The sequence below is a fragment of the Calonectris borealis genome, chromosome 3, assembly GCF_964195595.1.
Source record: "Calonectris borealis chromosome 3, bCalBor7.hap1.2, whole genome shotgun sequence".
Classification (NCBI taxonomy): Eukaryota; Metazoa; Chordata; class Aves; order Procellariiformes; family Procellariidae; genus Calonectris; species Calonectris borealis.
In genome coordinates, this window is record NC_134314.1 from 72,151,971 (window position 1) to 72,366,284 (window position 214,314).

General features: G+C 38.4%; 1 protein-coding gene across 1 annotated transcript; it reads right to left on the reverse strand.

The window, feature by feature from the left end:
• Positions 1–5,376: 5,376 nt before the first annotated feature.
• ESR1 (estrogen receptor 1) lies at positions 5,377–172,206 on the reverse strand. Its single transcript, XM_075146139.1, has 9 exons — positions 172,180–172,206; positions 119,237–119,741; positions 89,078–89,268; positions 75,050–75,166; positions 57,211–57,546; positions 33,494–33,632; positions 14,825–14,958; positions 7,040–7,223; positions 5,377–5,669 (listed from the first exon to the last, which is right to left on the reverse strand). The coding sequence occupies exons 1-9, from the start codon at positions 172,202–172,204 to the stop codon at positions 5,435–5,437; spliced, it is 1,866 nt and encodes a 621-aa protein (XP_075002240.1). The 5' UTR covers positions 172,205–172,206; the 3' UTR covers positions 5,377–5,434.
• Between the last annotated feature and the right edge of the window lie 42,108 nt (positions 172,207–214,314).

Consider the following 214,314-nt stretch of genomic DNA (forward strand, 5'->3'; position numbering starts at 1 on the left):
AGTCAAGACAATTTTTTCCCTGAGGACTAGCTTTCACTTGGGAAAGAAGTGCTATTTTACTTGATATTAGCTAACTCATGGTAAGTGGCAGTCAACTACAGAAGGCTAAATTCACACAATTTGTCTCTTCCATCATAATCTGTTTCACAAGCTAAAACAAGGAATGTAAAGCATATGAATACTAAGCACATTAAAGCATATAATGTACTAAGTACTTAAGTGACTTCCCTGGTGTCGTTAGGAATACTAGAGACTAGACCTAACACATTGTCGACTATAGCTATGGCCACTCTCTGATGCTTTTTGGGAAAAGTGAAGAAACTAATTAAGAAACAGTTTTCACTTAGATGCACAGAAACAGACACATTCTGTTTTTGTAAAAAATAGCATACCATTTCGCTGGCTACTGGAAAAAAATAAGCAGAGAAGCATATTTTTAAAACTATGCAAAAGATAACTAATGAAACAAAGTGTTCTGGTTAATTCTTTATTTTCAACATCAAATACATTGATAAAAATCTTGCACCAATCAGGTAGCCAACAGATTTTTCATTTAGACTTTTTTAGAACTTTTTTAGGTGCAAAACAAAGAAAAAACAACCTCACCAAAACAAAGACATCAATAATTTTATATGCATCAGTGAAAGAACAGAATACATCAACAAATACATTATGGCAGCTGAGCCTATACCAAAGAAAGGACTTTCCATTGACAGAATACATAGTGCACACAAAAGCGTTAGTTTTATAGTATATACAATAAAGTGATACATAAAGTGGCTTGTTAATGCGAGTCTTGTGACCAGCAGTCTATCCCTTCATTTTCCGATGGGCACTTTCTGAAGAAAGAGACTTCTAATTATAGGCACACAGGAGTACAGAGCATACTAATTTGCAAGATGGCAGCATATACTTTTTTTAAATTTTTGTTTGTTTGTTTCTTTAGGCACATTTGAATGCAAAAGATTTTTTTTTTTTTTTTTTTTTAACACAGTGCAAAACTGAATACCCTTATGGGCAACAATCACTTTAAAAACAGCTTTCAGGATATAAGGCTATCTACATCTGAAAGATGAAAGGGAATTGTGAGTAGAAAGGGTAGGACATTAATATTAGGGAAATACTAATTTAAAATTCTCAAATCAATTTGAGATTACGCTATAATTGCAGGTGACAGCAAAGACTGGTTTGTATTATGATACCGTCGTTAATATGACCTTTCTTTTACATGTGTTGAATTTCTATCTGTAAAGCTATATTACGGTTGTAGATAGCATTGAAAATAGCCATCTATTTATACAAAGTAAGAAATGCACTTCACATAAGTTCAGCTCAGAATACCTTATATACAAAATCCCATTAGCTTTAGGTTGGGTTGCATTCTAATTTTAAAGCAGGTTATTATATACACAAGAGAGGCTTGCTGTGTTCCTACCAAAGCCTGTGATAAGACTAAGGCCCTAGTAAGGCAGAATTTTTACATTGCTGGTAGTTTGTTTCATTTTAAACATTTGGCACAACTCCTAAGGAATCAGTCGGCATCAATTAGAATGGATGGAGGCTCCCATACAAACCCTGGCTTGGATGAAGGGGGTGGTTTGGGTTTTCTTTTGTTTCTTTTTTTTCAATTTAAAGTCCAGTGACCTGCTGACAGTCCTTGCAATGTCCTTGGGACCTCAGTTCAGGTTATTTCTTTAATTATATCTTTAAATTATTAAACCCCTCAGTGTACAGAAGGAGAAAAATCATCAAGAGATGTCACTGAAACATAATAGTAAATTTACCACAAACACACACCAAGAAACTCTCTTTAAATTATTTTACCGCAGTACAAATCCTACCACCCCAACTGGGAGTTTTACCTGAGACAAAGTCTGCAACATCGAGACATGGCTCAAACCACTACAAACCAGAGTAGCTTTCACATATTGTTGGAAACTCAGACACCACTAAGTGCAACACATCAACCTATCTCCTCTTCTGTCTCCCAAGCTTTTTGTAATAATTCAGTAACAACCATATTCTCAAGCAAACCAAGTTCATCTGGTCTATTTCTGTTTGGCTTGTGCTGGTATTACATTACCTATGTTTCTAGGGGGTTTTTTGATTTTTTTTTTTTTTTAAAAATCCACGTATAAACATTATAAAATAATTCCTTCATTAGCTGTCCGGAGACATCGCTATGAATGTTTTGGTAAAAGCATGATTAGCTGCCTTGAATAGTTTTCTTTCAATTTTTTTTTTTACATGCTATATATTCTTATTAATATCCAGCACCAGGTATTCAGGTAGTACTGGTTTGTCAGCTGCAAATATAAAGTATATATGTATATATATACACACACACATAAAATAGCATCCTGTGAAATAACAATTACCAAATGTCAGGCACAATTGTTTGCATACACGAGAGCATAATGCAAAATTACATACGAAAAAAGTTGCCATTTTTGTATCATAGACTTTCTTTAATTAATTGAATAGCTACATTCAGCTGTCTGATATGTGGACAATCATCTTTATAGATAACTATGGGAAGGTTACTATATTCATTAAGGTGCTGCTTCAGTTAAAATCTCATGAACAAGTTAATGACACAGATCCTGAAACTGCCCCAAGGTAAATGAATGTATTACCGGGAATCACTGTTTTTCTTTCTTGGGTGACCTTCGCTGTTGCCACCACAAACATGGGTTGAATCTAAATTACTTCCTTGCAAGGGCTCAGCCTAGGAAAGTGTTCATAATTAAGATTGTGAGCTGACTGATTATTCCTTATGTTCCAAGACACATTTTGATACCCTTCTGTCTGCTGCATACCACTTCAAATGACGCTTATCCAGCTTCACCGGGAAAACCTGTAGAGTGTTGTGGTACTTGCCCGAAGTACCATCAGAATCTGACCCTCTGTTGTGAATTGCTCTCCATGAACTACTTTTTTGCCTCTAGGCCAAATTTACACTTGAATCAATGTAATGAACTCTTCTGGGATGTAGAAAGGGAGGCATTCATTTAAACCAATTTGCCTTGCAGCTTAAGAGGTTGATCTGTGTGTTCTGTCATAGAGAACACCAAGTTGCACGTACAGTATTTAAAGAGCAGCTCTAACGCACACTGGGCTACAAGTGAATGATGATGGTGTAAGCACGTAAGTGTAACTACAGGGATTCCTGTGCTCCATTCAGATCTTAGCCTGCACTCAGTTCAGGGCATTCATGATTTTTCTAACATATTTGAAAACCAGCTCGTAAACAAAACAAAATGTGCATTTTCTTTCAAGACATTTAGGAGCTCTCCAAAAGCCCTTAGGTACCAAATTTGCGCACACACACACACACTCTCTCACTCTCTCTCTCTCTCTTACTGAAGACACAAAAAGACAAAGCCTTCAGCACATTCAGAAAAAAATGATGCTATAATATGCATCAATAAAAGACCTATTAACTTACAGTGTCTGCTTCACATGTTTAGGCTTCAGTTTTCAAGGAATCTTCTCAAACGTAGGTAGCATCTAGCTTTAGACTTTTAAACTGCACGTATCCTCGGATATGTACATGAAACTGTTACAGACATCATTATGTACATTCACTAAAGAATTGAATCCCTGACTTGGAGCACAAACTCATCCTATGCCTTGCTGCCTTCACAATTGCTGTGTAACTTGATCTCACTGCACACAGACTCTGCTTGTGTAACAGGGAGCGTAATTAGACACAGGCACTCCTCTATGGCATTAGTTGCACTATTTCCTATATTTAGTTACTACAGGATATTCCAATCAACATAATCTAAGATAAAGGTTTCAACTGTAGCAGTAAAAGAAGCATCCCTGAACCCTTCTCTAGCACTGTGGCCAGCTGCTGTGGAGCAGCCTGCGCATGTGCTATGAAACATCCTTACGGGCAGGGTGGTCGCTTCCAACCAGCTATTGGAATAGTCCCTGGTCCATGCTAACTCCCAAACTGCACCTGTAAACCAGAAGTGCAGATAGAACAGGCAAAGTTTATCATTAGACTAATAAAATATCCCTGGCATATGTAATAATCGCATTCCAGTACCCAGCAACGTTCCCTGACACGTTTAATTTTCTAGCATGGAGGCAGTCAAACAGCAGCATCGACTTCTACTTCAAAAGTAGCACATAGCATGGATTTCTTCAGTCTCTCTCCTTCACGACTCACTGAAACTCTTGATGTCAGTGGACCTTTTGCGTATTTACAGTTGGTCTGAAGAATCTGACTAATCCTTATGAAAAACAGTTATACACATGCATGGAGAAAGCCAGATTTATCTTCTTGGACGTGCAGTCCCAGAGTCTTCACCATGTCAGGATGAAGGGGGAGGCTCATTGCCCAGTTCTGGTGTCACAGGTGAGCTGGCTCTTAACAGTGATTTCTGAGCATGCCCCAATGAGAGCCAAAGAAAGCCAAGGCAATGCAAAGCCTACTGCTCTGGCTGTGATGCCAGCCCTCCCACACACAGCTGGGCCACACTCTACTGAGTGGGATGGGACCATCCCACTCTGCTGTGCCAGTCTTGCACTGGCATCCTCGCCTCTTGGTTTGTAGCACAACAAAGCAAAGGATGGGGAGAGGTTTTTTTTTTCATAAAATAGTGCTGGATCACATATGTGTGTGAAGATTTGGGGTTTTTTTAAGACTTGATGATTTTTGTAATCATCTGGTCTGATTTAAGAGTAATTATCTATGTTATCACTGTTTGCCCTGTTGCCCTTGATTTACACAAGCAACAGAACAATTTAGCTTTGTAGGACCAGACAGGATAGGATGCACACAATGCAATTCGGCTAGAGGATGTGGTAAGAGGCCCTAAAAGTTTGGTCTTGAGAGGGAGTTGTCTGCTGATGTAAGCCAGCAAGGTAAAACAGTATTATTCTCAGACAGGGTCAATGATGTGGCACACTAAGATGCCCATCAACTTTCCATTTACATGCCTCCCCGCCGCCCCACCCCCCCGCACCCCAAAAAAAGTCATCCAAGTCTACCAAACTGCTTCAAAGTTTCAAGCAAGTAAAGGAGTAAAGGATTAAGCGAGCTCAGAATTTGGGGTGAATATCAACAAAGGCTACCACTTATGAAAATACCAATATGCGTGGTATGGCCTATTAATTTATAATAAAATAGATGTTCAGTTTAGATTAGGACTTACCCAACTTACATGCAAAATTAAATAAAAACACTGCAAATTTTAAATCAAGTTAGCCTGACAATCCTTGCTGGCTGTCCATAGCAATGAAACGTCTTCCATTTAGGATAAGCAATTAATTTACACAAGCACTTGACAAACACTCAAATGGAAAATGCGGGTGACTGTTGTCATTGGAGTGTTTACATAGGTGGCACTATAGATGAAATGAAGCATGAGCTAGGTAGTACGCTACTGGGTTTCTCATACCATTATATATATGCTTTTGTTTATATCGTATTCTGCATATTCTCCTCTTCTTTGCTGTTTATATAAAAAGACTGCAAGGAATGAGATGAAGTTGATGCAGTTGTCAGCTGGCTCCGGTTCTCCTCTTCCATCGGTGCAGCACTCCTGGCTGCTGGGGCATGCAGTCGGTGAGCATCCAGCATCTCCAGCAAGAGATCATAGAGTGGAACTACATTTTTACACTTCATATTGTACAGGTGCTCCATTCCTTTGTTGCTGCGGGTTGTAATGAAACAACGGTTACTTTCCACATATGCTATGGGGAAAAAAAAGCTATCAGCTAATAGTATTTGTTAGGTTCATATAAATTCCACCTCGTACAAAACAACTCACTTAACAGTGCAGTTGCTGTATGCTCCTGCTACAGTTAGCAGAAGAAGGCACCTTCAAAGAACATTTCAGACTGCCCATGAGCAAGTTGCCTTCTAAAGGTGGCTCTTTTGCTCTCCCTTGCCTAAAAGGCAGCCTAGGTCACATGGACTCCTAATTTAGGCTCTGTGATTAAGTGGAATCTTGGCTTTCCCACAATAAAACCTAAAATATCAGATTTTTTTCCTAGAAAATAACCTCAGCCAATTTGTTAGCAAATGCTCACTTGTAACAGTATCTATTCACAATATTATGGAAGCAATAATTAACTTTACTGTGCATCTGGAGCTTCCTTAATTGTACAAATACTTCTTAAGGAATAAAAAAAAAAGGTGATTAACGTGAAGACAAAGAAACTCCACAAAAAGACACAAGTAAAAAAACCACATGCACACACCCCTTGGCTTTTTCCTGAAGACCTGTATATCAGCCCAGGAGGTAAAATCTGCATGTTTCAACTTTAGTAGCTATGCTGTGGTTCTTACTCTAATTTTAATTTTATTAACTGAAATAATGAAAATTAAAATCTGTGTAACAACATCTCTTGTCCCTTCATAAAAATAAAGTCTATACTGTATCTTTGTCATGTTGTTAACACTTCAGCCACTAAGCAGCTACCTTAAGAGGTAATTACGTTTGGGAGAATCATTACTGCAACTACTAACAGTGCTTCAGATACCTCACCTCTAATTAGCAAAGGGCACAGTCCTCTAGATTGGGGTTCAGGAGATCTGCATTTATTCTCACCCATAAAATACACATAATGATCCTAATCTCTTTTCTAAAGTGACGTGCAATCAAGCCACTTGTGAAAAGTGGCTACATGAAAGTGATAGTTTTATGAAATCTTACCTTATAGGAGTTTGCAGAACTAGGCTACTGCTACATTAGTATTCTACTTGGTACTTTTCAAACACATAACATTAAAAGTAGATACTGCTTACAGCACTATCAAAACAAGAAGCAAAGGAAAGAAAACTAGAAGAAACAAATGGGGAAAACATTTACTCCTTTCACACCATAACCCAACGTACTTTGCACGTGTTTTGCACACATGTTCCATACATCTTTATGGAAAGTAAACTTTTTTTTTTTTTGGTAACAGCTCTACACACAGTTTTCGACTCCCACCTGTGAAGGAAAAGTGTGCGTGTGCACTTGGGAAACCTCCCTTGCACGGGACCTTGCGGGAGGGCTGACTGCGTGCTTGCTCTCACCTCATGTGTCTGATGTGAGAGAGGATGAGGAGGAGCTGAGCCAGTCGCCTGTGTTGCTGCTGCAGAGAAAGACCCGACTTAGCCATCAAGTGTATCAGAGTGTCTGTGATTTTGTCCAGAACACGGTGAATATAGTCTCGCTCTTCCAGGGATTTCAAGGTGCTGGAAAGAAAAGTGTACACACCTGGAGTAGGAAGGAGAAAGAAAACAAACAAACCACAGACAAAAATTACTTTGGTGGAGTCAGACTTGCCCAAGGTACGCCTCGTGGCTGGCCTCTTCGGCTGTGTTAAACCATGGGAGCCAACTGTGTGCAAACCCTCCTGCTTGCCAGCCAGGTCACTGGTTTGAATGACCCTGCAGCTTGGATTTGGTCACTGTGGGCAAAGCAGGAGGAGGAAGACGATGCCTCTTCCTTGCCCGGGTCCATCCAAGGTCTGGGCCAGGTGGCAGGTGAACCTGCAGCCTGCAGCTAGACCTACCCATGGGCTGCACTCTTCTCTCAGTCACTCGGCTCTGAAACCTTGAGGAGATGCTGTTGCCCCTTGAGAGCTCTGCAGTGCTTACTGACCAGCCCAGGCCTTCAGCAGTTTTTGCCATTTTCTTTGCTGTTTAATGTTTGGTTTTTAGTGGTTTGCTAGTCAATCTAGAACTGAACAATATGTTACCACAAAACATGTAAACAAAATCAGGGTTTGTTTACACACACTTGCCTCAACAAAAGCCTCCCAACCAAGCAAGAGCCTTGAAAGGTGTGCTCCTTCACCTGCAAACCCAACTCTCCTTTAAAAACCAAGTCCCAAGCAACCTGTGTAAATTCAGCCATCTTACATTGCTTACTGCTGAAACTGAGCAGCCTGAAGATTTGGACCAGAAGGAAATTATTCCAGAGATCAAAACACCTTCAAACTCCCCCGCCAACAGCCCCTCTACGTCTCCTATAAAACACTCTAACCCAGGCATAAGAGCTTTTGTCAGTAGTAATTCTTGGGTGCATGAAGAACATCAGCTTTCTAAATGGGAAATTCTAAACTATTTTGCATGTTTTTATCTTGAGTTTGTTCTGGACGACAACACACAGCCAATGTGAATCAGGTCACAACAGCACTGTGCTGCCAAAAGGCAGCTGTTGCATTCAGCTCCAGTTTTTCAGTCTTCTGGATTGAGCCAATAACTCTAAACAGGTTGTATTACTATAATCCAGTCCTGAGGCAGCAAAAGCTTGAGATGTATGTACGGTAATACAATCAAACTCGCTTGATCATGCTGCGTTCATTGCCCTGTGTCAATAATGTACTTGACCATTCCTGTGCTTTAGTCCTCCTGCATCAGCTCACAGAGCCAAGAAGAAATTTGGATTTTGTCCTTGGAAAAAATTGGTTTCTGGAATTACTTTTCATTTTGCTTTTCTTTAAAGCATCATATATAACACAATATACAATGCAGTTAGTGATATTAAAAGATCACACACACACACACACTAACACGCACACATACACAGACCTATATACTCTAGCTTGTTTGTAGCTATCAGATTGGAAGTGAAAATATTTTGCCATGCATCTGAGCAGTCAGGGAAATTGAAATTTTTTTTACCATCTTCTTGGCACACCTCACCTCCTCACAGTATCTTGGTACTTCAAGAACCTGACACCTAGAACTACTGTAACCTGCAAGTAAGTTTTATGACTTTGGGTCTTCTGTACTAAAAGGAAATATAAATTTGTGTTTGTGAATATCGGTGTGAGATTCTCTGAGGGAGAGAGAGCGAGTGAGAGAGAGACTGCTTTAAAAACCCAAAAGGATAACTCAAACACAGCACAACTTCTGAAAACTGTCAGTCAGATCTTTTAATTTTGATGATGAATATTGCTTCGAATTTGATATAGATAGATAGTACAATGGCTTCTTTTCTCCCAAAGCTTTTTATGATTATTACTGTTTTTACTGAAATGAATTCACCAAAGAGAAACAGCTCCTGGGGCTTTTCTCAGCTGAATGACTCTTAAGCACCGTTATGTATGCCTACTGACAATACCAGGCTTTATAAGTTAGCAGATACCTGTAGGGGCAAGATTCTTAAATTTACGGACAAAACACAGTCCATTAGAAGGAAACATTAGTGTCATAAACCCACGGTGCCTCCAGAGCAGCTCACTTTTAACCAGAGGATGCTATTGTGCCCTTGTAGCAATACCCCTTAGTTTCATAACTTTGAAACCAGCAAAAGAAAAAAATCTGTTAGGAGGAATTGTTTCTCACTTAGGTCTAGTCCAGAAGCTATTAAAAAGTATAAATCAAAAAAAGCACTCCCCCAAAAATGTAGAGACTTCAGGCAATTGCCAGTCAATAACTGCCAAGAAAAATGACGTTTGGTTTTCCTTTCTGACCTCCCCGGTGATTGCTCTTGCCCTAGGCCAATGACCAGATATTTCCCCAAAAGAAATGCCAGCTATCCATCACACACATACACACACAAGCAGAGTTTTGGAACAAGAGTGCAGAAAATTGTCTTAGCAAAGTGAATTTTGACAGTCTCAAAGGTCTTTCCAAGCTCTGAAGCTGAAAGCAAGCCAAAATTGAATAGCTACCAGGTTGTTTTCCAGCTCTTTCTGTAGGTCAGTATTGTAAAACATGATAGGAGCGAGAATAGAGAGAGCACCACCCTGCAAACAAGTAAAGTTTATTGGGCCGTGCCCATAACACAAAGCTATGCACAGAACAATGTCCCTCAGGGACCGCAGTGCTACCGTGCCAGCTGTATATATCACTATATATAGTGATATATTTTTGCATATTACTGTAGAGGTTAACGCCCTCTACATCTTTTCTGTCACAATAAACACCAGTTTAAAATATCTTTACATTTAGAGTTCAGGCTCACAAAACAATACCCAAGGCTCTTCCCCTTCCACCATGCCCCGTTGCTCTGGATCTATAGCAAGCCAGAGCAAATGAGCAAGCTGAGCTATGAGCAAATTCAGCTCTGTACCATGCACTAGTGTAATCATCCAGCCCCCAAAAGAGAAATAAAGAAATGAAGAAAGAAAGAAAGAAAAAGCACAATTTAACAGGAGCTGGAAAAATCAGGAGAAAAGAATAACAAACAGTCACATGGAACGATATATCAGGAGATCTATAGGATGCATAAAATCAGCTAAATCTTTCCATCTCTATGGACTAACTAGCTAACTAATTAGCTAAATCAGCTGCTAAGGCAGACGTGACCTACGTCTTCATCTCCAAAATGAAAGCCTGTTGCTTTGCCACATAGCACCACTCCTCTTTTCAGACACACTCAAAAGTAAAACATCTGGCATCATGTTGCCCTTTCATGTTTTTAATCATACTTATTTTCCAGTGTTAAGAAAGAGTTCTTTATTATTGAGCTGAATGTGTATTTCGAAAATGCCATTTTGCTTTTTAGTTGAAAGATTTACTGCTGCAGCTTTAGAGGGGCACCTTCTGGTTTGTTATTTAGCCAGAGACAATGTTGTCCTTGTTGCTACAGACATGCTGTCATCTTGATATCTCAGGATTGGAAGTAGCGTAAACGTGTATTTTGCTTTATAAACAAAATCTTCCATCTTTTCTACACGCACTGAGTGAAACTAAAAAAATTCACTTGCATTTTGCCCAAGACCACATGGAAAAGGAGTGTAAAGATACTAAACAGCCTTGAAAGATGTTGCAAAAAAAAGAGAAAATAAATGTCCAGCAAAAGCAATAAACAGCACTACCTCATGTGAAGAGACTAACAGATGTCCAAGGATTTAATAAAGAAATGTTTGTGTACACTCAGTGAATTAAATCCACACAAAGCTTTAGAATGCAAATGCAGACTGCTTTTAAATATGAAGTGTAGCATAATTAGTCCAATTTGTTTAATTAGTCCACTTTTTAAAATAATTTTGAGATCAGCTGGTTTAATCATATGCATATATAATAAGATAGCATAAGGGCCAAAAATTCATTGTGTGTTTATCTGCTGTTTCTTTAGTAGAAGATTTGTGTATATTTACATGTGCAACCATTGAAAAAAATCAGGTTAAGGGAGGCTTGGCGGTCATCTAGTTCAACCTCCTGCTCAAACAGTGGTAACTTCAGGGTTAGGTCAAGCTGCCCAGAGCTTTGTCCAGCTGAGTTTTGAGTATCTCCGAGGATGGAGATCCTACCATCTTTCTGGCCAACCTGTTCCAGTGCTTAACCTCTCACTGGGAAGATTTTTTGTTCTGTTCATCTAGTCAGGATCTCCCTTGCTGTGGTTTGTCTCCATTGCAGCCTGTCCTTTCCTCTTGCACCTCTGAAAAGTCTGGTCTTGGCTTCTCCCTAACCTGTTCATCAGCTATCTGAGGACTGCAGTTAGACCCTGCCTTAGCCTTCTCTTTTGCAGGATGAACAAAGCCAGCTCTCTCAGCCCCTCCTTATACATCATATATGCCATGTGCTTCAGAGCACATATTTCATGTGTGTCCAACACTTTGCCTAAGGAGACTGGCTATATTCTGTGAAGAAAAGCATCTCCAGAAGAAATTTGAGAGTATCTGTGCCAAACGACAATTAAACAACTATTTTACATACCCCAAATTATGCTACTCGTCTCTGTAATGCAGTCTAGCTGCATAATTTGGGCATTTAAAGGGTCTGACAGTCAGAAACTCATGTCCACATTCCCACCACCTAGTAGTTATCTCCTTGGGTTATAAAATTAGTTGGTTATAGGAATGCAAAAACTGAAATGTAAAATTAATTATCTTTATGCATAAAGGCAATTACAAGCAATACAGACATACATTCGGTGGCCATCTATACATACATATTCAGTATACTCAGATATACTGCAATAAGTGCAGTATGCAAGCCAGACGTTCTGCGTAACAATGGTATAAACAGCTTTCATCATGAACCTATAACAGCTCCACTCTAACCATGCCCTCTGATCTATCACCATCAAGACTCTTGTAAAAATGCCAGACTTCTGAGCAGCTATAAACTTTAGTTTAATGTAAAAAATAACCCCACATCCAAAACCAGATCACTCATTAGATCATCAGATCAACTCTGACCTTCTATCACATAGAGCACCACTGATTGGAACCTGCTGAATATGAACCTTGAAGGAATGAAGATCTGATTTCTCCTAGCCTCACTCAACAGTCCCATCTCTCTTACATGCAGAAGGAACTTTGCCTCTGATTATCACTGACTTCAAGTTTTTTACAATTTTTCCTTAAGGGAATCTTGAAACAAAAATCCTATTAACAAAGTGAGATGTGCTTATGAAGGATAGCTGGTGATGTCTGGCAGAGCTTTGTCTAAAAAACAAGTTTAGTTTCCTGGATCAATATTAAATACAGCAGGAGGACAAAAACTCCCAATAGCATGGCTTGAAGTCTTCACTTTCAAGACATGAACATCTACTGTGTTTTAGTCAAACTTCCGATTCTATTTTTTTTTCTAATTCTAATTCAGTATTTCTATAAATCAATTACATATTCTAGATTTATTTAAGAGGATAATTACATTTGAACATATTAGCTAAAAATCTGGAGGAGCATCACTTTTCAGGAAGAACATTTAACTCTAGGAAATATTCTGTTATAATTATCAGGACAATAAAAGGAAAATAAAACATCAAACTAATTGGAATAGAATAGAATAGAATAGAATGGAATAGAATAGAATAGAGTAGAATAGAATAGAGTAGAGTAAAGTAGAGTAGAGTAGAGCAGAGTAGAGTAGAGCAGAGTAGAGTAGAGTAGAGTAGAGTAGAATAGAATAGAATAGTTGGGATTGGAAGAGACCTCTAAAGGTCATCTAGTCCAACCCCCCTGCTGTGGGCAGGGACATCTTCAACTAGATCAGGTTGCTCAGAGCCCCTTCCAGCCTGACCTTGAATGTTTCCAGGGAGGGGGCATCTACCACCTCTCTGGGCAACCTGTTCCAGTGTTTCACCACCCTCAATGTAAAAAATTTCTTCCTTATATCTAGTCTAAATCTACCCTCTTTTAGTTTAAAACTGTTCCCCTTCTCCTGTCACAACAGGCCCTGCTAAAAGTTTGCTGCCATCTTTCTTATAAGTCCCCTTTAAGTACTGAAAGGCTGCAATAAGGTCTCCCCGAAGCCTTCTCTTCTCCAGGCTGAATATCCCCAACTCTCTCAGCCTTTCTTCATAGGAGAGGCGTTCCATCCCCCTGATCATCTTCATGGTCCTTGTCTGGACCCGCTGCAACAGGTCCATGTCTTTCTTGTGCTGAGGGCTCCAGAGCTGGACGCAGTACTGCAGGTGGGGTCTCACCAGGGCAGAGTAGAGGGGCAGAATCACCTCCCTCGACCTGCTGGCCACGCTTCTTTTGATGCAGCCCAGGACACGGTTGGCCTTCTGGGCTGTGAGCGCACATTGTCAGCTCGTGTCCAGCTTTTCATCCACCAGTACCCCCAAGTCCTTCTCAGCAGGGCTGCTCTCAATCCCTGTCACACCCTGGCATCCAAGATAAAAACAATACCCCTTCATTCCTAATATGCCAGGTGCTTGCTTCAGATGTCGCTTTCTGGTAATTGGTGACAATCACAACAAAACCTGAACCACATTAATATCTCATAGAACATAAATAGAATATTTTATATTTGATTATATACATATATAATTTTGCTTGAATTTTTTTTTTTTTTTGAGTAGACCAGGTCCAAGTTTCCATAAAGGAAGAAGTGCCTGATCAATAAAGCAAAGTCTGCTGTGTTTAGAATTACCCTTTGGTGGGATTTACCTGAATTTGTATTTCATGCAACTTGGGTAAGTGATCTGTTAGACCACCGGATAAAAAGGACAGACAGCCCTCCACATGTGTTTTGTCTAGAGGTTGATACCATCTATGAGTTCAAACCCAACAGGAAAAAGGGCAAACATGTTGGTAAATCCTCAGGGTTGGGAAACTCTGGCATCTTTAGTCATTAGGTAACAAATTAGCAGAGAATTGAGTCTAAAATTTTACTTTGGTGACTACATTATTATTTTAGACCTCTATCATTTCCGTGAGAACACCGTGGGCCTCATTTCTGCATTTAAAAATAAATTGTCTGGAGCTTTTTCTCATTTCAAACAGAAAAGGATCCTCTGGCATGCAACTGAAATTTTCTGCCACATGCCTCAACTTGAATTTACTTATTTCAGTTGCAGAATTCAAGTCAGCTAAGCTTACATATTTATATCTATACCTGCACTTGTTATCTGTTTTTGAAGTGTATTTCAGAACAAGATTTACAGCCCAAAAATACTTATTTCATCAACTATAAAGGAAGTTGAAGGTGATGACATCAGTTTTAGATACCTGTATTTTGATCCAAACTAAACCATGATAAACTCAGCCACATTTTTGCCATTATTTCCCTTTATTTTGCCATCGCCAAAAAAGGAAGGTGTAGATTTACAACTAAGCATTGCCTTTGGATGCTCTAAGTGTGGCTCCAGCTACTTCAGTGTCTTGTAATCAGAGCTTTAAGACCTGCCAGCACCTAGTTCAAAAGACTGCTCTCACCTCCCTTCACATCAGCTGTACGCAGTGTATCAGCTACTTACTGCATCAGTTTGCTGGGTCCCATCTACACCACTGAATGTGTTTGCCCGCTTCCATCCCTGCCTGGTGGCTCTGCCTGCATCTATGTTGAGAGCCCCCTTTCGATTGCTGCTGTCTCAAGATGAAAATGTCATTAGCGACAACAAGCAGCATTCAACCACATGCAGAAGCAACCACAATTACCCGAGTGACAGCAGAGCACACCACTTACCAGAATTGAGCAGGATGATGGACTTAAGGCACACAAATTCCTCCCCTTGAAGGTTCATCAGGCGAAACCGAGCAGCAGTAGCCAGCAGCATGTCAAAGATTTCCACCATGCCCTCTACACATTTCCCTTGATTCCTGTGTGAATACCATCAAGGGGAAGACATTCACAGCTTTAACCTGGTGGCAGCATGAGCTTTTCATCCCCTTGGACCATTCCCCTCCAATTTGATTTCATCAGTTCACGAGCGAGCACGTGACTTCCTTCTCTATGCTCATTTGGTGTATGTGTGATTACAAAAGCATAGTTCTCAGTATACCACATAAAATGGATAAATAATGAAATACTATATTCCACAAAAAAAATGTCAATTTCATAAACTCATCACCAAGACATTACTGTGGTGGAATATATAAGATTGATTCAACCCAACCTTTACATTGAGGAAAAGATTTGTTTAAAACTACGTTTTGATTTCTTTTTTTGTTGTTGTTACTTTGTTTTCTCTTTCTTTTTATATTTCCTTTACTGAAATACTCCAAATTCTTTGCATTTCTCCCTCCTTAATGTTTTGTACTTATTTCTACCTGGCCTTGCAATCTGTAATGTTCCAACACACCTCTTCCATTTTTCTTATATCAGCATAATACCTCCTTAAAGAATAAGCGTATTCTTGAGCTCAAGAAGGACTTATGAGGCCAAAATCTTGTCTGTATGACTGAGTCTGATTAAAACTATCACTTCACTCCACAAATCAGACAACTTTTTACATTACAGCATTAAACAAAGCTAAAGTTTGGGAAATCTCAAAGTGTTCATTAGTAATGGCAACTAACCACCTCTCTCTGCTCACAATACTAGGTATTCTCACTCACTAATTTTCGTCTTGCACACCCAACCCACAGTTCAAGAATTAATGCAGATTGTAATTATTTTTAATGAAAATTTAGTTTGCAGATTTTCTAGTCATGGAATTTTAGGCCATTTACATTGCTATCTTTTACCAAAAACTACCTACTTTTACTTTTATTGGGACTTCCTGAGTGAAATTTTAACATGTAAGACTTAATGAGTGATCAGATCTGCTGTTTAAAAATATACTATTTTTTAGATATGGCTTTTATGAACAAAATTTTGAAGATCATTGCTATAGGAAAATGTAAAAGAAATTTCAAATGATCGGATGGCTATTCCACTATAATTTGTAACGCGAACACAGATTGGACATCTCCTAATCTCATTGTGACAAAAACAACGTTGACTACCAGCATAGACACATCTGCCTCAGTCCTGATACAACCATGCTGTTGAGACCCTGTAGCTAATGTCTAAACCCACACCAGACCCTCAGACAAAGCAGTCATCCTCATTTTTGACTACAGCCTGAGAAAATTCTTTGCACTTCTCAATCATGTCTAAACCTAAAACTGAATCAAGACGGAGAGGGGGTATCTGTGAACACTTGCGCACCGATCTCCTTTCAAGTTCAAATCCCTGTTCAGCTTAATTTGGTGCTTGAACTTAAATCTACACCTCCCTTATCCCAGAGCTGTGCCTACAAGCCAGTGACTATGGCATATGACAGAAGCTATTTCATCTACTTTCAGAGGTATTTAAGCAAAGCAGGACAATATAAAGAAAATAAAGTGAGAGATACTCCCTTAAAACAGCCAGTAGGGTGTTGGTTAAAATACAGTAATATTGGAAAACATGGGCTCCCAAGCAAGTTTTCCAATCACTTTTACAACAGCACACGTTCTCTGACTTTTCTGCGAGAAAGAAATGATCCAGCCTCGGGAATGGAAATAGAAAAAAGTACATTTAATAAGGAGGATGGATTGCTCCTTCTTGCCTCAGATCCCTATGGGCTACCAGGCAGCTGCATGCTGAACACTCCTGAGAAGTGTCTAATTGTCCCCACCCATTTCACTAGCACTTAGTTCAGAACTTGATTTCCATTGCATGGCAGGCACCCGGTCACAAGCTGCAACACTTCGCAATGCAACTTTTATGGCCTTTTCTGTCTCTTAAAAGTTTCGCTGAAGAAATGGTGGTTTAAACTATAGCAGCTTTTTGAGTATGACCAGCAACATTGATAATTTCACATATTAGGTTCCCACAGACGATGGTAACAAGTGCAATGTAAAAGGTCATGGACAAAAGTCTGTGTCTTAAGATTAACAGGCAGGCAGACTCAATGCTATGTTCCATGTAAAGTGAGTGTTGCCTTTTGCACCCTCATTTACAATGCCCTGACCGATGAGCTGAACTAAAGGACTGATCTCAGCTTGGTATATCTGAACATGGCTTTACTGAAATTCACAGTTCTGTCTCTGGCCTGAAGGCTGAATCTGAAGTCAAAATGAAGATCAAAATCATCAATGATTTGATGACCAATCAGTTACACTGTTCAGTGCTGGATACAGAGAGCTCTTCAGCAATGACCATCTTGCTGCCCTGATGACCCCTGCTTAGGCAGAATAAAGCTGAAAAACTGAGCCAGTTGGATTCAAGTATATTCCTCCTCTGTTTGGACATCAATAAAATAAACAAAGGCAAACTAGTATTTAATAGCACCACTGTCAAATGAAAAACAAACAAAAATCAGGCACTCAAGGCATAAGAATACAAACAATTGCTATTACCTCAAAATTTGTTTTGTGTGCAAAAATTTAGATCCTATGGAAGTAAAAAAAACATGAATTTTTATGGTGGGACAAGTTCCACTGCTTCTGATACAACATTTTTGCCTATAATTAGAGAAAGATTAACTTTGCATATATATAGTTAAGCACAGTTTCAGAGGACTAAAAGCCTTTAATAGTTTTGCATTAACTTAAATAATGCCCCAATAAAGGTTAGTTTAAGAATTTAGAATTTCAGGATTACGCAGAAAGGAAAATTTTCAGTGAATCATATGGCAAATGACCCGTATTAAAAGAAAAAAACCAAACACATCTTCATGTGTGGCTAAGACATTTACTTGCTTCCCAAACCCCATCAAACTACTGCCAGTGAGTATTCAGAACAATTCAAACTATTACACAGGCTGAACAAATTGCAAAATTTGCATAGCCAAGACCACAATTTAAAAAGAAATAGGAAGTTATTTGTAAAATGAGACCTTTTAAAATGCCTTATGGCGATTCATAAGATGGAGAAGACATTTTGATAGCAAGTAAGAATTATTCCCAGGTACTTTTTACAAAAATAGTTCAATGGACTGTGGTTTACAAGATCAATATTCCAATCAAGATCCTCTTACTGACAAGTACAACCTCTGGACAAAAATCTCTAGTCCTGCAACACATAGTCCGTGTGCCTAAATCTCCATGTGTGTCTATTTCCCACCAACTGAACTCATACGGTAGATGATAAAAAAAAATGATGTGAATTTAACAGATTCTAAATACTTTCTAATCTCGTTTGCTTTGCTATCTGCTGCATGTGATATACCAGGCTACTCTATAAAAAAAAGAAGAGTATCTCCTTAGGTAAAGTACTTTAGATGAAGTTAGATACCTAGCTTTAGGTATTCATGTGTGCAAGCAACAATTTAGAAATTTCTGTTTTATTTTCAGAGTAGGCAGCTCATCCAGCTCCATTGAAATCAGGGAACTTAGTAGGACCTTAGTATCTTTGAAATGCAGGCTTCTAATAAAATGTTTTTATTATCTAGGCTACAACACTGATTTTCTTTGTTAACCAACAAAACCTATCTGAAATAAGAATCTCCAGTTCTCCTGAATTGTCTTCTAACTTTCTAACATAAGCTGATAGTATTATCACATCTTTACAGCTATATGTCCAGTTGATAGGAAGGCCTATCTAGGAAGGCCTAGATAACTCTCCTGGAGGACAAATTAAGCAATAGATTTGAAAATTATCCTTATCCCACCATCATGCTATTGTCTTTGTGTACTCTCAGCTTACTGAAAACAAAACAATAAAAGCTTGTTTACTGCAAAGCATCAGAGTGTATTCTTAGAAGAATCGTTAACACTTGGCTATTGGGAAATGGTTAGAAAAGTTAAAGTATGTGAATTAAAGGTCTTAAGTTACTGCATAAAACTACTATGTGCATTAACTTTAGTAAGTCTACAGAATTACAACGTCATCCAGACTGGAAGGTAACTGAGGATGTCTTTAGCCCAACCTCCCGCTCAAAGCAGAGTCAGCTCACTCAAGGCTTTATGCAAGTCTGGTCTTGAAAACCTCCAAGAATGGAGACCGCACAACCGCTCCTCTCAGCTTACTTATTTTCATCATCATGTTTTTTTTTCTCTCCTATATCCAGTCAGAACCTCCTCTGCTTCAATTTATGACTCCTGTTTCTCAGTCTCCCATCGGGCATCTTAATAAAGAGCCTGGATAACTTCCTTGTAGATTTTAGGTTAGGCATGCTTAAAAGCCATCTCTTCTCCAGGCCGAACAAATCAACTTCTCTCAGCCACAAGGCATGTGCTCCCACCTTAGTGGCTCTCCAGTAGGTTTACTGAAGTTTATTAACATCTTTCCTGTAATGAGGGGCACAAAGCTGGGTGTGGTATTCCAGACATGGTCTAATGAGTGCCAAATAAAAGCGGAATAATCACTTCCCTTGCTCTACTGCCCGCACTACCACTAATACAGCCCCGGATACTGTTGGCCTTCATTGCTGCCATGTTGCAGTACTGGCGCACGCACTGATGGCTGTTCAGCACCTCAGGTCCTTTCCAGCAGAGCGGTTCCCCAGCTAGTTAGGCCCCAGCTGGAACAGTAGCAGTGGGTTAAGTCCATCACTTTGCATTTCTCCTGGTTGAATTTCAGAGGTTCCTGTCAGCCCATTCCTCCAGCCTGTCTAGGTCCATCTGTATGGCAGCTCTGCCCTCGAGCATATCAACTGCTTTGGTGTCATCTGCAGATTTGAAGACCGTGCACTCTATCTGCTCTTCCAGGTCATTGATAAAGCCATTTAACAGGACAAATGGTAGGATAGACCCCTACGATATCAAGGTAGAGTGAGAATCATTAACAAGAGACCTAGTTATTTTATCACAGAAGGCAATTAGGTTGGTCAAGCACAATATACCCTAAATCTATGCTAATTCACATTCACCATCTTCTCCTTCCTGTTCACATAAAAAACTTCCAAGAGAACTTGCTCTATGATTTTCCTCCTGATAGAAGTGATGCTGACGGGCCAACCTGTAGTTCCCAGACTGTCTGTCTTTCTTCTTTTGGAGGTGGGTGCAACATACACCTTTCTCTAGTAATTGAGGACCTCTCCTGGTCTCCACAGCCTTTCAAAGGTGATAGAGAACAGCCTTGCAATGACATCATCCAGCACTCTTGGATGCAGCCCTTCCTACAGACTTGCATGTGACAAGACTTCTTAAGAGATTCATGACTCAGTCCTCTTTTACTAACTCGATCCTCTCCTCCTTGAACCCGGTACGTATGAATAGGAACCTAGATTTTATTTAAGTCTTGGAAAAACCCTAAATATCAGGAATGTCTTTTACAGAAACAGAGGAACAAGTGAGAGACAAGTAAACATTAACAGTGAAGGGTGTTTAGGTGAGGGGAACAGGGAGTCAGGGGATGTTCTCATCAAACTTTCCATTCAAAGGGAAAAGTCCAAGTAGGCACAGATGCACCCATTAAACCAAAGCCTGACGGTGTATTTGTTGTCTCTCTGGCTTCTTTGATCACGGTACTTCATTTGATGACAAGGGACTGCCAAGAACAGGTGGGATCCACCAGACTAGGAGAGGGAGGGTCATCTTCACAAATGGGCTCAGTAACTTGGTGAGGAAGCCTCTAAACAAGGCTTGTCACAGGATGTGTTCCTAAGCATAAAGGTAGGAAACAGAGGAGGTATGATTGAGAGAAAGCTGCAGGGACAACATTCACATCCCCAGTTAGAAGAAAGGGATTCACAGACTTAACTCAAATGTCTGTGCTCTAACACAGAAGGAGAATTGGAAGTCCAAACACAGTCAGACAGCTGTGATGAGATTGGAAACACAGAGGCTTGGTGGGATAGTGCTCAGATCAGATAGTGCATATGACTGCAAAAATGGTCATGGATGGGTAAAACTTGATTAGGAAGAACAAGTATGGAAGGAGAGGGGAAGAACTTGAGTGCTACATAAAGGAAGACCTTGGTCGCACAGACCATAAGAAATCAGAACCACGTATGTCAGGAGCCCCCGTATATAGGTCAGAGGAGAAATTAACACTGATTGGGGGCCGGAGCGGGGTGGAAGGGGGCAGGATTGTTACAAACTAACTGACCAAGAGTATAAAGTGGATAAGTCTTTCTATAAATAACTCACAGAAATCTCCGAATCACTGGTCTACAGTCTTGTGGAGGATTTCTACATGGATAGACTGCAGTCATTGGCTGAAAGGTCAACATAGCATTATGCAAGTAATCCAGGGAGTTTCTGCTCTGTGTTGATGATCACTTCCCAATACAAACAGCACAGTGGCCAAGCAAGGGCACTGCTCTATTGACCCACTCCTCACAAACAATGAGAAATTGCTGGTGAATGTGGTCACAGATAGGAAATTTGGCTGCAGCAACCATGAGATGTGACTGAGCTGAGGATCCAGAGGTAGGCTGGCAATGCAAACAACGGAACTATGACTCTGGGTTTCAGAAGAACAGACTGCAGTTTATTTAGGGAATCGCTAGGCAAAATATTCTTGGAGACATGATGGGGATAAGCGTCAAGGGAACTAGACGATATTTTAAGGCAAACTTATTGAGAGCTCAGGAACAAGCCCATCCCATTGTAGAGGAAGACCAGGTATTTCAACAGAAGATCCACTTGGCTAAGCAAGGAGCCCCTTAATGAACTAAAAGGCATAAGAAATGGAAATAAAAGCAGGCAGCAAAGGAGGAGCACCAAAGTATTGCTTGAGCATTTACGCCTAAAACTAGTGAGGAACACAGAGGGGAACAAGAAGGGATTTTACAAGTATGGCAACAACAAATGGAATTTCAGTGAGAAGGAAGAGTTGATGAATGGGGCGGAAAACCTGATGACTGACTACATGGAATAGACTGAAACACTCAACAGCTTTTCTTTCTTTTGTGTGTCAGATTTCACGGCAATGCCAACAGAAGCATATTGATGTATTGAAGCCAACATTTCAGGGTGCTGAAATAGTTGGTCAATGTATTCATTAGGCTACTATCTATCACTTAGAAAAAATCATGGAGATTGAAAGAGGCCCCTGACAAACAGAAGGCTAACTCAACTTTGACAAAATCAAGGAGGATTCAGGAAACCGGATTGTGCTTGGCCAACCTGATTGACTCTATGATGAAACAATTAGTTAAACATCAAAGGGAAGGCGGTGGGTGCAAAATAATTAAAATATTTGTCAATAATCTGGATGATGATAAAAAGTTCATTTTCAAATTTGTGGATGATATGAAATTGGAGCCGGAGGGAGGCTGATACACTATGTAGCACAACCTCAGTGGTAGGGAGACCCTGGAGGAGTGAACCAACAGAAACTTCACAAAGTTCAACAAGGAGAAGTACAAAATTCTGCACACGGGGCCAAATAAACCCATGCATCAATACAGGCTGGAAAAACACTGGGCTGAGCAGCAGCCCTCCTGGAAAATGGAAACCAAATAAAATACAAGCCAACAACATTCTCTCTTTGTGGATAAGGCAGATTGCATGCAAATTATGTTAGGAAGAACGTGGCCAGAAGAACAAGAGAAATTGTTTTCCCCCCACCTCTACTTGGTCCTGCTGAGGCTGTGCCTGTGTCCAGTTTCAGGTGCCTCAGCTCAAGAAGGATGTTGGATGTCTCCTCCTGCTGTGGAGATCAGAGGCATGCAGCACATGGCCTACAAGGAGGGCTTGAGTGACTGGATCTGTCCAGTCTGGTGATAAGGAAGCAAAATATGTAGGGGAGGGGACAGACAAAATTGCAGGCTACAACTGCTTGAAGGGGCATTACAAATAGGGTGTAACCAAGGTCTTCTCAGGAGCAGTGAATGTTAAATCAAAAGACAACTGCTGTAAGCTGCAGCTTGGGAGGTTTGGGCTGGATTGTAGGAGAGTGGTGCAACCCTGAAACAGATACCCAGAGAGGCTATGTGTTCTCCATCCTTAGAGACTTTCAAGAAAGCTAGACAAAGTCACAGCTGGCCTAAGCTGGTGTTGGCAATGGTCTTCCTTCAAGAAGCAGGTTGGACAAAATTATCTGCAACCAAAATTTTTGTTTCTAAAGTAAATTGTTGGAGAAGTTCCTGAAAGAGTTTCGTTTCAGAGGGTACCATTAGAAGCAAGGATTTATTACTGATGTGGAGCTTTTTAACCAAGAATCCAAACATACTATTGGCACCTGAGTAAAGAATAAAAGTAATCCTTAAATCATACAATTAAGGTTTGATGTACTAATGCAGTGGTATAAAAACCCCATCACCGTATTACAGCCCTTTGGCTTCAGTTTATGCATAAATCTGGCACAGAATATAAAATAGAGAAGAAAAAATAAAATTTAAAACTTAACCTAACTTTCTCATACTTCAAAATCTCTTCATCAGTTTAAGCTTGGATTGTAGTTTGGAGAAAGGTTTGGAAGGAGTACAATCCTTTTTATTCATGAGTCTATTCATTCTCGATGTGTATCTTAGCATTTTATCCTCCTTACATCTCATTCTCATACTTCTATTATATTTGGTTAGGATTTATTTCTAATTCATTAACTTATTCAGTCATGGCATAGGCAAGGAAGAACATCTATCTGACCAGAGGCAAGGACACAAATTCAGAGGGAGGAAACCTAAAGTGACAGTATGGACATTTTTCAGAAAGTTACATTCAAGCATTAATTTTGCTTTCTTTTTTTTTTCTTCTTTTTTTAAGGTGGGGGGTAGCTCACTAAAATATTTTTCAGTTGATTTACAACACTGTTGCAGTAATTATTTCTTGTTGTTTAAACAAATACAGTATTTTTGGCTACTTACTCAAAAATATGTGCCATTAGTGTCAATGCATGAATCACAGTCTGAGAATCACTCACAGCTGGGCAACTGGAGAAGTACTGGACTGGAATTAGCACAATTCAACATGGAATCAAGTTTTTTCCCTTCAAGAGTTCCTTGAAACAGACATTTGCCAAATAAGAAATAAAACTGAAATATCAGTTCCAAACATAATTTGAGGGAGGAAAAGAGGCAGGAGCAGAAGGGACTCCTAAGAGCAAGGCTCTTTTTTCCTCCACTGAGCTGGGTGGTTATGTTTATACCTTTTCACATAACCCGCCCTTTGAGTTACTCCTGTTGGCATCATCACTTCCCCAAAACAGGTCGAAAAAAATGGTTGCCCACGCACAGCAGCAGTTTCCACCCAGCACAGCTCTCTTCTATAGCAGCAAAGGAACAATTAGGATTGAGCCTGAGGCTCAAATAGGCAATTCCGACCTCTTCCAGTACTGACGATATTACCAGCCCACCACCCTCTGAGGTTTGCTAATCTTTTCTGATGTCTCTTTTTGTTGCCCTTTGAGCTAGCTCTGAACCAAAGTGGTGGCTAATTCACACACCAAATGAGAGATGTTAAAATAAAGCCAAATAAGAGACGAAATTCAAGAAGACAGGGAATAGATGAAAGGCAGAGCAGAACCATTATACCCTGTGCTATTTCTGAAGCACTAAAGAATTGTCAAAATATTTTAACTTTTTTTTTATATTCTATCCATTAGAATATTATTGCAGGCTTTATGCATAGGCGGCGCCTGTCTTCAAGACAAGAGACAATTTTTATATACAGTAAGGTGTTCTATATACATTAGTTCTATTAATAGACATCGATAAAACACTTTCTACTCCTATGTAAAGTAATGCCTTGGAAAAGCTTAAGGAAGCAGGGTGTCAGGAAAGCTCCATCTCAAAGGTTTTAAGACCAAATCAAGACCATCCATCAGGATGCCTTAAATACTGCCAGATAGGTGTTGGAGGGCTACTTAATTAACTGAGGATTCTCCCTTTTGTACAATGCCATGCTTTATCAATAATTAAAAGATGAGGAAACTGTTATCAGAAGTGAAATTTTACTTCAGATCATCCTGCATTTAACCAGTAACTCTGGAGATTGTGGAAAAGCCTAGGGAAAAAGTAAGCAGGGAAAAAATAAAATTTGAAAAAAATTAACCCCTAAAGCTCTAGAACAAAACAGGAGGCAAAGAGAAAAGCAGAGACTATCACAAGTGAACTAAGCCACCATATCAAATGCAAGGCCTGCTGATGAAGAGAAATGCCTAGCTTATTTATTGTTCTGTGTCAGTACTCATGAGACTAAACAGCATTTTTCTTTAAAAAATGGCTGTTTTGATCACAACAATTAGCCTTGTACCATCACAAATTGACCAGTAAGTGGTAGATGGGCATGAAGGTGAGAGCTTCAGAAAGAGAGAAATTAAATGTACAAAGCTTGTTCTGTAGTGGTTCTGTTGTGTTGTTTTCTGTGTGGGTTTTTTTTTAAATCGACTTGTTCATGAGCCTTTATTACCAAAGGTGGTAGCAAAGTAATTCAGAGGCAGCAACATCTGTTACTCATCCCATTTCTCCCTGAACACTGGCTTTCAAATGACACACCTTGAAGAATTTATAGACTACAGTCAATGGGTGGTATTACATCCCGCTGTTCCTGGAGTGTACTATGAAGAGCCCTTTGTTTCTTTTTCGATATAAGCTTATCAGAACAGAGGTTTGGATCAATTGCTGGCTAAAATGTATTCAAAAGTTTTAAAGTAAGTCCAAGATTTAAAAGTCATCATTGAAAAATATTTGCAATAAATAGGGAGTAGCACATTTATAAATTAATAAAGAAACAAAAATCTAGTTTAAAGTGGTTTTTACCAACAGTTAGTCACAGAATACCAGAATTGCTGAAGTTGGGAAGGCTGTCTGGAGATCATCTAGTTCAATGCTCCTGCTCAGATCAGGGCCACCTAGAGCAGGACCATATCTTGTTGGGTTTTTAGTATCTCCAAGGATTGAGACTCCACAACCTCTTGTCCTGTAACTGAGAAGAATTTTGCTCTGTCTTCTTTACTTCCCCCCCACCATCAGGTATTTATACACATTGACCAGATCCGAGTCTTCTCAGCCTCTCCTTGTATGAGAGATGTTCCAGTCCATTAATCATCTTTGTGGCCCTTCACTGGACACACTCCAGTATGTACATGTCTATCATGTACTGGGGAGCTCAGAACTGGACACAGCACTCTAGATTTGCCTCAGCAGGGCTGAGCAGTGAGGAAGGATCACCTACATCTAGCTGCTGGTAATACTCTTCCTAATGCAGCGCAGGAGGCTATTGGCCGCCTTTGCCACCAGGGAACATTGCTGGCTCAGAGAGCACCCAGTTGTGCTGATTTCCCAGAAAATGTATGGAGCTTCCCCCATCATGCTGTCCTGTAGACACTTCCTGTAGACACACTTAGTGTGGTCTCCTACTACTACGTTTTGTTGATTACAACATCTCTCTTGTCCACATCACTGAACCCTTTTCTTGCCAGCCCAATCTACCACCTTCCTCACTTGATTGTGGGTCATCATCTGCCTCCCCTGCCGTTCCCAGTTTAAAGCTCCCTCACCATGCTGGCCAACCTGTGGAAATTTGCCCCACTTGATGAGGTTGATCCCATCTCTTCCTAGGCATCCTCAACCCTCAAAGCAGGTTCCCTGATCATAAAAGTTAAATCCCTGTTGTTGACACCAGCTATGCAACCAGTTGTTGACCTGCAGGATCTGTCCACTCTTCCTCAAGCCCTTTTTTCTCAACTGCCCCAGTAGATTGACCACCTAGGCTCCCATGCCGTTGATCCTTGCCCCCAGAGCTATGTAGTCATGACTAGATCAACAGAGGATCATCCACCTAGGCAGATAAAGTAAGAGTACACTCTACATTTCAGCAGTGGTGAATTAGGTCTGAAACATATAGACAATTAACTACTAGGTACCTTTTTAAATATTTTTCTCTTGGTAAAATATGATGTGAAATGGATCCACAAATATGTCAGATAGGAAAAAATCTCTAAAATGCTGCTATAATAATTTTAAGAAAACTGGTTTTTTTTTGTTGCATTTGAGACATTTAGATTAGAAAATTATTATGAAGGCTCTCCATTTGGGAATAATAAAATTACAATAATTGGCTGAAAAAATGTTATTCTTCTTGACAGGAAGGCCTTTTTCAGTTTAATTTACATTCAGTCTGAATCACCTTAAAGCCAAAAATATTTCAAAATTCTTTTCATATCAGAAATGCAAAGAAAGTTTAATTTTGGAAAGATCAGCATCACAATTCAACATGACCTAGAACTGGGGCCTGAGCTTCCAAGGTCAGAGTGACTAGATGAACAAGCAATCTTAGAATTTGTGTGGGGGCTATCTTGAATCCAGAAATGATTTCATTCTCTCTGAAAACTTCTGTTTTGTGCCTACAAACCCACCCAGGGAACCTCTTTTTCTAACAGCTGAAAATTGGGAAGATCATAATGAGAGGTTTTGTTCTGTTTTGTTTTGTTTTTTTAGAGTTTATCACTTTGAGCATTACCCAGCACCTCCCCAAACTCTGGAGGGGTCCTTCTGATTTACATTTAGGTTGCTTGAATTACAAAATTGGGTAGTCTTTGAATTTTGCTCCAAGGCACAGTAAAGATTGATTTACAATAAATAGAAATTATTCCTTTTGCATTGTTTTAAGATATGTAATTCTGTCTCTTGTAATATTTTTTTTCATTCTGTGGGGTCTACAATATAATAATACATCTCAAAATCCAACAATAAAGTGAAAGATGAAAGGGAAATTTGATTATTTCAAGAGATTCCTTAACTCTCTACAAGTTGATGCATTCAGCTCTATCAGGTAAGTAGCCTGACGACAAGATGGTTGTTTGAGTTGGATTTCCAGTGCAGAATCTATTGCTATTAAAGATGGGATGAAAATGAAATGTACAACTGTTTTTCAAAGTTATTTTGAAGTGCAAACTTGGATATACTTGTTGCCTATGGGCTTTTTCCCTTTGAAATAAATAAGAGCAGCAAGTCGCTAATGAAACATTCTGAATCAAGGATCTGTGACAACTTTGCTTCCATTTTTCTAACAGGTCAATGGTAATCAATACATCCACAGTTACACAGTGCTAAAAAAATGCATTTACTCAAGTGACAGACAAGTGTGATGTCCTCAGGCATTTGGAACATTTTACAAGGTAAGGGACTAGCAAAACATACTCGGATTTCATCCTGATGCTCTTCTATTGTATCTAATCTTCTGTCTATCAAAACATTGGGAAGTACTATCTGCACAGAAAACTTAAAAAATTCTTTTCAGATGTGGTGAGAAACTTTCAGACCAAAGCCATGAAAGCAGTAAATTATTCAGTTGCCCAGTCATACAGTGAATGCTGTAAGTTTTTATGCTATTCGTGCTAGCTGCAGTTTAAAGAGATCCATGGCCTCCTGCCATTGTTCAATATGAAAGTCTGTAAAGGGAAAATTCTTCAACTTCTGCCGAAAGAATGAAAAAGCTCCATCAAGCAGTAGAAGAGGAAGTGAACAAGAGTTTCCAAATTAAAAAAAAATGAACAGCAGACTAGATTTCTCCATAGAAAGAAGGAAATAACCTGGTAGAAACATGGAAATACTGACTACATTTAACTGAAATTTTGTAAGTCCCTAGACTTATGATTTTTTGCTGCTAGACATTTTTTGCAATCATGATAAGAAACTAACATTAGAACATAACATGAGAACAGCCATACTGGCTCATATCAAAGGTATATTTAGCCCTGGGCTAAGCGTATAGGCATTTGGATCTGCTGATTTCAAGTGATTACTTCCAGTGCTAGGTTGGAACAGATAACAACATGTGGATTACCATACATCTTCTCAACATGCTCATGACTTCGTGCAATTCCTATCATCTCTATTTTGTTTCCCTTCTTCTATTGAGCATCACAGGCAGAGAAGTCAGTCTATTTAGTTATTCTTTGTACCAAAGCTCATCTCTGTCTTTGATTGCCGATGCAACCCCTCTGGGTACTTTTCCTGTTTTTTCAATATTCCTGTTAAGATAAGGAAAATCAGAAAGGCATCGTTTTCCAAGCACAGATGCAGCACAGATTTAAACAGTGGAATAACAATGATCTGTACTATTTCTTTTTCCTGTTGTAATGATTCTTGGGGGAAAAGCTGCAATCCATGTACTTTTTGACTGCTGGCAAGCAAAGAACTGCTGGTTCCATAGAAGTGACTACTGTTAATAGCGAGATGGAAAGATCAACTCAGAATGCAGTTTATGAAGATTAGGATTATTCTTCTACTATATGCATCAGTTCACATTTGTCTACATAAAATTTGGATCTTGTTTAATACTTTTTGGAAATCAAACAAGAACTCCCTCATCCACGTGCTTGTTAATTTCTTCAAAGAACTCCAATGTATTCATAACGCATGGCTTCCCCTTACAAAATGCATGGTGACTCTTTACCACTATGTCACGTTTATTCACACCTCAGCCAATTTTCTTCTTTAGACAGTATCCCATCAGTTTCCTTACAATGGTCACCAGGCTTACTGGGCAGAAGTTCCACTCACCTTTTTAAAACGCAGCACTGCGTTTCCCATTTTACTGATACTGAGGATGTTTCAGGTGAGAAGTCATCCATCTCAGTCAGAAATTCAGCTATTTCTACCATGAGTTTCTTTACAATTATGTTTCAAACCTTTAAGTAACCTCTGATCAGCATGATATTTGAATGCAACAAATCCTTTAAAAATATAATAAAATATGACTTTCTTATTCCTGAAGAAACATTACATTTTCTTCAAAATTATAAACAGCCTATTGTCAGTCCTGACAAATTTCAGCCCTGGTCTAATGACATTTTTAAGGCCTAGTTTCTTGGGAACCCTCCAGACAGCAAACATCTGGTTTGTGCCATTAGAAACATACGTCTTTACTTCCAGATTTGCGTTATACAAGATATTAATTTTCAAACACAAAATATAAAATATTTGCATTTATCCTGAGCTTGCTTTGATTGCATTAGGTATTGTACATTAATTGCAAGCACTGTGAGTGTGCCATTGTATTTCCTGATTGGCCCTACTTTTCTAATCTATAATTATTGTCATTTAAGCTTTTTTAATAGCATCAGTTGTACACTGTAAAAATGTACCAGTTATATGTAACTGGCAGATTGCTGGAAGTCCTGATTTTGAACCAAGACTCAAGTGTTTAGGTAGTGTGTTAACAGAGTAAGAAAGGGTGCATTACTCCACAGAATACCCTACCTAATTACAAGGCAGAGTGGGAATGGAAAGGGATAATGTGATGGTATTCAACCATACAGAAGGCAGTAGTCTACACGTACTGGCAGCTTAATTGTTCTATAATTTTTTTATAAGCAAAGCAAAATTTTAAGAAGGAAGGAACTTAAAATTAATAACAAAGGACTGCTTTACAGATATTTTCAACGAGTCTTCCAAGTGTGAATTGTTACATAGGAAAATTATAGAGGTATTTATTTGAAAATGTAACAAGTAAACTCTCACAGAATGAGAAAAGACAGTCTCTAAAAGATCTTCAGAGACAAGACAAACTCATGTTTAATATGGCCCAAGTAGTAGGAGTGAGCTGGGAGAAGAAAAATCAGATTTGTTCAAAACAAGAAAAGTTGGAATGTTATTTTTATGGCATTTCAGACAGATATGAACAAGACAAGACTGTATTTATCTAGCCAAAAGGTTAAAAAGTTGCATAATAAAACCTGACGTGACCTGAGCTTTATGTACAGATGTATACAAATGACTATCTATCTCCAAGATTCTAGACAGAAAGAATCTGCTAGAGACAGGAAAAGCCTGAATGTGAAAAATGAAAGGGATGTGCAAATCAGAGAGGGTGTCTGCCACAGAATGATCAGAGAGAGGTAGAGGCATATGCAAAATGTCGTAAAGCTCCATATTAACATTACTGAATTTGCACTAAGTCCAGAAAAACAAAAGTTAGAGACAGATCTAAGTTTTACCATCTGTAGTTGGTGACTCTGGATTATAGACAGTAGCTAAATTAATATCTGCAAATGTTGTTAACCCCATAGATCAGGTAACAGGAAAAGCTTGATGGGGATTCAGGACAGAATGCTGTGGATGAGAACATTGAAAAGGAGTATCCTGTAAAGAACATGTTGAAGGATAAGGAGAGAAGAACAGATGAAAGGAAATTGTACTACAGCATCCATCTTTTCCATTATTTTAGCCATTTGGTCAGATGATTTCATTATTTGGATCAACAACAATAATGCACCAAACAATTTTTGCACTCTTGTGGTATTTGCCCAAATACTTGATGCAGTGGAAGGACTCCATTGAGTTAAACAGGCTTTGAATCAGTCTCTATCCTGCCCTCTCAAATCTGACAAACAATATACTTTTGCCCTATAACATTCTCAAAAGGCAACTTGCCCAAATCAAATTAGCACATCAAACTATTGCTAGCGCTAATTAACTAGTAAATCAACAGTTAGTTAACTAATTAGCATATCAGTGCTCCCCAGACTCAAGTAATTTATTATTTTAGTTTTAGCAAATATCCCTACCAAGTAGAGTGATGCAAGTATATGGTGCCTTAGAAACATGTTTCTTACTATTTGAAAATGAGAAGATGTAATAGATCTACATTTTTAGAAACAGTCTTTTTGGAAAGTCAGAAAACAAAGAGCCTGTTTTGATTATGAAGTTAGTTGATTTTTGAGCCCTAAAGTAATATGTGGTTCCAGTTGCATGCAATTGTTTTCTTTAATGCAGCAGACTTGGTTTAAACTGTGTGAATCAGATGCTCAGACTCCATTTTATTCAGAGCATGGGGATTTTCATTTGAAGTAGACCAAAGTTTCAAGTGTTTCATTAGCTGTTTTTCTTAGCTAGGAGGAGGAAAAATGGTACTCTGGCTCTGCTCTTCAGTTTCCAGTTTTTTCTCACAACTTGTATTATGGAATGTGGAACAGATGGGCTGGTCTTTGGAAGCTATATTGCAATTTATAGTGGTTTTCAATAATATGTCATACTTACTTTCCTACAGTAGTAAATTTTACTTCTTATGTGCACTAAGAAATTATTTTAAAACTGTTATGTTTTCTTGAGAAGACTATACTTACATTTACGCAAGCAGATATTTTCTGCACACAAAATGAGAATGTGTTTTATATGTATCTAGTTCCATAGCTCACAGATCATGCACCTACACAAGTGGAATAGGGTTTTTCCTAAGGCAATAAATACTTCTCCATTCCTATGAAATATTATATTTTATACTGTTAGGCATTATCATTCATATTTTACTAAAATACGAAAAGTAAACCAATAGAGGGGGGAAAATATCAAAGGATTAACACTGCACAGATGCAAACATGAAAACTCAGTACCCCTCTGAGTTGACAGAGCAAGCTGCTCAAAAGAGGTTTTTCTGCTAATAAGAGGTTTGATTCATTCACCCAGCTAATGGTGGCAGTAGCTGAAGGCACTGCCCTTGACTTTTTGTTGCCAATCCTCTGCTGTAGCTCACTGCCCCTGCAGCTACGTGATGAGATCAGAAGCATGCCCAGCTCGTAGCTGCCTCACCACACACTCTAGCTCCCCAGCTCAGCTCTTCCTCCACCTTCAATTTACACCAAGAAGCCAAACTCTGCACTGAAGTGACCAGTGTGCACACATAAGCTTTCTCCTGGCAACTCTTCTATGTGGGCAGTGGTCTTCAACAAACGAGGACTACCAACAGCTAGGATAACTCTCTAACCAACTGTTTCTAGATTTGCCACAGTCATTTGCCAAACCCTCTGCTCACTGGTTATTGTCTTTTAACACTTTTTCCCAAGGCTGAAACTTTTCATGACTGGGAAAAAAGAGAACTTGAGTTTGCATTAAGATAAATAGAATACGTTTTAAAAATCTATCAGTCTTCCTGCTTTTACTTGTGAAGACTGCCAGCTAAAATCCAGGATGTCGTATGGCAGAGATGTATATTCTTCTCTCTCGCTTAAAAGCACCTACAGCATATTAGCAAGACTGACTAAAAAAGGCTTAAGACAGCAAGCAGGTGTGTGTTTTACTGTGTTTAACTGTTATTTGACTCCAGTTTTCAGGAGAAAAAAACCCAAAACTTTAATGTATTCTCTACAAATAAGAGACTCTACTAGGACTTTCTTCCAAAATTTTGTCTGGCTGCTTGGATAAACCAATTCTAACTAAGACTAACTAGGAGGATTTTAGGTAAGCAGAAATAATTATCTCAATTAAAGTGATTATGGTTCAGTATTTAATTTTAATTTAATTTAGTTTTGCAATAAACTGTACAGATTATAAGAGAAATTTTCTGCTGCCTTTGAAAGAAAGCACTTCCAGCAGCAGCCGACTTTCACATATGTTACTTGTCTAATAAATGACCAGCATCACATTCCAGAGCATTTCTAGGTCTTCGACAGTTCCTTTTCCAGTCCCACCTATTATAACCCTGTTTAACTTATGACGTACTGTCAAATTGTACGAGACTATCTGCATGAGTGAGATGACTACAGGCTAAAAATTAATCTGATTGCAGTAGAAATACATTAACTTAAATAATTCACAGCAACATGCAGACTGACCTGTCCAGTAATAGGTTAGGTGCAAATAAAAGCTTTCCTGGGTGTTCCATGGAGCGCCAGACTAAGCCAATCATCAGTATCTCTAACCAGGCACATTCCAGTAGATGGACCTGATCATGGAGTGTTAAATCCACAAATCCTGAAAGAATAAATAGGAAACAGTAAAAACACTCCAGGTTTGTAAGTGAACAACATTATTCAGAGAATCAGGTTAAAAAGTGCATTGGAGCTGGATAACCAAAAAGAAAAAGCAATAAAACAGACGTTTGTCCTCTTTACATTTCAGGCTGAGTTTTGTCTGTTACTAGGTCCACTGTGGCTCCATCCTACAGAACAGTCAGCACTTTCTAGCCCCCTGGTTGTGTCCTGGCTGCACCCCGTCCCAAGAGCAGGGCAAGAGCCAGGGGAGCATCTCCATGCCCACGCCTGTTGCTAGTGGCCTGGGAAGCCAGGTGCACGCCGCAGAAAGGGACAGCCGTCTGCTCCAGTGCCATGCTGCCTGGGTCATGATAGAGGGAAAATGGAAAAATGCCTCTTATAAAATGAAATGAGAGCTCTAATCAGCTAATCCCAGACCACTTTTCCTGGTGGCGTGCTGTTTTACGGACTCGTGAACAACCCACCGTGCTGCAAGTGCTATACCTGTGTGGAAGAGGGCCCAATACAGCATTTCAAATAAACCAGGAAGCAAATGCTGATCACTGCACAAGCAGAATTCACTAATGAACCACTTGCTTATATTTCTATTGGACTATAGCACCAGGAAGAAGGAGGTTACCTCTCTTACTCTGTATTTATACAATGCTAGAAACAATTAACGCGAAATGAAGAGATTGCTTACAGCAGTACTAAAATATGAATATGAAAGAATAATGATGAAGCTAGATATGAAAGCATAATGACAGTGGTCATTCCTGTGTTAATTTCTTGGAACAGATTGTATTATTCTCTATTCTCACTTTTTATAAATGTTTTTTTCAATCCAAAGATATAAGCAAAGGGGAGATTGCATAATACAATTTATTAGATCCTAGCATAAGTTATTCTTCAAAATTAGCATGAACTTGCTAAAATGAAATGTGTAGAAGTTCCCTTAAAACTGATCTTATTTATCTTTGACTCAGTGTTATGAGTGATACACATTATCGAACTTTGCCTTTTTTTTTCTTTTTTTTTGCAATTGTAATTTATTCATATTGGTCTTCAGAATACAAGTTACAGGGTAAACTACCTTACCAGCCCAGTAAATGGCAATGATTTTGCTTCTGTGTTGTGTCCTCACTAGAGGTATATACTGAGTCAGTTTCGAGGACTATACCTGACATACTCTCGAGTACTATTTTGAGAAGAAAGGAAAAAAAAGAAAGGCACATATTTTTAAAGTTAAATGTTGTGCTACGAAATAAATTTTTCAAATAACAAAGAGGAAGAGAAGGAACAAAATACAGTTCACAATAACTTAGAAAATATTGTTATGTTCTGCAAAACAGTTGTTGATATAATTTTTTTTAATGAAAACATCTGAGCGCGCTAATCAGTCTATTCATAAGGAATCTTTCAAAGAAAGGAAACAGCTTTGACACATCTGCAATAAACTCATCTATCAATCATTAGGAGTGAATTTAGACAGTTCCAGTACCTGCTATTTTTATGAAAGTGGTAACTATTGGGGGGAAACAAAATTGTCTTTTTCCATATTTTTCCGTTATTACCAAATGCAAAAATGACTTTCAGATTTCACAGACTGATGGAATGGCATTTGCCTGAGCCACCAACCAGCCTGAAACAATAGAGCTGAAACTTAAAAGAGCAAAATTCATAACTACAAAGCATTGATTACAACACTCAAGAATGAAATTGGCAGAAAGAAACAGCTGTCTAGATATGGAGAACAAACAATAAACACCATGTTTCCTATTAAGTACTGCCTTAGCGTGAGAACACATAATAACAAAGTGGTTTTGTCTATGCTTGAAGAGTACCACAGCAATGCAGGGACACAAGTCCCCGTGTGGTGTCTGAAGTTTGCAGTCAGGGCATTACAGGTCAGTTATGTTGCCATTATTTCATGTGACTGCACACTACGCTACAGCAGATTGCTTTAACTGTTGCAGAAAAACTGAGCTTGTTACAAATGTGGCAATTCACTTTCCTGTAAAACTTTGCTCATTCTACAATATTCTGGATGCCAGAATGCTTTGCTCTGTTCTCCACACTGTCTTACTTTTACTACACCGATTCTCAAACCCCTTTTAAGCCCTATCTTTTTATTAGCTTTATTTTTCCCCATGCCCACATATGAAAGTTCAGATTGCACCGAGGCTGAGTAATCTGCACAAAAGCTAAAGAGAGAAAGTAAAAAAGAAAGCTAATAAATTACCTCACTAATATTGTAGAGGAGGCATATTTTGTCAGCCTGCTCTGAGAATAGAAATATACTGCCCAATAATGCTAACAACTTCTGAAGTACCTGAACGTGAATACTTTGCATTTAAAAGTCCTAAAAGGATTGGCCAACAATATTATTGCTGTCTGGAATATTAACTCTGATTTCAGTAAAGCTAAGGAAGTTTCAAAAAACTAGGATGGAAAAGAAAACTGATTGTGAGTCCAGAGTTTAAAACATTAAATGCTTTGTCAGCCTGACATCTTCTTTGGGTTCTATAACAAAACAGCTAGCACAAACTTCGAATAATGCAGATTTAAAAGTCTGTAGTATAATAATACACATCAACTGTGATTTATAAAAAACCTTATCAAATTAACTTGATAGCTTTTTAGGTGACATTATAAGTTTAGTTGATAAAAATAATAGTTTTGATGAAACAGACTTCTATGAGACATTTGATTTCATAAAAGCACTCAACAAATTAACTGAATCAATATATTTTAAATGACACATCTCAGTATGTCATGGCAAAAGGGTAATGAACTGAACTGAACTGAACTGAAGTGTTTCTAGAGGAATGTCATAAGTTTACTTCTTTACCCTAAACAATTTTTTTAATGATGACATGGAAAAAACAGAAATCATGATTCAGATGTCATGATGGCATGTGGGAAATAATGCAAAAAGCAGGCTGATAATGTAAGGAATCTAAATCACTCACTAGCTTCATCATAAAAAATATAAAGACATAAGTTTAAAACCAAGAACATTAGGCACATATACAAGATGGAAACACTAGCAGCTGTGAAAAGGACTTGGAAATGATGGAGAAAAATGAGCCCAGTTTGAGCTTCCAGTGGGCAGCTACATCTAATAAAGACGACGAACTTTATAAAAAGCCAGGGAAACTCTGAGAGAGTAAGGAAGTTAAATTACCTCGGTGTTACCTGAATCTGGTAACCATTCTTCAAGCGGGATGAGAAGTTGGACAGAATGATAGCAAAACATCAAAATGAATAAAGCATTGAAAAACATGCCCTCTAGTGAGGAATAAGAGGAATTTAGTTACTCTTTGTGAAGTTAAATAGGCTAAAGAGGGTAAAGGACTGCAATGGGTAAATATCTAAAGAAAAAGAGAACGGCATTACAAAAGGTAATGGCATAACACACAGAAGCCCATGCTGGAAGCTATATGTGCTCCAAGCCAGACTACAAATGAGGGGCCATTGTTAACAACAAAAGTAGTTATTATCTAAGCAACATACTAAGGTTCCATGAATTTGCTACCATTAGAAATGTTAATCAAGATTTAATTATTATTTTTAAGACATACTCTTGTTCAAGCAAGCTAATTCAGAATAATGTTACAGAAGGTTAAATCAAATGATGAATAAATCAGTAGTCACTTCATCACTCAGAGCATGCTGCACTTTAATGCTGCTAAAATTACGTGTAGATGTGCACTGCATTTTCAAATATCAGTGTTCTTTTAATGCTGGCAAGTTTTGAAATAAAAAGTTTTTTTGAATTCAAAATTTTTGATTATTGAGCTTTAAGGAAAAAGAAAGACCTTCACTTCACTGTTGATAAATTCATTAACTGCAGCTTATGGATATAACTTATATCTGACTCCATACACCAGACTGACCAACTGCATGACCTTATGAGACCGTCAAAATCCTTGTGTGGCCAAAACCCACCAGAGGTAGACTGCCATTAAGCCATTCATATGTCATATGCTTGGCAGGAGAAAGACACTTAGAGAATAAAAGCCATGGCTGGACCATTCCTTTTTCATATACAGATAAATTAACAGTATTTTTGAGTAATTGCCAACACAGAGCACAATAATTGTTCCACGAACTCTTGAATAAATATGGAAATCTGAACTTCTGAAAAGCCAGAAAGCTCTTCTGAGCACTCAGCTAAGAGTAGGTGGCAATTAAATTTATGTTATGTGTAGAACACAAAACTCTAATGCTCAAACTAAACTGATTATCCTTTCTAATATAAAGCAGCAGTATGTGCCACATCAGTGACAATATGATACAAATCTCTTTCTTCCAGACAATAAGACAGACTGAAGCAGCAGTGGATCCACAGAGGAAAAGCTATGAAAAGCGCTACTTTGGCATGCATGACTCTCTAGAGGTGACATTAGACTTGGGAATCCAAAATTGTATGATCCTACCATCCTAATAAAAGGCAGGCAGCAACAACCTACAAAAGGTATGAGCAAATCTCTTTGTAAACTGGGAATTTGGGCAATTGCCCAAAGGGAGGGGTTGCCATGGAAGAACACAAGGACTGCACCTTGACTATAGCCTTGTCTGTACACAACAGCAGGGCAAAACAGAGTCCAAGGACAAGTGAATCGGAGAATCACAAACACTTTTCCATGAGCATCAGTATTCACACAGCTATTTCTATAATGCTACTTATTCCTCCTTCTTTTCACAGATCTTCAGACCAAAATTATAAGAAACTTCAATTAAGTTCTCCCTCCTGAGGACACTTAAAATATGACATGGGCATATTGGCTTAATTGTTTACACAAATCCAGTGTTTTAAATCAAGACATATTTTGAAGACTGAAGATCAAAAATCTCTAAAATCCAACGTTTTCAATCCAAATATTTTGCTAAAAAAATTAGTCTCGTTATTTCAATTTTTTTTAAAGGGACATTACTTTTGTTTCTGTAAGTGGGGTCAGAAAAAAATTACCTACAGTTTGTTGAGTTCCAGGGAGGGAAGTCTGAAAGTCAAACACAGAGCAAGTGGCACAATTGTAAGAGCCTCTAAATACTTTGTCTGCTCTTTCAGAATTCTCTATTTTCACTGCCTATATAGTTATAATATAGCAGAATACCAGTCCAAACATATACGCTGTCTCCTCTAAGCCTAAACAGTCTGTCAGAAATGAAAAGAGATCAGAGAGAACAGCATCTGCTCTTAATTACTGTTAATTCCTTTTAAAAAGTTTACTTCACATTTGCCATTTTCAGCTCTAATGGTTCTAAACCTCTTTCTGAAAAATAACAATTACAATTTATGGGCGTAAACATAATATGAGTTAGGGATGTTTGGGGTTTTGGGCAAAACCCAAAAAGTCAGAAGGATCATGAGGCCCTGCTTTCGTGGTCTGTATTCGTACTGAAAGTCAAGATCAAGCAAGCTTTTGCCCTTGTCCTCCACAGGAGGTTTCTGTCCTCCCTGAGCTCACTGTAGGAGACCTGCCTTACGGTTTGATGGGTGTACCACCCCAGCCAAACTCCTCACCTGACGCTGTCCCTGGAGCAGGATGCTGCAGGGATGTCACACTTGTCGCTTTTATTTCAGATCCCATTTCTAGAAGCTGCACCTAAAAGCTTCCACCTGCTTCCACCTAAAAGCTGCACCGTGGCAATTCCAAAATGCATTTCTCAGGTAAATGAGAACCGTTTCCAGAATGTAAAGCTATCACGACTTCACTCAACACTTTCTGCTTGCACAAAAAGCGCATATTTTTTCACGCCTGTCCAGTCCATATCCTTTCAGGATGAGGAGTCGAAAAAGTTCCTGAGGCCATTTCTGGTCCAAATAGCCAATGCCTCATTCAGGACAGGAATCTCCTCTTCCCTCTTCAGGTACACACCAGTCTAAAACATGACCGAATGTACCCTGCATACATCAGAACTAATAAATACTGTCCTCTTTCAAATTTTCTATGCCAAAGCAAGCTTGTAAAGAAGTTAGCCGAGTGGGAGTTGATCTACTCAAAGTCAATACTTTGTACCAAGCACAATCTGGATTTAGGGCTGTGGAAACACTTCAGGGGTAGTGACAGATAATAGCTGCTGGTCAGACATACATTCTCTTCTCCTGACAAACCCTTGCCACATTTTTATGAAATACTGCTGTCTGGCCCGAGAGAAGCATCAGAAGTCCACAGCGCAACACCAGCATGGCTGGCACTGCTCCTGGGGAGATGGACCACGTGCTGGCCCAGCGGGGCTGCGGGAACACCCAGCCTGGGAGGCAGCCCCTAGCTTTGGAGTGCTCCTGTGAGTTTTGGGGAAAGTGAGTTCTCACTGAACAGCAGCCCAAGCAAATTATTCTGCAGGATTTGATTGCCTGGGAAAATCTGTCCTATGCTGGTGGATGGTCAGGCCGTGTGTCCAAAGCTCGAGGTTTCTTCCTCACTGTGCTCTCCCTGGCATGGACGCAGCTTGGAGAGAAGACAATCTGGGTTGCGTTGTAGCTCAAGCCCACGGCTGACACGCAGCACAGACATATCCAGTGAAGCTAAGCGCTTTCATGTCCTGACTTTCCTTGCATGTGTCACGGTGTCTGCCTTGACTAAAACACAGTTTTTATTTTGCCACTCTTTCACTTTGTTAACAAAAGATTATTCCAGAAAGTGCATTAGCAGTACCAGTACCAGTTAACACAAATATGCTGAGGCCTTCCATCAGGGAACATAATAAAAGTAATCAGCACTCACATAGCACTCTACGTTTTCAAAGGGCAGTAAAGCCATTAAGTATTATTAAATGTATTTTATAGATAGAACACAGAGAGGTTAAGTGCCTCATCCGGGAGGAGGCAGGATTAGGACGGAGTGTGGTAGGCTCTCAGCACACACTCTAGTCCTTTCAAAAATCTTTGGGGTGGAGAAGCCTCCTTGAACTCGAGTGCAAGCTCTGTTTTTTGCAAATCAGTAAAAAGGTAAAAAAAAAACAGAAGCAACTGAAGTTTTCTCAAAGAGAAAAAGGAAAGCAAGCCTTACCAAGTTAGAATTGGGGGGGAAACTGTTTAGAGTGTGAGCAGAAAACCTGGATGCAGGGAACTAAACAAGCATTAATTCTTAATTGGTTTTAAAACATTCACTAATCTAGGCAAGGTAACTGTCTATATAAAAAAATCCTAGGCCTAAGCTTTCTTCCCCCTCTAAACAAGAAGTTTTGAAATTTATTAAAATAACAAATCTTACCAATAATTATAATTATAACAACAACTACTGTATAAGATTATTGCTATCAAAGGCTGCCTACGAGTTTGCTAGTGAAAGTTTATCATACTGTTTTTATAAAGCAAGAAGGGAGACATATATATATTTTCTGTACAAAAACCAAACACTTCAAATGATCAACAAAAAGCGATGTTCATTATTACACAACAAATTCCTGCAGCACTATATAGCAGTTATTTAAAGCATTTAAAGCAGTTAATTATCATTCATCCCTGGACTGTAATCCAAGACGTCCAACACTCAGGCTACACTTTGACAACAATAAGGTGCTACTTTATGGTTCTTTTACCACTGAGAGCTGTGCTATTTCTCAGGGAGTTCAGGCTTGCAAATAAAATGCACAGGACATTGTCTGTACACTGAGAACGGGACAACAGCAGCCGTTCCCAGTGATTTTAACTGTAGGAACAGACCATCAGCTGCATGTGAAGGCTTTTCTTTTGAAGGGTGTTCTCTGAATCTTTCCCTGCACAGGTGAAGAAGGTTACTACACAAAATTTTTTAGCTGCTGACTAAAATATACAATATGAAGTAATACACCTTTTCTTTATTGTCTCTGCAACAGTTATTTACCTTAAGCTAATTTTATACGAATATTCAGGCCAGTTGCAAGTAGGTTTGAGGGTTTTTTTTTAATTTGTCATTTTTGTAAGAGGTCGTCGCTATGCAAAATATTTTCCATCAAATGCTAAAATCCAGATCCAGCTAAAATCATTCATGGGGCTGATTATGCATTCTTGCCTGACTTTTACGAACTCAGAAGACATGCACGTAAATACAAGCTGTCCTCTCTACCTCATTCTTCCCCCTCCTCCCCCTCCCCACCCCACTAGGGCTGCTACTCTCCTGGTCTGTTCTGCTGGTGTAAGTGTTCAGCCAACCGATGAAATTACCCGGTAAGAAGGAGGAGCGTGAAAGGTGAGCGACAGGCAGCTAGGGAGCACCAACCACCTCGGACAGTTTATGCTTTGTGTAAACCTTCCCCGAGACTTAGGTCATGTCCAGCATAACTTGGGGTTTTTTTGTATGTTCAGCTGCATCCAAGAGAGCATGAGGTTTTTGGCATTTGTTTGACCTCCTTACTAAAGTACCAGGCTGTGCTCCAATCATAACCCAAATCAAATGTAAATAAGTGATGGTTTTGTGGCTGTCAAGAAAAATCATGTGACGCAAAAGGTCTCTTTAAGCAATCACTCTTTAAGCAATCTCTTTAAGCAATCACAATTTTTAAGCAAACGTATACTCACTGGAGGGGGAAAAAAAGGAAGACTGAAGCAGACTTTTTCACAGCTTTTTAAATGACCCCAGCATGCCCCTGTGGGGTTTCAAATGGTCGCTTCCATACACAGTTATCAGGGGAGAATTTTAAAACCAAAAATCAACCTCTAAGACTTCCCCAGTTGTTTTCCTCTTTTCCAGACTGCACCTACATGCTTTTACCACATCCTTTTACTAATTTCATAAGCACTGGGATTGGGCAGGGCTTTGACAGCATCAGCGAGAGCAGCCGGGCGGGTGGTGCTTCGCACGGGGCTCCGCAGGCCTGCTCAGGGCTGGCTGGGGCAGCATCGCACGCCGGGCGCTCACTGTGGCCCCAGGAGATGGGCCTGGCCAGGGCAAGAGGGCTCTGCAAAACCTCAGGGTGGACAAAGGCAATGCAGATACGTCGCACGGTCTTATGGCTGTATGGGTGGCGGGAGAGGGGTGGCAAGTGAACACAACTCGGTTAGAGTGAGCCTGGAGACCTATTCTACCACAGGCAGCTCGCTTCTACTTCTCCGCACCTCATTTTTTCCACAAATGTTAGGGTATAAATATATCTCCATTGTTCCATTTTTTATCCTTTTTGTTCCATTATTTATAAGAACTATATGAAAGACCTGAAGGTCATCATACACAATCAAGAACATTTTGGAGAAGAGATAAAATTACCTTTGCAAGGTAACACAAACAATGATCAGCTTCAGCCACTCTTCTAAACTAACATTATTTATTTATTGAAGGAATTAGAAGCTGAAATTAATGATTATTAGCCCTATTCTTTTTGAATGTCCCTAAAATCCTGTTTTTATACTTTTGATTATTTCCAACAATTTTGTTTAAGTCTTTAAGGATTAAAGTTTCACCGTTTCAATTTACATCTCCACCCATGCCTGGAAGTGTGAGAAATGTCACTTTTGAATTTAACACTTTTTTTGACTACGACGACTTTCATGTGATGAAATTGAGAGGGCTACCCTCTCCCCTTCTTCATTCATAAAATCCAGTGAACAAAGCACTAAGCTTTCTGCTCCACAGCCTATTCCATCCCCGGATCTACTGTACTCACCACTGAATCAATTAACATTCATTGCGACAGCAGCTGGAACTAGCAGAAAAGAGGATTATTTTGCAACCCAAGGAAAAGAGGGAAAAACTGTCAAGACTGTAGTGAACTTGAAGATTAAAACTGCTTCAAGACTACAAATAGAAATTGCTCAGAACATAACGTGCTGTACCCAAGAAATGAAGCATAACCTCAGAGTTCATGGCTTGGCCATTCTTTATAGTCATAAGGAAATAAAACTAGCTTGACTAAGGCACCTGCATCCATTTTATTTCTTCAGATTGTTCACTTTTGGAGAAGTCTGATTTCTGTCTGTTGCGCTTTTATGTGAATAACAGAAACTATGTAGGTATATGTATCGTTTTGTGTTCATTACATTGGCTGGCACCTACACCAAAACAGAAAAACAAATAAGGCTCAAATGTTTATTATCCCTCCTATTCTTTTCACCCCTACATGACTGGTTTTGAACAGAACCCAATCTCTGAGTAATTATCCAAGAAATTGTAATGACACATCAAAGAGAAGAAAGACAGCAAAATTAATTGCAGCAATTTCCTTTAACCACTACAACAAGAAGAGCATTTTAGCAGCCGTGTGGGAGTGTCATCGTATGACAGAGCAAAGGAATACATTATAGGGAAAGCAAGACACTGGAATGCAGCTGGCCATTTATATTCATTTTCTTGTCCAGCGAAACCTAGTAAGTTAGCAAGTAGCATATTTCCAGAAAACACATCATTCACTTAAGCCCCTTTTCTTGCATACTCTCCTCCAATGGCTAACAAATCCAAGGCACATTTCAGCATCTGCAAAGCCTCAGGCGACCTCAGGAAACTGTTGCATGTTGCATGGACCAGGCTCAGGTGTGCATACAAAACACGGGTATTGCACTTGAAGAACCACCACCTTGTACTCAAGCTCCTATACTGCCTGCTGAAGCTGGAGCTGCTTGGAATCACTCTGATAGAACATTTTACATTGGAAAGTGACAGGTTGATGAGTTTAATACACTCTGGAGAACATGTCAGATTTTAGAAAATGAAAATAAATTTTAAAAACCAGGCTAGTTTCTATCAGGGAGCACAGAGAGTCCCTCTCAGCTACCTCACCTGAGTTTTCAGCACTCCACCAGGTACCTAGTCCTACTCAGCACTGTGAAAGGTACCTAAACTTCCAGGAAATCTAGGACCCTTTTTTCCAAAATTGTCTTCTTTTCATTTTAAACAGGTGACTAAAATATTTGAAATCTTAATGAAGTTTTCAAATCTTTCTTTCATATTGAATAAAATGTTTCATTTCACCTGAGAAAGTTATTATCTAGCAAAAAGGTCCAAAAATGTCACTTCGGTTGAGTGAAAATGATTCTTTTTCATTGTTTGGATCTGCCATGAAACAAAGAAATTAATTATTCACACAACTCTGATGGAGACATCTGGAAAAGATTTGGAATAGTATACAAGCTCACCCAAAATACCTGGACCTATAAACCCTATTTGTCATCCACTGTCAGGACTGGAAAGTTGCATGGAATTCTGTTACATTAAAAAAAAACACAGTAATATCTTCGAATAAGTACAATAGAAGAAATTAAAGATTAGAAGAAAAATGTGTAACTTAAAATTCAGCAAGTTTCCCCTGGAATTATAATTTGATATTTTTTTCAAACTGGTAAAAAAGTGGTAGTTTTCAACTTTTTCATTTGCAGAGAAAATTTGATTTATTTTGTTTTTCTTTTTTCTTTCATCTGCATACGGAATGTGAGTTTGACAGACTCCTCATGGATGAGAATAAAACCTTTAGCTTGGATCAGGAAATAGAGCCACTTCACACAGTTCAAACAGAGACTAGGAGACCATTTTATGAAGAGCATCCCCATGCTGACCCTCAAGGCACAATTTGGTTCATATACAGAAGACTTTTTCAGGCTGAAGGCTCCTATCCTCACAGGTAGAAGAACTGTGTTTGGAGTAGGAGCCCTGAGCCAGCAAATATCATCTGATTGCTAGCCAAATGGCGTTGCCCACATTTGATGATATCCAGTATTCTTGGGTTCTTGTTATATACTTCTACAGTTCATGTATGTTTATAAGCATCTACAAACACACTTAAATATAGTCCTAACCCTATAAACATGAGGTATTGTCAATCTGCTCAGAGACTTGGAAGCCAAGAGATACAGTGTCAGGCTGGCAGCTTGTTAAGGGGGAAACCAGCTCATCAGCATTAAGCTGAACGACTTCTGACATCTCAGTATTGAATTATTTCAGAGCAGTTTCTGAAAAGCTGATACCTCTATCTCCCACCTACTTGAAATCAGCACTTAAAAGTTACTCCACAACATTACTTGTAAATAAAATATCCCCTAGGAAAGCTGGTAACAATTATTCACTGTCAGCTGAAGAGCAGATCTGAATTCATCAGACTGAAGTGATGGAGTTTTACCAAAATGTCTTGGAAGCCCTACTACTGATAAAGAAGGTACAAAAAGCCCCATCCGGAATTTAAAGAAAAGAGCACTCTGACTGAACTGTCTGCTGAAATAAGACAGTAGGGGAAATGTATTTATGTTGCCTGGCAGTGTCTCATTCAAATATCAGGATCTCTCTCGAACACTTGATTAGAAGTGGCTCCTTCAAAAAAAAAAAATGCATGGAGTGGAACAAAGGTACAAAAATAGAGAAGAAAAAGAGCTAAGAAACAGAACTGATTTCGAATCAATTACTTATTTTAATATACTACATTATGTCAGGCTTAGTTATAATTAATTTTTCCTTAGACGTACTTAGCGGTATCAAAGATCACTTCTCAGGAGAGCTTTGCGTAACACCTGGATAAAGCAGCATATAAAACTTCTGCAAGATATAAGCCACTTTTTTGGGAAGAGAGGCATAAAACAGGAGCATAATGGGCATTGTAAAAAAAACCAGCAGATTTAATTTGTATTTATACCTGTAGGCTAAGAATCTTCAAATTAGGGTTTTTTGTTTCATAACAGGGATATTTAGCATGCTTCACAGCTTTCCCATGCAGCAGATAAAGTCCTGAGACAGCAGTTTAGGAATGGATACACTGTGGCACATTACAAGAGAGTTATATGAAACTAACACAGGGAGGCGTTGGTACAGCCGGGAGCAAAATTAGTGTTTCGCAGCGGTAAAGCAACATGCTTCCCAAAAGGCCCAGTGTAAAAGAACATAAACCTACATGTATAATTGGGGAATAAAAACTGTATTTGGTATTCATATCAGAGTCAATGATTCTCCATAGCTGTGTTTATATGAATACCAAGTGGGAAAAACAATGAAGTAGCATTGATCAATATCAATGGGTTGTCATGGGCAGCTCTTTTCTGTCAGCTGAGAACCTGACTATGTATAGTGCTTTTAAAATGTGTGAGACATTAACCAATTAATACCAGTGGTCAATTCTACCATCACTGAATAAAATATACTAGAGCTTTCCTTTCCCACAGGCCTTGCAAAATCCCACCCTGCAGAAGAAGAATAAAAATCAACTACTGATTCAAAAAAGTCTGCCACATGCTTCTGTTGCTTCAGGTCACTATTTACTACCTGTACAGTGCAAACTTGGCCCAAAAACTTCCAGAAGAATTTACTGCCTTCCTGGAAGACAGAGACAGAAGAACAACTTCCAAAAAATATGCACTAGAATAGGCAACCAGCCACAAGGTAATTCAGCAGAAAGCAAGCTCCAGGATTCCTCTACCTTCCAAATAGCACAGGTAGATGAACAGCCAGTCTTTGCCTCCTGGGAAGTAAAGTGTCTTTTACCCTAGGGATGGAAGCAATCTAAAGACCCTTTATGAACTAGGATGCATCTTGAGTGAGTGGGAAATTACAATGCTTCCTCTCCCCTTTGACTCTCCAACCCCTCACAGCTCTGGCATAATATTACAGAACATATTACAGATCAAGCAGAAATATGCAAAGTAGAAGCTATACAACAACTATTTCAGCAAGCAGGATAAAGCCTGTAAATGATGCCAGTAACGAGAAGATTCTTGCCTTTTGTGCAAGAGAGATTGGAAAAGACCTCTCTGTTGAAGTAGAAATAAAGAGAAATTAAATTAGACACAGCCTTGAGTTAGAGCTGGATGTTACTATTGACAGTACAGATACATTAATATTTCTTTCTAGCACCCTCATATTAATACTTGCCTGTTCATTCCTGGTATAATGTCACCCTCACATTCCAACTGGCTCAACCATTTTGCGCAGAACTGGACTGGGGAACTCACACAAGTTATAGGCAACCCAAAACACACACACAAAGAAAGGTTTATTTTTAACCCAGATCAGTCCCGCTACTTGCACAACCGCCCCAAACCCGGGGGAAGCAGAAAGGCAGGTACGGCTCTAGCCGGTGTTGCAACTGGAAGAAATACTTGTGAAACTACAATCCCACAAAGTATGCCCTACAAATGTATTCATTCTCATTTCATAAGAAATACTACCTTTGTAGCAATCAAAGGAGATTTCTGAAATAGGTCAGACATGCAATACTACTGTATTCATTTATATTAGTATGGCAATATTACGATTTTAGCTTTATCCTGGTCAATTGTTTCTAATACAATGAACATACCCAGTTAGAGACTGCCCAATGTTTCAGTAAACACTTGGCTCACTTGCCAGCAGCCCATATAGCCATTTCTCTATTTGCAGCCATGTTTTCTGAGGGACAGCAGCTGTTGCAGAAGATGCTTCATTATTAGACTATTGATAAGATTTAATACGCTCTGGAAAATTTCTAATTAACCTAGTATGCCACATTCCCTACCTTTGTGAATCAAGTAAAATGAGATTTCTTGAATTTTAATTTACTAAATCGCCTCAAACACTCCAGAATGTAATTTAACAGGAAACACAACACATTTTGTGTGGAGTCTAAGTGAGATTTTGAACAGTGCTTTTCCCCTTGTCTATATATTAACCTTGATTCTGGGCCTCATGACTTGCTACTGGATTAACTGAAAAAACTCCAAACCAAAAATCTCAAGCTGCAGAGACAAAAATCACTGAAACTTCCGCCAACATGCATTTTCTTTTTCTGAGGTCAGCCTGCTCACAAGGAATACCAGATACGTGGGAGAGTCTCTGGGTACCCCCCAACATCCTGAGCAGTGCCCCTCTCGGGTGGGGAAAGGGAGCAGGACACTGAGTCAGAGTCAAGATCTTGATTCCTCCCTCCTGTTTCCAGGACTCCTCTTTTCAAGAGGCTTAAGAACCTTTAGGTCTATACCCAGGGTCTAACTGCAGTGGTAAATAATTCATCTCCATCTCCCTGCTGAGGGCCGTGGTGGACAGCTATGTTTCTTAGAAGGAACAGAACTTTCCATAAGGAAGAGAGAAGGCAATATTTTCTTATGGCCACTCTTAGCTGAGAACAAACTCCTGGAGGAACAAGGCAATTGCAGATTTCTCATTCCCCAGTCCACTGTGGGATATGCTTTAACTTGCTTTCACTAGCTATATTCACAGCAGTCCATAACTAACAGGCAGACAAAACAACATACTCTTTACACACATAGTTCATTTCCTGGAGAGATAATCAAAGAAAATAAATCAGCTGCGTAACAGATGTGTCATATAATGCATCCTTGCAGCGCTACAGACAGGGTAGGAGCCTATCCAGAAGTCGTCTGCAATAAATCTTTCCTAATTATTTCTATGTATCTTAAAAACTTCTATATATCTAATGTGAGATTTTAGTGAATGACTCACTTGAACAAAAAACTAATACAGATGATATTAAAATAACCTCTAAACTGGAATTACAGTTGACTGTGCTCAGAGATGTAGTACTGGAGAGAAACTAAAAGAATTAGGCTGAAGTTATTAAACATCAAGTAAAAAGGGCCTATTTATGTGAATTATGTGAACAGGGAACAATGGATATGTGCGTATGCACATACATATCGCATCAGTGCTTTCCAACAATCGCATATTCTTTTTGTAAATTATTTTAAGAAATAAATAAATCAGGAGGGATCATTACTTACTGTTTACTTAGAGTGGAAATTAACGAGCGTTTCTTGGAAAGCTCCAGGGTTCAGCATAGCTGAAGGCTCTAAGACAGATATGTTCATCCAAGAGTGTAAATTACTTATCAGCTAAAGAAAAATAGCAGGAAATGTTTTTATAAAAGTATCATTTCTTTTTGAAATAAAATATTACAGTTTAAGTATTTAATTTCCTTAAGTTTTGGCTAAAAATATAAAAATTATTACTGTGGATGCTCCTTTCTATCTCTTTGATTGCAAGACCAATAGAATTTCATCTTCAAACATTTATTATCAACTTGTATAACTTGTATGTTATTGAATGCCCAATGAATTCTTGTTAAAAGAATGTTAGCTCCTTCTTACCTGTTGGGTGTTATTTCTCATCTGCCACTATACGACAAACAGGCAAACAAGGTTACTTACAACAAGTCAATTTTGGATACTGAAGATATTTGTTCTTTGAGACAGCTTGTTGGGAAGCCCCAAAATTCAAAACTTCAGAATTCAAATATTTCTTACTCTGGAAAGTTCTGAACAGAGACGGCTTTGTAATAGCACTTCAGGTCTTGATTTTAAAACCACTGTGTACATAAGGAACTTTACACATGCGGAGTAGTTCCATAATCTTATAAATGTATTTGAATATGTGCATACTTGTAGAAACAGAGATTTACAGGCTAAGTTTGTCTTCAGATTTAAATTTAAATTTCAGCATGTACTCCTTTCAGGGATATTTAGATGCAGAGAAGTGTTCTCTAAAGAACGCTGTTTTTTAAAAAAATCACCCAGAGTAGAACATCATTATTGTGCTGAGCTAATAAACGGATGGCTTTGGATGTCTGTTTTCATTGTTTTTCAAACTATTCACTTCCACAAACAAAGAAGGGAACTAAGACATCTCTGGGAAAACAAATATTACAGCATTTAAAAAGAAATACTGGGGTTCCAACTGTTATTGATTTATTAGACAAATGTTATGAAGAATGTTGTTAGCTATATTTCCTTTTCTCTAAATATACAAACACACTTTATCTGGGGGGGGGGGGGGGGAAGTGAATTTTCCCAGCATGTTACACACATTCACCTGCATCTTAACAGAAACTCATTCACTGAAAAGAAAGGCCACAGCCATTTTTTAGTCCTGTGCACAGAGAACAACTACAGTTATGCAACACAAGTAAAAGACAGTCACTTTCATTCTATATTTGTTTATGAACTTGTATCTTATTACAGCTTTCCTAAATTCAAGGAGGCTAGAAGGTTAGGTAACATGCTTGATTCAATAGCTTTTGGCAGTCACCTCTCTACGCAAAGTAACTACCTCTGTGAACAAGAGGACAATACAGCAGTCTCTATGAATTACATTGAAACTTTGTAATATTAGAAAGAATTGCTGACATTTATCATGCTTTTGAATGAAATATCATCTCACATATGAAGTGGAGCTTTTAATTGTGGTCACAGAATGTTGCTAAAAGGGACACAAGCAGATGCACTAGCATAACGGCATCAACACCTGACTTATTCTTCAGAATCTCTTTCTTATTCTGGACAAAGAAATAAAATCTGGAAAGCTACAGAATTAGCTTTAGGAGTTTGTAAAAAAATTTAGTAGAAGTAAACAAAAAAATTATGAATTGTTGCAAGATATGTATTAAAAAACCCTCAAGGATATACTTCTGAGCTCATTCAAAGGTTCTCTAAAGAAAGATTCAAAGTGGTTCCCTAACTACTTTTCCTTTCCTAACTCTGTTTGTTTCCCTTGACTGAAAATTTATGCAAATGAAGTGACCCAGTTTGAATATACTATTGTAATCCTCACTGCCAGGAAACTCCTGGGGAAAGAGTGGGGCATGAAGCTCAAAGGCTATGGCTTGGAAGAGGAAATGGCACAGGGATAGATAGCCAACATCCCAAGGCTCTTCCCATGGCAGGGGGAACAGGCAACAACAACAACCAGACCCTTCTGCTTCGAAGAGCCCCTGAACAAATTACCATTCTCCAGCAGGAGCCCTAGGAATGAGTAAGAGGCCCAGGACTGAGCTGCTGAACTTACTGTTGGCTCATCTGACTGATTCCCAGTATCTTCTTCCTCTGGTCCTTCTGCATGTGCTCTCTACTTTTTCTCCCACTTGGAGTCTCCTTGATGCTGGTCAGCTTGCTAACCCTCGTCCTGATGCATTTACCTCCCCTTCTATATCCCTAATTCCAGGGACTCCCTAGAGTTTGACAACCATTGCATTAGGATACCTCTTAAATTTCCAATATCACAGTTGTTATTCAAACCCTGATCTTTTTTTCTACTGCTATCATTTTCTTTCAGTCTTCAACTAGTGAAAACACTGCCTGTACTTTTGTTCCCATAGATACCTGCAGCCCAAGTTTATGTTTCTTTCCAGGCTGAACTGTTCTTTCTCGGCTTTGGCTTTTCCCTGTCTGACACAAGCTCGCGGTGTATATAACTCTGCCAGACGTCTCCCTGTCCTTTAGAATCAGCCATTGCCATTGCCATCCATTTTAGGAGACCCCTCAGTCTCTCACTGGCAAACCATTGTGTCACATGGTCTCGTACTTTTCTCTCATTTAAATTTCTCTAAAGGAGGAAATACACCTCATGGTGTTTCAAAAGCACTAAAAGACAATTCTATAGATAATAAAAATTAAAGCTACTTGCAAGAGTGGGTTTTTCTCATACAGCACCCAGAAGCTGGGGGAGGAGGATGGCAAGGGGGGTTGTTTGGTTTTACACAATATAGACATGAAAGACTAAAGATGCTTCCCAGACTAAGAAAACACAGGGATGGAAAGATTTTATTTCGTATTCAACAATTTTAACTCTGCTGCCCTGCATAATCATGCTATTGCATGATAACTCTCAGTCTGATGTTCAAATTCAAATGGTAAGTGATTACCTTATTCCACTGTAAGGATTGATTCTTATCTCTTACGTTCATGGTAATGAATTGAAACTTCACAGAATTAAATTAGCAAAAAGCAGCCATAAAGTATGATCCAGATGCTTGTTATCATTTCTGTTTCGCTTACAGATCTATTTGCTTCCTCTGTTTTTCCACTATGAAGTCAGGGGAGCAGTTAGAGTATCATTTCAACAGGTTAAAAGATAAGCAGAGGGGTGGTTTTTTTAATAACTTTTTACAATTCTCCACAGCAAGCCCATTAGTCAAATGAGAAGAGACTATAAAGCAGATATTTTGGAATGTTTTTTAAAAATTATTACAGGAATTGCAAGCCATTCCTTTTTCTAAGCTAAGTGTAAATTATTGCCAGGAGGATCACTACACTTAGAAGCTCTGTAAACTGTCCTGCACCTAAAGAGTTATTAATACACACCACTCTTGTATAAGGCTTCTTTCCTTCCACTGCAAGCTGACTTTTTTTTTTTTTCCAAGGTTTGGTGTCACTGAAGTGCAGTGTAAAATTGTGGTTATTGTTGGCCTCTTTACACACTGTTCCTAATTTAACAAACAGAGCAGTTTAGAAGGTCAAATAGGAAAACAATATCTTAAGAAAATAGCAACTTCTGTGGCTTTGAAATAAAAAAATCAGTGCCAAAATGTTTATCTCCTCGGTTCATGAAGCCATAAAATAAGTACAGCACCGTGAATCATCTCAGAACTTCAAAGCTTGTATGCCCAGTGTACCATTTTAGGGCTATTAAGTTGTGCAGCTACTGTACTTGTAGTAAATAGTTATACAAGATTGTAGCAGCAGTGCCAAAGATTTCACCCTTGCAACAAAATTTCCTTAAAGCTACATTCTTTACCATGAGCTCACTGTATAAGCTTGTAATGTCTCCTACCATCTCAAGAGATTCTGCACAAAAAAATTAATGACACTTGCATTGAAAATGCCAGCTTCTTTTAGAGAACACAGTACTCCAAATATAGATATTAAATCATATACACAGTAAGTGAATAATGAAGTACAGTAAGTTAATTCCTTTGACATATCAGCATTTCTGTAGAAAAGCAAACTCATGGTTTTGCTCATTGCATCAAAGACCATGATGAAAATTCACTAAACTAAAAAATCTCATTCTATGAGACTGAAGAGGGTACTATATCCCCAAGATGTCATGTAAACCAAGAAAAAAAAAAGAAAGCCACATCTTTCGGGGATACGTGATTCAGAAATGAGCAGAACATTTATTCATCTACCTGATACCTTGCCTACATGTGATTTTTAGTGATTTGTCCCAATTAAATGGTAAAAGGCTCAATTTACATGTATATGTAAAGACTAGCCCATTACAATCTTTTTGCACCCGCCTTATGTGCAGCTGCTTGCTATACCAGCTGGCTGGGGTAATGAGAAGGCACAACTGGTGTCTCACAGAGGCCATCTGGGAGGACTTAAGCCAAAATCCCCATTAGGCCATGTAAAGAGCAAGTCCTAAAGGGCATCCTGAATTTTTTGTATATGTCATAGGACACTGTACAAGATTTGTGTTCGTGTAATCTGGCAAACCCACTTGTATCAGTGGCCAAGGTTTCAAAGGAAAATTAAAACAAGCTTTTATGCACTTGGCATATTATGAATTGCATTGTCATGGGAGAACTTTGTTATGAGCTCAGTTAACAATCATGTTACACTTAAATATTGAAGATCATTTTTTAAGGTTATGCACAAGAAGCTGCCACAAATTCTCTTTTCCCCAGCAATTTGTTAACACCACCAAGATTGCAGAGTCAATTTAAGCAAGTTTGAACTAATGCTGAACAAGTTGCAATAAAGATTTAGACCAGTTCTCACCTTCCCAATCAGGGCATGTCTGCAAAGGTACCCAACTTATTTTGGAGATTGTCTTCAGCATGTCTTTGTAATAGATCTCTGCCTACATTATACCACACAGTCCATCATAAATTAATTTTTAGTACTCCTTTTTGTAGAATCGATTCACTTCTATCCAGTACATCTTCTAATTAGCTGTTTCTTCTTCCATGCCCACCTATTTACATCATCAAAAAGACTGGCTGACCAAAACAATGTCTTTACTAGTTGCTTTGACACACTCCCTCTTCTTTAAAACCTACACAGCAAAATAAATTCCAAACATGTCCCTGAAAGTCCTTAAACTTATTTGTAAGCTGTATCTTCATTGCATTTCTGCTCTGTTAATATCAATTTCTTCCCTCCTCAACAAATATGCTTTCAACCCAGCCACTCGTGTTGACTTTGCTCCTTGCTTTTTGTCAGCTAAGTGCCTTTAGCTAAATGAACTTGTGCAATGCTTCCAAGCCTTGAGAGGTGTGCATAGGAGAGGCTGTTTCCTGCAACTGCTTTTCTCTACTGGCAAAAAGCACATTCACTTTTTAGAAAAATATGTTTTCACCCTTGATTCTAAAACTTGAAAACTTAGTAAATTAGCTGAGAAAATAACTGAGTGGAATCTCAAAATGCTGTTGCACAAAATACTTCACCTGATAGAAAAAAAGTTATTCAGTTCCTCTGTTTATGCATAAAGTATATGAAAATCCTCTCTAATTAAACAGTGTTGCGTAATTCCTAGTAATAATGGAGTGTTCAAAGGCAACATACTGTGGAGGTGAAAATACGACTTATAGTGCCAGACACATTTCTCTTAATGTACATTTATTGCCAGTACATTCCAGCAGAAGGAAACTCAGGCAAACAGTCCAAGCAAAGGTCCTATCTTTGAAAGGTGATCAGTACTTCTAAGATTTAATATCAGCCACTAAGAACACTCAACCTTTTCTAGGGACCAAACAAGAGATCCAAAAAAAAAGATTTGAGCACCTAGCTCCAAAATTCCTATTCTCAGAGGACCCTATTTTAGAGGTAGGTAAACAATTGGGCCTGAATTCTTTTAAATCAACTTTCTAAAATACTTTAATTTCTGCTTTTGGTCATGCATACCATCCTCCAAGCCACAACACCAAGGACCAGCTAGGTGTCCAGCACTTTCAGAATCCCTAAATTATTCATATTCTATCCCTCCTGCTTTAGGACTCTCCTTTGGTATGATTGTTTGTACAGTGACTAATAGATCAAACTATGACTGTGAAGGGATTTTTTTGTTTTTTAAACCAAAGTTCACTAGTTTTAGATCAAACCTCACCTGTTAGAGTACTTATTAATACAGATACATAGAGTCATTTGGCTTAGTTTCTCCTTAAGAGCTGTTTTGGTAATTAACAGGCACATTTATTTAAATGTAAAATACATTGGATATACACAAATAGTTATACATTATACCTTATACATTCTAATTTCAGAAGCTTGCTTAGGAAATAAAGGATATATTTGCTAAACTATGCAGTTTTTTGATCTTCACCAGGTGTAATCGTCTTGTGACAAGCAGTTTTAGAGAGATTTCTGAACAAAAAACAGATCTGAGTTCTCTAACAGTGTTGCTTTGTATCTAAACACATTTTCATTAATTACATTAACTATCAAAATCAAATGTCATAGAAGACAAATGTTTCCAGTTGGACAACATAACGAATTTAGAATATGGTATATTCATGTTGAATATAAATTAATGGATTTTAACAGACTTAGACTATCTGTATCTCTAAAATCAGTAGAAAAGTCATTTGAATTTAGCCATTTTGATAGTGAATAGCTTTAATACTATGGACATATGGTTCATTTTTCAAAAGCATTTTGTAAAGGCATGATCCAAAGCATACCTAAATTAACAGGAGAACCCGTCCTTGACTTGAACAGACTGTGGATCAGGCTTTAACCACTGTGACTTTGTCAAGAATAAAATTCTCAGGTGATTTCTTATAAGATACGATGAGAAATGAAACACACACAGGTTCTCATTGATCATACCTGGAGCCCGCAAAGTGACATGTGAAAAGTGGTAAAATGGGAACCCATGAGGACTGGAAAAGACTCAGATTTTATGGGTTATTGATTTACCAGGAAGAGTCTTGCCAAGTTTAAATGAAGGAAAACAGAAAAATGGCATAACCTGGGTGTAATGCTGTTGAGGTAATGCACTATGTGAGTGAGAGCTGTGGTAGTGTTCTCTAGCATCTCTTCACAAAGCAGCTACATAATTTTAATGAAATAAATGGCTACAGTAAAAATTTAAGAGATCAGAATCCCATTGAATTTTAAAACATAAATTACTGTGTATGCCGGTATTTTTACAAAGTTAAAAGTACAGCATGTGCAATAAATTTCTCATAAACATTTACATGTTAACTTATGAAAAGTAGTCTTGTAGACTGAAATTTTAAATTATGAAATTTAATTACAAAACTACTCTCTCATTCATTGATATAAATTACTTAAACCATATGAATGAATGTGTAACATACGTTCAACCAAAAATGTTACATACTTCCCACAATTCTGTAATTTCCTTCCAGAAAAGAGGGGTCATAGTTCAGCAACCATGATGCACTAAAAATGATAAAGATAAAAACATCTAGTTCCAGTAGGAAAAAAATTTCATGCAAAAATTGCTATTCTGGCTCTGTTTTTCAGACCCAAAACTCATGGAAGATCTGTAATTTATGGTCAAAAAGATAAACGGGCAATAAAATAAATAATACTAATACTTATGGGCTCAGTAGTGATACTGAATTTATGGCTTACATTACAGACATGAGAAAAACCCTTCTTTCAAAAGGGATTTAAATAATTAAAATAATTTGATTAGATCAATTTAATTAAATTTTGTTTTTATCCCAAAAAAGGATTTGCAATCAAAAAAACTGTTCAACATTCTATAGTGTGGGGAAATATCTTTTCTTGAATAAGTCTTTCTTCAAATGTCACTTACATTGCACTACAGTTCTTTTATCAACCAATATAACATAAAATTTGTGATTTTTTATGTATTTATACTTAAGTGAAAAAGTTGCATGAAATCAGAATATGTAGTGTGAAGACCGGTATGTCTTTTTAGTATTGGTTTGTCATGTAGAGGCTTTTCTAGTCCAGTGGGGCTTTTTTTCCTTACCTGGAACTCTCTTTGCCCAGTTGATCATGTGGACTAATTCTCTGTCTGCAAGGTTGGTCAACAGGGTCATCATAGAGGCTTCGTTGAATGGTCTATTTGGGTCATATTCAGAATAAACTATGGGTGGCTCAGCTTCCAGCAAGGCACTGACCATCTGTTCTGCTGTCAGGGACAGGGCTGGACTGTTCTTCTTGTTATGTTTAACCACCAGTGGACTTGTCCAAAGGGTGGGAGCTCGCAGCTCCGTAGAAGCAGCCTCCCCGTTCCTGGAATCCTGCTCCTCTCTTTGACGTTTTTGTTTCATCATTCGCCCACCTCTGCGGTCTTTCCGGATTCCTAGAGACACACAAGAACATAATGAACTCTTTCCCTGAACATATGTGTTACATACACATGGCTTCAGCCAATCAACAGCTGCTGTTGATAGACCCAGGTAGCATTAACTCTTGGTTTATTTTCTGAAGACTTCTTCCTATATATGGAATCTTACATCAGTAGTTGGAGAGAAAAACTATTTTTAAAAGTATAGTGTCAGAAATAGTGCATTCCTTCCTAAAATTCAGATCAGATGGGTTTACACAGAACTCTAGACTAGTGACACTGTATAGCTGCCTTAGCCCCACAAAAGGAAGTCAGTAATTGGGAATAAATAAATATTTCTTTACAGCACAAACTTCAAAGTATGTCCCAACTTCTAGCAGACAACTATTTTATAAATGATCAATGATAACTTAATCATCTGGGTGGGCCACATGGATCACAGAAGTAGCTCTCAAAAACTATCCAAGGAAGTTTTGCTCAAGTTCACCAATTATTTTAATTAAACATCATCCTGTTACTGAGCCTGTGATCTTCATAATTACATAAAAAACATCCAAAAAAGTTCCCATTACAAGATGAGCTTATACAGCGATAAAGAATGCCATATAAGTAGATAAACAGAAGTCAAAAAAGGAAAGATAATTGCAACCTCAGATTCTAATGTGGGAGACCTACGGTCAAAAGGCTGTAATAACTGCAACGAAACTATCTTGGTCATTACTGCACATTTCTGCAACGTGCTTAGCACTGTATGACCCTGAACCTTGCGATATTATCAAGTCAGCCATACTAATCAGAACAACATAAGACCTTACAGTGGAACAAAATCTCCCTTTGTGGAAAGGTTACAAGAAAAATATAATTATAAGGCCCACGTGGACTCCAACCATAAAGGGAAGACTAAGTCTGGCTCTGAGTGGAAGAGGCACAGGTATTTTGAGGCTGAGTTAAAAACGTAAATTGATCATCAAATGAGAGCAAGGGATAAGAAAGTAATAAGGAAAGCACACAAGGAATTGAGATATGAGAAGAAGGCAACTTATGATGGGGCTTATTCTGGAGATCTCATGCAATATGGAAAAGCAGCACTAGTCCCAGTTTGAAAATCAAAAGAAGAAGAATAATTATCTATAGAGAAGGAGGAGACAAACTATTCAAGAAACAGAGAAGAGAGAAAAATTAAAACCAAACAAACAAACAAACAAAAGCAGCTTTGAGAACTGCTGGCACTTGCAAGTGATCAATACAAGTCTTTATGATGGGTGAGTGGGAAACACAATCTTTGCTCATGTTTTTTCACATGACAAAAATATAAACCTTTAAATTCCCAGTCTTTGTTAGCAATAGCTCCATCTCACATCCAATATCCCTTCATATAAATGTTGGATCATATCAACAGATGTCCTTTCCCAGTCTCACAGGAACAGAGAGGATATTTAGATCTGTCTGCCTCTTTCTTTGAATATGGTGATATTTTCACTGAATTAGTACTTTAAAATTAAGCACTTTGCGTCTAATTCATTCAAAATCTAGTAGGCCTCCTGATTCTATTCTATTAATCTTTCCAGATAAAGCGAGTTCAATAAATCTTTCATCACTCCTACTACTTAACCTCTTTACATTTTCTTATTCGTTAACCTAGTTGTAAACCAAAAGTCTCAAGTGCATTGCTGCTTCCATTTTTCATTCAGCAATACCAATTTTTCCTACCACTAAACTGTTTCTATTTAGGAGGGGAGAGGGAGATTCTTGCTGCTAAGAAAAAATGAAAGACTTATTTTGGCAAACCATCATCCTGGAGTTATTCTCATTGGTAGCTTACTTCATTGCAATACTCAATAGCATGCATGCTCTATCTATAACATTTTTTTGTTGTATGCTTTATATCAATGTAATGTTTTTGAACTAAAATTGCCCTGTGAAACATGCAGACATAATCATGCAAACAAAACCACATGGTTCATACACACTAAAGCATTTGTTAACTTTCTCACATCCCAAATTCTACAGCTGCTCATCTAGCAGTTTCCTTTTGAAGAGTTAAAAGCATCCTTGGGGCCTGAACTGTTCAACATACTCATAAATTAATGGACTCAGAACTGACATAATTCAGAAACAAGATCTTGGGGTTAGAATAATACTATAAAAACATCAGATAAGTTAGTTCAGAAAGTAAATAGAAGGCTAGAAATTACTAGGAGAGGAAGGGAGGACAGAGCATCTTCATAAATCACAGATTTTATTAACTCATGAAGCACACTACAATGAACACTGTATGCAGTTCTGTTCTTCCCACTTTAAAAAGAGATATAAAAGAAATGAAAAAGGCATAACAGAAAGACAAGTAAGATGATCCAAAGTGTGAAAAAAGTTTGGTGCAAGAAACAGCTAAATTGACTGGGTCTGTTTGGCCTGCAAGCCAGATACAAGACTACAAAATCAGGAGTAGCAAGAAGATGAATAAGGTACGAACACTGACTCTTCTCTTCTAATGCAAGATGGTATCAGATGAAACTACCCCATGCAAGGTTCAGGACAGACAAGAAGAGGTTCTCTTTCACACCATGCAGAAACAAAGCTGAAAGTGTGAATAAATTAGAAGCTGGTGTATGTTAGAAAGCTGTAGGCCAAATTTGATGGAGAAATGAATCCATTAAGGGTTCATAAACACGAATAGGGCACCTTTGGCTTAAGTCTCCATGGCATAGATGACTGGAAAATCAGACAGGATTTTTTTGGTTTTGCTCTTTACTTATTCCAGGCTTGCCTTGTTAAGTAAAACATGGATGTGATGAGAATTTTACATAACAGAGGGAAGGTAGCAAATGTAAGCACGTTTAGCTGCTTACAAATCAACTAGATTTTAAATAAGAACAACAGTTTTATTTTTAATTCATCTGCGACCTTCCCACTGGCTTTTCTTCACCTTGAAAAAATGTGGTGCATTGAGCAAAGTTGAACATAGCCAGTTTGGAGGAGATGGCCCCCACAAATTTATTTTTACATTTTTATTTCAGGATTTAAAAAAAAAACCAACCAACCAACCAACCATAGTAAATCTACACTGGATTTTGTAGAGACCAGATCTGAAAAAAAAAAAAAGTCAGTAAGAGTATGCATTCCTTCTGCATCACATCAGCAGCTTTTATGATCACAGACAGAAAGGTCTTTGAACCTGTATAGGCATCATACTCATCAGAGATTTATAGAAATTACTCTTAACTCTTCACCTAACCCCTAGATGGACAAGCAACATAGTGATTTTATTATTCATTTTCTTGGATCAATTAGGAGTGAGTATCTCTCTGAAAAATGCAAGTGCCTCCAAATCTCCTTCACCTTAATCAAATTTTATCTCTGTTAAAAAGAGATAATAGTGATGAACAATCACTAATTCCAAAAGAGACAACTCTATCAAGCTACAATTTCATTGCCAAAAGTGCAATGATCCTGTAAGGTTTTTTAAAATATATGAATACGTTAATTTTGATTCCACAGTTCAGTCAATAAAGGAACCTGAATTGCCAAATGTTTTGAAAAACAATATTCTACCAAAAATGGCAGTACTATGCAACTTGCAAAAACTCTAAAACAATTTCCACTTGAGTTTTAAAGCTACAAGAGCCAAGATTTTCAAAAGCAGTTTTATAAACCTTCATATGTAAATTCAGTCAGCCTGTTAGATACGGAGACAGGTTTCAAAATTGCTGAGTGATTATATATTCCAGTCAATAGAACCTGATCAGCAATAAAATTGCTTATGGACCATGGAGGCAATGTTAACCAAATGAAACACTTCACTAGTGTTTTCCAACATGTGATTAAAACAAAACAAAAAATAAATTCCAGATTATTAAAAAAATCTTAAATTAGGAATGTATTGGGTGAATATTGAAGCTCAGCCATCCAATCACCAGCTTCTTCCTACCTACTGCTAAGAACAAAACTCCACCTTTATATCTTCAGTATTATATAAAATATTCAAGAATATTTAAAGGAAGAAGAGGAGGAGAACAAATAGAATAAAATTTGCTTAGCTCTGTGTGAACCATAGAATTATGCATTTTACAAATTCTGTTCTACTTAAATATATTTCCTCTGAACTGCTTTATATAATATTCTTCAATTTATATACTATTAGAAATTTTGTAAGAATATTTGTCAAGTAAAGAATGTTTATTGTTTGCAATAAATGGGAACAGATTTGATAAAACCCAATAAACTTTTCTTGGCACTAAGACTGAAAAAAAACTGGTTATTTGATAAAACTGAAACGGCCAAGATATTTTTATGTCCTTCCTATTGTTCACTATTGTGAAAATCCCAAACACAACAGCTATTACTTTTTGTCTTGTTTGCAACACCCACGTGCTATCTGGAATACTTATTGTGCTGTTTTCGTTAACATGATACAAAAAATGCAAAAGACCTTTTTCCCCCACACGCACAACATTCACTCTGCTTGTTCACACGAGGAGTGGGTATTAATATGGAAACTGCATCTGCCTGTCATTGTAAGTTTTGCTGGAGTTCCGAACAGCTTTCCAATAGCTGCAAGCAAAAAATATAATAAAGTTATTTTCTATAAATAGTACCTTTCTTTGAAGGTTAAAACTCTCAGGTGAATTGTATGTTTAACCTTATCTGATTTACCTGCAAATGCAGAAAAAAAAAACATTCCCAATATTTTTGGAATGAAACCTACCCCAAAAGTCTACAGAGGTCTAGTCCTCTAACTACGTTTTAGTATACAGATTTTCAGCAAATCATTTTTTTACTATCTGTATCAGTGGTCATCAATCATTGAGAAGGCTCCAGGCACTTTACGGAGTGGACCCCAGCCTCACAAACACAAACTCTCCTTGATATGCAATCTCCTGGATCACGTCAGAAAAAGTGAGATGTCAGCCCTGAGCAATGTCCACAACCTAAAAAACTTTGGACTTTCTTTAAGTTTCTGTTTTAAATACATCTCTGTGCTTCACCTTGCAAAATCAGTTACTAATATGATACATATTTAACAGTGGCAACAGAAACAAAGTTCTGCAATTTTCTGGAGGGCAAAGGATGCTAATAAGATCATACCATAAGGTGGTTCACTATAGGACATCAATAATTTCTCTATTTTCTAACATTTGAGAATTTCACTTTGCAACTTTAATCAACCATTAATATACTTTATTAATATAATCATGACTGTACATATCACACACAGAAATTTATTTTCCATCAATTTAATTGTAGTTGTCATTGCGTGACACACACAAGTCACCTGACAACATTGTTCTAGTCTGGGAGAGGACATAGCTATTTTATTTTATAGAAAAATGTAAGTAGGCAGAATGCAATTACACAAATTGTGAATTTAGGCAGGAACAATATCTCTTGTCTTGTGATAAGTGATAAGGAAGTTGCAGCTGTGGTATTTTTCTCAGAATATCCCATTCAGTAAAACTGTCTTACTCCGATGCTGTTTTACAGCAAAATGAGACTAAGATAATTTAAAATCTCCACATTCTTTCAAGAAATCTAGAAGTTCATTATCATTGTGTAGCTGAACCATGAAAATATATCTATTTCTGAAGCAATTTCTTTTTTTAATTCTCTGTTCATAAACATGCAAAAGCACAGCAATCTCTCCAAGACGGGTGCAGGAAGCACATGCTGCGCAACCAGAAGTGGCGGCACATTTGACTTCAGAATTCCAGGTCCATACAGTGGGATGAGACAGTATTTTATCCCAGAAACTGCTATATAATGTCTATTGGAAATAGAAGGGTCTATTTCACATTTTATAAACAAAGAATTTTACCTGTTATTACATATGCTTTCTATGTGTATAATGAAGTAAGATTTGTTTTGCCTCCTGAGGGAATATTTGGGAAAAGCAAGATGACTGGTGAGAACTCTCACTCCACCTCAGGAGCTGATATTTGCAGGAGAATGAGGGAGAAGAAGAAAAACTTTTCTTTGCTGCTCTTCCTTATTTTAACTCAGCTTTCAAGGAACTGCTCTGCCACTTCTCCTTCTAGCCCTGGAAGATAGGGCTGTAGCACCTAAGAATTCACAGGAAAAGCAGAACAGATAGAAAGACAAACTGAAACGACTAGAAAGAGAGTTGATGGAGATCTGAAGGGGGAAAGACAACTGAACTGATGTGGAGAATGGGATTAATTAACGCTTCTAGGATATATTTAATAACCAGGACATAATTACTAGATTGGAAACTAATTCTAATTGCTGCCTGCATAATTTTTCATCATTTTATACACTTGCAGAGGTGATGTAATCTATTCAGGTTAATTACTAATATCTTTTTTTTTCTGGTGTATCTTTCTTGTTTCAGAAGGAAGACATAGTATTATCTTTCCTTTTTATGCATTGACTGAAACAAATAAGTCTATCTTCATAAAATACCTGCTTTAGGATATAGCGGTCAGTATATCCATGTGTCTTTTCCCTCCAAAAATTTTAACTGCATCCTTTCCTCACACTTACTAAGTTTATACTGCACTACAGATTTTTAAAGTACTAAAAGAGTAACTTTTCTAATCCTTACCTCCTTTTGTGGGCAATGCCTTGACAGAAAGAACTAGTCACTTGTCTCTCTTTACAGAAACACAGATTAGACGTGTATTGTTTATTTGGGGCTTTTTTTTTTCATGTGATCTACAGTAAAATTCATATCATTTTTCATTGATCTACAGTAAAATTCTGCTTTTAGCAGTTTCTGTAATTGTCATAACATATATCATCATAAACGTCATATGAGTAGAAAAAAATTTAACTGGTCATAGGTTGTAGCCGTGATAAAGCTGTGAGATCTCAGGTACTCTGTTATAGAACACATTTTAATATCTTTTACCTGAAGATCTGAGGGCTTTTTTATTCATAATGGTTTTAAATTCTCAAAAACCCTAAACGTTAAAATCAATGTACAAGGACTTAAAATCACACAGTGAGCAAGCAAGAAAATTAAAAGCAACACTTCAATCATCATTGGTAGACCATACCCATCTCATGTTGGTAAGCGTGTGTGTATTACTTAACAAACATTTTAATCTAAAACTTTAGGCACACAGAGTTTTATTTTTCTAGCATGTGCTAGCCCTGATGCATGCAAACAACAGGGTTATCTGTAGATACAGTCTTGGCTTCCACATTGTGATTCAGTGACAATAGAAAGGCTTTTTAACAAAATAACAGAAGATGGTTTTAATATTAATGTTTACATATAGTCACAATTTGAGTAATGGCACAGTAGTTTTCTACTGCTGCAAGGAAAACTTATATTCACTCCAAATGCATTTTAGATTCTCTACTTCCTTAGGTTACCAGAAAATATCAGGTTTAGAGGAGAAGTCCAGGGAAATAACAAATCCACGAACTGTTAAATCCTGTGCCCCCTTTTTGACAAAGTATCAGAGAAGCAGCATGCTGTTGGACTAAATATTAATTAGTCAGAATATTTCAAATCATAGACAAAAATAATCTCTATCATACTATCTGGCTTTTTTTGTCCCCTAATGGCTTAGAAACCCCATAAATGACGTGGAAAATTTTTCACCACTGTTCACTATCTTTCCATTAATATCAGTGCCTTGCCATCCTACGGTTCCCACACTCAGTTCGCTCAGGTGGTGATAACTGCATCTGTCACTGCCCCAGCCATGGGCACAAGAATGCAATTACTGCTCAAAAGTCATTGGCCCATAACTTTGAGCTGTACCACTACAGGTACATGGGCAGCACTCTGCAAATCCTTGCAATAGTCAGTGCTCTAAAAACTAACCTCCACTTTATACTTGACAGACATTCGGATGGCATTTCAAGCATTTAAACTAGTGGAAACAGAGTAGATTTGGAAACTTGACAAGTCAAAACATAAAGGCAAGCTAAGTGCCAGAACTGGAGAACCAGAGTTCAGTTTCTAGGCAGCAAGCATATAAGCAATAGCTTCTCATTTGTATCAGCATTGTTTCATGTCTTACCGGAACTATTTTGCACAGGGAAGAAGCTCCTACTTAAAAACTGTTTGCTCAGAAATGAGGTTTTAGCTTTGAAGATTTTCTTCCCTATTTGTGGCTTCCTGGTAATGCAGACTTTTCCTTTTACTGCTTCCTTTCCATTTCAGCAAGACAACTGCTGCTGTTCCTCCTTCCTAGGAGGAACAGGTTCAGAACAGGGCTGGTGGAAACGTTATGGGAAAGGACAGCCTTACGCACAGGAAAAGACTGCAACACCTGGGTTAAACAGGATTACAAAATTAAGACATTTGACTCATAAATAAATTGGAGGAAAAAAGTCAGAGTGGGGATAGTGAGTGTGAGGATAGTGTGCGACCCGTGCTGAAACCCCCTGCAGCAACCAACAGTTTGTGGCCACACCCTGAGGGGAAAAAGAATCATGGCAAGAAGGAAAAGGAATGACTTTTGGGTTTTTTTCTAAGACGACAACAAAAAGATGGATCTATGATTGGGTTTGGAAACAGTGATCGGTAAATGGTTTACCAACTAACCTCCCAGTCTGGAGCAACCTTTGAACCTGAGGCTCCTTGTCCACAGTTCTGCTCCTCGTCAGCAGACCCCAGATGATAAGAGACATTTGGCACTTCTATATACGTGCACAGCCTTGCAGCATTAACAGCCTATAATTTTGTCAGTTTGTCAAAGGAGTATTTCAAAAATGCTTGGAAACACCTTCTCTTCTAAACAATTTTGTTACTCTTGAGGACTGATCTACCTCATCAGAATCATGTTGAAAATTGCCAGAGAGAAGGAATATCTGGTGCTTTGTAAAACAAACCATGCAAACCATGCTTGAGAGTAAAAGACTAAACATATGTGGTAAGTAAAAGAGATTATAAATAAGGCATCCTTCAGAAAGCCAGAGAGTCTACAGCCCAGTTGATGATCAGAGTATTAAAGGAGCATGCGGAGAAGAACAGGTCATGGCAGAGAAGCCACACGGATCCTTTACACCAGTGTTCACAGAGGAAGAAGCCAGATTTTTCTATGCCAGAAAGTCTTTATATGGGGAATAAGGGAACCTTTCTGAAACTGAAGTGAGAGTTGAAGAGATTAGAAATCCAAAAACCTCTCTCAAATACAGGAGAGATTTACCAAACTGCTGGAGAACAGCTCTGGGACTCAGTCCAGACTCACTTTGGTGTCGTTGTTGCCATTGGCAAAAGTAAGTGATTGCAAAAGTAAAACAGTGTGAACAAGCCAACGGTTCCCTTATGGGCACAAACCTGAGTGTCATCTAAGCACCACTGGCTTTAGAGTCTAAAAGGTGAATGCAAGCAAGGTAGCTGTCTCCTAATGACCTCTTAGAGTAATTTTGCTTTGCAGATAGACCTCATTAGGCACACCTCCACTGCATTCAATAGGTTTTTAATGCTTCATTGGAAATAAAATAAAATCCTACAGCTTCCTCTAAAACATAAGGTCACTGTAGCTGCTGTACATAAGTAAAGGTCACAAATATAACTACATTCTTCATAGATTTATAACAGATGGAGATTGCTGAAGCTATGACTGCAATGTAGGTCCTAACATTGTAATATATCTCGGCATGATGGTCTTTCCAAAACTTTGAGAGCTTTGAGATTTTGAGAGCTTTTCTACTTGGTTCTCTTTACATAAATACATTATTTTGGTCACAGGAAAGTAACACTACTTTCCAAATTCAAATTTTATAGGCTTAATAAATTACTTCTTTTGAATATGATTCAGACAATCAGTCCCTTTACTTCGTATCCATTTCTCTTTTAGAAAATCAAACAGAAATGTAAATTGTGCTGAAAACCCAGGTGGCTTGACAATTACTTTAAATGAGAAACATTGTCCGAAATCTTCTAAAAAAATTAATCAGAGTTTAATGTCTAATTTTGAACAGGCCTGCCTCAAATGACAGTGCTTAATAGCCTGGTTTCTGACAAGGATATCTAGACACTCAGTAGTATAAATAAATCACAGATTGAGTTCGGTCTGTGCACCTGGATGTTGCAATTTTTTCTACCCCTGAGTAGTTGACAAATGCTGTATGTCTGTTTATGTGGGTGTTTTTTTCAAAAAATATCCCTCATCCTTTTCCAAACTGGGGCTTTTTTCTCCTATATGATCAGGACTACCTTCTATTAAAAGAGAGAGAGAGGGAGAGAGAAGCCACAGCAGAGGGATGCAGGGCCCAGGGCTTGCATTCAGATATTCTGGTTCAACTGGGATGAAGGGATTGAGAGCAGCCCTGCTGAGAAGGACTTGGGGGTACTGGTGGATGAAAAGCTGGACATGAGCCAGCAATGTGCGCTCACAGCCCAGAAGGCCAACCGTGTCTTGGGCTGCATCAAAAGAAGGGTGGCCAGCAGGTCAAGGGAGGTGATTCTGCCCCTCTACTCTGCCCTGGTGAGACCCCCCTTGCAGTACTGCGTCCAGCTCTGGAGCCCTCAGCACAAGAAAGACATGGACCTGTTGCAGCGGGTCCAGACGAGGACCATGAAGATGATCAGGGGGATGGAACGCCTCTCCTATGAAGAAAGGCTGAGAGAGTTGGGGATATTCAGCCTGGAGAAGAGAAGGCTTCGGGGAGACCTTATTGCAGCCTTTCAGTACTTAAAGGGGACTTATAAGAAAGATGGCAGCAAACTTTTAGCAGGGCCTGTTGTGACAGGAGAAGGGGAACAGTTTTAAACTAAAAGAGGGTAGATTTAGACTAGATATAAGGAAGAAATTTTTTACATTGAGGGTGGTGAAACACTGGAACAGGTTGCCCAGAGAGGTGGTAGATGCCCCCTCCCTGGAAACATTCAAGGTCAGGCTGGAAGGGGCTCTGAGCAACCTGATCTAGTTGAAGATGTCCCTGCCCACAGCAGGGGGGTTGGACTAGATGACCTTTAGAGGTCTCTTCCAACCCAAACTATTCTATGGTTCTATGATTCTATGAACTCCCGGCTCTGCCACTGGTTTGCTCAGTGGTCACGTCACATTACATATCACAGTGCCCCAGTATTCCTATCAGCTACAATGCAGATTATAAAACTGGTCTTCCATGTAAAGTTTTTAAAGACCTGGTGACAAAAAATGCTGTTAACAGGCAGGCAAATGTAATTTGGGGTTTCTAATGACTATTCATAACTCACAGTTTGAGAACCAATGATCTACTAATTACAGATGAAGGTGCAAGACATGATTCATCTAAATCTGTATTTTGGCATTCAGTCTTTGGCATTCATAGCGCATGTTTTAAAGAACATCAGAGGACATGTAGAAAAGAAGCAAGAGAAGTTCAATTAATCCATCATTCAACAGAATCCCTTTCAGTGCTGACACTCCTGCACAAATCATACTAAGTTTTGACTACAGTAAGTATGGCAACAGCCCCATTTCTAGGCAATATTTACAGTGAAGCCATAGACATTTCAGGGGTCACAATAAAACCTTTACAGGAACCATACATCAACCATGATTTGGAAAAGCCAAGTAGTTTTAGGAGTATGAGTCCATTAGTATAATTCTCAAGGACAGGGAGAAATTGTAACTGCTACATTTTAGAAATCAGATAAATTAATTAGTGTATTGAAGTTATTTGTCCTGATATATCAGAATCGATAGTGCTAGAATTGAACTGTCAGTGCCTAACCAAGTGAAGAATCAGAAGCTCTAGTACTCTAGGAATTTCTCAAGCTCAGCAAGGAGAAGACTCCAGCTGTTCTGCCCTGCATAGGCTTGCTAAAAACCAGCGAATGCACAGTGACACCCTGAGGTACCTGTAGTATGAACAAGTGACAGACAGAGGTGGAGACACAGCAAGGATCCTAGACTTCATTTAAAATTAATGAGCAATTTAAATGGCGACTGTCTCATTACTGTACCTACTCCCAAGTAATATCACAACTAAAATAATTCCTAATTAGGAATTTTTAAGTATGTAAAGGCCAAAAAGCAAATGTAAACAAATATACAGATGTAAGTAGCTTCACAATCTCAAACAAGTGTTCAAGAGTAAAACATCAAAAATTCTGCAGTATTAAAATTTTTATTTATATAACTAGCTATAGCATATAAATAAGCATAAGACAGGTCATCCCATTTGCACCTGACTGTAAAAGGTTTTGAACAACCTTGTCTAAATTCAGTGTTGAACTTTGCTTTGAGCAGGTGGCCCGACAAGAGACCTCCTGGGGTTCCTTCAAGTCCAGATAATTCTGTGAAGTGGAGTAGGAAGATAAAGTGGTTTTGGCAAAACTGTTCACAGCAATGGTCTCTCTTTCTTATTTTGGGGGCAGAACAGTGGAATATTATATTTTGGGACAATTCAATGTCAACAATCCACTTTGCATTTGTACAAAGGGGAAAAAGAAACATTTCACTAAAAAGTCTGGTTTCCATTGATCTTCTTTTCCAGGAGGCTGTTCTAAACTCACAAAACTGTGCTTCAAATGCTGCTTGAGTACATGTTTTCAGCCCATCAATAACATCTTAAAAATGTACATTTCCTCATACATTTATGAGGCCCCACCTACACAGTTATTTGGCTGAGTACAGAACAGTATGTCTAATAAATATCATAAAGGTTCTCCTCAGACAAACCAAAATAGTTTCTCATTGTTAATCCATTTTCCTTCATTCACTAATTTCTATTTTTAATATAATATTTCATTAAAAGATAATTACATGGAAAACTAGAAAGTCTGGAGCCCTTCCAGTAGTTGCATCAGACATCGCTTTACCTCTGCTTTTGAGAATGATTTCAATAACTCTCTAGCCTTTTAGCATGAACAAATATAGCATTCAGCAAGGAAGCATAACTCTCTCCATTTAAAGACAAAAATCAGCAAGGTTCTTCTCTGAGAGGATGGCAAATTTGCCAAATTTTTTTTTCATTTCCCTGTAAAAATTTGTCTTAAATTTCAGCAACATTGTCACACTGAACCAGACTGAATTCCCATGTAGTTACAGGTGGGTAACAATTTCAAGAGAATATAAGAGAAAAACTGAAAGCCTCCAGTCTCTAGACTCCAATCTTTAGAAGTTAATGAGCATTTCTACAGGCACCTGGCATATGGTTATAACAAATGTTATGACAAACACAGACTTTTATTCCCTGGTTGTAGCACAGTAATCTCTGAAGGGTTCTCAGATACTTTGTGAGGGCAACACTGAAGGGTGTAGGCTTCAAATGCACTGTAATGCTGTAATTTCATTATCACAAGAAACAACACTCACAATCTTCTCTCTACAACATGAAATTTCAGCTGTTCAAAGGCAGTAAATACCCCTGGTTGTATACGTGATCACCACATTTCATACAACTTGGGATTGGGAAACCACCAGCATTCGACAATTGACAGAAGTATGTATGTCTCAGGGTGGCTAAAAATGGACTACCAGACAAATAAATTATTTTTCATTAAGGATCTAGCATTTAACATTATAACAAATTTTTGCCATAGCCACTGATTCCACTAGCATTCTGTTGCTCTGATCCCACAGAACACCTGATGTCAAATCTGCCTTGTCACACATGAAAGGAGGAGAAGAATGTAGCACACTAATAACTAGAAATCACCATTCATTTACCACACTAGAAAAATAATTAATTAATAAATAACAATTTAAAAAAGGTGCTTTTGATTTCAGAGAATGAGGTCCTTTGGAGCCAAGTCATCAAAAAGCCATTAAAACAATGAAGAAATAGAAAACTAGATCTGTATTGAAGCAGAGATCTCCTGGACCATACGTATGGTTGCAGCTTCAGGATTGCAACTGCTGTAAAAACTCCATTTGGAAGCTGGGACCCCCCATCACATGAAATAGTAAGTTAGAATATACTTCTCCAAACCAGAACAGAAACAATCTTCAAAAAAGCATTAGTGGATCATAAACAAAACCAAGGCTACTCTTCCCTGCTACCCAATCAGAAGAAAGAGGATATTCCATGTGATCGCTTTATCCTCATGTACAAACAGGAGTGCACAGACTAAATAATAACATATAATTTTAAGGTCTTTTGGGGTTATTCAGAAGGAGAGAGTGAAGCATTTGGACAACATATAACATCTATAAATTCTGCCTCAGATGCTGACTACATCAGCAGAAATACTGGCAGTCTAATTGTCTCTTGAAGCAGCACAGTAACAGATGCAGAAGGAAACACTTGCAAACATAGGAGGAGAGAAGGAAAATAACTTTCCCGTACTGAAAGAAGTTTTTTAAAGATGAAAGAACAGCGGGACGAAAATAACGATAAAATTTCCACAGAAACTCATAAACGAATGTTCCTACAGCACTTGTAGGAACACAAGAGCCACTTGAATCCTGCATTTTTCTCTGAATAAAACAAAAACATATTTCATTTGTGTCCACTCTATTAAAAATAATATATATGAACTTTTTTATGTTGCGTTAAGTGACCTTCTGTGAGAAAAACCTCAGCAAACATAGCTTATAACCTATGTTTAAAATTAGACATCAGTAAAATCTAGTTTCTCCCATGTTTACTGAAACTCAATAATTAATATCAGTTATTGCTCAGAAGTTAAATGATAGATAAAAGTCACAAGTTAGCAGCTTTGACAATTTATTAAGAAACCTCAGCTAATTCAGTGCAGAAGGAAAACTGAGTTTACATTTAGAGAAAAGAAAGACTACAGCTGTTTTCCACTATGTCTAAAAGATATATCATCAGCAGCAAATTGTGGAGATAGATATAGAAGTGAGATATGACACAACAGAATATTTTTCAAATGTATGATAGGATTTATGCCTTTAAACAAGGCCAATCCTTCAATATGAACAAAAGGAAATTATTTAAATTAAAAGATTCGATCAAGAGAACTATGAATTATTAGAGAAAAATGTGGACCTTGGTTTAACCACAGCACTACAAGATTCAAGTATGTTGAAGAAAAATGTTATTATAAGAGATCTATTAAAACAGAACAGCTTAAGAGATCTCCGCAGAGAAAACAAAAAACGAACCAAAAATATTTTAAAACATTTAAAAATTAACACTTTAAAAGTTGATCAGATGGCATACCAAGAATATTCACTTAACCTTTACCTTCATCTGAGAGAAACGTGACAATTATCAAGCACTACCTAAAGAAAAGGATTTCTTTCTCCCACAGCTACATGAACAATACAGGATCAGTAATGACTCCAGCAGAACCCTGAACGCTTTACTTCATCCTACATTAACTTTACCTTTCTTGAATACTTTATCTGCAGGCATGCCAGATTTATAAGCTGCAACTGAGGGATCTTGAGAAATTTTTCCCAGACTTCATAAAATAAATATTCTTAAACTCTTGCCTATGAACCAGTGATTGACTTCAGTGCATTATTAGTGGTCCTATAGGAGCAGGCAGAATTTAGGCACCTGGTGTCCTCGTCTGTAAATTGTGAGCTTAGTATAAAAAAAAAAAACCAACAACCAAAAAAACACAACATTGACACTGCCGGTATCTGTAGTGACTATAGAAATCTTACAGCATTGTAAAAGGAAAAATTGTAAAGTCACAAGACTTTACTCAAGTGAGGGCCACTGTATGAAATAAAAATTTCAGAACATCTATATTAGAAAGTAAATGTGGACAAAATTGCAGTCTTTTTTTGGACTTCTTTAATCTACAGAATGCTAGTTGAGAAAATTGTGTGCAATTTTGATGTGATTGAAACTATTATGTATGGAACAGTGAAAAACCTGTTACAACATATATCTTAGAGAATAGATATGAAAAACATCAAACTGGTACAGTGGATCGTTAATTAAATACATATGAGTATAAATGGATGGAAATGTGCCAAATGAAAGATGCAATATCATCAACATAAAACATAATGATATATCTTAACTATGATTTGCCATATGTACAAGGGTCAAAGCTAAAACTGCATGGCAAATTCATGTATGGGATTTTCTGACTTTAGTTTGCCTTATCCAAAACTTTAACTTCTCCAGACTACAGTTGTGATACTAATTATATACATTTTACTTTAAAGAGTTCTAGCTGTATACACCAGGCTGTTAAGACAGAAACCCCTGAATACATAAACTAAATCTTATGAAAAAAAATCAGTTACTGTCTTAAGTGTTAGAACTAAAAAGAGATTTGACACCTTCCTCCTGCTTGCATCCCAAAACTGAGATTAACAAAATCAGTCTCAGCTCTTGCCTAATCCTTAAATTGAGAAAAATGCAGGTTCAACCTCAAAGCGCAGCAACAACTGACTAGTTTTCCTTTACTCTTTCCCCTTTACTCTTTCTCTCTAGATTCCCAGATTTGGTCTACCTTGACCGCACAGACTGGACTTATAAACAAACCTTTGTTGTGGGAAGGATAAACATGATGAGCTACTCCTCTCTCTTGCCCCAGATTTTTGTGGAATAAGCATTAGGTGTGCCAGAGAAAGGGAGAACCAATCTGTAATTTAACAATTAGCTCCTTTCACACATAAGACATGGGTTCTAATCCTTTCTCTTCTGAGCACTTAATAGTTTGCTAAATATTTTGGTAGAAATAGGTTTCAATAAAGCTAGTGATTACTCTTTATTAATAAAAGCAATCTGAAATTTTTAGTAGGCTACAACAAGCTTTTCTTCTGCTTTAGAGCAAAGAGGAAACTTTATGATTTCCTGTTCTGAAATAGTCTTAATTCTTAGGAGCTTGGCTTTTTCAAAAGGATTAAAAATAGCTAACTTCTGTCTGCTTTTGACAAACATAAGGTCCTGTAATATAGGTGCGAAAGGCAGGTATCGTGATCAATCCAAAACTATGTTACAAAAGAACTCTTCCATCTAAGAACACACCATAGCAATCGTTCAGTATTGTCATGTATTTGTAATTTTGCCTCCAAAAGCTAAACAGTCTGTATATAAATAAAGTAATTTAGTGGTATTCCACTTCAGCCTAAGCATTCAGTGTCTGATTCTTCTTCTCTGACGTCATTATTACATAAGTATGTTCCAAGAAATTGGCATTTATCCCAGTTGTTATAGGATGAGTGAGCCTTTAGTATTTTTGGGTTAAATTAATTGACATATAAAATATGTGTACAGTGCTGGAATAGAGGAATTGACTTTCCCTTCCAGAATTCACAGAACAAGTATTACATATTCAGAAGTTTCTTCTAATGAATATGGACTGATCTGAGACTACCAGTGCTTTTCACACTGAACTGCAAAATGCTACAAAATCTTGGGTTAAGTTTAATCCATCATGATCTGGAGTCTACCACGAGAGACCAATAAAATAATGAATTAAAAATATTAACAGAAGAATCCTAACTCCATCAAAATCAATGTTCCTATTAATTTTGATGCAAATTTGGGCAAGAATTATAACATGGTATTTGGGAGGTTTTATTTTTTATTTAATTGTTCTTCGATTTAATCCACTTCAGCTCAATAAAATTAGTTGCTTCCTCCTTTAGGAACTGTAGCAGCTGTCCAATGAAGTTAGAAGACAGGAAGGCAGACACCAATGCTGAGGATTTGTTGAGTGCTGTGTACATACCACCTTTCATCATTCCCACTTCATAGCATTTTCTTAGTCGGCAAGCCTGGCAACTCTTTCTTCTGTTCTTGTCAATGGTGCACTGGTTAGTAGCAGGACACATGTAGTCATTGTGCCCTGTAAAACCAGAGGGAAAGTAAGGGCACAGTTATACACAGACATAACAAAACCGTCTATTATACTCTCTTACTTTTCATTGAGTATTTAGTACAGCATCTAACATCTCAGGGAGAAGGTAGGGTTACCATCATAATCTATCATAAAAGTATTGAAACAGATAGTGAAACTACCATCTATTCACAATACATTTATTCACAAGTTCTTTAAAAGTACTATTAAAAACACAAATGACAACATCTGTAGAATAATTAAAATAATGAACAATTAAAGCAGTCACAAAAGGGGATAGATTAGTATGAACAAGTCCCTTGACTTCCTTGCTCTTAGCCTGAGAAATACAATGCCATCTGGTGCGTGTGCCTGTGTTGATGTTTAACCGATAGACTGCACGAAACGGTTAGAGGTTTATAGAATTAAAAAGGCTTATGCACAGAACATTTTTTGATACCTACCACAATCTGGGACAGTTAAGAAACAAATGACAACAACATAAAATACAAGCAACAACCATTAATTAATCGTATCTCAGTGATAAAACAATCTCTAATTCCAATTGCATGTCTACTGATATATGCAAAAAACTTTTGTCATGACAAATTCTTAAATTACCATACCAAACCAAGTTTGGTACTGGTACCTTTTCCTTCAGAGCTCCGCTTTCTCATTTATTACCCTCTACATTTCAATTCTCGTTACAAGCATTTTCAGTGTACCATAATTTGTTACTGCCAACAAGCCTCTATTCCAATTTTCTCTTAAAAAATGTGTGCTTAAACCTGCTACAAAATTATTTTCCAACCATAGACAAAGATTAACAAGGACAAAAAAGACTATCCAAAATGATCTTATTGGTGCTCTGTATTCATCTAAACACAACTAAGGTACAGCACACAACGAAACAATTTTACTGCAGAACTGTTTGTTCTTTCTTTCAGGTCAAGGGATCAGCTTGAGGTAGAGTAGGGTGGAGGTTTGACAGAGGCCTTGGTCTCATCAAATCATCTATCCTTGACTAGAAATTAGAAAATAGAGTAAAAATTACTATCAGATTACACCAAGAACATCTGTTCTTTAATGCTACATAACTGGGATCCAATCAAAATAAGCAGCCAAACTGTAAACTTGTTAATATGGTGACAGCTGACTACACACTGACTCAAATAGACAGAACTATTATTTTTTAGCTCTACTTGACAGAACAGTATAATACTGAAAAAATCTGAATCCACAGGCTTTGCTCTAGGACTGCAGTAAAAAGGTAGAACAGAAACACTACCTCAACCTCAGCATGAAAGACCATTTTAATTTTCAGTTCCTCTGGTAGGATACAGACTGTTCTATATCTGATTCAAAACATTTCACATGTAAGGAAAAAAAAAAGTTGAGTCAGAAAGAAAACAGCCTCAACCATAACAAAAATATCTACAGGGAAAAAGAGCAAAAAGGGAAAGCCACGTTTTTAAGAAAATGCGCTTTTTTTTGATCACACTAAACAGCAGAAAAAGATTGTAACACCTGAACTCAATCGCCAGCCTTGTCTTATAAGCCAAGCTCTGAAATAGCATGAGAGGAAGACAGAAAACTATAATTACTCTTTTTAAAAACAAAGACAGACTTTGACAGAGTATCTGGTCTTCTTCCTAGTGAAGTTAAAAGGTAAGTTCACAAGGGGAACGAGAACAGGTTCTGAATTCAGCAAATAATTCAGAACACCATTTAGCTCTCTGTAAAATAAGCAGATAAACATTTCCACTTAGGTCAAAGCTGAACACATGAACAAGCTTACCACCTTTGCTGGACTGGCTGATGATTATAAGGTTCAACTCTCAAAAAAAAAAAAAAAGACACTGTGCAAAAATCAAAAATCCAAGTGGAATCAATATCAGCAGGGCAACCATGTTTTTTCACAGTGCTTATGTGGGTGATAACCTTTTCTTTTGCTCTGAACCTAGATTTCTTTATGCAAACTGCAAGTGTTTGGGAATAGGCATTTGGTTTGTAGAATAGTACATAAAATAATCCTATTTGTGATAGAGCTACAGTCCCTATTGAAATTAATATGATTCATATTATCATATTTTTACACTGAAAAGTTTTACCTTAAATATACACTTTAAAGGTTAGCATAATTAGTCTGTTTTCATGCGCATGACCTGCACCTTAGACAATCCACTCTTCTTTCAAAGTGCTTGACAGACTTCACAGAATAAAACCTGTAAAATTTTGAACGTAATAAAGGAAAGATCTGTGTGTGAGGGGCACACATCTTCAGATTACAAGTGCCATAGTAATGTCATTGTTTAGACTTCATATTTACTGTAAATCTAGGAAGAGGATAATACATTTAATATCTCTCATAAGTTTTGGTTTAGTTTAACCAACATACCTTCAGAAGACTGGAAAAGATTTAAGCAACCAGAAGAAAATGTTTGATAATTACAGTATACAGTAGAAATGATTACCAAATTAGTGAGGGAAGAAGAAAGAAACCATGGGAAGAAGGAAGGCAGGAACCTTTCCTGCTTCTCCACAATACCATCTGATTTCAAGTATTCAGTCACAGGAAGCGAGGAAGGAAGTTTCCTTTGCAAGGCACAGATACAGACTAGGGCAGTCTAGCTTGGGGTGGCATGGAAGGGAAAAAGGTAGAACAACACAATTAAAGAATAGGTAACATGCAAAGACAATTGTCTTTTAATTATTCTACCTTTTATTTTATCCTTAAAGCTCATGTCTCGGCAAAATGGATTCTGAACAATCTGACTTACTAGAAAGGATTTCTCACGGGTGGGAATCATCAACGTAAGAGTGGGACACATCAACAGGTGCCCAGCTGCCCTGCACTTCATTTTCGTGGTATCCAAAGAGTAATACATGCTAGAAGGGAGGCTAATTAGGCCATTTGGATGGTTGGCATCACAGGAATACCGAGAGGAAGAAATGTCTTCAGTGATCACTGATACTCGTAAAGGGAAGCACATACCACTTGGACCCTGTGGTCTTACTGGGTTTTTTTAAAATAAATTATCAGATAACCTGCACAAAATTAAAGGCAGTGAGTTTAACAGGGTAGACCCCTTAGTTTTAATCCCCTCATATGTATGACTTGCACTGTCATGAGCTACAAAGGAAGAGTTTAAAGGAGCTATTGAAGGAGCTAGAGGAAGGGGGGTCTGTTTCTTATGACATCTCACACATTGTACATTTTAAAACAGTAAAAATAACATTAAGTATTTTTATAGCACTTTATTATATGCTAAGGTCTTTCCAGAAGAGGGTGCAAAGATCTGGCTCTTTTGTCAAAACGCTAATTTTAGATGTGACAATCTGTGTGGTGACCAACAGTGGAGGGGGGGCAAGACGAGGAAGCAAAGTGTCAACAAGAAGATAATGGCTGAAATTAGGATGATTTTGAGTTTATTCCATCCCAGCCTGTCATTGTCAGAGCTTTTTCTTACTGCACATGCAGTCTGACTTTCTCTCGTCACCATGAGTCGTGTGGCTAGTATTTATATTCAGACACTCATCGCTATCCATCTAAGGATTCTCAATATAGCTGTGGTGTACGCAACAGCAGCACATGCTTGAATCAGAGTGGGCAGATGATTTATCTGTGAGGGCTTCAGTCAGCATAACACTCCATATTTCTTTAAAGTTAAGTGTGACTACATTCAGCAGAACATTTAAGCATCTGTGTACTTCTAGCAAGTAGTCCCAGCACAGTATATATGGTTAAAGTTAAGTAAATGCTTGAGTGTTTCACTGAATTGCAGCTTTGAAGAGCTGAATTTTGTCCTTGAATAGCAAGGATGAAAATTGGGGTCATATTAATATATCAATGGCAATTAACATAACACAGAAATATTTTTTTTCTTAAATGTGTAAACAGTTGCCATATTATATTACAATAACCATCAAGATTAGCCTGAGGGAATGATTAGTTTAAGCAGTACAAAGGTTGTACAAAAAAATGAACTAAAGAAACCAACATGTCCGCATGCCAGCTTAAGAATGCTTAATGACAGTTCTACAAACCCAATAAAGGAACATTTTTATCAGGTGAATTTTGTATGACATCTAGACTGATGTAGTTGAATTGACTCATCATACATTTCAAACAAAGCCAGTAATAATTATTATCCTTTTACTAATATATGCTTTTCCTTTAATTATTTTTTTATTTTCAATCCTCATGTCACACAAATTTCTTAAACTATTCTTTATCTATCTGCATAAGGCATCTGCCAGGCTAGCCATTCCCTGTGGAAGCACCAGGTCCTTCCATGATCTTATTCTGACAGTGAAATTAGCAGAATCTCATACATGTAGGTGAAGGGAAGGCTAGAGTATAGACTTTATCCACACCTTAAAGTGCCAAGCAAGTAACGAGTGGGAAGACTGCAGACAAAAAGCAAAACCTTGGAAAGAATAGCCTCAACAGCAAGTTGAAAGTTTTCATAAACGGTAAAAAGAAAAAAAAAATAACACCTGGACATTGCATATGCTAACCCAGCATGAACAAATAAATGCTGAATGTAAAATAAAAACTTATACCAATTTTAAATCAGAGTGCTCCAATAAAACTGCACTGATTGATTTTAAAATCTCACTCTTTCCTAACAGGTTTCACAAAAGAACAGAAGGTTATGTCTAATTCCTTTATAAGCACAGACACTCAACTTCACAGCTTAATTACCCTCAGACAAGGTCTTTGGATTTTGAACTTATGTTCTCTTAGCAACTACCCAGCACTGCTGAGAAAATTAATCATTTTTCTTTTTTTAAAGTAGCAAGACATTATTACAAGTGACAGTAAAGAAAAGGCCTAGAAGACTGTAAAACATACTTCCTTTTCTTCCAGTGAGGAAGTCCTCCTTCTATGCATACCTTGGAAAGAAAGATCACAGAACCACTGAAGAATGAGAAAGGAGGAAAGGTTAAAATTTATATACTCTGTATTATGTCCTTCAGCTGTGTCATGTAGCTCCCACACTGAGTGTTCACCTTCTAGTGGAATCTTCTTGCCTTCACGTATGTATAGCACTGTTCACATGAGCAGTTAATTCAAGCCAAATGATTATGATACCAACTTTTTCTTTAACCTTTCCATATACTGTTTCAGCTAACAGGAAAAATGAAGAAAGAAGAATGAGAATGGGCATTGCATGAGGATACCAAACCTGCTGCCATCTCCCCCGTTTAATAACGCATGAACATACACATTGAGAACGGGTGACATATAAAGAGTAAAACACTATTTAACTTTATAAATATATAAATATAAAATTATATTTTCTACTCCAGCAGATAATTTCAAAGTTTTTATTATTGGTCTTAGTCCTAAAATTTCAATTGGTGTTTCATCTACTACTTCAGGATTATGGTACCATATGCAAAGTCTACTTCTACCCCAATTCCATTCTCATTTTTTTAAATTTTAGACAAGGTAACAAAATAGGAAGTATATTTTTTCCTCATGACAAGGAAAAAAAGATGCCAATCCAGATCCCAGTCTCTACAAAATCTGGCAAAGGAGTGTGACATCTAGTTTCTGTTTCCCTATCTGATAAATCACAATTGTTTGGCACATGATTAAACCAACAGCTGTGTTAAAGGAAAAACTCCCACAATGTATTACTCACAAACATCTCGATACGATCCCTCCAGAGACAAAAAGCATTTTCAGAGTCATAGGCACGCCATGGCTATCTTATTCCCATAGACTTTGAATAAATCTCTTGTATTTTTAGCTTCCCAGTTTATTTGAGCTAAAATGGGAAGGGGTGGAATTCTACTACAGAAAACTCCCATGACTAATATAAAGAGGGCAAAAAGTTAAAAATATTGCAAATTACTCTTGTGCACTTAGAATCCAATCAATTGTTAGCAACAAGAATATTAATATAACTCTATTTTTATTCCAAGTATAACACCAGGTTTTGGATTGTGATGGGACCTATTGAATAAGTTTAGTTAGCCTTATTTTATATTTGGATCTTTGGTACCTGAGTGGTTCCTGGTATCATAAAGATTGCAAGGAGCTGTAATGCATTTGTCCTCACAGTACTTCTGTAAAGGAAGTGCTGGTATTTGTATTTTACAGAGCAGGGGGGAGATGGGACGGGATTCTCACTGCGCAGAGCGTGCAGTGGACGTGGGCATTTCTAAGCACAGTGAGTTTTCCGCATTGAAGTCTGTGAAACTGAAACTGTAAAACAGTCAACTCCTGGTTTGTTAAATTATTATACTAATCCTTAATATCAGTATTTTGACAAAAAAACCCTTTTCTGTCTATGTACTACTTTCTCATGCAAAGTAAAATTAAGTTATGCTCTTCTTTCATTTACTGATATATATCTGTGCTCTTTGGTTTGCTCACTTATACCTTATACATCATCCATGCTCTATGGAAGATTCATCTGTTTTATAATCAGAAGGGTCAACAAAGATAACTTGGTCTGTTGTCCTGCATATGTGTAGCCACATTTTAGAGTGGGGAATAAATGTGTTATTTATAACAAAGGAAGTCCAACTATTTCAATAATTTGTGACTAAATTAAATCAAATCTTTGAGATAAATATATAATCTTATTCAAAGAATTCAGACCATGAGATATTTACCACATCTGTTACTAAATTATACCAGCAGTTAATTGCCATGCTAGTTCTTTTACAGTAACTCTGAACTAGTACACATACTTCAATAAAGTTTGTTAATAGTCTCCTTTTGGAAATAAATTATGTCAAAGATCACTTCATGCACTTCCATTACATTTATCATTTTAGTCATCTCACACAGTTCTCTCTAGTCTGATTTCCACTTTTCAAAAGTGACTGCAAAGGACAACATAACCTACAGAAAATCTGAAAGTTCGTGGGAATGAAACTTATGGAGCCAGTTTAAATCAATAAACCCACCTGAGTTAAATGAGGTTACAAAAACATATTTCCCTTCACATTCTCTAAAACCAAGTGGAACAGTTAAGCACTTTCCTGCTGGACAAACAGACATGTTCTCTTGTAATTTGTAAGTGTAAAGCTCTTTTTTTCTTTTTTTTTTCTGTGTGAATATTTTGAACTGCTTACAGGCTCAGCCCTGAGCTAGGAATAATGTGAGTTTCTAAATGAAATATTCATTAAATACTTGCAACAAGAAATACTGTTTAAGTTCTTTTGTTGTTTGATATGGCACAACAACCATATTCCAAAGGAAGTAAAACACAATTAAATCTAATAATACAGGATACATTAAGTACAGCTTCTAAGGGCTAGGAATTCTGTCTAGGAGATGGGAAAAGCTTTAGACTTGGCAGAGGAAGAACCAGTGACCATTTATAAAATCAAGTAACAATCAGTAAGTGTTCTCTACTTTCTGGTAAAGTGTGTTGCCCAACTTCAGAAAGTCTTTCAACATTGCCTGGAGTGACATTTCATATGTCATCTAGGAAAATATAGTTTAGATGATTTCAGAAAACCAGTCTCAGAGAAGAACTATCAGAGTTCACTGTTACAATGGAAGCTGATACTGAATGAGGCTCCATAGTGTCTGTCCTGGATCCAGTTCTACACAGTATTTTCCTCACTGATGGCTAATGGACTGGAGTATTTATTTTATTAAATATTATTTATTTGTAGATGACATTTATATGTGTTAGAAGAACAGAGAAAAAAACAGACTACTCTGCTAGTCAGACAGAAATAAATCTGAAATAAACGGCAGGAGTCTACAGGATAAGAATTCTAAATTATCTTGGCAAACTGGAGATAGCACATGGGAAAAAACAGCACAAAAGTAAGGACCAGTACAAATCACTACATTGAAATGGGAATAATCAGATGCACAAAACAAGATGGGAAAGAAGTGGTTTCTTCTCTAGAAAAGTATGCTTGAGTTTATTCTGCATTACACACTGATTATGACTGAAGAGTGTCATGTTTCTGTAAATAAGGCAAACATTACAGTGTGATAGATGTAGACAAATACCACTGGCTGGGCTTGTAAGGTAATCCTGTTGCTCTATTCGGTACTCGTAAAGCATCACATAGAAGGAAATCATGCTTCAAGAAAAAAACAAAACAGGACAAACGGAGAATCTCCAAAGTAGGGCAACTAGAAGATTAGAGGTCTAGAAAACAAAACCTATGAGAAAAGGTTGAACAAACTGTGTTTCTTCAGGGTAGGTAAAACAAATTTTTTTTTTTTTTTTTAAAGTGTGATAACAATCTTCTGTGCTTTAAAGGTTGTTGCAGAAGGAAAGCAAACAATTTGTTTTCTGTGGCATGATAGACAGGAAAATAAATGATGAGCTTAACCCTCAGGAGGGAAGATTCAAATTTCATAGTAGCCTTCAAAGATAAGGAGAATAAAACATTGGATCAGGCTACATGTTTTTAAGAAGCAGTTCAATAAGCACATGTAAGGAATTGGCAACAGTTGATCTTATCACAGGACAGAAAGATGGACTAGAGCTCAAGGTCCACTGCAGCCCTATGGTTTGCTTAGACCATGAAAAATAAGGAAGTATCCTGGATGCAAACATCTTAAGTCACTGCCACATCCATGTTGAACGCAGCACTTAAAACTTGCTGGAAAAGTACCACATTCAAAATTGCCTTACCAGGAAAAAAGAGGTATTGACTCTTGTCTTTCAATAACACCCAAGTTTCTGAAACAAGATCACCATCAGTTAGACTGCTGATATTAAAAATACACATTAGGGGACAACGATCAGAGCATGTGTTTAACTCAAGGGGCTCTAGAGAAAAACTAGTAAATACACAAAAATAAATCAAAAGCAGTTTCAGAAGAACCTGGCTGACCACAGGCTGTTAGAGCAGTCCCAATGGTGTCTAAACCCTGATAGACTTTCCAAACACACATTTTCTAGCCTTCAAACTTCCAACAGTCACCTACCTCTCGAATTGGAACCATGCGTTTTCTGCCCTGAGACTAGATACCGGTCTGCAGCCCCCTGTTTATTGGCTGTGATTACCTCTGCTAGTCTCACTTGGGTTCATGTTTTGTAGTTTTGCTCTTTCGGCTGACAACTCATAGAATCAGTGTACAAGCTTAGTCTTATTAGGGAGTTTCTGTCTTCTTGGCTGCAGGATTTGTGCAGCGTTTGCAGCTGTTATCAAACAGATTATAAAAATACCACAAAAACAGAAGACAATAATGGAAAGTTAAAGGGAAGACCTCAGAAACCTCCCAAATTGACAATATTGCAATTGCTGCACTGCAACATTACCTAAACACCCACTTATTAAGGATGTTTTACCAGTGAAATTCTCTCCAACTCAGACCAAAGTATGTAGCATTAACTACATACTTTCAACAAAGTACAGCTCTATCGCTGTGAAGTTAAAACAATTGATAACACTCAAAGTCTACTGCCAAAACTCTCCTACTTGATGGTCAGGAAGCATAACTTAAATAAAATCCATGTTCAAGCCACACAGCTAAAATACTTCCCACCTTCAAGAATTCCTGCACTTCGGAGACTACTATATCTCTGTGATCAAGACATTAATGGCAGGCCTCTGGAATCCCTCAGCGAGGCTATTCATCCATTCTCAGGTGCCAACCTGTTCTTGCTGGACTTGTACTGCCCCCCATCATGCAGTAATTCTTAACTGGATATTTGTGAAATATCCCAGATTTTTGTCTGCAAGAAAAGGCAGAGAAGGTGCACCTGAAAAACATCAGAAGGGCATATGGAGGAGGCAGAGAAATAGAACTGGGAATTTCTAAAATACTTCAGCAATTCTGAGATCAAGATACCCTCCAGTGTAAGGAGTTACCCCTCATTTGTTCTGAATCTCTTGTGCTCCCACTGGGGGTTCTCAGCCCCACATATGTAGGCATTTGTTGAACGCTTCTTAAAGGTGGTAAGAGTAACTCCTTCCTGTCCCATACCCTTTGTTGGCTATCCGAAAAAGAAGAGAATATAAAAGGAGGGGGAAAGAATGTGTGAGTCACAAGCGGATTTTTAATTTGTAAATGGCATTTGTAAGGCTGATGTTGAAATACTTCATCCAATTCTGACATCCAAATTTTAAAGAGGCTATTATGGGTGCAGGGAGATCAGAAAAGGTGCAAAGACAAAGGACTCAGAAAATAGAAAGATATACAGCAGGAGATTGAAACATTTTAGTTCACTTAAGATATCAAGGTGATTTGATTGTAACAAGTTATAAGAACTTCCCACAGGAGAGAGATACCAGATACTAAGTCTGGTTTGTAGATGTGATGTAAAAGCCAAAGTAGTTCAAATTAGAAAGGTAATTTTTCAGCAAATGGGAGCACAAGTCATTAGAATAAGCAGTCATTGTAAGAAAGCTCTTGAGCCCACAGATCAAGGCTGGGCATCTTCTAAAAGATTTACCTCCATCAAGTTATCAGGCTTTGTACATGGATAGCACAAAAAGTTATATTAAGAGAAGACCAGACTTCATGATCTAATGGTCCTTCTTGGTCTTAAAATCCATAAATATTTTAGTAGAGAAGTACAGTGTGCTGTGATGTGACTGCTTGTTATGCTTCTGGATTCAAGTCAGTTGACCAAGTACACTCCTGAAGGCTACATATGCTGGGCGAAGAATAAAGCACTCTTCTATCACCAAGCAACACAGTGTTCTTGGTGTCATATGATTTTTCCCTCCCATGAAACATTACACATTAATATCAGTCTGCACAGAGTTTTCTCAAAACAAGGTCCCAAATCACTTTTGGGACATAAACTAACAAAATAGACTGACATGGGCAGTTTCAGGAGGCAGCTGAGATTTTCCACCAACAATCTGTTGTTTAAACAAAATTGAGCAGTTGCACATATTGAGAAACAGTTACTAATTCAGGTTGCCGTTCAAGCTTTAACTGTTTGACAGCAAAGAACAATAACTTATCATTTAAAATTCACATAATATTTCCAGAACCATTCCAGCTCCCCTGGATAAAAATGAAGCTATCCATCTCCACCTCGGGTAAGGTCCAATGCAGATGTGAGTTTTCACAAAATTTGAGTATATATATATGCAAGTAAGCATAGATATCTCAGATATCACTGAGAATAACAGATACACAGGGAGGAAATGGATCACCCCATACAGCTTGTTCATTGTTTGTGTCTGTACTCACTTTTTCCTGGGGTTCCATTAAGAACCATATAGAACATTTGACTATAGTCTATTAAGAACATCGAACTTCACTATAGCAATTCTCCTATGAAATCTCTGATGAGAAGTATAAAAATGACCAATCATCTCTGCATCTATATATGTATTGAGAAATACAGGACAGCAAAGCACAAAAGTAGCATGGTTATCTTGCATTTAAAGAAAGACACACTATAAACAGCAACAAAAATCTTTGCTGAAAACATTGTGTGTTACTTTCGTTTATACAAACAAGTCCTGTGTACCTCAATACAGTTTAATCATATGATTCCCAGGAAATTTTTGTCCCTTTTTTAGGAATGCATATCATATATATAAATGCAGATATAATAATATTTAGTCCACATATCCTTCTACATGTACACCTATACATTTGTAGTATTCATTCCTAAATATCCAATCATAACCTATTTAAAATTATTACCATCTGCATGGTAAATAGCAGGTTTTCTCATGTATTCTCAATCTAAAAATTACTGTCATTTTCATAAATTGGACACATGCCCAGTGAGAACATGTAATTGCTGAGGTAGAGATCTCTTCCAGATCCAGCAGGAAATTCAAAAAATCCCTTAGTTCATCGAGACTGGGTACCTATGACTTTAAAAGTCCTTTAGAGGACTTTTCATACCATCTGTGATCAAGTGACCACAATTCTCTCGTAAGTACTCATATTCTTGAATTACTTTCTTGATATTAGTGGATGTCATTTTTTACGATAGCTGTGAACCACAAAAAAGGTGGATCAACTGGAGAAAGTACAGAGGAGTTTAACAAACGGGATCAGAAATCTAGAAAGCATGTTCTACTGAAGGAAGTGGGTTTGTTTAGTCTAAAAAAGAGAAGACTGAGGAAAGATATGATAACAGTCTTCAACTATGTAAAAGGTTGTTGTAATAAGCCTTCTTCATGCCCACAAGGGATAGGGCAAGAATTAGAGCAAACATGACTTAAAGATCAAGAAAGGCATTGTACGGGACACTGGAAACTTAAGCTTTAAATTTTTAAAGCTTACATACTCAAAAATTATCTTAAGTATATAAATGTAGCAAGACTAAATTTACTAATTAGCATGTACTGTAGCACAAAGAGATAACACATCCATTGTGGAGGACCACAACATTTGACCACATGGAGACTAGGGCAAAACCACCCAAGTGCTGACTTAGAATCATGGAACTCAATGAAACAGTCAGATTCATTTCTTCTTCCATAATGGCCAAAAGCTGAAGATCTGTGCTGTATACTTACTTGATGACTGACTCTTACTTTTGCTTAAGAATATTTCAATTTTCACTTTGTTGCTGACTTAGTTCAGTTCGAGTACAAGGACAGAATTTCAAAATTCTAAGAATAATTCTGATTTGGTCAGGGGAACTCAAAATGAAAAATAATGAAAAACACTCAATAAGGGAGCTGTTCTCCCTACATCATAAGTAAATCATTCTGATGGTAAGAGAAAAGCATTTCACCCTTTCTCCCTCCAGTGTGGCTTATTATTGACCTCTAGCTGTAACCACTCTCTTTTCTAAAAATCATTTTGATGAGTCTGGAAAAGGAGAAATACAAGTAACTATTAACTAATCACATACATTCAAATCATTTCATCAATGTCTACCCCACAGCCAATCTTTCACTTTTTTCTTTAAGGCGGGGAAAATTCTGAGCTGAATGCTGGAAGTCTTAACTCACCTCAGTAAGTTACCATGACTACCATGCAACAAAACAGGCAATAATCACACCTTGTGATATGAGGTAAAAACTGTTCCTCACTATGTTTACTTCAAAAAAGGAGCAACAGGAATTTTTTGCCTATATACCAACTGGAGATTTAAAAAACTATAGAAACCTAATTAAAGCATAGCGCTTTACTAGTTTTTTGTTTGGAAAGGAAGAAATCTGTTTTATTTTCTTCTCCAAAATAAGACTTAGATATTGAACAGTACCCGTATTTTCAGTAGAATCATACTTACTTCTTACTCAGTTTAGGAGATGTTGAACAAAGCAAAAAAGTATCCATTCCACAGAGTGACAGGCATTTAAATCAAGAATTATCTCTGTCACAGTAACTAGCACTTTTTCTGTTAGATGCCCTTTGCCCCACTGGACACCTTGCACATATACTTTTAGCCATGACAAGACCGTGAACTAAACCGTTCTGTGTACAGTTCAAAGCCCTGTTTTGCTGACAGATAAAATTCTATTTCATCAAGGAAACATTCCTTTTCAATATTGGTTCTCAAAAGACATCTCACATCTTCAAGGAGTTGAGATTTGGATTGAACCATCTTACTAATGGAGCACTACATTAAGATTAATAAATCAATCGACATGAATTAATCTTCATCTGACAGGGAATTCTCAGAAAAAAAAGATTTGGATAAGAACTTAATCACAGAAGAGAGAGATGCATAGCCTGAAAGAGTGGTCATCTTGATCCAGTAAGGATTTTTAAATTAGATTTCTCACTGCCTCCATGGTCAGACATACCTAAACCAAGGAGAACATAGAGAAGCTTTTCTCCCTCATTAATCTTGGTCTAAATAACAACATATTATATACCTGCTAGAAGCATTCACCAAGTACAGAGCTAAAAATATGTGGGAGAGCATAGTAGCTGCTAATGAAAACCCAATAAATGTCACTGTCCTGGGCTCAGGCTGCAATCTCAAGTAGCTTCACAGTTTCCTCAAGAGTAAAGAGTAAACGTGATTCACTTGAAAAATTTATTACCTTGAATACTCCTTTTGAAAAAAGCTTTGCAACCCTCACAAGACCAGACCCCGTAATGGTAGCCTGAAGCGTAGTCGTTGCAGACAGCACAGTATCGGGTCTCCTTGGTGGACTCCATGGACAGGCTCCCTTTCTCGTTGGTACTGGACATCCTCTCCCGGATGCTGTGGCGCCTGTTATCAGAGCTTGGCCTGTTAATAGCAAAAAACAAGCATAATTATTTCAGTGAGTTTAAGTCTCGTCCACTCCTGCAGATTGTAAGAAAGAAGAGCAGATCTAGATTTGAAGCAAGAAATGGACAAAAAAATAACCTTTTATCACCTTCTGTCCTGTTCTAGTTAGAAAGGTGTGGAACCAGTAAGACACAGAGGAATTTATTACAAATCAATCTGATGTTATTAGGCCTTGTACCTTGAAAAATTAAAAAGCTATTTGATAAATTAATCAGTTTTTCTCAAGACATAACAAAGGAATACAAAAAAATCAGCATTTTTTTTTGTACCTGATCCTGTCCAAAGGGTTCAGAATGACTACAGTATCAGTAGGTATTTTGAGAATCTGAGGCAAAAAAAAAACTTAGTGTTTGCATCTGAATTTGCAAGGCACTTAAATTATTAACCAGGCTATTTTCAAGTATTATTGCCCAATTAGAGGTGCAAACTTTCCTTACGTTGTCAAAGATATAATACTGCATAAAACAGTTCCTATTCTCATTACAATACCTCTTTCATAAAAATTAAGAAGTGGTTTTAGCACAACAAGAAAAGTCAGAAGGTATTATAAATTGTTGCCGAAGAATTTTTGTTCTAGTAATGTACATGTTACTGGACATGTAACATGACATGTTACTGGACATGTTACTAGACATACTAGACATGCAGATGACCCACACGTGCATGCTGCTGAATGAAAACCGAACAAATCTATAGCGTAAATGGCAATGAATTCACATCTAGTGAATCTGGTAATAGGTTATTATGGGTAGCTGCTGCAGGCATGGTAAACAATATTCAAAAAGATGAGAGGACGTGAAATTACCAAGGGAACCAGCAATGAACTCTGGGATTGCTCCTGGAAGGCAAACAGCTCTTGCAAAACATGCTTTCCAGTAAGAGTCTGCACTACAAATTGTCCAGGAGACAAATACAATTGGGTGTAACAGCATCAGACAAGCTAAAGCATGAAGAATCCTACTGTTTAGAGTAATTATCCACTTACCACGCATGTTTTAATTGCTGATTAGTAAACAGGTGGCTCTTATCTCCCCAGAGTCCCAACATTTTCTCAAACCACCATATCCTGGTTTTGAGCCTAAGAGACTGGGGGCTCTCTCTTTCAGATTTCTTCCTACATACCTAATTTTGCCTCATTCCCTTCTTCAATGCAGCAAAACTTCCTTTGTTTTGATGAACCAAGGCATTTGGCACCAACAGCACCTTCTTGCTCCAAACCAATACTCCCCAGCAGCTTTCTGGTTACTCTACGTATGCTCAACTATCCTCCTTCATGTAGCCAAAGTTCCCTGACATCTCCTGCTGCAGTCCATCTCAATGCCCAAAAGCTTTCTACCAGCCAAAGCCACCTGGACACTCTCACACGTGCTGCCAGCCATCCCCTCAAGACTTTTTATATATAATTTCTGTCCCCGAATATGATATATTTTCATTGAACAGCTTTGAATGAATATCAGTTATTAGAGAAACATGAGGCTTCATCTTGTTAGATAGCAGAAACTGCTACTGGCATCATTCAGGAAAACTGCATTTTTTAAACCTGAAGTTCTTTACCAAGCCTTATATACCAGCTAATTTTGAAAACTTACTTAAATAATTTTTGTTTCCTTGGGACTTGTGCAAGACAGAAGAAACTGCAAATGGTGATGTGCTAACATGGCACAACTCTGGCTGTTTAGTGAGATGGGAAAACTGGAGAGCATCACAATTCTGACAACATGAGTTTAACAAAGTAGGCAGCGAAAAAAAAACCTTTCACATTTCAGATGTTAAAAAGTGAAAAGGTGAAAACAGTATCATTAATAAATCGTTATGGATACAACACATACATGGTTCATGTAACTACCTTTTCCAACCCACCAAATCTAGGTAGTTTTTTTATTCCTCTCCAGGTCCTGAATATTCCTTTGAATTTGCTTTATCTCAGTGCCTCATTTAATTGACTTCTTTTTTTTCTACTGAGCACTGATCAAAGCTGTTGTTTCTTATCTTCTCCACCCCATTCTCTCCTGCCTGCAGCTATATCACCTAATCCATCCCCTCAGTATAACTTTAAATTAACCACAATGGGGCTTTTTTGAAAAATATACTTTTAGGTGTATATAACTACAAGAATGTTTCAAATATTTAAAGTAAATCACCAAGCAAGCAAATAACTGTCAGTATAATTTTAACAGCAATAGACTAGTCTGTTAGCTGTACGTGACCACCTGATAGATATTTACAATTTTGGATCTTTTTTCTTTTTTTAAAACTGCTACAAATATGCATGTTATATGAGACAAGGTTCACAAAATTATTTTCGTATCAATAAGAAATAAAAATAAATTACAGTTTATAAAATTTTACTTTTTTAAAAAGGCACATTAAAAACAGTAAAAGGAAGAAAATGACAGGTTCCAAAACAATACGTATTTTTGCAGGTGTGTAGTAATTTTCTGACACCACACAAACACACACAAACTTACTAAAAAAATCCTAGTTTCCTAGCTGGACACAAAAAAACCCACTTCAACTAACAGGTAAAACCAAAACAGAGTAAAGAAATACCAAAAAGTATCAGTCATCATTCAGTCCAGATAATTTAAATTGTCATCTTTTCAGAATATTTCTCTTCACTCAGATCAACACTAGGCTCACAAATACATTTTTCTTAAAATTGTATTTAAGAATAATAAAAAATTACTGAAAAATAGCCTGAAACAAGAACAAAAATGCTTTTTCTATCTAGAAAAGATAAGAAATCTCATGAAAAATGTATGCTCCAAAGAAAAAAAGATGTTTAAACACTAACAGGGAAGGTGCTGTACAGACAGACATATTTTGCGATGCTGCTTGCGGGGAGTCCGTCCCACAGGTTCTGTCCATCCTCAGCCACTGAACAAGGGGGGAAGCTGCAGGCAGAAGCAATGAGACAGCTTGCTCCCTGCAAGCACACACAGGATCCATGGCACAAGGGATCACAGACAGACAGGGGAGTAATGCCACCGTTCACACCTGCCCATAATGCCCCTGCATTTCATATTTGACTTAGACCTCCATTGCCTTCCTGCACACAAACTTGTTATATAGAAAGACCTCTATAAATTTGTTAACGCAGACCTTCAAAAAACAAAATGAATCCAAAGATGGCCTTGCTGGCTTCCCACCCCCATCCCTCTCCCAAAATCAGTGCCACTCGAGCACCACTTTGAGCAAGATTTTGCAAACTGGCCTTGCAGAGTCATCACATTCAGGCTCTTGTGAACCACAGTGGGAAACACACTAAAATCCGCCTAGCCCCATCCTCCCCAGAAATAACATCCTGCCACCCCTTTCCATTTGTACAATGGAAATGAAAACTGGTAATAAATAAACTTTGGATTATCACAACTCTAGTACTTATTAGAGGAGATGAGGAAGAAATCTTTTTGGGAAAAGAGTATCCCAATAACACAGAGCTTGCTAAATCAAAATAACATCTCAAATTTCACCCAGAAATCAGCTTCTAGTTAGTGCACATCACAGACCACTGATTCTGTGTCCTGACAAAAAATAACAGTCTGCTCTTCATCCAGCTTTGTTAGGTTTCAAGGGTTAGCCTTCTGGAGAACATAGTGCAACAACCTAACCCAACTTTAATAACTTTGGCAAGATCATCATTCCCAAAATACAATAGCAGAACCTTTTCAACAATCGCCTTTGTAATCTATGCAGACAATAACAAAAAAAAGACCGAAAGTTCTTGTCAACTATGTTTACCAAAGAGAAACACAAATCAAGAAGAAAGAAAACCCCAGATAAAGCCCTCCTTCCAAGGCCCCCACCAAAGCAGAACAGATTAGAAAGCAAAAAATCCTCAGGATTTTCTGCTCTTTCCAAATGTAATAACACAGCAAACATAAACCAGAAAGTGTTTTGGAACCTACAGAGCAGGAGAAACTTGTCTTCCACACTCACTTTCATGTTTTTCCACCTATGTCATGCTGAGTCTGCTCTTCAATAAATGTGTTGTTAGCAAACAAGACACCTCTGCTTTCAACATTCACTTATCACCTGCAACTCTAAGTCAGCCAAGTGATCATTAACCCCATATTGACTGTAAGGTAAAAAGAATGCGTACCTGAGGGAATTACAGTTTTGTAATGTAAACTCAGTTTTTTACATCACGGTAATCTGACTGGCAGACAGGATGAATTTAGGATAACCCACAGTACACAATCCACCCAACAGCAAGGTAAGGCCCAATCTATTCACAACCCCAGCTTTGTCTGAAATGAAGAGATTTCATAGGCAGGAGGGCTTAAGGAAAAAGTTATTTAAGCAGTTAAAGGAGACACCTTGAGAGATTCTAGTTTTCTGGGTTTACTTTCATACAAGAAACTTTAATCTGCAGCTGCTAAATCTTTCGTACCAGAATGGATGGAAGTTCCCAGTGTAAAAAGCCTCAAAACCAATGGCCATTTCAAATGCAGTCAAGGTCTAGCACAAATGTTTTTCCACACATTGGACTTATTATAACACCATTCTACTATTCAATATGAAATTAATTAACTTGCTGTTAGAATGTGAATTTCCATATGGGGCAAAATATTTATGAATTATTATTTGAACAGAATTAACTGCTTGAAAATACTTAAAAGATATCTCAAGGAGAAGTACGCAATAAGAATTACTAAGTATACAAATAAACAGAAAATTGCCAAGTACATTAAGTGCCTCAAAACCGTACGCTCAGAAAGTAGCTCCAATGAATCTGAAAAAAAATCATATGCCAGCCAAATGAAAATCTTGGCTTAAAACTAATATCCCAAAATGTCCAGGGTTGTAATTAAGCTAAATACAACTTGACAATGGAGAGAGAAAGTCTTACACGGAGTTGTATATCAAACAGACAGAATCACAGAGTATTTTAGGCTAGGTGAGACCTCGGGAGGTGGCCCCATGGCACAAGATGGACTACAGCAATGAGGGTGGGTTCCAGCAACGGGACTGGAAGCTGGCATTGCTCCTTGGCTGATCCCCAGAAGATCAACTGGAGCTCACCGTGGGGCCCGATTGCGAGTGATTCCTGATCCATGGCTCTGAGCACTCACTCACTCACACAGCTAAACTCTGTTCCTCCCCAAAACAGGATGGTTTCATCTATGGTACCGAGGGAAAAGAACCTTGGCATAGCTCCTGCCTGAACCATGCCCTGGGAGAGGGTTACTCAGCCAGGCCAAACCGTGGCTGGGAGTGTGAAGCTATTAAGGAGTGAGAGCCATCGTGCTGGTGTTTGCACCCACGCCCTGGCCTTGTTTAGGTAACTAATATAGATGCAGGCCTTTCTTGCCCCACTATCCTCAGTTTATTCCCTGATCGTCAACAAGTTAATGTCTCTGGCTGCAGCATCAAAAATGAGAGTAATAAGCATTTCCCTTAGACAATGATGATGTCTTCTCTAGCTTAGTGCCTACCTCACTAAACGTGACATTTAAGTTCATCTACAATGTCTATACGGGATAAACATAGCTGTGAAAATCTGACACTCCTGGGTGAAAGTAAGCTGTAGGATGAGAAGGAGCTGCCTGCCATCTGTGACAACAATGCGGGAGGAGACCTTCATGCTGGAGAAATGCTCCTCTGGTCGCTTCATCTCTTTCATTTCATGGGTTTGGCTGATACCGCCTCTTCTCCTTCAGGGTGAGTGCAGGGACACCTAAACAGGACTGTGTGTGTAGAAGACCCTAAGCTAGTGTAGTGAATGGATGAGGTAAAGAAATAATTATCATAAAGGAATGAGGAGAGACAATATGAAGAACGACTTTAAAAATAACAGAAAATATATGTGAAGGCCAACTAAGAAAAAAAATGGCAAGGAAACCAACTGAAAACAGGCAGGACTCAGTACAGGAAAAAGAAAAAAAAGATAACTGACAGGAGAGCCATTTAAGAAAAAAAAAGAAAAGAAATTAAATTATGTGAAAGCTGAATAATAAATTAATCTTAAAATACTGACAGTATTTCAGAATGTTTCAGAAAATGTATTTTATAGTTAGAAGACACTAGAATGTTATCTTTAGAACTAGAATAAAATACAGCTTTATTTGGTAACTAAACTGAAATAACTTAGGAAAAATAGCTCAATATTGACCAAGAAATGGTACTGTTGAGGACAGGGTCTGTCAACATGAAAACAAAAGCGTATCTTCTAAGGTCATCAAAACTTCTTATTCAACATGAAATTAAACGTTTCCTTTGGCATGAATTTTATCGTCTTCCTTCACTCTTAACTCTGGTTAATCTTAAAATGAGTGATTGAAATACTACATTTGGATATGCCAAAATTAAACCATGCCATGTATGAAGAAAAATCTCCTCTAAAACTATTTGTTAAAATCAGTATAAATTTGCACATCCTTTCAGTCCCTTAAAAATTAATTTTTAACAATTTTTTTTTTCTCAGATCTGTCACTAATATTTGCAGACTGGATTAAACTCTAGAGAGGTGTGTCTATGCACAGTCACTGTGTGGGCTGTGGCATCTCCAGCCACACTTCCTGGAAGTTCTATTGATGAGAGGGGAAGGGAGCCCAGGCTCTTCGTTCACGTGCTTAATACCTGCATTTGGATGTTTTCAATATTTCCCTCTCCCATACTTCCACTCCTGGGATCGGTTTCCATGGTTTATAAGTGTGAGCTAATCATTTTGCAGCTGATCCCCTTGACAGCATAGAAGTTTGCCCAACTTTCTGAAAAATGTGGAAGACTTTCTTGGGGATGGCAGCGGGGTGGGTGTGGGTTTAAAAGAGGAAAAAGCTCAATCTATTTGTCAACAGGTCTGAAATTTAAATTCATACAAAAAAATCTTTGGAATAAATACTGAGAAGTTGGTTCTGTCTCATTCTATTTCTCAGTGCCGTTGGAATCTAAACTACAACTCACTTATTTTCATTAGTCTTAAGAGAAGAGTGGTGGTGTAGCTGTACCTCACGGAGTAGCCCAGAATTCAAACAGTTCTGAAGCAATGGCAATTTTCTGGTTTTTTTCTTATGCACAGAAGGTTAATAATTTCTTTCTGTATGTAAGGTGAATGCAGAAACACCCACACACATGCTTTATATGAATATACAGTAAAAGAAGATGAAGATTTTAAATACAGCACATGGCTGAACTGCACCTTGCAAATGCAGCTGAAACCTTCATTTATCCCTCCTGTGCATATGTATCTTATCTTTAATTATATGATCATACTTTTCACAGGACAACAGCTCATCAGTGCACAGAATAAAAAGAATTTATTAAATGAGCAACTATTCTGCCTTTGTTTATTTTCCTTTCCTGACTGTTCGGTGTCTGGTGCCTTATTATCAATACACTATCTGAATTCAGCTATAATATCAGAATTAATTTCCTTCCAGTATTTCCTTGCCACTATAGCATTTTAGTGGTTGACAGGTGCTAATGAATGTATTTTTCCAATACTCTTGTGAGTTCAAAGGATAAAAAATGATGCTGCAAGAGATTAAGGTCAAAAGAATATACTGAGTGATGTGCAACCTGAGTTTTTTAAGTACCCACCATTAAATAGCATTTTGAATGTTCAGGGTGCTACTTCCCTTGTCTGCAATTGCAAGGATAAATGTTCAACACTTACATAAATCAGACTGTAGGACTTCCAGTCAGCACAAAGAAAATTACAATACAACACAAGACTACTTGTGAGGAGTTTGATTTAAATGATTTCTGAACTTCACAGAAGCATTTGTGGCAGAATCAGGCAGACAATTTAGTTCTTCAGGCCAGCAATCAGCTACCTTCACATAATACTACTTGAAATTTTTGCCTCATTCTTTTTTTTAGCTACCAGTCTTTGCAAGAAATGAGTAGAGACTTTACAAACAGTGACATATTTCTCTATATGAGCATGACATGTTCCAGAGTTGATCCTTTTCATATATTGAAACAGCAGTCCACTTATGAATACCTTATAATTATGAAAATAATTATTATAATAATAAACACAAAGGCACAAAGGGACCAAATAAGGTTTGCACAGGTCACCTTAATTTGGGTTTATTAGAAACACAAGTTTGCAAATAACATTTTTTCTGTGTGTAGCTTCTCACCTTCTAAAGAGGACATCTAGAAAAACAAAAATGTTATCCTTCTGCCTTATATTTATAGTCACAGACAGCAGGGCTGGGACATGTTGGTGCACCTCTCACTTGCCTTAATGCAGCAGGCGATGGCAGGAGCTCACTCTCATTCCCGAGCAGCAGAGGAAGGATGTCAGTGATACCTGCTTACAGCTGTAAATACGGACACTACAAGTCCTTTATTTTACTCCAGTTTAGCAGAAGAAGTAAAAGCTAGTAAATACACAGAGGCTGCTGCCACTGCTGTCAGTGGGAATGTCTGCTCAGTCCTCCCACCACTGTTCTTTGTCAAGTGCTCTCGCTTGACCCACCCAGCTCCTCTTGTCCCATTCTGGCACTTACCTCCACCTTTGGGCTTTTCCTTCCCTCTGTACCCTTGTAACCCAGTGTGCCATGCTTATTTAGCTCCCGTTAATCTTAATATACAATCCTACTTTCCTTTGACCTGCCCCACCAGTTCCACAAGCATATACTGAGATTTGCAACTAAAGAAGGATTGAGGGACCTTAGTATTGCCATTTGTTGACTGCATGTAACTCGTTAATCATAAAAGGACAAAATTATATATATTTTTCTTCAAGGCTGAACTTAAAATGTCTGAAATTCTGTGGTGAGCAGCTCATTATAAGTACTATGAACTATCAACAAGAGAAACTATGATGTTTTAAGTTAGTCCAAACAGAATTAAAATATTCTAAGGTCAAAAAACAAAACAAAACAAAACCATCAACACAAATATTTCTTTATCATACCTTTAAAACTATGAAACATCATTTACATATAGGGCCTTGCCTTATATGATTTGTACTTCTGTCTTTTCTCCTCTGGACTGGCACTGCACCTCTTATAAGCAAGCCTTCATCACAGTAACCACTCCCATTAGAGCCTTGAGGTTCTGTGTGCCAGGACACTTTGCCCATGGGATAAAATGGGGGCCAGAAACACATCTTTGAAGAACCAATTGAGAGATGCCATGTAAGCCATAATAAGTGATAAATGCCATAATATTTCTTGCCAGAATTTCACTTCTGAAATAAGAAAAAACATTGTTGTCTTATTAATGTTTTGAAGACCATTGAAATCAGCACAGAAATCTAGTTTCTGCAAAGAAAAAGTTCAGAAAATGAAATCCCTCTATTTTAATTTTCAAGGAAAAAATTTGCATTTTGCAGAAATCTCAATTTTAAAAAGTTTTGGCAGAAAGATTCAAACACCAAAACATTTCTTTTCATGCACACATGTACATAGAAATAAACATGTATATAATAAGCAAAAAGAATCTACAGACACATCCAGAGGGACAATTCTGCAGGGTTAACCTGGTGCAGAAGTTGCTGCTAACTCTACCAGTAGTCAAACTGCCCTGCAGTCTCAATGTGCAAGTGACATGAACAGACCTACAGAAATTACATACTCTGCAATCACTATATACTACCATTCAGTAAAGCAGGGACAGAGTATTGCTTAAAAGACTATACATCTAGACCTGCCCCACAGGAACTCGTTTTAACTTGCCTTACATTTCCAATGACTAAGCCTCTCTCGGTGGACTGTTTGCTGCTTCACTACCTAATGTCCAGCCTAAGTCCTCTCTGCTGGAAATAAAGCTCATTTGTCCTCAGCTATTTCCAGTTAACCCAGAGAACAATTCAGTCGCTGCCCTCTTAGTACACATTTTCCCTTTGTAAGGTTCCTGCTACACTACCTCTCAGCCTCCAGTCTTTCTTCCAGAGTCTCCTCTCTAATTCTCCCATCCTCTTGCTGCTCTCATAAGGACTTTGCTTGCCCCTTAGTGGGCATAAAACTCTGAAAGAGGCCTTGCCAGTCTCTCTTAAAACAGCGGATTGACCTGTTCATCTGTTTTCCTGTTCACAGAATAAAATTTGCCTTTTCTGCAAGAGATTACTCTGTGGACTTGTTTTACCCCTTAGATTGTTTTTTGTTCTGCAGTCCTTTTCCCTACTCAGTAATTCCCCAGTTATTGTATTTGTGCATTAGATTTCTCCTTCCCAAAGGCTGGACACTGCACTGACCCTTAGTGAATTTGAGAAATATTTAATGTTTCGGATTCTGTTGTGGTAAGCAGCATTAGAAAAATGTCCTCTTACATATTTACATTACAAGTGGCCCGCTTACAGATCTCTGCTGATTTTAACAACTGGCAGATACCATTTGGTTATTTAAAAATTAATGATACTATTTTATCTTTGGAGTATAATCTCTGCAAATTATTGTTTTGATGTATCATCTTTTGAATCCATGATCACTGGATGGTCCTCCTACTCCTTAAGGAACAATACTAGTGACATAAATATTTTGATCCAGTTCCTCAGGATCCAAAATAATGACCAGCCAACTTTCTCAGGGTTTCTCTGCCCATTTCTACCTCCTGCCAGGCACAGTTTTGCCTGGGCACTATTTGTTTCTGACACCATCTATCTCATTCAGTGAGGCAATCCCACAGACTCTGGTGTATAAAGAGTCATATAATCTGCGGAAACACTTTAATCCACTGTGCAAAAGCATGCCAGATTTGATGAAAAAGCTGCTGACAGACAAAGTGCCTCCAGGCACCGCACAGATATGATTTTCTGGCAGCAATACCGAGTTGGTGTGTGGCTGTATGGCTCTGGGGACAGAAGCAACAGGGGCCTGAGTGTGGCAATCAGCTGTGCCCACAAGTGTGTCAAAGTGGAGGGCCCAGCGGGCAACCACTCTGGAAGTGTGGACACAGGACATCTCACTTTAGTGTAAACAATTTGAAGAATAAAATATGTTTGAAAATCTGGAAGCATGAAAAAAAAACAAAAGGCCAGCTTCAGCTGACAATCTCTGGTGAATATGCTCTACAGCTTTCACACTTTTAGAAATATCTAGTCACCCTTGTCTCCATTAAAGTTATGCTAAGACTCAAAGACTAAGCTGAAAAGTTGTACCACTGCATTTTTTATATGAGTCTTAGAATTAGAATACGGCTTTTGTGAAAAAGTTGAAGTTCAGCCTTTCACATAAGAACATAACACATCCAGAAGAAGTGTTTCCTCCAGGTTTCACTGTTCCTAGTGAACTTCCTTCAGAATTACTCAGTCACTAGGCTATTTTTTTCTTTCTTTTCTAACATTCAGATATTCTAGCACAATCCTACCATCTGAAAGGAAAAGGTTAAAAGCACTCAATAGATTGGAAAAGGGTGTTTCAGGAAGTGCTGTCAGATTCTTATACTTACCTCCTGACTATTTCAAAGGTAAATGCCAGCAAAAACACAGGAGTCAGTCATAAATCCTCCTTCACCATGCCTTTTATAGGACTTTTATGGGTTCATGTGTTCCTTTTATTCTTGGGCAAACCCTCTTTCCAAATATTTCAGATTTTCACACATTAAGATTGCAGTTTAACGAATTACTCAAAGCTTCATTAAATCCCTAGGAAAATCTTTCAATGACCAACATTAAACAAGACATTTTTAAAGAAAAATGCTTGAAAGATATAAATGTTGTCCTTTACACCGACCTCAAAAAATATGTTAGGAATGCAAATTGTATAAGACAACAATACAATTTAGATAACGTTGTTTCAAAAATCCCAATCTAAATCAATCTATCAGTTCAAATGGCTATTTTTCTTTAAAATGACATTTTAAACTGAAAATGTGACTTTAAGGGGTACACTGCATTTGAAAATAAACTTTTGAAATGAAACACTGGTACAGCCACATATGGTCCCAACAAAGAAATCAGAGGGCTCTAGGCCACAGGAAAATAAACCCTGGTGAAATAAAAGACTACTTAAAGTAGTGCTTTTAAGCTCATCAAAGTGCATGCAGACCTCTTGAACCTGCTGATATAAAGCACAGAGAAGAGACAAAAATCTTTTCCCAAAGAGTTTACCGCTCAGACCATCTACAAGGCACTCTATGCCAGCTGTTAGCAAGAATACCAAAAAAAGAGTAGGCAGAGGTGCCAAGCCCAAAGACATGATATGGGCAGCAGGGAAGAAACTAGGCACTTGGGAAAATCTGACACCTGCGTGTAAAAATGCTTGTGTCCTTGCCCCAGAAGATGTGGTTTATCCGCAGTTCCTTGTTCTTGCCCCAAAACAGTAAACCCTGGGAAGACAGCCTCTGCAGTTCTTGGACTAACAGTGCACAGTCTAGGGCCCAGTGAAAGAAAAAGAATTCCTAAACATACGTACCCATTTATGCTTAAGCCAGTTTCATCAAACCAAACTACTAGCACGTGGGGCCCGCACAATCCCAGTAATACAAGCAGATTAATTCCCTTGCAGGCCATGGCTAGCCTGCAGAATCAGCAGAGGTCCAAGACTGGTACAGCAGAAAGCCAGTCCAAGACAGGTACACTGCATGTTGTGGTGCAACACTTGATTGACAGCTGAAAAGACAGAGACATCAGTCCTAGCTGATGCCCATGTACAAGGAATATGCATCCCAGAAACTCAAATATGACTTGAAAGTCATATGCTTGAAAGCGTAACAAGTGTAACAGATGGGACAAAAGCACATGGCTGAGTGTTACCAATCAAAGGACAGGTGACAAAAGCGTGACAAAAGGCAAACAAATAGCCTGTCTGAAAACATGTCATGCCGACCAGTCATTGCATGCAAGGAGGGCTGCATTTCACCTGCAGAGTTGGGCTGCTAAAAGTCTTCACAGCACTCTAGTGCTGTCAGGCCAACAGAATACCTGTGCTTTGTAGCTGGTTATATACTCTTCTTCCTCTGTTAAGAAAAATTAATAACAAATTATGTCAAGTTTCAGTCTTGATAGGTCTGGACCCTAGTAGGGAAGATGCAGACCTCAAAGTAGCATGCTTTAGTTTGTCCTCTCAGTCAAAATGGAGGCAAGACGGATGCACAGAAATATGATGCCAAACACGATCTGGGTAGTTTGTGGGGCAACATTGCTCCAGCTGAGGTACTTGACTCAGACTTGTCCTATGGAAAGTCCTGAATTCAACTTTGCATGACAATTCATTCTTTGAATATTGATGAACAGTAAACCATATGATAAACCTGTTAGAGTTTGAAGCAGAGCAGTGAAGTCCGGCAATGCCATGTAGCCTAGTGGTTAGGTGTGTGCTAGCTTTATAAGGCCAGGCCCTGTTGAGACACAGTAAAATAAAATATAACTTATCTATTACGTTTGTCGTAGAGGATCTCTAGAAACATATGCTAAAAATATAGTTGAAAATGTAAGAAATAGAAAATAAAATTGATAAGAAATAAAACCTGAACAGATTGTTATATAAATGATACAACTTGAGACACCCCCACCAAACTGTTTTTCAAACTTATTTTAAATTTCTTAGATCCTACAGCTCTCCTTCCCTTCAAGGAGAGCCGTAAGCATTCAGAATCTCTCTAAGTAATCCCTAGACATCACTTCTGAAAATTTAGTGTTAAAGGCTATAAAGGCTGTCATTTTTCTTTATGTCCAAGAAGCAGTAACTACAAACTGCTGCCAGACTAGGCAGTCTTGCTCTCCCTTCATTTCTGTCCAGAGACACTTAGGCCCAGAGATGCAAATTAATGCTGTTCAACACACAGTCACAAGACTTGAGGCAAGGGAGGAGGCCAGAAAATGCAGGGTGAAGAAGGAAGGAGCCCAGCTGTGTGGTCACATTGGCTTACTAATGCAGGCACAGGAATCGTGACCAGAAATGTGACAGGGTAAAAAGTCTCTCAGGGACAGCTTTCAGTTGATCAGACTAATGGTTACATTACAACGGTATAAAGTATTAATATAGCAGATTGAAAAACTGGACTGTGTTCTTGACCTCATTCCTCTGTATCTTTTCTTTCCTGCTTGTAGACTGCAGATCTTTCTGTCTTTCTTCATGTGCAGGTGTCTCAATCATCAGTACTAACCAAATAGTAAATAGTAAGTTTTACGTATCTACTTTATCTAAAATATCCCAAAATAGCTAAATTATTCATTCAGATAATGTCGATAGATAAATTTGCATATGCTGACTGTGTAATCAATAGTAAGCAAGGAGAACATGGCTCATGAAAGGTAGGAAATACATTCATGTAGCCAACTGCACATAATAAGTGTTTTTTCAAAACTGCTTGTTGACATATTTTTGGGGTAACTTACACAGCAATGTGTGGGAAATTAGATCTGTGAGAAATCCGTACACTTGCCTTTGGTGTTGGTGATAATTTTGTTTCAAGGCATTAAGAAGTTGGATTTTGTTTTGGCAAATCCATGTCATCTGTTTGTGTCATTTCTTATTCCTCATAGCAACAGAGAATAAGCTCAAATGCTTCAGAGGTGCCACAATATAGCACCTCATTAATCTTCTCACTTTTTATTGTTGGTAGGCAGTAATTGCTCCCTGCCCTATAAATTACAAAGGAAGGAAAAAGTCTATTAGATAGACAAATTCACACAGAATTGAAAGTACAGTATTATGGACACAGCAGCCACACTTCTGTCATGACATTTAAAAACACATTATTACTTGTTCAGATAGGACACACATAATACCAGTGTACTAGACACGAGGAACCCCTGCTGAATCTTACCTGTTTCTTCTTTTCCAGATATGCATGCTTCTTATAAATGAAAGCGAAAAAAAACACCACCCAGGTTTCAACTTCTGTTTGTTGCATAATATTCTCTAATGGCTACTTACGGCAGAAAAACCATCTATTTACTCATTTCTAGCCAAAATATTATCTGTTGCGTACAGTTGAATGTTGGAAGTGGATGTTGCACTAAGCTTGTCACGGCAAACCTACTAACCCACCACGGTCCAGCGCAAGCCTCGACAGGACAGCAGCGGCTCAGTGGAGCTGAGGCTGGCGGCTGACGGCAGCACATCCCTCCTCACCGCTGCTCTGGGAAGGCCGGCAGGATCCGATCACCGCCACTCAGCCCCTCATGGCGTTAGGACTGAGCAGTAGCCAGCAGCTATGACTCTTTCAAAACAACCTAACAGATTTTCCATTTCCTCACACCAAGATGGTCCCCAAAGTTTCCAACACTCTGTATTTCAGACATTACTCTTCCAGAAAATGATCTGAATGAGCAGCAGGTTAGGACACAACACCAGGCTCTCGTCTAGGCTAACTGTGGTATAAATATGACCAAAATTAAAGCTTGATTTTCAAACAGTCCATGTATTCCAAAGTATATCAAAAGTATCCTATAAGACAAGTAGGTCAGTATTTTACTTATTGCCCAAAGGCCTCTATTCTTTGATTTACTCCTGTTTTGGTTTTAGTTTTGTTCTAACCTTAATAAAAATATTTTGAAACATCAACAACAGTTTTAAAATTGTACTGTCTTTCTTCATATGGCTCCATCTAGCATCTCAGGTACTTATTTTTAATTCAAGCACGTAACATTAGGTATCCAAGCTTGAAACCATAGTCACTCGATTTCACATAGATATTTATATAGATTTGCAGATCACCAAGCTAAATAATTCTAACCAACTACAGTCTGTTGCCAAATCCGGAATCCAAAACCAGTTTCAATCAGGTTATCTTGGAAAGTATAATACATAAAATGGAAAGATAAGCCAACAGTGCAGAGATTCTGACTGAAGATTTCTTAATTGTGTCTTCATTTTCCAGCCTCACCACTGCTCCACAAATCCCAGTGGGAACTGTCACACAAGACACATTCTTGATTTTCACTTGCTGATAAAAGGTAGAGAACCCTTTGCATTCCTACCCAAGAGCTCAGCTCCTCTCCAGTTCCACACTCTGGAGTACACATGCCAAAGGAATTGAACAACGGTGCAAGTATATGCACAGCAGCAGGCTCTGAAAAGGTAAGTACACGTAACTCTGCAACATGGTGTGTAAGAGAAGGCTTGCTGCTGCACATGTTAGTGAATCAGGAGATGAGAAAAAGACATAGGAAAAGAGAGATAAAGAGCATCCTACCCCTGATATGATGCAGCTCTGCAGACCCACAAAAATCCACCAAACACAACAGGCATCAACTCCCAGTTGAACTTATAATGTGTGAATAGGTACCTGCAAGTAGTTTTTAGTTTAGATTTGATACATATTCAAAGCACCTTCTAACAAATTATTTGGATTCTGTTTTGTTTAGGGAGACAGGAGATATTTTTCTGAACTTGTCAGATGGAATTCAGCTAAACCCCTTGATATATATGCGCAGATGCAAAAAAGCAAAAAGGCATATTCTCAGACAAGAAATTGAACTGGCTCAAGTTTTGTTCTAAGAGCTTAAGCAATTGTTATTACTATTTTGAAAAAAAAAAATTAAAAAATGGTAATTTCAAGTTTAACAGCAAAACTCCTAATGCAATATTTTATTTCTCCTTTAAAATCCATCACTTCCCCTCAAAAATGCTCTGTAGTAATTACAAGGATGCAATAAGATAGCCTTGCTAAATTAATGAATCACAATAGTTCAATCTTTTGTTATGGACGCAGTGTGCTCTCATCATTACAAACTCATTTGGTCAGAAAATACAGTTGAAATGGGCTTATAGATCAGATCTATGCAAAATCATATTCAATAGGAATTACTCTTCTCTAGTAGGGTGCTAATTCAGTTCAGTATTAGACTTCAGCTAACAACATGAGGATTAATATCTGATCTTCTGTGTAGCTGAATCTGTACTGAACTTCAAACTTATATCAGAACCTCTAACTGTAAGTATAAATTAATTTTTTTACTGCATCATCTTGTACAAGACTTGTTCCTTCTGTACAACAGCTGTTCACATGTCTATGGTACAAACATAACACCTCACGTCCTCAGAACATCCAAGGATTAAAGAGGCAAAGAAAATAGCTTGCAAGTGCTGATAGTACCAAAACAGGAATCCAAGGAATAAAAGTAGCTCTTCAATTAATTGCTCCCCATGACAATTTTAGTCAGAGCCTAACATGGACAAAAAACCTGGACAGCACACTCCATTCATTTCCCAGTTACAGAAATACCTGTTCTAAACATTTCTGTAGTGATTCCCACATAATGATTCAGAGTATACAGGAAATAAAACCTCCATTCCTTGACTATGCTGAGATGATTGAGGTATACAGTAAAGCTACTGATTTCAGATTTATTAAGCACTGAAATACTTTACTTCCTTTCCATTAGATCCATATTTCTTTTTTTTATTTCTACTCGGCATATTTTAGTTGGACTAACTTATATTTAACATTACACTTTTTAAAGCGTCTCAGTTCTCACAAAAACAGTCTTGAATATCTCTCACTCAGAGAGAGAAAGTTGCAATGAAAACTCTGATTTTGAATCTGGGATTCAGAATTGGCCATAGGACACAGACCTTGTCCTTATTTTTTAGAATTTGCCCCTTGATGTCATGAGAAAAGAACCAAGTAGTCGGCAGACACAGACCTGAGGAATTTCTCTGGTACAAGGAGACTTTCCCCAAGTAATCTGGTATCAAGTCTACCCTACAAAGACCACCTCCAAACTCCATTCATTTTAGGCTGCTACGTGACTTAAACATGGCTCTTGTCAAAAGTCATGAAGTGGAACTGTTGGAGACCTGTTCTCACTTATTTCTTACCATGTCTCCCCTGTAATAAATAAGACAACTCGTTTTGCTCTGCTTTCCTGGGTTTTAGTTCTGGAACAACCTGGAGGGACAGCGCAGAAGTGGGGCCAGTCTCTTAGGCAATGCCGCTTTCAGGTTGCTTGCCATTTCCAGACAGATCCACATTTGTTGACAATAAAGTGAATTAGGGAGAGAGGAAACAAGGCATGTATGAGTCAGAAAATGGGTCATACATGAAAACAGCTTGAAGCTATTAATACCTAATGTTGCCATTTAATAAATAATAAAGAAGCTGGTGTTAGACATACAGCGACATTTTAGATCTTGAAAAGGCAGTCTTGGCCTAGGTAATTTTCTTAAATGCTTTTAAAAAAAGGGGGGTGTAGACAGCATTTACTATTTGCTTATGTACTGATTTTTGTACTGAAATGCATCTCTCCCTCTGAAGAGTAAGATCTTCAGTGCTTTGCTGAAACGAACCAGCAAAATCCTTCATCTTAAGTAAGGAATACAGTGAACTAAGGGTTGTATCTCAGAGTTCATGTCAGAAGCAAATTAGAGAACATGAAAAACTGGTACATTAACTCCTTGCTTCTGTGCAATCATCCTTTATCTACCTATGAAATAAATAAATGCAAGGTAGCTGAACATACAATTCCATATAAGGCCTGAAGTGGAAATATATTTATGCTGTAATTTTTCCGAGAAAAATGCTGGCTATGTGTGTTTAACAAGCCTGTAAACCATTTTCGTTCCATTTCAGATACTGTGTTTAGTAATACCATTGTTACTTTTGAAAATCATACTCACTGACTGAGCACCTACTCAATATTTTGGATGTTTTCACCCTTGCTCATACGTAGCCTCATGTCTTCTTTCTTATTCAAGCCTGCTCTGAAAAGAGTCTTCTTGATTTTCCACATGTGATTTTCAATAGCACTCTTCATTATAACAGTTGGGCACCTCACAGACACCAATGAATGTTTATTCATAGAGGTCCTGTGTGGTAAAGGAGGACATGTTTCTTTTCACATGTTAGGACATTAGGCAGAGAGAGAGAGAAAGATATATGCACACAAATTTAGTTCTGGCATGTTTCATCTTTGGGAAGGCCAATGTTACAATCTTACTGATGTAACTTTATTATATTTTGTCCATGCACATAAGAAATACCAAGGCTTTAAAAAAATTAAACAATCAACACCCAAAGCAGCATCTCATTGAGTCCTGAGTGCCAGTTGGTGTTTCAGGAATGATGGAAGCTCATAAATACAACACCAACCTCTGCCACTTGGGCTATTGAACGAACAAACAGCTGGGCTAATCCATTACCTTTTGGGTAAATCTGTAATAGAGAGGAATAAAATGCAAGACTTGCACATACCTGTTGGGAGGAAGATTGTTTTACATAGGCCCAGCTCCATGTTCCCTGTTTCTCTCTGTCAGCCTTTTTATTTCCCCATGCTCTGCAACAGGCACTTGCTCTGTTTCAGTCCTGTTTATAGCCCCTGTCCCTAGTCCAAGTCTCAGTCCCTGAGTACCTTTAAATTCCACTCTTCACCTCCAGCTCAGTCTTCTTCTGGAGATCCTCCTTCAACTTTACTTTTCTGGTCCACCCCAAACTCTTCCAGGTCTTTATACAATATCTACTTTCTCCTACTAGAGCACTCCCTCTGTTCTTCATCCGTGTTCTGTCAACCAGTTCACAAGTCTGCTACAGCACCTCACCAGAGATTCAAAGTTTCTACCTTACCAGACCCGCCAGATTTCTTCACTGGCCCCGTTCTGTTCTTCAGCAAGACCACCTTTATTTAGTTCTCGTCCCATCTTCCCATCCTGCAAGCTTAGTTTTTTACTGCATTTTGCTGGTGTGACCCTTGCCAAACTCTTTAGAACTAGCACAGATGAAGCAGAAGGACACTAAAAGCAGACGAGAGACCATTTTTCGCGTTCCCAGTGTAGTGAGATGGGCTGCACAGACAAACTATAAGATGGGTGCAAAATGACTGGACTGCTGGACTCAAAAGGTTTTTATCAGTAGTTCAAATTTGGCTCGGTACTAGTAGCATTCCTGTGCAATTAATACTGAGGTGAATATTTCATTAACAACAGAGATGAAGGGAGAAATTGCACCCCTAGCAAGTTAATGACCGACCGATACCAAACTGGGGGGAAGGGGGGACGCAGAGTGGTAGATATGCTGCAAAGCAAAGCTGCCAATCAGAGGAACCTCAACAGGCTGGAGAAATGGCCTAACAGGAATCTCATGAAGTTCAACACTCAAAAATGCAGAGCCATGCACCTGGAGTGGAATCATCCCTGCAGAAATACAGAAGGGGCTGGAAAGCAGCTCTGCAGAGAATGACCTGCGGGTGCTGGTGGACAAGTTGAACAGGAGTCAGCAGTGTGCCCTGGCAGCAAGGAAAGCCAAACACATGCTGGGCTGTACTAACATAAACATAGACATGAGGCTGAGAGCAAGCTCCCTTCTCTTTGGCGCTTACAAGACTGTTTCCAGCTTGGGGCTTCCAAGCTGAAGACAGTCTTTGGCAAACTGGAGCAAGTCCAGTGGACAGCCACCAAGATGAAGAGGGGGTGGAACATGAGGAGATGTTGAGAGAACTGAATTTGTTTAGTCTTCAGAAGAGAAGGCTAAGGCAGGATTTTATTGCTGTCTTCAACTATGTAATGGGAGACTTTAAAGGAGACAGAGCCAGACTCTTCTTGGAGGCACACAGTGAAAGGGCGAAAGATATCTGACACAACTTTGGGCAAAGAATATTGTGATTATACATTAGGAAAAAATTTTTCACAGCGAGAGTAGTTCAGCACTGTTACAGATTGTCCTGTGTGGATGTGGACTCTCCATTCCTGGATATTTATAAAACTCAACTACATAAGGGCCTGAGCAATTTGATTTAACTTTGAAGTTAGCCCTGCTTTGAGCAGGATGTTGGTCAGATAATCTCCAGAGGCCCCTTCAAACTTATATTACTCTGTGATTCTCATCTCTCAGTAACTTGCCTCAGCCCACAGTAATAATTGCAGAGAAAGTCCTGTTCAAAAACCATGCAGCTGTGCGATGCAGCAACCTCACACAATTTGTTAGAGAAGGATACTTTTGCAATCAAGTCAATATATAATCACTGGGAGAGGATGGAGCATGCATGACACATGAAATTTCATATAATTTAGCTATCAAATGCAAAAAAATTCCCACTGTGAATAGTGAGATGCTTCAAGAGTTTGTATCTATCTTAAATTTGAGTAGGTTTTCTGGGGAAAATCAAACAAAAATAACCCTGATTTGACAGCATCCCCCCACTACCAAATATCAGAGCTATATCTACAATACAAAGGTATCTAGGCTGTCCAGTGAAAAAGTTTTGGGGTTTTTTTGCATGAGTATAGCAAAATTTTCTTTTCCCTCCATGGTACTTAGAAAGTTGAGCCATTTTTTGTCAAAATGTTAAAAAAAAAATTACCTGAAACTATCACCTAACACTGAAAATATGAGCCAAAGCTGGACAACATAAGTAACCAAAAAAGAGAGGAACCTAGGCAGACTTAATAATAACTAGAACTGTCTATAAATAAAGTGGAGTTTTGCTCCAGGGTGTTTAAAAATTTCTCTGCAGAATCAGATTTATTTCCATTTTGTTTGGGTTTTTTATTGTTTGGATCAAGAAGAAATAGTAATAGTAACAACTTATCAATGTGCAACCTGCATTAACAACATTTGACTCCTTAAGCTGCAATATGCCTGGCAGATACTCTTAAAACATGCCTCTTACGATTGTATTGGTTCTGATATTGTTGCCATTTAAACCTTCAGCTATGTTATTTTATATGGGTTTCTATCTCACCACCTTTCTCCCTGAACCTAATTACAATGCTCTCAGATTTTTAATATTCTGCTTAACCACCATTTCCGGGATTTGCATGCTTTATCTCTTATTTATACCCTTGTAGATGAAAATTAGGATTATATTTCTCATAGCACGGCAAGACAAAGCTATAAATACTGTTCAACCCATATGTTCTAAATAATCCAAACCATGAAAAACTACTGCAAGGTAATAAATGTGCTACGGTGGCTCATATGTTGGCAACATATACATTTTTTCCTTGCTTATGCTTATCAATTTGGCTGAAGGAGGAGTATCATTTTACTGCAGAATGGAAGAAAACAGACAAAGTTGTTCTTTGACATATTAGCTCCCCAAAGATATCTAGATTTGGCGCACACTCTCAACCATAGTATTCTTTGCCACCGCTATAGTTTCCTGGATACAAGGATTCTCTGATATGTAATTTGAAACAGGGATCTTGCTGTCAAGTTCAAGTTGTAACTAATAACCAAAGCAGGGAACACTTATTTGAATTAATTTTCTATAGACACCAGCGGATACAAGTTACTGAATAATAACTAGATACAGCTTGATCAAGATAGCTCAGCAAAACAAACGTTTTAGGAATGCTTACTAGCTTTATAAACTGAAAACACAGGTGACAAGGTATTATGTGACATTTTATTTTTGCCAAAGATCAGATTTTATAGTACTTGTCTTCAATGGTAAAGTTTAATGACGATTTTTAGAGTTAGCACCTTCCAAGCTTCCATCTGTTCTCAGATCAACTTGAAGAGGAAAAAAAAATAAGTTTCTAAAAACTGGAATATTTTTCATGGATTTATCAATTAATAGATCTTGTCTCAGAAACTTGAATTACATTTAAAGTGAAAAAAATTTAAAAGAGAAATAGAAAGAAAGCAGTAGGTATTACATATTCCCATTTAACAGGGCTATATGTAAAAACTGCAGTGGAAGCTATCTGGAAAGTATATTATGAGTTTCCTAGTCTTGTGATTTAAGATTTGGGGCCTAAATTTTATGCCGCATCTTCTCCTGCAGCTGCTACTTTCTGCAGAGCATCTTCCTAACTATTTTTATTTAGCATGAGCTGAGACTTTTCCTGTGTTGCAGTAAATTTCCCTTCTCCTTTCTTCCTAGCTTTGATGCCCCCTTTGTAACATACTAGAAAGTTTTCCACCATCGTGTCTTAGCAGCACGAATCAGTACTGAAGTAGGTGATCTAAGCAGTGTTTCTGCACGATAGCAAGTAATAAAATACGAGGGAGAGAAGACTGGAAGTAGCAATTGAATCAGACATTTGCATCACAGATTGATGAGACGCTGGAAAAAAACTTCAAAGGAGAAATACAGTTTTTACCTAGAAAATCAGTTAAAAGCAGTTTCCCTATTTGGATACGATGATCAAGATGGAAAAATACACTGCTTACTCGCATAGTTTATGAATGGGAAGTGAAATGCACGGGCATTAAATGCAGCCCAGCGCTGCCTAGATGCTCACTGGTGTGTCATCCTCAAAGGGAGAGGAAGGCTCTCCCCTGTGGCATTCAACAGTTAGTCTACACAGATGCTGCTGCCTGGGTCTGGGGGAGGTAAGTGTTGACAGTCGGCAGCGTTGTGAGATAGCAGCAGGTGGAAACAGAATGTGACATATTCCACCCATGTTGTCCGATTCGAGATGGACTGCACCCTTGAACAGTCATTGTAGACTGAAATTCCACCCACTGGATGTGAAGTGGTTACATGCATGGCTGTTCGCTGTTAGTCACCAACCGCTTGTTTAAGAAGTCGTCTTAGATACTTCTGACTTTCAACCTTGACCATTATTTTTTACTTTTACTAATGGCTTCCATGCAGTGGAGAAAAGGGAGGCATCTTTTCTTATTTGTATAGATCCTGGCTGTTGTGTCATTAGTTAAGACTGTCACTGCAATGGTTGGAAGACCACTGAAATTGTTATGTGTGTCTATCAAATAGGATTTATGTTTAGGACAGTCATATTTAAGCTCTGCGTTTTCTGAGGACCATACTTCCTTTTTCTACTAAAAGGTTAAAATAAAATGCCCAGATCACTCCTGAATCCAATATTGTTATCAATACCTTGTCAAGGAAGAAGATTATCCTGCAGATTTATGATCTTCTTGTCTTTAACAGGTATCGCTGTAAGTATGTGGTAGGTTAAATCTGACAAGCAGTATCTCACATGTTCATAGTCTTGCAACAGAAGAAATATCTTGAGTCACATGATGTAAGAACCCTCCCAGCAACTGGAATCTGAGCTTGGCAGAAAAGCAGAAATGCCTTGCCTTGTCCAGATCACATTGATCAGGGTTCCTAATGAGGTGTGGTAAATGATGACCTTTTGCTGTTCACTGGAAAGGCCACCCAAAAACTTAGGGATAGTGTACAACCTCAGATGTGACTTCTGTCTGTACAGCCAATTTTCCAAACAGCCCCCATAATGAATGCAATGAAAGCAGTATTTTAAATGAGAATGTTGAAGGACAGCGTCTCCGCTCTAATCTCAGTTCTGATGCCTGAATAGATAACAGAAAACTCCCTGCAGTCAGACGAGGGAGTCCACAATTAATTTCAGTGTTTCATTGTCAACAATATCAAATTATCAAAATTCTCAAAATCTCAATTTTTTTAGGAGAAGTGGATGCACTTCACTCGCAGGGCTCTTCTCCTCTGCATTTGTTTGGCGCTATGCCTTAGCTCTGGTCAGCCTTTCTTGTTGGTTTAATAAAAAAATGCTGGCATTTGATGTTCACTTTGCAATTGCTGAAGGAACTGGTGCCAGCAACTAATGCTTTCCCTATCAGAGCAGATATGGCCAGCAGTGTTTGTTGTTTCAATAGCCTCAGAGCAACAGTGATCAAGGCCAATGACACAGAGTCAATTCCGTGTCTTCCTCTCAAGGGACATAGTGCAGTGTCTATCTGAAGGGAGATTACAGATGTTGGCCGCTTTGACTCTTTAGAAACAGGAGACGTATGGGTGGGATTCATTTCACATAACTTTCAACACCACTGGGCATTCATCTCCATTCAGTAGATATCTGTACCAGAATGAGTCACTTGAGCCATCTTTTATAGTCTAGAAAGAGAAACTCACACTTTTAGAGCCTAGTGCACCTGGCCTATTTTAATCAGGTACCTTTGAAAGGGACAATGTGTGTGTTCACAGTTCCTGTTTCTCTCTGTGTCTCCATAGGCTAAGAAGGGAGTTCATGTGAAGGTTTGATGCGGTTGTCCATGCCGCATGCCATTTGAGGTGTCCTCACTGACACCCACCTCCTACTCCAGAAAGGTACAGCCGCACAGTAGGTCCTGTATCATATCTGCTAGACCCATCTGACGTTATGGCCTCTCACACAGCACCAGATGCCTAAGGAGTAGAGAACTGAATCAAGCCCTAGGCGTCTATATTTAATCAGATGAACCCCATCCACACAGGCTGCCTGAACAAACATGTTTTTAACCACAAGTTTTAAATCCACGTGGAAAGGACTTAGTATATGGAGCAATTCCTGAACCTGTGATTTACACAAAAAATACATCTGCTAAAGAAGTGAAGAAAGATTTCTTCAATAAGAAGAAAACTTTGGAAAGGAAGCTCAGAGAGAGCAGGTGAGATTCATCTCCCTACCTTGGTGGAAAGGAGGATAATGAGCAAGCATCGCAGCTCCCTTACCCCTTTCCACTGCTGCCTGGCCTTATTCAGGGGCACAACGAGGCACAGGACACATGTGCTCCTCAAAAATCTGGGTTGCTGACTTTATGGTGCAAGCACTTGCAGCAGGATCCACATCAGCACATTCCCTAAGAAGAGCTGCAGAAAGAGCAAAGCTGGTATGTACAAGTCCCTCATAATTGTAATGTGTGAGTATCTAAGAACATTTAACAGGTTTATCTTTACAACGCTTCCATGAGATAGGATAACTCCATGTTTTCCTGTCTCTTTCATTACAGCCATCTATTGCTGTGAAATTGTCAGGGATATCAGTATAAGCTCTGAAAGCAGGAACACTCCGAGTGTTCAAGAAACTGCCTGAACACTCAAACTGTGTTCGAGAGGGGACCTTAGAACAGATTGATGCTTTAGAGAAAAATAAACAACAACAAAAAACCCCAAAACAAAACACTACATTACATAGTACTCCTTCACGTTATGGAATACCTCATAGTGCACAAAAAAAAAAGAAAAAATACCTTTGAATTTTGCATTCATTGTAACATTCTTCTAATTTTAAAATTTGGAAAAATCCACTTTGTTTAGAACTCAGCATGAAGAGCTAGAAAGATTCATAATGAATCGGACAAGGTAAAAAAATACATATTGGGTTAAGTAACTATTTTTTGGACTGATTTATGAATTACAGCAGAAGAGGGATCGATCTACATTTGTAATCATTCTCAAATTTAGCAAGCATTAAAAATTAAAGCTGTGATCATATTGATTGGAACAACAGCTTTAAAATGATTCAGAGTCATTTTCAGCATGATAGTTGGGACTAAAGCTAAATAAATACTTTATTATATTAATCTAAAGCTAGATCCTGAGGTACTAAAAGATACTCACGAACTAGCCACTAAAAGTGAGGGAGCAATGAACGATTTTTCATCTGGTATTTCTGTTTGTACAGTGATTTGCCCTGCCTCTGTCACTCACTACAGACTAACAGACAACTCCCTCCTCAGGTAGCTGGTAGGTGCAGTCCATTTTTACATGGGTTTTGGCCAAATTTGGAAGCAGCACCAAACACAGGCTACAGACAGCCTGAAATACAGGCATGATTTTACTTCAGATCTGAGAAGTGCAGACTCGGTGGGATGACACAGGACCATCACACCCTGGCAGAACAAAAAGGATTCATCTTTGCTGTTGCTTGTAGGAATTTACTGAGGTAAATCAGCTACCGAAAGGCTTCTTAGTTTTTCCCTGAATGAACAAAAACACAAGGAAATAACCAGAAATGACTTGAACTCAAACTTAATAGTTAAGAACAAAAGAAATCTTTCAATTAATTTACTGTAATACCCATGACTACAAGATTTCCTGTAATAATAACCATTACTAGTCAGCATTTAATAAAAAAAAAAAACACTATCAAAATGATCGAGAAAAAAAATATAAGTGAGATTTGAAGAGAATTAAAAACATAACTGGCACAATGTCTTTACCCCAGACATTGTAAGACAAGGGAAAGGTATTTTAGTTTGGCTCCCCATAAAAACAGCCACAAGGTCAGACATAAAAAGGGTCAAGTTAAAGGCAGCACAATTTGAATTAATTAACCCCCTTCTTTTTTCTCTGATGTCCCATGATTTAGAGACTCCAGAAAGGAGGAGATTGGTATATTTTTTGTATTCTTTACAAAATCATTCTTTTCTTTATGTATCATTATGTTCTCCAGCTAGATATAGAAGCCTGTCATTATCTTGCAATAAGAGACAAAGCCTTTTGGAAAAGGAAACAGTATTTGAAAGAAATAAAATATAACTTCAGAATTAATACACATGTAGCTACACATGTGTCTACAGTCAGCAGATTTTGAATACTTATTAACATAATCAAATGACATTAAAAGTTTTCCTTATCACATACAGTAATTTTTGAGTTTTGTGACTGAAGATTTTTAACATTTTATCAAAGTAATAACAAAATATAATTTCAGCTCCAACCTACAATGATTATTTATTGTCCTAGCCACTTGTATCACTGAAGGCAGCATTTGCATCTCAAATCCAGAGTACAACAGGATGATGCAATGCAAATATTTCTGTCTTACAAGCCGAACAGCACAATTCTCTTACACAGAAAAGTAAATGAGAATTGCAGAGGAGTCCTTCTGGGTCTTAGGTTACATTATTTATTATAGAAGCAGGCAGCCATATCATAAACTGATCATGATCCATTTTAAATGTTTTAGGGCTTTTGGTTTGAGAATTTTTGCCTTTACCACTCCTACTGGTAGGTTGTTCAGAAACTCACCATTTTGGTAGTTAGACATCTTCCAATATCCAGCATCAATTTATTCATTGCCAGATTACACTGCCCCATGCTCTCTTTTCTCCCATAACCCAACTGAAACCAATGAGATTAGCCAAATCAATAAAGGAAATTGGAAATTCATGCATTATAATATTTTTTAAAGAACTTGTTCTTAAACCCCATGATTAAATATTTAAATATTTTCCAAATGCTGAACACCTATTCAAAATATTTTTAACAGACAATTGGTGATTGGATTTGTGCCAAAACACAAGAATAAAGACCTAACATTTAACGTTATGAGGGAGATAACTTTGTAAATACAATCTTGCAAAAATGAAAAGAAAAAAAAGCAAAGCTTTTATCAATTTAATTCCAACAGTACTATGCATGTTAACAAAAAGATAATCATAGCAAGCACTTTAATACACATTTCTTATTCCCACGTAAGATGCGCCTTACAGAATTATAGCTGGAAGGGGCCATTAAATCATTTGTATAACACTGTATGCAGATAAACCACCCGCATATCCAAGATCATAAATTAACCTAATTACCGCTGCATTAAGCCTCGTCAATTGCATATGGCTAAAATACATCTTCAAGGGAGACACCCATCCTTGATCAGAAATGTCAAGAAATGGGGAATCCAGCACTGGCCTTACATGTTTGCTCCAGTAGTTAAACTAAAAAAGTACGTTAATTTTATTTTGAAGTGTCTCACCTCGATTCACTGTTTAAAAGTAACAGGACATTATTTCCACTGTTCAACTTCTATTTCCAGGTGATTCTTGGTTTTGATTCCTCCTGAAGTAAAATACCCCGACTATAGTACATTTTCTGCCTGTGTATTTCAACTTCACAAACTCACTACTCCACTGTTTACATATCTAAGGTCACTTACACACTTTTCAGCATAGGTTTGCACTGGATGTTCATGTAAAAAAAACCCTTTAATCAAGCACAAAGTGCAGTTTCACTCTCAAGTCACTGGTAATCATTCAAGATCTTTATGCTCTGACATGTATTCACTCTTCCTAGAGGTATTGTATTTGGTTGCACTAAAATGCATTTTGATTGAACCGATTCAGTTAACAGATCACTGTATTGGACAGTCTGATATAACCGTTATCTATCATTTCACCAGCCTTTATTCCACCTGCTCCCCAAAATTGATTAATCATTTGCAAAAAATGCAATCATCATCTGGTTTTTTGGACCAGATTCTGCTATCAGATTCTTAGTCAGGCTGAGATGGACTGTCTTAAGAACATACGTTGCTGTTCACAGTAACATGTTATATTGTGCAAATAAGTCTGGCAGAATCTGGCCCTCAACAGGGAAAAAATAATTTTCTTTTATTTTTTCAGAGTCATCCCATTTCTAGCAAACTCACCTGTATCTCTCAAATAAACAGATATAGACAGATTTTAGGAAAAAAAAAAATTACATCTAACTGTTCACTTTGATTCACTGAAGCCCAGTATAATAAGCTGATGCAAAACTATGCTATCAACACTGCACAAACATTAATAGTGTGGGTATTGGTGTGTATGACTATATTTTCTTGGAAGCTACAGTTCCATAAATTTCTACCACTTACTTCAAAAATTATGTTAATGTTTTCACAGCTGACAACAAATATTTAAACCAAGGAAAATTATTCCCCTCCTTCAAAGATACTTTCATCTTTCTATTCCAGACAAAAAAAAAAAAAAAACACCTTCTATTGAGGGACAAAAATACAAAAAGCCCAAAAATCTTATCTTTTTAAATGCAGCATGCCAGATTTATGGTTAATATAGATCACCATCCAATGAAAAATGAAGGTTAGTACGTACACAGCTCTTAGTATAGCTCATGAAGGTGATTACTGACTGAAATACTGTCACTTCAGTTTCATTAGGAAGGATATTGTGCTTCTGAACTACTTCCTATATAAGCCACTTCTCACACTGTAAAAGAAGCCAGACGAGAAAAATCCTCCTACTACCAGCTAAGAGCTGAACAAACAACCACTCAAACCCAGAAATGTGTGATGATGGAATTCTGTTTAGTATACTTCAGACAGTAATTCTAATATATTGCAACAGGGAGGTCGTTTGCCATTCTTTAATTAATTATGATTTCATGTTTTCCCAGGAAACAGTTATACTCAGTATCCAATTTGTTTCTCATTTACGTACAGTTTTCAAAATTTACAGCTTACAGTCACAGTGAGCTGTGAATGACAGTTTTGTTTTATTCCACGGTATTTTTTATGGTCTAGATATCGTGGATGATTCAATGAAATCACACGGTCCTTTGCACAAAAAGAAAAGATTAGGGCGTACAGATTTCCGCATTCTAATTTTCTCAGTTCGTCTGCTTAAAGGAGAAAGAAAAATTATCTGTAGCATTTACCTGTAGAAGGCTGGAGGAGCAGCTTCCCTCATCCCAAAGCTGCCCTGTTCATTTTCAAGGTAATAAGGTACCTGTTGGCTGTGATGATGGATGAAGGGTGAGAGCTGGGGCGCCGTTTGCAAGAACACCACTGGGCTTGGTGGGACATTGTTCAGCGAGTGAAATCCTGCCAGACTGCTGGACCCAAAAGATTCGGAAGTAGGGGCATAACTGAGCGTAGTGGAGCTGTACACTGGAGCCGTAGTAGCAAAATCATAAGCGGCTCCTTCTGGGTAGTTAAAAACTCCTGTCTTGTTGCTCTCCACATACATGTCGCTGAGCGATCTTTCCAGGGGAATCTTCAGCTGAGGTCTGCTCAGTGTCTCCAGTTCAGTGCCTTGAATCTGGTGCAGCAGGGTAACTCCAGAGGTTTTGGTGTGAAGGGTCATGGTCAGTGCTAATGGCAGTGAGCAAGGAACATATCTGCTTTTACTGTCAACAGCGAGATCGGCAGCTGGCAGTCCACCTAAAAAAAATACCAGAACCTATTCTGAGGCTCAGCAGAAATCATAATAAAGCAGCACTACACAGGTATTCCTCTAATCTCGGCAAGGAGGAGGATACAAACAAATGCAGAGGGAGCACTGAAAACGCACATTCTCTCTCTCTCTCTCCCTCCCTCTCCCTCTCTCTAACTTTTAGGAACTCCTCATCTACGCTAATATGCATTACAAGGTGCTGGCCGCGAGCCAGTAGCTCTTGCCTTGTGCCGACGTTGGTTTAAACATCACTTCAGAAACAATTAGGTTTGGAGTTATACCAAATAATTGTCCCTCTAAATGTTACTTCATTCTTACTAGTCGTTTAATTTTTCACTTCAGGGTAGCCAGCGCTCCGCAGCAACTAACGGGAAAGAACACTTAAATCCAACCAGGAAGAGTAGTCCAGTGGTCAGGCAGATTACTGCCTTTTATTTCCTCAGCAGGCTCCAATCTATCTGTGCTTATCTCTCCTCCTGTTTGATTCATTTTCATGTTTGCTAGAAATATGTAATGTGTACATTGTAATGACCCTGGGTAGGACTATGCTGTAACTGAGATAGGGCAAAGCAGAATGTGTGTGTGCAAGCGCGTCCGTCTGTGCCTGCGTGTGTGTGTGTGTCTGTGTGTAACCAGCCTCAGTCAACTAAACCAGCTAACAAAATTAAAGGGTGTGTGATGTCTATGTAGAAGAAAATATTTATAATACACTTTCATCAGTAATAGCAACTTGAAGTTACTAGAGTGTAATAGTAACATTAAAAAGCGAGGAAAAGCTTTAGATTAGCCTAAAAATTTCTGTCTTTTTTAGGCTGTAAAATGATGAAACAAAGCATCATTCAGACTTCGCCACAGGAAGATCCTAAAAGTTAGGAAAAAATTATTTGATTGCATGACACGTGAATTGAATACAGGAAATTCTTTTTCCTAGTCCTGTGAACAAAAGCTCAGCAAACTTCAATTTTGAAATCAGATTAGAAAATCAAGTAATCTAAAATAATCAAATGGGATCGGCTTTATATAATAAATATATAAATAAACTGAAATGCCTCTCAAAGTTATATTTAGAGAAAAGAAAAGGGAAGAGAGAGAACATAATGAAAAGGTGTGGCATGCATGCTTCATCTTGCAATCTCATTCCATATAATTTTAACTTTGCGCAAACATTTCTCCTCAACTAGCTAAATGAAAACCTCCAGAAACTGTTTCAAGCTCTCTAGCTTTATTGCTGTGGTCTGTGGTTCAGTCAGTGAAATAGGTTAATGCCAACTCTAAACACATTAATATATGGGCTCCAGCTAGTATGCTTTGAATACTAGCAACGTCTATGTTGTACTTAAACAACTGCACAGTTATTCGGCTCAACCTTCAAAAAACCCAGGAAACCAAAAAACTGAATATGCAGGTCACTAATAGCTTCAAGAAAGGTTTACTAAAAAAGGTTTTGTTTTAGTAAAAATACACCGTTTTCAGAATTTCTACTAAAATAGCTAAAGATATTTATATTTGCAAGATTATTCTGAAGCAATATACATTTGTACCTCCGCAGGCACACAGCTAAGACAGCAGCACACACATAAATATGTACTTGATAGATTTCCTCATCCACCCAGCCACCCTCCCTGCCCTGTTCAAATTTCAGATTGTAGACTTTGATCAAAGAGATAAGCTTGTTTAAATAACACTGGACTAAATATGTTCCCAGTTAAAAAAATAATAATCAGACAATCATACCCAGCAGTTCAGAAAGTCTTCGAAGAGTTATTCTGAAAATATGCCAGACAGTGTGAGAGAAAAAAAAGAGACCGTGTGCATGTTTGCATAGAGTGGGCGAACGTGCATCTGCAGAGACTCACAAAACAGCAAGCAAGCATAGCTCTCAGCAGCCAGTCTGCTGGGCTACACAGACTGAAATGAATGGCAGTTACGAGTTTAAGGTCAGTCACTCTTATAGATTTCATTTCGTGCTTCGGTAATACATAGAAAAAGCATTATCTTGTATTAAAGTGCATAGTCTGAGAATTAATGTGAATCTGCCTGCCATAAGAAGTACCCACTTCTACAGTATGCTAAAAAATGGACTTCAAATTTTTATTTAAAGCGTTATCCAACATGTACGCTATGTTAGAATTACTGTATTGACATGCAATAAAACACTCCGGTATAATAGTTATGAAGAAGACGGAAGATATAAGTGTGCACACAGAGACTTGACTTCTGAGTGCGTCCTGCGCACCCTCAGTGCTCCTTGCATGCAGTTTTGAAAAACCTCATTAATTATTTTGGGAGGATTGTGTGTTTTCAGGGAGACAAATATTTAAAATTTCCACCATATGCAAACAGTATTAAAACACACTGTAGGGTTAAGTAAAAGGACCGTCACTTTTGCTCCATGCCATTTAAACTAGGCACCCTATGAGCAGCTTCCCACAAGCCAGTGTGGAAAGTCACAGGCCTGCCCCCTAAAAGGGCGCAGCAATAGATGGCTGCGGTATCCCTGCAGCGCACAGCCTGGTACACATCTCCGAAGGAAAAATGTGAGTGCCACCAAACGAGGTCTTAGGGGCTGCCTGGGAATCCCTGTAATGTTTGGCTTACTTTTTCTGTGGAAGAAGAGCGAGAGAGCAAGAAAGGGCAAGGGTGAGGCAGGGGGTTAGTCAAGCCAAATCCCATGAAGAAGTTGAATTTTTGATTTGTGTATACTGCAAAAAGTCAATTTTTGATTCTGCATACTCTATGTGGGATTTTTAGATATAAAAAAGGTATGAAATGCAACAGATTATCAGAGGGGGTTATTTTTCTTGTCCTGCATGGTGATGACTATCCTGCTTGCTCCAGATTAACACATGCTGCTAATTCACCCTGCTTTAGAGATGGCATTAGATGCATCTGCTTGTGGGCTCACTTCCCAGAAAAATGAGACCTAAGTTTCTAAAACCTGGTCTTTGTGCTTAAAGGCCAGGACTTACTCCACCACCCAGTTTAATCACTCTGATCTATTAGATGTCAAGTTTTACATGTTATGAGCACAATATGGAAATATGTACAGGATATAGCAATAATATTTGGTACTTTTTACCAGTGGACACAATGTCTATGCAAAAATTTGGTTTCGCTAAATTCCACTTCATTTATGCCTTTAAAAATATGCAGTTCTCGTACAGAAGGGCTTGCCTCATTCACTGTGTATTTTTAAAAAAAATCACATGTAGTAACAACAGAGAGTAAATAAAAGCATGAATTGGCTGCAGCATCTTCATTTCCAGTGCTAGACAGAAGTGTTCAAAAAAACTTAGTCAATAGGAAATCTACCTTCTCAGATCTGGTATTTTCTCCACTAATGTGTATTCAGCTGCAACTAAAACGCCCTATGTATTTCTCTCACCTTAATGAAGGCCTAATATTGGTTTGGGGTTACCAAGCACATACTACAGGAGAAAGTTCTCTATCCCAGTCTTCCTCAGACGCCCATAAAAAATAGAGGGAAATCAGTTCTACAAAATCTGAAGATTTGCTAAATTTATATCAGGTATAGATTGTTTTTTTGCTATATTTCAGAAGTTTGGGAATATACAAATAATTAAGCTGGCTTTGATCCATCCAGATTTATGCATATACGGTATGTACGCATATGTTAAAATAGGGAAGAAACAGGAAGGAAAGAGAAAGTAACAATTAATGAATACTGAAAAAACAGGAGGGGACAGTCCACTGTGACTGAGGAGTGTTGGCACTGTGACTGACAGTCCACTGTGACTACGGACGTGTTGGCAAGGAAGGTCAAAGCAGAAATTGCTTCTTCATACACAGTGATTTTTAGTGAGACTGAGTCAAGAGATGAGTTTCTGAAACAGTGAGGATTCAGACACTATCCTTCTCATGGAAATGAGAAATGAATTGATTAAATGAATGGAAGTGACTGATTAAATCCTGTGTTCTTCTTTTTAAAATGTCAACCATTCTATTTTCCTTTTCTAGATATGCCAGAGTTCTAGTGCCCAACTCAGATTTTCCAGAGTGAGGAATTTACTCTAAATTACACTAATAAAATACCAAATGTAGCAACATTAAAACTAAATCACATTTCTGTGGCTCTGTGGTTAAATTAGCATCATTTACAGCTGAAGAATATTTAGACAGGTTTCTAAAGGCAAACTCTGCTCATTTCGATTCATTGATGAACAGTTTGCTTCTAGTTTTTACATTTCTGTCTTTTTTCTTTTTCTTTTTTTTTTTTTTTGGTTGACAAACGACTAGAATAATCAGATCAAGCTAGCAGAGTTATGTATAGTGCAGTTGACTCAACTGGACAATCAGTCCAACACCCTTACCAGTTACAAACAGGAAGATACTGAGTCAAATTCAGGATTCTTACCATAACAGACAACATGAACATATTTTCACTTCAAAACTGGAACATAGCTTAAAAAAAAAAAAAAAAAAAAAAGAGAGACAGAAGTAGCCTCCTTTCACTGATTGCAAATAATGTGGCATCAGCAAAATGGACTCAGAAACAGAAAAAGGAAAATGATAGATAACAAAACTTACAGAAAATATTACTCTAACTTACCAAATAACCAAAAGAAGTTTTGGGGATTTCCAGTGCCATCAGCAATTTTCTATTAACTAAAAGTCCTGAAAGCCAGTCAGGGAATGCTAACAAAATAAGTTCAGTTATAGGGAGATTAAAAAAAAAAGAAAAGGAAGAAGAAATAGCCTGAACAGATTCTTGATTCCAGACAAGATAAAATAGCAGTTTGAGGGAAAAGGAGATGAAAGTAAAAACACTACACAAAGACTACTCAAATTAGAGGAATCTTTAAAGATAGCAAAACTCCTAAACTTATAATGGGCTTTTTTCAGCACTAGTTTTAGTAAGTAACAAAAAATGGTAAACTCAGAACTTAGAATATATACTATAAATTTTCCATAAACCTGCTGACAGTGAGAGACCATAAACTTCGTCGCTTTGGTTCCACAGCTATAAAGATAGAAGCTTTTTTTAGCTGCTGTAATTAAAGAAGAATCTATTGCACATAACAGGAGGAACATTATGTTTTTCCAAGATTCCACTGTAACATTACAGAGAAATTATGTTGTGTTTAGTCCAGTGAGGAAACTCCTCAAGATAGACAGCTGGAGAACAGCACCATCTACCCCACTGCTTCATAAATCTTCTCTGGGGGGAAAAAAAAAAATTAAAGCCCTTGATACCATTAAGCAAAGCAAGAGATATGTTTAAAAATTCCTTAGGCTCGTAGTAGAGATAAGTGCTTCACCCTGTTATTGGGACTTTTTAACATTTAAAGTTTTATAAGTTGATATGAAGATGTATACCTTTTTTTTTTCCCCCTACCCCAAATAACTTACCAAAACCAGCCATGGCACCAAAAGGCTGGGCCCAAGACTTTTAATTCTAAATTTATGGTTTAGGTTGGTTTTACTGTTGAAAGGGGAGCTTCTGCTTTCACATGTCAAATGTAAGTAGAGAATTTGAGAACATTTGCTCAAAACAGTTCTTATTCCAAACAGAGAACTATGGAATACAATTATTCCACACATATGTTTATTAGTTTACAACATTTAAATATACCTTCAGTTTTACCTATACTTTGTGTGAAAAGATCTGTTACATATTTTGAAATTATCTGTGTCATCAAGTGAAAAATTAGGCTGGGATGTCAGCATAGCTTTTTGGTAAAGTATTCTGATGTTTTAAATGTTAAGGTTTTGTTTGCAGCTATTTATGATACTGTCAGATCTTAGCCATTCAGGTGGAAATTTTACATGTCAGTGATGAGCTCAGAGAGAATAATTTGGAAATATTTGAGCCAACTGGAAAGAAATTTTTTGCTCTTCCCTCCTTAAAGATTTCTAGAAAGCTTTTTTTGAAATGAGAAACCCTTTTTGCTGTAGCAGATGAACGTTTTGGAACAGGAACTTTGAATCTGGCAGGGAGCTGAAACTGTGTGTCACAAAACTGCCTTTTGCTATTCCTCTGAAACCCCATCCACATTTGGCCAATTTTTCAACCCTTGAAAAATAGCAAGTTTTTAAGTGTTAAGATTTCTAAATGCTCTCTCCTGACTGAGCCTGCTCTCTCTTCTCTCAGATCCTAGTCCTGATTAGACTGCGCACAAAACCCCAAAAGAGTGAATGACATGCTACCATCCAGACTAATATAGATACAGAAAGTTTTCCCCTTTCATTACTCTTCTGGGGCAGAGTAAGAGTCTGGGCTTAAATGCAGATTATTGTGTCAGTTGTAATATTGAATTTCAGTCCCCAGATGTACAGACTGAATTCCCTTTCCTAAAGGAGTAGAAGACATCCTGTAATATAACTAGCTTGTGCATTTCTTCAGTTTTTTGTACCTAAGAAAGATGGGAGAGAATAAGACTAAATAATTGTGCCCAACTCATACAGAATAAATGACTTACTACATACATAAAATCAGCCAAAATACCTGAGTAATCTGGAAAAACTCAAGAGATATTAGCAAACACTGGTGTTTCAGAGAGTTAGCAGATGTTTTCACGGAGGCAGAAAAATGGAAGAAAAAAGACATTTCTCTGCTTTCCTACAGAAAATGTTAACTAAGATTTCTAGAAATCCTTTTTTGAAATGAGAAACTACTTATGAACAAAGGCGTTCACTGGTAGAACGGTAACAATACTGTGATTTAACATGAAGCAACATTCCCTGCTTAATCACAAACACAACATCTTAACAGACCATTTCTCATTATCTAGCTTCATCTAAAAACGAGAATGAGCTCTGAAACGCAAAACTGGAGCTTAGTATCCCATGCTCATATTCATTTGTTCTGATTATATCAAAGACAAATTGAATGGAGTGACTGATCACCATGAATTATCATTCTGAAAACAGCCTAGCAAGAAAACTTTAAAAGTCTTCAGAAGGAAGACAGCTTTGTATCTATTGAGATTGGCTTAAGGGTGAGGCATCTTCAAAATGATCAAATATTACCATGCCTGGGCTCCCAAAAATAGTCGGAAATAAGCCACATTCTTAATCCCATTTATGAGATATTAACAAAACTGACAAGTTTTGTTTATGAGATTCAAGGCATAAAAGCTAAGCACAAAATTTCAGCATTGCCCAGCCAGGTAACACAACTGTTGTACAACTTATTTCTAGCTGCCAGAGGATAGTTTGAGGAAATAAGTGCTGAAGCAAGCTCCTTAAATCTAGGAGTAGGATATCTTGAAGGAGAGATGTGGGAATGGTGTGGGCAGAGGAGGAGATTTTTATCTGAATGAACTCTTGGAAATCCCTGAAAAGACTGCTTATAAAAGCAAACCTGCTTCCCCAACCTGACAGAATAAGCTTTGCACAAGAACTGACCCTTTAGGCATGAGTGAAGTGTGTGTCTTAACTAGAAGACAGCATGAAGAAGCCTCTCAGATACCATTATAAACTTGTAACTGTGATACCTGTATTCCACATTTGTAAATTCTTTATTTAGTTTAACCTTGAAGTACCCTGGGGTGATTTTAGGCTAACTAGCACACACCCTAGTATGCCATCCCTATAGAAGAGTAAATCTTTAAACTGATGAATGGTATAACACAGTTCTTCAGATCACTTAAAAGATAGGTTGTACCGCTGTTGAACTACACAGACCAATTTGAATGTTAGTAATATGGGAATCTATGTGGAAAAAACATCTTCCATATATCAGGATTAATCCAAAAAATCATCTTTTTGACATGGAAGAATGGCAGAGCATGCGGAACACATACAAATATTTTTCTTCCCTCTGCTTTTGCCCCCACCCCTTCCCCCAGGGTCTTCCACTATTTCAGCTGGTTTGCTTGGTGGATGTCAGCTCCATTTGTTAATCAATCATATTTCATAGTTAACTGGCCTCACTCATAGTATTATTTCTCAAGACTCATTTTCCTGCCAAATGCTTGACTGTGTGCTGAGCAACAAGAGCCTTTCAGACTTCAGGTTTAAACATGTGCATGCAAGTGCTCTTGTGCAAGTGCACCCATGGGCATGCAAAATATGCATGATAACGTTCTCCTCAGGTAAACTCTGAGCTCTCTCCTCTCAAATACTGCACTACAAGACTACTTTTTTCATACCTCTTGCTGTAGTTTCAAGTTATACTGCAACTGATACTTAAAACAGGTCCAGCTCTTTTTTTTCAAAAGACACATTTGCTAACAGATGAAGAACTAAAAAGAAACACAAGTGCTTGGCCATTTTATAATCTCCACACTTAAAGAAGAGGCCTCAAATTAGGCCTATCAGTGTGAGACTTCCTGTTACCCTTACCCCTTTTTGGGTCTCCCAGTAAAAGAAGCAAGTCCAGAGGCCCCAAGCTGGTCAGGATATATAAGGACAGCCTCAGGTAGCAGGGCCTGCTCAAATTGTAGGAAAAAAGGCTCGGATGGACTTTATTGCTATCTACAACCATCTGATGAGAGAATACAGAAAATACAGAGCCTGACTCTTCTTGGAGGTGCGCAGCGACAGTCCAAGAGGCAACAGGACACAAGTTGGACTATGGGAAATTCCAATTAGATATTAAGTATAAATTTTTTACCATGAGAGTGGTTAAATACTGGAACAGGCTGTCCAGAAATGCTGGCAACTCCCTGTCCTTTGAGGATGAGACTCAACTTTGAGTTCAAGACTCAATTAGACAAGTCCCTGAGCAACCTGATCTAAAAATACCTTCTTTGAGCAGGGGTTTGGACTAGATGACATCTTCACATCCCTTCCAATTTATTCTATGATTCTATGCATCTAATACACAGATCTGCAACAAAATACTCAGAAGATATTAATTACTTTGATGATAGTCTATTTCCACAGATGCCTGATTTCAAGATCCCATTTCATGGTTTCAACCCGTCTGCTGCTCTTTCATCAGGACATCTGCCTTTTTCAACCCGTCTGCTATTTTCCTAAATTAGATAGGAATTAAGGAAACTCCATGGTCAAATTCACCCTTCCCCTCAATTCACCTACTCACTGGCCTGATCAATGTATTAGAGTCTTGGTTCCCTATCATAATCTGAGTTAGGAAGGAAAAAAAAATAAAAATCTATTGGCCTCACTGTAGTTTCTCAGCATTTCTGTAAACTGCTCCAGTCCTTATCCAAAATACCTTTGCTGCCCATTGCCCCAGTAATGGACCTACCTGTTCTCAGTAGTTAATGGTACACATACATTTGAACACCCACTAAGACTGAGGCGGTAAGTAGTCAGCCATCTTTTGTGGTTTCCACAAAACAAAACCAGCTGTGTTTTTTGATGGAGATGACTGTCTTCATCAAAAGACTCATTCTGAAGTGTCATTCCATGGGTCTAGTTCCCTCTGTCAATACATACATATGATGCAGGGATGTAAACAGCACAGTAAAGTGACCAGAGTGTCCAAGAGTTTAGAACAAAGAGCCTAACCCCAAACCAGAGGAGACTGTAGAATCAATCTTATGGCATAACCTAGTTTCTTCACTTTATTTCTCTCCAGTAATGGTATTCAAATATACTATGTTTGGTTTTTCATTCACACATTCACATTTCCTTCCTAGAAGCTGATCCTCCAATTGAAAGATCCTTGTGGTGAGTCTAATCCTATCACCTCAAGAAGTTATACTTATTGTGATCATGAGGCCAAGATAACTCTTCACCCAAAAGGCTTGGAAAAGTCTCGGTGCTTCAGCATCCCATTCTTGTCTACCAGCTACTGGCAGCAGAAGTCCCTCATTTTCTGGGCATCTTCAGAGAATTGGATTTGCTTTAGTTATTACACTAATCATTGTCAGTCAATCTTCTCTGCTATTGCAAACACAGCTATATGTACCTGTGAATAATCTGCAGCCAGTGCATCAAGTCCTCTTGCATACCTTAGCTTCTCTCTAACCAGTTAGAGATTGTCACAGAGCCATTGGACTGTTGCCACACAAGGAAGGTGTGTCAATTTACCTCTGGGCCTATTCTCACAAACCTCAAGTCCAAAAGGAAAAGTCCACTAGGGGTATCAGTAATCAGTGTTGCTATAAATTTTTCTGTATTCTCTCCTTGTCAAGAACTGGCTTGTTATTGCCATCACCGGTCCAGGAACAACTACAGCCACATCTGAGTGGCTCATTGCTGTCACTGGTCATCCACCTAGCACACACTCTAGAAAAGCACAGTCAGGCAGGAAATGTTCATTAAAAATGATCATGTCCATCAGGGAAGGTACTGGCTGCAGTCATCCTGTGCAGACCGCAGGCAAAACAGCAAATTCAATATTTTAGAGAGAAAAATGTGGTAGATGTTGTAGAGAAAGATGTCATAAGTTAATAATTCATCAGGCCTTTGTAACTGGGAGCTGTATCTTCTGTTCTGGTGTACTTTTTAAAATTCTCAATCACCAATTAACAAAATATTTCTTAATTCTAACAAAAATTCAGCCCTTCTAGAAGAGAAGTCTCAGTAAGAGGTTCCCTTAGAAGATATGATTCCATTTAAGTAGCAGAAATGTACTATCTATATTTAAAAATGCATTTTGGAGCTAATTAGCAGCTTCTTCCATAACAGTTACAGTGAAGACATGCAGGACCAGGAAAATCTTGAAATGAATCCTTATAAAACATTTTCTGATACTTTTACATTTTTTATTTGAAAAAAGTGATAGGGATTGTATTAAATATATAGTCTTAAATAAGGTGGTGCTATATCTTCTATGATAATATGAATCAGTCACTGTCTTCAGTGGAACTGATCATGATGAGCTAAGTTAAAAATTAGTTTAAGTGCTTTGCTGGATCAGGGCCTAAGTGTCTGATCCTCATACACACATAACTCCAACCATCAGAGAAGTCCAAAATTAACAGACACAGAGGTTATATCTCATTCTTTGGGAATAACTTGCAAGCTTTCCAAAATTCTGTTTCCGTGACATAACGTACGCTCCTTACTCCAGAGAAGAAGTCCAACTTTAAAACTGACTTAACAAGTCTATAAGCATGGCCAATGAAATCTGAACCAAAATGCAATGCAAAAAATTCAGTTCTATAGTGATTGTTATTCGTACTCAGGAGCACCTAAGATCACCATCAGAAATCAGGTTCTTCTTGTGCTAAGTACAATGTATACTTAGAACAACTAATGCTTACTACATAGGCCAGATTTAAATATCCAGACTTATACTAGTGACTGAAAATAACACCCTTAAAGAAAGAGTTTCTCCATTTCTTCACAAAATTCAAATAGACCTGATAATGTATCTCCTGCTTCCATTATGAGGTTGCAATGTTTAATAAAACTGAAGTCTGTTTTCTAAACTCTAAATATAAAATCTTTTGATCAAGCTATCAAACAGTTCAACAACTGCAAGTACAAGAAACCTATACAGAGCTAAAGTAGCACTAACAGCAATTGTTCAAAAAATCAGGGAGTTACGAAGTAGGCAATTGCAAAGGACACTCACAAACTAGCCATAATGTAACTGAAGCATCAATATATGTTACAGCTGTTGAAGACTTCAGTTCTTGCCGGAACAATCATGAGCAACAACAAAATTATACAACTTCAGTGTTGTCTAACCAGCATCAAACAGAAAATGGTGTCACAATCATCTGGAGTACACTCTGTCTCAAGGAGATGAGAAACAAAACCCACCCAAAAAAAAAGGGAAAGAAGGGTAGGAAAAAAACTAGGCTTTTGGTTGGTGAAAGCTTTCAAAGTCACTTCTATGCTTCTGTAGAAAGACAAAAATGCATTGTCATCTGTCGAGCGGAACAAATAGGACCTTAGTGATTCAGTAACAGTTGCGCTCTCTTGGCAGATATTAGCTTGTTTAAGGCAGGGAAGATCAAAGGAAGTCACTGGATGCCAACAGAGGGGAAAAAAAAAAAAAGGTCAAAGTTATTTCAGCATTCCCCTATCTTTATTTGTTCTTCCACCATTTTCATTGTTTTGTGCAACAAGATGGAGGTCTGAAACAGAGCAGTCAATAATTTAATGCAATGGTTCTTTTGCAATACAGGCTCTCCTATAAGTTCAGAAACCCATCAGAGCAATAGGTTTCCTATTCTTAAGGGTGTGTGAAATACACAGGTCCACATACTCATTCAGCACAACGGTCTACAGAAGAAGTTATTAGTAACGAATTAGAAAAACAGAAAGAATGAACAGCAATCATTGGCATTAGAGACATCTAATATAAGAATTTTATTTGAAACTATAGGAAAATCAGAGTTAATATTAACTAGTTGCCATTTTTCCAAGGAAGTGAGGTTACTGCTGCAAAACCTTTAAAAGCTGCAAAAACTGCTATCACAGACTTCTTACACCTGTGGTAAATTAATTTAAATTTTTTAAGCAATTTTTTTTGCCTGGAGAAATATCAAGAAATTTAAGTTCTTGTTGTGTAACTAAGGGATAGGGTTATTCCTAATAATTCCTAAATGAGATCTTGCCACAATCAAAACCTCAGCAATGCATCACTTGTGCAACATAACAGAGAGAAAGGGCAGACCTGTACTATGCAAAGACAACTGATACATAGACTCCCAAGCCATCTTTACATGTCTCAGCTCTGGAATGTGAAGAAAGACTGTTGCTAGCACGGTGCCATACTCTGGGTGATCAACCCCTGTCTCACAGGCGGCATAAGGCTAATATGGTTATATTGCTTTGTATACCAAGTTACTACCTCTGTACTGTGTAATATATGAACTAATTCAGGCAGTAATATTGCACGATTCTTTCTATCACACTTCTTCAGATAGGATAGGTATGCTTAGAAAGGCCTCTTGACAGGAAATAAAAATGCTCGGTAACGTAGACTCTTCACTGTATTGATTCTCCTCCCCTGAGTACAAATAGTCCTGGCATCATTAGAACTCCATGGACTGTGACACGTTACGGCTCAGAAGCAATGTGGTGACATTGCGAATGGCACCAGGAAGGCTGGAGCCCCTTCAAGAAGGTTAGCATGCAGAGGCCAGTGTCAGCCACCCTCATCAGAGGTGGCTGTGCAATGAAGAGGTGACAATGAAGATGCTGAAAGCATCTGCCTCGGGGAAGTACTGCCTTTAGTAAGACACATGTAGATGAGACTCCAGGCTGCTTCTAGTCTAGTGAAAATACAACATACCTGCAGACTCTCTGCAATTGTACTACTAACTGTTGCAATATTCCCTGGGACAAGTTTGGCATGTGCCAAACAGCACTACCCCAAACTATTCCTGAGCTTGTTTGAGACATTAAAAAATTACAGGACCATTCTTATTATTTAGTTTGCATCCATCCACCACTTCATGGAAATTATCAACACAAATGCAAGGTATTCCAGGACAATTGGTCCAGCTGCCTGGGAATAATCTTGGGTGTATTTGATTTATGTTTATAGCTAAAGCCCCTGGCTTTTAAGTTTGATCCAAAAGATTGGTTTGCAACCTGCTTGTTAGGTGCCAAAGTTCAAGAGCAATGCAGACTGTTAAAGCCTGGGCATGCCTCAGTCCCAGCAGCTTCAGCATGACTTGAGCATGCACAGTGAGTTGCTGGGCACTTCTGACCTGAAATGGTCAAGGAAGAATTTGCAAGGCACAGAGGAAACACATCCCTTTTTCAGTGTTCAGGGAATTCCACTTCCTAAAGCCAGCCTGGAAAGTCAATCTTTCATGGTTGTCAGGCTTTTAAAAAGAATAGTTTTGCAATACAGCTCAATTGATTTAGCAATGTGTTGACAAATGTGGTGGTATCCCTCCTGCCTTCGCATTCCCTCCTCTTTCCATGCTTCCAGTCTGGAGCCTGACATTAACAAAAAGCTTTGATTGTTTTCTGAAAGGTAAGTATCACGCTGAGGCATCTTTTGAGCCAGCTCAGGAGAAGCTGCAGGCAGAATGAAGAGGGAGACCACCTTGTTCAGCAGCAGCTAGCCCACAGATTAATTTAAAAGTGCACTCAAAAAGAACAAGCCAAAGCAGAAAGGATGCAAACTGCCAAAGGGACATTTGTCCACCACACATTCACATTGGTCATGATGAAACTGAATCAAATACACCATGGATTACATATACCTGTTACATGGCTTATTTATTTTCTATTATCTGTATTATACTATGTTGTCCTTAACAAATAATTTTGTTTTATCTAAAGATTCAATGTTTGCAAAAGAAAAAATGGTCCCTGCTTAAGATCAAGAAGTATTTTACTTTTCACAAGTTTTTATGAGGACGTTCAGTTCATTTTTTTTCCGCATTTCTATGCAAAAAAACAAGCAGCAAGATAAACCACTTTTAAGAGGAACTTCTAAATATTTGTAATTAGCCAATGTTGACAAAGAATAATATACAGAATTATTACTAAAATTATTTGATTCAATTCCACAGTGACACTGAGTCCTGAATTTTTTTTTACAAGAAAAGAAATATTTATCTAGAATATATACTATTCCATTTTAAAAAGTCAAATAAAGTATATTGTTAATTTCAATAAGTAAAAATTACAGCTTGAGTGACAGAAAGATCAAAAATAGTTCATCCATAATATTAAGAATATTAAGACATTTTTTTCTTCAGAGTTAAAGGTAGTTTCACATAGGATTTAAAAGGCTGTTGGAGGCAAAAATACTACAGCTGACAGATCAACACTTTGCTCTAATATAGGCAGCAATTCCTGTATGCCTATGTTTCTAGAAAGATTGAATATGAGTAGATCAAATTACAAGAATATTCATTATCGTACTATCATTGAAAGCCTGCATCTATTACTGAAGGAGAAAAATACTTGTCCTTGCTTTCCACCATCATATGGTCACTGCTCATTAACCAAAAGAGCTCCAAAGCTGTAGTAAAAACTCCAGTCTGCAAAATCTGCACCACCCAGAAAGCACATGCATAACACCCATGACTACTCACTGAGGACCACTTCTATACTTTTACCAGCAATCCCTGCAATATATTTTCGTATTGTAAAGATATCTCCAACTTCACTGTGTGGGATCCGTGCTTCAAAAATTTCCAGCATATAATTTTAGCAGTGGAAATTATTGTCTCATAACTTCAGACACAGCTTATTTTCCCAGGCAGTTCAACCCACTCTTCTCCATATAGTATTCTTAACTTGCTGTTCATTATTCATGATCAAATAACATAAATCATACTTTTATACAAAAAATAAAAGCACTATTAAAAATCTACATCATCTGCTCTGTGACAAAAAAGAAATGTATGCTGAATGCAGATGGTTACTTATTTTAACTGAGGTATCCAAACCACATAAAACCGCCCTTGATAAAACTGAATGGACTTTATGTAGACTTAAGAAGTAACTGACAAATTTGCATGATGAGCATGACCGTGTCCTCACTTAAATCAATGAATAAATAATCCCTGTAAAATTAATAGGATTATCCACAAATAAATTTTCAACAATGCTGTGTTAAAACAATATGGGCCTTCTTATTAAAGGAAAAAAAAATCCACTGCTAGGTAGTATTACTTTACCCTCTGCTTTCAAATGTGTAACACATCTAAAGCACTTTGAACATGTTAAAATGTTGTTCAATAGCCTTAAATTTCCATATCTAAATGTTTATAAACAAAATTTTTATTTTCTTCAAAATTCTGGATCAGCTTATAACACCAAAGATAAACTTCCGAATCTACAAATTTTTTGGCTTTGTTACATCAGTGTCTTGTACTGACGAGAAGTCTGAAGAAATAAGTGAGGAGAGTCAACCCGCATGGGTGGCTTCGTCAACGTTGCTTAGAGTAATAGTTAAGCCAATCTGTAATACCTTTGTTTTACTGACTTCCAAATATTCTTGCAAATCTTCAAAATTGTATCCTTCCCTGGGTATAATACCAGATCAAGTTAGTAGTCCTTGCTTTTGGGACTACAGAAGTTCCTTCAAACCCATGAAAAAATACCATACAATCCATATAGTTAACAATCTGTAACACTTAACAACAGTCCTTTTGAACTGAATTTAGCAGCCTAAATATTGCCATTTCATGTCATTTGGGTCACTCTAGGATACCCAAGACACTACATGAGGCTGGCATATATAACCAAGTAGTTAGAGGAGATCTATGCTCTCCGGAGCAGCCGTGTGTGGGGAACTGGTGGTTACATCTCATGGGCCATTCTGCTCCTATTGATATACATATATATACATATATGTATAGTATGCGTGTGTATGTATGTACATATATAGTACATCTATGTGTATATATGTGTATATCAGTAGCACAATGGCCCATATCTATACATACATATGTGTCTATATCTCTGAGAGGCCTGTTTTGGGGGACAAAAGCTCTAAACTTTCTACTCATACCCTTTTTATACTTATAAAACAAACAGCAAAAGATGAGTCAGAATAATTTGCCAGTATAACTCACCCATAAACAGAGGCAAAAGTGTTATTTATTATAGAAGTTCACCCACCTTAAGAATCTCTCTACCAGCACAATAAAAGACTTTCCTTTATCCTTTATGACGTATATCTTTCATGTTTGTAATTCCAGGTGAAGTGTGGCCTGCTGTGTTCAGAAACTGATATAGGCAGTGTAGATTGCGTTTCCGTTTGGCCTTAAGGTCTTTCTTCTAGTATATGCTTTATTACCACTGCCTATATGGAACTCCAAATAAATTTTAAATACATTATTGATATTTAACTTCTACCCCATACAAATTAAAGACAGCTTTTATAGACATGAATTGATCATAGTACGTATCCACCTTAAAAAAAAAAAAGATAGTAACACTTAAGTATTTTCAAAAATGCTTTGGTTTCTGAAATAGATGTATCTATTATTAGCTTTCCAAACAGAACTTGTTTTCTTCTTGTATTATCAACACATTTTACTTTAAAAAATAGCAAATTTTGATAATGTTCAAATTGAAATTTGGCATAGAGTTCTCTTCTATGGTCTTTTCATTTCATAAATCAAAGGCAGAATAAAAACATTAATTTTCTTTTCCCAGGCTACTGTCAATGTTTTGCGTTGAATTGTTCACATTGATTCATATTTCCTTTGGAGACTTACTGATCGTCTACAACTAACTGAAAGATATGATATTCAAAACAAACTACAAGAAAATTTAATCACTCTACCAGTTCTACAAAATGAACACAGCATAGTGTTGGAGACACCAAGGAGGCTCAGATCTACTAACCTTACATAATCCAAATTCAGTATATGAAGGCATGTGAATATCTGATATACAAAGGTAGCGCTTTGTGGAAAAGTGAAACACTGAATAGTTGGAAACCGATACCTAAATTTGAAACCTTTACTCAATAATGTTGTCTGAATGGGTCTGCAGAACTAATTACAAGAGTGCAACTAACTAGAAACCGAACAGGCTGAGGTGACTAGAAGCGGACTGGAGGAGATGTGAAATATCTAATAGCCACATTGGTTCAGACCCAGGATCCCTATAGCCCTGTAATCTTGTCTTCAGCAACAGTAGCTACAAATGGATGTTCAGTGAAGAGAAAGAACAGGACAAGTATATGTGATATTTCTCCTATATGTTCTCCTAGCTTCTATTTTCTGCTCACAGGATTTGCTGAGCCTAATCCAGTTATCTATTCAACAGTCCTCAATGGAACTATCTTCCAAGTTGTTTTCATTCTCCCTTGAACTCGTACAAACTCTTTGCATCCATAACAACCTTTGTCAGGGAATCTCACAAATCCCTACTGTGTGGGAAATTACCTCCTTTTGCTTGTTCTGAACCTGGTTTCTTGAAGCTTCACTGCGTGGTCTAGGGTTCATTCTCTTTCTGGAAAAACTACTTAACACTCAGTCCCTATCCATTCTCTTTATTAAATCCAAAACTGGAATCCAAAAAGATTCAAACCAACTCTGAAGACCCCCGGAGGAACCTGAAGTCATTAAACATCTCCCTGCTTTATCTGAAAGTCCTGGATATGATTGCTTTTCTCCTTTGGTACGGTACTGATGCTGTCCTCCTTAGCAGCTGGGTGCCCATTTTCATGACTAAGGCAGGCTGGGATATGAAAAAGAGGCAGAACAGCATTAAAATTCTCTATGGACAATTTGGAAGGCGCGCTCTGAACATGTTTAACACTTACAGCAATACACTAAAAGAAAGCCTAACAAAAGTTAGTCGCTTATTTGATTTTATTTTATTTTTAAGTGATGAAAGTATGAGTAGAAGCAAGACTGTAGCCTAGTGGTTAGAAATTTCACTGGGGAAAATGAAAACTTGCATTTTGGTCCTGCTCCCAGAACTATTTGTGCTTTATTCAAAGTCTGCTTTCATATGAAACTCACAAAATAAGTTTTAGATGAACACTGTGATGTGCAATCTCAAAAATACAGGAAGAGTAACAATTTCTCTGGGGTCTATTTAAGCTCAAACAGCTTCATGCAAAGTATACATGCTATGGAGAGTTCATAGCACCGAGAGAGAAAAGCAGGCTCAAAAACCTACTGGGAACAGGGTACGTAGCCATGGTTAAGGCAAAGTTTCTGCCTGCGAAAGAGGCAGAATCTGGAAAAATGCTCATTAGATCACTAGATCAAAATTGTTAGATACAAAACAAGATTTATGCTTCTGATAACCCTCTCTGGACCCATCCTTCCTTGAACACATATCTAAATGTGAGGTCAAAGAAACAGTTTCCAGATTCTCATTATGGTCCTAGATGACAATGATACTAACACACGCAACTCTTCCATTCAAAACATAGGAAGGCAATTACAAATTGTTCTCATATTTTCTGGGCAGAGGGGTTAAGGTATTACATTTACATGAATTATGGTTTTCCAACTGAAAAACAGAAACTGTTTTTCACCAGAATATTTTTCCTCACTAATGACTAGCTTCCTGCCAAATTTTCAACTAATGGTTATTTTTGTGCCTAAACTACCAGGATAACTTTAATATTTTTGTGAGTGATAAAACCAAAGGAATTCTCAAGTGAATCTGCCACATCACTCAGAGCTTACCTTAGTTTTATATTTGTACATGTAACTGCAGACCTTGGTTGATGTATCATAAAAGCAGTACTCCAGTGCTGTAATACCATGAAAAACAATGGCTAGCTTGCTGCTAGTTTGTTTACTTATCCTTACTAAAGTAGGCTGCAGCAACTTGTAAAATCATTCATCCATGATCCTTTTGTGCCTGACACATCCAAAATTTTTCACTTCCCTATGTCCCAATCTCATATACATCCTGTATTTGCATAATACCCCACCCAATCTCACGATTTATACCCTAGCACTAAACAGTGTTCTCAGAACCATCTAAAAACATTAAACGTCAGGAATATTTTTCCTTATACAATACAGGGAAGTTGCAGGGTTTGTCCAACACATACCAATTTAGTAATAGAGCAGGCTGAAACCTATAAAAGAGATAATGGTTTCTAGTTTCTTGATCTATGTGCATTTCCTCAGTGAATATCGTCCATCAATAAAGTATAAGACTCAAAGGCCACTACTACGTACAACGTAATTTTGCAGGATCCAAAATTCTAACAAAACTAGGAAATCTGGAGCTGAAATAAGGCAACTTTTGAAAACCAAAAACTATTCAATTGATATTCCTGCCAGCCAGCTGGCAGGAATCTTATCTTTGCTGCTCAAAGGTGATAAATATCAGTGGAAATGCTTCCTGTTAAACAGAGAAGAAAGCATAGGAGAAGATACCACTGTACTATAATGCAGTCATCTGTCCCAGCATTTCACTGGAGGATCTGCGGCTGAACCATATGAAACTGCACTGAGAAGTGGTAGGATTAGTCAAAATAGTCTGAGAGCCACTCTAAGTGGTTTAATAAATAAATAAAAAATATTTTCCCCTAAGACATATTTTCCAATTGTGCAATTTTCTTCTTGTGGCTACTTAGCAACAGCAGTCATTTTCCACACAGGAATCCTCCTGGCACACTGAAAGAGCCCCAGGCAAACTACCATATACAATATTCATTATTCATTATTCTGAATGCACAAGTGGAAAAAAGAAAAAAAAGTACTGAGTTCAAAATAACACTTTATTGTTTGGCGATTGTTGCAAAATATCTTTTGCCTATATTCCAGACAAAATTTTAAATTATTAATCATAATTGGCTTTTTTCAATATAAAAAAAGAAATTCTAAAAATCTGCAAATCACTGACATCAGTCCATTGCCACAGCATTCAGCCACATTGGGAGCCACCGTGCGGTTCAATAGCTCTGCAACTATTTCAGATACAATCCTAGTTGGAATAAGTGATTCAACATCAAAAATGTTGGACGCTTGCCTTCCCTAGTGTCTAAGGATACCAGCAGCAATAGTACTTTGGGAACAAAAATGGAATATTTAGAAAACTTAATGTAGACAGAACCATACTGCTTCATCATCAAAATACACCTATTACAAGATCAAATCCATTTCTAGTTCATTATAATTTAGTAGCATTGTGGTTACTCAAAGGTGCTAATTAAAATCTGGCTGCACTGTTTAAGCTCCATCTGTTCTCTCTTCCTTTCTTACCCTGTTGGGAGATTGGTTGGAATATTCATACCCACAAGAGTAAATCATGTCCTGTAAAGATAGGTATCTGATTAATACGAGAAGGGGTGCAGAAAAAAAGAAAAATGTGTTGCTACTGTATAATGACTATGAACACAGTTCAGCAAAATCTTTAAGCATGTGCATAAGCTTCTGTGAAAATTCTTTAAAGCTGTTATCAATGTTTGAAACTTTGATAAAACAGAGATCCTGCACTCTCTTAGACTTTCCAGATTTCAGGTAATCTTTGTCTCTGTTTTTCAACTTTTCAACATTCTTCTAAAATCATAGATAAATGAAACAGTATTTTCTGTGCTAGTACACTTCAAGCACGCTTCTCAATCCTTCATGCTGTTTCCCTGTTTCAACATCCAAGGATTACATTTGGTCTTTTTGTCACAATATTACACAGGCAGATCTCGGTTGCTTGGTTCCCTCAATACACTTTCCAGAACAATTGTTTCCTGAGACACAGAATAAGATTATAATAAATGTGCAAATACAACATTCACTTGGCTCATTCTATGATTCACGCTCAGGGTCCTGCTTCCCTGACTGGCTGCAGTGCCCTACTTCTAACCTCATTCCTGGGATCACTTGCTGGAGTGATCCAACAAGCTCAGGGCAAGGACTGCAAATTCTGCTGAGTTTCCCAGGAAACACAAGCACAGCTGACAGCCCCATTGGTTGTAGGGTTCCCTTTAGATAGACAGTATGTATAAATACTCAGTTTAGTTTTCCCTTTCCAGAGCAGCTTTATTCCCCTGAACACAGCAGGACTTGCGTCTTCTTCACCTGCAACCAGGCAGAAAAATGCATGTCTTATCACTCAGGTACACTGGTACAACACTCTCATTATCCAGGACATAAAATATATTAAGAATTGTGCCTCAGTGCCGCATGGGTGACATAAGTCCCAGCACTATGTGGTATGGGTGCAATCAGCCACTCCAGAGAGGGCTAACTTTGAGTTAGTTCATTGGTGTGGTCCACAAAGACAGTATGAGAACACAATCTAAGGGCTAACTTACTTTGGAGCAGATGGATCATAGTACAGTCCAGTAAAAATAAACAAATTTACATGGAGCAATACTGCTGGAGCACAAGTCTTATGAGGAGCGGCTGAGGGAACTGGGGGTTGTTTAGCCTGGAGAAGAGGAGGCTGAGGGGAGACCTCATCGCGCTCTACAACTACCTGAAAGGAGGTTGTAGCGAGGTGGGTGTTGGTCTCTTCTCTCAAGTAACTGGCGATAGGACGAGAGGAAATGGCCTCAAGTTGCACCAAGGGAGGTTTAGATTGGACATTAGGAGAAATTTCTTTACTGAAAGAGTGGTCAGGCCTTGGAACAGGCTGCCCAGGGACGTGGTGGAGTCACCATCCCTGGAAGTATTTGAAAGACGTGTAGATGAGGCGCTTAGGGACATGGTTTAGTGGGCATGGTGGTGTTGAGTTGAGGGTTGGACTCGATGATTTTAGAGGTCTTTTCCAACCTTAATGATTCTATGATTCTATGCTGCTACTCCAAAACATCTAGATGAATGAAAAGTTTCTTGCATGCTAATTAAAGCCTACTGAAAAAGGGATAAAAATGACATTTGCAATCAGGTTGAACAAACTTTTCTACAAATATGTTTGCCTTATGAGTCACTGTAGATACGCAAATTGATTATCATACATATCTGAAGGGTTTGCAGGTTTTTACTTTGAAGACAATACTAAAACATTATTGTCACGATGACACCTCAATGACTAGGAGATAATTAATTGAAGCATGCAAAAATTTGCCCAGAATTAATGTTTTCAGCAGAAAAAGTTGCGTATCACTGTTACAATGCCCCTGCAATCAGCATTTATGACAGAGCATTATGACTAGTGGTAAAAATCAATGTTGACAATGGAAAGCATATGTGAAACAGCACATTGCTTTAAGCTGATTCATTCTGATCCCTTTGAAGACAGTAATAGTTTGGCTTCAAAATTAAATTAGAACTTTTTAAGACCTTAAAAATGAAAACTACGAAACAACTCTGGAGCTAGCAATCCTGGTTATAAAAGTAGTCCATTTGAACTAGAAAAAGAACATTCTCTAGAAAAACTGCGAACGGGAGGAATTTGTATAACAGCAGAAAAAAGCTGGCACTCACTGAAAATACATCATAATCACTACCATTTGAAATGCAAATTTGGGGCGGGGGGAGGGGGACAAACAAACAAAAAAAAAAACAAAAAAGAAAACCCAAACAAACAAAAAAAACCCTCAGACACATTTAATTATCCACTCAAAATAACTGTGGAACAGTTGTTCTAGGATAAGATCCCATGTTATTTAAGCCAAATCAGAATAAGGTAATTTTACTAGGGTGGGGAGGAATTAAATAGAGAAGATTAGCCATTAAAAAGCTTTAATGAAATGACCAAAGATGACAACAACTATTTTCAACAAGATTTCAAGACAAATTTGCAGAAAATATAACATAGTAGAATGTTGTCTGGGTGATCCACTGTAGGAAAGCAAAGAAACAGAAAGTGGTATGCCCTGGAGCAGTAGGGTTATAAATTAAAAAAAAAAAAGCAATAAGCTGAGCTATTTCGTATAGGAAAATGGGCAGCTGTCCAAATTAGGAATAGGTAGATGGAAATTACCTGTGCTTACCTTTGATTTCACCACTGGATAAGCTCTCTTGCAGTATTTAGTTTTAGGATATTGTTATCACAGTATATTGCAGGAAATCTGAATGTCATAAAGATGTATTTTAAAATCAATATAAGGACAGAAAATGTTATAAAATTTGAGAAATAATTTCAGGACTTAGCTATCAAACTCTAATTGCTATGGCTCTGCTAGTTGTGTATTCTAACAACAATGGATGTTAACCTTCATTTGGACAGGGCAGAGAGGGGCAAGTGATAGATAACCACTTATTAACCACAAGTCTGGTTTGTAAAAGGAGCCTCCTGCATACAGAATAAATAAATTTCAACATCTAATAATATTGGTGTGAAGTGACAGCAAATTTGAAGTAAAAAAACCTTAGTGAATACATTACACAATGTACGCTTTTCCAGTGCTTCCAAAAGAGAAAGCAAATATTAACAAGCATAAAAACATAGACTTCATAGAGGAGGGTAGTCAGCCAATGTATTTGGATATGTGCCAAGAGTCTGAGATGAAAAAAGGAATGAAGAGTAAGAATTTGTACAGATTCAGGGATGTTGAGTAAACAATGAAATCAGAAATCTTTATGTTTTCTGCATTAGATGGTCTGAAATTGATTGAAGTCTATGCTTTTTTCTCGCTCAACAATCTCAGTGGGTTTTGGCAGATACTTCTGCTCAATGAAAATGTTGAATTAACATCATGTATAATATCACTTGGAAGAGTGTTTTTTACCAGCGAGCACCATTTTGAAACTGCCTCTTTAATGGAAATAAACGTCTGAATTCTGGAGCACAGTAGTAATAACAGTTGTTAGCAAAAAAGTCAACCTTATGGGTTAGAGGGAAATAGGGTAGCTATCCATGGCTCTTAAGAGAAAAATAATTGGCACAAGTGTACTAGCCTAACTGGCCTCTGACAGATAAAGTTTCTCAAGTAGAAATTGCCATGGGAGACCCTGGAACTTCCCTCCTCTGAAACAAGATGCCACCTTCATTCTCACAGTTCAAGAGTGTGGTTCATTAAGGCAGGAGAAAAAAAAACAATAAATAAATAAAAAGCATGTACTCCACTCACAGATGTCTGCATATAGCACCTTTTCCACAACAGTACCATTATTCTTATTTGCAAAGCTCTAGCATTTCAGATTGTTTTAAGAACGGTATTATGAAGCTTATACAGAGAGAGGTCTCATCTGGCAGCACAACTTGTGTCTCTTGCAACCATATTTTGGGCAGCAGAGTGTACTGACATCTTTTTCTTAATTTCAAAATTAGGCAGTTCTGTCATTTTCTACCTTCCTTGACTACCAGTCACTAACACTTGGCAAAATTTTCATTACCCTGTTTGACTTACAGGCCACCCCTTATGCACACTGCTAGTAATACACTGGAAAAGAAAGATACTGCCACTAACTCAGGAACCCTCTGAGCTGCAAACTGCTGCAAGTATTCTTGGGGAAATATGATCATAAATTGATTCTATTCTTATACCATTAAATATGCATCCACTTTTACCACTGCTGGAGACAGGACATCGTGCTACATAAACATTTGATCTGACTCAGTGTTGCCATTCTTTTGTTCTTGGAGTTCATTCGAATCAAACTGTTTGCTTAGCCTAATATACTACTTTTAACTTCTGTTTCAGGGATGAAATCAAATGTATTTGATCTCATGGATTATAGGACAGCAAGGTATAAGCAGACTGCATCTTACATGTGAGAAAAGTAGTTTAGAAATATTCTATATCCATTGATGAAAACACGTCGGAGAATAACATTTTTAAAAAGCCAAGTATATAGTCAAGTTATCAGCTTAGAAATGCTCTGCATCCTTTGATGAAAACAGATAGCACAATGGCATTTTTAAAAAGCCAAGTATACGGGCATGAATTAGCAAGCCTATATGATGCATTTTAAATGGTTTATCAAAACCAGAGAAATCTCAAACTAGAGGGAAACATGCTATAAAGTCTCTGTATCATCCACAGAATTCAGTCTTGCAGATATACCCTTGTAACCACTGTTCTCCTCGGAACACAGAAGAGTCTTCCCTCTAGCTTCTTATTTTGTAGAAACCAGACAAGTTCGCACAAGGTCCTGAGCCATTTCCTAGAAAGAATCTTCTCTAAAGCAAGCATAAAGAAATTCTTCTGGAAACCTTTAAAAGCCGCAAACTACTTCCAAGTGATTATTACCAGGAGCTAAAAAGTTTTGCAAAACTTGCATGCAATCATAAAGGGCAGAAACAAAGCCACAAAAGTAAGAGTATTGCTCAATACAGACTCAATTTCTGAGGGCCCAGGTAAACCCAGTCCTGATTACAGTAACTCATTTCCACAGCTACAGGTGACAGGCAGCCCGAAGTGACCCACGGTCATAATGACACTCTCACATTCAAGAGGACAGAAGATATAACTGCTTCATGTTTGCAAACAGTGCTGAACATTTTGATTAAAATTAAACAAGGGCAAGTGCTAAGTTAAGAGAAGTGAAATCAGGGGCATAACAATACACAGCTATATGAGCCCTTGAGCTCAGAAAAGCAAAATGGCAACCCATCATAAGAGTTCCCTTTATACAGCTAACAGGATAGACACAGATCCAAACGGGGGTCTGCTCAGCCGTGAACATACCATGGGACAGGCGCACAAACTCCTCACAGCTAAAAGGGCAGATCTGGCCCACAAAAGCTCCTGCAAAATCCACACCTACTTGTTCTTTTGGACTTATCTAGATAAGTTTTTATGTTATATTCACTACCATGATATCTGGACGTCTTTTAAAATGTCCGTGTTGATCCAAGCCATATTTTACTTCTCTCTCACCTAGTCTCTGTCCTAAATTTCTCTTCCTGTGTCTAATAACTCTGTCTTCCGCATTATTTTTTTCCCAAGCGTTCAGCAGTGTGTTCCTTACCCGCAATAAAAAAAGACGGAAGGGAGAAAAGATAAGAGTTAGTAGAAGAGTTATATCTTCTCCCTGAAAAATTGGAAGTAACTGCATCACTTGAATAAAAGCAAAGAAGAGGAATTGGATTGAGAAAAATGACAGACCACAGATACCCCTCCCGGGAGATAACTCCTCAGGGCACCCAGCAGTACACAGCAAACTTTCCATTATCCCACAGGTTCTTACAAAGATGAATCCACATGGGTTCCTCCCCATCACTCAGGGAGTCCTACACATTACCCTAAAATGCACACGTGTTATTTGCGTGAGTAAGATAGAGTGGTGTAAATGGAGCTAAAAATATATCCATCTTTCCATCTATCAATGCTGAATATCTAGTTGTATAACTGTCTGGAATTCAGAAAGAAGCTTGGGCAAATTATTTTCACATGCGACATCTAAGAGTCATGAAAAAAGAAGACAGTCACTGTGCATCAGGAGGTATTGAAGCGTTAAAATGGATAGACTGTAGGCAGTACTGGTAATATTGGGAAGAAACTTGATAGGATTATGGCCCCTATTTGGTTACTAAAGCTTATCAAAGGAAAGAGTTGTATTTTTATTTCTGTATTTTAAAAGATTCAAGATTAATTAAAGAAATAAGAAAAGTTAAATAGGAATCAAGTTAGCATTTGGTGGTGTAATTCCATTTTCTCTCAGGTGTTCTTCCGACCCTGTTTGCGTAAGTAACAAGCTTTCCTTTTATCCTTCAGGTCCTTTGCCAGCTTCTTCTCTTTCCTAAGTTATCGTAATCCTTTGTGAACTGTAGTAAAATCTCAGACATTCGTGCAGCAATGGGATGATGTTACTAACAAGAAATTTCTAAGAGTATACATGTAGGAAAAGAAGAGATCATTTCAGAATGAGAAGACCAATGCTGAATAGCATGTTATCACTTTCCTGCAATATACAAAAAGGTGACAGGAGATTTGCTGTCCCTGCATGTTAGAAAAGCATAGGGAAAAAAAAGGGTTTTTTTTTATTAAAACATCACGCCTGAGCCAGGGATCCATGGAAAATCAGAGCAGTGTTTCTGAGACATAAGGTGGTTAGGAAACACTCACATATATTTTTATGCACTTAAATATTGTTCTCCTTAAATGTCTGAGAGTTTTTCTAGAAATTAATTGGGTTTGATGCTTTCTTTTCCCCCTTACCAATTTCCATATATAAGATGATGAAATGCCATTTCACCAGATCACAATGCCCAAGTTAATACCAGCTTCAAGAGCAGATGAACCTTCCTTCACATTTTGACCCAGTTTTAATCTCTGAGCTTATTAAATTCATTGAATGTCATATATATATTGTCATATTGTCTGAACAATGCAGATAATGCATAATCCTAAGAAAGAGGAATAGCTGAACTGAGACAGAGGAAAAATATAAGTTCCTATGAAACAAGTTGAGGACCAGGATTTCAATGGTGGTGTTCCCTGAATGCTCGCAGTATTCTGCTCAGAATCAGAAAGAGAGGTGGAGTACCAAGATTTTTACCTACTCCAGAATATGGCAGAAAGAATAGAGATTCAGTTTCATTAGGAATTAGGGCTGCTTCTTCCAGAAAAGGAACCTTGAGCTGAAGAAAACAGGAACCGAGCTGCTGGTGCTTAAAACTAAGAAAGAAAATTATGAGTAAGCTTTTAAACAAAAAAAGTAAAAAAATGCCAATGCTGGAAAAGAGACTACACCATACAAGGTAACACCACTGTTACAGATGAAGATAAGAAAATTCAGTACAACCAGTATCAGAGGGTGGAAGCAGTCAAATAGGCAACAGCAAACAAACTGTGACTTTAACCAGAATGCCAAGAGAACAAAAAAGTTGGTACATGTGCTTCCACATGAATGTTGGAAGGCATAAGAAATATGATGTCAGAACTGCAATGTCTAGCCCTAAATGAAGGCATGGACATCCTGGGCATATCAGAAACTTAGTGAATCACCTGTGATGCTAGCATACAAAATACACAGGAAAAGGTAGAGCAACCCACTCTATCAGAAGCAGATAGAGTACCTCTGTATGTTAAAGAGAGCCTAATCAAAACAAAGAGATGAACTAAGTACCTCAAAAAGTAGCATAGACTCTACAGGGATTGAAATATCAGGCCTAAGCAGGAAGGGATGAATGTGAGTCTACCAACTGGAATGATGACATAGTTTCTGATATGCTTAGGGACATGAGGCAACATGTGCAGAGAATGTGATAATAATGTCAGATTTTAGCTTTCTCTATGTAGGTAAATAAAATGTATCAGGATATAATACAACGACCAAATAAAAGACAGCATTAAATATTGTTTCATGGAGCAAATTGTTAGATAGTCCACCATAAAAGATGTAGAGCATGACTTGGTTCAAAAATCTTGCATAGCGGAAGAGCCCTTCTATATAACAGCAACCATAGCATGCTTAGATTCAACATCTCTGCAGAGGTATGAAACTCTAAATAACCCCCACAATTGTCCTCATAAAGGACATAAAAATAAAGAATCATATTAAAAACCCACAGGGGGAGCTGAGAGAATTAAATCCTTAAAAGTGGCTACTTGAGAACACCATCACAGGAACACAGAGACACTTAGGAAAGGCTTGAGAAAGGGCAATGGGAAGTCAGCAGGGAAGGAGAAGTAGATTAGAAGCAAGAAGGCAACCTTCCAAAAGCTGAAGTTGTGTCTAAAGGAAGAAAACAGAAAGGCTGATGAGCTCTGGGAGTTTAAGTGTAACAATAAGGCAGGCCAAAAAAGTGTTTGAGGAACAACTGAAGAAGCAAAACTAATGCTACATTTTTCTTGAAACACATCAGGAGCAGAAGCCTGCCAAGGTGTCCGTAGGGCCAGCTGAAGATCAGGGCACAAAAACAGAAAACAGAGCAAAAAGACCAATCCTTTGCAGAAGTATGTAGAAGTAACTGGAGAGTTTTTAAAGGAAACCTGAACTTGTTTTGTGAGGGACTCAGAAAAAGATGTCTGAAATTCAGGTGAGTGTAGAATAGACTATAGAAAGATTTGACAAAGTGAATACAAAAAAATTGCCAGAACCAGGTGGTATTCACCCAGGATATCTAAAGGAACTCAAGAATGAAATAACTAAGTTATAATCATAAGTGGTACACTCTCAAATCTGCCCTTATACCTTACGACTGGCGAATGGCAAATACGGCAACTTTTAAAAAATGTTGCAGGGTAGGTCTGTGAAGTTGCAGGCTGTACTGGCAAATTAAGAGAACATATGAGAATAAAATTGAGAGACACCTGCATAAACGTAATTTAGTCAGGAAAAATCAACACAGCTTTTGTTAAAGAAGACCTGCCTTATTACCTTCTTGGTATTCTGTGACACAGCTGACGCAATCTAGTTCAGTTTTCAAAAGCCTTTTACTGAAATATCTTGCCAAAACTATGAGGAACTGCTGAAAGCCTTTACAAAACTGTATGACTGGCCACAAATTAGCAGATGAAGTTCAGAGTAAGTAAAGGTGAAGGCACATGAGGAAAAAGGACCCTAAATTTATACATATGATGCCAAAATGATACACACTGAGCTGACCATTACCATGAGTCATGATGGATGTTCCATGAAAACATCAACCCAGTGCTCAGTTTAAGTCAAAAAAGGTAAAACAAATGTTGGGAATTCTTAGGGAAGGGACAGAGAACAGAACAGAGAACTCCGCCATAAATCTGCGTATAAATCTGTGGTTTGTCTATACCTGGAATACCAGTTGCAGTTTTGGTCCCTTCCTCCTAAGCAGGATACGGATGGACACAAAAGATTCAAGATAACCAAGGATGACCAAAGGTCTGGAATAGATGCAGAATGTTCCCTTTGTATGAGGGATGAAGGATAAAGTAAACTAGGACTGCACTCTGAAAAAGAGGTAACTTAAAGGGAGTATGACAGAGGTCAACCACATCATAAATGACATGGAGAAAATGGGTGGGCTTTGACTGTTTACTCTCTACCAATACAAGAACCACAGGGGATCAAATGAAACCACTAGGAGGCAGGCTGAAAACAAGCAGAGATAATTCTTTGTATGATGGAGAGCTTGTTGCTAAAGTATTTTCCAGATGCTGTAAGTTCACTTGGATTCAAAGGGACACAGAGCGAACTTAGAAGATCAATCCACTGAAGTTCACTAAATACTCAAAAGCTCCATCTGGCTCAGAAAATCCCTAACTAACTAACTGAAGGCAGGGAGAGTATTAAAGAGAGCGTATGCATTTACTTTTCCCTCCTGCCCGGTTCTTACCTTTCTCCCTACTAGCAACAGCGTTGGGCTAAAGGGAAGGGGAAGTACATTCTCATCATCAGTCTTTGAGTTTTTTCAGCTTTATAACCTCCCCACCTCTGAAGGAGGGGTTCCAGCACATGTGTAGAAAGAAAGTGCTACAACATATCTTTGACCTGTTCAATAGGTCTTATCCCATAGGCCTCCAATTACTGCTATGTGCCCTGATTTGGCTGTGCTGTTAATAATGTGCAAATAGCCGAGGTCTGTCCAGATGCTGCACAGTCTCAGTAGAAAAAGACAAAGGGGAAAAAGGGTAGAAGTGCCTTTTTATTTTGAGCAGCACTTGATTAGAGTGCACCAGAATGGACCCTAGATTCAGAACATTGTCTTGGAATATTAACATGCAAATATTATCATGTGCAGAGAGCTATTCTAAATCCATACCTGTTTATGCAAATCCTGTCAAACACAAGTGTTTAGATAATCAAAAGTCCTTCTAATAACCTGGTTATTTTTCTTAAGTGCTCTGAACAGCAGTGATACACATGAGATAGTTCTATCCTGCTGCATACTATAATTTTTACCACTTCATGCATTTATGCGTCTGGCTCTAACAAAATATTATTATTTGGTTTAAGAAACATTATAGGACTGCATTATAGGAAGTCTAGTGACACTGTCAGTAATTAAGATGGTGCAACAGTTCTTTTCATATTTTCAGCTTCTTATAACAGTTTGGGCTGAAATTTATTGCAGTGATTTGCTGTGCTGTACGCAGGTTAATTTTTTCCATGGATAATCTGTGATGTTTCCAAGGACAACGCTAAGGAAAGTGCATCATTTTGCCTGCATTAAAAAATTCATTGTCCCTTTATTGACCATCTAACACACTGCTATATTTTGAAGCAGAGATCAAAAACATAGCGGAGTCTGATCTGTATGTCAGGAGGGTCTTAAGCTTCTCTGTGAAATTCTACTTCAGTTTGGCCAAATTAGATAGTTCTTATCAGCTAAAATCTCTCAGTGTAAGAGGAAAATTATTCTCAAATCTCATTCCACATGTTTTAAGAACATCATCTACTTTCATATCAACTTTCAGCTCAGTTATTCTAGCACTGCCTTTTAGCTTAAATAGCACTATCCATTACCTGAAGATTACAGGCCTTGACTCACAGAGTTCTGTCATATCCCTCATACCTCTTCCAGACCTCTTCCTTTCAAATTACAGTTTATACATTTTTTGCTCATCTTCTAGTTCAAACCAATTTTCTAGCACACATGTGACCTGAACAAGGCTAACTAGAATTATATAAAATATAATACAGAATCCTATACAATTGTATAGATATTTCACTATATCACAGGATATAAGAATCACTGAGGTGGGAAGGGATCTCTAGAGATTGCTTAGTCCAACCCCTCTGCTCAAGCAGGGTCAGCCAGAGCACATTGCTTAGGACCATGCCCACCCAGATTTTTAATATCTCCACAAGTGGAGACTCCACAACCCCTCTGGGCAGCCTGTTCCAGTGTGTTTGACCACCCCCACAGTAAAAAAAGTTTTTTCCCATGTTTATGTAGAATTTCCTGTGTTTCAGTTTATGCTGGTTGCCTCTTGTCCTGTCACTGGGCACCACTAAGAGTTTGGCTCCGCCTTCCTTACTCCCTCCCATCAGGTATTTATACATATTGATAAGATCCCCCCGAGACTTCCCTCCTCCAGGCTGAACAGACCCAGCTCTTTCTGCCCCTTAGATGCTCCAGTCCCTTAATCACCTTTGTGGCCCTTTGCTGGACCAACTCCAGTATGTCTATATCTGTTTTGTACTCTGAAATATCCACTGAAACACCTGAGCATCTTGCCTTGATTACAGCTGCATTAATAGTATCAGTTCATAACCATCCAATTACAACTAATATATTGATGTATGCCTACATACATCTAAACATACCTAAGTATACCCAAGTTGAAGTATACTTTAGTTGCTTTCAGGCAGGGAGATCTCAGTCTATAGAGACAATTGACAATATTTCTTGCTAAGCTCGCGATCTTTCAGTTTACACCATTACAATTCAATTTTACAGTTCAGAAAACTGTACAGTTCAGTTACTACAGACCTTATGCTTTGGGGAGTGTAATCTTCTCTAATTTAGTTAATACTTTTTCCTGTGATTTCCCCTCAAATGCTTCAATCAATGTTGATCAAACCGATTGGGTTTTCTTTGACTGGAAAATCTGTTATCAAAGTAATAATCAGATTACTGTGGCACAATCAACTTTTGGTAGATCAGTGTTTCATTTTAATTCATTTTCTCTGTACCACCTAGTTTTTAATCCCTCTTTCCTTCAAAATGTGATCTAAAGCTTAGCACGTAACTGAAGTCAGACTGTAATTAGCCACTCACCGTTTTCCTTTTCAAATAACAGATACTATCTTTGCCAGTATGTAATCAAAATATTTACAACTTGACAGATGATAAAAATATCAGGTTTGGAATCTCAAGAATAATTTCTCTCAAATTATTTCATCATCCTAACTTAAATACACTCAACTGTAAGTTTTAATTTCACCTTTGTTTGGTCATTTCCATGTCCATACACTTATTCTTTTCAGCTATCCTGCCTGTCTCATAAATCAGTATTGAAAACACAGGCAAAGAAGTTTTTTTTAATCATATCTAAACTATTTCCAGAAACGTCTTCACCTTCAGAATCTTAACCTAAGAAACCATGTCAGATTTACAAAGGAAGTGAGAACTTAAAGCTGCCACTTATGCCTCAGGTTTAGATATGAACATTTAAAGTGCTTTGTAATGCTAAGTGCTGAGAAAAATAAGGTCTCAAAAGTCTCTAAATTCTATTAATCTAATTTTTATCCCATCCATGATCTCTAAAATAGAAATAATACTGCCCTCTTGGCCTCGGTGATTTTGAAATAGTGTCCTATACTAAACCACCAAAAGACTTATAAGGAAATTAATAAATTTAATATGTGTCCATAATATTTTCATAGCAACACTTAAAATAAGGACTTTATCATACATTACACAATGATGACAAAACATGGAATAGTTATTCACCAGTTACGCATCTCGTACGCCTGAAGAAGAAATTTTATAAGAAATATCATGCAATCATGTAATTACAATTCTATCGTATACACAATAAAGCTGAATTAAGAATGAAATAGCAGTTCTTACAAATTTTGCAATCTTCATATTTTTCCTTTGATGTTCATTATTTATCTGGTGAACACATCACTGAAAAAGTAATTACAAGCATCTTTCTCATGAACAGTAAGGCATCAAGTATAAGCATCTATGCATAATTTGCTTTTGATTTCCTAAAATACAGTTTCATAGCTGAGAGAATACTTTATGTCAATGGAGAAAACACATTGTTTCCCAGGCAACATGCTGGAACATGTGCCAACAGACATTGTCTGACACACTAAGGAGTGTTGTGATATCTGCCATTAAATATCAAATTGGATGACAAAAAAAAAAAGTCTTTCCTTGTTCTCATACAAAACAGAATTCCAAAAATAAATGGAAAGAAGAGGAAGGCAAGCCATGTTTATAGAATAACCACAACAAACACACTACTCTTTTTAAAATGTCTTCAAAACTTCCTCTTGACTTGCAGTTGAAAAAAACTACAGTCACCAAGAATTTATTTCAAACTGCTCTGTCTAGTTTCCCTCTTCTCTTCCTGGGTCAAACCAGGAGGAAAAAAAAAATGCCTCCAAAACATTAAGATACCCAGATGATGCAGTTCAGTTATACTGTGTTCAGATACATACCAATAACAAATAACAGAAGACATTAGCTTTTAGATAACCCGGTGGTGACTTAAAATTGACCCTTCAAAGAAAAATTATTTTGGATATAACAACAATAATATATTTTGTCTAACAAAGGATCTATAAGCAGCAACTTGCATTCAGACTAAAGACAGTTAAATCATGGCACTGACTGTAGCTAACACTGATTGCCTTCAGGGAAAAAGGACATGCACGACGATCACAGGTCAGAGTTTGCATACTAGAAACCCCTTTTATGCCAATATGACCAGCAAAATCAGACACAAATCATTTCTATACAGATCAACAGAGAAAATCTCCCCAGTCTCAGGGGGAAAATGGCTTCATGTCAAAACCCTTCCATAACCATTTCTCCAGTCATTCCTACAGTCATCGGCCCAAGACTCTACTCATAGAAGTATTACACTTTTTTTTTTCCTTTGAACAGGTTAAAAAAGAAAAAGGGAGACTAAAGGCAAACCCTTATGTGAAGAAAATGTGTTAGACTTACAAATCCAGCGTGCAACACTGACCATATCCTTGTTGCTGCCTATTTTAAACCTGCAATGCCACGGTCAGCACTTTCCAATGCACTGAGATGCCTACTGTCTTCTACAGGACTTTAGGTTGCCCATCTGACCCGGAGCACCAGGTGGGATTTTGACAATGTGTTTCCTTTTCGTAATGCTTATTTTCTGACTTACAGGGTTCTTGGCCTTCCATTTTCTGGTAGCTTCTTCCTAAACCTAAGCCACTACTTCAGCAGGACCTGAAGAACAGATCCAAGATTAAAACAACACATAGACATGCTTCACACACTCTAATTCATTTTTTTTAGATCTGTTCCCTGATCTGGATTACAGTACAGTTCAGTAGACAGTGGAGTCTGCTTTACAGAAGGGGTGACATAGTAACTTTGTGAGGATCACCAGCAGGAAAGCAGGAGTATCTCAAGTCAGCATTGCTAACAAACTCTTCATAACGTGAAACCACTGCCTTACTTATTTTCGTGCAATGTCAACATTCATGTATTGTGCCCATAGCCATTTTGGTTGTAGTCCATTCATTTTTAAACAGGTAAATTAATTTTAGTATGTGAAAGGATATTTTTACTAGCAACTAATTTTTATTTTTATTATTTTTTAACTATAAAGTCAACTCTAAACCCCTCCACACCTGAAATGATTTTCAAATGCATGTGAAAGACATGCAAATCTGTCAAGATCCCTTGGAAAAAAACCCAAAACATTGCAAAAACCTCTGTGCAAAAACCTGCATAAATACATACATACACACACACACAACTGTATACACACAAAGCTAACAGGCATTATACATGTCTGCAGAACATGCTAATGTACTACCTCGAAGACAAGAATGATATATGCATTTAATCTTGCACTGTTCGCAGTGGGAAATAAAGAAATTATTATTTTAATGTCCACCTTTTCAAATCAGATGTATTGCTTTCCAACAGTCAGTAAAATAATGTAGCATATTAGAACAGGAAATCAGAAATTATGATAAAAAGGTAATTAAAACCTAGACGTCCAGGATTTAATTTGTGCAGTCTCAAATAACCACTTCTGGGAAAACGTGGTGTTGAAAAAACTTGGCCTGGGTCTTACTACCTACAAACCATCTGTCTAATCAATTATTACTTCATCAGAGACTCTAACACACAAACAAAAACAGATATGATATGCTCTGTGTGAATTTACAGATGTCTCCTTTGCACTCAGGCTACATGAACATTCATGTACATTATATTATCACTTTATGAAAAACTGATTAGACTCGTACACTTCCTTGCAGCTTACACATGTCTGAATGGTTAGAGCAGGAGAAAAGGAATAACAGGTGTTCTATTAACTAAACTGCTTTTGAGAATATGTAATTCAGATAATTTAGTCTTGTCTAAAATTAAATTTAATAGAATTTATTTTCAAATTGTAAAGATTTGATTAAGGAAATTATTTTTTCAAAATCTCCCCACTGTGAAAACAATGTAAAAACACACATAAGTATATTTTTTTTTATTTACACATATTTATATATGTGGGGTTTTTCTGGGAAATAAAATATTTCTTTCCCATTTCATTCCATGCCACAAATTCTCTCCCCTTAACAAAAGAAATCATGTTATCAGTATAAAGTTCATCATTTCCCAGGGCTGAACTCCCAGGCCTGAGCCCCATTTAGCCATTCTCTCACTCAGGTAAGACGCATACACATACAAATTGTACTAGAAATCCAAGGACCTGCCTAAAGCCAAATCAGGGCATGAACACATACACATCCCTTCTGCCAATGAAATAATTTCTTTAAGAAATGAAACACTCAGAGTTCAGAACAGCAAGAAAATAAAAAATACAACAGGTTTCATAAGCCCTCTATATTGACTACTAAACCTACATAGAATATAATGTGTATACTTATAGCACCCCCTGGCCTCCAGAATTAAGGGAGTTGATGCAAAAATTGAAACTGCAATTCTTACAGACAATTCCTCAAGAACAAAATGAGAGAACAGTGAATTTTCATTGTGCGATCCTTTTGTCTTTATAGAGAAACTCTCCAAAGTTATTTCTCTGGAGACTGCAATCCATAATATGTAATTATACAAAATATAAAGGAGAAGATTTTCTTCACCCAATCCAGAGACAGAGATCCTACTATGCACAGTTGACTATTTTTCCACTTCTTAATTCCAGGTAAGGTTGCAATAACAAACTATGAAAAAGATGAATTAAGAATCAGTAGATCTCCCTGGTACACAATATCAAATGTTTAGGATAATAGAAGGAGCAGTGGGACTGAAAACCTAAATGCTTTGTCAAGTAAATTCTGTTTCTTATTCAAACACAGTGAGACTACAGAAAGCATTGCTATTTTTCCATTAGTAAAAGATGTTGCTTATGGCACCCAGACAAACAAACAGGCAAGAGAAGAGAGGAAGGAAAAAAAAACAAGCAAGGATAGCTGGAAATAAAAAAATTCAAAAGGTGTATAGAGAGTGCTTTCATCTGAGGAAGAGTTTGATACAAAAGCTGTTTTCCAAAAAACTAGAAATCTTTTAAAAAGTAGACAGCCTTTTAAAGATAAAAATAAACTGAAGACATAATGTTAAAACATTCAAGGATGTGCCTGTGAATAGAACAGCTGTGCCCAGTAATACTCAGACAACAAGATTTCACATTACTATAGCACTACCTGCATGAAGATTTCAAGAAATCTGGCCATATTCATTAATTAAAAGCATATCACAGCCGTCTAGCGCTACCCCTACCTAAGTAAGAAATGGCAATGGGGAAGGCTCCCAGGAGTCACACAAGAAATTATCAGCAGAGCCAGAATTAGAGTGAGGGGGCAATGGGTCAGGACTAGTAAAGGACAAGGTCTAGGCACAACCTGTGCATGTGAAACGGGCCCTGGAAAATTCACTTCTGAGTCCTGTACTGCAACACAATTGATCTTCTTCCCATACACTGCTGACTTTCATAAATTATAATCTAGCACAATGAATGTATCTATCTGTATCTTGTGTATCTGAATGAATTTTCTAAAAGATAATATCTGCCTTGAAAATTACTTAGAGAATTGTATCTTTTCCAACAGTTAATCATCCCCTTCTTAAATATTTGCAGCTTTTTTCCAAGCTTTCGATCTTAATATATTTTCACCTGCTACCTCAATGAGATTTCTATTATGAAACTATTATTCATATACAGAAATTAATAAACCACCACTGTTTATAGGGCTGATTGCCTTTGGTTGAAACTAAGCCAGATGTTCTCCTGGAGCTCTCCTACAACGTAAGGGCTGGTTTAGTCCACAGCACCAGACAACAGCTTTTCCAAAGCAAAATCCTCTGAAGCACATATAGCGTGGAGCTCAGGTTCCTCAGCACCAGCTGTCTTGCTTTCTGCGCTTTCTGTCCTGCTGCACTACTTACTAATGTGAGCATGTCCACAATACATCAGGACAAGCACGGTGTGCCGTCTTTTATTTCCAGACCAATCACCCTATATGTGGCCAAAAGAAAATATGAATTGTTTGTTTGAACTAACCAAACTGTCCAGATCACCCTAGACCAAGGTCTTACTGGTCGTCTTTACCAGTATTTTGTCCTCTGTAAACTTTGAGCAATGCTTTGGTATTCCTTCCCAAACACAACTTTTATTTTGTTCCCTTGTTGAAATACTTCCTCTACTCTCCATAGCGAAGAGGTGTTTCTTCCATTTCTTCACTTTTGTATTCTCATTGTTTCCAATTTTCCAGCTGTGGCAGGCTCAGTTAGAAGTAAGAAATATATAAAGACAGCATGTGTCTCTTTTGCCAGATTTTATAAATACTTCAGCTCTTTATATCCAACAACATTCATGCTCCAATTACCTTTAGAAGAAACACGTGATTATGGAATTTTAAAAAGTAATTCAGGTAAAATATGAAACCCTCTTCTCTGCCCATACAAAAGAATAACCTGAAAAAGCTCACATGTGCATGAATCCAACTGTCTTTACTGTTTGCCTAACTCATATGGCTTTGCAGGACAAGCTATATTGAAAGGCGCTAGGGCAACCCTTTAATAACCTAAGTAAAACACACAGAAATCTACATGAATGCACATTTGAGAAACTGATCATTTGAGTATAGCAATACTTTTCAGAGCAAAAGCAAAATATACTTTCAGGTCTGAAAGGAAAAATGTTGGGGTACAGCAGGGGAGGAAGAGCCAAGCAACGTCTCTCCAAAATGAACTTCTTGATATATGACATTAACTCTGTGTTAATGGCATATTCATTATAGAGGGGAATATTTAAATATACGTCTGTGTGAGCTTATATATATACACACACACAAGCATATATACATGTGTGTGTATATATATGAATATATCATTATAGAATGAAGCCTAAGTCTTTCACAATACTTGTTCAGACTCAGAGGAGGCAGCTGTTCTCCAAAGAAAAAAAAATTGCTTCAAAAGTAATTTCAAAAATTGCAGCTTTGTGATTCACTTCTTTCACACAGATTTTGTGGCAGTTTGACTTTTTCTGAAGTGAGAATATGTTGCAGAAATTGAAGGCTGTTAACTTTAGCTGAATTTTCTTTTCGACTTCTTTGTACTGAGAACGCATTTGCAACCAATACCATCTTTGAACCATGAAATTAATCAAAGTTTCCTAATCCATTCAAGACTGAGAAAAAAGTCAGAAAATTCTTCAACACCTGAGCCGTTTGAACATTTCACTGTTCTGGCTATGCTTCTCCTCCCTGCTCAAGACAACATGTGCAAGCCTTCCTGCCATTCACATCAGTTGCGGAGGTGATGGAGCTGGTAGCTGCAGGCTCTAGGGAGACCAAACAGTCTCAGCCTTCAGCAGATCCTGTTGTCAAGAGGAGCGAGGACCATCCATGAAGGAATCAGGGAGCAGCATGCATGCAGGGAGCTACCACACAGGGCAGACAGGGAAGTCTTGGTCAGCAATGTCACCAGCTGAGAAGGTGCAGAGAGAACGGAGGGACAGCGCAGAGGCTAAAGCCCGGAGGAAAGAAGAAAGAGAGCAAAAAATAAAAGAGATGGTGACAATGAGAAGGAAATAAGCAAGAGGAAAAAAGTGGTGACTGTCAGCCAGTAGAAAGTTCATCGCAAAGGGAGTAAAGAGTTTCCTCCTGAACCAGGCATCAAGTGGTAACTGCAACCTTAGCTGAAGAGAAACAGTATGGAAACACACAACTAACAATGCTTCAGCCTGTGCATTATAACTTGCAACAGCAAAGCTGAATACGCCTTCCAGGCTAAGCCAAGCCGGAGTGCGTACCACCAGGGAACCTTTACAGCATTGGGAACAGTTCAGCTGAGCTGGTGGTGAATTCTTCCTTTACTTCCCCCTGCTTCCAGGACAAAGAAGTTTACAAAGACAGGCAATGTTACTTCAAGTTTTCTTTACAAGCATTTGCTAAGTTACATTCTGTGGAAAGGGCGGGCTTGCCAGCAGACTGCAAGAAATCCTTCACCGGGATGGAGGAGGCCCATGTGTCTTTGTTTAGGCTGTGCATTGCCTTATAAACTAACCCATAGGTCAAAAACAAAACAAAACATAACACAGACAGGGGAGGTTTCTTTACCTCACGTGCTGAAACATCTGGATCAACTAAGACAATGAAGTTGTTAGTTCAAATACATACCATCAACAGAACAGAAAAGCAACTTTCCTGTTCAGGTTGCCAAGCAAAAGTGAAGAAAATCGCTGAAACCAAACCACCATGTTCTTTTATAACTATTTTATTTTAATTAAGGACTCCCAGAAGAAGCTAACATCCTCCAAAGATAGCAGGCAACTTAGAGAGGTGACTTATTTTCCTATTTCAATTTAACAGCTACTCTAATACGAACAGAACAGCTCCATTACGAGGAAGGGAGGGAAGAAGAAGGGATGGGGGAGTAAGAAGGAAAGGAAGAAGAAGAGAAGGAGAAATGAAAGGAAAAGAAGCTGTCATCAAGTAGGAAATAATGTCAATGTTCTCATTTACCAAATGGGGGTAAGGTTCATGGCTTAAAGTTCATGAGTCTCAATGATTTTGCAAGAATCTACAAACTCTGACAATGCAGAACAGTGAATGCATTTTGTATTAGCTCTTCAATTCACCCATAGTATTTCTTCATGTCCCCACTGACTGCTTTTTTAGGATAGCAGTATCAACAGTTCCATGAAGGGAAAGGGAACTGGTCGCAAAAACAATCAGTCACTGTATCCACAGAGTTTTCTTAATTCCAATATTATAACCCAGAAGTTATACTAGAAATAAGAACAAGAAAGAAAAAAAAATTGGGTGTTCATGACTGCATTCCTAATATTTCTAGATGTACATATCACTCCAAAAGTACAGATATTTTCTCAAGGTAGACTGTTTTAATCCTAATATGACACTGTAAATGAATACAGTGCCAAGAATAGTAACTTTGATAATATAAGTCATTCTTCAGAGCCATAAACTGTGGGGAGAAATGGAAAAGACTGAAAAAGGTGGGCTGGGGAGAAAAGAAGCCAAGAAAGGAAATTGCATGAGAGATGTGGGATGTGTAGACAAGGTAAGGAAATAATATAAAAAGAAGAATGAGTGATAAGAAAGGGAAAAGCAAGATAAAAGTGGTCATAAAAAAGAAAGCAACAGAGACTAGGGCCTAGATCCAGAAAAGCTCTTATGTTCTTAAATTCAAGTATGTTATTAAATATATGAAACACACTACAGATAAAGTTAATGATATATTTTGCAAGACAGAGGAATTAACAATCAAGGAAAGAAAAGTAACAATCAAAGAGCAATAATATCTAAAGAAAGAAGAAGAAAGGTCAGCAGAAGACTAGAGTGAAACTAAACACAGAATGTGAGCCATCCTTGTCATAGGGGACTTTCTTATGAGTTTTCAATGTTAAAGAATCTTTGGATAGCCTAAAAATCATAGCCAGTAATTTCTCAAATCAAAAATTGCTGGATCCAACATGGGGAAATTACATATCATTTGACAAAAGAAGAAGAGATAATCAATTAACAAAAAAAGTTTACAATCACATAGATGCATCTGATGACAATCTGACTGCAACAAGGTGTAGAAAGCATCAAGTCCAAATCAGTCACATATAGACACACAACCCCTTCCTAATTTTAAAGGGACAGTTTCACAGATATGAAAGCAGTGAGGATTAAAATCAGTTGAGAGCCTAGAAAATATGAATGGTATTTGAAAACTTTTAAAGCATACTTTACTGGCTGATGAGAAAAGCTATAATTCATCAAAATACCATGGTTGAAAAAATAAAATGGAAAATTAAATTTCGTTCGTCTTTGGTTTAGATGAAGAACAACAAGTGAAAAATTATAAATTTAATAATAGTCTGGGATAATAAAAATTTAGATTCTCAAACCATAATTGCAATCTTAAATATGCACAGAGAATATATTTGTAAAGTGAAAACAGATATAAGACAACATTTCAGGAATTCTAGGAAATTAATAACTGAAACAAAGGGACACAAAAATAAGACAGCAGTTCAGGCAAGGAAGGCAGTTTTCTAAAATATTTAGGGAACAAAACGGAATCCTAATATCGGCATCAGACAATTCTTAAAATGAAACATTGTTATTCTCAATAACAGTAATGCAAAAAAACCACAGCAGCATTCAGTAAGTCTGTTCTGGTTTGGGAAATCAAGGTTTTAATTAAGAGTTAGAGACTAATATAATAGTATCAACCAATAAGGTTATATAAGTATATTATATATAAGTATACAGTGATTCCTCTCAAACTAACTGAATAACTATGAATTCAAGATATTTGGCCAATGAGAACAATAGCTTTGTGCAATGTATTTTGCTTACTGTAAGGCATTTGATACAATAGTCTGACAATGTAATTAAGGTAAAAGTATGAAACAAAATAAATTGTCATATATTAAAATGAAAGAAAACTGTTCATTAAACTTTAAAAAATGCAATGGTGAATGGAGGAACATCAACAACCAAGCATGTCCTACTGCAATTTGCAGGTTGTGTTTGGCAGCTGTACTATTTTCTATTTTCCTCAGGATCATGAATGCAAGAATAATAGCATTACTAACCAGATGTGCAGAAAAATACAATATTTGGAAGAATAATAAATAAAAAAATACTGCTTTTAATGAAGAGAAACAACATGGAATGTTTTATAACCTTCCTTCAGGGAAACAACATAATTTCTGTTATAGCTAAATATAAAAGCATGTGTATGGGGGTGGGGGCGGGTGGGGAGCGGGAAGCAAGCCATTTGCTAGACATAGTGCTCTGTCCTGAGGAGAAGGGACTGACAAAGATTTGGAGTAATAGCAGACAGCTGAACAGGAGCTGCCGATATTACCCTGTGCCCATAGGGTTAGAGTAGTCCTCGGGTAATATAGCCCAGTAGGGAAAAATGGAATAGCAAGAAGAGTCATGTTTGCCTCAATTTGTCACTGACACACCATCTACTGGAATAACATATGTAAAGGCCAGAAATAAACAGCACTTTTTAACAGTACAGATAATTACCCACCGGAAAATTTCTCTGTGCTTGTCCAGACTGATTTAAAGTAATCTTACAATGAAGCAAAGAGTTGCTTTCCTAGACTCTCTATAATTTCAAAAAGAAAATAATTCGGAGAGCTCCTATACATTGTGCTACACAGCAAGTCAGCCAGGATGGTCAGAGCAGATCTTTTCAGCCACACAGGCTCTGAAAGCAGGGCTGTAAAAGCCCTGTGCTCGTACTGCGGGAATTATCCACAAGGCAAATAGCAGAGAGGTGTGTTCCCCGAGGTCCTCCTCACAAACCCTCACAGCATCCAGATGCCAAGACAGAAAATGCTCCCATACAATCAAGTAAATATCAAGTTTGTGCATGACTGCAAAACAAAACCTTTAGACACTATTAATTAATGCTTCAGGGAGCAGCTAAACACATAACCCACAAGATAAGCAAATATTAATTTGACAGGGACCCGTATGTAGGATTTTGCTACCAAAGAGCCAATTTGTAATAGCAGTCATAAAGCCTTTAAATTAAGCATCTGTGTAGGAGCAAGCAAAGCCAATAAATACTCTAAAATACTGCTTGATTGGAAAAATAGGAATTGCACAGAAATAAAAAAGTTGCTATAAAGGCACTAACAAGTGGACAAATAGAAGAGCAAAATGTTTGTATGTAGTACACACAGAATATGTTGAGTGATGCAGGGCAAACGTATGGAAAACCAACACGGCTAACTACCAATGTAAGAGGTTACTTGATGCTGCTCTTCAAAAAACTGAAGTTGGTATCTTAATGAGGACAATAAAAGAAATAAAACTCTGGCAGACTAAATGTAAAAATGCAATAAGACAAGCCAAAAAGGTTTGAGAAATAACTTGCAAGGGGTTTTTTTGTGGGTTTTTTTTTTCTAAGTACATCAAGATCAGGAAGCTTGCCAGAGTGTCCAGAGGTCTGAAACATAAAGATGTAAAAGGAGCACTGAGAGAAAATAAGGCTATTACAGAAAAACTAAATGAAGTTTTCGCATCCATGCTCACAGCAAGGACCTTAAGAGAAATTCAAATAACAGAACCTTTCTTACGGGGGGTCGTTGAAGGATCTGTCTGAAAGTTAATGTGTCAGTAAAACAGGCTATAGAAAAATCCACAGAGAGATCAATAAGCAGTCACCAGGACCAGCTGGTGAGTTTTAAAGGAATTCAAAGGTGAAGTTCTCAGTATCAAAGGACAGGAAAAAAGGCAAAATGGGATGCCAAATCTTAAAAGGATTTGGGAAAGGAGGAATAGAGAGGTAAACCTAAGGTAGTTGAGAACAAGTGGCCAGATATCTCTACCGGGTAAATTAACAGAAACTGCTACAAGGACAATTAGAGCATCCATAAATACAATATTTGGAGAAATGTCATCATGGGAGCATCCCTAAAAGGATTTTTATTCTGGAGTCAATACAAATGTGAAAAGAAATTAATGAAGTGATTCAACAAGCTCTGTCTCCAAGAGCTCTCAGAGAAACTGAGATGCCACAGACAGGCCCCATGGGCTAAATAATTGGCTGAGAGGTAGGAGACAAAACCAAATACTAATGGTTAGGATTTTTTCAATGGAGGGAGGTCACAAGGGAATTCTTTCTATTAGTGCCTCTGTTATTTAATATTTTAATAACAGACCTGGAAAAGAAGGTGAATAGTGATGTGACTAAGTTTGCTGATGATACTATGTTAGGGTAGTAAGGGTGAGGGCCAACTGTGACGAGTTGGAAAAGGATTTCATGACATAAAGCAAGTGGTGAAATGGCAGCTGGAATTCAATGAAGATCTGAAGGTTGAAGAGTATATTAAACAAATGATGGCTAAAACTATGGCTTATTTAGACTAAAAAAAAGACAAAGATGAGAGGAAATCTGACTAATCTCTATAAATACAACATTAGGCATAAACATCAAGACCTAAAAGGTATTTAAGCCAAAGAAAGAAAGCTGGCACTGCAAACAAATTTAGCGTGGAAATTACAAGCTTCTCAGCTGCCAGAGGGGTGAAGCTCTAGATCAGCCTGTCCACGAAAGGAAAAACAGCCTAACTGGGCTTTAAGATAAATGTGGATAAGCACTGTGAACAAATTACACAATCTGGTTGCTATGACAGCTCAGTACTGGGTTAGCTGTCCAACTTAGGCTGGATTTAATAAATGAAACTAAAGCAAAAACTTACCAGCACATAGCAGACGCACTATGACTTGTGTCTGTGCAGAAGCAAGTCCTAGTGCATTACCTATGTGGAAATAAGTTTCTGCTTAATGCCATTGTATGTTTCTGCTTCTCTTTAGATCAAGAGAGGTGAGTTGCTTTGCATGCAAAAATCCTTGGAGGTAACTCAGTCATGTACACAAGACTTTTATCACTAGAGACATAATTAGATTTAAAGTATTTCTGAGAGAGAAAGAATGTTCCACTTTTATCCAAAATGTCTGCTTTTCCCTTTAATTATGTTTCTATGACAGCAGAGGTAGCTTGAAGTGTGAAAGTCCAGTCTTTTGCAAGCAGTTATTTGACTTGCTGGAGCAGATTCAGTGCTGAGACCAATTAGAGATAGGTTAGTTAGCTAGCACAGGGAAGGCAATTAGTTAACAAAAATAAGCTGTGTGTATGTTATCAGTTTTGTTCACAGCAGTAGCAAGGGTTTGAAGTGATTTCCTCAAACCTTGCGTTGGCTTGGTTTGCAGAGCAGCTGGGGTGTACAAAAAACAGATTCCTTTTGGGGTAAACTAAATTTAAATCTCTGCTTCAAAAGTGTGCCAAACACACTCCGGCCCCTCTCGGGGACATTAGGGTCTGAACACAACACTGGTTCTTTGGGCAGTCTCAAGCCATGTGTCTGGCATTATATGCCACCCAGGACATCAGGCCCTCACTGTCCCACCACTGCCAGACATTCACAGGGATGGACACCGGTGGCTGGAAACCCCCCTGGAAGTCCTACTCAGAATGGCAGAATTTTCTCCTGCCTCTGGAGGTAAAGTTCATGAATTTCAGAGGACATCCCCGCTGCGTGACCAGCACAGGAGAGCAGGGCACAACAGGCATAGTCCTATCACAACCCTGACACCCAAGTGGGAGGACCTAAACCAGCCCAGCATTTACTAGAAGTAGAAGACCCTGGTTGTTTTACAATGGCAGGCTGGGTTGGGCTGAAGGGTTGTATAACACCAGGCAGCTGATATGGGCTCACTTCATAATGTATACATTTCCCAAGCACAGAAATTTTACCTTGAACATAATGAGTTGTCCAATGTTTTGTCTAGTTTTCAATCATTCAAGTTACCAAAGATCAAATTTGCTGAATGGTTTGTTTTACTTGCCTCAGTTTAATCTCTGAGGGAAGAAAGATTAGTTGCTTGTACCTATTCCTCCTTTTAAAAAAAAAAAAAAATCTCATAACTGACTCACCATCTAATTCAAAAAGTTGCTTGAGTCTCTCTTGACTCAGCTTTCTCTAGCTTTTCTGTTTTATTTTTAAAGGCATTTCTACAAGTACATCCTTCACGTTGCTAGGTTTCAAGAGAAAAGAAATAAAGGAAGAAAACAGATCTTTTTTTTTTAAAAAAGACAGCTCTCTGTCAAAGGTCCAAAAGGATGTATGAAAGTAATCTTCTTCTGTTACACATGTGCCAACCTTCCTTTTTCCCTAAAATTACTTTCTCATTGTTTGTGATGGACACTTTGCATACAAAACTGTGCCAGTGAGCACAATTAAGAGGAAGATTACCCAAGAAAATGAGGTGTTAAGGAACTCATAAGATTCATATGTCATAAAATTACAAAATTTCATTTAAGTGGTGCCTTTGATGTCCTCCTGCTTTAAAGTGTGTGCATGTGTATGCATGTGCAAGCTCTTGTGTGTCTAGTACACCAACATATACAGAAATGCCATTGAAATGCCATCATGTTTGGTGCAAAGCAGCTGCTCAACAGGATATAGCAACATATATGACAGATCAGGACAAAAAGCAAATCCACAGGAAATGTGCCCAGTTTAAACTACAGGAAGAGTTTAGGCTGACAAAACAGAGCAATCAGATTGGCTGGGCCAGAAATATTATCCCTCCTTACTCTTGTGAAATGTGCCATCAGGTCTCTAATGACCATGTGAAATCGAGACTTCAGGGTTGCTTTCATACCCAAAAGTGTCCAGGCAAGCTATCAATGCCTGTACAGAAAGTGCCCTTCAGGCAACAACTGGAGGAAGTCAACACAAGCAGAAATGGGATGGTGGTGACACAGCTTGGCACCGGTCACAGATGTATTTGCATACTGGGAGCAGCACAGTCTGAGATTAATAGTATTTTGGAATGAATAAGCAGGTTGTTGATTTATAACAATATAGCAAGAAGAGCCCACAAATATCATCCAAGTCCATTACCTCAAAATTGGTGACACCAATAAAATGAGACCTGGCTATTAAATGCTTCCTACTGTATCTCTGCAAAACAAAATCTCGACGATCTTATTTGTAAAGACACAACAAGTTTATCTCCACTTGAAGAACACACAAGGCAAAACTATAAGCAGTTACGCTCTAAAGTTACCCACAAACTTTCAGAGAACAAACAAAATCTAAAGAAGATTTTAGTTCTCGGTTGGTTTGGATTTCAAACCAAGTGCTTTGAAAAAATCGCCAAAATTCAAATCTGACCAATTTTGGCTTCACAGTGTTTATGTTTAGCTGCCATAGATGATATAAAGACTGAATAGACAGTTACGATAGTCCACAAGCTGTTTTGGCAGATCTAACCTGTAACTGCTGTGCTATTGAAAGCCATAAAAATTGTGAATGAAAGCTATTTAGAACTGAATAGACACAAAACTAGTAGCTCTATATAGAAATGTAATTGGACTCTTAAAAAACAAAATATTTGAAACATATCTGCATAATTCCAGACTTTTTTCTTTGTAGATTATTCTCCTTTAACTATTCCATTTTTTAAGATAATCAAACACAAGACAAATGGTATTCTTGTTACCTGCAGGACTCTGCAGTAAAACAATTATTTATATTTGTACATTAATAAAAATATAGAAAAATTCCACAAAATCGTATTTTCAAAACCAAAGATTATTTTTGCTTTAAAAAAATAACCAAGTTTTATCATTTAGACTCTAGAACATAATTAAATGGTGAACTGACAAAATCCTGTCCTTTTGTCAGTTACTCTACCTTCTGCAGTAAGTAATGGTAACAGAAATGTTTAAAAAAGAAAAAACAAATGGCAGAGACAACCCAAATTGTAGGTCTGGGAAAATATAAATAAAATTACTCTTAGCATTCAAAATGAAAAAGGACTTTTTTCAGATCAAAGAGACCTGCAAATTCCAAAAGCTATTATACACAAATGCTAGCCACCAAAAAAGCAGAAGAAATAAATATATCTTGTAGAGCTAGCAAATTGTTTAATATCAGGCAATTATTTAAAAATCTTTTCCTCCAGTTTTGTCTTCTTTCTCAGACTCGTTACCAAGCATCAGCTGAACGCTGCCAGACTGAGCTGTTACAGCTACTGGCTCTTTGGAAGGTGGGGTTTTTCCCTAAAATTAATAAAGAGGATTATTTTACTCTTGCAAAGTCAAATGCTCATATCCATCTACAAGAAAGCATTGCACAAATTTCTTCCATATTGATCTGCAGCGTTGCCCTCCAAAAAAGGGAAGGGGAAAAAAAAGAAAAAAAAAAAGATTAACTTAGTGAGAAAATATATGCTCATATTTTTAAACTGTGTCTTCTTCAGGAAGAAATACGGTGTTTAAATTCCAATTACACTATTTAGCCAGAAATGGAAATGGCCTTCTGAGTCACTGAGTGTAATCCTTCCTACCAAGCTTTCACCTCCTGCAGCCAACTCACTGTGCCTCTTACAAACAGGGACATGTCCTAGCCTACCCCTCCCCCCTGGAAGACTGAACCTGCCTACATTGCCAGCTCCAGTCTGAATTTATTCACAGTCGTATCTGTTTGGTTTTGTGTCGGCAATAACTTTCAGGACAAGTATTCACGTCTCATCAAGATAAACAATATTTAAGCAAAATCGTCACCTACAGCATTATGGCAGAAAGATTTAAAATCATCTTTCCTAAACACGAGTCAAGTTATTACCTTTTGCCACTTTTATTTAAAATTTATATTCATATGTTAGTGTGAAAGGTATTAAATGAACTCTCTACGCTTTAATGTTTGGCAAGTGCATTTTATGTTTTTGTATGTATATATATATAAAAAAAAAATTTAACTTTTGTTTTCCCTTTCCACTATTTTTGTACTTTCATTTACTACCAAATGATCTCATGTTTCCTTGCACCGCTTACCAGGCCTCTAGAGTACAACTCCATGTACAGTATATGGGACTGGGGCTTAATTTTTGTCTATAGCCTCCAAGGGTTCCCATGAGGCTTGCTTCTTCCTCCCTTCCTTCCACACACCCTGGCGTGGCCTTTGCAAGCTCCTGTACCCCTTCCTCAGCTTCTGGAGATTTCACAGTGAGATCCGAGTAGAGTAGCAAGGCACGTGTAGGAACCCAATCCACATTGGCTCTGTCCCTTCACTTTCTACTTGCGCTTGTCCCACAATACTCTCATTAATTGTACTCTTAATTTTCTCATTCTTTTCCCAGCGGTGTCTCCCCCCACCACTGTGCTACACTGTGGTGCCTGAGGAAGCAGTGCGAAAAAGACATGGGATAAGCAACTGCTGCCAGAAGTAACTTTGGATAGCTGGGAGGAAGAGGTGAAAGAGAAACCCTGCTCACTGTCCACAGCCGCTTGCTTGTCAGTGACATTTCAGGTGGCCTGCATTGCTTGCGGTGCCAGCAAGACATGCACGGCCATCGCTCCAAATGAATGATTAATGAGTGAACCGAGGCAGCAAAATGACAAGGTCTAAAATATGAGAGTGACAGTCTAAGATTAAAATCCACACGTGACTTCTGATCTCCCCCCAAAGTGACAGTGCTGTCTACCTCTCCAAATTGCAGGGGGGAATTCTCAGAGACTCACTGGATCGCTGCGGCTGGGAAGGACCTCGGGGTCCCCCTCATGTAGCGCAACCCCCCTGCTCAAGCAGGGTCACCCACAGCAGGTCACTCAGGGCTATGTCCAGTTGGGTTCTGGATATCTCCAAGGACAGAGACTCCACAACCTCTCTGGGCAACCTGTGCCACTGTTTGACTGCCCTCACAGTAAAAAAAGTCTGTTTGCTTCCCCCCCACCCCCCCTTTCTTTTTTTTTTTTTTGTTTTCTTATGTTCCTTTACAGAAACAAAGATGACAGACAAGCAGGAATGAAGTTAAGTAAATAAACCTGTAGGCAAAAAAAAATAAGAAAAGAAGTGATAACACAGATCCTCTAATTTAACTCGTTGTATTTTACCAATTGGGATTTCTCTGGTTACCACAGAGATGGACACATTTCTTAAGCTCATGTTCACAAGCTTTAGCGTTAAGCTTAGCGTTAAGTCTCAAAATTCCCGTTATGTGCATGTTGGTACTGTGCAAACTCATGAAGCAAAGGCGAATAGGCAACACTGGATTAGAACTTGCTTTATCATCTAATGAACATGCTATCTTTTTTTAAAGCAGTATAAACACTCTCCTCTCCTGCCCATGCAAAACTTTATCAACAAACCCAACAATGCAAACGTTTAAACAAAAATGTCTGTAAGATCAGCTCCTGAGTTTTACTCAATTTGCATAATAAGGATGGCTTTTTCTAATTGTTTTCAGTTTCCGAGTCAGGTATTTACACATAGATGCTGTTGCGTTTCTGACACTGCGGCAATTCAGATAATACAGAATTTGGGACATAACTTTCTTTCAGCGCCTATGATGAGGAGAGGAACTGAATTGGAAAACTAACATGTCTCACCACTACTCTTTGTACTTCAGTATAAACATTAAGTGAAATTTCTCTGTTCACAATGGATTTCTAGAAAAGAAAACTGAGAAAGATTTCAAACAGTTCTTTCATCTAATGCCTGGTCATTAGGGTATAGATCAGCAACACAGAGAAAATAAAGAAATGTGCGGCAACGGCCTCTGCACCTCCAAGTGATGCAATACAGGATCCAGGCTGCAGTCCATGAAGGGAAATTAGGAGATTCCAGCTTATTTCATCACGTCTTTTTCACAAACACTTGTTCTCAAACTTTTATGTGATATCAAGGCATATGACTTAGGAATCCAAATTTAAAATAAGCTTTCGAAACTTAAAAGTAAACTCCAAAGAAAGCACATGTCATTTGGAACAAAGAAAAATAAAAGAAATCAAACTAAATCAAAACAAAAACCCAAAAAACAATTAAATAGAAAAGAAGTAAAACGTACCTATATCCTACTATGGGGGAGGATTTTTGGAAAATCATATTTATCCAAGAAAAAAAAGTATAGTTAATTTAGACAAAACCAATACTCAGTAGTGAGTACCAGGTAAATTTTACCTACTGAGTTTAGACACTGTCTTAAAAAACAGAAAGACAAGACTCTCATTTTGTACCAGGAAGAGCCTCTACAATAAAAAGAAAATAATAAATCTCACCGAACATATGATTTCCATATCATATAGTATAAGTATGGCTCAGCATCAGCTGAGATCAAAATACAGTATTTCACTTCATTCATACCAGAAAAATTATACGCTGCCTCGTGTACATGACTGCCCTTTAATTGAATTAAGTCCTTTCACCATTATGTCTCAGCCAATTGGCCAAGGCACCTGCGTGTGATTTCAGATCATTTTGTTTACTATTGTCCTTCTACCTAAATGATCGATTTTGACTAAGAGGCGGGGGGGTCACATTATTCTTTCTCAACTGCAGAGTAGGGGTTTTTTCACACCGTCTATAGCACACGTTAAACAAAGTACTACTACATCTGAAATATTCCTTATTAAACTTAAAACATACTTTAGGCAACACTTGGAATGCATTTGGTTTGTTTTCTGCTGCTTTTTTAGGCTTCTTAACTACACTGCAGGACACAGGAAAAAAGAAACATAGTAAGAAAAGTAATGTTAGAAAGGGTAAAAAATAAATCAAAACAAAAAAACCTAACTTCTAAGCACTTCCACAGGTATTACTAGGTGTGCCCAGCAAAGGTTCGGGGTAAAAGCAGCATCTAAAATTGAGTGTGAGGGACAGAAACTGCAAAAAACCAAGAGTTTTTTCTGACTTACATTGATCCCAGCAGGCTGTTGCCATTCCCTCTGCAGGGCTCTCACTGGCTGAGGGAATCACATGACACGGGGAACCAAAATAGAAAAGTCTCAGGAGCAAGGAAGCTGAACCAGAAGCACATTTGCAAGAAAAGACGTATCGCGCGCACAATAACACGCCCTTAGCAGCAAAGATGATAAATTTAGATGGGAACCTAGGCTGTACTGAAAAACGGGCAATGCTTTGAACCTTGCAGCCCAGCATCGGCCACCTTTTCGACACACAGGAAATGTTCTCTGCTATAAATCTCAGTCCGTGTCTGTACGTAACTAAACCTGGTAACTGCTCTAATAAATCTCAACAAATTACCAGACCTTAAAAGAAAATAGGATTTATTAAATTTAAAAATAAATCTATTACAGTTTAACAATAAAGTCCTACCGCTGGAACCATTTTCATCCTCAGGCTAAGGTTTTTAGTAGTTTTTTTCTAGAGAGGAAGCAATTTTTTTAAAAGCTTATGCTCTTAAGATAATTGGGAGAGCTGTAAACACTTACATTTCAAAGATTGCTTTCAATTCTTCCACAAGTAAAAAATATGGTTGCAGACCTATACACTAGTAAAACATGCACCGTAAATCTACAATTATAAATAAAGAGAAGGTTCAAAGAATCTGAGGCAAAAACTGAACAGATGAATTAGTGACCAAATGCACGTTCTATACAACAATAAAATATAGTCTGATTTCGAGGTTGCTGTTTAATTATGCCTGTTAGAAGAGCAACTCTTCCGGTTTTCTAAAGCTTGTAGAAAATAAGTTCCAGCAAAATACTGTTGTTAGGATTACAGGAAATACATGTTATCTTTTGTAACAGTTAACTTTTTCACCATTTACAAGTTTATTTGAAATTAGATTATTACAGTTTTATGTTCTATAAAATGTCAAGCATTTCCTTGTTTCTAGTGAATGTCAGGACAGTTACTGTAGAAGGAGGCCTTACCAGAAGATGCAAACAGCTGTATGAAGGAGACTATGATCAAGGAAAAGAGAAATATGCTGCATATGTTAACAGGACAAGGGCGGGAAATAATTTCTTGTTCTAATCCTTAAATGCAATCACCCTCACCTTGCAGTTGTAAGGCAAGATATTGAAATGCCCACCCTTTCAATGCAAATGACTCATCAGGGCTTTTGGATAAACACAGGAGTAGAGAATGCAATGCAAAATCCTGCATAGCAGACTCCCACTGTGCAAGAAAAATGAAAATAATATGAAAAGGAGTCAAAAAACCAAATTATTCTCCTTTCACAAAAAAAAAAGCTACAAAGGTAATTTTTCTTACTAGTAAAATCTCAGATTAAATTTCCCAAAAAAAATGTACATATGTATCAAAATCTATAAATAATTAGAGAATATCTTCAATCAAGACAGATACTTTGATATTACAAAACCAAGATCTATTTTATTCTACAGGATATCACAATACTCACACTGAATTTTTCACAAAGCGAGGTACTTTGTGAAAAGTACCATGTAAACATGGTAGCATAAAAAGGCTCTTTGTTTCTTCCCTGTTCTTAACAGCTGTGAAAGGAAACATGAACATTGACTCAAAGTAGTAGAATAGAAGAATACACCAGAGCTGTTGCCATTGATTATTTAAATATAAAGGAAATTTTTCCAAAACTACTAAATCTGAAATATTTGGAGCTTTTTTTTTTCTGGCAAAAAAAACCCACCACATTTTGAGATCCATAGTGCATATTACTGCGTACATACTTCCAAGTATTCTACCAGGTACATGATTTTTATCTCTGTGTTCTTAGGAAAAGCTTTGACTTAAGTTGTGGCATTTTGCAGATAATGCGGCAGAACTGAAGCCAATGGAAGCTTCCCATTGATCACGATAAGAGACGTACTGGGGCGCTGAAATAAGTACACAAAACAGTGGATTCTGTCATATCTCTTAAAAAAAGAAAATTGGCTTCAGCTACATCCTGTTCATTGATTTAAGAAGTCTGGATGAAAAATCATCTCTTGGATCAATTTTAAATGGAACAATGACATGCTTTACCATATTTCAGAGAAGGCCTAGATAAGTGCTAATACTTTTCTCATAGTATGCTGGCTGTACATCCCAAACATACTGCAAATCATCTCAGCAACCCTTCTGTGGCCGAACACATAGCTTATTTTATATGTTTTGTGTCATATTTTCCCACATTTCATTTTGAAATTATGTTTGAAATTACAAAACCTGCAAAACACACAGGGTGGGGGCTACGCTACAATATGCCACTGCAGATAACTCAATGGGATGGAAATATGGAACACACCTACAAGCAAAGAGAGTGAATCAAATGGCTAGAGGAACGCCAAAGTAGGGAAAGAAATGCACCCTTGCGGAGGAAAAGCATGGCAAGGAGGAAGTACACCATCTATGAGACAGAGGTAAAAACAGAGCCTTAGGTAAAAACAGAAAGAGTGTCAATAAATCCTGGAGCTTAATACAGAGTGAAAATACTTGGAACAGAGCAGAACATCTGTTTACACAACTGGAACCAGGGCATCAGGTCTGTGTTAACTCTGCAAGCCTGCTTCCCCCATTTTTCTTAACACTGATGTATATACACAGTAGTGCGTTTCTTAAATAGGCATTCATCAAATGAGCAATTTCACAAATACTGCATTTCAATACTCAAGTTATTTACTCAAATACTGTCTAATATACATCTATTATTTTATAAAATTTCTACTGAAAGTGTAACAGGGACAAACATTAATATGTTGACCTGCCCTGATAGTATATTATGATTTTAAAAAAAAAAATCAATTCATATATGGTTAAAGAATACTATTAAAAGTAGTGTACAGAACAGTTTTACCATTTTAAATTGCTAGAAACATGCATCCCTATTTTACCTTCTTGGCAGGTAGCTTAATTCTTAAGCCAGAAGAAACCAAGTCATTTTTATTCAAGCTGTGGGCTCACTTATGTCCCAGAGGTATGACTAGATTGAAAAAATTTTCTGAGAGAGTCTCTTCATAAATTAATAGAATACTTAACAAGCAAAACAGCAAGGCCAACAGATTATTCCACATCCATTTTTAAACACAGTATTTGGACCCCTTTTTATTCACAATACTAATACATCCTCAAACAGGTTTTCTTCACCACCCCTAAAAAACTGAAATCTTGCTGCTATCACCAAGTTCCCTTATGTCCTAAAGGGACAATTTTCTGTAAAGTTAGTGGGAAATTTCAGTACAAATATACAGAAATAGATTAATAACATGTTCATCCTTCCTTATGCACTTAGTTTAGAGCTGTTTATTTAAAAAAAAAAAGGAGCAAAAATCTACTATATATTTTAGTCTTAACTAAAATACAAATGGGAATAAATTATATCACTCTTTTTAAATGTCTTCTGTGTATAGCAGTAATCCACAGCCATTTGAAAAAACTGTAGTAATCCTGGTGCTAAAATTGGCCTTTAAGAGCCTAAAGATAATCGTCTGTAACAGATGGACCCCTAATTTATTTAAATTCACCACACACACCTCTGCAAATTTACTAGTATGTGGTGATACATCTGATCTAAACATTGACATACGTATGTTACTCACAAACTGTTCTCCTGGAAAACACCATCCTCATGTAAGATATGTAAACCCATTTAGTGACCTTCTATGATTGAAAGTACCAAGTAATGATATAAAACTAAAAGATCATATCCCCTCCCTCCTGGGAAAAAGATTATCCAATCTGTTCTTACAGAATAATAAAACCTAACCCTCCTACTCTAGGGATGACTGTTTCTACTAAAGACTTTTTTCTCTTTGTTTAAAATTCATTCTAAATTCTCATCCCTACCAGATAAAACAATCCCTCATAGAAACACAAACAATAATTGAGTAATTTTGTGCTGTAAGTAAGAAGAGAATGGAAACGAGACATTTCTTAATCTGTTTACATACATAATAATACTTCACACATTGAAGACAATAGCTTTGCCACCACCTTTCAGTTAGTACTCTCAATAGACAAGCCAGATTTATGCAAGCCTTATTTTTGCTAAGAGAAATAGCAAAAAGCTAGGAAGTGTCAGGTTATATAGTATTATCCACTGCCTGCTGTGTCAGCCATCAGTATGTCACAACTACAATCTGTTCCACCAAATTGTTGCAGAGACTAGAGATCTACAATTCATATTATTTTTGAAGATTGCTACCAGGTTATTTTTCAATTTAAACAAATCAAACAAAGTAAAATGATGCATATATTATAAGTATTTTAAATGTAACTGAGATTTTAACTTTGTGTTATTTTGATGCAATGCAATTCCATGAGATATTTTGCTGTAGTAACTCATGCAAATTCAGTCTCTCTAATAAGGAAGGTCCTTACCCACTTGTTTTCTGTCACCTAATATTACTAATTAATTTAGACTCTGTACATCTGGAATTTAGCTTTTAATACACCACTAAAAACGCATGTTCAGAAAAATATTATCAAAAGAGCATGCACCAAGCAACTACATATCTAAGAGCCTATTCGGGGTCAAGAGCACGGAAACTTTTACAGAAAACTTCAGGTTGCAACAGATTTATTCAAATAAAACATCAAATTAGGTTCTTGCTTGATCACCAGCAATCAAATACATTATTTGGGCCTCACATTTCCCATATGCCATTCAACAACAATTTCATTGTCATCATTATCACCATCTGTTCAAGAAAGGTCAGGATTTATACGAACAAATTAATTCCTAGAAACATAATATTAGAAATGGTTTAAATCAAAAGGTTAAACAAATTAATTTCCTTGTTACAGCTGTTGAGCATTAAGAGAGACAAAGTCCATTGAAGTCAGTAGGCAGATTCCCTTCTCCTTCAATGGGCTTTATAATGGCCTTAAGAGTACCCAGAAGCTCTTTACACACATTTCTCTGTCCCCTAACACTAAGATTGTGAGTGCCTAGTAGCAAATCAGAAATATGTATTGGTTTTAGCAGAAGTATCTGAAGTAGGTGAATCAGCATGATTTACATTGTATGGGTTTCACTTCTGAAGCGTCCAGCTAAAAAGTATTTTTTTCCTTAGTGCCAAGACACTAATTCAAACCAGATTCAGCTTCATTGTCTTCCACAGAAACTTGATTAGGCATAAACTGTGAAAACTTTTCCTAGCATTAAACTGATGTTCCAGGAAATACAGTCCTATTTGATTTAGCAAATCTATAAATCACTTTACTACTAATGGAAAAATCCCAGAGGCCTACCCAGTTAGACACTAGGCAATTGTGATTTTTTAGTACTTCAAATTCTGAGTACACAGTCAGGCACAGATTAAATAGATCTTGTTTTCATACAGTTGTAAACATACAATCTTCGTAAGGGATACAGGAAAGAAAGTCTACAAAGCTGAGCAAGCAAAATGTTACACTGGAAATACACATTACAGAACAGAGTTAGGGCTTCATTAACATTCACAAAATATGTGATTTAGCAGGGAATTACTCCATTTCTAAAAGATATTTTTAAAAAAATAGAGAATGTGTTAATAAAAAACTGCATACGATTGCAGGAAAAGAGACCAGTTTAAAATTTTAGACAAAGATGATCCACCTTCATTAAAATCTCTACCATCTTTATGTACATCTGTCTTTCTAATATTAAGAACTGTCTGAAGTCATGAAGCTCAAACCTGCATTGTTGACCTCCTGCCGAAAGCAGATGTTGTTATGAGTGACAGACTAGTAATAAGTTGAGGTTTTTTCAGCTGTTTCAATACCTCCATGTTAATATGGGCCATCTCTAATCAGAAGAACATTTTTCAGACATTCACTGGTAGATACAATAAAGGAATTGGTGGACATTAAAGAACACAGATATTACAGGTGCATATGTACAGCTGGAGAACATGTATAAGCAAAAAATCTTGGAAGAAGATAAAATGTAAGAAGAGAAACAAAGCAATAGATAAAAGTTCACAGGGAAGTATTAAAAAGCTACCGCTTTCTGGTAGTCTTTATGTTTCCTATATTATTACCTATGCAAGGCTGTTTTCCTGATGGTCGCTACAGCTGTGTAGACATGCTCAAAATAGTACTATTCAGGTCAGGTGTTGATAGAAGTGTAGACACCGTAACAAAAGACTTCCAGCACAAATTACAAAATCTGCTTTGGGGTCTGGATATACACTAGGTACGTACTTCCAAGTAGGCTACACGCTACTATGGCTGCACGTGGTCCTGCAGTTTAAAGTTAGTTCAGATATATCAACATAGTTTGCAATTCCAACTTTCTGTACAGTGCAGAAACATCCTAAGCAAGCTACTCACTCACACAGATTATTCGTCTTTAGCGAAGAACTTAAAGAGCTTTACAGAAAGACCCCCATGGAAAATCCAATGTATGTGACTGTGCAATTTTCTAAGATCTATCAGATAGCCTAAGCAAAGCCAATTTGCAAAGAATATGTAAAGAATATCACTGGTAGAGATTAGATTGTAACCTTTCACCTTAAAAAATTTTTTCCTCAGACACAGCAGGCAAAATTTGAAGGCCGATTTGTTACGATTGAAGCATATATTTTTTGGCTATCATAACAAAATACAATGAACAAATATATTTTTCCTCTAATTTTCTAACAAGAAAGGAAGAAAGAAAATAGAAAAGTCATCTGTTCCTAGGGATCAAATAGAGGAAATTATAGCCTAAAAGATGAAAGGTTTGTAAAGCGATAAGAAAATTATAAAAAGATGTTATACGAGGTACAATAACAAATCTTAATTAGAGTAGGCATCAGAATTCCCAGTTAAACAATAGGGATACTAACCCACACAAGCCACTGAATTAGTAAGGGAAAACCAAAGTTTATTGTTAACACAAGTATTTTTCAGTTGAAACTCAGATAACCATCACATTTGATTACCTGACCTTTTATATTAGTAGCACAATTTTATAACAGAGTTAGTTTCAATTTTGTAGCTACTTCTTGAAAAAGGCTTAGTGAAGTCAAGGGAAAACAGACCTGTACAAGTAATTATTTCTTTTTATGATTTGGTATGGGATGGAGGTGAACAAAAAAAAAAGAAAGAGAAGAGGGAAAATCAAGAGAGATGGAAAAGGTATGGACTATGTGTTTGGTAGGAGAAATTTAGAGAAAAGCAGAAGTAACGTCCCTTCTCTCTTCTGCCCTCATTCTTCCAATTTTTAGTTTAAATATAACCACCACAAGGAAATGCTAAAAATGTTAGGGTGCAAGAATCAATAGATTTTATAATCAATAGATTATAAAAAATGTTTTGTTTGACAAAAAAGAAGTGGCTACTGTCAAATATTTGAAAAAGCAAAGCATATACTGCTAAATATCATTAAAGAAATTTCAAAATGAAAGATGAATTTCTATCAAAACATCAAAATATTTTATCATGAAAATAACAAAACAAAGTTAATGATTTTTCATAATTTTTTTTTATGTTTTAATTTTAACTGGAAAAAAAATTGGTGAAATTGCAATGAATTTTATAAATATTTTTTGAGAAGCACATTGGGCTTTTTTGCCATGAATTTCATCCCTCTCTAAATGTACTAGGTAGCTAATTCTAGGTACAATGTGACTGTAAATCAGGCACGGAATTAAAGCATTTCATACTAGATTCCAACACACATGCAGTTAACCCAGAACAATGTACAGCAAGAAGATGATCCTTCCAGAAGTTGCCTATCTTGCAGAGTTAGAAAATAAACACAAATTACTCCAGAAATACAGCAGCACATTAGTAGTAAAGTGCATTCGACTCAGATTGTGTATTTAGGAAAAGGAAATTGTCACTAGTCATTAATGTCAACAGTTAGGTCAAAAGGAATTTCCATTACTGTTATCATTATTTATCTTAGCCTCTGCAGGATCAATATCTAGAGGACAGGATCTGTTTAAAACGAACAATAGTTTGAGATTCCAAAATAATTTGATCAAAATAAATACACCAACACACAGCACAACCTCCAACACATAGCATAACCTTCAACATGTAGCAGAAAAAACTTTGGATTTAATTATTTTGATTGTCACAGAACTACAGGAATTTATAAAACATTTATTTACCTGCTTATGGGTTGTATGGGAGTCCCCAGACTCTTTTACTTCTTTCCCAGCATTACTGGTAGCGCTACCAGCTCTTCTGCCCTTAAGCCAGGGCAGGATGGGTGCAGCAGCCGGGACACGCGGCAGGGCAGACACCTCACCCACCTGGGCCCTTTCCCTGTTCCTGGGGAGGCTGAGTTTTCAGCAGCAACCCGTGCCTCCTTCCATTGGCAGGAGGCATGTACCTCTTCTACTTCAGATCCACACCCTTTTCAGCCCTGTTATTTTTATATTATAGAAGTGGGGTGTTAAAGTTGAAGAGAGGGTCCACAGATAAAGAACAGTAAGAGGACTCATGGAAAAAAATATGGTGCCTGGGTTTTCAACAGAGGAACTGAGAAAACAGTGAAAAAGGAAAGCTCCCATTCTTCTCTTGTTCCTCTTCTCCTTCCAAAACTTTGTTCGTATTCGCTGAGTGTAAATTTGACCAGCTGATATATTGTTGTTGCCTCTCACTACTTGCTTATGTCCTTTTCAAAAGGAGGGGAAGAGCTGTGATGCACACTCGCGCACGTGTGCGCAGTACACAGGTTAATCTGTGACTTGCCAAGCCAAACAACCAAACTCGGCCCTACCCCTGAACACAGAGATTTCTGTGAGGAAAAAGAGGAAATATATACCATCACCCAGAAACACAGCTGAGGCAACAACCTTTCTCCTAAGTGGGATGAGGAGCCAAATGCGCATAGGTGGCAGGAACCAGCAAACATCCACATTCGTGAATCTTCAAAAAACACAGCATTGCCAGCTTCAGCTGCACCACATCTGTTCAATAGCACAGGCAACCATGAACATAAATAAAGCTCTGAGTCTCTACCTGTAGCTTCCACAGGCCCAGTGCTCCGTGCCCTGGGTATTAAACAATATCTAAACTTTTGGGACACAGATGAGAAAAACTAAAAGCGCAAGAGATCAGGTTTCTCTATAGCCAGTTAAAGAATGACTGCAGAATAAACTCCTAAGAGTAGGCTCTCATTGCTTGAGCCAAACCCTATCTGTAATGATTAGATTTGGCCAGTGTACTGGCAGTCAGATGGTGCCATGAAATGCTTCTGTTACACCCTTCCTCTTGATAGACTGAAGCTATCATAGCAACTGAAGCTATTTAATTCATTTTCCCTTTGAAGATCAGACAAAATTAATTGCCAACAGCTGAACCTCAAACACACACACACACACCCCCCTTAGTGCCCGATTCCCAAGAAAGTAGGTTTCCAGTTGGACACCAGGGATGTGCCATTGCGGCGACCCTCACACCTCTAGAAGCATTGTCGGAAAGCAAACCCTGTCCTTCATATTCAGAGAAATAAAGGCTATCAGGCAGTCCATAGGGCAGGCCATGCTGGGTCAGACAACTACCCCAGGCCATGCTGGGTCAGACAACTACCCAGCAGCAAGTCTCCAACGCCGTCCATAAGCAGATGTCTAGGGAAGAGTAGGAACAGGTAAGCACCCATGACATTTCTCCCCATACTTGGCCAATCTCCAGCTATTTTCACCTATGGAGGCTTCCTGAACCAGATGCAGCTTCTGTAAACCACAAGCAGAATATATGTATGTCTCTGGGAAAGGTTATTTGAGGAAAAACAGGAACCCAAGGACTTCCCTCTTAGCTCTAGCTTAATATGCTGTATTTTCAGTAAACACACTCTTGAGAAAGCCAAAACCTAACAGAGAAACAAGAAAGATAAATAAACAAGGATCTTCTGTCCTGTTCTCAATCCTACTTTGCAGAACAATTTGGCAGAAACTATCAGCAAATTTATCCTTAAAAGCACCCAATATTTTAATGCATCTTTAAATCATTTTTTCTATTAACAATGGGAAAAAAAAATCTGACACTTCTATTTATATAAAACAGGGTTTAAGAAAAGGAACTACTTTTAGTTTTTAATATTGCTCTTTTAAAAAAAAAAATTAACATCTTCTCATTTTCAGATTCCATAAAAATATGAATCAAAAAACAATTATTTTGAGAGTTCAAAAACATAAAAAGGAACATATTGACAAATTTACAAGGACATGCAAACTGATTTCTAAATTTGTGGGACTGTGCACTCTTTAAGTGGTAAGAAGCAGTCACTGCAATGAAGCAGTGAATGCTTCTTTAACACACAAGCCAAGAACATTCCTTGAATCTTGTGCCCTAAGTAGTCATTGCTGATGGAAAAGAAGCAATCCTTGTTCTTCATTTGTACTCCTATGTCTGAAATAAAGGTGAACTGAAGGGGAAAAAAGTGTATTAAGCTTATTAAATACTAATAGGTTAATTCACACTACATGAACATTAATAGCTTTGCCCCAGGTTTGTTACACATCTCTCTCCACACAGCAATCCCACCGGGCTGCTGAGTGATAAACTGATCCAACGAAGCACAACTCAGGCAAACGTACTCAATCAAGAGCAACCCTGACACACTTATCTTTACACAGGAAACTATCAGAGGTAGTGAACCCTTTGATGGCACGCCACTTCAACCATAACATTGCCCTGTCATTTAAATCTTTTTTCTCAAATTCAGTTATCTGCTTTTTGCACCTAACCCCGTATCAAAATTGCCTGAAGGTTTCTCAGAAACACAGGCAAGTGAGCTCTGCAAGAGGGAGGATAAGTGTGTGGGCATAAGTGCAAGGAGAGGGAGGGAAAAGGAAAGTATAAGGCAAAGAGAATGAGGCTGACATAGAGCCCTAAATGAACAGCCTTGCTGCTCCCTGGCTGCCAAAATAGCCAGGTGAGCCTAGTCAGCACCAGCTGCAAGATATTCCTCCAGCAATAGCCTCTGCCCACTCAGGTATTCCCTCCCTTGTGGGTGGCTGTGGCAGCTGCAGCAGCTGCCCTGCCTTTGCAGGGCTTCGGCACTGGCAAAACCAGCAGTGTGATTCACTTTTGCTCTTGCAGGTCTGCACCGAAATCTATGGTTAAATTCTACCTAAAAGGTAGGAAAGGCCTAAAAATTAAACTCACAGGAAAACTGAGAAAAAAGGGAAAAGGGAACTGTTAAGTCAGCCCTAATATGACATTTTTTTAAGTGTGACCTCACGGGTTAAAGTCAGGTATACAGTTCAGGCAGGCTGCAGTTTCTGGGACAGAAACTCAGAGCTCCTGACTTATTTATTTAGACAAACTGTCACTCTACAGGTCAGCAAGCTGCCCAGCCTTATGATCTAACTCATACAGAATTCAGAAATACTGCCTTTGAAATCTTAATTAGTGTAGTAGTAATAGACTCTTTCTCCCATACTACCATAGTTTATATGTCAGACAGGCCAAAGAGCTAAATGAAGAGCACGATGCGTGCATCTCAGCAAGCACAGTTAGATAATGTAACTCTGTCCTTATACCCTGTTTCCTTCCCTTCAAGCATATTTCTTACCCTAAAACAAACTCCTCATTCTTCCATGTTCCCAGTCTCTAGGTGTTTTTCCCCCAAAACTGTCATTCCACATGACTGCCAATCCTAAATATCCAAAAGTCATGTCTTATTTCAAAAAAGGTATGGCCTAGGTTTGGGGGTGTTGGGTTTTTTAACTTATCTTCATTTTTTTTACCTTTTAGGCAAAATTTTCTAACTTATCTCTGCATTTGTGAAGAACAGAAGCTCATCTTAAACAAAAGAGGAACATAATGTAATCACATGACTCTTTTTTTTAATTAACAAAGTTCCCATATTGTGTAACCCACAATAAAAGCCTGAGGTAGCTCACCACAGAGCACACTCTGCATGTCTGCTACTTGCCAGAAGTCCTATCCTCCTTCCGGTCCCTCCACATCCCATCTGAAGCTCATTCCCAAATTGCACTCCTCAAGCCCTTCGTCCACTTGCTTTCCTCTTCCTCACCTTTCCAATACTGTCTTTTTGTTCCTTCCAACCCATACCCTTGCTCAATTTTTCTCCAGAATCAGCAGCCTGGACAATTGGCCAGTCTTCACTCATCACACATTCTTCCTGAGCTGAGTTGCCTCCTTCCCCCTGCAAGAGGGGGCAAAGCACACTCAGTATTCTCTGCCTCCAGGGTCCATATGTCTGCCTGCTCCCCCCCTGACCAGCATTCCCAAATCCTCCCAGCCCTCTGCCACCCCTCACCCCCAGCCTTACTGAGGGCAGAGGCCATTCCTGGTTCATCCGGGATTGTTATGGAGCAAATCATCTTGAGTGCCATCACGCAACACGTACAGGACAAGCAGGTCATCAGGCCCAGTCAGCACGTGTTCATGAAAGGCAGGTCCTGCTTGACCAACCTGATCTCCTTCTATGACAAGGTGACCCGCTTAGTGTATGAGAGAAAGGCTGTGGATGTTGTCTACCTAGACTTTAGTAAACCCTTTGACACCATTTCCCACAGCATTCTCCTGGAGAAATTGGCTGCTCATGGCTTAGACAGGTGCACTCTTCGCTGGGTAAAAAACTGGCTGGACGGCCGGGCCCAGAGAGTTGTGTTGAACGGAGTTAAATCCAGTTGGCGGCCGGTCACGAGCGGTGTTCCCCAGGGCTCAGTTTTGAGGCCAGTCTTGTTCAATATCTTTATCAACGATCTGGATGAGGGGATCGAGTGCTCCCTCAGTCAGTTTGCAGACAACACCAACTTGGGCAGGAGTGTTGATCTGCTCGAGGGTAGGAAGGCTCTGCAGAGGGACCTGGGCAGGCTGGATCAATGGGCCGAGGCCAATTGCATGATGTTCAACAAGGGCAAGTGCCGGGTCCTGCACTTCGGCCACAACAACCCCAGGCAACGCTACAGGCTTGGGGAAGAGTGGCTGGAAAGCTGCCCAGAGGAAAAGGACCTGGGGGTGCTGATTGACAGCTGGCTGAACATGAGCCAGCAGTGTGCCCAGGTGGCCAAGAAGGCCAAGAAGGCCAACGGCCTGTATCAGAAATAGTGTGGCCAGCAGGAGTAGGGAGGTGATCGTGCCCCTGTACTCGGCACTGGTGAGGCCGTACCTCGAATCCTGTGTTCAGTTTTGGGCCCCTCACTACAAGAAGGACATGGAGGTGCTGGAGCATGTCCAGAGAAGGACAACGAAGCTGGTGAAGGGGCCTGGAGCACAAGCCTTATGAGGAGCGGCTGAGGGAACTGGGGTTGTTTAGCCTGGAGAAGAGGAGGCTGAGGGGAGACCTCATCGCGCTCTACAACTACCTGAAAGGAGGCTGTAGTGAGGTGGGTGTTGGTCTCTTCTCCCAAGTAACAAGCAATAGGACAAGAGGAAATGGCCTCAAGTTGCCCCAGGAGAGGTTTAGATTGGACATTAGGTTGTCAAGCCTTGGAACAGGCTGCCCAGGAAACTGGCAGAGTCACCATCCCTGGAAGTATTTAAAAAACGTGTAGATGTTGTGCTTAGGGACATGGTTTGATGGTGGACTTAGTAGTCTTAGGTTAACGATTGGACTTGATGATCTTAGAGGTCTTTTCCAACCTAAATGATTCTATGATTCCATGATTCTGTGATCCTGCCCCCTTGGCAAGGCACACCGCTCAGATCCCTTGCACCCACGATGCCCTCCAGAAGCTTTGTCTTCTCATTCCTGGATCACGCAGACAGCAAGTCAGCGCTAGCTTGCTGTCACATTTGGGTCAACGTCCCAGAGGAGAGGGCATTTCAAGGCAGATCCCAAAGCACTGTAGCAGAGCGCTTTTCTGGATTTCACTTGGAAGAAGGGACTCCTCCTGCATGGGAGGGATGCCCTCAGTGGGGAGAAAGTACAAAACATCATCTGCTTGAAAATCTTAAGTGTGCTGTACTATCTAGTATAAGAGCCTGGATAAGACAAGAGATTAATTTAAATTTATTAATTATTTTTATGAATTTTAATTTAATTTTAGTTAAAGGATTTATTTTTAATTAGTGATTCAGAGTTAGACTGCACATCAGCAGGGATGTCCAAACAAAAACTGACACCCAGGCCTGAGCAGCATGAAGGATGAGAGTTTTCTCCACCGTGATCAAAAAAAGAAGTAAGGGTGACACAGGGACCAGGAAGAGGAAAAGGAAGAAGAATGAAAAGGACGAAAAGAATTCTGTTTACTTTAAGCTAATGACCGAACATCTGTGAGAAATGTGCCAGGATTTTAGATTAGGCGGAAAGGAGAAAGAGCTGAAATGGGAAAAAAAAAAAAAAGTCAGTGCTTGTTCTGCGCTCCTCCCCTTCCTTCCACTCCTCCCAGGAGCACTAGAAAACAGTGACAAAGAGGAAAGAATTAATTGCGTGGAGAGGAAATTGCAGAGAAGTGCTAAAAAAGTTGAAGACTTCAGGGGGAAACCTATGGGTTATTGCCAGATTTAAGGACATTGTTTTTGTTTGCTTTCCAAATGTAATTGGAGATGATAAAATTGATAATTAGGAAGAAAAGAACAGCTTAGGAGAAAAAGCAGAACGATGTGCTTGCATAACTGGTAACAACAAAGAATTTTCAAATCCATTAGTCTTTGAGGATAACGTTAAACAACAACTATTAAACACTTGACAGATTGTACCCTAGGGCACTGTTTGAGCCAGCCAAAGCAATCTTTGGCTTGCTAATGTAGCAACAGAGCAGTTCCAAAAGACACTTGGCACTTCTTGGCACTTCTCAGAAAATTTCCACAGTGATCTGTGCACATTGCAGTGGCCTGATCACACCTATTCATCAGAGATGGGGAAGTAAAATCTCAGAGGACAACATTTGCAGAGGGTTTAGAGATTGGTCATTATACACAGATTTGGATCATGTCACAGATATTAGTACTTTAGGCTTATTGAAAGCCTATGCAAAGTATCTAGGAATGTAGGTCAACTGTGATTGAAGAGAGGGCTTTATCCCATAAAATAATGACTCTGAAAAGGTTCAAGCCACTCTGCATAACTTCTGTCACCAGCCATATGTAAGCACCCGGTATTAGAGAATCCAGTCTTGTAGCCAAGCTTGCTCTTCAACTCACCCTGTCTGAACAGCATGAACACATTACATATGCTTCTGGCATTTTAGCTATAACCTCAGGGATAATGACCCGCTAGCCAGCACCCACCAAAACAGCTGAGACTGCAGTAATTGGCTGCATTGATCCTAAAACTCGCACTGGATCTCAGCTTTCCCAAGAGCGCAGGACCACTTTTTTTCCCAAGACTGCAGACTCTTTGGTTCTCTGGTTGTACGGTTAGAAAGAAAGGCCTGCTGGAAAGTAGGACGTACGTGGAACTTTCATAACATCTGTAGATGAGTGCAGCCGATGAAGACCATCGCAAATTCTGAGAATTATCTTGTAGAGAAGAGCTGCCAATCTTTTCAAAAAGTTATTAATATCTAGGGAGATACTGGAAGAAAGAATAAAAAGAAGTAAAGTACTCCTTTCCAAAAAAAAGAAAAAAGGCAAGACAGTGTCTCTGGTAACCTTCCTGTAAATTTATCTTTACTGCTAAACAACAAATGGAACAAATACTAAAAATATGTTTACTGGCTAGCAATAGGTTTGTGTGAATCAAACAGTATTAAATTATAATAGAAAAAGCTCGCCAGAAATCCATGACTCTTTCCAAAAAAACAATTATAAAATTAGTGAAAGGAGTGAATTACCATGTGACAGTAAGAAAGGCATTTAATATATTATAAAAATCAGAACTTAAAAATTAATTCCAGCTGACCTGGATAGCAACATTGCCAAATTCAGTGAAGTTATCTATAGTTACATTGTTATGACCATTTAACATTTTCAAAGAACAGAGAAGGCAATCTATAATAGGGTAAGTTTTAGGACATGTCTTACTTAACATCCACAAGACGGAGAAGATAGCATACTTGTTTAATTATTGCATTAATGTCCTTCCAAACTTATAAAAGAAATGTTTTTCTTTAAACCCTGTGTGAACGGACAATTGCACGCTGCAGTTTTCCTGATGCATAGTGGTGGTCCTCCTTGGACCTGCGAGCCATGCACTAACCTCTTGACATACTAACCTTTCGCTGGCAAAAATATGTTGAATCCTCCAGTCACCTTCCATTCACCTTTGGTTTAAAGATGATTCAGCCCAGCTTGTCCACGGTTACCACCTGCTCACCACAAACTCTGTCAATGTTCCCAGTAGAAAACAATAGGGGAGGAAAAAACAAAAGAGAAAGAAAAAAAAAACAGGACTGCATCCTGTACTACCTCTAGAGGGGACAGCCTGTGCCTGACAGCACTGGCTGCACCCTGCACAGGGTGCCCTGGCACACGGAGGCATGTGAGGAGGGAGGAACTGGCCACTGAGGCATAATGGGAATACCTTGTTGAGAGTACATCTTTTGGACCAGCTGAATAATGTCCACTGATAGGGCATGCTACTGTGACAGCTGAGTCAGAAGAAATTAGCTAACCCAAGAATTGCTAAATCAAGAGGCAGATAGTAAAGAGATGCTTTCACTGCATGGTCTGAGCTGCCTCAAGCATTGCTCCTCTGATGAACTGTGAGCTTGTAGGGGGAAGGATTAGATCTTTTGAAATACGTAGCAGCAAACTGAAGAAATGCTGCATTATATTCCAGACATCTGCAATGGGACAGTACTGACCCAAGGGCTTTGGGACATTGAGACATTACATGAATTTGGGGGAACCCTTCTTGTCAAAAAGGTGTTGACAAGGAAAAGTCCCCAGTGGAAGAAAAAAAAACAAAAAGGTGCTGGCATGGGTGACCTACAAGGAAAGATACAAAAAATCACATAATCTATTTTGCCTAAGTGATGTTTTAAGACCACTTCAGTGGTCTTCAGAAACTTAAAGGTAGCAAGGAAGAAGGAAATATATTTAACATCATAAAAAGAAGCATAAATATAAAGGGTGGGGTGAAATTAAAAGGAAAAGGTGGGAATAATCCTTATGAATTAATGCAATATTCCTGACTCTGAAGAAGTTTTCCAGAGCATCATAAGCTAATGTCCTGGGATTTCCAACTCTTGAGCAGGTCAGACACTTAAAACCATCAAACCTATGGAAAATATGCCTGAAGATATTTAAAACCATTTGAAATAGCTTTTCCTCTCTTAACCTATTTTTTTGTTCGAAACAGTACGACGTTACTTCTTAACCAAACAGTGGCCTAGGAACAACTTCTTATTATGAATTTAAATAGTTTGAATTCTGTTATATGCAGGATTAAAACATAACTTGCACTGAAGCTCTGTAGAGCAGCTTTGCTATTTCTAGGACCTCAGGCTCTAAATTTGAAAGCTCCCACAACCTCCATATAACTATGAACAATCTTCCTCTTATCTGATTGCTGAGGAATAGCCATCCTGAGCTCTGCCTTCTGTCCTGAATTTAAAAATATACTCTTTTCCACAAATTCTGTCTGAATATTCTACCTTGTGCTGTATGGCAGGCCCAATCTCTTAGTCCTTTTGCCAGGCAGGAAAAAAGGCTGCTCCTTTGAATGATTTACAGTCCTCTCTGAGTTTTCACTGACACAAAAATTACTTTGGATTTTTTTAAAGAATCTTTGTATGCAACTCCTCCATACCCATGAACAAGCTTAACGAGCACAGACAAATGCTTTAAAGTGCTATCTGTTTTCCAAGGTCTGAAACACAGATGTCTCTTTTTGGTAATGTTGCATGTCATTGACCTCACTGCAAATTTGATGTCTTCCATTGGTGCACCATCCAGACATGATTTGCTAGGTAAAGGGGTTTTTTTTGTGAGGTTTTTTTAGAAGCTAGTTTCAGTTCCCAGCCTTCATTTAGAGAGTTTATCTTAATATTGTTTTACTTTTCAACAAGTGATTTATACACAAAGATACAGCCACTTGTCAGATTATAAAGGATGTTAACTAGTGAAGAGGGAAACATTAATTTAATTTTTCTTTTCAGTTTTGAACCTTCCTAAGGTTTCTGATTCAAGCAGAATCTTCTTTCCCTTGCCTTCCCTTCTTTCCCTTCTCTTCCTTTGTCATTGTATCCATATTTTGCAGAGAAAATTTGGGAGAACAGATTAGGACCTACATGAATGACGTATATCACAGTTACACCTAACTCTGAAACTCTGTGCTTTGTTTGAATAAAGCTTGCACAGAATAAACTGATATGTTTGGGGTTTCATCCTCTTCAGTTTCTCTTAATTTTTAGTCTACACTTCTTGTTACCTCTTAAACCACAATACTAAGCCTATTTCTGAAGGAGGGACCATTTTCTTTCCTGGTCCACTAAATCATAATGGTATTTAATATATTTGATTTCATTCTATGCCACTCATAGTTTGCCAAACGCTTTCACCCTGGAATATCTCTTGAAAGAAAGTTAAAAGGGAGCTTGATGAAATAATGTACAGAAGTGCCACTGGAATGGAGATAGCATTTCTCCTCTCAAGTGAAAAAAAAAAAAACCTCTCTTTCAAACCTCTGGTGAAAAGGCAATGCTCTTAGGAAACTGCCTTGGTTTCTGGTAGCATGACAGCATTGGAATTGGTCCTTTGGTTCAGACAGAGGGTCCATTTCTTCTAGCGTCTCATCTCCAGCACTGATCAGAAGCAGATGCTCAGGGAACAAGTACATATGATACTTCTGAGTACATTACTACCCTCCAGCTATTCTCATCTCAGGGTATTTCCTGAAATGGATCTGGTTTATCCATTTACAGACCTTGGTTTATCTACTTGCTAACCATGTACATAATCTTTTCCACATATTTATCCACTTGCCCTTGAATATATGTAAACTATCACACATGTGAAGTATCCATAACATGCTTTGACACGAACTTCCAAAGTCTATCAACTGCTGTATAAAAAAAAAAAAAACAACTTATGTTTGTTTTGAACCTGGCTTCTGTTAGCTTTGGCGTACTGGAAGAAATGATAAACAGTCAATGCCACTCACAACTTTGCAGATTTCTATCAAATACCCTCTAATTTATCTGTTTTCAGGGTGCTGAGTCTTAACCTACTTAATTGTTCCCCATTTTATCTCAGAGCATGAACAAAACTGAGAAATTTGTGACTCTTAAGAGACACTGCTAACAAAGTTCTTTCCTGCAGGTGCATAATTCTGTTTTTCAACAAAAATAGTTAACAAAAGATGATCCTTTTAATAGTCAGACCAGTTTGTTCTATAGTTCCTTTTCTTTAGACCATAGCCAAGGGGCAGATATTCATTTCTATGTTCTATATTCATTTTACATTAAGGAAAACTAAACTATGAAGTACTAAGTTATAGAATGTAATCAAATCAAATGCACAAACACAAGACAGAGAATATTTGGCTAGGCAGTCAAAGCATCCCATGAATCCATAGAAGCCATTAATTTGCTATATTTGTCACTGATGGATCCTCAGATGAAGAATTAATTTCGTCCAATTTCAAGAAAAATGTAAACAAATCAGAATCCAGAAGACTGTAACAGTATTAGAGGATTTAAACAGAAAAGGTGATGAAAAGATAAAAAAGACTGTACTAATTGGGTTTCTTTTCTCTGAAGAAGTGGAAGCTGAGGACAGATATGACAATGATCTTACAATAAGTAATAAAGCACTATAAAAGGACAGTAATCAATAACTTACAATGTCCACCTTGAGAAAGAAAATTTGCAAAATAACTTAGACTGGATATTACAAAGAGCTCTCTAACAGTCAGAAGAGGGAAATGCCAAAACAGTCTATCTAAAGAGATCTGGAATCTCCTCCCCTGAGGGCTTTTAAAATCTTCCAGGGTGGCATGCTTGATCCATTCCCAGTCTATGGAGATAAGTGATCTTCTAAGATCCATCATCTCTGCACTTCTATGGTTTCTTATTGATGTAACATGTGGCTTTAATGGGACGCAGCTGCCTAAAAGCATTTTATGAGTTCTGGTAACTAGCCAAAGGACCAATATATGGACCTGCAAATAGCAGGAATAGGACACAAGAGCTATTGTTCGTAGTCATATGGTTTTATTTGTATGTTACTTGGTTTGAAAAAATTAAATCCTGCCTGTTCACTTTTTGCTGATTCTGTCTAAGGCATACAAAGTGGGGAAATAACATAATTGAAGCTCTTATTCTGAATTAAAAATTTCCAAATTGTAAGTGCATCAAGGGGCTCTCAGCACAGTGCAAACAGAATTTGCTCTTAGGAATAGGCATAATGGCAACTTTGTTCCATTAAAACATATTTTTGGGTTGTTGTTTCTCTCTGTTTACCATTACAATTACCATGACCTAATGGGAACTCAAGCTTCAGCACGTTCTCCAAAATTATAACCATTCCACTTCTTCATAAATTATAAAATCACACACCTTCCATTTGCTTGTGGCAGAATTTGCTCTGATTTCACTAGCAGAAGTATATGAGCACTGACTGCTGCATCTAATGAAAACAAGGCTCATCATCAAGGCCTTCTCATGACAGCTCTGCAGTGATAAGTGGGAACAAGACTGTCTCTCTAGACACTAACAGATGACTACCAAAAGATATCACACCGGTGAGTTTAATTTGACAATGTAACTTTATTCTTGATATGCATGTCTCATTTTAGTTTTCTGTATAATTAGTGAAAAGAGGTGGGTCCTAACGTGCAAACTAAACCCTTTCCATTGAGCAGACAGCCAGACACCATTCCTAACAGGCACTCAAGTTAGGTGCTTTAATTTAAAAGCATGAACCTTCTCCTTTGGGTGCAAGCTGCCAGCATCAGGTAAAGAATATTATAACATGTGAGGGTTTTGTTCTACCAGGGAGCTCATTTTCTGCTCATTAAACAGACACAATCTTCGAACAGAAACAGATGCAAACCACCTAGTAAGCAACAATAGGAATAAAGATCTAGGTAAACACTTGCAAAAAATTAGATACACAAAACATTTCATTTTTCCAAGCAGATTCAAGAAATAAAATACAACCATATGCACACCTGCCAATATTGTGAGGGAAAAAAAAAAACATATTGACCATATTTTAATGTGCTTTAATAAAATACTGATCTTGTGGTTAAAAAGTACTTGTCAGACAACATGGTAGTAATTCAAATTCACATGGTAGCTATATACAGCTTTTACACACCTTTAGGTAGAATCTACAAGGACAGTTTAGTGACTGCCAGTTTCACCCTTGGGTGTTGATCCACTGTCATCCACTCTGTATGCATACTATAACATTACTGGACAGTCTTGTGGAGAAAACCAACTAATTTCCTCCAAGACAAGAATTAAAAGAACATTATCAGAGTTGCAAAGTCAGGCATTCAAAGTAAAGGAACATCAAAGCTGAACCCAGTTGTCTTTATTGTTTCCATTTGTACATTTGCATTGCCACTTTGCTGCAAGCATCTTAACATCAATTTCATTTTCCTCTTGGTTCCAAATGAATAGCTCAGTTTTCAAAATTATTTCTTTCATAATTTGTTCTGAAATCTGACATACTATTTATGTCAGAACAAGAGGCTTTTTGTCACCTTCTCCCCTCCACCTGTTTTAAATATAGGTGTCCTATTTGGTAATTCTCTAGTGAAAGTACCAGTCAATGTGATATATTTTTTAAAATCCTTTACTGTTGGCCTTACAATAACATTAAAAGAACTGTGAAATGAACTTTCACAGACTATTCAGTCCGCCTATTTTGTGCATTTGTTAGGCAAAGAGAAATATTTTCAGGATGTAAATAAACAAGCCCAAAAATTAAGGCTGCACAGGATATTTTATCTCTGGAATCTACTCATTCTGAGTTCCTGACACTGCAGAATTGCTAATGCATTTAAAATAGATGTTGTATACAGTTGTTTTGGTTTGAAAAACAAACTAATACCCTTCCTTTCGCAAAACTTCAATTATGTGCTGCTTTCTGACACCCTCAATTCATGTGAAGAACTAAGAACTACGGATCCACCACAAAACCATCTTCTGTCCCTTTTCTTACAGACTTTCTTAGGCTGGTGCTTCCTCACACATAACTCTCCCCATTTTGCCCTTCTTAGCCAGTTTTGGTCTTTACTGCTTAGCCTTCTGATCGGAGTTCATCTTCTCATAGACACTACAGTGGAACATTTTTTTTCACCTTTCTGGTCCCTCCTGCAGGAAACACCTGCTTAGGCTACATGGCCCACCGGTCCCATTTCTTCTGTTCAAGACTTGTAGAATAGCCTCTGGCTATCTACGCCTTAACTCCCTTCCTCATTCCTTACCCTAATTTCTTTGTCCAGCTGATCCTGACTGATAAATCCGGGGGATTTTTACCCAGCAGAGTAACCCCAATACCCAGTTTCCACTGCCCCATAAGCCTCCAGTGCCTGTATTTCATGGTCTTCTTTAACCAGATCCCTTGTCCCAGTCTCTTGCCTTGGTCCCTGGGCCAAGGTCAAGCTCTCCTCCATTATTCTTTCCAATTTTATAATTTTATGTTATAATTTTATAAAACATAGGCAATGAAGAGAAAGAGCCCTTGGTCTTCATAGTGATGTCCAGAGCCAGCGTAGCCAGCAACACTCCGGGAACTTCAGTTACAGGAGAGGTCTGCTCAGCCCTGCACTGTCCCAGCCTGGGCACGCAGAGATAAACTTTAGGGAATAAGACTGAAAACATGTAGCAAGCATGAGCATTTTTGAATTATGCGTTCTTTAAGCAGCTTACAGCTTTGCCAGATTTGGGCTGATTTCACAGAGATAAAAGCTGTCCTTTAGCCAACGGCCACTTCTCTTCCAAGTGTCAAGTCTCCACTCAGAAAGCACAGATGCACTCAGGCAAGAAAGTTTCCTTTAATGAGGACCAAGCAGGACTTGAAAATACCTTTGGCAGCCCGTGCAGTATACATGAAAAAATCCATTAGGGTCCACATTTTCTACATTAATACAAAGCCTACGCTGACTCTCCTCCCACTAACCAGATCATGAAATGATGACCTGCAGATCAAAGATCCCACAGCTACATTTAGAGTTCCACAAAGAAGGAATTATCTTCACTGTGCAAAACAATTTCTCTAGTCTTATTTAAAAAAAAAAAAAATGGGCAACTAATTTTGATTCATTTCTACATGAAGCATTTCAGCTAGAATTTTCCCAAATGACCTGCATCAGTCATGCACCCCAGCATAAGGAGAAGTCAGATTTCAACTCAGACAGTTATAGTTTGACTAGATTATAAGCATCTGAAAACAAAGTCCGTAATGGGAAGTGTCAGACAACTTTAATAATAGGTGGGGCTGATATATCCACTTTATCATAGGGAAACACACTACATATGCAGGGAGGTCAGCTGTAAAATAACCTCCTTCCCGTTATTGCCCTGTAGATCCAGTAGCTCCCACACTTCAAGCCACTTGAATTTTGGCAGCCCAGTGACTAACAGCCAGAAGCACAATTTCAAGCCGATGATAAAAGACGAACCTCTCAAAACAACTCGTAACGGCTTTTCCAGCTTGTGATTTTCAATGGGCGAAATTAACAGTAGTTGTACACTTGCTGCTACATTAAATGTCCTAAGTCATCAGTAATTTCTGGAAATTTCTCCAAACCTAAACCTGTAGCTGATAGGTATTTTCTGATATACTCAATAAACACACTTTGAATCTAGGCAATAGTTATTATGTATTACTAAGGGTAAGGTTATCTCATAGGTACTTCCCCAACCCAGTGCACAATGTAAAAGACTATTTTGATGCCAATGGGTATTTCTGCATTTCTGCAACATGGAACTTCACAGGGAGCTGTACACAATGTATTTTGCTTGGAGTACAGTAGATAAGCTGTCATTGCTGCTTTGGGAAAAGGGCACCCTACATCTTACTGACTATTGCTCCAGAAGCCAATTCTCCCAAAAGCAGGCTGAGACAGAGTCCTGCTCTCACAGTCTAGAACACAAATGCACAATAGGTGCAGCACAGAAAAATGTACATCGACTTACCATACATATAAATATAGACATGCAATTAAGTCACAACAGATATGAGTCAAAACAGAAACAAACCAAAAAAAAAATTAATTACCTACTTTGACAGATTCATACCTGCAGTCTTCTCATTTTAAAGCAAAAAGCCAGGAGAGAGAATATTCAAATTTCTTGCCCATTTGGGTGGCTTCTTTGCACATGTTCCTGAATTTTCAGCTATGATGAGATCCTCTCATTGGCAGTCACCAAGAGGCTGATATGACCATGAAATGAGGAAACACAGTGAATGAAAAATAAGGTACTAGCACCACCATTTGCTGAGGGCTGGAAAAACTAGCAGAAACTTTAAGAGACCATGTAGACCCATTTCTATAATGCTAGCTGCTTTTAACTCACTTACCATTGTTTCTATTGGAGATGCTTGATCAAAACATGCTTTCAGCATTAATTACTTGCCAGGAAAATCTTAATGAAGTCCAGATGACGATTTTTATTCCCAGCACTATAAATCTTCATGTGTAGAAACAGTCTCATGCAAGGGGTTTTTTTTAGTTATTTGAGTTAAACAAAAATATTACTGAGAGCTAACCATATACTGGAAGTGAACATACAGTGGCTGGCAGAGGTGGACTGAAACAGTTTACGACAATTACTATGCCCCTGGAAAACACAAATTTTATTGTCATCCCTTGCCATCCCAGCACTAAGAAATATGGGGTTTCTGCGAAGCGACCCTGGGAGGGATGAGCTCTCCTCCGCCAGTGGGGCCCTTCCCCGCTGTCACATGGTGTTTCCATTTCTGCCTCCTGTTTCCTGAAGCAGTTTAAGCTTGCTTGTAAGAAAAAGGAGTCTGCGAAGCAGAAAAGTAGCACAAATCTTATTTAAGCAATTTAAAGGAGCACAGTCTGATTTTAAAAGATACTTGTTAAGAAACAGATTTTGACACCTGTATTGCAAAGTGCAAGTGAGATCAGAATTGATGTAGACTTTTAAAATCTAATTTGCTTCTGCCCTCTCTGCTGCCTGCTAGTTTCATTTTGCTCCTCTTGAGCAACAGGTGTAGCTGTTATAGACAACCATCAAATCAATTCATAAAAATGGATGCATTAAACCTTTCACTGTTTCAAGGAAAAACTACTGTGGAGGGGAAATGCTTTAATGTGGGACAAAAATAGCTCTACAATTACTACTTTTTTACAAAATTAATAGAAACATTTCTATTGCACTAATATGTTGATAAACTTTTCTGTTATCAAGACATTATTGTTGGCCCAAATTACCTAGTAAATGTCCATCTTACAAAGTTTTTAAAGTCCCATTTTTAATTCCTTACTCTGGTTCCTCCTTTCCTTATTAAAAAAAAATAAAGTTCATTAGATTTTGATCTGTGAAAAGGATAAAGAGCAGGAAATAGCTATTCCATCTCATAATAATATTATCTGATACCTGGTCTATGCAAGGTAAGTTCAGAAGGTGGTGAGGAAGAAAAACTAAAGTATATTTTCCTCCACTTTTTAACTCTTTCCTGAAAACTAGACTGGGCTCATCACCCCAAGATTATTGTTGCAAATCTGTAGTTTAATTTCTTCCTCTGCCAAGTCTTTCCACAAAAAGCACACTTCTATCATCCAAAAGCTTCAAGAAACAGGTACCTGAAGCTACCGGGTGGGCTAAGGCCCACGTACGAGTGTGAATTCTGGTTGCCCAGCCTCTGAAGATCCCTAAACAATTTCTCACTGTCACAGCCTCAACTTACTTGGGTTAAGAAAGCATCATCTACATTTATTTTTATAATAGGCAGAACGGAGACATAAAATAAGTGCACGTTAGGTGATGTAGAACAAAGATGAGAAAAGAGTTCTTGAAAGAGAACTATTAATTATGGCCTCCTATTTGACTGGTGTCACCCAGAATAACCCTACGGAAATTAACAGAAATCACTTTGATGCGCACAAGTTGAGGCCTTTGCATTAAATACAAAAAAAAACCACAGAAAAATCTTTGTATTGTTTATATATAGACACAATGAAAAAAAGCAAGAAAGCACAGGTCAATTCTTTTAAATGGATTTTTTGGATCAGATAGTTTTAAGTATTTCAGGTCTTTCATTCAACTTGTGTGGTTTCATAGCATCAAAATGGATTTAAAGCTATTGCCTTCTTTTCCTCAGAAATTTTCTCCACCTCAGGTTTCTCTCTACTGTGTAATCACTCCTAAAGTCACCTTAAAAACCATCCATTTCTTGGAGAAGTATTGTCAGGACTTGTCAGACTCCTTATTTCATGAACTCTTTCAATATACAAAATGCATTTTCTAATTTTGGTATCATCCCATTTCTGCTGGTTCTGTTGTCTGAGCAGCTATTCTTCTCTCAGATTTTTCTGACTCAGAAATTGTACTCACACAGTTGGAGCCAACTCAAATCATAAAGAACTGCTGCATACTTTCAATTATATGTTGATTTCACATTCTCACTGTGAGGGACCTTCATTTTTCTGAAAGTGTAGGAAAGTCCTCAAACCACATTTCTCAAATATTTTCAAAAATTTTCATCTCCTGTCCCAAGTCACAGCTGACAGTCGTATTTGTCATACTCTTTAATCTTTCCCAAACTGACTGGCTTTTTGCATCATTGGTAAGTGTATTCAGACCCGACTCATTTCAAATGTGACTACGCCATGCAGGCAGCCGATAATCAGTCTCCGTTCTCTACAGTTTCACACATATATATATGTATATTCTCCAAGTAGGCAGGACACAGACAAACATGGTATTGCGGTATGTTTTTTATGTTTCTTCTTTATAACCTTGTTTAGATTGTTTCTGTAGTTCTTTCTGCGCTTCAACAACTGCACTCTGACCGAAGGCTAACATATCTAACTATATTGAAGTATAGGTCAGCTATGGCAAACACATTTTAAATCTGCTCAGAGTATATGCACAAAAGATCCAGGGGCCATGAAACAGAAAAACAGGAGTGAAGCTCAGGGTTTGTAAATGACCATGCTCCACACCATAAGCAGGCAGTAATATTTGCTGATGCCGGGCCAAAATTGTTTGTTTCTTGTCCCTTTCCAGGTTCAGGAAAATGTGCAACAGCCATCATCACTTTTACACACACAAACACACTCACACTCAGAAAGAAATCAGAAATCAGGCTAAAAAAATGTGTCCTCAGGAGCTTCTGCACTGTTGCTGTTTTTTCTTTCTCACTTCAGGATTTTTTGGGGAGGCCACATGTTCCTGAACCTCTGGGATTGGCAGGGGAGATACGATTGCAATTGGAAAGACGTGTTAGTCCAAGGAACCAACTTCTTCTAGATGGATCAGGCCAACCAAGCCTTTCCTTCACAGCTGCGTGGGGCGAGTCCTCGTGGGACAAGAATCAGGATGCCAACACTCAGCTTCTCTCCCCACATGCCTTTGGTGACACTAAGGGCAAAGATGGGAAAGAAAGGAAGAAAGATGGCACAAAACCCCAAAGGTCTATCAGAGGGTGGAAAACGGGGGTAGAGCAAGCTGCCAGACGAACATCCTCTGTGTCCTCCAGGGACGTTGAAGGAAAGAGATTGATGTGATGGCTAAAACTGTAGGCTTCAGGCCCCAAAATACCGCCAGCTTGACTCCTGTTAAACCACTTCAGAGAAGCTGACATCTCCTTGGATAAAACTGTAGCTTCATACACACTATTCTCTCAGTGCCACACATATGTACACAAGTACTGCTAAGATGTGCGTGTATACTCATGTATGCATTCATAGCACAGTGTGACTATATAAACTGGGGAAAAACACCATCTTGCTAGTTTAGCAGCCTACAGGTATCAACATCTTCTCTACAGTAACGCTGACATTAGTGAAGATTTGCTCACAAACAAGCACATAAACCAGAAATACTTCTGTTGGTCTCCAGCTTAATAAGGGAACAGAAGTAGAAAATAAAACAAGCATAAAATCAGGATTTAACAAATTACAATAAACTTGTATTTTCAAGCTGCTGAAACAGCAATGGAATAATTAGCAGGTATTTTCAGTAATCATATTTATTTAAAGGAATCACGTAAGCAGACACATTCAGAATTATTACTGAGGATTTTTGTGCAGTGCTTTCACACTGTATTTATGTAATTTATTCTGTGAAGCCACACATGAAATTCCCATCTCTATTAAAAGATTATTATATCCTCTCTTAAAGACAGAGTAAATCTTTAGTCCTTTAAGATCTTTGTAAAATCATGACAGCGGTTTTCACTTTTATTTGAAAGGGAGAGTATGGATGTAAAAACCGTCGTCCTTATGAAAGAAGTGACTGCAGATAACAGATGCCAGAACTGTGGAAAGCGAGAGGACAAAAGACATGGCTGAAGACACCCGCAGCTTAGCAGGGGGAGTAAATCCACTCTTTCAAATAAAGAATGTACATTTCTGGTACTTTATAAAGGAAAAATGGATGTTAAAATAATAAATACATTATTTACCTATTAAGACAGAACATCTAGTTTGTGTGATAGTTGTACTGGGAGCTATGTGTTCCTGAAACCTCTACAAACACAAGAGCTACATACATCTTGAAATACTCTTTGTTCCCTGGTGCTAGGAATGCTGCAACAGAGACAAAATACTCCCTCAGGGCAGACATGGCATGGAGAGATTTAGCTCAGCATGGTGATGCAGCTATTCAAGCTGACTCTGGAGTTAAACATGTGTCCAGCTGATGGTATCACAGGCAATCGCATTTAGAGGATGACATTTTTTTGATTCTTTTCTTAAAAGGGATATAAGCAAGACCGTGATAAATAAATCAACTCCTCACCAAGAACATGAGGGAATTTCTTTGTACTGATAAGTTTTATTCCTGTGCAAACTTCCCTGCATAGGAAAGCTACTCTACAGCTCTCCCCGGTCTGTGGCGCCCATGGCTGACCCTTACCTTCGGTAAGCACCAGCCACGAGAGGGTATCAGTCGGCTCCGCCGCGGCAGGTCCCACAGTTATGCGTTCTAGGCCAGCTCTCTATAGAGAGTTAAAGCAGTTTAAAATCTTTTCAAATTTAGGTAAACAAAAAGCAGTTAAAGTTTTATTCTACAATCTGAAATGTAAATCTCTACATAAAATAATTGCCTATCTTAGGAATAGTCTCCATATTCCTCTTTTCCGCCCCTGTCAGTTTTATTCAGCCAGTTTAACTGTTGGGAAGAGTTGTTTGACTAAAGTAAAAGTAAACAACATTTTAAAGGGGTTAAAACATATCATTTTATTTAAACCAAGTTTGTTCTGTCAAGATACCTGAAGAACCCCCTATGAACAAGAAGTATCACCAGGAATGTTGATATTAATATTTCCACCATAAAATTTCATTAAAAGTTTTGTAATTGATGCACAACAGATGTATCTATGAAAATAGTGTATTTTCCTTTCAAAACAACAAATGAACTTACGACTGCCCATGTCACTTAGTTTGTGTACTGACAGACTGGGTTTTCAATAGTTGACCTTTATCAGATTGGCTGACTGACAGCGATTCGGTCGGTCATTCTGTTAAAGGCAAATGTGTATTTCTTGGCCCTCATAAAAATGTTAATTGGTTAACAGTATATCAGGCCCTTTTTCAGTTCAATACCCTTTTGTTGTTGTTGTTGTTGTTAGAAGCAAGTTTCTTTATCTTGGCATTTAGTTAAATTACTAGCAATGAAATTAAAGTAAATTTAAATCAATAACTGCGTTCAGAAAATTTATAACAAAGCTATAAATAGAACCCAGTCCTATGGGCTATTTCCAATAGCGACTGAAAAATGCAGGCTACTCAAAGAAAATTTCTGCTCCACTAATAACTGGGCTATTCTTATTAATGCCCACATTTTCTTAGTGCAAGGAACAAGACTCCACAACTGAACTCTTTTCGATGCCTGCATTGATATATAACATAGTTTAATGTTTTCATCAGGTTAAACTCACCTGGTCTTAACAGGGCAAATTCTGATACCCTTGGGACTGAATGCCTTCAGCTCTTCAGGATGTTGCTCTTTCCAGGGGTACACGCACTAAGTGGCCAGTGCCACTATTACCAGTCTTTTAAAGAGAAAAAAAAATTGACCATTTCTAAACAAATTGCCTTCAGTGGGAGGATAAAAGCATTTTAAGGCACCACAAATTACTGAAAAATGTCATTTGTTTCAAGCACGCATTTTATCTGCATTACAAAAATAATAAAACACCATATCATTGATTTTACATGTGAATTGTCAATAACTGAGTTAGATATGGCAAACATCACCTTATCCTATTTGATGAGCACACACCACAGTCGCATGACTGGGAATCATTACATATTAGAAAACAAAGACCATCATGTGTAAATATGGAATATACATTATATCCATGCGGAGACTTCAGTAATTCAGCTGGGTCTTCTACACCAGCATCACTTTATCACTTTGCAATCTGGTCCCATTCCCTGCTTGCACACCTCTATGTCACCAGCACCCTCATCCCTCAGCCAAACTGTTCTTGCCCATCCCTCAGCGCTTATTAGAGGAACCAGTCTTTGTTTACCTCCTGCTTGCTGATACTTCGGGGCTTTTACAACTCTTCTTTATTTTATAGACATGTTTTGGGGTGAAAGATGTAACCCCTTCTTTAAATTGAACGTGTTGGGCTTTTCGTTTTTTTTTCAGAGCTCGTATATTGAATTTGTGTTGTTTTTCATGTGAAACTGTGAAAATTGACATGCCCAGCTGGAAAGTTATGCTAGGCTTCCAGGAGAGACAAAACCAAATATATTCTGAGGTAATCAGAAGATCTGGGACTTTAATATTTTAGCTATTCTTAATTATATATTCAAAGTCCCCTAATGTAGGTTATAAGCAGGTTGCTTCAGCTGAGACTGTCCCACACAGGGGAGTTTTCTCTTCACTGCCAGTGTGTCGTGCAGCAGCCAGAGTGGTCACTGCCTGGCGCGGGAGCAAGGTTTTCTAGAAGCATAAATACCATTTTTTCTATAAACTGGATTTTATCATATCTCCTGTTTATATTTCTAATTCCTCTGGGCCTACTGATGTTGATAAACACCCTCTATTTAGGATTATTTACAAATATTTGTGACAATGTTGTTCAGATATTTTACAAGGGAGAGTGAAAGCAATATTAAAATTGTTAAATCCTATTCCTGCAAAATTCCAATCCCCTTTCTACACGGCCTACCAAACAGAGTGGAGTTTAAGTGATGGCATTCAGACTGCACCTGAGTTGAACTGCTTTTCATACGTTTCATCAAGAAATGCATCTTGTTTCAGTGAAGCAAACGTAGTTACTTTAGCAATTGTTAAATTGGAGGTTTTATTGTACTGCAGGGAGATCCGTGCTCTGTAATGATTTCATGTCAGGAAATGCAGCTGAAAAAAGAGCCCAGAAAAAGCAGTGAAGGATCAGGTCCAGATGCCGTACAGATGTGCGGCTCAGCACCAAGACAGAATCAGAGGATGCCGAGATCCATCCGCCTTGCGCTTTGCTACACTTTTCAGCAAGTTACTTCACTTCGTTGTCATTTCTCTGTCTGTAAAGACAGAAACAATGGGCCAGCAGTCCTTTGTCAAGCACTTTGAGATCCTGCCATAGAAAGCACTGTCAGAGCATAGTCTTATTATTAATAATTAATAAATCACAAGTAATTGTTAATGATTTATTTTACTGCAACTTATATATTCTAATTATATCTGTAGTTATTAGTAAGTTATTGTTAAAACATTTGCAAATAAATGTGTTTATTAGAAATAAGTCAGCATTATCATTTTGTTATCATCATCAGTATGACTATTATTTGGTGGACAGCAGAGTGTGTATTTTCTGTTCATCACATCGTAGTGTTTTTGTATTCTGACATTATTCTTTACAATGTTAATTCGATTTACATATGGGTAATGGTGGTAAACCTACACTTAAGGTCCACAGGATAGGCACCGATTAAGGGAGTACATTACCATGGCGTTCATTAGTTAGAGAGTTGCTCTCCCAGTAGGTTCTCAAAAAGTAATCAAGGTGGTTAAAAGGAAAATATTGGCAAGTGTCACACGCAAAACCTTTATTCCTCTCCAGGAATGCAATTCCAGCTTCCCAAAGCACAAGTGGAAATGGCAGAGGCTTGGGAAGTTGCGCCGCTACTGCAATTTTTCACTCTTACTTTTATAAAAAATATGAATGTTATCATGAGACGGCTTTTTCTGTTTAACATTGAATAACAAGATCACTCACCTGTGCCCAGCGGAGAAACAGCAGAGTGGTAAAACCAAAGGAAGTGTTAACTTCCTAAGTTAACTCTAAGACAAGCATAGTCTCATTTGTGAAATATTTATTTAAAGTGTACTGTGTTCAGAAATTTTATCTCCAAGGTAGCCCAATTTGCCACTGAAAGTATGTGGTCACCTATAGAGACTTTTCAGAACAGCTTAAGCAAGGATTCTCTTAACATTAAAAGACTGCAATTTTGGGGATGTGAAAATTACAATCCATCTTAGAAATAAATGTCACTACAGTTTAGTAAGCTAAAAGCAAAACTAGAAGCAAATAACATAGAATGATATTTCCAAATTTTTCTAAAGAAAAAATTCAACAAATTATAGGAATCTTATATGTAACCAAACATAAAATCATAATATTCTAGTGCTTCTTCTGCAAAAATTTTAAAGAACTTTCTAAAGGTGGGTGGGAAACTGTATTTGCCTTCCTTTTAAACAGAGAAGCCTTCCTTTTAAACAGTGAATAAAAACTTCAGTGCTTAACCTTTCCAGAACTGGAGCCTTGGACCATAGAGCAGAAAGGAACGTTCTCCCATTATGAAAAAATACATTTTTCTCTGGCAAAAAAACAGCTTGCAAATGTATTTTGGGGGTTTAACTATGACAGAGATAAAGGCCGAAGTACATAAAAAACCCATATTCTCACACATTCTAAAATGCAAAATAATTCTGATACTCAGAGTTTTGCAGAATCTGATTTATACAAGTGCTAAGTCATAAAACATGTTTGTAACTAAATAGCTGGAGACTTGTAGGATTTGGGCTGGCAAAGGGGAAATATCTAGTTACTAGAGCACTGGGATTTGTAAAATGGAACAACAAAATATTTGACATTCATGAAATTTTCCTTTTCAAAACAGTAGTGCAAACAGTCATTTTATGTTGTGTGAGCTACACCATTGATGCTGTAAAGGACATGTGGTAATCGCCAGTAATTTTTTCTTCCTGTAAGAAGCATTAATTTATTAAATTTACTGGTTTGATTTGTTGAGTAGAGTCTTTGTGATGGTATAATCATGATTATCTTTCATTGAATACACATAGAAGAGACTTTAAAAATCATGTTTCATTTAGAAACTATAAAACAAATTTTTCTATCGTATGGAGGAGACACAGGATTCTCAACTGCTCTCCAAAGCTGCACTTCCTCCAATCTTCCGCATTTAATAATGTATGGAATGGAGATCCTTCGGTGAATTGTTTCATTCTGCCGAAGCTAGGTGAGCTCACCAGGATACCAGCCACAAGTCAAAAGCGCGTCTTTATGCTCTTGCTTCTCCCCACCTTCTCCCACCACTGGAACAGGAAGGATCGAGAATTCTTCCAGTGGGAAAAGTGACTTTTTTTCATCATAACACTTTTTCATGGAAAAGGCCACCTTCTGAACATTTTGCAGTTTTCCAAACAGATTAATCGGTATTTTAGGTGTGTCCTTGGGACACTCCTGCAAGGACCAAGCAGTGGAGGGCAGGCAGGGACCTGAAGCCCTGCTGGGGAGAGTCAAACCACAGCGCCCTGCTACCACAAGGTGAAACTGTAGCTTAATCACCTGTTGAGTCTTAATGGGCGAAAGACTTCTGACCGTGGCAGTGAGAAATGGGAGGGATTTCCCATTGATTTCTCACTTTCTCAAAAGGAAACAGCAGTTGCCATGATAGTAAGCAAGAAGCTGAAAAGTGCTAGGTGAGAGAAATAGAATTATTTCTGTCTTAGGAATCCCTACATTTCAAAAACGTGTATTTCAAACCAACTTTTTCTTCATACTTCCCCCTGCCATTTTGACGGTATTGCTGAAGCCTGCCAGAGGCAGGAAGCAGATTATTTTAGTTTTGGTTGTATCTGTTTTTCAAACTCAATTTGTTTCCCTGACGAGTTTCAGAGGCTATTAACCCTCATAATTCCAATTGATCTTTAACAGCCATTCTGGGTTCTGCACCTCCAAAACCCAGATATTAAAGCCCTTCCGATATGTAGAATGCATGTACATAAACACAATGGAAGAACCTCGCAAAGACTGCGTGCCCAGACTCCTGCTGGTGTGAAATGCTGGGAGCAGTGCTGTTCGTGCACAGATTTGACTCCAGACAGTCCCTGTGAGAGGTGGACAAGGAGGCCAACAGCAGTTGCCAAACAGCAGTCCAGCGGCATGCACCACTGCCAGGAGGCACTTGTAGCGACCGCAGCGACGCACACAAAGCAAGAGAGTCCCCGCACAACAAAACACTGGTTTGTATAGTTTTTTCCATCCTATGTCACCTTGCTTCCTCCCCCTTCTCCTCCTTCATTCGGACATGTGAGCGCTTCCACAAGAAGCAGAGGATCCCCTGCCCTCTTGCCTCCAGGCAGAAGGAGGGGACCCAGGAGGCGGGGGGAATGGACACAGGTCCCTGCTCGGGGCGTCAGGTGAACCCCCGCCCGGCCTCCCTCACCCCAACCTTCCCAGTTGCCCTTACAGAACAGATACGGGGCTCTGGAACTTGAGAGCCAGACAAATGAGGACGCAGATGCAGGCCCATCCAGGGGGTTGCCCAGGGCGAGGCAGCCAGCCCCACGCATTACGACTGCCTCTGCTAAGAAAAAAAGGAGGGTAATTGTCATAGGTGATTCCCTTCTGAGGGGGACGGAGGGCCCAATTTGCCGGCCAGAACCACCCCACAGGGAAGTCTGCTGCCTCCCTGGGGCCCGGGTGAAGGACATTACTAGGAAACTCCCTGGTCTGGTACGGCCCTCCGATCAGTACCCGCTACTGGTTATACAGGCTGGCAGTGAGGACGTTGCAGGGAGAGGTCCCGAAGGGATCAAAACGGACTTCAGGGCACGGGGGCGACTGGTGGGAGGTTCAGGAGCACAGGTAGTGTTTTCCTCGATCCCTTCAGTGGCAGGGAGGAATACTGAAGGGAACAAGAAAACTCATCGGATGAACACGTGGCTTAGGGGCTGGTGCCATCGGCAAAATTTTGGCTTCTTTGATCATAGGGAGGTTTACACGGCACCGGGCCTGCTGGCGACGGACGGAGTTCAGCTGTCTCACAGGGGGAAAAGGATTCTCGCGTATGAGTTGGCGGGGCTCATCGAGAGGGCTTTGAGAAGGGTTCGAAGGGGGAAGGGGATAAAACCAGGCTCACCAGAGAAGAGCCTAGGGACCGCACGCCAATATCGGGGGAGAAATCGGTAGCCCAGCTCAAGTGCATCTACACCAATGCAGGCAGCATGGGCAGCAAACAGGAGGAGCTGGAAGCCATTGTGCAGCGGGGTAGCTATGACTTAGTCACCATCACGGAAACATGGTGGGATGACTCTCATGATTGGAGTGCTGCAATGGATGGCTATAAGCTCTTCAGAAGGGACAGGCAAGGAAGGAGAGTGGTGGGGTAGCCCTGTATGTTAGGGAGTGCTTCGACTGTCTAGAGCTCAATGGTAGTGATGACGAGGTCGAGTGCTTGGGGGTAAGGATGAGGGGGAAGGCCAACAAGGCAGATATCCTGCTGGGAGTCTGTTATAGACCACCTAACCAGGATGAGAAGGCAGACAAAATATTCTACCACAGGCTCGCAGAAGTCTCCCAGTCGCTAGCCCTTGTTCTCGTGGGGGACTTCAACTTTCCGGACGTCTGCTGGAAATACCACACGGCAGAGAGGAAACAGTCGAGGAGGTTCCTGAAGCGTGTGGAAAATAACTTCCTGACGCAGCTGGTAAGCGAGCCCACCAGGGGAGGTGCCTCGCTTGACCTGCTGTTCACAAACAGAGAAGGTCTGGTGGGAGATGTGGTGGTTGGAGGCTGGCTTGGGCTTAGCGACCATAAAATGATAGAATTCTCAACACTTGGTGAAGTAAGGAGTGGGGTCAGCAAAACCACTACCATGGACTTCTGGAGGGCGGACTTTGGCCTGCTCAGGACACTGGTTGAGAGAGTACCTTGGGAGACAGTCCTGAAGGGCAAAGGGGTCCAGGAAGGCTGGACGTCCTTCAAGAAGGAAGTCTTAAAGGCACAGGTGCGGGCTGTCCCCATGTGCCGTAAGAAGAACGGGCGGGGAAGACGACCGGCCTGGCTGAACGGGGAGCTCTGGTTGGGACTCAGGAAAAAAAGGAGAGTTTATCACCTTTGGAAGAAGGGGCAGGCAACTCAAGAAAAGTACAGGGATCTCGTTAGGTCGTGCAGAGAGGAAATTAGAAAGGCCAAAGCCCAGCTAGAACTCAACCTGGCCACTGTCGTGAGAGACAACAAAAAATGTTTTTACAAATATATTAATGACAAAAAGAGAGCCAAGGAGAATCTCCATCCTTTATTGGATGCAGGGGGGAACGTTGCCACCAAGGACGAGGATAAGGCTGAGGTACTTAACACCTTCTTTGCCTCAGTCTTTAGTAGTCAGAGCAGTTATTCTCAGGCCACTCACTCCCCTGAGCTGGAAGACAGGGATGGCGAGCGGGATAAACCCCCCATAATCCAAGAGGAAGAAGTTAACTACCTGCTGTGCCACCTGGATGCTCACAAGTTTACGGGGCCAGATGGGATCCACCCGAGGGTACTGAGGGAGCTGGCAGAGGAGCTTGCCAAGCCACCCTCCATCATTTACCAGCAGTCCTGGTTAACTGGGGAGGTCCCGGACGACTAGAGGCTCGCCAATGTGATGCCCATCTACAAGAAGGGCCGGAGGGAGGATCCGGGGAACTACAGGCCGGTCAGCCTGACCTCGGTGCCGGGGAAGATCATGGAGCGGTTCATCTTGAGGGCGCTCACGAGCCACGTCCGGGACAACTGGGGGATCAGGCCCAGCCAGCACGGGTTCATGGAAGGCAGGTCCTGCTTGACCAACCTGATCTCCTATGACCAGGTGACCTGCCTAGTGGATGAGGGACAGGCTGTGGATGTGGTCTGCCTGGACTTCAGGAAGGCCTTTGACACTGTCTCCCACAGCTCTCCTAGAGAAGCTGGCAGCTCACGGCCTAGACAGGTGCACTCTTCGCTGGGTAAAAAACTGGCTGGACGGCCGAGCCCAGAGAGTTGTGGTGAACGGAGTTAAATCCAGTTGGCAGCCGGTCATGAGTGGTGTTCCCCAGGGCTCGGTACTGGGGCCAGTCCTGTTCAGTATCTTTATCAACGATCTGGACGAGGGGATTGAGTGCTCCCTCAGTCAGTTTGCAGACGACACCAAGTTGGATGGGAGTGTTGATCTGCTGGAGGGTAGGAAGGCTCTGCAGAGGGACCTGGACAGGCTGGATCCATGGAGCCAGTTCAATGGCAGGCTCAATGGCTGGAGCCAATTGTATGAGGTTCAACAAGGCCAAGTGCCGGGTCCTGCACTTCGGCCACAACAACCCCAGGCAACGCTACAGGCTTGGGGAAGAGTGGCTGGAAAGCTGCCCAGAGGAAAAGGACCTGGGGGTGCTGATTGACAGCTGGCTGAACATGAGCCAGCAGTGTGCCCAGGTGGCCAAGAAGGCCAATGGCATCCTGGCCTGTATCAGAAATAGTGTGGCCAGCAGGAGTAGGGAGGTGATCGTGCCCCTGTACTCGGCACTGGTGAGGCCGCACCTCGAATCCTGTGTTCAGTTTTGGGCCCCTCACTACAAGAAGGACATGGAGGTGCTGGAGCGTGTCCAGAGGAGGGCAATGAAGCTGGTGAAGGGCCTGGAGCACAAGTCTTATGAGGAGCGGCTGAGGGAACTGGGGTTGTTTAGCCTGGAGAAGAGGAGGCTGAGGGGAGACCTCATCGCGCTCTACAACTACCTGAAAGGAGGTTGTAGTGAGGTGGGTGTTGGTCTCTTCTCCCAAGTAACTGGCGATAGGACGAGAGGAAATGGCCTCAAGTTGCGCCAACAGAGGTTTAGATTGGACATTAGGAAAAATTTCTTTACTGAAAGAGTGGTCAGGCCTTGGAACAGGCTGCCCAGGGAAGTGATGGAGTCACCAATCCTGGAAAAGATGTGTAGATGAGACGCTTAGGGACATGGTTTAGTGGGCATGGTGGTGTTGGGTTGACGGTTGGAGTCGATGATCTTAGAGGTCTTTTCCAACCTTAATGATTCTATGATTCTATGATTTTCTTGTACCGTTGCTGGGTTTTCCCCTTACTGCACCCAACAGTTTCAGCCTCAGTCTCCCTCTCTTGGCTTCATCCTGGTCTATGACTAGGAAGCTCCGAACTGCTCCCATCCTTACTGCTACCCGCTGCTCGCTTCCCAAGCTTCAGCTCTCACGAATGCTTGTTCCCACATCCCTACCCAGGTACTCGCACCTCTCCTTTTTTTTTTATCTTGCAGCCCACCTTTCCTGCATCTCTCCCATGAAACTTCCTTCCTCTTCCCTTCCCTGTGAAACCTGCCATAATTAGCTCCTTCCCGAGTCTGTCTCTTTTCCCTTGTGGCTATGAACCAGACCACTCCTTCCACTCCTGCTTGTTTCTAGTGAAAAGAGCCCTGGGAGCAGAGAGATGTGTCAACCTTTGCTCTGGCCCAGAGCAGCCAGGAACACTCGTTATAAAGAAGGTCATTTTTTACTCTGGCCTGAATTGCTCCAAATTGCCAGATTTCTATTTATGGATATAGGCAAATTATGGGTTTTCTGTTAGTCTTGTTCTTAGGAAGGACTGAACCATTTTGGCTTGAATGTTCAAATGAATAAATTCTGTCAGCTGGCATGGAAGACTCTGCTCCTCCTGTAAATAAAAGCAAAGCATCACATTGCATTACAGGGAATGGTACTAGTGCTACAGACACATATATAAACTGAACTCCCAAATCAGTCAAGAATTTCTTAGGAAAACCACAGAGAGAACATTTTTGGGGAAATACAACCTCTTCTTTGACTTTCAGGCCAGGAAGCCACTATAAAGAACTATATTAGAAGTATTTGAAAGCACACTGCTTAAGAATAAAAAAGCTGTTGTAAAAAATTCTTATCCTAACTGTGCAGATTTTGGATCTGTCACTTGCTGGCGCAGGCATTGCCATTCTTAAAGTTTCGTGAGACTGAAAGGAAGCTTACCTACCTTGATTTGAAAACCAGCTGGGCAGCAGTCCTCGGGCACTTTGTCAGCCCTTCCTCCTGCTCCAGCTTCCCTTTTTCCCTCTTCGTCATGGGCAGATTTCCAAGGGCAACTAGCTCCTCTTGTTTCTATCCTGAAGCTCACCCACAAGTCAGGAGAAGTTTATAAAGCCTTGCAGTTAAAATTTATTACCAGAGAATTAGTCTGCGCAACTCTGAACACATGACATTATTTTCTGTTTAGGTCAGTAGTCTAAATCCATCTCTACTGGTTGCTTTTTCAAATATTTATTCTTTTTTATTCCTATGCTCTCCATGGCTTGCTATCTTGAACTACTGAGATGAATAGTTGCTAATAGTAAAAAAGGGAAGTCATCTTCAAGCATATTTTTAGCCACTTGATTCAATCCATTTCAGCTCTGTGACTTTGTGAGACGCATCTGAAATACTCTCTGCCCCACCTTCTTCCACAAACCCTCACGCAGCTAAATATCATCAATACATGATCAATACAAGATTTGGATCTCTAAATGTTATATGAGCCACACTACTTCTCCATTCCTGCTGGACAATCCCCAACACTGTTGTCTATCCTCTCTTCAACTGTTCTCAACCCATATTCTCAAAGGCAGCCAGCCTTAGGTAGTGGTGTCACACGCTGAAGTGACACCACAGAATTATTATTCTAAATGTCTGTAATACCAAACAATATCAAAATGATTAGACATTGATCTTATTGTGATAATCTCAGCACTAGTCTAGCACTTTTCTGCACAGCCTGTCTTGGACTGGTCTCCAAGGAAAGCTCTAAGGGACTTTTATGCCATAACCTGCAGGATTCCTTCATCTACACTGATGGCCATAGTACTTCTGCTATAAAAATGATTGCAGTCTGCTTCACAAACATCTTCACCTGCACCTGTCTGGTTTGTCTGCTGCCATCATTTCACCCTCGTATTATTCCTTCTTCTTCTTGCAGCTCCACCTCCCCTAGCACGAACCAGCGGTATCTACCTGTCCCCTTGTGGTCATATGCCTGACATAGGCTTGCTATTTCATAGGATCCCTTTAGGTTCACCAAAACCTTTCTGCAGATAAGTGATCTGTGAAAGATCAAGGTGAGAAAGATATTCTTGATGACAGCAAATTTAACAGAGCACATGGAGGTTAAGAAAAAACAACAAATGACTTCAAAGAAAGGTCTGAGAGTTGTCTGCCAGTACTGTACTTCTGCTTGTCCTTTGGGATGCCTGTTGGGTTAATTGTGAGTCTCTGAGCACCCCTAAGGGCAAGAACCCGCTCAGAGTGGCTGCCCATATCAATTTATACTGCTACTTTACAATTTATACAGCATATTTTTACACTGTTACTGAAGTATGAAGGAATACAGAGGAAATGCTTCAAAATGTTTGTCTTAGTGCTTCTTACTTCTTCACTGTGCCAGCTTGAGCCCAAGAGGAGGCTGGCCGTCAGTCAAAGCGCAGGTTACAGACTGCAGACGCTCCCTGTCGGGACCAGAAGTGGCTCTTCAATCTGCCCAGATTTACAGCCCCATTTGCAAAGCTCTCCTTAACACCCTGCCACATCCCGCAGAGCCGCTGTGGTCATGCTCTTCCTCACAGTACAAAAACAAAACCCAAATCATCATTTTATAAAAGCACCTATGTACATATACATATCTAGGGGCCTAATCCTATTCAGCTCCCAGCTTAGTTAGACTTCCTGCCCTCTAGTCCCATCCCCAGCATCACCAAAAGCCATCTGACAGTTGGTTTCTCTATCTGGAACGACTTGGGAGTTAACAGATTGGACCCCATTTGCTCATACTGAAATCTTCTTTTTCTTGTTTCTCCTACTTACCAAAAGTGTAAGTAATCACAGGGGAAAAAATAAAAAAACATATCTCAACTGTTTTATTTATTGCCTTCTGAGAAGTGTTCTTCTTTGGCTCATGGCTCATTAGCTGACACTAAAACTGTCAGAAAAGTTGTCTATTTTGTTCAAGTAAATTGTCTTGTTTTGTAGATCTTTTATTTCTGACTCAGTTATTCCTGAGTTATTATGAGTACAGTCTAATAAACTCATCCTCCTTTTCTTCCAGAAAAAAAAGCATTGACATAGAGGATTCTTACTTGTTTTGACAGAAGAACAAAACATTCTGAAGTCTTCTATTTGAAAAGGATTATGTTTGAATATTCTTTCCAATTTCTATTCTGGCAAACTATCATTTTTTCTATTTTCCACACAGTTAACTAATTTTGTTTTTTGGGCTTCAGTAATATCAGAGATCCCTCTTCTCTACATTCACAGAGAATTTCACTTCATTTTGTTCCACTCCTCCCCCTTTTTCTCTTTGATGGTCAAGAAAAATGGCATCTGTAGTCTTAAAAAATACTTCCATTTCATATGAAAAAGTTTGGGAGAATACATGATCCAGTAGTCTTTCTCTCTAGAAATGTGCCTGATTCCCCACCTGCTTTTTTTTATTTAAAATCTATTATGACCTGGGTCATCCATACTTCCCCTCCCCTGCACCATCATAATGGGCAAAATAATCCAGTAACTGAACAGCCCTAGGAAAACGTGGATGATGCACACATCCACAGAAAGAAAATGTGGAAAAGCAAGAAAACTGCTTTATACAATAATAATAAACTCTAGAGCAACATAAGTCGAAGAGTAATATAATATGTTCTGTCTTTATGCTTCCTAATTCTAATTCAGCATAGCATTTAAATGCTTTTGCACTTAATTTCTTTGAGGAATCATGGTTCTACTGCATCAATTCCTGTGTTTCGAAGAATGTATTATCAACAATATGCTGTATAGACAAAAATTCAGTTGCATATATTTTAATACACTCATAACATTGTAACACTCATTTTTCTATTTGCATTGATTTTATTAGTACGTTTATGGTATGTAAATTA

Bases quoted from the DNA above. Each gene is read 5' to 3' on its own strand.
- ESR1 (XM_075146139.1), bottom strand. From the start codon at position 172,204: ATGGCAACAGCCTGCTGGGATCAAT. The intron at 33,633-57,210 runs GTAAGGAAAAAA...TTATTCTTTCAG, and splicing joins CTGGGCAAAGAGAGTTCCAG to GATTTGTGGATTTAACACTC. The intron at 14,959-33,493 runs GTCAGTCTGCAT...GTATTCACACAG, and splicing joins CCTAACCTATTACTGGACAG to GAATCAAGGGAAATGTGTAG.